The following is a 261,471-nucleotide window of genomic DNA, read 5'->3' on the forward strand; positions in this document are numbered from 1 at the left end:
AATAAGACTGAACTAGATCAGAGGTAATTCAATAATATGTGTTGCTGTGTTGCACCTTTAACCAATAGCCTAACAAATGAACAACTCTTGAACAAAAAAAATACTTTTGCATGTCTTTATTGAGACAACATCTATATCAAATTTCAGCCAGACCGACCAGCCAGCTCGAGCTGCCTGCACACCCGACCCCCACCAGTCTAGTCAATACCTCAACTCTCTCCCAACACAATTTCCTTCCCAGTTTACACCTTAAATGTTTTTAATTCCCAAGGGAAAGGTTTGGAAACAAAAAAATAAACAAAAAACCCATACACCTAAAATATACATTATCACAAAGAAACATCAAATTCTCAATATAATTAATCTCATAATAGTACTGTAGAGCCATTTTTAATTGCACACAATATTGCTGGGTCGCCCCATCCTGTCCCTAGGGGTCCACCACCCTGTAGCACCTCACTCAGATTTAGGATCTTAGTGAAACATTCAATATTGGTTTTGGGTGTGTTAGGCCAAGGCCAGAGCATCAACCCACAGGACAGCAGACCCCCAAGGCCAAGAATGAGCAGCCAAGCCTCTAGGGATTGCCTACATAGGTATCTCCCCCAATGAGGGCATGTTTTCAATACAAGTTTCTTATTCCATATAAGGCAACCAGACCCTATGAAAGTTGCCCGGTATACATTTAATCTTGTAATAAATCAAATCTAGTAATAAATAACTTGACATTGTGGGAGGAAAACCAACCTTACAACTAATGGCAATGCATTTCTTAGCAGCTATAAATAATTGGTTACACAGTTTCTTCAGATAACAGTCTCCACTATCAACATTTCCAAGTAAACTGAAACAGGGAGAAGGGATAATCTATAGACATGCTGAGATTAAAGAACATACTCTTTGCCAGAATTCAGCCAGCCTTCACAAGAACATTAACATATGCAAATATGTCACATTTTGTGTTTTACACCTCCAGCAGAGGAATTACATTTCTGAGTGCATGTAATTCAGTTTCATTGACATATAGTACATTCTATGGATGGCCTTAAACTACAGGGATTTATTTCTGAGATAATATGAACATGACTGGTGTCGTGGCTTGACTTTAAGATTAATTTGAAGACTGTTATTTATCTAATGACCTAACTATGTTTAATTGTTACCCGATTAAATTAATAATGTAACAATTAACTCATTAGGATCTAGGGCACCACGAAAGCGGTTCTAGAGTTACCATCTCCCAAATTAAATCCTGAAAGGTCTTTACCTATCACATTCATAAACAGTCAACTTATTAATCATAACCTGCAAAAACCAAAGCCTTACTTATGATTCAGTACTACACAAATTGGTTTAATGATTTATTTACTAACTAATTAAATGGGAACACAGGATAAAAAAAACACACTTTGCATCGGTTATTGACTAGAGACTTAATACGCTAAAACAGGTCCCTAGCGGAATGACAACAACATGGCTGCTTGTTAAAGAAGAGATGGAGAGGGAGAGAGAGAGGGACAGAGACACTTAACATTGTTACATTCAGAAACTACTCGCACTTACAGTAACCATATACTTTGCACACAAACCGCCGCCCACGTTTTTGAGTAAGAAATTCATGTATTTACGTGAAATGCCTGGGTTAGCCAGGGTTTCTCGGTGAACAGGGCAGCCTTGGAAAGGGAGTTTGACCTTTTTTCGCAGCATGCTTGTAAGGCTCTGATTGTCCGAAATGGTTCAGTCAAGTCTTCTATTGTTGTTCTTCTCTGTAGTTGTCCGTTATTAGGTGACTTGTCGTGTAGTCCTGAACAGAACTACAGAGTTAACTTTCCTTCCATTCGATCTTGAAGATGCTTCTTCGAAGATAGGCTAGCCAGCCGTATAAATGGTTTCCCAGTGGGGTGATGAGAGTAGCGTAATGCGATGGTTTGAGCAGAGTGACAGAATGGTCCAACTTAAATTGACTTTCAAAGTAACTTTACTTAGGACAGCTAATCAGCCGTACCAGTAATTGTCCGGGAGGTGAGTTTATCGTCTCTACCTCGTGTTGAGATTCAAAGTTCAAACCACTTTAAACGTGCAGCTGCTGCTTCACGTCTTTCTGGTCTGGTATGCTAATTTCTTAACCCATCATTTATACAGTTTGAAGGGAAGGGGTGGTTCCGGCAGGATGACATGCTCTCTGACCTGTCAGGGGTGGTGACTACTTACTACTTACTGTGCCCCAAACTCTCTCTTATGGCTTCTCAAATCACATCTGTCACTTAACAAAAACACCTCCATAATTGTTCATATTACATGCACAACGCATTGTATTGAAATTTCATACCTGTAGTGGGTATACTTTCCAAGTTACAGTATTTCCTTTATAACATTTATCATCACAAAATAACAAACATGACATTAGTGTTCTATTGATCGCCAATGACCATTCCCCACATTCTATGTTAGAAATATTGTTCCAGTATTCTCTTTTGAACGTGTTAGAGTTTCAGCGGGAAAAGTCTTATGAAACAAATGACATTCTGTTGGTGAATGTTGGAGAGGGAGACCTGAATCTTCTCTCCTTGATTTACAACAGGGCGTGAGTTGTTAACCCCATAGTCCCCCCCCCCCCCCCCCTCTAGGGTGAGAGGGAGTCTGATTGAAGTTATTCATTGCAAATCTGATCTGACCTATTTGGATTCTCGTGGACAGTCATGACACTGGACATTCAAACATATCAGTGTCCATTGATCATCATTAGCTTCTACTAGGTCTTCCTCACATTTTTGTTTTACATGTTTTGTGTCATCAGGAAAAGCCTTTATCAACCATAGATACAGTTTGGAAATCAGCTTTGGAGGCCTTAAAATAGCATCTGGCTTGTCCAGTGTTTGCTGCAGAGAGAATACAGTGTATTTGCAAAAATTCACCTCACCTTCATCACAGACGGGTCTTCCCTGACTGCCTGACCCTGCTGAGACCCCTGTGATCCTCCTAAAATGAGGCCTTAAAAATAATTAGCAATGGTTCAATAATTGAAATGACCATTATTCCCAGATCCCAGACTGTAGCTTTAAAACTGCTGTACTGTAGCTACTATAGGTATACCCATCAATTCAAGAACTTTGTATCATTCACTGATATTGTTAATATAGGCCTACTGCAAAATTCACATGAGCTCTGTAGACTGGTCTTCCCTGGCTGTCTGATCCTGCTGCGACCCCTGTCACCATCTGACATTACGAGCATAGTATTGTGTACTGACTGCACTAGAGGGCTGCATTTCACATTATTCACACACTCAGAATTTGCTGCTTCAACTTCAGTAGCTTTCTTCTCCTAGTTGAGCGTGAGAGCTCAGGTGTGCCTAGTACAGCATGTGTGGTCTCATTGAAATAGAGTAGGCTGCCTACATGGGTGGAGAATCACGTGGCCGTTAACTTGAATATGAAATTAACTTAAATACCAATAGACTGTTGTTTACTACAGTGTCTTTAAATAAATAATAAAGAAACTCACTAACATGAGTCAAAGTGCAATCAAAAAATGTAATAATTGAAAAGGAAAAGGCACAACGCGCACATAGTTTAGGCCACTGATTCAGAAGGGTTGTGTTAAATTCAGAAGACACATTTCAGTTGAATGCATTCAGTTGTACAACTGACTAGGTATCCCCCTTTCCCTGAGTATGGTGAGGGAGCATAGTGCCTTTTCATTTTCAATAAATATTGATTACCCATTTATTTCTCTGCATGCAAATCACCCCCCTCAAGGGTAGGCTATATCCTATAGGACTATGCAAAATGTAGCAAATATTGCTGTCATCATTCTTGCTGCATCCAGTTCAGTAGCCATACCTGCGAGATTAGGTGCGAATGTGGTCTCAATTAAATAGAGTAGGCTATAGCCTATGCATGGGCGGAGAAGCACGAGGCAGTTCCACGGGAATGTACTTCCTAAATAGGCCTATGATTAGGCTATAGTTCACTACATTGCCCAGAAATAGGCCTAAATATTGATCACCCATATTTCTCTGTCTGAAAATCTTCCCACTGCTAAAAGGTAGGCTATAAAAATAGCTCAAGAGAAAGTGCAAGTCTCTCCAACTCTACTCTCTTCAAACTACATCTAGTATAGTGGCTGATATATTGTATTACTGGGCTATAAGGGCCATGTGAGAATCTCTGGTAATTTAACCTATTTCTTACATTTTTTGCGCATATTGCCTATAGGGTGCAAAATTGCTAGAACCATGGTTGGCAAGTGAGCTGCATCACATTGCAAATAACATTGTGGTACTGCGATTGGGTTTGGGACCAGGGGTGGGAGTCAGACCAAAAGTCAACAGGTGAAGGCGGGAGTTTATTACTGTGTCAGTGTGAAATGTAGGGAATTAGCTATTATTGACAGATCAATAATGTAACATTGCCATACTGACTAACAAAACTCACATTGCACTGAAAAAACGTCAGACTATAAGACTATCAATGGTTTCATCGTTTGATTCAGGTCTAGTGTGATTGGATTGAGGCAAAAAGAATAGCTAACATTAGCCAACTTTTGGCCAGCTCTCTCTCTCTAACGTTACATCAATTCGTGAAAGCTTGCCAAGTTCATTTACTTCTGAAACGGGACAAAACAAAGGCTACAAAACATTTCCATACAAATAACAGCTGTTAGATAGTAATAATAGCCACCTCATATCACTATCTGACAGATAACTACAGGCTAGAGCTGATCTGGCAGTGGTACCTACTAGCTAGCGTAGCTTATTCATTCACCTCAGTTGAGATGGGATGAAACAGTAGAGAGGGGATGAAACATTAGCTAACGTTACATGTCAGTTACAATACTAACTCAGCTCTGTGAATAAATACTAGTTTAGATTTTTTCTGTTAAGTTAAACAGCAGTTACCTTGCCAGCTACATCAGTCAACTAAAGAGTAGCCAGTTTCTGCTCTGCTTGCTTTTACAACTTGGTGAAACAGTGCAACAGATTCACTCTGAACTATGCTCAACTCTCCCGTGCTGGTCAAGCTAGACTTCTAGAAGCTTTGCCTTCACACAGACTGTCATCGCACAGTCCTAAATCCAGCTGAATGAACATGCCAAACAGCCTACCCGACCGCTCGGAGGCTTCCGCATAGGCCTAAATCACACTGATGCCACACGGACAAAAATACAATTTCTGAATGTGTGGGGACATGAAATGGTTTGTTGAGATCGGTGTGGAAGAACTTGACTGGCCTGCACAAAGCCCTGACCGCAACTCCATTAAATACCTTTGGGATGAATTGAAATGCGCCAGGGAAGGGAACCTTCTGCTAATATTGAAGCATTGCATTTTTTATTTATTTATTTATTTCACCTTTATTTAACCAGGTAGGCTAGTTGAGAGCAAGTTCTCATTTGCAACTGTGACCTGGCCAAGATAAAAGATAGCAATTTGACACATACAACAACACAGAGTTACACATGGAATAAACAAAACATAGTCAATAATACAGTAGAACAAAAGAAAACAAAAAGTCTATATACAGTGAGTGCAAATGAGGTAAGATTAGGGAGTTAAGGCAATAAATAGGCCATGGTGGCGAAGTAATTACAATATAGCAATTAAACACTGGAATGGTAGATGTGCAGAAGATGAATGTGCAAGTAGAGATACTGGGGTGCAAAGGAGCAAGATAAATAAATAAATAAATACAGTATGGGAATGAGGTAGGTAAATAGATGGGCTGTTTACAGATGGGCTCTTTACAGGTGCAGTGATCTGTGAGCTGCTCTGACAGCTGGCGCTTAAAGCTAGTGAGGAAGATATGAGTCTCCAGCTCCAGAGATTTTTGCAATTCGCTCCAGTCATTGGCAGCAGAGAACTGGAAGGAGAGGCGGCCTAAGGAAGAATTGGTTTTGGGGGTGACCAGAGAGTTATACCTGCTGGAGTGCGTGCTACAGGTGGGTGCTGCTATGGTGATCAGCGAGCTGAGATAAGGGGGGACTTTACCTAGTAGGGTCTTGTAGATGACCTGGAGCCAGTGGGTTTGGCGACGAGTATGAAGTGAGGGCCAGCCAACAAGAGCGTACAGGTCGCAGTGGTGGGTAGTACATGGGGCTTTGGTGACAAAACGGATGGCACTGTGATACACTGCATCCAATTTATTGAGTAGGATATTGGAGGCTATTTTGAAAATGACATCGCCGAAGTTGAGGATCGGTAGGATGGTCAGTTTTGCAACGGTATGTTTGGCAGCATGAGTGAAGGATGCTTTGTTGCGAAATAGGAAGCCAATTATAGATTTAACTTTGGATTGGAGATGTTTGATGTGGGTCTGGAAGGAGAGTTTACAGTCTAACCAGACACCTAGGTATTTGTAGTTGTCCACATATTCTATGTTAGACCCGTCCAGAGTAAGTGATGCTGGACGGGCGGGCAGGTGCAGGCAGCGAATGGTTGAAGAGCATGCATTTAGTTTTACTTGTATTTAAGAGCAGTTGGAGGCCACGGAAGGAGAGTTGTATGGCATTGAAGCTCGTCTGGAGGGTTGTTAACACAGTGTCCAAAGAAGGGCCAGAAGTATACAGAATGGTGTCGTCTGCGTAGAGGTGGATCAGGAGGCTGAAGAAATTTGGCTTGTTACCAAAAACACTCACACACTTCTACAGATAAACAATCGAGAGCATCCTGTCGGGATGTATCACCGCCTGGTACGGCAACTGCTCCGCCCACAACCGTAAGGCTCTCCAGAGGCTAGTGAGGTCCGCACAACACATCACCGAGGGCAAACTACCTGCCCTCCACCCGATGTCACAGGAAGGCCATAAAGATCATCAAGGACAACGAACACCCAAGCCACTGCCTGTTCACCCCGCTATCATCCAGAAGGCGAGGTCAGTACAAAGCTGGGACCGAGAGACTGAAAAACAGCTTCTATCCCAAGGCCATCAGACTGTTAAACAGCCACCACTAACATTGAGTGGCTGCTGCCAACACACTGACTCAACTCCAGCCACTTTAATAATGGGAATTGATGGAAATTGATGTAAAATATATCACTAGCCACTTTAAACAATGCTACTTAATATAATGTTTACATACCCTACATTATTCATCTCATATATATATTATATTGGGGCGGCAGGGTAGCCTAGTGGTTAGAGCGTTGGACTAGTAACCGGAAGGTTGCGAGTTCAAACCCCCAAGCTGACAAATCTGTCGTTCTGCCCCTGAACAGGCATTGAAAATCATTGAAAATAAGAATTTGTTCTTAACTGACTTGCCTAGTAAAATAAATAAATAAAAATATGTATATGTATAGTGGGGCAAAAAAGTATTTAGTCAGCCACCAATTCTGCAAGTTCTCCACTTAAAAAGATAAGAGAGGCCTGTAATTTTCATCATAGGTACACTTCAACTATGACAGACAAAATGAGAAAAAAATTCCAGAAAATCACATTGTAGGATTTTTAATGAATTTATTTGCAAATTATGGTGGAAAATAAGTATTTGGTCAATAACAAAAGTTTATCTCAATACTTTGTTATATACCCTTTGTTGGCAATGACAGAGGTCAAACATTTTCTGTAAGTCTCCACAAGGTTTTCACACACTGTTGCTGGTATTTTGGCCCATTCCTCCATGCAGATCTCCTTTTCACAGAATCGCCCATGCACCATAACTTACAGCAAACCACATGAACTTTGATTACATTCCACACAGGGAGGGAAAGGTAGTGTTATGCAATAGCTGGATAGTGTTACGTAATAGCTAACAAAGCACTATATTGCGTGCTAGCTAGGAAAGCACTGTTGCGTTCCAGACTTTTCCAGTCATGGTATATTGTTGTGGGAGAAGAGCCAGTGCGAGGAAGTTGCAGACAGATCCATATGAATGTAGAAAGCAAAGAATGGACATACCCTATAAGGCGAGACCCAGATGCAGACACAGGAGGCAGATGGTTTGAGTCTTGATATTTCTTAAACAATCCAAAAGGGGTAGGCAAGAGAATGGTCGTGGACAGGCAAAAGGTCAAAACCAGTTCAGAGTCCAGGAGGTACAGAGTGGCAGGCAGGCTTGAGGTCAGGGCAGGCAGAATGGTCAGACAGGCGGGTACGGAGTCCAGAAAACAGGCAAGAGTCAAACCAGGAGGACTAGCAAAAGAGAATAGAAGCAGGAGTACGGGGAAAACACTGGTTGACTTGAAAAGCATACAAGACAAACTGGCACAGAGAGACAGGAAACATAGAGATATATACACCAGGGATAATGTTTTATTTATTTAACTAGGCAAGTCAGTTAAGAACAAATTCTTATTTTCAATGACGGCCTAGGAACAGTGGGTTAACTGCCTTGTTCGGGGGCAGAACGACAGATTTTTACATTGTCAGCTTGGGGATTTGATCTTGCAACCTTTCGGTCCAACGCTCTAACCACTAGGCTACCTGCCACCCCATAATAAGCAACACCTGGAGGGGGTGGAGACAATCACAAGACAGGTGAAACAGATCAGGGTGTGACAGTACTCCCCCTCTAGGGGCGCCACCATGGCATCCTACCTGGGCGCATACCTGGTTGACCGGGGTGTCGGCGGTGGAAGTCGGCAATGAGGGCTGGAACCAGGATGTCCCTAGCGGGAATCCAGCACCTCTCCTCCGGGCCGTAACCCTCCCAGTCAACCAGGTACTGGAAACCCCTGCCCCGTGTTCGAAAACCCAAGAGATGTTTCCCCGTGTATGCCGGATGGCCATCAATGTCACAGGGAGAAGGTGGGCCTGGGGACAGAAGACTGAGACACGGGCTTAATCCTAAACACATGGAATGTAGGGTGAATACGGAGGGTACGGGGTAACAAGAGATGGACAGCAGTGGAATTAAGGACTCTAGAGTTGGGAAACGGACCAATGAAACAAGGGGACAGTTTGCGGGACTCTAAAGAGGCAGGTCCCGTGTGGACAGCCATACCCTCTGCCCAATGTGGTAGCGGGGAGCTGGAGTCCAGCGGGGAGCTGGAGTCCAGCGGCAGTCCGCTGGAGTTGGTCTTGAGAAGTGCTACCCGAGCTCTTTTCCAGGTACGTCGACAGTGGGGGACGAACATCTGGGCCGAGGGTACATTGACTCCCGGTTCTTGTTCTGGGAAGAGTGGAGGTTGATACCCCGTGGAGCACTCAAAAGGTGAGAGTCCCGTGGCTGAACAGGGAAGGGTGTTCCGGGCATACTCCACCCAGACCAGTTGTCAGCTCCAGGTAGTGGGGTTGGTTGAGACCAGGCATCTTAGAGTGGTCTCCAGGTCCTGGTTAGCTCACTCTGGCTGGACGTTTGACTGGTGATGGAACCCGGAATATAAGCTGGCCGACGCCACAATAAGGATGCAGAACACCTTCCAGAACTGAGACGAGAACTGAGGACCCCAGTCAGAAACCATAGACACCGGGAGTCCATGGATCCTGAAGACGTGCTGCACCATGAGCTGGGCCGTCTCCTTGGCAGAAGGTAGTTTGGGGAGAGGGATGAAAAGAGCGGCCTTTGAGAATCAATCCACCACTGTCAGAATGACGGTTTTGCCATCAGACGGGGGAAGCCCAGTGACAAAATCCAGAGAGATATGAGACCAGGGACAATGAGGGACTGGTAGTGGCTGAAGGCCAGAAGGAGCTTGCCGTGGAGTCTTGTTCTGGACAACGTGCATGCGGAAACAAAGGCAGCGACGTCAGGAACCATTGTGGGCCACCAGAAAAGTTGTCAGAGGAATGCTAGGGTACGGCAGGAACCGGGATGACAGGTCACCCTGGAGGAATGAGCCTATTCCAGAACCGGACTGAGTTAGGGACAAACAGCCAGGTTCTCAATATCCCAACCCACTGAGGCTGCAAGGCATGAGGTAGGGAGAATGGTTTCGGAGACTGAGTGTTTGTCAGAGGAACTGTATACTGTAGGTGGAAGGAGCGTCAGACTTCACATTCTTGGACCCTGGGCGGTAGGAAAGGGTGAAGTTAAATATTGTAAACAGGAGAGGCCACCAGGCCTGCCTGGAGTTAAGGCGCTTTGCTGAACGGAGATATTCCACATTTTTATGGTTGGTCCAGACCAGGAATGGCTGTTCTGCTCCTTCCAGCCAGTGCCTCCACTTTTCCAACGCCATCTTGACCGCCAGGAGTTCTCAGTTGCCTACATCGTAGTTCCTCTCTCCAGGATTGAGACAATGGGACAAGAAGGCAGGGTGCAGTAACCCGAATGAAACGGCGGTAGAAGTTAGCAAAACCCAAGACACGTAGCAACTGCACCCTGGACGTAGGTTGAGGCCAATCCACCACTGCTTTCACCTTCCCATGATCCATCTGGAATTTTCCCTCAGCGATGACATATCCCAGAAAGGAGATTGTAGAGCGGTGGAACTCACACTTCTCAGCTTTCACAAAAATTGGTTCTCCAGGAGGACCGGTCTGACATGAAGAACATGTTATTGGGCAGACCGGGAAAAAAACAGGATGTCGTCAAGGTAGATGAACACAAAATGGTTTAGCATGTCCCGGAGCACATCGTTTACCAGAGCCTGGATGACAGCTGGTGAGTCCAAAAGGCATGACCTGGTACTCAATGTACGCTGGCTGTGTTGAATGCTGTCTTCCACTCATCTCCTTCACGTATCCGAACCACGTAGTCTGCATTTCGAAGGTCCAGCTTGGAAAAAATGGTGGCCCCCTGGAGAGGTTCAAAAGGAGAGGAATGGTAGGGGGTAACGATTCTTAACCGTAATGTCATTTAGACCCCGGTAGTCAATGCAATTCCCCACAAAGAAAAACCCTGCGCCGGCAGGAGATGCAGACAGACGGACAGTCCCAATTGCCAGAGACTCCTCTATGTACTCCTCCATGGCCTTGGTCTCTGGCCCGGATAGAGAATATAGCCTACCACGAGGTGGTGTGGTGCCTAGGAGGAGATCAATGGCACAATCATAAGGACGGTGTGGGGGAAGAGAAGTAGCCCATGCCTTGCTGAAGACCTCCAGGAGGTCTTGGTACTCTGTGGGGACGGCAGGGAAATCAGAGACTTGACTTAAGCCCTGAGGAGGTCGTCTCGGAGAAGGCTGCGCTGCTTTGAGGCAATGGGAATGGCAGAACGGACTCCAACCCAGGCTTGAACTTGTGGTCCAGTCAATAACGGGGTTGTGTTCTTTGAGCCAAGACAATCCCAAAACAGGAACATGGGGAGACTCAATGAGGAGAAACTGTATAGCCTCACTGTGATTTCATGAAACCCCGCAGATTAACAGGAACAGTGCTGTGGGAATGGAGCGGCCGTGCAGTGCTCTAGCGTCCATGGGAACAGATAGGAGTTGAGTGGGGATACCTAATTCAGAAACTAGGGTAGCGTCCATAAAACTCTCATCCGCCCCAAAGTCAATGAGCACCGGAGAGATTTAGACTGGTCTCCCAACAGCAGTATCACAAAAAAAGGAGTGCGATTGATGGGATTTAGATGATTCCCAGTCTGGCTCACCAGAGTATGTGTACCTACTACAGAAATAGGTCTAAACTGGGCAGGTGGCTATATAATGTCCCGCAGCCCCACAGTACAGACAACTGTTGGAACTTAGGCTAAGTTGCATAGGTTCTGGAGTATCTGACTCACCCTTCGCCGATGACTCTCGGACTTCCAGATTCCTTCGAAGGTGAGCCAGCCACTGTGGATGAACGAGTGTAACCTAGGCCAGACCTCTCATTCCTGCGTACCCTTAGACGTCCATCAATTCTAAAGGTGAGGGCGATGAGGGAATCGAGGTCCACCAGTAACTCCAGAACAGTTAGCTCATCTTTTACCACCTCAGATAATCCGTGAAGAAAAGTATCGAAATGTGTAAAAGTCAACAGCGTAGTCTGCCACACTACGGGAGTCTTGACGTAATTCAATACGTTTTCGGGCCGCCTCTCTCCCAGATACCAAAGAACCGAACACCTTTCGGTGTTCACCATTTCACACCATTTCACACCATTTCCCTCATTAAAATGCAAATCAATTTATAACATTTTTGACATGCGTTTTCTGGATTTTTTTGTTGTTATTCTGTCTCTCACTGTTCAAATAAACCTACCATTAAAATTATAGACTGATCATTTCTTTGTCAGTGGGCAAACGTACAAATTCAGCAGGGGATCAAATACTTTCTCCCCTCACTGTGTATTGTTTGTAAACGTTAAACACAGTTTAATAAGTTATTAATTCAATCAAAAACAGTAAAAGGTTAAAACGTTTGATAAAAACAGCTTTTAGAACATTAGAATAATAAGGAATGGATATAAATGTGTTGTACTAACAGGGAGTGTCTGCATTTCCATAGAGAATGTTTTCTTTTGTTATTATGTTACATGGTGCATAGTGGCTGAATAACAGATCCAGCTTGATTATTTCACAGAGGACCAGCTTCACTGCACTGTCACTGGAGAATTCAGAAGAACAATCTCAAGATCTTGGGCTTGAAGACCTGCGTCTTGCTGCCGTCCATGTTCTCGACCAGCCCTCCAGGTCCTCCAGGGCTCTATCCATCTTGTCCTTGGGGACTTCCACACCCATGATCTTTGGTATCAACAGCTGAAACACAAAGACAGCCTTTTGTCATGTACAACCCAAATGTGTTGGATTCAGAAACATGATATTATGCCATGAAAAATGAGAAGGCATGAGATCAGACAACCTCCTCTCCCAAAATTGAACATAACAAGATACTTGGACACTGAGATACAAAACAGCTCTGTATCAAACGCTTATAACATTGCTTGTTGCAATACAGAAGAAGAGTGGGATGTCAATTTCCTAACCTGTGAAAATCGAAGAGCCACATTCAATCACACCTGCTTTGGCAATGTGTACACTGCAGTCTAACCACTGCCTGCGCACATCTAACATCGAAAACATTTATCTGTTTAAAATAATACCATTATAATTTAACTAGGCAAGTCAGTTAAGAACAAATGCTTTTTTTACAATGACCCCAGCCAAATCCGGACGATGCTGGGCCAATTGTGCGCCGCCCTTCGGGACTCCCAATCCCAGCCGGATGTGATGCAGCCTAGATTTGAACTAGGGCCTGCAGTGACACCTCTTGCACTGAGATGCAGTGCCTTAGACCTCTGTGCCACTCGGGAGCTATTACCTGAATCAACTTGGTGCATGACTATTTGACCATAGGGAAAAGGTATGCTTAAGCTACTGAGTCAATATTGCTATCCGGGTTTACTGAATGAAGTCCAAAGTTCTTCAAAGTATAATTTGAAAACAACTCTACATTCGATCTTGTAGTAGCGTCACCTACCCTGAGCCAATACATCTTGGAGCCATGCATACGTATTCCCATGTGCTGCCAGGACAGTTCTTCATTGACACAGGTGAGCTTCTGCAGGTCGGCTGGATTCCCGTGGTCTGCGGTCTTGTGCTTCTATGCCAGGTACTTCATAATGGCAATGCTGCAAAGGTGATTGATCAGTTTGTCACTGAAACTCTTGGCCTGGCCACTGTGTTGCAATTGTTACTAAAAATCAGAATGGGGATTTGTTTAGTTACTCTAGGCATCACAAAGGATTTGTTAAGTAGTCTTATTACATTGCCTCATCAAATAAGTAGAGATGATTGATCTCTCAACTGAACTCAATGTTTTCATTCCCACATTTCAGCCGAACAGAGATGATCTGTCCGAAATCTTCTCCATACTGCTCTCCTGCAATGTAGTGAATCACAATACCAACATTGTCCAGTTTTGCTCCCAATGGTTAGGCCTACATCTCTGAAAACACAACTGGGGTGCAAGTCAAGGGAGTGCCTACTACTGCTCTACAGACTACCTGCATGCAGTGGAGAATAGTAGCCTACCCTACCTGACTTGAACGTCCACCTGAAGTTGTCAGTTGGAAGTTCAAGGAATGACACCTACTTCTGTAAATAACTTTTGTATTCATTAAGCTTTAGATAACCTTTCATTATGTGCACCCATAGGATTAGGCTCACCAGTATGGTAGGCTAAAACAATACTTATAGCATCCAGGCGAATTAGGATGCAGTTTTAATGCATTGTAAGACTTACCCTTTATAATGTCTTTATAATCAATTTTATGCAAAGAACAAAATGTGTCCAGACTCAAAATAAAAAATGTAAAAGTGGAAAGAATTGTGTAGCCTACGCCAAAAGAACAGCCTCTAAAAGAAAGGTTTAGTCTCTCAACGATCGCATTTTTTGTGTGCAAAATCAACAATTCCCAGTGTATTATGCAAGGGCTTGCAAATGTTACCAATCGCACTATTTCTGCATAAAACAGTCAATCCATCAAAATATTATCACATAAAACTGATCTATCACCACAGTACAAAAGAGGACTGTCAATTTCAACCATTCACCTCACATTAAACACATAATATGGTTCAATCAAGCCACACATCAACCAATTTTCTCCATCAACTTTATAAACAATACCTACCTTCCATAAGTGAAACAGTTTTGAAATCAAAAGGAATGTTGTTCTCCTTGAAAAGGTCTAAATACATTTCTAAAGCCATCTTTAATGGTCGCTCTCCCAACTGATTCCTTGAATTTATTGGACTGTTCTACCCCTAAACCACATACCACGCCTGTCCCTGGTGCGTGAGAAGAATTCCCGACCCTTCTCCCAAGAACACTCCCTAGAACTCCCTGAACTCCACTCCCTGCAAACCAATGATTCATATACCAGTCAAAGGTTTGGAGACACCTACTCATTCCCAGGTTTTTCTTTTTTTGTACTATTTTCTACATTGTAGAATAGTAGTGAAGACATCAAAACTATGAAATAACAGATATGGAATAATGTAGTAACCAAAAAAGTGTTAAACAAATCAAAATATATTTGAGATTCTTAAAAGTAGCCACCCTTTTCCTTGATGACAACTTTGTACACTCTTGGCATTCTCTCAACCAGCTTCATAAGGTAGTCACCTGGAATGCATTTCAATTAACAGGTGTGCCTTGTTAAAAGTTAATTTGTGGAATTTCTTTCCTTCTTAATGTGTTTGAGCCAATGTGTGTTGTGTTGTGACAAGGTAGGGGTGGTGTACAGAAAATAGCACTATTTGGTAAAAGACGAAGTCCATATTATGGCAAGAACAGCTTAAGTAAGCAAAGAAAAACGACAGACCATCATTACTTTTAGACATGAAGGTCAGTCAATGCGTAAAATGTAAAAACCATCAAGCGCTATGATGGAACTGGCTCTCATGAGGACTGCCACAGGAAGGTAAGACCCAGCGTTACCTCTGCTGCAGAGGAGAAATTCATTTGAGTTACCAGCCTCAGAAATTGCAGCCCAAATAAATGCTTCACAGAGTTCAAGTAACAGACACATCTCAACATCAACTGTTTAGAGGAGACTGCGTGAATCAGGCCTTCATGGTCAAATTGCTGCAAATGAACCACTACTAAAGGACACCAAAATAAGAAGAGACTTGCTTGGGCCAAGAAACACAAGCAATGCACATTAGACAGGTGGCAATCTGCCCTTTGTTCTGATGAGTTCAAATTTGAGATTTTTGGTTCCCACCACTGTGTCTTTGTGAGACGCAGAGTAGGTGAACGGATGATCTCTGTATGTGTGTTTCCCACCGTGAAGCAAGGAAGAGGAGGTGTGATGGTGTGGAGGTGCTTTGCTGGTGACACTGTCAGTGATTTATTTAGAATTCAAGGCACACTTAACCAGCATGGCTACCACAGCATTCTGCCGCGATATGCCATCCCATCTGGTTTGTGTTTATTGGGACTATAATTTGTTTTTCATGACCCAACACACTTCCAGGAAGTGTAAGCGCTACTTGACCAAGAAGGAGAGTGATGGAGTGCTGCATCAAATGACCTGGCCTCCACAATCAACCGACCTCAACCCAATTGAGCCACTGGTTTGGGATGAGTTGGAGCGCAGAGTGAAGGAAAAGCAGCCAACAAGTGCTCAGCATATGTGGGAACTCCTTCAAGACGGTTGGAAAAGCATTCCAGGTGAATGATGAGTGTGCAAAGCTGTCATCAAGGCTAAGGTTGGCTACTTTGAAAAATGCTAAATCTAAAATATATTTTGATTTGTTTAACACTTTTTTGGTTACTACATGATTCCATGTGTTATATCATAGTTTTGATGTCTTCACTATTATTCTACAATGTAGAAAATAGTAAAAATAAAGAAAAACCTTTGTATGAGTAGGTGTGTCCAAACGTTTTACTTGTACTGTGTATACTAGATAAGTAGTTCTCAAATGGTTTTGCCTCGGGACCCAAATTGAACCAGGTTGTCTCATTTGCGATCCAATATTTGCATCGCGAAAAACAATCGGCAAAATACAATCTTGAAAATAATCTATAATGCTAATTACATGACAAAGGCACAACATTCCCACCTCTTTCATAAGAAGTTTGCAACCACCAAGACTCTTCCTAGAGTTGGCCGCCTGGCCAAGAAGGGCCTTGATTTTGACAGAGTTCCTCTGTGGAGACAGGAAAACCTTCCAGAAGGACAACCATCTCGGTAGCACTCCACCAATCAGGCCTTTATGGTAGAGTGACCAGCCCGCTTGAAGCTTGCCAAAAAGGCACCTAAAGGACTCTGACCATGAGAAACAAGATTCTCTGGTCTGATGAAACCAAGATTATCTGGCCTGAATGCCAAGTGTCATATCTGGAGGAAACCTGGCACCATCCCTACGTTGAAGCATGGTGGTGGTAGCATCATGCTGTGGGGATGTTTTTCAGCCGCAGGGACTGGGAGACTAGTTTTTATCGAGGGAAAGACGAACGGAGCAAAGTCTAGATCCTTGATGAAAACCTGATCCAGAGCGCTCAGGACCTCAGATTGGGGCAAAGGTTCACCTTCCAACAGGACAACGACCCTAAGCACACAGCCAAGAAAGCGCAGGAGTGGCTTCAGGACAAGTTCTGAATGTCCTTGAGTGGCCCAGCTAGAGCCCAGACTTGAAACCAAACAAACATCCCTGGAGAGACCTGAAAATAGCTGTGCAGCGACACTCCCCATCCAACCTGACAGAGCTTGAGAGGATCTGCAGAGAAGAATAGGAGAAACTCCCCAAATACAGGTGTGCCAAGCTTGTTGAGTCATACCCAAGAAGACTCGAGCCTGTAATTGCTGCCAAGAGTTCTTAAACAAAGTACTGAGTAAAGGGTCTGAATACTTATGTAAATGTGATATTTCAGTTTAATTTTTTTTATACATTTGTCAAAAATTCTAAACTTTGTATCTTTTTGTTTTGTCATAATGTGGTAGTGTAGATTTATGAGGGGGAGGACGAATCAATTATAGAACAAGGCTGTAACAACAAAATGTGTAAAAAGTGAAGGGGTCTGAATACTTTCCGAATGCACTGTAGTTACAACAATGGTTAAAATAAATTACAACGATTTAGTTACCCATTTACTTGTGCTTGCCAATGTCATACAGTCTGGCTGCTTGTTGGCTACATCTGCTGGCCAAATAGGGGAGCAACAGCCTAACAGCCCACACACCTGAAGCATATTATCGTCAGGCAAGCTTTATCAAGCTGGATCTGCTACTCTACAGCAAGTGATGTGACGATTGATACTGGAGCTCCGATTCAGATTTCAAAGCGCTATTGATCTAACACAATGTACCGATTTGAAGCTTTGTTTGATCACGTGGTTTTAACCAATCAGCTTCCAGGATTAGACCAACCCATTGTATAAATGGCAATTATAAACTGGGTGGTTCGAGCCCTGAATGCTGATTGGCTGACAGCGGTGGTATATCAGACCGTATACCACGGGTATGACAAATCAAGTATTTTTACTGCTCTAGTTACGTTGGCAACTAGTTTATAATAGCAGTAAGGCACATTGCGTCGTGCTTGAGAACAACCCTTAGCTGTGGTAAATTGGCCATATACCACACCCCCTCAGGCCTTATTGCTAAATATACCAAGGCTAAGGGATGTATCCAGGCACTCCGCATTGTGTCGTGCCTAAGAACAAACCTTAGCTGTGGTATATTGGCCATATACTGTTGTGTATTAATGTGACATACATGACGTCACCACGTCATTAAAGGAATGGAGGGTTTGATACACCGACAGTGATGGAGTAAAGACATCTTGAAGTTTAACTCTGAGTCTGGTTGATTCAATTCAGTATCACATCCAAACTTAGCACAATTCGTAAGTATAGGATTGAACATATACCATGATTCAAATAATCAAAGCTTGATAAGTTGGTTATTTTAATCAGTTGTGTAGGCCTAGGGCAAAAACCAAAATGTGCACCCAGTCTCAGGACTGAGTTTAGGAAACACTGTTCTAGAGTGTGGAGTATTTAAGTGATAATGCCCTCGAAGCCGGTGTTTGGAGGAAATATTGGCACAGGTGTTGTTAGGCCCGAGATGAAGTCGAGGTCAGGCAAACCGTGCCGATATATCCTCCAAACACCGGCTTTGAGGGCATTATCAGTTTTATACAACTGGTTACCAACATATTCAAATAATGATTGACATATTTTAATGAAAAAATATATTTTGATGAATTCATTCATAGTATTTCATCCTTCCACAAGATAAAGTCCCGGCACAAATCTAGGGTTGCTACTCAAACTGGCTGGTCGTTCGTTCTATCGATTCAGTTGCTAGAGACGTGACATACTGGCTGGCAATGTTCATATCCCTTGCTTGCTAGCTAGCCAACTATGGATAATTTACAGTCATGTGAAACAGTGCAGCCAGAATAACAGCAAATTAGCTGCATTTGCATTTGTTTAAGCTGTTTTCTAGTGACATTTATTTTGACACATCCATAACAATGAGCTAATGATGCACGATTTCGCGTGTAGAAAATGTGCTCTCTTGTCAGGACACTGTTGTTCAGAGGAGCTAACCAACAACACAGCTAACACAATGACTTCAAGCTGAAGCTGGAAAGACAGCAAACTAGCTGCACTTTGTTTCTTTGACCTGTTTTCTATTGATAGATCTTTGTATATATCAATTAAAATGATTCTGATTCGACTAGCTGAGAAAAGCTGCCTGCCTGTTTGCTCATCCCGACTACCGACATGTTCATTACTATGGGACAGCTGGAGATTAGATTTGAATATTGAAACAATGTTGCAAAAGTCAGAGAGACAGACAGCAAGGTTTATACAAATCTCTGCTGTTGAAAACATAATGTTAGTCTAAAAGAAATGTGAGATAATGTCTAGATGCTTTTTATCATGGAGATCAAGTTCATGGCTGGCTGGGCTGATGAGACAGTGGATTGCGCAGTCAGATGGAACAGAGTAAATAGGCATTTTAACGTCATAGATTTAGCCAGTGACAACTTGCGGAATAGACACCGGGCGGAATGAATTTTTAACCAATCAGAATTCAAGATTAGACCCACTCGTTGTATAAAACCTGTTAGTTCATATGCCTTGCAACCGTGATACACAGGCCTAAAGGCAGAGACAATAAGAAGAAGGCACAGAATAAATTCAACCACACCTTTGTTTCATCACAAAACCGGAGAGCAACCTCTGCCATAATCTCCACCCGGCACAGCCAGAAGTGGGCTGGCCACCCCTCATAGCCTGGTTCCTCTCTAGGTTTCTTCCTAGGTTTTGGCCTTTCTAGGGAATTTTTCCTAGCCACCGTGCTTCTACACCTGCATTGCTTGCTGTTTGGGGTTTTAGGCTGGGTTTCTGGACAGCACTTTGAGATATTAGCTGATGTAAAAAGGGCTATATAAATCAATTTGATATTGCATGTAACAAAACAGTTACATGACCTACAGCATGGTCAAGCAAGTTAATGTTTCCAACATCTTCGGATGACAAAACAACTATTTAGAACCACAGAGAGTTACCGCAAATCGCAAAGAAAACAGGACCTACCTCCACTATTCCAGTACTACTTCAATTTCAACATCATCAAATCACTTATGCTTAGTCTAATACATTGACAACTAAAAGATACCAAAAACAATTTAGTCCAATCAACATAAGCTAAATATGATGTGGCTGTCCATGGTTCTGATTTCTGTGTGCGTGTCTGTGTGTGCGTTCGCGCAAGTAGAAAAAACATATTGCCATCCTCCTTTCTTTCATGTTGACGAAACGGTCTATCACACAGTCATACAGTACATACTTTTATTTTTTGTTGTCCTCCTAGGCTACCTGGCTAAAATGCTTCCTCGCTAGCCTAACTTCCATAAATGGGCAATGTCAGCTAGTTAACATTAGCTTTCTACATCTAGCTACAGTTGAAGTCGGAAGTACATATACCTTAGCCAAATACATTTAAACTCAGTTTTTCCACAATTCCTGAAATTGAATTTAATTGAAATTCCCTGTTTTAGGTCAGTTAGGATCACCACTTTATTTTAAGTGAAATGTGAAATGTCAGAATAATAGTAGAGAGAATTATTTATTTCAGCTTTTATTTCTTTCATCACATTCCCAGTGGGTCAGAAGTTTACATTGTTAGGTTCTTATTTTTCAGAGGAAATAACCCACAGACACTAGAGAAGCTTTAACCAAGTGTAATCATTCCCAAAGGTTCTGTACAGCTGTAATCAGACAGCAAAACATTTCAGACATCACAGTTATATACATCCTACTTAAGACACTCCCTCTCTCCATCCTTAGTTTATGCCCAAGAGAAAGAAGGTAACCAGATACTAACCCTGATTACTCCCTTAAGGGGAACTGACCTCACCCCTCACCTCCTGACCTCAACCCCTCCTTCACCTAATCCACAGCTCTCCTCTCCTCCATCAAACACATTCCAAAGCCTTCTGGGTTGCTACAGACTCTTTCTATTCAAGGCTTCGTCTCTATCATTTATTTCATATCTCAATGTTCAAAGTTTAGCCGATTCCAACAAGGCCAACAGTCAGTGTCCAGAATTCAGTTGTTTTATAGGCCAGCAGTCAGTGTCCAGATTTCAGTTACTATATAGGCCAGCAGTGTGTCCAGATTTCAGTTACTTTATAGGCCTGCAGTCAGTGTCCAGATTTCAGTTACTTTATAGGCCTGCAGTCAGTTTCCAGATTTCAGTTACTTTATAGGCCTGCAGTCAGTGTCCAGATTTCAGTTACTTTATAGGCCTGCAGTCAGTGTCCAGATTTCAGTTACTTTATAGGCCTGCAGTCAGTTTCCAGATTTCAGTTACTTTATAGGCCTGCAGTCAGTGTCCAGATTTCAGTTACTATATAGGCCTGCAGTCAGTTTCCAGATTTCAGTTACTTTATAGGCCTGCAGTCAGTGTCCAGATTTCAGTTACTATATAGGCCTGCAGTCAGTTTCCAGAATTCAGTTACTTTATAGGCCTGCAGTCAGTTTCCAGATTTCAGTTACTTTATAGGCCTGCAGTCAGTGTCCAGATTTCAGTTACTTTATAGGCCTGCAGTCAGTTTCCAGATTTCAGTTACTTTATAGGCCTGCAGTCAGTGTCCAGATTTCAGTTACTTTATAGGCCTGCAGCCAGTGTCCAGATTTCAGTTACTTTATAGGCCTGCAGTCAGTGTCCAGATTTCAGTTACTTTATAGGCCTGCAGTCAGTGTCCAGAACTGTTACTATTCAATTTAACCCATATTAACTTAAATGAGGACTATTCTGTTTATTCATGGATACAGGGATACTCTTGAATGGGATATCAAAAGTGTATGTACACAGGTTATCCCCAATAAGACCTTAAGTGGGATATGAGCTACTATCCGGAATACTGTGCACGTGTAAACGTGGTCAGTGTGAGTTGCTATGGCTGCGTTTACACAGGCAGCCCAAATCTGATTGAAAAAAATTGGAATTGGGCTGCCCATAGTAATGACCATCAAGAAGAGGTATTTCATTGGTAAAGATATTTTTGTAGCTGTTAAGTTGTACGTTATTTTTGTTCTCCAGGGGAAACTAACTTCTAAGGATGTGTTTAGACAGGCAGCCCAATTCTGATATTGTTTTCATTAATTGTTCTTTTGACCAATCAGATCAGCTCTGAAAAAGATTGATAAAATCATTTCACATCAGGTCAAAAGACCAATTAGTGGGCAAAAATATCAGAATTGGTCTGCCTGTGTAAACGCAGCCTAACATCCCCTCCCACCATGCCAGTGATAAAGCAAAAGGGAAGGGGACTCTTGTGTGGTCTACTAAATAAAAAAACTTGTCAGTTGGGGATATATTTTGTGGTCCTCAAAATAAAAGTTGTGGTCTACTACATATGGAAAAACAAAGCAAATTGTTAAAAACAAAAAGATAAAGGTAATCAACACAAAATACCTTGGGTTTACAATTATCGTAATGTATTTCTTTTTTAATATTTTACATTCTGCTTATTCTCCAATCTTCATGTCATTAATTACAATTGAAATGCTTTATTAGCACCCTTAAGAGTTTGACATTTAAAATGAGATGGTCCCAATACTAAGGCCATGTTGGTTGCTTCAGATAAATACCTTGTTATAAAGGGCCTTGATCTAGCCAATTCTTCAATCATAATCTCAGTACAGTTAACCAGATAATTATGCTACAGTTTGTGTACATCTGTGATGCAACATTTTGTATCAAATGTGAATAAAATCCAGTATTGGAAGAAGGCATGATCAACATGGCGGTAGATGCTAGCCATTATCCTCAATTTGCTCTATCCCCAATTCTAGAGGGAGTCGGACCCTTTAACAGTGGTGAGGCGCAACTTCTACCAAGCCTTGTCCCACACTATGTGCTGAAATCAACTCTTCTATTGTTGTAATGCCACACTTTAATCAGAGATTTGACTTATACCTGAGCAACTAGTCGTGGCTAAATGTTTCGAGTATGACACAAATATTAATTTTCACAATTTGCATAAACTCCAGAATGTTATGAAGAGTAGTGACCAGATGAATTGCAATTAATTGCAAAGTCCCTCTTTGCCATGCAAATGAACTGAATACCCAAAAAACATTTCCACTGGATTTCAGCCCTGCCACAAAAGGACCAGCTGACATGTCAGTGATTCTCTCGTTAACACAGGTGTGAGTGTTGACGAGGACAAGGCTGGAGATCACTCTGTCATACTGATTGAGTTCGAATAACAGACTGGAACCTTCAAAAGGAGGGTGGTGCTTGGAATCATTGTTCTTCCTCTGTCAACCATGGTTACCTGCAAGGAAACACATGCCGTCATCATTGCTTTGCACAAAAAGGGCTTCACAGGCAAGGATATTGCTGCCAGTAAGATTGCACCTAAATCAACCATTTATCGGATCATCAAGAACTTCAAGGAGAGCGGTTCAATTGTTGTGAAGAAGGCTTCAGGGCGCCCAAGAAAGTCCAGCAAGCGACAGGACCGTCTCCTAAAGTTGATTCAGCTGCGGGATCGGGGCACCACCAGTACAGAGATTGCTCAGGAATGGCAGCAGGCAGGTGTGAGTGCATCTGCACGCACAGTGAAGCGAAGACTTTGAGGATGGCCTGGTGTCAAGAAGGCAAGCAATGAAGCCACTTCTCTCCAGGAAAAACATCAGGGACAGACTGATATTCTGCAAAAGGTACAGGGATTGGACTGCTGAGGACTGGGGTAAAGTCATTTTCTCTGATGAATCCCCTTTCCGATTGTTTAGGGCACCCGGAAAAAAGCTTGTCCGGAGAAGACAAGGTGAGCGCTTACCATCAGTCCTGTGTCATGCCAACAGTAAAGCATCCTGAGACCCTTCATGTGTGGGGTTGCTTCTCAGCCAAGGGAGTGGGCTCACTCACAATTTTGCCTAAGAACACAGCCATGAATAAAGAATGGTACCAACACATCCTCCGAGAGCAACTTCTCCCAACCATCCAGGAACAGTTTGGTGACGAACAATGCCTTTTCCAGCATGATGGAGCACCTTGCCATAAGGCAAAAGTGATAACTAAGTGGCTCGGGGAACAAAACAACAATATTTTGGGTCCATGGCCAGGAAACTCCCCAGACCTTAATCCCATTGAGAACTTGTGGTCAATCCTCAAGAGGCAGGTGGACAAACAAAAACCCAAATTCAGACAAACTCCAAGCATTGATTATGCAATGGGCTGCCAATGGGCTGGCCCAGAAGACTGACAGCATGCCAGGGCAGATTGCGGAAGTCTTGAAAAAGAAGGGTCAACACTGCAAATATTGACTCTTTGCATCAACTTCATGTAATTGTCAATAAAAGCCTTTCACACTTATGAAATGCTTGTAACTATACTTCAGTATTCCATAGTAACATCTGACAAAAATATCTAAAGACACTGAAGCAGAAAACTTGTGGAAATTAATATTTGTGTCATTCTCAAAACCTTTGGCCACGACTGTGTGTATAAAATATCTGGCCTATGACACAGCTTGACCAACGAAGTGCCAGGGTAATACAACACCAGCAAATAAAACGAATGAAATTGCAGGTATGCATACGGATAAAATAATTAAACATGCTTAGTGGTCTACTTCGCAGATTCACAAAGAGTGAATAACAGTCTATTACTGCAATACATTAACTGTTAAATAGTCACACACACACACACACACACACACACACATACATACATACATATACATATACATACATATACATATATATATACACACACACACATATATATATACACACACATATATATATACACACACACACACATATATATATACACACACACATATATATACACACACATATATATATATACACACACACATATATATATATATATATATATATATATATATATATATATATATATATACATACACACACACACACACACACACATTTATTTTAATACATACATAAAATGACTATTGAGCTACATTTTCTCTGGGAAACTAAGACTGTATCCATAAAGATATTTGAAAGAGGCTTTGATTGTACAGAGAACATGAAACATGGTAGACTGTCTGTTCATTCACATATAAAACTGTCACCTGTAACATGTTATGAAAGTGTGCTGACTGGTAGAGAACCTTTGCATCCAGATGTTCTATGTGCAGTGGTAGCCTGAATCAGCAACCTAGAACTCAGTTATGCCATGATAGTTCTGCAGTGGTTTTCTACATAGGTTCCGACCACCTTGCTCCTTCACTTGTTTCTCTGTGGCCAGATACCACTTCTTCACCTTGGTGTTTTCCATCACGTCGTAAAAGGCCTCCAGGTCCTCCATGGATCGGAGGACTCCATACACCGCCTTCAGAAAGAAATAGTCATTATTTACACTGCTGATAACCTATCAAATAATTAAGTCAAGAGTTGGGTGTCTTGAAAAACTCTTAAAATAACATGTATTTTTATTACTAAATTGAGGTCCCTTGTCAACAAGTGTATTCAATTTAACATGTCAATGTAAATTGTACCCAACTGAAATGGAATTTCCTTTCAAACTGTCACAACCCAACAAATCTTACCAGATCAGCGAGGTTGGGTTTGTCACCACCCATGAATTTCCTCTTCCTCCCAATAGCGGTTATCCACTCATTCACAGCCATGTACAAATCTTCCCTTACATCGTCCTGTAACTTGTACCTATGTGGGGGCAGGAACAGAGGGGAAGACCAGGCACAAACTCACAAACTCACAAATTGACCAGCATACTGAAGAGAATGAAATTGAAAACATTCCATATAAAATCTAGTAATTTGCAACGATTGACAGCAATCTGAAACTCACCAGATTTTCAGGACCTTGGAGGCCCAGAACATATAGAAGGCCCCTCCATACTTGGCAAAAGGAACAGAACCAAAGTTGCCCTCACGCACTATGTGGTCATAGGTGGCTAAGGCCTCAGCGGGAGTCCTGTACACATTAGGCTTTATCCGGTTCACTAGCCAGTCATCGGCCCACTGACGCCATCGTACCTCCTCCCTGGAAAAAAGAACAGAGATTTGCCCAATCCAAAAACTACCTCTTGCTAGCCCATACCCCCTATGAAGTTATGTAGATCTGAAAGAACTGGAATCAATTTGGAGGGTAGCTCCACCCTGTGAAATGTGAAATTTTTTCAGCTATATTGCTTATACCCATCACTTTACAGATGTACTCTAGCGCATGTAGAAAATATTGAACAAATCACAACAATCAAATTCTTAGATCAATACAACATAGAGCTAACTTACTTTCTGGCATTTTTAGATGTGTACACCTCAGTGATCTTAATCTCATTCAACATCACCCAGTATTTGTTAGTGTACTCCAGAACTTCATTCCCCCAGGCATTGGTAGACGGGAGTCTCGGAAAGTACTTTACAACCTCTGACATCGTTCTTTCTCTGCAAAGTAAAAGAGAACAGAGGTATAGAAATAAGTGATATTGTAGGGTTGAAATGCAATAGGTCATTCTGCTTTTTATTTAATTACATTCTTTACTTACTTGTCAATCATGCACGTCTTCATTGCACTGATAATGACAGATGAGTTGTTCAGTTGCTGTTTGACAAGCAATTAGAGAAAGATGGTTTTATTAAACAAAAAGGTAAACAAATTGAGTACTTGCTTGAAACACTTTTTCTTCAAGTTTGAGATCTACTCTGCTTACCACAATTTCTTTCCCCTCCACCATAAGAATGGGCACCGTTTGGTACTCCGATGACCATTTGATCTCCGTGTGCATGACAGGGTTGACTTCCACAACCTTATATTGAAAACCATAGTAGTCGAGGAATGCCCGCACTTTGCTGCAGTATGGACAGGTCTTGTACTGGTATAAGGTAAACGTTAAGTCGGTGGCAAACGTCAGATCAGAGCCGTGGTTTGTGGGGATGCTATATTGGAGATTGGGGAGCTGTGGGTAAATATACGATTGCATACAGTGTTTATCCCAATATCATTATTTCTGATCCGTTGCAGCAAAACATGAGACATACTTTCAAAAGTACAGTGCAACTACATCAAGTTTTGTGGACATCCATGGAAAAGCTGTAGACCGTTAGAGAGAGCGACAGATACATTGTAATAAAGAATGCATGAGCCACAATGAATGAGGTTAAACAATGAATTACGTGATATTGAAGAGTTAAAAGTACGAAGCATAAATAGTTGAAATCCTTACAATGGGCAATTCATCCTCTGCAAAATGCTGTTGAAATGAGAATTGTATGGTTTGATACAAGCCGACTCCCCCTCCGAACAAAAAAGCGAACCCAAAGACGCGCCTGTTGGTTGCGCGCAGGGGAAGAGTGGAGATGAGTTTGGATCCAAACGTGGCGCGGCCTGTGCTATATGCCCTGGCACTGCACCTCAACGGGAAATTAGATAGTGCAACTGCTAGGCTGATTTTGGCTATCGGAACCCGCAAAACATCCCAGCCAGTCCGCCAAAAACTGTTGTAACTTGAGGCTGACATTTTTGGTTTACACAACCTGCTCCCACAATGCATCTGGTCTGACCAAAAACAGCGAAAACTTCCGTGTTCGTATACACGTGGTTAGGATGTTATATCACCGGCCACGTTCCATACCGCCTGCAATGTAGTCGTGCTGCGCAACTTATTATGTGTTTCCTGCCATGTTAAACTCTACTTGCGTTTGAAGAAATCTGATACACATCTGATTGGTCCCAGACCTCCACAAATGTAGGTCTAGTGTTTGACAGGTACGGCTAAATAAGATGTTACATTCTGTGCAAGGCAACTAGCCTACAATATAGGCAGTTTGGAACGCAACCACAATGATTGCGCTACAAATGTCAGAAGAACATTGTTTCAGATAATGCAACAACTTAAATTTGTCATCTACAAGTAATTAAAATGTTCTGGTCTGGAGTATGACAGCTATTTTTGACATCAGATGAATAACCTTATCAAGAGACATTAGGGCAGCAGGTAGCCTATTGGTTAGAGCGTTGTGCCAGTAACGGAAAGGTTGCGAGATCGAATCCCCGAGCTGACAAGGTACAAATATGTCGTTCTGCCCCTGAACAAGGCAGTTAACCCACTGCTCCTAGGCCGTCACTGTAAATAATATTTTTTTTCTTAACTGACTTGCCTAGTCAAAAACAACATTTAAACAAGGTTAATACATCCACACACAGGGCCAGCACAAAAATGTGCATCAACCAAGGGGTACTTTTATATCATTGACATCTCAAACAGCCTGGTTTTCCTCCTCAATTGAATTGCACCCTATGGCCGGGATTCAATCCGATCAGCAGTAAATCTGCGTTAAAGCACGCTGGTCATGTAAAGGTCATTTCAGATTGAGCCAACATATGCAACGTTTACCTTGAATGCAGTCTCCCTGAATGTGGTAACATTACCTTTAAAAGTTTCATAGCCAACAATGCACAATCTGATTTAATCCAGTCTACTATAGACAAAGACAAAGGAGAAACACAATATAACCACTCCAACTTTATTTTGTATTAATCTGAGATGAAAGGAATAAAATGTAGAACTGATGGTGCTATTGAAAGAAAATCAAACTGTGTGAGCATTATGCACATTTTGACCGTAGGTTTCACTTGACACCTCTGTAATATGATATGTTATGGGCATGATATAACAGATATGAAGTCATAAAATCTGACTGTAGCTTATGAAAAATAAGTTGACAGTCATGATTAGCTGGGAATTGACTACCTTACCTATAGAGGAGTTTGTGTCAGATGACATGACTGTTAATGAGATATTTAGGCCTATATTTTATAGGCCTAATATTAATATCACTATTATTATGAAGAGGCATCTCTCTTCTGGAGACTTAGAACAGAGATGTCAAATATGTGTTACCTACATTTCTTCAGATGCTCTACAATTTACAACTGAATAGTGACATTTTTTAAAAACGTATGCACTATGTTAATTTAGTGCTAAAGAGCTGATGCTGCAGCCTAAAAGACCTACATAAATCAACCTATCCTCCCTTTGGTGCTATGTAACTCTGCCCATTGATTGAATATTAGAGATTCCAACATCAGTATACTTACTACGAAGTGAGGTTTCTAACAGTATAATATATTTTCATTTTCTATAGGCCTTGCCCATTCTGGCCTCCCATTTGAAAATAAGCTCCCACCATCATTGTGAAAGAACAGTATAAATATAGTTGAACCAGGCATACAAATACAGAATCACATGAAAAAGGCTTTTAAGACAATGTACATGAAAAAGTGAATTCATTCATTTGATATCTAATGGTTCAGAAGGAAAAGTCCATGTCTGAACATGTTGGGCCTTCATGTGAAATGTCAAAATTATAATACCGCTAGTCAGGGGCGCAACTTTGGTTTTCAAAGCACCATTTTTTCAAATCAAAAATCAAAAATGTATCCAGTCGGATAAACACTCTAAAAAGCCTACCCGATCGTTTGGAAGCGTCCGCATGGTCTTAAAGCACACAGTTGCCTCTTTTGGTATCACATTCCAATGACAAAACTGGGGGTGTGAAAGTTGCGTCCCTGCCACTAGTGATCAATCAATGAACAGTCAGTCTGGTTTGGAACGTTGTATTTTTTCTAATGACATTTAGATCGACTGACATCAAGTTTTGGACGGGGAAATGAGTGTACAGTTCTGACCAAACCAATGGATATTATCGGTTTTAAGATATATTCAAAAGGGAAGATTGTCAAAGTTGGACGTGTGAGGACAGATACTTGGTGCATGCTGTGTGTTTCCATATCATGGCATTGGTTTCTTGAATGAATGTTGCGTGAACATGCTTGTGTTTGGAGACCAAGTGTACCACTACATCACTTGACTACCTTTGTATCCAAACCATGTGCAAATGTTAGGCCAAATATGTTTTACATGGCAACTAACTCTATTGAAATAAGTAACAGGTTTTCCTAAATGTGTTAAATCAAAATATATGAAATTAGACTTTGTAGTTGAGGACATTGTATCCATATACTCCATACTGTTCAGAAATCAAATTCCAATGCAAATATGACCCATGAGATTAATTACAATTTATACATGACAGACACAAAATCAAATCATGTTTTTTCAAATCCACCTTCAAACGTTCCTTAAAATGTAAGAACATGGGCATATTTTTATAGATTCCAAAAACCCTAACAGTAGTCCTCCCTGGTTTGTTTCTCATTTGGCTTCTTCACAGGTTATATATAGGTAACTGCCAAAATAAAGGAAACACCAACATTTGTCTTAAAGGCCCAGTGGCACTCTAAAACATGACTGACCTGTATTATACACATATTTCCACACTATGAGGTTGGAATAATACTGTGAAATTGTGAAAATAATGCCCATTAAGAGCTGTTTGAAAAGAACGCCAGAAATGTCTGCTTATTTTGGTGGGATGGAGTTTTGGCCTTCCATGGTAATATCACCATGCAGTAAATGAGTTAGAGAAATTAGAAATAGTTCAAGAAATGATTTTATATTGAGATAAAAACAGTTGCATTGGAGAAATCCCAAAATCTGGTGTTTTGTTGATTGTGGTGGAAAACGGCGCCGCTCCAGAATTTCCCATAAGTGTTCAATTGGGTTGAGATCTGGTGACCGAGACAGCTTTGGCATATGGCTTACATTGTTTTCATGCCCATCAAACCATCGTGACCACTCGTGTGTGTGTGTGGCTGGGGGCATTGTCATCCTGGAAGAGTCCACTCCCATCAGGATATAAATTATTCACCATAGGTTGAAGGTAATCCCTCAGAATGGCTGTGTATATATTTTTGCCGTTTACCTTTCCCTCTAAAGGGTTGAGAGGACCTAAGCCATGTCAGGAAAATGCACCCCACACCATAAGAGCCATCAGAACTCTAATTTACTCAAGTTCTTTCTTTATTTTGGCAGTTACCTGTATGTAAAGAATTGGGAACCAAGCCTAGATGTACAGATTAAATCATAGGAGTGTTTATAATCATATAGCATAAAATCAGACAGACCGAAACAAAGATGGGACAGACAACTCCAAATATCTACAACGAAAAACTAAATAAAGTCCTTCACCATGCCACAGGATCTAGGAAGACTTCTGCAGGGGTCATCGTCATGGTTACAGTCCACGGTTACGCTCTCAATCAGTATGGGATGTAGAGGCCTCCACAGACATAGCAACTTCACTGCGCAATAACAACTGTCCACAGATCAGTGCTGCATGGGATAAAACTAACCACCTTCCACATCTCATGGCGTCATCCATTTAGAATTTCTGTGTCAGAAATCGCTGAGAGGACCAAGGAATCTGAGAAGGATCATGATGGGCATAATGGAGCTCTCTGATGACGCTGTGTTGGAAACTCAGCTTATATAATGGAGGGCCTCTCACTAGACCCAATAGAACAGACTAAGGGGAGAGAAAGACAATAATAACCTCTGTTTTGTTTACAAAGAGGCAAACATCTCCCCAGTGTTTTGAACCTTATTATAAACACATGCACGCACATACGTCCTTTCATACACACTCATACACACGCACTCTAGCATGCTCACATTCAGACAAGGACAAGCACGCACACAAAAAAGCAAAACAAACCAATAAGAGAACACAAATCCATTATACAAATGATGCTTATCATGTGCAACACAAATAAAACACACCAACTCCGTGCACCATATCTCAACCTCCTAATAGTGTCGCATAACAAGGTTCTGTCCAGAAAGGCTGGCCGAGAGGCAAAAAACTGTTGCTCTGCTCTACAGTAAATCGATGCACACAACTGACCCTTGTGGTGAGAAGATAGTAAACAATGGTTCCTATGAAGTTGCCTTTTTGTTTGTATAGCGGTGTTGCTCCCCTGACGTCGACCTCTGCTGATCGTTGTCTACCTCGCCGTTTCCATTGGGTCTTCTTTGAAATTCTCACACTGCTCCATCACTTTCCTGAAACAGAGGAAGGGAGGCGTCAGCATTTATTTAATTCACCCGGTTTGGGCTCCTTTCTAATTCAAGTCAATAGATAAATTAAGGGGTGGGGGATTAGGGCAGTCCTCAATTTATTAACTACATTTCAATTCATTGGACTTTGGGACTGAAGAAACTTCTGGTGGCATGTCTTGTGGTGTATCCATGGGTGTCTAAGCTGTGTGCTAGTCGCTTAGACAGCTCAGTGCATTCAACATATCAATACCTCTCACAAATGCAAGTAGTGCTGAAGTCAATCTCGCCTCTACTTTGAGCCAGGAGAGATTAACATGCATATTATTAATGTTTGCTCTCTGTGTACATCCAAGGGCCAGCCGTGCTGCCCTGTTCTGAGCCAATTTTCCTAAGTCCCTCTGTGGCACCTGACCACAAGGCTGAACAGTAGTCCAGGTGCAACAAAACTAGGGCCCGTAGGACCTGCCTTGTTGATAGTTTTGTTAAGAAGGCAGCGCAGCGCTTCATTAGGTTTTTACCATGGCAGTTTACAATCCAAGATTACCCCAAGCAGTTTAGTCACCTCAATTTCCACATTATTTATTGCAAGATTTAGTTGATGTTGACGGTTTAGTAAATTATTTGTCCCAAATACAATGCTTTTAGTTTTTGAAATATTTAGGACTAAATTATTCCTTGCCACGCATACTGAAATGAACTACAGCTCTTTGTTAAGTGTTGCAGTCATTTCAGTTGCTGTAGTAGCTGACGTGTATAGTGCCGAGTCATCCGCACACATAGACGCATGTGGTTAGTAAAGATTGAAAAAAGGGGCCTAGACAGCTGCCCTGGGGAATTCCTGATTCTACCTGGATTATGTTAGAGGCTTCCATTAAAGAACACCCTCTGTGTTCTGTTAGACAAGTAACTCTTTATCCACAATATAGCAGGGAGTGTAAAGTCATAACACATACGTTTTTCCACCAGCAGACTACGATCGATAATGTCAAAAGCTGCACTTAAGTCTAACAAAACAGCCCCCACAATCTTTTTATCATACATTTCTCACAGCCAATCATCAGTCATTTGTGTAAGTGCTGTACTTGTTGAATGTCCTTCCCTATAAGCATGCCAAAAGTCTGTCAATTTGTTTACTGTAAAATAGCATTGTATCTGGTCAAACACAATTTCCCCCAAAACGTTACTAAGGGTTGGTAACAGGCTGATTGGTCATCTATTTGGGCCAATAAAGGGGGCTTTACTATTCTTATGTAGCGGAGTGACTTTTGCTTCCCTCCAGGCCTGATAGCACATACTTTCCAGTAGGCTTAAATTGAAGCCATGGCAAATAGTGGCAATATCATCAGCTATTATCCTCAGAAATGTTCAATCCAAGTTATCAGACAACTTCACCTCTTCCACACTCACTTTATGGAATTTAAAATTACAATTCTTGTCTTTCATAATTTGGTTACATATCCTCGGATGTTTGTTGCTGGCATGTCATGCCTAAATTTGCTAATCTTGCCAATGAAAAAAATCATTAAAGTAGTTGGCAATATCAGTTGGTTTTGTAATGAATGAAGCATCTGAATCAATGAATGACGGAGCTGAGTTTGCCTTTTTTCCCCAAAATTGAATTGAAGGTGCTCCAAAGCTTTATTTACTATCATTCTTTGTCATCTATCTTTGTTTCATAGAGTTGTTTCTTCTTTTTATTCAGTTTAGTGACATGATTTCTCAATTTGCATAACGTTTGTCAATCGGTTGTGCACCCAGACTTCTTTGCCATTCCCTTTGCCTCATCCCTCTCAACCATACATTTAAAAAAAAATCTACACCAATCCAAGGGATTTGAACCGTTTTAACAGTCATATTCTTAAATGGGTGCGTGCTTATTAGTAACTGGGATAAGCAATTTCATAAATGTGTCAAGTGCAACGTCTGTTTGCTCCTCATTAAACACCACAGACCAACAAATATTCTTTCCATCAACAACATAGGAATCACTACAAAAATTATTGTACACTATATTAGGCCCAGCCTTTGGAACTTCCTAGATATGGCCACTATATTGTGATCACTACATCCGATGGATCTGGATACTGCTTTCAAGCACATTTCTGCATCATTAGTAAAGAAGTGATCAATACATGACGATTTCATTCCTATGCTGTTTGTAACTACCCTGGTAGGTTGACTGATAACCTGAACCAGGTTGCAGGCACTGGTTACAGTTTGAAGCTTTTTCTTGAGTGTGCAGCTTGATGAAAGCCAGTCAATGTCTAAATCACATACCGCTCTGTTGACATCACATACATTCTCAAGCATTTCACAAGTTATCCAGATACTGACTGTTAGCACTTGGTGGTCTATAGCAGCTTCCCACAAGAATGGGCTTTAGGTGAGGCAGATTAACCTGTAGCCATATTACTTCAACAGTATTTAACATGAGATCCTCTATAATCTTTACAGAAATGTGGTTCTGAATATAAAACAGCAACACCTCCACCACTGGCATTTCTGTCTTTTCTATAAATGTTATAACCTTGTATTGCTACCACTGTATTAAAGGTATTGTCTAAGTGAGTTTCAGAGATAGTCAGAATATGAATGTCATCTGTTACTAGCAAAGTTATTAATTTCATGAACCTTGTTCCTTAAGCTGCATAAGTTAACGTGGGCTATTTTGAGCACTTTTCTGGGATGATTGCTTATTTTCATTGCTTTACTGATCAGTTCAAAGGTTGGGTGGGTTAATAGGTGAGGTCATACCGCGCCATGTCCTTGGTCTCTTCGTGTGATGTCTGGAGCTCCAGCACCTTCTCCAAGAGAACGATCCCTCCTTCCTTGACCAGCAGAGGGCAGTACTTACTCGCTGAGGGATGAGAGGAAGAAAATAAGTGAGAATAATTTTTTACTAGAAAGCAGAGAGCTTTCCCTGATGAGCGACAAAGTGTGGGTAGTGGGCAGTATTCCCTTGAAAAACGATTACTCCAAAAGTGAATCCACAATTATGCTATAAATAATGCAACAATAAACATAAAATAAGTAACTGACCTCGGAGGTCTCTCAAATTGATACAATGTGGCAAAGACTGATCCCAACGATGACACCAATAAGCGAGTTTACCTGGCAACTTGCTGGTGTCTAAAGCGGGGTTTGTCTTTGTATTGATACTCACGGTAGACTGACACCAGGTTGAAGAGTGCCCACGTGGCCCAATGCTGACTGACTGGGGCGATGCTCTGGGGCAGCAGGCGCAGGATAGGCTCAAAGGATCTGAAAAGAAAAGGGGAGGGAGTGTCAATTCAGAAAATATGAGTTAATTCAAGTGTTCATTCAGAAAACGTATACATGAAAAGTGAAATGCATTTGCATGTCTAAAAGGTTGCTTTACAAGTTCAGCTATAGTTAAATCTTTCCCTGACAATCTACTTAAATCATTTTCTGATGATATATCCAATTGTAGTTGGGATCATTTGTAACTGTCTCCAGAGACTCATCTCCATTGAGTTCTCTGTTTACCTGTAGTTGATATTCCGGCGGGAGGTGACATCCCAGCTCTGGATAGCAGCCATCATCTTGTCCATGACCGTGTCCCTCAGCGGCTCCTCCATTCCCCATGCCTCTGGCCCATCAAACACGATGTGGGACAGCACCCCACACGCGTTATAGGACACCTCGATCCCATCCGCCTTGCTGTCGAGCAGGTCACTGTCACCACAGAACAGTCAGGAAAGCAGAATCCAGCTTAGCCTCAATGAAATAAAATCTATATCGCAAGACAGATCTGGGACCGTATGTATCAAGCATCTCAGAGTAAGAGTGCTGATCTAGGATCAGTTCCCCATGTAATCGTATTCACTGTGATCCAAAAGGCAAAATAGATCCTAAATCAGCACTCCTACTCTGAGACGCTTGATACAAAAGGCCCCTGGGTCCAAGATGGCAGCAGGATCAGTCAATACTGCATTTAACCATTCAATACAGACAATGGACATTCTCTTGCCTGAAGACAGAGATGAACTGTGGGGTGAGGAGTTGTGGCCGCAGAGCCCTCACTTCTGCCACATTACCCAGCAGCCCCAGCATGTTACGGTGGAGCTCCTGCTTGTCTGGAAACTCCTGAGAGGCAGTGGAGGACAAAAAAGTGATACACAAGCAAGGCACTGCATGATGGGAGAAGCAATTGTATTTATTTAATTTCAGATGGAGTACATTGATTGTATGTTTTAACAAATCACTTGGTGGTTATGAAAAGGTGAGATGCCCTAGCTAACCTTCAGGCAGTCCAGGAAGAGGCTCATGCCCCTACAGTTGAGGAACATCTGACAGTTGTCTGGAGTCTCGTCAGTGATGTTCCACAGTGCGCTCCAGGAGAACTCCATTACCTGGTCACACTGTAGAAAGAGAAACAAAATTAAGTTGGCATATGTTTTTATCCAAAGTGATCTCTAGGTAGACTCATCAGTCAGCCAGGCAATGCCATTCCAGACAGTACACTTGAATTGGCTTAACACATGCAATGTTTTCTTAAGGGTTGCATGTCAAAATACTATTAGGTCTGGAATGAGCTAAGAGCTATGACTCATGACAATATGATTGTGATATGGCTCAATCTAGTTTTCAGGTTCTGCGAGGTCATTTCAGACGAGATGTATGAAGGAGTCTGCACTTGTGGAATGGTAGGGGTGTTAAAGAAAGAAACAAAACATGACTCACCATCCTGTCCTGTAGCTTTTTCTGTATTAGATTCAACATTGTCTGAAGAAAAAAAAGAAATAACCCAAGAGATGACTTCACAAAACACATCAATGACCTGTGTGTGTGTGTGTGTGTGTGAATGCGTCAGGGTTTCCGTTAGCCGGTAATAGCCAGCTTTTGGCAGATACATTTCTTTTTTTTAATAAATAAAATTGCCACTGGCCAATTGTCCGGGAGAAGAAAAAATCCCATTGCGAAATGCTGCTTTTTGGCCTCTTCAATGATGGAAATACCAGTCAATGTAGTGGAATTAGATTGCCGTATGTGTGCAGTATACTCATTATGCATCCTATTTATCACACGGATACAGAGCCTTTGAGCAGAAAATCTGTCAGACAGCGCGAGAGCTGCTGCTACAGCATCTCAAACAGCAAACATAGGCAACGGAAAGTAGGCTTCATCTGCGCCTCACACACACCACTTTGCAATGAGCCAAAGGCACAAGCCTAGTCATATTAGCAACCCATGCTAGTGGTTGCATATTAGATCTCTTCTCTTTCTAAATTTCAAACTGACATTTTCATCTTTGTCACATGAACCTGTGTTTCACCGCTAATTGCATCATGGAACAAACATTTGCGCGTAGCCTACGGCCTTATCGCACATTGCTGCGTTTAGAATGTGAAGAATTAATAGTTAATCAACATTTTAAGCTAAACATTCTGATCTGGTGCATCAGACTTTTATGTAGCCTAGGCCTACTGGTTGTATGAATTTGGGCTCTATCTTCCCACAACGGTCCCAGACTTTGTTTGGAATTGGCTTTCTCTTTCTCTGTAAACTAGCCAATAGAATAGGTCAACTTTTCTGCTATAGGGGATAGCAGAATGACATAGGCTATTGATTTTTCTGTTCATTACTCATCTTGTCGGCTGTGGAAAAGTACACGTGGACAGTTAATCTAACATACTCAAAGTGCATATCAGAATTCGGTAAGAAGGACCGCACATCGATGTATCCTCAACTTGCATGTTCCGTAAATATGAATTACCATAATATAAATATGATTTCTGTCATTCTGAGCACTGTGGGTGGCCGACCTAATCAGGTTACACACCCAATGCATATGGGTCCGGTAAATTAAAATGCTGCCGGTCAATGTCCGGCGCCACATTTTCCTTACAGAAACCCTGGAATGTGTGTAAGTGACAAGTGTACCAATTTGTGTATAAGGTCATGGCTATCAATGTGAGTCTTCCCCATCTTGACAAAGCCCATCTTGTGTGCATTGTACGTGTGTGTTCGTTCGATTATTTACATATATCAACCAAAATAGCAGTCTCTCCTACCTTGACGAAGCCCATCTTGCCCACAGCTTCCTTGTGATGGTTGTCCACTTGGCAGACCAGGGCATTGCAGAGGTGCACAGCGATGCGCTGGATGGACTCGTCCTGCCGGGCCGGCTCCAGGATCTTCAGCAGCAGCAGGTTGACCCGGCCGTACTGGAACTCCAGCTCCTCGGGGATGCTGAAGTTACACAGTGTCAGGCAGCAGTTCCTCTGAACCTGGGGGGAGAAAGGGGGAGGTGAGAGACGAGGGGGGAGAGGAAATGTGAGTGAGGAATATGGTTTAAACAAGGGAAGAGGAAAGGGGGAATGTGAGTGAGGAATATGGTTTAAACTAGGGAAGAGGAAAGGGGGAATGTGAGTGAGGAATATGGTTTAAACTAGGGAAGAGGAAAGGGGGAATGTGAGTGAGGAATATGGTTTAAACTAGGGAAGAGGAAAGGGGGAATGTGAGTGAGGAATATGGTTTAAACTAGGGAAGAGGAAAGGGGGAATGTGAGTGAGGAATATGGTTTAAACTAGGGAAGAGGAAAGGGGGAATGTGAGTGAGGAATATGGTTTAAACTAGGGAAGAGGAAAGGGGGAATGTGAGTGAGGAATATGGTTTAAACTAAATCAAATCAAATCAAATCAAATTTTATTTGTCACATACACATGGTTAGCAGATGTTAATGCGAGTGTAGCGAAATGCTTGTGCTTCTAGTTCCGACAATGCAGTAATAACAAGTAATCTAACTAACAATTCCAAACTACTGTCTTGTACACAGTGTAAGGGGATAAAGAATATGTACATAAGGATATATGAATGAGTGATGGTACAGAGCAGCATAGGCAAGATACAGTAGATGGTATCGGGTACAGTATGTACAAATGAGATGAGTATGTAAACAAAGTGGCATAGTATAGTATAAAGTGGCTAGTGATACATGTATTACATAAGGATACCGTCGATGATATAGAGTACAAAGTGGCATAGTATAGTATAAAGTGGCTAGTGATACATGTATTACATAAGGATACCGTCGATGATATAGAGTACAGTATATACGTATGCGTATGAGATGAATAATGTAGGGTAAGTAACATTTATATAAGGTAGCATTGTTTAAAGTGGCTAGTGATATATTTACATCATTTCCCATCAATTCCCATTATTAAAGTGGCTGGAGTTGAGTCAGTGTCAGTGTGTTGGCAGCAGCCACTCAGTGTTAGTGGTGGCTGTTTAACAGTCTGATGGCCTTGAGATAGAAGCTGTTTTTCAGTCTCTCGGTCCCAGCTTTGATGCACCTGTACTGACCTCGCCTTCTGGATGATAGCGGGGTGAACAGGCAGTGGCTCGGGTGGTTGATGTCCTTGATGATCTTTATGGCCTTCCTGTGACATCGGGTGGTGTAGGTGTCCTGGAGGGCAGGTAGTTTGCCCCCGGTGATGCGTTGTGCAGACCTCACTACCCTCTGGAGAGCCTTACGGTTGAGGGCGGTGCAGTTGCCATACCAGGCGGTGATACAGCCCGCCAGGATGCTCTCGATTGTGCATCTGTAGAAGTTTGTGAGTGCTTTTGGTGACAAGCCGAATTTCTTCAGCCTCCTGAGGTTGAAGAGGCGCTGCTGCGCCTTCTTCACGATGCTGTCTGTGTGAGTGGACCAATTCAGTTTGTCTGTGATGTGTATGCCGAGGAACTTAAAACTTGCTACCCTCTCCACTACTGTTCCATCGATGTGGATAGGGGGGTGTTCCCTCTGCTGTTTCCTGAAGTCCACAATCATCTCCTTAGTTTTGTTGACGTTGAGTGTGAGGTTGTTTTCCTGACACCACACTCCGAGGGCCCTCACCTCCTCCCTGTAGGCCGTCTCATCGTTGTTGGTAATCAAGCCTACCACTGTTGTGTCGTCCGCAAACTTGATGATTGAGTTGGAGGCGTGCGTGGCCACGCCGTCGTGGGTGAACAGGGAGTACAGGAGAGGGCTCAGAACGCAACCTTGTGGGGCCCCAGTGTTGAGGATCAGCGGGGAGGAGATGTTGTTGCCTACCCTCACCACCTGGGGGCGGCCCGTCAGGAAGTCCAGTACCCAGTTGCACAGGGCGGGGTCGAGACCCAGGGTCTCGAGCTTGATGACGAGCTTGGAGGGTACTATGGTGTTGAATGCCGAGCTGTAGTCGATGAACAGCATTCTCACATAGGTATTCCTCTTGTCCAGATGGGTTAGGGCAGTGTGCAGTGTGGTTGAGATTGCATCGTCTGTGGACCTATTTGGGCGGTAAGCAAATTGGAGTGGGTCTAGGGTGTCAGGTAGGGTGGAGGTGATATGGTCCTTGACTAGTCTCTCAAAGCACTTCATGATGACGGATGTGAGTGCTACGGGGCGGTAGTCATTTAGCTCAGTTACCTTAGCTTTCTTGGGAACAGGAACAATGGTGGCCCTCTTGAAGCATGTGGGAACAGCAGACTGGTATAGGGATTGATTGAATATGTCCGTAAACACACCGGCCAGCTGGTCTGCGCATGCTCTGAGGGCGCGGCTGGGGATGCCATCTGGGCCTGCAGCCTTGCGAGGGTTAACACGTTTAAATGTCTTACTCACCTCGGCTGCAGTGAAGGAGAGACCGCATGTTTTCGTTGCAGGCCGTGTCAGTGGCACTGTATTGTCCTCAAAGCGGGCAAAAAAGTTATTTAGTCTGCCTGGGAGCAAGACATCCTGGTCCGTGACTGGGCTGGGTTTCTTCCTGTAGTCCGTGATTGACTGTAGACCCTGCCACATGCCTCTTGTGTCTGAGCCGTTGAATTGAGATTCTACTTTGTCTCTGTACTGGCGCTTAGCTTGTTTGATAGCCTTGCGGAGGGAATAGCTGCACTGTTTGTATTCGGTCATGTTACCAGACACCTTGCCCTGATTAAAAGCAGTGGTTCGCGCTTTCAGTTTCACACGAATGCTGCCATCAATCCACGGTTTCTGGTTAGGGAATGTTTTAATCGTTGCTATGGGAACGACATCTTCAACGCACGTTCTAATGAACTCGCACACCGAATCAGCGTATTCGTCAATGTTGTTATCTGACGCAATACGAAACATCTCCCAGTCCACGTGATGGAAGCAGTCTTGGAGTGTGGAGTCAGCTTGGTCGGACCAGCGTTGGACAGACCTCAGCGTGGGAGCCTCTTGTTTTAGTTTCTGTCTGTAGGCAGGGATCAACAAAATGGAGTCGTGGTCAGCTTTTCCGAAAGGGGGGCGGGGCAGGGCCTTATATGCGTCGCGGAAGTTAGAGTAACAATGGTCCAAGGTCTTTCCTCCCCTGGTTGCGCAATCGATATGCTGATAAAATTTGGGGAGTCTTGTTTTCAGATTAGCCTTGTTAAAATCCCCAGCTACAATGAATGCAGCCTCCGGATAAATTGTTTCCAGTTTGCAGAGAGTTAAATAAAGTTCGTTCAGAGCCATCGATGTGTCTGCTTGGGGGGGGATATATACGGCTGTGATTATGATCGAAGAGAATTCTCTTGGTAGATAATGCGGTCTACATTTGATTGTGAGGAATTCTAAATCAGGTGAACAGAAGGATTTGAGTTCCTGTATGTTTCTTTCATCGCACCATGTCACGTTAGTCATAAGGCATACGCCCCCGCCCCTCTTTTTACCAGAAAGATGTTTTTTCCTGTCTGCGCGATGCGTGGAGAAACCTGTTGGCTGCACCGCTTCGGATTGCGTCTCTCCAGTAAGCCACGTTTCCGTGAAGCAAAGAACGTTACAGTCTCTGATGTCCCTCTGGAATGCTACCCTTGCTCGGATTTCATCAACCTTGTTGTCAAGAGACTGGACATTGGCAAGAAGAATGCTAGGGAGTGGTGCGCGCTGTGCCCGTCTCCGGAGTCTGACCAGTAGACCGCCTCGTTTCCCTCTCTTTCGGAGTCGTTTTTTTGGGTCGCTGCATAGGATCCACTCCTTTGTCCTGTTTGTAAGGCAGAACACAGGATCCGCGTCGCGAAAAACATATTCTTGGTCGTACTGATGGTGAGTTGATGCTGATCTTATATTCAGTAGTTCTTCTCGACTGTATGTAATGAAACCTAAGATGACCTGGGGTACTAATGTAAGAAATAACACGTAAAAAAACAAAAAACTGCATAGTTTCCTAGGAACGCGAAGCGAGGCGGCCATCTCTGTCGGCGCCGGAAGTCAAAGTAGGGAAGTAGGGAAACTAGGGAAGATGAAAGGGGGAATGTGAGTGAGGAATATGGTTTAAACTAGGGAAGAGGAAAGGGGGAATGTGAGTGAGGAATATGGTTTAAACTAGGGAAGAGGAAAGGGGGAATGTGAGTGAGGAATATGGTTTAAACTAGGGAAGAGGAAAGGGGGAATGTGAGTGAGGAATATGGTTTAAACTAGGGAAGAGGAAAGGGGGAATGTGAGTGAGGAATATGGTTTAAACTAGGGAAGAGGAAAGGGGGAATGTGAGTGAGGAATATGGTTTAAACTAGGGAAGAGGAAAGGGGGAATGTGAGTGAGGAATATGGTTTAAACTAGGGAAGAGGAAAGGGGGAATGTGAGTGAGGAATATGGTTTAAACTAGGGGTGTGCCGATCTGGCCATAATTGTATTCGAAAATGGACAGTTGATAGATCAGATGATACACTTGATCTGAAAAAAGCTTTTAAAATGCCTAAATAGAGACGAGTAATGTTTAAAATGCCAAAATAGAAGTTACAAATGTAGCTTACAGTCTCCCTTCACTTATATAGATCAAGAAAGCTGCAGATCAGGAGCAGCAGATGTGTGCGTGTGTTCTCAACTTGCAGCGGCGAGACGAGTTCTGTCACCAAGAACGAGCATCATATTTTTTCCCTAAAGTCACTATACTTGTAAGACATTATACACATTGATAGCTTGCTAGCAAAGGTCCTCGCCATTTGATTTAGTAGCAGACTAGCAGCAGGCAATTACTCACCTAAATGTTGCAGATACAATAAAAAAAAATTCTCCCCAATTTTGTGGTATCCAATTGTTAGTTGCAGTCTTGTCCCATTGCTGCAACTACCGTACGGGACTCGGGAGAGGCGAAGGTCAAGAGCCGTACGTCCTCTGAAACACAACCCAGCCAAGTCGCACTGCTTCTTGACACCATGCCCGACACCATAACCCGGAAGCCAGCCACACTAATGTGTCAGCGGAAACACTGTACACCTGGCGATCGTGTCAGTGTGCACTGCGCCCGGCCCGATAGAGATGGCAGCTTGGCCATCCTTAGGAAACTGTGCAGTATTTCATTTTTTTATGTATTATTTATTACATTGTTAGCCCATTGTAAACCTTAAGTGTTATTACATACAGCCGGGAAGAACTATTGGATATCAGAGAGATGTCAACTTACCAGCACAACCAGCACTACGACCAGGAATACGACTTTCCCAAACCGGATCCTTTGTCTGTACCTCCCAGGGCATTTGAACTGATTCCAGAAGCCGACCCAAAACAACGCCGTTGGAGGTCTTCTAGTGAGGCTTCGGATGCAAGCACACCACCCACCGCTTCCGAGTATATTACTCACTAATGCCCAGTCCCTAGTTAACAAAGTTGACGAAATTAGGGCATGAGTTGCTTTCCAAAGAGTAACATACTCAGTTTCACGGAACATGGCTAGCTGGGGACATGCTGTCAGCAAAACAAAATAGATGATCGTGGACTTCAGGAAACAGCAGAGGGAGCACCCCTTTAAACCACTCCACAAATGTCTTGTTAACCAAATGTAGTTTTGGCAAGTCAGGACATCTACTTTGTGCCTGACATCTACTTTGTGCCTGACAAGTCATTTTTCCAAAAATTGTTTACAGACAGATTTTTTTCACTTATAATTCACTAATTCATTGACATCATGGGAAATTCAGAAGAAATCAGCCAAGACCTCATAAAAAAATATTGTAGACCTCCACAAGTCTGGTTCATCCTTGGGAGCAAACAATAGTTTGTAGAGAGTATAAACACCATGGGACCACGCAGCCGTCATACCGCTCAGGAAGGAGACACATTCCGTCTCCTCGAGATGAACGTACTTTGGTGTGAAAAGTGCAAATCAATCCCAGAACAGCAGCAAAGGACCCTGTGAAGATGCTGGAGGAAACAGATACAAAAGTATCTATATCCACAGTAAAACAAGTCCTATATTGAGATAACCTGAAAGGCCGCTCAGCAAGGAAGAAGCCACTGCTCCAAAACCACCATAAACAAACTAGACTACGGGTTGCAAGTGCACATGGGGACAAAGATCATACTTTTTGGAGAAATGTTCTCTGGTCTGATGAAACAAAAATAGAATTGTTTGGCCATAATGACCATCGTTATGTTTGGAGGAAAAAAGGGGGAGGCTTGCAAGCCGAAGAACACCATCCCAACCGTGAAGCACAGAGGTGGCAGTATCATGTTGTGGGGGTGCTTTGCTGCAGGAGGGAACGGTGCACTTCACACAATAGATGGCATCATGAGGTAGGAAAACTATGTGGATATATTGAAGCAACATCTCAAGGCATCAGTCAGGAAATTAAAGCTTGGTCGCAAATGGGTCTTCCAAATGGACAATGACCCCAAGCACACTTCCAAAGTTGTGGCAAAATGGCTTAAGGACAACAAAGTCAAGGTATTGGAGTGACCATCACAAACCCTGACCTCAATCCTATAGAAAAATTGTGGGCAGAACTGAAAAAGCGTGTGCGAGCAAGGAGGCCTACAAACCTGACTCAGTTACACCAGCTCTGTCAGGAGGAATGGGACAAGATTCACCCAACTTATTGTGGGAAGCTTGGGGAAGGCTACCCGAAATGTTGGACCCAAGTTAAACAATTTAAAGGCAATGCAACCAAATACTAATTAAGTGTATGTAAACTTCTGACCCACTGGGAATGCGATGAAAGAAATAAAAGCTGAAATAAATCATTCTCTGCTATTATTCTGACATTTCACATTCTTAAAATAAAGTGGTGATCCTAACTGACCTAAGACAGGGATTTTTTTACTAGGATTAAATGTCAGGAATTGTACAAAACAGTTTAAATGTATTTGGATAAGGTATATGTAAACTTCAGACTTCAACTGTATATTTGTAAATAACAGCTAGTACACGATATCTAAGGAAGTCTCAAGGTTTTGCTCGCCTGAGGTAGAGTATCTCATGATAAGCTGTAGATTACACTATCTACCTAAAGAGTTTATCTGTATTTTTTGTAGCTGTCTACATACCACCACAGACTGATGCTGGCACTAAGACCGCACTCAATGAGCTGTATTCCACCATAAGCAAACAGGAAAACACTCACCCAGAAGCGGCGCTCCTAGTGGCCAGGAACTTTAATGCATGGAAACTTAAATCCGTCTTACCAAATTTCTATCAGCATGTTATATGTGCAACCAGAGGGGGAAAAAAAACTCCTGACCACCTTTAAGCCCCACACAAAGATACATACAAAGCTCTCCATAGCCTTCCATTTGGTAAATCTGACCATAATGCTATCCTCCTGATTCCTGCTTACAAGCTAAAATTAAAGCAGGAAGCATTAGTGACTCGATCAATAAAAAAGTGGTCAGATGAAGCAGATGTAAGCTACAGGACTGTTTTGCTAACACAGACTGGAATATGTTCTGGGATTCCTCAGATGGTATTGAGGAGTACATCACATCAGTCATTGACTTCATCAATAAGTGCATCGATGACGTCGTCCCCACAGTGACCGTACGTACATACCCCAACCAGAAGCCATGGATTACAGGCAACATCTGCACTGAGCTAAAGGCTAGAGCTGCCGCTTTCAATGAGTGGGACTCTAACCCGGAAGCTTATAAGAAGTCCCACTATGCCCTCAGATGAACCATCAACAGGCAAACCGTCAATACAGGACTAAGATTGAATCGTACTACACCGGCTCTGATGCTCGTCGGATGTTGGAGGGCTTGCAAACCATTACCGACTACAAAGAGAAGCACAGCTGTGAGTGACGAGTCCCAGTGACACGAGTCTACCAGAATAGCTAAACTACTTCTATGCTCGCTTCGAGGCAAATAACACTGAAATATGCATGATCACGGTCTCTGCAGCCGATGTGAGTAAGACCTTTAAACAGGTCAACATTCACAAGGCCGCAAGGCCAGACGGATTACCACGACATGTACTGTGAGCATGCGCTGACCAACTGGCAAGTGTCTTCACTGACATTTTCAACCTCTCCCTGTCCGAGTCCATAATACCAACATGTTTAAAGCAGACCACCATAGTGCCTGTGCCCAAGAACACTATGGTAACCTGCCTAAATGACTACTGATCCGTAGCACTCATGTCTGTAGCCATGAAGTGCTTTGAAAGGCTGGTCATGGCTCACATCAACACCATTATCCCAGAAACCCTAGACCCACTCCGATTTGCATACCACTAACAGATCCACAGATGATGCAATCTCTATTGCACTCCACACTGCCCTTTCCCATCTGGACAAAAATTAATATCTATGTGAAAATGCTATTCAATGACTACAGCTCAGCGTTCCAAAACCATAGAGTTCTCAAAGCTCATCAATAAGCTAAGGACCCTAGGACTAAACACATCCCTCTGCAACTGGATCCTGGACCTCCTGACGGGCCACCCACAGGTGGTAAGGGTAGGCAACAACACATCCGCCACGCTGATCCTCAACACGGAGGCCCATCAGGGGTGTGTGCTCAGTCCCCTCCTGTACTTCCTGTTCACTCATGACTGCATGGCCAGGCACAACTCCAACACCATCATTAAGTTTTCCGATGACGCAACAGTGGTAGGCCTGATCACTGAAAACGACGAGACAGCCTATAGGGAGGAGGTCAGAGACCTGGCCAGGTGGTGCCAGAATAACAACCAATCTCTCAAAGTAACCAAGACTAAGGAGATGATTGTGGACTACAGGAAAAAGACAGAGCATGCCCCCATTCTCATCGACGGGGCGGTAGTGGAGCAGGTTGAGAGCTTCAAGTTCCTTGGAATCCACATCACCAACAAACTATCATGGTCCAAGCACACCAAGACAGTCGTTTAGAGGGCACGACAAAACCTATTCCCTCTCAGGAGACTGGAAAGATTTCAGTCCTCAGATCCTCAAAAGGTTCTACAGCTGCACCATCGAGAGCATCCTGGCTGGTTGCATCACTGCCTGCTATGGCAACTGCTCAGCCTCTAACCGCAAGGCAATACAGAGGGTAGTGCGTACGACCAAGTACATCACTGGGGCCAAGCTTCCTGCCATCCAGGACCTCTATACCAGGCGGTGTCAGAGGAAGACTCTAAAAATTGTCAAAGACTCCAGCCACCCTAGTCATAGACTATTCTCTCTGCAACCGCATGGCAAGCGGTACCGAAGCGCCAAGTCTAGGTCCAAGAGGCTTCTAAACAGCTTCTACCCCCAAGTCATAACACTGAACATCAAATCAAATGGCTACCCAGACTATTTGCATTGTCCCCCCCCCCCCCCCCCCTTTTACACCGCTGCTACTCTCTGTTGTTATCATCTATGCATAGTCACTTTAATAACCATACCTACATATTACCTCGACTAACCAGTGCCCCCGCACATCGACTCTGTACCGGTACTGCTGCTCTTTAATTACTTGCTACTTTTATTTATATAAAAAAATATATATATTTAGCTGCATTGTTGGTTAGGGGCTCGTAAGTAAGCATTTCACTGTAAAGGTCTTCCTTCACCTGTTGTATTTGGCGCATGTGACTAATAAAATTTGATTTGGTGGTGCAGTGCCTTAGACCACTGTGCCACCCGGGAGGCGCATGGCAGCTGAAAATAACTTATTTTCCAATCAGATAACAAAAAAATACTCTGATCATAACCGTATCCAGAAAATTCCCCAAATCTTTTTTACAATACTCCTTTTGCCCGAGTACTCTGCACACCCCTATGATTAAACTTCAGACTAATTTAAACCAATCCAGTCCTTTTAAATTTGTGAAGGGAATTAACTTTGCAGTTTCACTCAGGGGAGAGACTTGACTTTACCGTGACCTCCTGGTACTGCTCCATGCCGTTGAGCACCACCTGGATGACCTGCCGGCGTAGCCTCATGCTCTGGTCGCTGCGGTACTCAGTGTTGGTCAGGTAGAAGAGGGCCGCGCTGCCCGTCACCTGGACGCTCTTTTCGTACTTATGACACTTCAGTGCAGCAATCACCAGCTGGGGGGATCACAACAAGACATCCAGGGGATAAACTGATAATGAACCCCTGAGAGGTAACTCGGTCAAATAAATGAAAGTACAGCTAGCTGTTTTTCAAACTTTATTTGTGTCAGAAGTGGGATCATCCTACAGTATTAAAATGAAAGAGACTTAACTAAAGTAACTTTCCACTTTGATGTCAATCACCCTTTCTAAAGCATTCAAGGTTACATTTTCAAACACTTTCATTTAAATCAAAAAGATCCCTAACCTGCAGTGCCCGCAGTAGCTGGCTGCAGTGCTGTATCCTGGCGATGTCAAACAACTGGTTGATTGCACGGTGGGCCAACTCCGGGCGGAACTCTGTGTAGGCCTCGATGGCATTCAGGACCTGGTCTTCATTCTTGGAGCCTGTGACCTAAACAGGGACACAATAGAAGTGAAGCATTAAGCACCACGACAACAACACATACACACAGACACACACACGAGAGACATGAAAGCTACTGGGAGTGCAGGTTTTTGGTCTAACCCTATAATAACACAAGCCCAAGGCCTTAATTAGTTGATTAATTTGATGTTCGTGAAGAGGCTGGGGCAAAAGCCTGCATGGCCAGTAGCTCTCCAGGGCGGGAGTTGGAAACCCCTGGTCTAACTTCACCTTGTACGCAGGGATGTGCGTCACATTACAAAGAGTGGTGTTATAGAGCCCCAGAAACTGCAGAGGTCTCTTCAGCTCCTGGAAAGGGTAGATGCTGCTCTTGCAGGGCTCAATGCTGAAAGAAAGACAGAGAGAGAAAGAGAACACATGAGTCTGTCATATTTACATAACATGGGATACGTACACATATTTTTAGAAAGAGAGATTACATCAACCAATCCTACTATTTACATTGTTTAGCAAGCAAGTCAGAACGTATATCATACACAAAGTCTTCATAAGGACTTCATAGATGTTTTACGAATTATGTCACACAAGTGGCTCACCTTGGACGTCCCATGGCCTCCTCGAGGTGTGGGACTGTGCAGTTGTCCAACATGATGTGGCCTGAGATGTCCAATGACACCAGATTGACCAGGCCCTGCACGATGGCCGTCAGGATCTTACGGGTCATTTTGAACTTGGAGGTGCGCTCTCGGGAGATATCCAGGTGCCTGGGGAACACAAAGAGAGAAGGGTACAGACCATTTTACAAGCCTACTGCACAAAGAGTGATGTTTATTTAATTTAGAGAATTCAAGTTGACAAGTTGAGTTATTAACTGATCAACAGTTCTTGATCAATTATTGCACAAAACGGTACATTTGTAATTATCACCTAGGCATGTGTGTGTAATTGGACTGAATACAATTACACACACAGTATCGGGAAACATATCTTTAACTCTCAAGTTCCTAAATCAAGCAAATTCTGATGGTTATTCCAGAAACAAGGGCCTCGAAAGAGAAACCAGTTTACTTTACCCAGTTACTGTACCAAGACTAAACCCTGCCCCTCACAGCTCACCTGAGGTGTCCCAGCTCCACCACTGTGTTGACCAGCTCTTCTGACAGGTCCACGTTGTAGAGCACCAGCGAGGCCAGCCTCTCCTTCCACTGGGCCAGGAAGGCAGCCCTGGGCAGCTGCACCCCGGACAGGTCCAGAGAGGTGAGGGCTGGCAGGGGCTTGAGCAGGGCCTCGGGGTCCACCTCCTCAGGCAGACCCCCCAGGTTGAGCAGCCGCAGCCGGTTGAAGCCCTGGAAGCTGAAGTCTGTGTCCAGCACCTGTCTGGAGGCAGGCCACTGCTGCTCCTCTTCTTCCTCCTCGCCGTCCTCATTGTACGCCAGCGGGGCGCCACCCTTGCGGTAGAAGATGTGGCTGCAGCCGAACAGGCTGAGGGAGACTAGGGTCTGGCGGAAGCTGGCCAGAGTCTTTAGGCTGCGTGCTGATAGGCTGTTGCAGTAGGTGAGGTGAAGCTCTATCAAGTCCTGGGTGAATTGTCGGTTCAAATCAAACATGTTGAATGTCAGTTTCATTGTTTAGCCTATGTGGTACTGACCTTGTATTTAGCGGATATTCTTGTGCGTTTTTTTTTAATATCTGACCTAGTATTGAGTCTGTGCTCTTAAGTGATGCTATTCTGGACTTTATTTCTTAACCTTTGATACTGAACATCGCTGAGGAAGAGATTGCTAATCAGCATTTCACTGCACTGTTTACACCTGCTGTATGCTGTGCACGTGACAAATAAACTCCCCGAATTGGTCATGCAGAAAGGCAAGTGATCCGTTTGGTAACACTTTACCTAAAGGTATAATACTTTAACATATAATAACAGTATATGCCACTTATTGTAAGCATTTATGTGCCTTTATAATGCCATATAATTCAGCAATAAGGCCCAATGGGGTGTGGTATATGGCCAATATACCACAGCCAAGAGCTGTTCTTACATATGACACCACGAGAAGTGATAGGACACAGGCCTTAGCAATGGTATATTGGCCATATATTACAAACACCGGAGGTGCATTATTGCTATTATAAACTGGTTACCAACGTAATTAGACCAGTAAAAATAAATGTTTTCTAATACAGATGATATATGGTCTGATATACCATGGCTTTCAGCCAATCAGCATTCAGGGCTCGAACCACCCAGTTTATAATAAGGCTTATAATATTATCTATGTAGCAACATTAACTGACTCAAAATGGCTGTTTAGTCAGGATCATTCATATGAGATGATAAGGCAGGTTAATACATGCTCTTGACAAGTCTTATAATACATTATAACTACATCATAATTCATTATACCATTGGACTTGTGTGTATTCAGGAAAATACATTTCTATGGATTGTGCCTTCAATTGTTGACGGCTCCAGTCATTTGACAGAAAAGTGTTCCAGACATTAAAAGGATACAGGCTGGTTTACGGGAGCTGTAGACACAGCCGTAAAATGAAAGCCTGTTTATGGGAGAGTATTAAAGGAGGAATGTAAGAGCCCTCTATCTCCTCCCCCAGGGCCAGTGTGCAGGACTAGATGGAACACATCCACACAGACACACTGAACAGCTTCAATACTGGTGAAGGGCCAATTGACCTTTTATAAGTACCTGTGAGTATGTGTGTGTGCAAGTGAGACACACACACAGCATTTAGCCTAGGCAGTGTGTGTGTGCCTGCCTTCTAAAAATGTTTTAAGTGAATAGCCCATATATGGCTTGAATACATGGCCATAACCCCTACTACTATATCCCCCTCCAAGATCTGAAAGCCTCGGTTTGGTTTCATAATAATAATAATTATTGGCGGAAATACTACTATGTCTATACAGAAGACTGGGGGCAGTTTGAAATACTACTATGTCTATACAGAAGAATGGGGCAGTTTGAAATACTACTATGCCTATACAGAAGAATGGGGGCAGTTTGAAATACTACTATGCCTGTACAGAAGACTGGGGGCAGTTTGAAATACTACTATGTCTATACAGAAGACTGGGGGCAGTTTGAAATACTACTATGCCTATACAGAAGACTGGGGGCAGTTTGAAATACTACTATACCTATACAGAAGACTGGGGGCAGTTTGAAATACTACTATGTCTATACAGAAGACTGGGGGCAGTTTGAAATACTACCATGCCTATACAGAAGACTGGGGGCAGTTTGAAATACTACTATGCCTATACAGAAGACTGGGGGCAGTTTGAAATACTACTATGTCTATACAGAAGACTGGGGGCAGTTTGAAATACTACTATACCTATACAGAAGACTGGGGGCAGTTTGAAATACTACTATGTCTATACAGAAGACTGGGGGCAGTTTGAAATACTACCATGCCTATACAGAAGACTGGGGGCAGTTTGAAATACTACCATGCCTATACAGAAGACTGGGGGCAGTTTGAAATACTACTATGTCTATACAGAAGACTGGGGGCAGTTTGAAATACTACTATGTCTATACAGAAGACTGGGGGCAGTTTGAAATACTACTATGTCTATACAGAAGACTGGGGGCAGTTTGAAATACTACTATGTCTATACAGAAGACTGGGGGCAGTTTGAAATACTACTATGTCTATACAGAAGAATGGGGGCAGTTTGAAATACTACTATGCCTATACAGAAGAATGGGGGCAGTTTGAAAATGTACTAATTTACAGTGCCTTCTGAAAGTATTCAGACCCCTTGACCTTTTCCACAGTTAAGTTACATCCTTTTTCTAAAATGGATGAAATAAATACAAATTCGCTCAGCAACCTACACACAATACCCCATAATGACAAAGCAAAAATAGGTTCAGAAATGTTGCCTAATTTATCAAAATATTATTAAAAACAGAAGTACCTTATTTACATAACTATTCAGACCCCCAGATTCTCTGGTCTGATGAAACCAAGATTGAACTCATTGGACTGAATACCAAGCGTCACGTCTAGAGAAACTTGGCACCATCCCTATGGTGAAGCAGGGCAGCATCATGCTGTGGGGATGTTTTTCAGCAGCAGGGACTGGGAAACTAGTCAGGATTGAGAGAAAGTTGAACAGAGCAAAGTACAGAAAGATCCTTGATGAAAACCTGATCCAGAGCGCTCAGGACTTCAAACTGGGGCAAATGTTCACCTCCAACAGGACAATGACCCTAAGCACACAACCAAGACACTGCAGGAGTGGCTTCGGGACAAGTCTCTAAATGTCCTTGAGTGGCCCAGCCAGAGCCCGGACTTGACCCCGACCAAAAATCTCTGGAGAGACCTGAAAAGAGCTGTGCAGCGACACTCCCCATCCAACCAGACAGAGCTTGAGAGGATCTGCAGAGAAGAATGGGAGAAACTCCCCAAATACAGGTGTGCCAGGCTTGTACCATCATACCCACCTGCCAAAGGTGCTTCAAGTACTGAGTAAAGGGGTCTGAATACTTATGTAAAATTTGATATTTCCATTTTTTATATTTAATGACTTAGCAAAAATGTCAACTGTTTTTGCGTTGTCATTATGGGGTATTGTGTGTAGATTGATGAAGAAAAAACTATTTATTACATTTTAGAATAAGGCTTTAACGTAACAAAATGTGGAAAAAGTCAAGCAGTCTGAATACTTTTCTAAGGCACTGATTGGAGCTAAGTTATGTGATGCATTCCTCTGGTGGGGTATACGAGGCAGACACCTGTGGTATCAATGATGAATTCTGGCCATACAGTAGCATGTGAAGTGACACGAACAAGCATGAGGCGGTTTGTGACCCAAGATCTTTCTCTTGCCCATCCCCTCATAGTTGTGTTACTATCAACTTCTGCAGTGGAAACTCACTAGTCCATTAGTCTATGTTAACACCTATTGCTGAACTACCCAATAAAGGGCAATAAAAGGCCACTCTAAAATGTGCAGTTTTGTCACACAACGGCACAGATGTCTCATGTTGCTGGAGAGTGCAATTCACATGCTGACTGCAGGAATGTCCACCAGAATTTAATGTTCACTTCTCTACCATAAGCTGCCTTCAACGTAGTTGCAAAATGCATCCTACAGGTATGATTTCTGTATTTTGAAAGTTATATACCTTAAACTTAATTTCTGACAAATACAACATTTTGGGACTATGTCAACAATGGACTAATGAAACAAATACTAAAAAATAGTTTTCCTTTATTTATACTTTTTTGTGTCAGTGCATCTGGATGTGGTATTGGTCCTGATTTGAAAGGAGGTATTGTCCTGAATAGAGAGGAGGTATCATCATGGCTTATATCTATAGAGGTTAGCTTGGGCCTAAGGTGCTTGGAGAAACCATTCCAACGCCTTCCATGTTGTTTGTGGGACTTTATGTCCTCCAGAAGAAAAAACTGCCGGCCCACCTATTTCTTGCAGGAAAAACACAAGCAAGAAGGCAGCAGGGGCACTCATGAGACTTCAAGTGATGGTGAAAACATTAATAAATCCCATCAGTGCCCCAGCTGCCTTTTCTGCCTGTGTTTTTGCTGTATGGCATTTTAGGGTACTCAGTCTACCTGTAACTTGGTCTCGGATCTGTTTGTACTGTATAGCCAACTTATATGGTCCATGTGGGCTATACCATAGATATTGTATTAAATTACTAGAGGGGCTATGTCATAAACCCTCAAAGTTCCAGAAGGTTCAAGTCCATTTTAGTATTCTAATTCCTAATTCTATGGGCTATACAGCACAAAGAGATCTGGGATCAGACCATCTCCACTATGTCCCACCTGTTTCCCAATGGCCTCCAGGTCCCTGTCCCACACAAGGTCCTCCCTCAGCTGCACCCTGGTGAGCCTGGTGCTGCGCGGGTCCGAGAACAGCTGGAAGAAGCCGTCCTGCGGCTCAAAGTTACTGTCCGAATGTACGAGCTCCATGTATCTGTGAAGATGGATACATAAAAAAGCGGAGAAATCATTATTTAAGACATAAGATCAAATTGATAATTTGTCAGAACAAACTATGGTTGGTTGGTTTCATTCATTCATGCAAGATCCAAATCCAAGCTCACAGCTAATAAAGTGATTGATCACAAAATCATCCTTCACACCTCATAAAACAATAGCAACATAATGTGAAACATGAGGTAAACCAACAAGAAAACAATTGTGCGAAAAATTGTGTTTAAACTACCCTGCTAACTTATTTACAAGCCACATGCTTAATTGACCATTAGGATTAGGACCTGTCCCAAATCCCAATTATACATACGTGTTGACCAGCTTGTCACAGATCTCGCTGGGCAGGAAGACATCTGAGCGCAGGCAGAGCTTGTTCCCGTCTCCCAGGTAGCACATGGTCCTCCTCAGGTTCCTCAGGCAGAAGGCCGTGGACAGCGCCATGAGGCTGTCGGGGTTGTCCCCTGCTTTGGCCGCCATGTCGGATGCTGCTTCTCCCTTCCCCTCTGTTTGACAACAGGGCAAATCGGGTGGCCTCAGGAAGTGGGTGCTGGGATGCTCTCAAAGGGTAGGCATCGGGATACACGAGGTGGTCGCAGAAGAGGCAGAGTGCTCAAAACCTCCCTAATTTAGGGTTTAGGCATACAAGAAGCTGCTGGAGACAAAGTTATTATCATGAGTCATTAGTCTACTTGACATTGCTTTGATACACATCTACAATTATACTTCATATTTAGGGAAATGGCAATAGTATGTATGTCATAGCCGTTTGTCAGCTACGTGGCCAAACTAACTGTATTTAGGACTATAAATCAAAATGGCAAAACATGTAATGACAGGCTTCACCTCCATGACATGAATTTGATGTCAATCAATTAGCAAAGAATGTTTGCGGAAGCAAGCTTAAATATTTATGTAACTAGTTTAGCGGCTTCTGAAACATTAGTTAGCTATTTTATTTAATTGAATTAGTTAGCTAACTTGCTACTAACGTTAAACACAACGACAAATTGATAAAGTACAAATGATTGTCAACTAGCCGCTAACTAACTGTTGTTTTTGAGATAGCTAATTAGCTAGCCACGTTAGGTAGCTAGCTGAGTTATTACGAATTACAGATGCACTTTTTAGTGGTTAACTAGAGGTAGCTAGATCAAAAGTGTAAAGTAGTAATGTATATTTACAGGGGAACTGTATGTATCATAAATGTTAAGTCTAACCTGCAACCATGACAAATAGTTATTGTGCTAACTAACTACTGTAGCTACATCAAATCCATTGCTAGCTAGCTAAGCTAACGCTAGCACGTAGTTACTGTAGCTAGCCTGCTGGCGAATATATGTTTGGTGATCTAGCTAGCTATATACACGATTTGTCAACACTGCTCATTTGCACGGTTTATCGAACACTATCATACCTTAGCTTTGCACACGGATAGTTCATTGGTTGATTGAATTAATTTATATTTTTTGAATCATTTACGTTCTCTTCTGTTTTTCGTGTTGGCCCGTGTCAACAAAACAACCTCCCTTTCCGGTTCATGTGTTGCAATTAATTGCTTCATGGGAACGGGAAGGTAATGAGAAACACAATTCTCCTTGCATTTTATGAAAGTAGCTAGCTAGCTATATGTTGTTGCATGGTCATTGTTAGTAAAATCCTCTCAACATTTGGGATAGGGAGGGTATCTATCTAACTGGTGAGTTATAATGAACTTGTAACCAGATCTGGCATTGAACACAAAATAAGTGCACGCACTGCACATAGGTAGTGCAAAAAGCAATTCTAATTATTATTTACATAAAATAATGCAAAGTAGTAAAATTACATGAAAATTATTATGCATACATTTGTTGACGGGGCATAACTAAAAAAATATATAGCAGAGATCATCCAACACTGGAACGGTGATATGCTCGTGAAGTTTACAGTGTGAGTACAATCAGAAATAGCATTTCAGTCCAACTATGATAAATGTGACTTCAAGAAAATAAACTTCGAGTATTTTTTTTTACATATGTAATTGGAGCATATGAATAAGCCACATAGTCATTTGAGTAGTTTTTACAAAATGTTGTATGTTTCCCCATCGGACTATTTTTCTTGTGGCACACAGGTCTAGCTTTTGGATTCTTCCAACATGTCGAGCTCGTACCGAAGCAGGTGAGGTGTACATTTGATTTATGAATGGACATTGGGCCATAATAACAAATTCGAGGAAATGTCATGTACGTTTTGTGTTTTTTGGCAATCTCTTGTGATGCGTTCTCTGTAGCTAATTGTTCGTGTATTATGTGGTAGACTCCAAAAGCTATGTAAGCTCACTTTAGCCAACTGGTTAGCTAACGTTAGCTAGCTAGATAGCTAACGTTAGCTCGCTGGGAAGACATCTGGTATCAATATCGATGAAAGTGCTCGCTTCTGTATTGTACTACATTGCAGACAATATTACCCCCCATACCCTGCTTGAATGAAATAATTGTTTCGTATCTAGCTAACTATCTATTGTATGGGGATAATATTTTTTTTTTGCTCAAGCGTAGACACAACTATCATGTTTGTCTATTTCAGTGACTGTAACTATTAATAGTTAGAATTCAATTTAAACTGAAGGAACCCTAAAGGGCCATTTATTTCGAGGTTTTCAATGAACTAGGTAGTGGCTAACGTTAAACTGTTGAGGAAGGGCTGGGCTAAGAGAATGCAGAACTTGTACTACCTAATTCCTCAAATGCAATTATGCAACTTAGGTTACTAACATACCCACATTCTCCACTTATCAAGTTATCACGACATACTGAGACCACTTTAGACTAGAGACAGTCAAACCTGTGTGTTGTATTCAACTTAATGTCAGCTATTGATAATCCACAAGACAAGGATAAATACAGAATAGCCTAATCAAGGTACAATGTTGGTATGTTGCATTACATTTGACCTATACAATGCAAATGCTGACAGGACATCCCTTTCAACCCTTGTAAGACAGGGGCAGTTCAAGCAGGACACACTAATTTACTTGATTTGAATCTATTTAGGGGCCTGCTATTATGTGGCTAAATAAAACTGTTCATATGCCTACTATGGTAACCTATTTTCTGTGATGGCTGAAATGTTGTCAAACTTTGGCTATTAATTATTAAAGCTTCCCTTGTTTTTAGGCTACTATTCACTTTTGCTTTTGGACTTTCTTGTTCCAGGAAAATAATGGATCCAATGTTATGAAGGGTAGCCCACTTTAGGGTTTAATTGTAACAGCAAAGCAATTTTACCTAGTATTGAAGTTAGTGATCTGAGGTCAGGACTGGCGTCTCGTGAGGGCTGTTGCTTGATGATAAACAAATTAACTGTATTTCCCTTTGAATAGCACCCAGCAACTTTGCTGATTGTCTGCAGTTTTGGAGGGAGCCATGACAAACAGGATGTAGCCGTCCAGGAAAAAGATAAATAGCTATTACAGGAGAAAGGCATACTAGATTGATATCATAACTCTTGCTTTGGTTCTCTTCAGTAGGTTAGAAGAAAATCAGAACATCACAGATATAGCTAACTCTCTGATGTTGTATATCCAACCCTGTCAGTTCTGCATGCACCTCTTTCTAAAAGCTAACACTGAGCGTTCAGCTTTAGCCAAAGCTCTGCTGTATAGCCTAAGCACTGCTGTATAGCCTAAGCCTTTAATACTTTTGGGATAAATCACAACAATCAATCAACCCCAATCTATTTTGATTTCCTCTGGGAGAATCAATGCTTATTTTCCTTTTAGTGATAATGTAGCCTAACCACCACACCAATGGGTACTGTGATTTGCTGATCAGCTGATCATGACAGGAGGACAGACAGCCCGCATTGATCATGAGTTCACATAGGTATCACTGTACCCATGCAGTCCAGCTGTCAGGAGGATGTTTGCACGTATAAACTAGTGGCGGTACTGTATATTTAATGAGTAATTAAAGTGTTACAAATCATTAAAGGGGCATTCTGTCAAAGTCCCTCCATTTAATATGCTTTTTTGCACTATAAGAACAGTTGAAGCTGGCTGTGTTGGTAAATCTGCATTTCAAAGACTGTTACCTGAGCAGCTGTCTGAGGTGGAAGTTGGACAAATCAATTATGTTGTACTAGGGGTTTATGGCTATTGGTACCAAGTTAGTGGGGAGGGGCAATTGGTCAGAACCTCGTCCTTTTCTAGCCACGTTAATGGCCACATGAACGACTCCCCAGGGAATGTATAAGGTAAACACATGGAACTGTGCAGCCCTGTGTAGATTGCATCTATCCTTCTTCTCATAGATAAATAATCATGAGTCTACCCACCTACAACACCCTCTCCTGTTTTCGGTCTGCTACATGTGCATAATCTGAATGAGGCATTATGGGACTGTGTCCCTCCTTATTCTTCATGGGAGGCATTAAGCCATGTCTGTATATTTTAAGATTTACATGAATGCAGCACACAATATGCTTCTTACACCACAGCCTATATTGATGTTATTTTTCCCTTTCTTGTACAATTAAAGGATCCAGGAATTCAAGGTGGCCTTGAGTGAAGAGAAGCTAGACTTGAATGCACTCCGGGAACTTTGCTTCAGCGGTGAGAAAAAACTTTGCTTTCATTTCTAGAATGTCATTTTTTCATGTGTTTTTACGTATGTTATTATGTCTCCTTATTTCACTTTCTCTTGTCCTGTATTCATCTTTTTTTGTCATTCCTCCTCCTCTCCTCCACCCTCCTATCTCTCTCTCAGGTATCCCATTTGAAGGAGGCATCCGTGCACTTTGCTGGAAAGTGAGTTGCTCCACCCCTTTTAATAGACATCTACAGTATGTAGTATTAGTTTCAGCCTGTTTTTCTAATCATACAGTGCCTTGAGAAAGTATTCGGCCCCCTTGAACTTTGCGACCTTTTGCCACATTTCAGGCTTCAAACATAAAGATATAAAACTGTATTTTTTTGTGAAGAATCAACAACAAGTAGGACACAATCATGAAGTGGAACGACATTTATTGGATATTTCAAACTTTTTTAACAAATCAAAAACTGAAAAATTGGGCGTGCAAAATTATTCAGCCCCCTTAAGTTAATACTTTGTAGCGCCACCTTTTGCTGCGATTACAGCTGTAAGTCGCTTGGGGTATGTCTCTATCAGTTTTGCACATCAAGAGACTGAATTTTTTTCCCATTCCTCCTTGCACAGCTCGAGCTCAGTGAGGTTGGATGGAGAGCATTTGTGAACAGCAGTTTTCAGTTCTTTCCACAGATTCTCGATTGGATTCAGGTCTGGACTTTGACTTGGCCATTCTAACACCTGGATATGTTTATTTTTGAACCATTCCATTGTAGATTTTGCTTTATGTTTTGGATCATTGTCTTGTTGGAAGACAAATCTCCGTCCCAGTCTCAGGTCTTTTGCAGACTCCATCAGGTTTTCTTCCAGAATGGTCCTGTATTTGGCTCCATCCATCTTCCCATCAATTTGAACCATCTTCCCTGTCCCTGCTGAAGAAAAGCAGGCCCAAACCACGATGCTGCCACCACCATGTTTGACAGTGGGGATGGTGTGTTCAGCTGTGTTGCTTTTACGCTAAACATAACGTTTTGCATTGTTGCCAAAAAGTTCAATTTTGGTTTCATCTGACCAGAGCACCTTCTTCCACATGTTTGGTGTGTCTCCCAGGTGGCTTGTGGCAAACTTTAAACAACACTTTTTATGGATATCTTTAAGAAATGGCTTTCTTCTTGCCACTCTTCCATAAAGGCCAGATTTGTGCAATATACGACTGATTGTTGTCCTATGGACAGAGTCTCCCACCTCAGCTGTAGATCTCTGCAGTTCATCCAGAGTGATCATGGGCCTCTTGGCTGCATCTATGATCAGTCTTCTCCTTGTATGAGCTGAAAGTTTAGAGGGACGGCCAGGTCTTGGTAGATTTGCAGTGGTCTGATACTCCTTCCATTTCAATATTATTGCTTGCACAGTGCTCCTTGGGATGTTTAAAGCTTGGGAAATCTTTTTGTATCCAAATCCGGCGTTAAACTTCTTCACAACAGTATCTCGGACCTGCCTGGTGTGTTCCTTGTTCTTCATGATGCTCTCTGCGCTTTTAACGGACCTCTGAGACTATCACAGTGCAGGTGCATTTATACGGAGACTTGATTACACACAGGTGGATTGTATTTATCATCATTAGTCATTTAGGTCAACATTGGATCATTCAGAGATCCTCACTGAACTTCTGGAGAGAGTTTGCTGCACTGAAAGTAAAGGGGCTGAATAATTTTGCACGGCCAATTTTTCAGTTTTTGATTTGTTAAAAAAGTTTGAAATATCCAATAAATGTCGTTCCACTTCATGATTGTGTCCCACTTGTTGTTGATTCTTCACAAAAAAATACAGTTTTATATCTTTATGTTTGAAGCCTGAAATGTGGCAAAAGGTCGCAAAGTTCAAGGGGGGCGAATACTTTCGCAAGGCACTGTATCTGTGAGTGATTGGGATTCTTATTTCGGGTGACTTGCTTCCATGTTTTCAGGTCCTTCTAAACTACCTGCCTCTGGACCAGACGATGTGGGACTCCTTTCTCAAAAAGCAGAGGTAAATTGTCTCCAGTACTGATGGACATCAATTATTTATCAACAAGAGGAGATGTATTGAAATGGTCAGAATAAGAAATGTGTGCACTTGCAAGACCGGTTTGAAATAGGGCTGTGCGATATGGCCCAAAACTCATATTTCTATTTTTTTCAAACTTATGGAGGATTCACTATATACAGTGTTCAGGCCCCTTCCCTTTTTCCACATTTTGTTACGTTACAGCCTTATTCTTAAATGGATTAAATAAATACAAATCCTCACCAGTCTCACCAGTATATACCCCATAATGACAAAGCGAAAATCCTTTTTTTTTTTTTTATAAAAAATAAATACACTTTTTTGCCAATTTATAAAAAATTGAACAGAAATACCTTATTTACATAAGTGTTCATACTCTTTGCTATGAGACTTGAAATTGAGCTCAGGTGCATCCTGTTTCCATTGATCATCCTTGAGATGTTTTTACAACTTCATTGGAGTCCACCTGTGGTAAATTCAATTGATTGGACATGATTTGGAAAGGCGCACACCTGTCTATATAAGGTCCCACAGTTGACCGTGCGTGTCAGAGCAAAAACCAAGCCATGAGGTCGAAGGAAATGTCCGGAGATCTCTGAGACAGGATTGTCCCGTCGATGTGGATAGGGTGCTGCTCCTCTGCTGTTTCTAGAAGTCCACGATAATTTCTTTAAAAAATTATTTTTTTAATATTTGAATTTTTACCCCTTTTTTCGCCCCAATTTCGTGGTATCCAATTGTTGTAGTAGCTACTATCTTGTCTCATCGCTACAACTCCCGTACGTGCTCGGGAGAGACGAAGGTTGAAAGTCATGCGTCCTCCGATACACAACCCAACCAGCCGCACTGCTTCTTAACACAGCGCGCATCCAACCCGGAAGCCAGCCGCACCAATGTGTCGGAGGCTACACCGTGCACCTGGCAACCTTGGTTAGCCCGCGCCCGGCCCGCCACAGGAGTCGCTGGTGCGCGATGAGACAAGGACATCCCTACCGACCAAGCCCTCCCTTTTAGAAAATTAACAAAGGTCTTATAAACAATCTCACAAGCCCACGTGATAATGAGTAGCCAGCTAATATTTATATTTAAAATTTATTCAACTTGGATCTAGGTATAATTAAACAAGCTCTGAATTCCAGCTAACCAGGCAAAACAGTTGAATAGTTATTAACACAACCTTCTGTCCATCTCAAACTGTTTAAAAGGATGTTAGCCTGTCCACTTTGTTCAGATGTTGAAATCAAGTGGCCTTCCTTAATTCTCAAAATGAGAACAAGTTGCCAATTCCAAATCAAATCAAATTTTATTTGTCACATACACATGGTTAGCAGATGTTAATGCGAGTGTAGCGAAATGCTTGTGCTTCTAGTTCCGACAATGCAGTAATAACAAGTAATCTAACTAACAATTCCAAAACTACTGTCTTGTACACAGTGTAAGGGGATAAAGAATATGTACATAAGGATATATGAATGAGTGATGGTACAGAGCAGCATAGGCAAGATACAGTAGATGGTATCGAGTACAGTATGTACAAATGAGATGAGTATGTAAACAAAGTGGCATAGTTTAAAGTGGCTAGTGATACATGTATTACATAAGGATACAGTCGATGATATAGAGTACAGTATATACGTATGCATATGAGATGAATAATGTAGGGTAAGTAACATTATATAATGTAGCATTGTTTAAAGTGGCTAGTGATATATTTACATAATTTCCCATCAATTCCCATTATTAAAGTGGCTGGAGTTGAGTCAGTGTCAGTGTGTTGGCAGCAGCCACTCAGTGTTAGTGGTGGCTGTTTAAAAGTCTGATGGCCTTGAGATAGAAGCTGTTTTTCAGTCTCTCGGTCCCAGCTTTGATGCACCTGTACTGACCTCGCCTTCTGGATGATAGCGGGGTGAACAGGCAGTGGCTCGGGTGGTTGTTGTCCTTGATGATCTTTATGGCCTTCCTGTGACATTGGGTGGTGTAGGTGTCCTGGAGGGCAGGTAGTTTGCCCCCGGTGATGCGTTGTGCAGACCTCACTACCCTCTGGAGAGCCTTACGGTTGAGGGAGGTGCAGTTGCCATACCAGGCGGTGATACAGCCCGCCAGGATGCTCTCGATTGTGCATCTGTAGAAGTTTGTGAGTGCTTTTGGTGACAAGCCGAATTTCTTCAGCCTCCTGAGGTTGAAGAGGCGCTGCTGCGCCTTCTTCACGATGCTGTCTGTGTGAGTGGACCAATTCAGTTTGTCTGTGATGTGTATGCCGAGGAACTTAAAACTTGCTACCCTCTCCACTACTGTTCCATCGATGTGGATAGGGGGGTGTTCCCTCTGCTGTTTCCTGAAGTCCACAATCATCTCCTTAGTTTTGTTGACGTTGAGTGTGAGGTTATTTTCCTGACACCACACTCCGAGGGCCCTCACCTCCTCCCTGTAGGCCGTCTCGTCGTTGTTGGTAATCAAGCCTACCACTGTTGTGTCGTCCGCAAACTTGATGATTGAGTTGGAGGCGTGCGTGGCCACGCAGTCGTGGGTGAACAGGGAGTACAGGAGAGGGCTCAGAACGCACCCTTGTGGGGCCCCAGTGTTGAGGATCAGCGGGGAGGAGATGTTGTTGCCTACCCTCACCACCTGGGGGCGGCCCGTCAGGAAGTCCAGTACCCAGTTGCACAGGGCGGGGTCGAGACCCAGGGTCTCGAGCTTGATGACGAGCTTGGAGGGTACTATGGTGTTGAATGCCGAGCTGTAGTCGATGAACAGCATTCTCACATAGGTATTCCTCTTGTCCAGATGGGTTAGGGCAGTGTGCAGTGTGGTTGAGATTGCATCGTCTGTGGACCTATTTGGGCGGTAAGCAAATTGGAGTGGGTCTAGGGTGTCAGGTAGGGTGGAGGTGATATGGTCCTTGACTAGTCTCTCAAAGCACTTCATGATGACGGATGTGAGTGCTACGGGGCGGTAGTCGTTTAGCTCAGTTACCTTAGCTTTCTTGGGAACAGGAACAATGGTGGCCCTCTTGAAGCATGTGGGAACAGCAGACTGGTATAGGGATTGATTGAATATGTCTGTAAACACACCGGCCAGCTGGTCTGCTCATGCTCTGAGGGCGCAGCTGTGGATGCCGTCTGGGCCTGCAGCCTTGCGAGGGTTAACACGTTTAAATGTCTTACTCACCTCGGCTGCAGTGAAGGAGAGACCGCATGTTTTCGTTGCAGGCCGTGTCAGTGGCACTGTATTGTCCTCAAAGCGGGCAAAAAAGTGATTTAGTCTGCCTGGGAGCAAGACATCCTGGTCCGTGACTGGGCTGGATTTCTTCCTGTAGTCCGTGATTGACTGTAGACCCTGCCACATACCTCTTGTGTCTGAGCCGTTGAATTGAGATTCTACTTTGTCTCTGTACTGGCGCTTAGCTTGTTTGATAGCCTTGCGGAGGGAATAGCTGCACTGTTTGTATTCGGTCATGTTACCAGACACCTTGCCCTGATTAAAAGCAGTGGTTCGCGCTTTCAGTTTCACACGAATGCTGCCATCAATCCACGGTTTCTGGTTAGGGAATGTTTTAATCGTGGCTATGGGAACGACATCTTCAACGCACGTTCTAATGAACTCGCACACCGAATCAGCATATTCGTCAATGTTGTTATCTGACGCAATACGAAACATCTCCCAGTCCACGTGATGGAAGCAGTCTTGGAGTGTGGAGTCAGCTTGGTCGGACCAGCGTTGAACAGACCTCAGCGTGGGAGCCTCTTGTTTTAGTTTCTGTCTGTAGGCAGGGATCAACAAAATGGAGTCGTGGTCAGCTTTTCCGAAAGGGGGGCGGGGCAGGGCCTTATATGCGTCGCGGAAGTTAGAGTAACAATGATCCAAGGTCTTTCCACCCCTGGTTGCGCAATCGATATGCTGATAAAATTTAGGGAGTCTTGTTTTCAGATTAGCCTTGTTAAAATCCCCAGCTACAATGAATGCAGCCTCCGGATAAATCGTTTCCAGTTTGCAGAGAGTTAAATAAAGTTTGTTCAGAGCCATCGATGTGTCTGCTTGGGGGGGGATATATACGGCTGTGATTATAATCGAAGAGAATTCTCTTGGTAGATAATGCGTTCTACATTTGATTGTGAGGAATTCTAAATCAGGTGAACAGAAGGATTTGAGTTCCTGTATGTTTCTTTCATCACACCATGTCATGTTGGCCATGAGGCATACGCCCCCGCCCCTCTTCTTACCAGAAAGATGTTTGTTTCTGTCAGCGCGATGCGTGGAGAAACCCGTTGGCTGCACCGCTTCGGATAGAGTCTCTCCAGTGAGCCATGTTTCAGTGAAGCAAAGGACGTTACAGTCTCTGATGTCCCTCTGGAATGATACCCTTGCTCGGATTTCATCAACCTTGTTGTCAAGAGACTGGACATTGGCAAGAAGAATGCTAGGGAGTGGTGCACGATGTGCCCGTCTCCGGAGTCTGACCAGAAGACCGCCTCGTTTCCCTTCTTTCGGAGTCGTTTTTTTGGTCGCTGCATAGGATCCACTCCGTTGTCCTGTTTGTAAGGCAGAACACAGGATCCGCGTCGCGAAAAACATATTCTTGGTCGTACTGATGGTGAGTTGACGCTGATCTTATATTCAGTAGTTCTTCTCGACTGTATGTAATGAAACCTAAGATGACCTGGGGTACTAATGTAAGAAATAACACGTAAAAAAACAAAAAACTGCATAGTTTCCTAGGAACGCGAAGCGAGGCGGCCATCTCTGTCGGCGCCGGAAGTCAATACAATTCCTTCTTGTAATTGTCAGTCAAATTGAACTCCTGAAATGAAACAATTAGGATTAGCTGACCTCCGATAGTCCCTGACTCTTGCGTTAATCCACAGGTGTCGAGATACAGTATTTAATTTTGTGCCCACAGGGAGGGTTATTCCCAGTTCCTGAAGGAGATGATTATCCAGCCCGGCATCGCTAAGGCCAACCTGGGCCTCTCCAGAGAGGACGTGACCATGGAGGACCACGTGAGTTCCTCCTCTCCCTCCTTCTTTACCCCCCCCCCCCCCCCCCAAAATACCAAAATAGACCAATTTCCTACTCTGATACACACCGCTGGGTTGTCTCGGCTAATACGCAGGAACTTTCACCGAATTTTCCCATACATTAATTTTAATTCCGTCTTTCTAAATTTCTTGCAATCTCTCAGCCTCTCAACCCCAGCCCAGAGAGCAAGTGGAACAACTACTTCAGAGACAACGAGGTGCTGCTGCAGATTGATAAAGATGTCAGGTAGGTAGCTTGGCAACAAGCTAGGCACTTCTTTAGCTGACTGTGAAGTGAATATCTTCTTGTATTATTAGTAACTCGTCCTCCAGAGCCGGGGCGAGCATTAATGAATAGTCTATTAATGTATTCCAGTAGCCTGTCATGGAATACCATCTCTAAATAGGCAGAAGGTCAGCAGCAGTGGCTTTCTCTCATGGAAGGATGTCTTCTATTCCACAAAGGAACAAAGAGGATTATAACTATTAAGTGCTAACTAACTAATGTATTTCTGTAATGGCAGGCGTCTGTACCCAGACATGGCCTTCTTCCAGTGGCCCACAGACTACCCATGCCAGCTGATCCTGGACCCCCAGAATGACTATGAGACCCTCAGGTGCCGTGTGGAACAGACCACCCTCAAGGCCCAGACCGTGGACCGCAACCGCAGCGGGGTCACCAACGTGAGTCTGACCAACACAGAGAGAGAGTGTGTGTATGTGTCCGTTTCATTTGGCAGGTAGCCTAGCAGTTGAGCGTTGGGCCACTAACCGAAAGGTTACTGGTTCTAATCACCGAGCCGACTAGTTGAAATATCTGTCGACGTGCCCTTGAGCAAGGCACTTTACCCTAATAGCTCTGGTAAGTCGCTCTGGAAAAGAGCGTCAGCTAAATGACTCAAATGCAAAATGTGACGAGGAATACCTGTGTAAGAATGCTGTTCATCGACGACAGCTCAGCCTTCAACACCATTGTGCCCTCTGAGCTCATCACTAAACTCAGGGCCCTGTGTCTGAAACCCGCCCTGTGCAACGGTATCCTAGATTTCCTGACGGGCCGACCCCAGGTGGTGAAGGTAAGCAACAACACCTCTGCTACACTGATCCTCAACACACTGATTCCCTCCTGTACTCCCTTTTCACCCACGACTGCGTGACCACGCACGCCTCCAACTGAATCATCAAGTTTGCTGACGACACAACGGTGTTAGACCTGATTACCAACAACGACGAGACAGCCTACAGGGAAGAGGGGATTGCTCTGGCAGAGTGTTGCCAGGAAAATAACCTCCCTCACAGTCAACAAAACGAAGGAGCTGATCCTGGACTACAAGAGACAACAGAGAGAGCACACCCCCATCCACATCGACACGCCCCCATCCACATCGACACGCCCCCATCCACATCGACGGTGCCCCAGTGGAGAGGGTCAAAAGCTTCAAGTTCCTCGGTGTGCACATCACTGAGGACCTGAAATGGTCAGATCACATCGACAGTGAAGAAATTCGGCTTTGCTCCTAAGACCCTCAGGTATTTCTACAGATGCACAATTGAGAGCATCCTGTCAGGCTGTATCACCACCTGGTAGAGCAATTGCACCGTCCGCAACCGCAGGGCTCTCCAGAGGCTGGTGCAGTCAGCTCAACGTGTAACCTGGTGCACACTGCCTGCCCTCCAGGACATCATCAGCACCTGGTGTCACAGGAAGGCCAAAAAGATCATCTAAGGACCTCAGCCATCCGAGCCACAGCCTACCCTGCATCTTAGGGACTGCTGCCCTATGTACATAGTCACTGAACACTGGTCACTTTAATAATGTTTACATACTATTTATACAGTATATCTACTGCTATTCAAAATATTTGATCATTTAAAAAAATATATTATTGTGCTTGTTTGCATTGATTAATAGGAACTAGGAACATACGCATTACACTGCAACTGACATAACACCTGCTAAACTGTATATGCATCCAAGAATATTTGATTTGTCAATGCTTCCACTCCCATAGGCGGCAGGGTGACCTTGTTTAGGTAACAATAGGGAAAACACTATTCAGTTGGCAGTAGTGCTGACTCTACTACCCTGTGTTATGTTCATTCCCCCACCCTACTCTTCTGCTTTAAGCAATGCGGTCACGATGCACAAGCTGTGGTGAGTATGCAAGGTCTCGGCAAGTTTGGCAAGGGGGATACTACAAAGCAGGATCAATGAGTTGTCCAGCTAACTTGCTGAAATATTCTAACTTAAAAAATAAAAAAAATATTGAAATGGGCATGGTGTAATTAACTCACAAAACAACACAAAACACATCTAAGTTTAGCTTTCTTAATGAATTAGAAACTCAATAGTTATTTCTCGTTGTTTATTGAAGTTGATTCTGCTTTGTAGTATACCCCTCCGATATTGGCTTGATAACCCTATTTGACTTATGGGTGTATTCGGCTTGTGTCCATCTCCATTCTATAACAAATAACTAGAATTTGAATTCCAATCTTTGTGGATTCCCCTCACCAATGCGTTTCTTCCATGGCGAGAGCTGTCATGCTGCTTTGATAACTGTTGCTTGTGGATAAGCAATATGGTAGAAATGTTGTCCATATTGCTCATACCCATCTAATCTGTTCAGATCTACACAAGTGCCTGCCTCAGGGGGTAGTGGTTGTTTTTGGACTGGGCCTAACCCCCCCCCCCCCCCTCTCCTACCCATTCTCCCCTCTCCTCTCTACACACCCTTTCCCCTCTTTACCTCCCCCCTCTTCAGGTGAGCTCCCCGGGCAAGGCCCTCAACCTGTACCCTTCCAACGAGTACGAGGTGCTGCCCAATGGCTGTGAGGCCCACTGGGAGGTGGTGGAGCGCATCCTGTTCATCTACGCTAAGCTCAACCCGGGCATCGCCTACGTGCAGGGCATGAACGAGGTGGTGGGACCCCTCTACTACACCTTCGCTACCGACCCCAACAACAAGTGGAGAGGTGGGTGGAGGTTTCTTGGGAGCAGAGCAGAAGACGCCTCTGTAGTGTAGATGGACTAATAAAGTAGTATTCTGTTGTATTAATGGCAAATATCAGCTCTATTTGCTGCTACTTCTCTCTGATAGTCCCATTGCAAATCAAATCAAATTTATTTATATAGCCCTTCATACATCAGCTGATATCTCAAAGTGCTGTACAGAAACTTTGCTGTCCCCAGTCAAGTGGACTGGGGACAGCAAGGAGTCATCATGTCAGGTAGTCCTGAGGCATGGTCCTAGGGCTCAGGTCCTCCGAGAGAGAGAAAGAGAGAATTAGAGGGAGCATACTTAAATTCACACAGGACACCGGATAGGACAGGAGAAGTACTCCAGATATAACAAACTGACCCTAGCTCCCCAACACATAAACTACTGCAGCATAAATACTGGAGGCTGAGACAGGAGGGGTCAGGAGACACTGTGGCCCCATCCGATGACACCCCCAGACAGGGCCAAACAGGAAGGATATAACCCCACCCACTTTGCCAAAGCACAACCCCCACACCACTAGAGGGATATCTTCAACAACCAACTTACCATCCTGAGACAAGGCCGAGTATAGCCCACAAAGATCTCCGCCACGGCACAACCCAAGGGGGGGCGCCAACCCAGACAGGAAGATCACATCAGTGACTCAACCCACTCAAGTGACGCACCCCTCCTAGGGACGGTATGAAAGAGCCCTAGTAAGCCAGTGACTCAGCCCCTGTAATAGGGTTAGAGGCAGAGAATCCCAGTGGAAAGAGGGGAACCGGCCAGGCAGAGACAGCAAGGGCGGTTCGTTGCTCCAGAGCCTTTCCGTTCACCTTCACACTCCTGGGCCAGACTACACTCAATCATATGACCCACTGAAGAGATGAGTCTTCAGTAAAGACTTAAAGTTTGAGACCGAGTTTGCGTCTCACATGGGTAGGCAGACCATTCCATAAAAATGGAGCTCTATAGGAGAAAGCCCTACCTCCAGCTGTTTGCTTAGAAATTCTAGGGACAATTAGGAGGCCTGCGTCTTGTGACCGTAGCGTACATGTAGGTATGTACGGCAGGACCAAATCAGAGAGATAGGTAGGCGCAAGCCCATGTAATGCTTTGTAGGTTAGCAGTAAAACCTTGACATCAGCCCTTGCCTTGACAGGAAGCCAGTGTAGGGAGGCTAGCACTGGAGTAATATGATCAAATATTTTGGTTCTAGTCAGGATTCTAGCAGCCGTATTTAGCACCAACTGAAGTTTATTTAGTGCTTTGTCCAGGTAGCAGGAAAGTAGAGCATTGCAGTAGTCTAACCTAGAAGTGACAAAAGCATGGATTAATTGTTCTGCATCATTTTTGGACAGAAAGTTTCTTATTTTTGCAATGTTACGTAGATGGAAAAAAGCTGTCCTTGAAACAGTCTTGATATGTTCTTCAAAAGAGAGATCAGGGTCCAGAGTAACGCCGAGGTCCTTCACAGTTTTATTTGAGACGACTGTACAACCATTAAGATTAATTGTCAGATTCAACAGAAGATCTCTTTGTTTCTTGGGACCTAGAACAAGCATCTCTGTTTTGTCCGAGTTTAAAAGTAGAACGTTTGCAGCCATCCACTTCCTTATGTCTGAAACACATGCTTCTAGCAAGGGCAATTTTGGGGCTTCACCATGTTTCATTGAAATGTACAGCTGTGTGTCATCTGCATAGCAGTGAAAGTTAACATTATGTTTTCGAATGACATCCCCAAGAGGTAAAATATATAATGAAAACAATAGTGGTCCTAAAACGGAACCTTGAGGAACACCAAAATTTACAGTTGATTTGTCAGACGACAAACCATTCACAGAGACAAACTGATATATTTCCGACAAATAAGATCTAAACCAGGCCAGAACTTGTCTGTATAGACCAATTTGGGTTTCCAATCTCTCCAAAAGAATGTGCTGATCGATGGTATCAAAAGCAGCACTAAGGTCTTGGAGCACGAGGACAGATGCAGAGCCTCGGTCTGATGCCATTAAAAGGTAATTTAACCCAGGTGGGGGTCTAAAACCAGACTGAAGCATTTCGTATACATTGTTTGTCTTCAGGAAGGCAGTGAGTTACTGCGCAACAGCATTTTCTAAAATCTTTGAGAGGAATGGAAGATTCGATATAGGCTGATAATTTATTATATTTTCTGGGTCAAGGTTTGACTTTTTCAAGAGAGGCTTTATTTCGAGTTTATTTTGAGTGTCTCTCTTGATCCTAGGTCCTGGCAGAGTTGTGCAGACTCAGGACAACTTAGCTTTGAAGAAATACGCAGATTTACAGAGGAGTCCGTAATTTGCTTTCTAATAATCATGATATTTTCCTCAAAGAAGTTCATGAATTTATTACTGCTGAAGTGAAAGCCATCCTCTCTTGGGAATGCTGCTTTTTAGTTAGCTTTGCGACAGTATCAAAAAAGAATTTCGGATTGTTCTTATTTTCCTCAATTAGGTTGGAAAAATAGGATGATCGAGCAGCAGTAAGGGCTCTTCGATACTGCACGGTACTGTCTTTCCAAGCTAGTCGGAAGACTTCCAGTTTGGTGTGGCGCCATTTCCGTTCCAATTTTTTGGAAACTTGCTTCAGAGCTCTGGTATTTTCTGTATATCAGGGAGCTAGTTTCTTATGAGAAATGTTTTTTGGGGTGCAACTGCATCTAGGGTATTGCGCAAGGTTAAATTGAGTTCCTCAGTTAGGTGGTTTACTGATTTTTGTCCTCTGGCATCCTTGGGTAGACAGAGGGAGTCTGGAAGGACATCAAGGAATCTTTGTGTTGTCTGTGAATTTATAGCACGACTTTTGATGTTCTTTGGTTGGGGTCTGAGCAGATTATTTGTTGCATGTGCAAACGTAATAAAATGGTGGTCCGATAGTCCAGGATTATGAGGAAAAACATTAAGATCCACAACATTTATTCCATGGGACAAAACTAGGTCCAGAGTATGACTGTGACAGTGAGTAGGTCCAGAGACATGTTGGACAAAACCCACTGAGTCAATGATGGCTCCGAAAGCCTTTTGGAGTGGGTCTGTGGACTTTTCCATGTGAATATTAAAATCACCAAAGATTAGAATATTATCTGCTATGACTACAAGGTCCGATAGGAATTCAGGGAACTCAATGAGGAACGCTGTATATGGCCCAGGAGGTCTGTAAACAGTAGCTATAAAAAGTGATTGAGTAGGCTGCATAGATTTCATGACTAGAAGCTCAAAAGACGAAAACGTCATTTTTTATTTTGTAAATTGAAATTTGCTATCGTAAATGTTATCAACACCTCCGCCTTTGCGGGATGCATGGGGGATATGGTCACTAGTGTAGCCAGGAGGGGAGGCCTCATTTAACACAGTAAAGTCATCAGGCTTAAGCCATGTTTCAGTCAGGCCAATCACATCAAGATTATGATCAGTGATTAGTTCATTGACTATAATTGCCTTTGGTATCATGATCTCTATCAATAATGACAGGAATGGAGGAGGTCTTTATCCTAGTGAGATTGCTAAGGCAAACACCGCCATGTTTAGTTTTGCCCAACCTAGGTCAAGGCACAGACACGGTCTCAATGGGGATTGCACTAGTCTGCATCAGAGTGCTAATGTTCTGTGAAGGAATGGGTGTTCTGTGAAGGAATGGGTGTTCTGTGAAGGAATGGGTGTTCTGTGACGGAATGGGTGTTTTGTGATGGAATGGATCAAGCTAACTGATTCAGGACTGCCAGCTAGAGGACAAATGAGGGACCCCCCCCTTCTTCCCGATCACTTCTAATTCTCAGATATTTATTGCTTGACCTCCATTTAGAAGTATTTTATCGTCTGTCATATATAGACAGACAGACAGACACAATTGAAACTAGTTAAGGCACGATTGACTGACTGATTGATTGACTGATTTACTAATTGACCGTCCAACCAATCAGAGCACGCTGAGGCGGACACCTTCTTTTGTTTCACCAACCTGATGTCGGAGAACCGGGACATGTTCATCAAGAGTCTGGACGACTCACAGTGCGGCATCACCTACAAGATGGAGAGCGTCTACTCCATGCTCAAGGAGAAGGACATGGAGCTCTACATTAAACTGGTGAGCGACGGACTCCTGGGCCCAGTCCCAAAGCCATCCCTATGCCCTTTTCCTGGGCCCTTGTTGACTCGTCTTCACGGCTCTGAAAGGATACAAGTTCATAGGGGTATAGGGGGGGGGGTTACACATTTGATCTGTTTACCTATTAATTTTCCCCATGCACCTCCTAATCAAAACCAACACTTCATTTGATGAATTCATTTAGTGGGATAATGTAATGATGTTTGTAGTTATTATGGAGGCTAGTTCAATATGTCAACCCCCTAACTCCCTTCTCTTTAACAGCAGGAGCAGAACATCAAGCCTCAGTACTTCACCTTCCGCTGGCTGACCCTGCTGCTGTCTCAGGAGTTCCTCCTGCCCGACGTCATCCGCATCTGGGACACACTCTTTTCCGACCAGGACCGCTTCAACTTCCTCATCCTGGTCTGCTGCGCCATGCTCGTGTGAGTTCCCGTCTGTCCTCCCTAGCCACGAACCACAGCCCTCTGGGCTGGAACACCCCTACCCACAGATTGACCCCAGCCCCAATTCCCCAAGTCTGTTGAATTGAACATGGACAAGAATGCAATGCAATTCTGGTATTCACTTGAATTTGGATGGAATTGGATAGGATTTGGGTGGAATTGGATACTAGTAAGATACGTGTCTGCATCTTACCATATGATATGCATTGTTTGTTATTTCTGTTCTGATTAGCATGTCTGTCCTGTGTGGTTTCAGACTGATTCGAGATCAGTTGCTGGCAGGCGACTTCACGATCAACATGAGACTGCTGCAGGTAAGACCATCTGAAAGGATCTTTTCAAATACAGTGTGGCCAATGTAGGTAATGTTTTAGGCGACTACGGTGGTTTTACTTGACGTTTTGGCTGATTGTCTCTGGTCTTCTTCAGGACTACCCCATCTCAGATGTCCACACCATCCTGGCCAAGGCCAAGCAGCTTCAGGACGGGTCATAGCCACCCCTACCTCCCTTCTCCCTTCCTTGGTTGGGGAGGGGAGGATGCAACATTAAACTGATAACCCTGGGCACAACAAAGGAGGGAGAGGAAGACACCTGGCGCCAGGTTTGGTACAAGGTTGGTCGGAGAAACCAAACTCGGTACTTAGGCTTGTCATCTCACTCTCACGGCCTGACAGTTTTTCCGCTGGGAGGGTGTGTGGCCTCAAGCTATTTATTTTTGCACTGAACACTTGAAAAAAAGTGTACAAATCTGCATATATGAAGCAGAGAAACCACAGTTACGATTACAACAGAAGCATCATTATAAAGTCTGCCAGGGCTAATATCACACTCCCAGGGTTTTTTTAGGGTGTTTCTTTTTAGTGGGTTGGGAATAACTTTCTTTTTTTTACGGTCAAAGTGAAGTTTTTATTTTTTATCATTAAGATGAAATATAACACTACCTTGTAAAGACTAACCACCACAACAGCAAATAAACATGTTGCCACAGGGTTTGCTTTAAAGTATAGATTGTTATGACATTGGGCCTCAACGCAAGCATCCTCTCTCTCTGTTTTCATGACCGTGCTCAGATATTTACTCTACGCACATGAGCTACACGTCTGGACAGTTTATAGCTGGTTGTAACCTGATTCCGTGTCGATGGAGTCGCCAATATTAATGTATGTTTGCTGTCAAACCAATGGGATGTGAAACTTGTTTTATATTTTTTTTGGTGTGTCATGTAGCAGAAGCTCTTATCCAGAGCGACTTACAGGTGCAATTAGGGTTAAGTGCCTTGCTCAAGGGCACATCGGCAGATTGATCACCTAGTCGGCTTCTGAATTCAAACCAGCGATCTTTCGGTTACTGTCCTAAAGCTCTTAACCACTAGGCTACTTACTGTCCGACCCACTAACCTAACTGAAATTGATACATTGATGACGATGATATGGTTGCTTTTGATGTGAGGGCATTACTAAGCAAACAAATCAATCCAATTTAAATTGGGCATTCATTTTTTTAATAATATATTTTGACCTATCTCTGGTCGCATTGAGTGTCCAGAATAAACCAGAATACATTAAACATGAATGCCGTCTTGTAAATGAAGCATAACACATTTTGCTCTGCATACTGTAAGATTATTACAGAGAACAAATGATTGATAATAGTAGCTGAATATTTATCATGGATAAATGACTGACATTGAAAGGCTACGATGATAACATTTATGTATTCACATAATGGAGTTGACAGATAAGAGTTGAAAAATTACGGAGTTGATTACTTAAAATCACTATGATTGAATGTTATAGATTATTTTTTTATTTTTTTGTAAACGCTAACACTTACCACAAAGCTAAGACACCCTTGAAATGTATTTACCTTTTCAAACAGTAGGACCTTCATAATAATGTGATACTTTAAAGTACACAGATAATGACTTGCTTTGTTTTCAGCAATATTGTGAGAATGATACAACAGTTACCTTGTTACTGTTTGCATTTCAGTTTTATTACCATTCCCTAGAAATTCCAAGTATCACCATCCCTTTCAGTGGCAAGATGGTATCAGTCTATATTCTTTTCTTTTTACATCTTTTTCTCCCCAATTTCGTTGTCTCTAATTGTCTCATAGCTGCAACTCCCAACTAACTGCTTCTTGACACAATGCCCACTTAACCCAGAAGCCGTCCACACCAATGTGTCGGAGGAAACACTGTACACCTGGCGACCGTGCACTGCGCCCGGACCGCCAAAGGAGGCGCTAGTGCGCGATGGGACAAGGACATCCCTGGCGGCCAAACCTTCCCCTAACCCGGACGACGCTGGGCCAATTGTGCGCCACCCCATGGGTCTCCCAGGCCGCGGCCGGCTGCGACAGAGCCTGGACTCAAACCCAGAATCTCTAGTGGCACAGCTACTGTTGCACTGCGATGCAGTGTCTTAGACCACTACGCCACTCAGGAGGCTTCAGTCTACATTCTAACTCTATTTCAGTAACAAGATGGTATTAGTCTAAATTCTAACACTATTTCAGTAACAAGATGGTATTAGTCTACAGTCTAACACTATTTCAGTAGCAAGATGGTATTAGTCTACATTCTAACACAATATCAGTAGCAAGATGGTATGTTCCTACTGAAAAATTGCCTAGACAGGAATTGGTACAAATTGACAGTCTGTGACTAGCGATGGTTCAATGTGGCTTTATTGTACTAAAGTGAGGTAGTAAGAGATACTGTGCTGAGTATTTTGACACTGAATGAAATGGGAACACTCCTAGTTCAAACAGCTTGGCTTGGTCGATCAGTGTGTCTATAATCATGTCTTGATCTTAAAGGCCCAGTGCAGTCAAAAACTTGATTTCCCTGTGTTTTACATATTTCCACACCGAGGTTGGATTCATACTGAAATTGTGAAAATTATGATAATGCCCTTTTAGTGTAAGAGCTGTTTGAAAATACTTCCTGAAATTTCAGCCTGTTTTGGTGGGAGGGAGTTTTGGCCTTCCATGGTGACATCACCATGTGTTGAATTGGTTAATAAAGATTTCCAAACCTCTCTGCCAATAACAGCTAGTTTTCAGTTCCCCCTCCCTACTCCCCTAGTCCCTAGCCTCCCTGACAGTCTTAGCCAAGATCTTGCTTGAGAAATTGCTCTTTGCTAAGAAGCTATTTTTTTTATTTTGACCATTTTAATTTCAAACAATCACAGTAAGGTACTTAATTGTTACCTAGAAATAATTTGATACTTGTGTGGGGGAAAAAAAACAAGCTGCATTGAACCTTTTAATGAATGTATATAAACAGTGACAAATCCTCCCCTTGAAGATTCAGTAATGACAAAAAGGAAAGTCTTGTCTTCCTGTGATTCACAAACGTTTGTTGTCAATGATGAATGGTTTATGGTTCTCTAACATTTTCTCGTTCTTGTTTTGCTCTATCACAATTTTTTTCCTTTCCTTTTTTCCATTTTTCCATGGCTCTTGCCTTTCTCCCACCTCTTCCTCCCCTCCTTGCCCTGTGATTTTTGAGGGCTTGTCCAGGATAGGGCTAGCAGCAAGACAGTAGGCCCCGTGCCACAGTCCGCCTGCCAACCGTCATGCACTGCCATTCTCCCTCTTATCATATCGCTCTGTTTCTCATCCAGCAGACATTCAATTTGTGGACCACAAACTATCTGTTTAACAGCTATATTGAGACTGTTTTAGAAAGCAGCTCACTGCCTCTGGTCTCATCTCTGCCAACCGTTTGACGGTAGACAGCAAATCCTATGTGGCAAAAAGCTACTATAATTGTGGACTTGAGAATAACAGGGCTAGATAGGGAGAATGCATACTCATCATTAAATATAAGAATATATTTTGTAATCCTGCATGTCGATGGCTTTTTCTGTAACATTTATCCTCCGTTGAATTTAACATGGCTGAACAGTCTTTTGTCGTTGTCTGTTTGTTATTCGCACCGCACCACATTGTCCTTGGTGTCAGATTAATGTTTGTCATGCCACTGCTACACAGGGCAACAATGTAAATTGTCCAGCGTGTTGTGCTCTGATTTGACATATCCTCCATTGTCTTAAAAATCCTTAACGTCTTTGACTATGTGGAAGGACAACATTGCATTGTTGCCAGTGGCGATTATATAAATCTGTATAGTGATTACATCAGGAATTAGACAATGCTATGTGTAGCCATATTCTTCTCTAAGGGTTCTTCTTTGTGTATTTTCAGGCCCTTTTATAATAAATGCCAAGTGTGCAACAAGTACAGTTTTTACTTTACACCCTTTCCCTGTGGTTGCTTTCCCTCATTTCTCCCATTCTTCTCCCTCCCTCTTTATGTCCATCTCTCTCCCTTCCTCCCTTCTGTCCATCTCTCTCCCTTCCTCCCTTCTGTCCAACTCTCTCCATTCCTCCCTTCTGTCCATCTCTCTCCCTTCCTCCCTTCTGTCCATCTCTCTCCCTTCCTCCCTTCTGTCCATCTCTCTCTTTTCACTCTCATATTCTCCAGCCCCTCAGTGCTGTGGTTTAATGGAGACCACAGAGCCCCAGCATTGTGGGGTTATTAGTAACACATGGGGGTGTTTCCTCCATCTATATTGGTTTTGTAAGGTGAGGTCACCAATGGCTCTGCATCTGAAAAGGGAGCGGAGCACGCTGGCAGAAGAAACATGTGGGGGCGTGAAGCAGTGTAAGAGGGGAGAGAATGGGACACAGGCTCTTCGCTGCAGAACTCTGAAGTCTGTAGACTAGGCCAGGAAGAAAAACAATATTTTGAAAAGTATTCAAATATTTATGAGGTTTATATTGGCTACACCCACCACAAAGATGGTGTCGTTGTTTAGCAGACAAGTGGGTTAAGTAAAGCAGAACAATAGTAGTCCCACCATTTTCAAAGTTGATTTTGATTTGCTTTCGCAAAATAAAATAAAGGCGTGAACTTGGTCCATCTGGTTCTTGGTAATGGGCATCATAGTGAATTTGTAGACGACTGACAGGTCAGAGAAAGTTCAGCTTCTCTCTAAACGGTTTCCGGTGGATAACTGTAGAAACAGTATTTTTGTTTACAGTCATGATGATTCTGATTGCTTGACTGACTGGGGACAATATGGTTGCTCCTCATCCAACAACCATATTTATCAGAGTGCATTGTGGGTAGCTGGTGACCGTGGTGAGTACAGCATGGGGTTGTAGCATGTGTCCACTTGCATGGCACAGCAATGTTTCTGATACAGACTGCTTCCTCTCGCCCCTTCTGTTTGATAGCTTGTGAAATAGGAGGGAAAAGAGAGGTGTCATGTTTAGGTCAAGTTTAGATCGATTGTCTGTGCTTTAAGAGCTCTTAACCAAGGGAGACTTAATCCCAACTGCATCTTCCCTGGTGAACTTGAGTGATTGGCTGAGTTCCAAAGCTTCTAAATCACTTCCTGTCAATGTAATGTATCCTCCCTCTCCTTAAAGGAAAATGCCACCCCAAAACTATCTTTTGGTATTTGTTTCATTAGTCCATTTTTGAGAAAGTTCCAAAAATGTTTTGCATGTCAGCAATCAAGTTTTCAAGATCTATAACTTTCAATATACAGAAAAACAGCTGGTATGATAAAAAAAATGCATCACACCGGCTGTATTTTAAAAGTTATATATTTTGAAAACTTGATTGCTGACATGCAAAACGTGTTAGCGCCTTGCCCTAGCTCCGACCTCGTGTTCACAGAGCTGAAAGGACTAAACCATGAATTCCAATTTAATTCACTAAATTCAGGTCATAAATTGACCTCAAAACCCTAGTAGGGAGTGCTCTACAAATCTGTAAAGGCGTAGCAGTACTTTTTGTTGTTGCTTTTTTTTCACTCATCTCATGTGCCTGAACAACAAATGCAAGAAAGAATGATTTGTCTTTTTTGTTTACGTTGTGGTGTATTTTTGGGGGGGAAGGTTTGTAGGGTTTTTTTGGATCCCCATTCACTTTTGAAGAGGCAGCAGCTATTCATCCTGGGTCCACAAACAAACATGACAAGTAACAAAACACTGATAGACAAGGACAGTCACACAAGGGTGGGATGGTGAGAAAGCGGGTCAGAATGAATGTCTAGCAGATAAATAACTTTTCTCCTAATTTATATATTTGTGTGGCGGAAAACACCAGTCTGGTTATTAACATCAATCTTTACTCTCTCTTTCTAATGGTTATCTTATTGCTACTATGTAACATTTGTATTGCTACCATGTTAAAAAATATTAACCATGGGCAGCATTGGTCTAAGGGATGTTGTAAACTGAAGTAGCTTTTTCGAGCTGGGATATGAAGCGTCCACATCTGATAAGTTATTTTTCATGTGTACTCATTTTCATGTATTTTCATCCTTAAACAGTTGAACTCTTTATGAACCGTGTGTGTTTGTTCGTATGCATAAGTGTATGCTGCGTGTGTATGCGTGTCTGTCTGTATGACACTCTTCTCTTGTTTTTTTGCATGACTACATTTTTGTATGGGTATATACAGTATCTTAGTATTGGAGTTCTATACTGGTGTTTACAGTGTTTGCAACTGAACAATAAATATTTCAACGATGGTTTCAATTAAATAATTGTGAGATTCTGTCAATTGTATCGGACATTTTCACTATTGATGTTCTGCTTTTGACCTGTCTTGAAAAAGTATTACTTTAATTGAATTCAATCACGTCTACATTTGTAATGATGATTCAAATACTTAGGCTATTTTGTATAAATATCTGAACCTTGATGAAGGGACTATGGTTGAATGATTGGTAAAAATATACAATGACTTCCAGAATTTAGAAATCCTGCCACATAGTGGTACAGCATCACTGGTTATTAAACTTGGTTTGGTACTGAGCTTTCAGCAGCTTGTTTCCATGGAAACCCCTCCCTTACTTGCACCATAGACCACTTGGTGCCCATGATTATTTTTCCTCTGTAAGCGATGATAGGTTGTTGTCAACGTTTTATACTAGGCCCATGTTGAATTTGTCAATCTTACAAAATATCAGTCTTATGTTTGACTTGGGAAAGCCGAAATCGTAGCGGGTTACGAGGAGTCTTGTCGCATCTGCCAGACCAGGCATCACGGGAATATTCTGTATATTCTACCTGTCTCTCACACGAGCTAAACACTAAGGGCTTTAAAGAGAGGAATATAACTATTTATAATTTCCGTAAAATAAATGTTAGTTATTTGACAATCGTAGGGTCAGTGTGTGGCTCAGTATTGTATTTGACTAAATAGCCTACATTTAATCTACGATGCATTTGCACACCAGTCTAGCCTATCATATGATGTCACGAAGGCCCCATACTAGGCTATGTGATCACATTTGTTTTTAATGCCGGCTTTGAGCTTTTGGTGACAGCTACACTAGACTACAGCAGGCACCCAATATAGATTATATTCATGTCTGTAATGTAGCTATTTCAGATTGAGGTCAAATCTGCCCTGGCTGGCTGCGCACGCAGAATTCAGCGCGAGTGGGTCGTGAGGTTTGTCCGTATTCCCTCTGTTCTTCATCTCATCGACAACCGGCTGGCGGGGAGAGCGACTGATTATTCTGCCCGACCGGGACTACACCAAGGAACAACACTGGGACAATTTTGAGAATTAATGATTTTATGCTTGCTTCGGGGCTCAGAAATGACAATCCGCTCCGGCGCAGGGTATGCTGCGAAATTGAGGTAAAGCCCAAGACACAGGCATCCCAGCCTCGTCAATAACAGCTCGTGGGTACCGAAGCATTCCAATTTCATTTGCTAACATCGTGCGTTGTGGATGCCAGTGATTTTTCGTTTACTTGTACATGTCGTTTATTTGTACATGTCCACCTTTCTCGTTCTGTATTTAAATGCGTCTGCTTGGCTAAGACAGAACTCGCTTCTCACCATGCTATTTATGGGGTTAGTATTTTTTTCTCAACGGAACAGCCAACACCTCAGAGGCATATGAAGGAGGGATATGACAACGATTCCACACATCCCGAAGGAGTCTGCTCAGAGAAGAATATGAAAAAGCAAGACATTGGAGAGACCATCCATTTTGTGTCAGGAGAATATTTTGATGAAGGAGACACTGGGATAATTATAGAAACGGGAGCCTCTGGATATACATATATCGACATGGGGAGCACCCAACTCTGAAAATACACGTTGGGCTTATTAATTGTATGAATATAATGACTATAGGCTAATGGTTGGATCATATAGAAAACAAAATCATAAAATGTGATGGCATCTTGTCGGGAAAAATGCAATAGGAAAAGATGACCCAGAAATCGGAATCGCCCTGTCATCCATCTGTGCCTTCAGCATCATGTTATGAGGTGGAGTGGCTGCGTGAGAATATCAATTGAATTGTACATGGATATCGCTGATTTATAGCCCTATGCCGTTTTTTAAATTCATATTTCATAATGTAACTGAGTTACAAATTTCTTTCAAGGCCAACATTGAATTATTGTGTCTATTGGCATCGTATCCATTCCACTTGGTCTCCAAGTGTCAAATTAAATTAATATAATTGAGAATTTAAAGGGCGCAACCTCGATATAATCAATAGTTATTTTTCGAACCAAGCAAACATCCCGTTTCACACAGATAGGGGGGCAGGTACCAGTAACAGAAAAGTCGCTGGTCCGAATCCCCGAGGCGACTAGGTGAAACATCTGTCGATGTGCCCTTGAGCAAGGCACGTAACCTTAATTGGTCCTGTAAGTGGCTCTAAATAATAGCGTCAGATACATTACTAAAATGTAAATATAGATACAGCATATAACTGTCATATGAATATATGGCCTATCCATGCATGAAGTGAAGGCCGTTTTGTTTTTTATTCTAATATTGTCCCACTGTGATCTATTTTTCTATTTTTCTCAATGTTATTTGTCCAAGCTCCGCCACAAATTTCTGGATAAAAAATCGGACTGCGGGTTTATCACCCTGAATAGAAACCATATGTGGCCCACTTGATTTGAAACAAGTGTCTTTTCCATTACTGAGGATATTTTTCTTACTCGGCCATTAGTCTAACTTTCAAGTGCGATAAGCTTTTTTAATGCTTACAGAGGTGGAATTGATGACACATCTGTACACCGCTGTTGTATTCCGAGGATATTGCACTGTACAAGCCACGAGCACTAGGCTACTACAGTCACGGGGGATTCGACACGTTTCAAGTGCGCTGTCCGTGGGTTTTTGGCTGTTTCGCTCGAAATGTGGAGAGTTTTATTGTAGGAGTGCCTCACGACGCGTCGAGATTTGCCAGGAAAAAGAAAAGGAAGGGGATATGAATCCAAGAAGAAGATGATGATGATGATGCTGGATACACAGGTAACAAAATACTTATAGTTTGCTTTAAGTTATTTTTGGCAAAGGTGAAGTAATTCGTTTTTTTTCATCTGTTGCTCTAGTTGAAGTTCTAGGCTACCCGGACAGACATTTAAAGAGACCAAGCCTGATCGCTATATATAAGCCCTATTTATTTACTTTCTCACGGTAAATGCAAAAACAGCATTCAGAATAAAAACTAAGATAAACAACCTGCTAGGACGCAGTTGCTAGAATGGTTTGGAATGAATTACCATAATAATGCACTATTCAAATAACTTCCCCAGGCAGGGGATCATCATTGTATGGTCTTTACAAAAGAGATTAGGGCCTGGCACAAGGCCATGTCTTTTGTACATCTGTCATGGCATGCAGAACGAGGGCAGTGCGGGGGACATGGGATGGTGTAGTGCACAGCACTGCCCACCCTCCTTCCTCAACATGATGGGTCAGAAAAGCTTGTTATAAAATAGCCTAGAGTACTGTGTATGTGTGTGAGAGAGAATGTGTGTTCCCCATACTGAATCCTGAAAAACATTTCATCCTGAGATGCTCTAAAATGTTGATGTGGCGTTTTTCTGTGCTTTAGCAGAAATCATCCTGTAAATGGCAGTCACAGCATGTTAACAAAGCCAATGAGGGAGGTTATGAGGGTATTAAGGAAGTGATCCTCCACCACATTTCCTCTACACTAAAAAATACAAATAAAATAAAATGTTTTGTCACATACACCGGATATATGCAGTTTTACAGCCATAGTAGTATGGCGCCCCTGGATTAGGGTTAAGTGCCTTTCTCAAGATCACATCGACATACTTTTCACCTTGTATTTGAACAAGCAACCTTTCGGTTACTGGCCCAATGCTCTAACCGCTAGGCTACCTGCCACCAAAGAGTCACTAGAAAGGACCATCAAGCCAAGACCCTCAGCTATTGAAATGACTCCCTGGTATTTAAACTTCATTTAACTTGGCAAGTCAGTTAAGAACAAATTCTTATTTACAAACCCGGACAATACTGGGCCAATTGTGTCCCGCCCTATGGGACTCCAAATCACATCCGGTTGTGATACAGCCTGGAATCGAACCAGGGTCTGTAGTGACACCTCTAGCACTGAGATGCAGTGCCTTAGACCGGTGTACCACTTGGGAGCCCGTGATATGATGGAATGTCACAAAACATTTACAAGAAGGAATCAATCCAAAGGCAACACGTGTAGGAGACGAGGAGAGGAAGTCACGTAAGCGCATTAGACCCAACCTCATCATCCTCTCACACTCCATCCATGTCATATGACCTGTTGGCCACAGAGTAATACTGTTCCATTTCACCTCCTAAGGCATTAAAAATCCATTGAGATTCCGGCCCTGGAGGCTCCATTTGTTGCACGTGTTTTGGGAAGGTCCGAAGGGGTGAGCACTGGGGGGCCGTGGGGGGCCATCGTTGGTTTGTTTGTTGGTCCGACTCTGGGGGTCGCAGAAGGAGTAGGTGGTTGTGCTGTTCCCTTGGGCCTTGCCTCTACTGCAGAGTTCTCCAACTCCAGGCCTGGAGCGGCACTACCACACCAGTTCTACGAGTTTGGTGATATGAAACTATTTACTTATACTTATATTATACTTATTTATTAATCTTAATGCATTATACATTGGTCCGATTACCTTGGAGCTCCTCAAATGCATTTTACCCAGATCTTCCTTTCACTATTACCTGGAGGACTTGTATTTAATGGCCACAAGACATTAGCGGGTGCAGCACTGCAACATTGGATAACCAGCCTGGTCTCATAGACTAGATGTAAATGTAAATCCTGTATGTTACGTTTGGTATGGTTACTAAGACAGATGGTTAATTAAGTAGGGTGGTTGGATGGGTGGGCGTATAACGTAAACTTCTAGCGATCATAATGTTGCAAGTTTGAATGTTATCACGGCCAACTTTAGCATTTTAGAAACTTTTCAACTACTTAGTGCTTTTTAGCTACTTTGAAACTACTTAACAAGTTAGCTAACCCTTCCCCTAACCCTTTAATCTAACTCCTAAACTTAACACTAAGCTTAACCCTGACCCCTGACCCCTAACCCTTAGCCTAGCTAACGTTAGAATTCATACCATATCATACATTTTGCATCAGAATAATACGTAATGCTCTGAGACCAGGCTGGATATTCCCACATCTTGAGGCCTCAGTATGGTAAAGTATGGTACACCTTTAACTTGTGGTGCTAATGTTAGGCTAACTCAGTGTGGGAACTGGGAAGCAGTTTCAGTTTAGGTCTCATTCTCTGGCAGTCTGAATGGGAACGAATGGGCTGGAGGCAGTTGTAGGTGTGAGATTGTGAAGTCTCGCTGGGCTTGAGCTAGAGCCAGGTCAATAAATAACAGATAAGAGGGTAGAGTGACAGATGCTGCGTTGGAATGTATCTGGGAGCGATCGATAGATAGACACTTTGTACATTTTCAGAAACTTCATGTCCTCGATTAGCTACACTTCCAATCTCTGTTTCTCTCTGTTCCTTTAGTCTTTAAAGCTACACTCTGCAAGCCTCCTATGACAACAAAAACATGAATGCAGTAGTAGGTCTTCATTTTTAAGCATGACTCAATAAGACAGCTGTACTAATCTGATTATGAAGCTATTTTGAAGTCATATTTTTCCAAATCAAGGGGTGTAGGCTATTTCATTAGTTAAAATTAGTAGAAATCTTACAGACTGTGGCTCTTTCTGCTTTCCTTCTCTTTCATACGATTTGTCTGATTGGAGATCAGTCTCATTGTGCGGCCAAGCACACCCATTCACCCCAGCCAGATCAGTCTCATTGTGTGGCCAAGCACACCCATTCACCCCAGCCAGATCAGTCTCATTGTGTGGCCAAGCACACCCATTCACCCCAGCCAGATCAGTCTCATTGTGCGGCCAAGCACACCCATTCACCCCAGCCAGATCAGTCTCATTGTGTGGCCAAGCACACCCATTCACCCCAGCCAGATCAGTCTTATTGTGCGGCCAAGCACACCCATTCACCCCAGCCAGATCAGTCTCATTGTGTGGCCAAGCACACGCATTCACCCCAGCCAGATCAGTCTTATTGTGCAGCCAAGCACACCCATTCACCCCAGCCAGATCAGTCTCATTGTGTGGCCAAGCACACCCATTCACCCCAGCCAGATCAGTCTTATTGTGCGGCCAAGCACACCCATTCACCCCAGCCAGATCAGTCTCATTGTGTGGCCAAGCACACCCATTCACCCCAGCCAGATCAGTCTTATTGTGCGGCCAAGCACACCCATTCACCCCAGCCAGATCAGTCTCATTGTGCGGCCATACACACCCATTCACCCCAGCCAGATCAGTCTTATTTTGCGGCCAAGCACACCCATTCACCCCAGCCAGATCAGTCTCATTGTGCGGCCAAGCACACCCATTCACCCCAGCCAGATCAGTCTCATTGTGCGGCCAAGCACACCCATTCACCCCAGCCAGATCAGTCTCATTGTGCGGCCAAGCACACCCATTCACCCCAGCCAGATCAGTCTCATTGTGTGGCCAAGCACACCCATTCACCCCAGCCAGATCAGTTTCATTGTGCGGCCAAGCACACCCATTCACCCCAGCAGATCAGTCTCATTGTGCGGCCAAGCACACCCATTCACCCCAGCCAGATCAGTCTCATTGTGCGGCCAAGCACACCCATTCACCCCAGCCAGATCAGTCTCATTGTGCGGCCAAGCACACCCATTCACCCCAGCAGATCAGTCTCATTGTGCGGCCAAGCACACCCATTCACCCCAGCCAGATCAGTCTCATTGTGCGGCCAAGCACACCCATTCACCCCAGCCAGATCAGTCTCATTGTGCGGCCAAGCACACCCATTCACCCCAGCCAGATCAGTCTCAGTGTGCGGCCAAGCACACCCATTCACCCCAGCCAGATCAGTCTCTCTCTGTGCAACCAAAGTATTGCTGTGTGTGTGCGTGCGTGCATGCGTGGATGCATGCTTGTGTGTGCACGCGTGCGTCTGTGTTACAGGAAGCACTGTAGGACCCCCCCACTTATAATGTGTTTGTAATTTGACACAGGAACCGGAGATTGACACTGCTGTCTGTGACCCTTAGTAAACTTTTGGTTATGAGAATCAGTGTTCTCGAAAACAGATATATGTGTTTGTATTTGTGAGTGTGTGTGTGTGCACGCATGTTGCCTAGTACTAGTACGTCTGACTTCAGAAATGGCAGCCTATGTACAGTATAGTGTGAACATAAACTTTAGAGTAGCCCCTATAAAACAGATCACACACTCTGTGTCCTCTGCTGCCCCCTTTGCAAGAGCGTTGCTATGCTAACAGGTTAGACAGCCAAGCCTGTGGACCTAAGCCCCCGTTGGCAGACAGCCCAGCTCGGACCACTGGGGGAAAATGGGGAGTCCTCCAATTCACTTAGCCAGAACTGTACTCACTGCCGTTGCACTGCCTTCAAAAATGAGTGCATTGTAGGAGACGACTTGAAAAGGATGGCTGTAAGAAATTATTATGCATTCGTGGGGTTTCACAAATATAGTTTTTAGTTTGTAGGCTATGTGACCATCACAACTTAAATAGCTCCTAAGTATAATTTACACAAGTTAACTATCTACATATCTTCTATTGCTTGGGTTAACATGAGGAAGTAGGTGCTTCAGGTTTTGGTGTGAGTTGGACGATACATTGGAACCAACTGAGATAGAGTTGTGTGACCTGGTATGTCCAGTAGGTGTCTCTGTCACTCCGGTGAATTGTTGCCCGACCCAACTGTTTACAGCTGTGGTTCTCAAACCTCTCCTCTGTGACCCCCAGACGTTTCATATCTTTGCTGTAGCCTTGAACTAGCTCACCCGATTCACATTCAGGGTTGATGATTAGTTGGTAAGTTGACTCAGGTGTGCTAACTCTGGAATAGATGAAATACATGGAACGACTGGGGGTCCCTGAGGAGAGGTTTGAGAACCACTGGTTTACAGTGTGAGCTGGTCTTTTCCAGATGTTTCTGCTTGCTGTGCTGGTACTTGTATGCAGGGACTTATTTTGAAAGCTCAGGAGAAGAATGTTATAATAAGGCTGAAAAAAGTTGCACGTGTTCACAGGACATGAAACCTGCTTTGTGAAATGAAAGCAGAGGTACATGAGCAATGGGAAAATAATCATCATGAATACGGTTAATGAACTTTACAGCTTTTCACAGTATCATGCTGATTTGGTGAACGTGATATTACGAATTGTCAGTGAGTTCATTCTATTTGTACATTGTGTACATTTATGCATTCCTTGCAATGGCCACAGAGAACACATATCCAAACAAATTTCCGAATAAGGATGGGATAACTATCAATTAACCAAACAGTCCAAATAGTACACCCAACATGGCCACCAAACCACACATCACAGAACATGGATTTGAATTGTAATGTATTTTATACCCATTGTAATTCTATGGTGTCAGCTCCTCTAGGAATAGGGCCTGACAGTCATCCGTGCTTTATGGGAAGTCACATGACACACTGCCCTCATCAATCATCATCAACAACTCCCCCAACCAACCACTACAGGGGATGATGTCACAAAGGGCCAGCCAGCCACCTTCCCATAATCCCAATCCCCTCTCTCTCATTATAATGAACTCAAGGTCAACGATATGAATATGATCTAATTACCAGCAGTGTAGCTGATGAGCAACCACGAACCATGAGCGACACTTGCGGTTCATTGGCCAATGGTCGCACAAAAATGTTCTGTCCGTTACAATCAACCGTTAACATGGTTTCTCGTAGCTGCGCGTGGTCTACTTGTCGAGACCTTTGTTCATGTTTTAGTTTTTTTGCCTCCATTACGCTCATAGGCAGACAAAGGGGTGCAATCATGAAGAACGTGAGGGCGGGTAAACGCCACTTCCTTTGGCAAGGAGACAATACGAGGAGTTGAATGGAGTCTGACCTCTGGTCACCAGCCTAAGGTCACGCTGTCACAATGTGAGGGGACACTAGTTGTTGTTTCTGCCTGGGTGTTAGTGTGTATGACCGCGAGGGGCCGAAGGTGTTGTGCCATCCTCATGTAGGCTAGTAGTGAGAGCTGCTTGAAGCTTAAATGTGTTGTCGTTTTGTAGCCGTCCGTGGAGTTATCGTAGAGAAGCCTGAAACTGCGGAAAGGAAATAATGATAAAAGTCTAGTTTTAGCCTAGTCAATGTGTTTGTTTGGTTTGGTGTGTTTTGATTGGGTGCGTTTGATTGGTTTGGTTTGGCTTGAATGTGTTATACAGAGTAGTTATGTCACTGGTGACATCTATACACTCACAAATACATATTATTATGCACACACCCCTCACTCTCACTGATTAACCTTCAATATCAATCACAGAACAAGCAAACATACACACTCTCTCTCTCTCTGTTTCTCTGTTTCTCTGTCTCTCTATTTCATATTTTTTCTCTCTATTTCTTTCTCTCTCTCTCACTTGCTTTCTCTCACTCACTGACGAATAGCCCAGAGACACCGGAAGGATTGTAAAACATTTGCCTGCAGACAGTACTTAGTATAATCTCTTTTGTGTTCACACAGCAAATAACTTGAAGTCGTCAGCCACTCAGCCTTGTTAAAATACTCCAGACCAGAAGGTGGCAGTAGCGTTGTTTGGCAATGCATGTCCTTCTGTGTTGCTTAGTTAATGGTCTAGAACCCAATGTTAGCTTGCTAGCTGCTCTAATGTTGCTATTTTGTGGAAAGCCCTTGTTGATACTAGCCAGATGGCCACAGCTAACTACCTAGCAAGACGACGAAGAAACAATTTAATTCACTCTCCATAATCCCATACTGCCAGTGCAAGTCCATAGCCAAATGTTTAGCTAGCTGTTCCCATAGGAGAACACTTTTGGGTTCCAGGTAGAGCCCTTTTGGGTTCTATGTAGAACCTTCTGTAGAAATGGTTCTACATGGAACCCAAAAGGGTTCTACTTTGAACTAAAAGGGTTCTACCTGCAACCAAAAATGTTTTTTCTCTAGCTAGAACAAAAATGGTGCCCGCTGCGTGCCGACCCGCTAGCGACGAACCTGGCATTTGCAATTGTAGAATCGCAATGCTCGTCAGTGGCCAATAACTTGACTTTGAGCCAATCAGAGAGCAGAAACTCCCACGTGGGGAGGCCAACAGGAGTGACAACAAAAATAAATGGGGCATTTTCTTTGTAAATACATTATTAAATGTCATGAGCCAGTCATATTTCAAATGAAATGTAGGCTATGGGATTGTAGCTAGCTAAGTGCACAGACACAATGCACACAACACTAAATACTACCTCCAAGCTAGCTAACCACTGTAGCTAGTATTGACATTATAATTCAATCACAATGAATTAGTTTGCTGTGCAAGCTAGTGAATATGCTAAAGTTAGCTAGCCGAAGAACCCTGTGTGGTAGTCAGTTCTTCATTTGTTGTGACTATACCTGCAGTGCTCGATCCCACTGCTGACACCAACTGTTGTGTTGTTAGCTGTATGGATGAGGCAAAGAGATGTGAGTTAAGATAACATGTTTACTGACAAGATAATGTAGCAACTACTATTTGCATTACTATCCAGGATAGTCTATTTTTTAGTATTGGGATGCATCTCTCTGCACCTCATTCCATTTTCTCACTTTGTTCCTTCCTTCTGAAAAGGCCTTATGTAGTGCTGGGTGAGGCTTCTCCCCCAGCGTTTTGAGCTCATTTGTGCCTCTGTCCCTTGGTTGCTAATTGAATGATAGGCTGCACCTGGTTTACACCCCCCTCACAGACGGTAGGCAATGCCCAACAGAACACAGGTCATTTGCCACTAACAATAGTGTCACGACCGAGGCGCTGTTTGTGTGCCTGTCTGCAGTGCTGTCGCCTTGATTGGCTGTGCATGGTGTTCCCGGACGCCCCAGATGTACAGTGGGACAAAAAAGTATTTAGTCAGCCACCAATTGTGCAAGTTATCCCACTTAAAAAAGATGAGAGAGGCCTGTAATTTTCATCATAGGTACACTTCAACTATGACAGACAAAATGAGAACAAAAATCCAGAAAATCACATTGTAGGATTTTTTATGAATTTATTTGCAAATTATGGTGGAAAATAAGTATTTGGTCAATAACAAAAGTTTATCTCAATACTTTGTTATATACCCTTTGTTGGCAATGACAGAGGTCAAATGTTTTCTGTAAGTCTTCACAAGGTTTTCACACACTGTTGCTGGTATTTTGGCCCATTCCTCCATGCAGATCTCCTCTAGAGCAGTGATGTTTTGGGGCTGTTGCTGGGCAACACGGACTTTCAACTCCCTCCAAAGATTTTCTATGGGGTTGAGATCTGGAGACTGGCTAGGCCACTCCAGAACCTTGAAATGCTTCTTACGAAGCCACTCCTTCGTTGCCCGGGCGGTGTGTTTGGGATCATTGTCATGCTGAAAGACCCAGCCACATTTCATCTTCAATGCCCTTGCTGATGGAAGGAGGTTTTCACTCACGATACACGATACATGGCCCCATTCATTCTTTCCTTTACACGGATCAGTCGTCCTGGTCCCTTTGCAGAAAAACAGCCCCAAAGCATGATGTTTCCACCCCCATGCTTCACAGTAGGTATGGTGTTCTTTGGATGCAACTCAGCATTCTTTGTCCTCCAAACACGACGAGTTGAGTTTTTACCAAAAAGTTATATTTTGGTTTCATCTGACCATATGACATTCTCCCAATCTTCTTCTGGATCATCCAAATGCTCTCTAGCAAACTTCAGATGAGCCTGGACATGTACTGGCTTAAGCAGGGGGACATAGTGTGTGTTACTGATGGTAGGCTTTGTTACTTTGGTCCCAGCTCTCTGCAGGTCATTCACTAGGTCCCCCCGTGTGGTTCTAGGATTTTTGCTCACCGTTCTTGTGATCATTTTGACCCCACAGGGTGAGATCTTGCGTGGAGCCCCAGATCGAGGGAGATTATCAGTGGTCTTGTATGTCTTCCATTTCCTAATAATTGCTCCCACAGTTGATTTATTCAAACCAAGCTGCTTACCTATTGCAGATTCAGTCTTCCCAGCCTGGTGCAGGTCTACAATTTTGTTTCTGGTGTCCTTTGACAGCTCTTTGGTCTTGGCCATAGTGGAGTTTGGAGTGTAACTGTTTGAGGTTGTGGACAGGTGTCTTTTATACTGATAGCAAGTTCAAACAGGTGCCATTAATACAGGTAACTAGTGGAGGACATAGGAGCCTATTAAATAAGAATTTACAGGTCTGTGAGAGCCATAAATCTTGCTTGTTTGTAGGTGACCATATACTTATTTTCCACCATAATTTGCAAATAAATTCATTAAAAATCCTACAATGTGTTTTCTGGATTTTCTTTTCTAATTTTGTCTGTCATAGTTGAAGTGTACCTATGATGAAAATTACAGGCCTCTCTCATCTTTTTAAGTGGGAGAACTTGCACAATTGGTGGCTGACTAAATACTTTTTTTGCCCAACTGTACCTTGTCTTTATTAGAAAAAAACACATTTAATTATCTGCTACATCAACAGCATCAGCTGCTGATGCTTTATTCTGGTCTGGTAGAAAGCAGATACTATTAATGCCTTGGAGTATTTATATCTGTGCCTTTCTTCAGTAACTTATAGCGGTGACATCATTTATTTTTCCCTCGTTGCTATAGAAGCGGTGGGCATGTTTTGCTTCAGTGTGATAATGGTGGTAGATCAGACTCTAGGCCCCTCTGGTCATGGGGTTGATTGGTTATGCCTGGCTGCACCAATCAAACTGTACAATGCTATAATTGTATATAAAGTTTGTGTGTGTTTTTGTGTGTTTTCGACATTGATACATATTTTATGTGCAAATTATAGCATTGTACATATGCTTGGATTTAAGGTTGGAGTAGTGAGTGAGTGTAACTGGACAAATAAAGACGGATGGAAAGTTTACATGCATTGTTCCCCTCAATTATATCTGGCAGGGTAAACACTGGTTTATAACTTACTCCTGTTTTCTGTGCTAACCCCATAAATGACATGAATCACTATCGCCATGTTTCCCCTCTACCATGCTTCCCTTGCTGAGGGCTCAAGGAAGCACATCCTTTATGACTGTGTACAGCATGGACAGTGTGTGCTGTACAGTACAGGGATAGGGTGTGGAAGCATCCGTCCTGAATTAAGGGTGATGAGAGCCAAATGGAGGAACATTCATGGAGGGGTTGACCAGGTGGGATGACTTGCAGACTATGAAAGGCCAAGGGAGGATGATCATGATATCATACGTCATAAAGGACATAAAGCACCAACCTCCAACCTCCCACTCAATCTTTTTTCAGAGCTAACATTTCAGCTTCTGGCGCCAGACCCTGTGACTTCTCCTCAATGCGCTTGTAATGAAACCCGACAATGGATCTGTCAGCGGTTAGCTGAGAAAAGGTAAACAGATAGGAGTAAAGGTTGGTGGAACAGGGAGGATATATGCTGTTGATGTCCAAAGCCCACCCTGTTTCACTGTGGTACACGAAGTCTCAGAGACAAAGAGCATGTACATTGAGTTATGACACAATAATAGCCACAATTCATCAAAACACGTGTCGCTATAAAGAGAGAGATTGGTCCTGATAGATGTATCATCTTGCACTGCAAATCAGTGAGACTGTGCCAGACCTGTCCAGAAGTCACTTAGGGCAAGTTCGAGTCAAGTCTTTGAGCACAAACCAGAGTCACGAACCATAGTCAACCAGAGTTGAACCGAGTGGCACAGTCGTCTAAGGCACTGCATCTCAGTGGTAGAGGCATCACAACAGACCCTGGTTTGATTCCAGGCTGTATTACAACCGGCCGTGATTGGGCGTCCCATAGGGCGGCATCACAATTGGCCCAGCTTCCTCCGGGTTAGTGTTTGGCTGGGGTAGGCCGTCATTGTAAATAAGAATTTGTTCTTAACTGACTTGCCTAGTTAAATAAAGGTTAAATAAATAAAGTCTCAAGTCTTTGAGCATGATTCAGAGTAAAGTCTCAAGCATTTGAGGATGAGTCAGACTCAAGTCTCTCAAGGCATCCTATGTCTCTCAAGTCATTGACCATGACTCTGGGACAAGTCTCAAGTCATTGAGCACGACTCTGAGTTGAGTCTCAAGTCATTGAGCCAGAAGTCAAGTCTCAAGTCTTTGAATAAGTCAGTCAAGTCTTGAATCTTAAAGGACGATCATAGTCTCATAATCTGTTGTTGCTGCAAGACACGTCTGTGGGTTGTTGCAGTTTTATGTGTGTCTGTTCTGCCTCTATAACGACCCCTGACCTGACTCCTGACCTTTGGCCTCCCCTGTGCTGGGGTGGCTTGTTAGACTGTTCTGGAGACATTGGGGATCAGGACATCAGATGGCTGAGAAGCTTCTTGGCTGTGAGCCCATCTCCATCTCTCTGACAGACAGTTGTTTTCCACTCTGCCAGTCAGACGCGCCGCTCGTTAATTGTTGAAAGCCTCTCAACGGGGATAAGCTTTTGTGATTCGGCGGCTGGGAGGACCCCCGAGGGGTCTTCCCTGAGACAAAACGCATGAATGCGTCTCATATATGCCTCGTCAGACGTGGTAGTATTTATTACATGATGAAGAGTTGACATGAGACATGAAAATGCCTGTAGCTAGAAAGTCAACGTCCCCTTTCTAACAAAACAACTATGTGAATAGCAAAGCTGTAATTACGGGGGCTGCCAATGAGGCCTCAATAAATATCTCTCTGCCTATTGTGTCTTAAGGAGGGGGGGCAGGGAATGGTCACTTTGTTGCCATGGCAGCTGGCCAGTCACTGCACCTGGCCAGTCAGGGACAGTATGTGAACAAAGGAGGTGGTGTGTGTAGCCTAGCGCTTGTTTTGCCACATCGTCGAATCCCGGTTTAGCTGCTCTTTGACACAGCAACCATTTTCTCCTTCCAGTTGAGTAGACGCAGGTCAAACACACACACCTCTCTGTCTCCTGTCGTCTGTCAGAGAGAGGAAGGAGGCTGCTCCATCCCTACACCTGGGCTTCCCTGGAGGAAGCTGCTATCTCACTGTGATGATGTACTTTTGGATTAAGTTGTGAAGCATATAGCATGCACTTAAATGTGATCCTCTGTGGAGTGTTGACATGATACATGTCTGTATGGATGGGGGAAGATGTGGCCAGCACACTCAGGAAGTGAAATGCAGATAGAAACATATGATGATGGAGATGTGCCTGACCACCATCATCACACCTCGGTAGGTGTAGGTGGAGCTATGTTCTTATTTTCTACCGAAGGGGTATCAGGCAAAGAGCTGGAGATAAATATGGGACCGAGCATATGACCCACAGGAAGTGGAGTTGACTTATCATCCAGTGAACAGACCCCAGATCCTTCACACTTCCTGTCACATGACATGGAATCCCAAACACGTTGGTCTTCCTAGCCCTTGGTACTTATTTTTACTGTAGATTTATGTAATATGCCAGAATCTTACTTGGGCTTTAGGTTATAGAGGTTTAAAGAACATTCCCTAAACATTTGTTCCGGGTTCTCCTTGATGCTCCGGGAACATTTGCTTTTTGTCCAGTGAGCACTCCCTCCTTGTCAGGCTAAACATGTTCAAGACATGAGAGGTGCCTGAAAGGTTTTGGAGAATTACCAACATTTTGTAAAGCAGGATGAGACATTTACCATTTTGGACGTGTCCATCTTGGAGGAGTGCCTTGGTGTCTTGGCCGGCAGTCAAAACTCACACGGGCAGGGCTGGTAGTGCGCATGAGTGCTCGGCCGTCTCCATAACGACGGAAGCTCCGCGGCGTCGGCTGAGTTTGGCTTCTGCATCTTAATATGGGTTCTGCTGCTGCTTCCTAACATACCTGGTGCACAGAGTCTTACCCCCAAGCTCTTGGTTTGTAATTAGTTTGTCTGCGTTCTCATCCATCCTTTGTTTGAGTCACTTTATTTACTGTCAGTTTATGCATTTCCCCTCCATCTTCTCTCTTTAATCCACCCATTACTGTTTCTGTCCATAAACTCTCTATATATCCAATTAATTATTTGACCTTTTCACCTCAGCTATCCGTTTAGTTTGCCCTCATCATCATAATTGCTATCTATCCCTTGATCCCCATGCTCCTTGGCACTGACTCTCTGAAGTCAAGCCTTGTTTGCCTTCATACTGCCACCTCACGCTCTGATGAAAGGTGAGATAACACAATCCTGACAACCGGCTTTGCGTCAGACTTGATAGCTATCATCCAGCGAGGGAATTTGACATTTGTTATGTGATAAGAAAGCGCGTCTGGTCTCTGTGTGATACCGCATTCATCTTAATGTCCACATTTCCCCCGAGGCGGGATTATACACTGATAATCATTAGAAGTGTCTGGCAGAGGCACATTTTCAAAAGAGCAAAGCATTTAGATGGAGTAAGCCTCCTTTATTACAGTCCTGTATCACATTCCGGTCTGTGGTAAATCTGAGTCATAACTGGAATAGCACTGTGGAGCTAGTTCCCATCCCGTACATATTCCACTCTGGACGTCCTGGATGCACATCCCAGATCAACCCCCATATCATGATCCCCCCATATTTTGTTCTACCACGGATGATCCCCCCATATTTCGTTCTACCCCGGATGATCCCCCCATATTTCGTTCTACCCCGGATGATCCCCCCATATTTCGTTCTACCCGGAAGATCCCCCCATATTTCGTTCTACCCCGGATGATCCCTCCCATATTTCATTCTACCCCGGTCTGTTGTTGTGTCCCAGTTATGCTTTTGTGTAGAATTAACATTCATCACAAATTTACAGAACATTTTTAAGAGCAGGTGAAGTGTACTTAGTGGTGAATTTGCGAGGCACCTTGTCCTGTGTAATTATACTTTAACAGTGACTTCCGAATTCGGTGGCTGATGTGGTGTTTTATGGTTCAGGCATGCCATCAGGTAACCTTACACATGAGAGAGACGCATAGAACAGGAAAAACAGCCGTGTTAGAGTGCTCTTTTTGTGCTATGTGCAGTGGAAAGAGACTGCTGACTGTATATTCCATGCTCATGCATACATTTCCCAATGCAGTGCTCTTAAACTGGTCAGCCATGGCCCTCAGCACTGTAGGCACACACACACACCAACACACATACATGATTTGTCTGTTGTGTCGTAGATGTTTATGTTAGATGATCACACACACACAAAGCATCACCACTGACCTTGGCAACAGAGGTCCCTTGGAAAAGAAAGCATGTAGAAGCCTGTTTTCTTCCCTCTCTGGTACTCAATCATTAATAGTCCTCTCTCTCTCTAGCCCCTGGCTCATACAAACACCACACACACACACACACACACACACACTCTCCAGTAACACTCCATAGCCTTCTATCAGCAGCTGTTCAGAGAGGAGAGCGAGGGAGTGGTGAGTACCTGCTCGCTGATTCGCCTCCTACACCCCAGCACTCCTTTAAGGTTTACAATGTGTGAGTGTCTCAAAGTAGTGGACAGGCGTGCTCTAACGTGTAGCAAGCAGCATGTCATAAGGATCTTACAGCGACTTTAAGACCAAGGAAAAGACAAGGAGAGAGACTGGCGGAGGAGGAGACAAGGAGAGAGAGACGGAGAAGGAGACCAGGAGAGAGGGAGACGGGAAAGAGAAAGAGACAAGGAGAGAGAGAGACAGAGGAGACAAGGAGAGAGAGACGGAGAAGGAGAGAGAGTGGCGGAGGAGGAGACAAGGAGTGAGAGTGGCGGAGGAGGAGACAAGGAGAGAGAGACGTAGAAGGAGACCAGGAGAGAGGGAGACGGGAAAGAGAAAGAGACAAGGAGAGAGAGAGACGGGAAAGAGAAAGAGACAAGGAGAGAGCGAGACAGAGGAGACAAGGAGAGAGAGAGACGGGAAGGAGAAAGAGACAAGGAGAGAGACGAAGAACGAGAAAAAGACAAGAAGAGAGAGAAAGACGGAGAAGGAGACAAGGAGAGAGAGAAGGGAAGGAGAAAGAAACAAGGAGAGAGAGAGAAGGGAAGGAGAAAGAGACAAGGAGAGAGAGACAGGAAAGAAAAAGTCTGAGTAGAAAGAAGAGGCGTCTACTTGGTCTACTTTTGACATTTTTCCCCTTCGTTCATTTTGGAAAACAACAAGTGAGAAAAATAGATAAAGGAAAGTGCAGCAGAAGACTCATAAGGAGAGATCTCTTTGGTTCAGCTTCGCTCTGAGAACTAGAGGACCACAGCCCCAGCCAGGGGCGCCCTACCACCCAAGCCCAAGCCAAGACTCTGTCCCTGGGGCCGCATGGGGTCCAAGTCCCCCTTCAGCCTCCACCGAGCCCTGGTCCAGCCCATGATGATGTGCATGCTGGATGTTCCTCTCATACTGGACCACCTGGTAGGTGTCTGGTGTGGAGACTGAGAGGGGATCACTGACTGTGGGTGTCTGGTGTGGAGACTGATAGGGGATCACTGACTGTAGATGTCTGATGTGGAGACTGAGAGGGGATCACTGACTGTGGGTGTCTGGTGTGGAGACTGATAGGGGATCACTGACTGTAGGTGTCTGGTGTGGAGACTGAGAGGGGATCACTGACTGTGGGTGTCTGGTGTGGAGACTGAGAGGGGATCACTGACTGCAGGTGTCTGGTGTGGAGACTGAGAGGGGATCACTGACTGTGGGTGTCTGGTGTGGAGACTGAGAGGGGATCACTGACTGCAGATGTCTGATGTGGAGACTGAGAGGGGATCACTGACTGTAGGTGTCTGGTGTGGAGACTGAGAGGGGATCACTGACTGTGGGTGTCTGGTGTGGAGACTGATAGGGGATCACTGACTGTAGGTGTCTGGTGTGGAGACTGAGAGGGGATCACTGACTGTGGGTGTCTGGTGTGGAGACTGATAGGGGATCACTGACTGTAGGTGTCTGGTGTGGAGACTGAGAGGGGATCACTGACTGTGGGTGTCTGGTGTGGAGACTGAGAGGGGATCACTGACTGCAGATGTCTGATGTGGAGACTGAGAGGGGATCACTGACTGTAGGTGTCTGGTGTGGAGACTGAGAGGGGATCACTGACTGCAGATGTCTGGTGTGGAGACCGAGAGGGGATCACTGACTGTGGGTGTCTGGTGTGGAGACTGAGAGGGGATCACTGACTGTAGGTGTTTGGTGTGGAGACTGAGAGGGGATCACTGACTGCAGATGTCTGGTGTGGAGACTGAGAGCTAGGACAGTGGTAGTGTGGGAATCTGTTGTGACTGCTTACAATATGCTTGTGTAATATGCTACAGTTCACCTTTGAATTGAACGCATATGCAAACTGATATGCACTCTATAGTGTGCACGTTATCTGGACAGTGGCGTGAGGATTTTTTACTTCTGTACTATTTCTCTGATCCTAGGTCAGTTTACTGTTATGTGGTAGAATCTGTAAGTTAACACCGGTTGGTGGGTAGGAGGTGGGGAGGAGACAGCCTATCAGGTCAGGTCGCTCTTTTAGGCTTTGGTCAGCATGGTTTCGCCATGGGAACAGGTCAGGGTGCCCACTCAGGCAGGTCCTAAGTGAAGTACTTTATTCTTATTGGCCAGGAGAAAGAATGTAGCTGTACAGTTGAAGTCGGAAGTTTACATACACTTAGGTTGGAGTCATTAAAACAATTTTTTCAACCACTCCACACATTTCTTGTTAACAAACTATAGTTTTGGAAAGTCGGTTAGGACATCTACTTTAAGTAATTGTTCCAACAGTTGTTTACAGACAGATTATTTCACTTATAATTCACGGTATCACAATTCCAGTGGGTCAGAAGTTTACATACACTAACTTGACTGTGCCTTTAAACAGCTTGGAAAATTCCAGAAAATGATGTAATGGCTTTAGAAGCTTCTGATAGGCTAATTGACATCATTTGAGTCAATTGGAGGTGTACCTGTGGATGTATTTCAAGGCCTACCTTCAAACTCAGTGCCTCTTTGCTTGACATCATGGGAAAATCAAAAGAAATCAGCCAAGACCTCAGAAGAAAAATTGTATACCTCCACAAGTCTGGTTCATCCTTGGGAGCAATTTCCAAGCGCCTGAAGGTACCACGTTTATCTGCACAAACAATAGTAGGCAAGTATATACACCATGGGACCACACAGCCGTCATACCGCTCAGGAAGGAGACGCGTTCCGTCACCTAGAGATGAACGTACTTTGGTGCGAAAAGTGCAAATCAATCCCAGAACAACAGCAAAGGACCTTGTGAAGATGCTGGAGGAAACAGGTACAAAAGTATCTATATCCATAATAAAACGAGTCCTATATCGACATAACCTGAAGGCCGCTCAGCAAGGAAGAAGCCACTGCTCCAAAACCGCCCAAAAAAGCCAGACTATGGTTTGCAAACTGCACAGGGAGACAAAGATCGTACTTTTTAGAGAAATGTCCTCTGGTCTGATGAAACAAAAATAGACCTGTTTGGCCATAATGAACATCGTTATGTTTGGAGGAAAAAGGGGGTGGCTTGCAAGCCGAAGAACACCATCCAAACTGTGAAGTACAGGGGTGCAGCATCATGTTGTGGGGGTGCTTTGCTCCAGGAGGGACTGGTGCACTTCACAAAATAGATTACATCATGAGGAGGGAAAATGATGTGGATATATTGAAAGAACATATCAAGACATCAGTGAGGAAGTTAAAGCTTGGTCGCAAATGGGTCTTCCAAATGGATAATGACCCCATGCATACTTCCAAGTTGTGGCAAAATGGCTTAAGGACAACAAAGTCAAGGTACAAAGCCCTGACCTCAACCCATAGAAAATGTGTGGGCAGAACTGATAAAGCTTGTGTGAGCAAGGAGGCCTACAAACCTGACTCAGTTACACCAGCTCTGTCAGGAGGAATGGGCCACAATTCACCCAACTTATTGTGGGAAGCTTGTGGAAGGCTACCCGAAACGTTTGACCCAGGTCAAACAATTTAAAGGCAATGCTACCAAATACTAATTGAGTGTATGTAAACTTCTGACCCACTGGGAATGTGATGAAATAAATAAAAGCTGTAAATCATTCTCTCTACTATTATTCTGACATTTCACATTCTTAAAATAAAGTGGTGATCATAACTGACCTAAGACAGGGAATTTTTACTAGGATAAAATGTCAGGAATTGTGAAATACTGAGTTTAATTGTATTTTGCTAAAGTGTATGTAAACTTCCGACTTCAACTGTATTTATGTGTGCACTGACGCTATTATTAACATGGCACAGGGCAACAGCCTTTCATGGATGCTCATTGAATCAGGATTGAGTAGCATTGTAGCAAGCAAGCAACACAATACAAAACATGATCTAGTGTCACTTTGATATAATGATCTACAACCGAAAGTGGCCATTTTACTGTGTAAAATGTGTCACAATGACAAGTTATTGTCGGAACGTTTGAAGTAGGTTCAGAGGTATCTGCCGTGCGTGTGAATCCTTTGCGGTCAACTTCAGACATGTTCTGTGTGTGCTGGTTTGTGTGATGTGTGTTTGTTTTTATAGGTCAGGTCATGTATGATTGATGTAAGGTAGTTCTAGAAAGAGAAGGCACTATTAGTGAGTGACAAAACTAAGTAGCAAAATTAGGATAATTTCCCATCTTTCCACAGACACCAGCCAACCAGCTTTGACTGAATTAGTTTCTCCTTGCCCTGTAAGTGGACCCATCACATTAGAAGTCTATGGATCGTTCCATGTCATGACATGCTTGGACCACCTATTGAGATGTGCCTTTTGTTAAGTATATCAGTTGTTAAATAAGGTGAAAAGGAGACTGGAGTGCCACTTTAATGGTTTCATGCCATTGTTATATCTGTATTTTGAAAGTTGCATATCCTGAAAACTTGAGCGCTGTCAAAGTAATCATTTTGGGACTGGTATTTCTATTTTGACACAAGTTTGGAAAGTCACTAGATCATTTCCCATCTTACTTGGCTAATTTTCCAGTGGATACTTTTATTTCCTCAGACAACCAGGCTTTTGCCAAAACTCCTCTGCATTTCCCAATTCACAAGCCCACCCGGCCCGGCTATAGTACCAGCCAGACTCTGTTCCTGGATGTGGTGTCCCAGAGATAAGAGGTGGAAATTGGGAGTCTGTATTGTTGTCAGCCCCCTTGGAGTTCTTATCAGTTCCAGTGTCATTACTCTGTAGTCTCTGTAATTTCCAGTATCTTCTCTGCTCCACCTTTCTAATTACAATTTATATACACTTCTCAACCAGGAGGGGGAGAAGGAGAGGGGGAGAGGGGGAGAAGGAGAGGGGGAGAGGGAGAGAAGGAGAAGGGAGGGGGAGAAGGAGAGGGGGAGAGGGGGAGGAGGAGAGGGGGAGAAGGAGAAGGGGAGAGGAGGAGATTTGCATGACATAAGTATTTGCATGACATAAGTATTTATTGTCATGCAATAAAATGCAAATTAATTACTTAAAAATCATACAATGTGATTTTCTGGATTTTTGTTTTAGATTCCGTCTCTCACAGTTGAAGTGTACCTATGATAAAAAAGTACAGACCTCTACATGCTTTGTAAGTAGGAAAACCTGCAAAATGGGCAGTGTATCAAATACATTTGTCATTTAGCAGACGCTCTTATCCTGAGTGACTTACAGTCGTGAGTGCATACATGTTTTGTATGGGCACCTGTGGGAATTGAACCCACAACCTTAGCATTGCAAGCGCCATGCTCTACCAACTAAACCACATGGGACGTCTTCACTGGGCAGCTCGCGGGTGGGTTTCCCTTTGTAATCTGTGATAGTTTGCAAGCATTTCCACATCCGACAAGCGTCAGAGTCGGCATGCTAGGATTCGATCTTAGTCCTTTATTGACACGTTAGCTGTTTGATGGCTCGTCAGAGGTCGTAGCGGGATTTATTTGAGTCCTGCTACTTGAAAGCGGCAGCTCTAGCCTTTAGCTCGGATGTTGCCAGTAATCCATGGCTTCTGGTTGGGATATGTACGTATGGTCACGGTGGGGACAACGTCGATGCACTTATTAATGAAGCCAGTGACTGATGTGGTAAACACCTCAATGCCATTGGATGAATCCTGGAACATATTCCAGTCTGTGCTAGCAAAACAGTCCTGTAGCTTAGCATCCTCTTCATCAGACCACTTCCATATTGGGCACGTTACCGGTACTTCCTGTTTGAGTTTTTGCTTGTAAGCAGGAATCAGGAGGATATGGTTTTAAATACATTTTGATATGGTCAGATTTGCAAAATGGAGGGCGATGGTTTGTATGCATTTGTAACAAAGACGCTGAGAGTCGAGAAGCAGGTGGTACGTTTAATAAACCAACGAACATGGAACGAGACAACATCGTAGTGGCGTCTTAACATAGATACAGAAACAATACTGACTTGGGAAAAAAAACCTAAGGGAGTGCCAGATATAGGGTAATGGAGTCTAGGTGTGCCTCATCAAGTGCATGATGGATGCCAGGACCGGTGGTTAGTATACCGGTGACGTTGAACGCCGGAGGGGAGGAGCGGGAGTAGATGTGACAGTACCACCCCCGACGCGCGGCTCTAGCCACAGCGGCAAAAGTGAAAATCAAGGATGATGTTGGGATCCAGATTGTCCTCCACAACCCCCACAACGTTGGCAGTCCAGTAGGGATCTGACGGCATAGGCTGGACCCCCCTTGATGTCCAGGGGGGGGGTGGAGGGGTGTCGTGGGGGACAGCATCAGCTAGGGGACCAGGAACCACTGGCCTGAGAAGGGAGACATGAAAAGAAGGTGAGATACGGTAGTCACTTCCATATTGGGAACTTCACCGGTACTTCCTGTTTGAGTGTTTGCAAGCATGAATCAGGAGGATAGAGTTATGGTCAGATTTGCAAAATAGAGGGCAATGGAAAGCTTTGTATGCATTTGTAACGAAGACGCTGAGAGTCGAGAAGCAGGTGGTACGTTTAATAAACCAACAAACATGGAATGAGACAACATCGTAGTGACGTCTTAACATAGACACAGAAGCAATGTTGTCTGGGACAAGAACCTAAGGGAGTGCCAGTGACCGGTGGCGGTCTGCCTGCTCCTTCTGACGGTGGACGGCACACTGGAGTCTCACGTGAGCGTCGCTCCACACTTCTGAGCGCCTGAACCACTCATCAACCACAGGAGCTTCGGTCTGGTCCGGGGTCCACGAAGCCAGGGCCGGCTGAAAACCCAGAACACACTGGAAGGGGTCAGCCCAGTGGAGGAGTGACGTAGCGAATTATGGGCGTACTCCGCCCATGGAAGGAATCGGGCCCACTCTCCCTGCCGGTCCTGACAGTGACTCCTCAGGAACCTCCCCAGCCTCTGGTTCATCCTCTCCACCTGCCCGGAAGTGAGGCTGACCGTGACCTAGAGTTTCTCCATAAAGGTTCTCCGTACCCGTGATGTGAATTGGGGGCCACGGTCGGAGACGATGTCCTCCGGAAGGCCATAATGCCGGGAGACCTGCTGGAGTTGTACCGCAGTGACCTGGAGAGCAGTAGGGAGACCAGAGAGATGGATAAAATGACAGGATTTGGAAAATCGATCCACAACCACCAAAATGGCAGTGAAACCGACAGAGGGGAGCTCAGTAAGAGCGTACGAAGTGCTGGCTCATTCCATCTGCTGGATGCTGCTACTGTCCGGAAGGTGAGTGCGTACTCGGCAGCCTTCAGGTCCCGCTGCCCTCCGATTGCTGATCGAAGATACATTTGAACAGAGCCATGAACCCCTCATATGAATATAGGTCCTCCTCTCCTCTCTCCAAGACAACAGTGGCACATTCCAATACCCGCCCCGTCAGCAGAGAAATAACCGTGGCAACCTTGGACCTCTCGGTGGTGGGGGCTCCCATCTGGTGCGCAAAGTAGAGGGAGCACTGAAGTAGGAAGCCACGGCATTTAGATGGGGTGCCTTCATATTTATCCAGGAGGATAAACAGGCATCACTGACCTGAGCTTGTTGCTGAATGGGCTGTTGTGCTGGGTCGACTGGTTGTAGAGTATCCTCTGCTAGTTTACTGAAACACCTCCCGGGTATGCTCAAGATGTTGCACACTGCGAAGAACCTCTTCCATAGCTGTCTCCAGTTGTGCCAGCTGGTCGTGGTGTTGACGAAGAAGGTATCCCTGCTCGTCGACTGTCTGGGAGATATTCTGTTTTCCTGCTGCTTCCATTGTTTGAGTCAGTATTCTGTAACAAAGATGCTGAGAGTTGAGAAGCAGGTGATATGTTTAATAAACCAACAAACATGAAACGAGACACCATCATAGTGGTGTCTTAACACAGAAACAATACTGACTGGGTAAAGAACCTAAGGGAGTGCCACATATAGGGTAATAAGTGAGGTAATGGAGTCCAGGTGTGCCTCATGATGAAGTGCAGGTGCACGTAATGATTGGTGCCAGGTGTGCGTATTGAAGGATGCCAGGAACAGTGGTTAGTATACTGGCGACGTCGGAGGGGAGGAGCGGGAGTAGACGTCACAGCATTTCTGTGTGTGTAAGTGATCTAGAGTTTTTTGCCTCTAGTTGCACAGGTGACATGCTTAAACGGATTTAAGTTTCCCTGCATAACAAAATCACTGGCAACTATGTGTGAGCATCTTCTTGTTTGAGTATGGCACTATACAGCTCGTTGAGGTCAGTCTTAGTGCCAGCATCGGTTTTATGGGGATAAATAGACAACTATGAAAAATATAGATGAAAACTCTCTTGGTAAATAATATGGTCTACAGCTTATTCTAACTCAGGGAAGCACAACCTCGAGACTTCCTTAATATTAGAGGTCACGGACCAGCTATTGTTAACAAAGCTTACCTGAAGTTGTCATTCTGTCCTGCCGATGTTTAGGAAAACCAGAGATGTACATTATATTGTCCTTGTTCAACCACAACTCAGAGGAACAGTTTTTTTTCAACCAGCTGTTTGAGGAACTGGCTCTCACTACGCAACAGGTGATACCCGGTTCCTGGGGAGCTACCCTTTTGAATGTTTTCACTTCAACCTCAGATGTTACTAACCTGATTCAGTTTATCAAGAAGCTAATTATTAGCCTCACATCAAATATGCGTCTCCGATAGCTGCTGTTGTGTTTGGCTTTGAGTTTGAAATAAGATCCACGGAGACCATGAATGTTTAAATGTATTTTTGCAAATCGGGTCTGGGTGGGAAATCCCCGGGTCCATTTCGGAACAGGACCTCTAACTTCCATCATCAATAATTTATTATCATCGTTCAGATTATTCCAATTTAATCATAAAGTGTTTGATTTTAAATCAATTTGATTGAATGATTGATTGAGTACTAGCCCATTTGTGACTTGAGGGCTGTTAGGTGTTAATAGCCAAACTTGCTATCAGCGCCATTCATTTACAGAGCGTAGTTTTGTAGTGGTTACCGTGACTCAACAGTCACGTGGAATTTGACCCATGACCGCTGGTGCGGCGTTAATAGGGTTACCATTACATCCCTACACACACGCGGGCACTCACACACACTCACACACACTCACACGCTCAAACACAAAATAAATACATACTATATCATGTTTTATTACAATAACACATTCACATTTCTGCAAAGATACACTTACATTTATATTTGAGTCATTTTAGTTATCCAGTCAGCTTAAGATAGCTAGGTGAAGCAACCACATCTCACTTAAATATTATACTCACTTCGAAACCCACTAATGACCTTAGTTTTTCACTGAAAACAGCAGCACCCCAACATTGTCCCTAGTCAGCCCCAACCCCTAAACCCCCACCCCTCTCTGCTCTCCATTCTCCCTCTTCACATTCCTCAGCCTCCCTGACTTTGTTTTCAGCCTGCGTTTACTGGCAGTGACTCGGGCGGCTCAGCCCACACATAACGCAAAACAGATGTAGAAAGTGGAGCAACCAAAAGGTTGCTGAGGATATGTGTGGGGGCAGCTCAGACTGCCCTGTTCTATACTCAACAAAACAAATGAGTTTGTTTCTGTCTCCTTCAAGTATTTCACATTCACAGCTTAATCTTTAAACTGTGAAAGACATATGTTTTTTCAAACATTGCCTTTAATAATAATAACAATAACTTTATTTGAATAGCGTTTTCCAATACAGGTAACAAAGTGCTTATCATCGTAAAATAATCAAATACAAGTACTAACAAAGACTGGAGGAAGGAGAATGAAAAAATATGAAATATGCATCAATGCTTTAATGTAATATAATACATACATACAGGATAGCTATAGCTAGGCCTATAGCTAGGCCTATAGCTAGGCCTATATTAAAATTGAGAAAAGCCTAATATTGCTCTCATGGTATGGATACAGATCATATAAATACTTTGGACTCCCAAGTGGTGCAGCGGTCTAAGGTACTGCATTGCAGTGCTAGAGGCTTCACTACAGACCCTGGTTCGTTCCCAGGCTGTGTCACAACCGGCCGTGATCGGGAGTCCCATAGGGTGGTGCACAATTGTCCCAGTGTCGTCCGGGTTAAATAAAAATACAAAAAAAGCAAGTGCTATTTGCGAGTTAAAATTTAATGAGACATTTTTCACCGTTTACATTTCTGTTGGTGGCCCTCTCAAACGTATCTTTTTGAAGTGCAAGAATACAGCATAGGATGGATAACATAAGGGTGTGAATCGTTTTAAGAGCTGTACAGTTTACGACCTATGTCCTACAGAACGACTTTCTGCCCACATCACGTTGCTGCGAAAATGACATCACCTTCCCACGAGGGGGCAGGCGTTCCTGCGTCGGGGGAGGAGCTATGGACCCGGCTGAATGGGCCAGTTCGTTTTGCATGGCCCGGTGACCCGGTTAACGGAGTTTTTAAAATGTTTAGATCATTCCATTGGTCCTTAAGTTAAATCGCCACGAACCCCGGGAACCGGGCCATGCAAAACGAGCTGGCCCATTCTTTCCAAGCCAACCTCTGTCCCCGCTTCCCGGAGCAGAGCAGACATAAAAACAACAAACACAGAGAGCAGTCAGTAGTAGCCTACATACTCCTGGGTGTTCAGTTTGTCAAGGGCTTTTGTGAGAGAAAAAACAGGACGCCGTTTTACCCGCAAGACATGGGGGAAGACTACCACGGTGTAGGCTTCATATGACATTGTTGCTGTTGTAGCGATACCGACGGACGACACCAATGGTTTATCTAACGGGAGCTCAGTGCGAGGGACGCAGTATCAAGCTGAGTTCCCCTGATGTGATGTTCGATGCCAGCACCTGGAGGATACGCAACATCTGGGACGGGGTGAAACTAGAGGTTGCCGGGGATGCGAGCCCTGTTGTCTTGCATAGCTTCACCCAACTGGACCCTGACCTTCCGCAGTTGGAGGTAACGAAATAACTTATTTACTGCGCACTGTGTGCGGTTTTCAATGCGTTTGTTAACTGGTCTGTTATCCAAGCTACCACAGGTGATTGATGAAGGTTTATAGCCTAGGGGTTTGAGAGGATACGATATGTGTTCTGTTGTGTTTTGTTGTTTACTTCTGCCTTAGTGTCAATGACACAGTTATTGAAGTCCAATACGTTTAAGTGCGCATCAACATTAGTAGGCTATAGTTGTAATCCTTTTGAAATGCATCAACATAGTTTGAGTAGCCGTTTCTTTCCAGAAAAGTTCAACACACGTTGTGAAATCGATATGTTTTATTGATGAAGAACAAACATGTAACTGTTTATTATTTCTTAATATAGCCTGTTTTTATTTTATTTTGTATGTATCCTTTATTTGTACAGGGATCGAACATTGAGACACATGTCTGTTTAGCAAGTGAGCCCTTCAAACAACATAAGTACCCTGATTTGAGTTTTTAGTACAACTAATTAGTTAACAATATATTGGTCCACAATGCATAGACACTGAACAAGAAAATCGTTTTAGTCACTGTTATAATTTTACAAAATAAATTGCTCAACAAGTCTATGCTGCTTATTAAATTAAATGAATACCAGTCATAAATAATCATCCATGAAACCCCTTTAGAGGACAAGGTTATATGAGTTGGAGCCATCATCAATTTGATTTTAATGTTTTAAAAACACTATTATTGTATGGAACAGACACAACACCCGTCACTAGTTGTTTTCCCCCCAAATGGTACAAGACAGCTTTTAAAACGAAGCCAGTGAACCAGCCACAATAATCGTTTCAATTGGATTTCAATATGTCACAGTGTTGACTATTGACCAAGCAGTATGTTTTCTACTTTCCAAATAACACACTGCCTCGCTGGTGATGTCAGTAATAGACTATGTCCCTCACACTCAACTCTGGACTTCGAAGCCAGTTCCACTGCATTTCTTCATTTTCCCCCTTGAATCAGGGACTGATTTTAGATGTGGGACACAACCTGTCTGGCAAGGTCGTGATTCGGAGGACGTATGGCCCTCGACCTTCGCCACTCCTGTGTCCATACGGGAGTTTCAGCGATGGGACAAGACTACCAATGGGACAAGACTACCAAAGGGACAAGACTACCAAAGGGACAAGACTACCAAAGGGACAAGACTACCAATGGGACAAGACTACCAATGGGACAAGACTACCAATGGGACAAGACTACCAATGGGACAAGACTACCAATGGGATATCACGAAATTGGGGAGAAAAAGTAAAAATTGGGGTAAAAGTAAAAAAATATATATTTATATTATATTTACAGTACCAGTCCAAAGTTTGGACACACTTACTCAATACAGGGTTTTTCTTTCTGTTTACTATTTTTTTGCATTGTAGACAGTGAAGACATCAAAACTATGAAATAAACACATATGGAATCATGTAGTAACCAGAAAAGTGTTAAACAAATAAAAAATATATGTTTTATATTTGAGATTCTTCCAGGTAGCCACCCTTTGCCTTGATGACATTTTTTGCACACCTTGGACCTCAACAAGCTTCATGAGGTAGTCTTGTTAGAAGGTCATTTGTGGAGTTTCTTTCCTTCTTAGCATTTGAGCCAATCAGTTGTGTTGTCACAAGGTAGGGGGGTATTCAGAATATAGCCCTATTTGGTAAAATACCAAGTCCATATGTAACAATATAACTTTAGACAGTCTCCTCGCCCATACCCGGGCGCGAACCAGGGACCCTCTGCACACATCAACAACAGTCACCCACAAAGCATCGTTACACAAAAGCCACGGCCCTTGCAGAGCAAGGGGAACTACTACTTCAAGGTCTCAGAGCAAATGACGTCATCGATTGAAATGCTATTTATCGTGCACCACCGCTAACTAGCTAGCCGTTTCACATCCGTTACACATATTATGGCAAGAACAGCTCAAATAAGTAAAGAGTAACGACATTCCATCATTACTTTAATTTATGAAGGTCAGTCAATCCGGATAATTTCAAGAACTTTGAACGTTTCTTCAAGTGCAGTCGCAAAAACCATCAAGCTCTATGATGAAATTGGCTCTCATGAGGACCACCACAGGAAAGGTAGACCCAGAGTTCCCTCTGCGGTAGAGGATAAATTCATTCGAGTTACCAGACTCAGAAATAAATAAAAACCCAAATGATGTCAAGTAACAGACATCTCAACATCAACCGTTCAGAGGAGACTGTGTGAATCAGGCCTTCATGGTCAAATTGCTGCAAAGAAACCACTACTAAAGGACACCAATAATAATAAGAGACTTGCTTGGGCCAAGAAACACGAGCAATGAACATTAGACCGGTGGAAATCTGTCCTTTGGTCTGATGAGTCCAAATTTGAGATTTTTGGTTCCAACCGCTGTGTCTTTGTGAGACGCAGAGTTGGTGAACAGATGATATGCGCATGTGTAGTTCCCATCGTGAAGCATGGAGGAGGAGGTGTGATGGTGTGGGGGTGTTTTGCTGGTGAGACTGTCTGTGATTTATTTAGAAGTCTAGGCACACTTAACCAGCATGGCAACCACAGCATTCTGCAGCGTTTCGCCATCCCATCTGGTTTGCGCTGTTTTTCAACAGGGCAATGACCCAACACACCTCCAGGCTGTGTATGGGCTATTTGACCAAGAAGGAGAGTGACAGAGTGCTGCATCAGATGACCTGGCCTCCACAATCACCTGACCGCAACCCAACTGAGATGGTTTGGGATGAGTTGGACCGCAGAGTGATGGAAAAGCAGCCAACATGTACTCAGCATATTTAGGAAATCCTTCAAGACTGTTGTAATAGCCTTCCAGAGTGTGCAAAGCTGTCATCAAGGCAAACGGTAGCTACTTTGAAGAATCTTGAATATAAAATATATTTTGATTTATTTAACATCATTCCATATGTTTTATTTCATAGTTTTGATGTCTTCACTATTATTTTACAATGTAAAAATAAAGAACCCTTGAATGAGGGTGTGTGGGCAGGGGATGTGGCTGTGTGTGCACTCTGTCGACAGCTGTGTGTGTGAGTCACTACAGCTTTCTAATTCTCTCTCCTGGCTCCAAGGCGGCAATAAGATCAGGGGTTTTCTAAAGCTCAGACAGGTCAGACTGCCTCCAACCCACAGCCTCTCTGGTGTCCAATCTCCGTGTACGGGGTTGAAATCCTTCAACTCCACACTCTTCCCCTATTATAACCAATTAACTAAAATAACCAGAGAAAAAAACTGGATGGGTTTGGGAGAAGCAACATGTATTGAAGTAGTCTCATACTGAAATATATTTTATGTCTGTGGGGGAAATAATGCCTCTTAAATGACTGAAACGTTCCTGTTTAGTAATGACCTTTTGTGAGTAGTGTGTGACTGTGAAGCGTGTCGTCCATCCATGGATCTTCGAAATCTTTGTTAGAATAATTTTCTTTGTTCAAGTCTTCTCCATCGTGTAGTTCTGGAGGGGGGTCGGGGAGAGTTGGCTAGCTGAATAACTCCACTGCTGCTTGTCCTTTGGGAAAATAATGGCCTCAGCTGAATTTTACATCTGCTGTTTCATTGAGCAACAACTATACTTCCTCCACCCATACTGTACTGTACAAAATCAGAGGACGCTTGAGCGAGAGCAACTGGTAAATTTCGTGCCAGGCTCTTAGTTATAGTGTGCTGGCAGAAGGAAACAGGTGTATCGTGTTCAATGACACACTCTGTAGCCATATCTTATGGCCCTAAATCACCAGCAAAACTTGGTCAAAGAGGAGAATAGAAAGTGACCACACTGATTACTCTCTGCTTGAAGTAGTCTGTGCATTAGGAATGGAGGTGTAGTAGTTTGGACTGAATATTACCTGAACGATAGGGAATTCAATTAAACCTTGAATACAGTATTTAGCCAGTAGTAGAGATGTAGGATCTTACCTGGACCTGTATTGGTGCAGCAAAATAATTCTGCAGCGTTAGGATTTGAACGTTTTGTCTATAATGTTGCGTGATCGGTGGTTAGGCTATTAGTGATGGCTGTTTAACAGTCTGATAGCCTTGAGACTGAAATACGGCTTCTGTCTCAGTCCCAGCTTTGATGCACCTGTACTGATCTCGCCTTCTGGATGATAGCGGGGTAGACTCGGGTGGTTGTTGCCCTGGTTGTTGTCCTTGTCCTGGAGGGCAGGTAGTTTGCCCCCGGTGATGTGTTGTGCAGACTGCACCACCCTCTGGAGAGCCTTGTGGTTGTGGGCGGTGCAGTTGCTGTACCAGGCGGTGATACAGCCCAACAAGGTGCTATCAATTGTGCATCTGAAAAAGGTTTGGGAGAGTTTTGGGTGACAAGCTCAATTTCTTCAGCCTCCTGAGGTTGAAGAGGCACTGTTGCTGTTGCTCCTTCTTCACCACACTGTCTGTGTGGGTGGACCATTTCAGTTTGTCCTTGATGTGTATGCCGAGGAACATAGTTGTTTTCCAATAAACTAACAGAATGGTTTTGAGTAGGCTACTCTAGATTCCATATGGACTCCGCTCGCACGCATTTCAGAACTGTTCAAGAATAAGACAGGTGTGTGTGTGCCCTGCGGGTAGTCAAGAATAAGACAGGTGTGTGTGCCCTGCGGGTAGTCAAGAATAAGACAGGTGTGTGTGCCCTGCGAGTAGTCAAGAATAAGACAGGTGTGTGTGCCCTGCGGGTAGTCAAGAATAAGACAGGTGTGTGTGCCCTGCGGGTAGTCAAGAATAAGACAGGTGTGTGTGCCCTGCGAGTAGTCAAGAATAAGACAGGTGTGTGTGCCCTGCGGGTAGTCAAGAATAAGACAGGTGTGTGTGCCCTGCGGGTAGTCAAGAATAAGACAGGTGTGTGTGCCCTGCGGGTAGCTGTAAACAAAGATACTGAATACACATTGCTTAAACAGATTAGATTTGATTGTAGTTTCCATTATACTATAATGATAATATTACAGACCATAGAGATCTTCACGGTAAAAACATTTTGTTCATCCAGCATGTAGACACAGTGGGACGTAGGTCTCGGCTGACACATTCTTTCCACGGCCAACTTTCCCTCCAATAAACACAAATAGACCAAATCGAGAAGGAAAAAGAAGTGACCAGCCAGTCACTCTATTTGAGCAATTTACGTGTTCAACCTACTTTTCAGTACTTCTCAGTCTGCAAGAGATATAGTCCTAGACCATAGTGTGTTGAAATGGTTTGCCTTGGCCTGTCATGTACATTTTAGTAGTTCATGGAAAGGGAAATATTAACACACATACAACAACATCCATGTCTCTCAGGTGCTTACTGTATACCATTATTTCGTAAACAGAAAAAAACACTAAACTGTGTCACACATAGCAGAGGTCTGTTAAGACGTCTGCATGCTTCCTATCCGGAACAGTTAATGCATATATTATGACGACATTTTGTGATGTTTTGGTTTTTGGCAATGGTTTTTTCGACTGTACGTGCACACACAAACATTTCTCGAGGCAAGCCCAAGTTCGGAGCCGAAGTCTACGCCCCTACGTCGGTCATTGGTCAACAGTAGGGATTCTTCAGTGAAGTGTTTGTTTTTTATTCAGCGATAGACAACTCATTTTCATTCACACTTTTTCACTTGAGAAATACTGCACCAAACATCTTAGTTAGATGTAAAATTACGCAACTAAGATCTCCTCTGCAAAAAATATATAATTATTGACAGATTTCTTGAGTTATCTTAGATTCCTTCTGACTATTTTGAAGAAGTGTATACTGGCTACGGCGTCTCAAGATGGACAAACAGCACTTTTGCCGCTTTTTCATATTTTTCAGGCGAAGGTCTTTTAAGGGAGTATGCGAGTACACTGAAGCCCCCTGTCTCGATAACCATCCGTAGTCAATAGGTCTACATTATGTTTTGAAGAAACAAAATTATTTTAGCCTTGGCTGAGTCCCTGTTTCTGAAATCCCAAACTGACAATATATAAATCTATTCTATATCTTCCTCTAAATGCAGAGGATGACACGAGGCTATCGAACAAGCATGGTGTTTGTCTCATGATTCCTGTTGATCAAGGTGGGGATCAATCCCCGAGCTGACAAGGTAAAAATCTGTCGTTCTGCCCCTGAACAAGGCAGTTAACCCACTGTTCCTAGGTCGTCATTGTAAATAAGAATTTGTTCTTAACTGACTTGCCTAGTTAAACAAAGGTAAAATATATATTTTTTTAAAGGCACGGAGTGGCACATTTTCAGCTTGGCATTTTGGGAATCTGCATGCGTGTATCACCAATGCTGGTCACGTGCCTGGAGAGTGGCGGTACTGTGCCTTCATCTAATCCATCCAACTCTTAATCCTGTTAGTTGATTAAGGCTAATCAGTCTTCTCACTCCAGGGCACTCGCCGCATACACACACCACTGCAAACCAAACACACAAGCTCCTCTTTGGCCTTCAAGAACCATCGAGAGAGCCAGCTTCTGCTGGGTGGCTTTTTCATGTTAGTATTATATTTTGTTTTCGTCTGCAAATTGACTGTGAGTTTGAGGCAAGAATTTCAGGCCGTTTATCTCATTTCTGTAAAATAGAACAGACATTTTCAAAGAATGGTTTGTTTGACGCATGCCTGTTTTATGTTTTCTTTGGTCCTCTAGAAAGCGGAGAATGTTACATTATGGCATTTCTGTCAAATTGAATGTCTCCCAACACTCACTTTATAGACCCTATTCGGCCTTTTCACTAGACATATAAATCCTCTCTGTGACCCTCAGTGAAAGTGAAGGCCCTCCCTTCCTACCACAGTCCTAATACCCTCATTGTGATTAGCTAACTTCTATGTCAGGTCCCCTCTTCGATTTTAAAAGACAGGCCTCTCATACCCAATTCGTCTTACACCACTTTCTCATTGGGTTTAGCTCAAGACATTCTGAAGATACATTTTATCAGATGCTCTTAACTGCTCCCGTGCTCCCGATTTTTCACCTAGTTGGCTTGAGGATTTGAACCAACAACCTTTTGGTTACTGGCCCATTGCTCTTAACCACTAAGCTACCTGCACACTCACTCTCCACGCCTGTCTTGAGGCCATAAAAGCAGATGGTGTTCAACTTCAGGCCCAGTTGTAGCTTTGATACCTCTGGAGATGTATTGATCCTTGACTGTCTGTATTCAGTGTTTTCCTGGAAACCCAATACCTGCCTTCTCCCATCTGATAGTGTGTGAGTGGTTGTGTAATCGTAGGATATTGAGCCAGTCTGGGTTTGAGAGAGGCTTCCCCAGAATCCTGTAAACACTCTGTCTCCACGTGTCTGTTTCCTTCTACCTACATTCTCCAACAGTCCCTCTCTTAATCTCTCCTCCCTCTCTTTTCATCCATTTTCCTCCCTCATTCTCCATGTCCCTCCCTCTTTCTGCCCTTCCTTTTAACCTTCCACTAGGAAATTCAATTAAGATGCTCCCAGCGAAGGCTATCAGATCGATTCCACTCATCTACAGTTGATGATGTCATGCATCCAGCACTACTACTTAATTCCTTGTTATCCTTAAACATAAACATAACATTAAACATAGCCATAAACAATAACATGATGTTCTTCTAGGTCACAGCACTAAAGCGAAACGTATTTACGTGATTAGACGCCAAAGAGTCCGGGTCGTTAAAATGGCTCAGGGAATGCAGGGCGAGCCGAACTTCACTGTTCAAAACACTGGATGAGATTACTCTGCTGTTGGGTTAGAACGGTTGAAAAAGGTTTTGAATACCTCAAAAGTAATTCAGGATAAGGCTTTAGTTTCAGAAAGATTCAAAGCGTTATTGAATGTCTTTTAAGGTTCTGCTTTTATTATAAATGCTACGTCATTCTTCTTATGGTCAGGTCAGCTTTTTGTCATTTCTGTATTGCTTTGATATTTTCAGTTTGAAACTCCTGTGTTAGCTCTTGCAGATGAGAAAAATAACACTGTTGTTAAGCCTGTTCTAGTATGTTCTATAGGTCATGCCTATAGATAAGGACCCAAACAGCTGAATGTAGTTGTTACCTTATCCTTAGGTCATAGGATCAGGGAGTTAATGGATTGCATATCACAACACATTGACAGCATTACATCTTTTTCTAGGTCATATAAAGAAAAGGGAACATCTCTATGTTTTGGCTGGTAGTTTTGGTTTTGTGCTGTGGTGGAAAAAGTACCCAATTGTCATACTTGAGTAAAAGTATAGATACCTTTTTAATAGAAAGCTCCTCAAGTAAATGTGAAAGTCAACTGGTAAAATACTACTTCAGTAAAAGTCTAAAAGTATTTGGTTTTAAATATACTTTAGTATCAAAAGTAAATGTAATTGCTAAAGTATACCTAAATATCAGAAGTAAATGTATAAATCATTTAAAATTCCTTATATTAAGCAAAGCACAGTACTTTACACCACTGGTTTTGTGTGTATTCATTGTCGAGTTCTCTCCGATCAGAGGCCTATAGTTCAGACATGACAAACCAAAGCAGAGTCTGCCCGGCACGGAGTCTGATAGACACAGAGCTCCTTGTGTTGTCGTCACGGCATTGTTGTATTATCGATTGAGAGAACACTGAACAGCATTGAATGACAAAAAGGGCTGGACAATAGAAGGGACAGTGATTTAGAGTTGAGAGAGAGAGGGGGGATTGATTTAGGGCAGTGAAAAGGAGTGAACGGGAGTGCTGCTATAGAGGAAAGGAGATGTGAGAGCAGGGTTTGAAGAGGGCAGAATTGCAGAGGGATGTGAATGGAGGCCATATTGTGGTGACAGGGCTCTCTAAAGGGAGACTGAGGCTCAAGCAGTACAGTACTACAGCTGCACATCTGGACCCCATCAGGCCTAGTTCTTTATCTCCCTGTTGCCCCTTTAAACGTCCACCCCCGCAGAGCTCTGGCAGCCAGAGCTAGGTGTTGATTTACGGCCATTGAGAGAACATAATCATTTCAAAAACAAGTTTACGTTACGCTCAATCTGATTATCAGCCGGAAAAGATGACTCTTAAGTCTGGGGGAATTTACGGAACAGGACAAAATATTTGCTAGCAATATGAAAATGTAAAATAAAGATTGGTCAACCCTGTGGTACCCCTTTCCCCCTTAGTTACTTCCAGTCCTCATTCCTCTCCTCCATATTGTCATAGTAAAGTGCGACAGTGTTATTCTTACAGATTCCTGCACAGAGGAATGTGTGTGTCTGACCCAAAACAGAAGACGCAGGCTAGCAGCACACAGTGTTGTCTCCAATATTATCCTATTATCTTACACCTTCCCAGTCATAGCCACAGCAATGAAAGAACTTGACCTTCTTCACCGACACCAAACAAAGGAGGGTGAAACACAAAGACCCAACCTTGGGCTTGCTCCGGTTAGATATCCAATGGCCAGTCTGTGCTGTTTTAAAGGGAGTTCACTTCTGGTGATAGCATTACTCCTCCATGCTAACACTGGTCTAATAAATTGTTTTTGCGTGGGTGTCTTTGCAGACAGACTCGCTCCTTTGGTCAGCTACAGATTGACAGTATCAATCCTTTCAAACCTAACTCCCACTGCTAAGAAGACTGATGGTGCCTTTTGGGTGAAATAAATACAGAGAGGATTTTCAGAGAGCCCAACTTTTCAGGTCTCTGTAAGCAAACGGGCACTAACACCCTCTTTTATTTATTCTACATTGCTGAAGTATTGATTTGGAATATTGCGTGCCAAATCATTTTAACTAGCCCAAAATACATAAATGAGGACAAAACAAGAGTTGTCATAACAGACTGAGATGAGCCTAGGGTCCTCACAGGACTTTAGAGATGTCACAGCAGACGCCACCGGCATTAGCCACCAGCATTAGCCACCAGCATTAGCCCTTTGCCAAATAACTTCCCCTCTCTATTGCTCTCCTTACTCTCTCTCTGGCCTTCTCCTCCACATATCTTCTGTAGCATTCTAAAACCAAGAATTGATTCCATTAATGATACTTTGCCCACCCATACTGTACATTCTACACGTACCTGGATGGATAGTAGAAGGAGTGTCCTTATTATAACCACATTAATGCTGATTGGCTGACAGCCGTGGTATATCAGACCGTATACCATGGGTATGACAAACATGTATTTTTACTGCTCTAATTATGTTGGTAACCAGTTTTTAATAGCAATAAGGTGTTTGTGTTATATTGCCAATATACCACAGCCTAGGGGCGTTGCGACGTACCTAAGAATAGCCCTTAGCCGTGGTATATTGGACATATACCACACCCCCTTGGACCTTAGCTTAATTATAGCAACCATAAAGTAATCCTGAGAGACTTGGCTGAATGAGAAAAGGAGAGAGGAGGGATTGAATGTGGCAGCCGTGGAGGGACTGAAGGCAAGATATAAACAATCGCCCGGGCCGATCAGAGATCTAAGTGGCACATGATATCATCGCTTCACTTCAAGGGCCATCAGGGTTCGCGAGAAGGGGGGTAGAGAGTGACTGTTGGCCACTGAGACATCAGTCTCTGGCAGGGAGGGCTGTTCTGTCCCCGACACACACCCCCTTGTTTGGTTTTTGGTTCAGTCCATTCGTAGGTTGGGTGTAAGTGTAGTAATGTTAGGGTGATGTTGGCAAGAGGCATTCCAAAAATGTGTCCCAAAATGCAATCCCTAACCTTAAGTTAGGATGAAGTTAGCCAGCTAACTTAGATAAATGTTCAGATATAGCTCTTGATAGTTTTCTGGTTCATTAATAAAAGCACAACTTTCATATTGTTTTTTGTTGGGAGTGTTGAGTCAGTTATAGCATCCCAAAATATGAAGTTATTTCACAATAGGAAAGTTAGGGCCAATGAATTGATTCTGTGTTGTGACATACCCCAAAGGACAAAGTATGTGGCTCTAAAATAAATACATACAGTGCCTTCGGAAAGTATTCAGACCTCTTGACTTTTTCCACATTTTGTTAGGTTAGGTCAGAGCAAAAACCAAGTCATGAGTGAGAAGGAATTGTCTGTAGAGCTCAGAGACAGGATTGTGTCGAGGCACAGATCTGGGTAAGGCTACCAAAATATTTCTGGGGCATTTGAAGGTCCCCAAGAGCACAGTGACCTCCATCATTCTTAAATGGTAGAAGTTTGGAACCGCCAAGACTCTTCCTAGAGCTGGCCGCCTGGCCAAACTGAGCATTTGGGGGAGAAGGGCCTTGGTCAGGGAGGTGACCAAGAACCCATTGGTCACTCTGACAGAGCTCAAGAGTTCCTCTGTGGAGATGGGAGAACCTTTCAGAAGGACAACCATCTCTGCAGCACTCCACAAATCAGGCCTTTATGGTAGAGTGGCCAGATGGATGCCACTCCTCAGTAAAAGGCACATGACAGCCTGGAGTTTGCCAAAAGGCACCTATAGACTCTCAGACCATGAGAAACAAGATTCTCTGATGAAACCAAGATTGAATACTTTGACCTGAATGCCAAGCATCACTACTGGAGGAAACCTTAAAATCCAATAACATTTTATTGGTCACATACACATGGTTAGCAGATGTTATTGCGAGTGTAGTGAAATACTTGTAGACCTGGCACCATCCCTACGGTGAAGCATGGTGGTGGCAGCATCATGCTGTGGGGATGTTTTTCTGCGGCCAGGACTGGGAGACTAGCCAGGATCAAGGCAAAGATGAACAGAGCAATGTACTCGATTAAAAACCTGCTCCAGAGCGCTCAGGACCTCAGACTGAGGCAAAGGTTCACCTTCCAACAGGACAATGACCCTAAGCACACAGCCAAGACAACGCAAGAGTGGCTTCGGGACAAGTCTCTGAATGTCCTTGAGTGGCACAGCCCGGACTTGAACCAGATCGAACATCTCTGTAGAGACCTGAAAATAGCCGTGCAGCGACACTCCCCATCCAATCTGACAGAGCTTGAGAGGATCTGCAGAGAAGAATGGGAGAAACTCCCCAAATACAGGTATGCCAAGCTTGTAGCATCATACCCAAGAAGACTCTATGCTGTAATCGCTGAGTAAAGGGTCTGAATCCTTATATAAATGTGATATTTTAGTTTTTTATAATTTTGCAATAATTTCTTCATGTGTTTTTGCTTCATCGTTATGGGTTATTGTGTGTAGATTGATGAGGGAAAAAAAACGTTTTAGAATAAGGCTGTAACGTAACAAAATAGGGAAAAAGTCAAGGGGTCTGAATACTTTCTGAAGGCTCCATATATAAACAAAATGTTTCTCAAAAAACTAACTATTTTGACAATGTTATGATAACATGGTCTTTTCCACCACCAGTGCAGTCACATTTGTTGCAAGCTGTTTTCTGTATAGTTTGGGCAGGTTTTTGTCCTGTTTTCTTTCCAGTGCTATTTGGTCTGCAAGTGCAGGGATTTGTGTGCCTGTGTGTAGGAAACTGGGTACTTGAGCTGATGAACACTCTTAAGAAACACACAAACATTTGCACACACACACACACAAACAATTTTAGACTAATGGGGATTACACTCAGTGTGTGTGTGCATACTTGTGTGTTCTATGAGTGTTCGTGTTACGTGCACGAGCCCCATTGTGGTTATGCTTCCAGATTACATTGAGGGAAAGGAACCAGGTGAAGCTTGGAGTGAATAGAAACTTTAGAAGGAAGAGAAAGAAAGAAAGATGTGGACAGTGTCTTACAGAGGGAAGAGAAAGAAAGCGATGTGGACAGAGAAGAGAGACTATTTCCAGATGTGTCTTACAGAGGGAGAGAGGAGATAATTAGGGAGGGGAAGAGAAGGAGAGGAGAAAAGAAGGAGGGAGAGGGGGAGTGAGTGGTCAAAACACAGCTGTCTGGCTTTCTAGACTTACAGGAACATTGCAACAACAAGGGAAATCCGTATAGTGTCCTTATCGAAACACTTCCTTACAGGAAGTTAATACTCTAACAGCATTTTGTTATTTACATTTGGTGGATTGCATCATGGGCTAAAACTCAACAAAACATACACTAGTGGTTTGAATTGGCACCTAAACAAAGTTTGCTCAGTGTCAACATGGATCCTTTCATGTGTCCATTACACCACCCTGTTGCATGTTGCTACCCATCCATTCACCATCCATCTGTCCCTTCGTGTGTTTCCCTTTAAGTCCAGAGGAAGGATGTCATCCCTCTCTCTTGCCCTAGTACAGGACACACACACACCACTTGTCAGTGCTGATGAAGTAGACAAATGCAGACAGGCATAAGAGATTCTCATTACTAGAGCCATGAGTGTGTGTGCAGTGTGTGTCTGTGAGGTCCCGTCTTCCCATCTCACCCCCCTCTTTTAAGTCCCCGCAGAGCAGAGAGAAGTGCCTAAACTTCAAGCCTCCACTTGTAACCCCCCTGGGAAGTCTGTGTGTGTGAGAGAGAAAGAGAAACCTTCCTGGAATAGGCCACAATAACCCCCAGAATGGTCTCACATCAGCACAACTTTGTCTTAGTACCACACACACACACACACACTGATTATACAGTACACATGCACAAAGGTCCTTATTCCCTTTAGTTAACATCCTGTTCCCCTTACTCCCTTTGTCTGCCCTCTTTCCTTTTCATCCTCTGTCTATTCCCCCCCCCCTACCATCTCTCTCCCTCTCTCGATGGCAGCAGGCTGAGACGACAGGCTGAGACGGCCTGTGGAGCGCCAGTGGAATGTCTGTCTGTAAATAATAATAATGAGAGGAATCACACAAAAGAGACGGAGAGATTGAGAGATGGAGAGATAATGTCCAAGTAATCCAAACGCTTTCAGGGTTGTCAGTTTGTTGTAGTTACTAAGGAAAGTCAGTTGGTCATTGTGAATAATGTTCTGTGTGTTTCTGTGGTGCTGTGTGTGAGTAAGCCAATTCCAAGCTAACTGTGGGGTCCTAGCGATCTGGTGTCTCACCCACTGGAGCCTGTTGATTGACAACCGTTTCTTCATGTGCCTTTTCTTTGCCTGCAGTGGGTGTGTTTGTTTGTATGCAGGATCTCCCTTATGTTGTCATAGTGACGTCCTAAACAGACCATACATGTATGTGTAGGTAAGTGTAACCAGCTGTGGGTGTATCCTCACTGCATACATCCTATTCTGAAAGCAGTTGAAGCTCTTGACATACTCTCATATCCGGTACTCACGCACAGTCAGGGGAAGATCTGACTGACTGTAGGCACGTAAGGTACTACACACACACACACACACACAGACAGACACACAGACCCCTGTCTCCTGAACTAGGAAAGTCCCCTGACGGTTACTGCTATGTGTGTGTTAGACAGGAGGTTGGGGTTGAGGGGATAACAATACCATCCAATACGGAGCACTGGGCAATAACTTCTAACAGCTAACCGACATGGTTATGGAGACGAGGGGTGTTTTATGACCCTACTGTCACCCCAAGGGTAGACACACTGACATTTGGAACTTAGGAACCGCCTTTAAACATGCCAAAATGGAACGATCCATCTACTGTGGAGTGTGGACAGCCAGCAACATATTAGAGGAAATAAATGTAATAACAGGCAGATAGCTGCTTTTCAGAACAACGTTCTCTCAGACACACACACGCATTTTGTTCTTCTGTCCTCGTGGGGACCTAAATTCCATTCAAAATCCTATTTTCCCTAACATTAACCATAACCCTAAATCTAACCCTAAACCCAACCCCAATTCCTAAGCTTAAAATAGCCCTTGTCCTCATGGGGACATGGGGAAATGTACCCACGAGGGGGAATTTTCCTTGTTTTACTATCCTTGTGGGGACTTTGGGGGATTTTAGGTCACCACAGGGCTAGATGAACAAGACCACACACACACACACACACACACTGGAGTTGACAACTCTAACTCTCTGTGGAGTCAAAGTTATCTGGTGTGTGTTAGGTGACATGCCAGAACAGCCAGACAGGCCGGGGCCGGGACCAGACTACAGGGCAGACAGCCAGACAGCGTCTTCACTCTCTCTCTCCCTCTAGCTGACAGCGTCTTCACTCTCTCTCTCCCTCTAGCTGACGGCGTCTTCACTCTCTCTCCCTCTAGCTGACGGCGTCTTCACTCATTCTCTCCCTCTAGCTGACAGCGTCTTCACTCATTCTCTCCCTCTAGCAGACAGCGTCTTCACTCTCTCTCTCCCTCTAGCTGACAGCATCTTCACTCATTCTCTCCCTCTAGCTGACAGCGTCTTCACTCTCTCTCTCCCTCTAGCTGACGGCGTCTTCATTCTCTCTCTCCCTCTAGCTGACGGCGTCTTCACTCTCTCTCTCCCTCTAGCTGACGGTGTCTTCACTCTCTCTCTCCCTCTAGCTGACGGCGTCTTCACTCTCTCTCCCTCTAGCTGACGGCGTCTTCACTCTCTCTACCTCTAGCTGACGGCGTCTTCACTCTCTCTCTCCCTCTAGCTGACGGCGTCTTCACTCTCTCTCTCCCTCTAGCTGACGGCGTCTTCACTCTCTCTCTCCCTCTAGCTGACAGCGTCTTCACTTCACTTTACCCACAACAACATTATTGTTCGCAAGGTAATGGTGAGCTTACAGAAAATAACATTACTGCCACAGTGTGACCAAATAAAAGTAGGTCATTCTATCAGAGAATTTTAGAACTCCTGCATCATCTTGTCACAGGAGGATTTGGTCTGGTTGCTGTGGCAGTCCAGTAACCGCAACAACAGACGTTGCGACAGTCTCATAGACTTTTTTCACGTCTGTGCATCAAGAAAACTGACAGTCGCAGCAACTTTCTACAGACATTCCACCGGAGTATAAATGAAATGTCGTTGTCACATTCTCATTGTCTACAGACATGTCTTTAGACCAAGTATAAACTGGCCTTAACATATCAAATTCTCCCAATCAAAATCTTGAATAAAGACTATGGTTAGTTTATTAGTAAAATTGTTACTGCTTGGCTAGAATAAAAGGATAAGATTGACCATCTTCGCTTTAGCATGTGAGATAAGTTCTGACCCATATAATAGCTCAAGGAGCGTATCAGTCATGAGACTGACTGTTTATATAGTCATAGACACCACAGCAGGATAACATCTGTTCTAAGATCAGCCCCTTGGCTGACACTGATACTGCATGTGCAACACAGCACAAGCTCACGTTTGGGTAAATATTTATACTACATGTTTTATGATATCTAATATTTTCCAGACGAGTTTCAGTCCGGCTCAAAACTTCCTCAACACGACCCAGAAAGGGAACGCAGGCTGTCTGCCTTCAACTTCAGACTGTTGACCCATCCGATTGCGTGGGTGTCCCCTATCCGTGGTTTAATGAAATTGCATAGTTGAATGAGTGTCTTGGCAGTGGCTTTTGACATTGTGATCAAAACTTTCCATTGTGAAAAGGGACACCGGCACAGTCAATCAGTGCAACCTCAGATAAATGCAATCATCAATTTATTTAAACCATTTTTAAGTGCTGTGAAACAAGTGCTGTGCTGGAAAGCCTAAAGCACTAGCAGCTACTTTAACAACTGGACTATTTTTAAAATATCACCCAGTGTGTCAGCAGGCAGTCATAATGTCCATCCTCTACAGCACAGCTGTTCGGTTCTCACTCTGTTTACGTCTGTCCGCTTCTGCTATCAGGCCTTATCCACATCCTGTATGCCATCCGATAAGAAGGCCGTGCTCTGTGCTCTGCCCTGTGTTGTGTTGTGCTGGTGAGGCGAGCAGCTGGCCGAGGAACCAAAAACTACTGGGAACATGTCGTGGCATAACGTTGCGTGCCAGAATTGTTTTTGGCCTGAGACTAAGGGGCTAGTTCAATTTTGAGTGTTCTTGCGTTGGACTAAAAATAACCCATATTGAACAAGTGGGTCACAGGATGATGGAGTGAGTATTGTTTGGCCAGACTGGTATGGGTGCAACAAATCAACAGAAGGAGAGGGACCAAAGGCGTTGTGATGGTCTGTCACTGGGAAATGGAGTTGTTATGGCCTAGACCAGAGGCAAATAAAATCAATTCCTTCTAAAACTGTCTCGCAATAATACCAATAACATGTGGCGGGGAATACTCCAATACTGTATTACACAGCAATAGTCTAATCAATGGTTATGTACTGTATTACACAGCAATAGTCTAATCAATGGTTATGTACTGTATTACACAGCAATAGTCTAATCAATGGTTATGTACTGTATTACACAGCAATAGTCTATTAATCAACGGTTATGTACTGTATTACACAGCAATAGTCTATTAATCAACGGTTATGTACTGTATTACACAGCAATAGTCTAATCAACGGTTATGTACTGTATTACACAGCAATAGTCTAATCAACGGTTATGTACTGTATTACACAGCAATAGTCTATTAATCAATGGTTATGTACTGTATTACACAGCAATAGTCTATTAATCAATGGTTATATGTACTGTATTACACAGCAATAGTCTATTGATCAATGGTTCTATGTACTGTATTACACAGCAATAGTCTATTAATCAGTGGTTCTATGTACTGTATTACACAGCAATAGTCTATTAATCAATGGTTCTATGTACTGTATTACACAGCAATAGTCTATTAATCAATGGTTCTATGTATTGCATCGTTCAATGTGTAACTAAAGTAAAAGCCAGCTCCAATCTTTTAGAGAAAAAGCTAAATTAGTATGGACCAGGCTTCATTTGGTTTTCACGTGTGTCATAGCCCCTGGAAGTAAAAAAGATTGAGTATCTAACCCTCTCTCTCTCTCTCTCTCGTGCCCTCTGTCTTCCAGAATACGACCCAGGAGATCGGTGAGGAGGTGGAGGACGGGGCGGTGTACACCATCACCCTGCGGAAGGTTCAGATGCTCCACCACCACCACCATCCTGGCCATCATAGTGGCGGCAGCGGGGCTAGTAAGGGCCAGCGCTGGCTGGGTGTAGAGACGGATGCGGCCCTCAGCCTGTATGAGACGTGCAAGGTGCGCACCATCAAGGCAGGCACGCTGGAGAAGCTGGTGGAGTACATGGTCCGGGGCAACGATTCCACCTACGTCACCATCTTCCTCTGCACCTACCGCTCCTTCACCTCCACCAAGCAGGTCCTGGACCTACTGCTCAACAGGTGAGTAGAGGGAGGGCGGAGAGACAGAGGGCGGGATAGATGGATGAATTGACAGATGGATGGATAGATCCATCGGTTGATTGGTGGAAGAATTATAGATGGATGGAAAAGCTGGGTGGATGGAGATACACATAAATGAGAGGATGGATGGGTCATTGAGTGGGTGAGTGGAAGGATGGGTGGGTGGGTGGGTGGAGGAGAAGATGGTTGGATGGTGGGTGGAGGAGAGGATGGGTGGATGAGAGGATGAGTGGATGGATGGATGAGAGGATGGATGGATGGATGGTGGGTGGAGGAGAGGATGGGTGGATGAGAGGATGGATGGATAGATAGATGGGTGGATGAGATGATGAGTGGATGGATGGATGAGAGGATGGGTGGGTGGATGAGAGGATGGATGGATGGGTGGGTGGATGGAGGAGAGGATGGGTGGGTGAAGGAGAGGATGGATGGATGGATGGATGGGTGGATGAGAGGATGGTGCGATGGATGGGTGGATGAGAGGATGGATGGGTGGGTGGAGGAGAGGATGGATGGGTGGGTGGATGAGAGGATGGATGAGTGGATGGATGGATGAGGGGATGGGTGGGTGGGTGGAGGAGAGGATGGATGGATGGGTGGAGGATAGGATGGATGGTGGGTGGAGGAGAGGATGGATGGATGGGTGGATGAGAGGATGGATGAGTGGATGGATGGATGAGGGGATGGGTGGGTGGGTGGGTGGAGGAGAGGATGGATGGTGGGTGGAGGAGAGGATGGATGGATGGATGGGTGATTGGATGGATGGATGAGAGTGGGTTAATGGATGGGTGGGTGGATGAGAGGATGGATGGATGGGTGGATGAGATGATGGGTGGGTGGATGAGAGGATGGATGGATGGTGGGTGGAGGAGAGGATGGATGGATGGGTGGATGAGAGGATGGATGGATAGGTGGGTGGGTGGGTGGGTGGAGGAGAGGATGGATGGATGGGTGGGTGGATGGAGGAGAGGATGGGTGGGTGAAGGAGAGGCTGGATGGATGGATGGATGGGTGGATGAGAGGATGGTGCGATGGATGGGTGGATGAGAGGATGGATGGGTGGGTGGAGGAGAGGATGGATGGGTGGGTGGAGGAGAAGATGGATGGGTGGGTGGATGAGGGGATGGGTGGGTGGGTGGAGGAGAGGATGGATGGATGGGTGGATGAGAGGATGGATGAGTGGATGGATGGATGAGGGGATGGGTGGGTGGGTGGGTGGAGGAGAGGATGGATGGTGGGTGGAGGAGAGGATGGATGGATGGATGGGTGATTGGATGGATGGATGAGAGTGGGTTAATGGATGGGTGGGTGGATGAGAGGATGGATGGATGGGTGGATGAGATGATGGGTGGGTGGATGAGAGGATGGATGGATGGTGGGTGGAGGAGAGGATGGATGGATGGGTGGATGAGAGGATGGATGGATAGGTGGGTGGGTGGGTGGGTGGAGGAGAGGATGGATGGATGGGTGGGTGGATGGAGGAGAGGATGGGTGGGTGAAGGAGAGGCTGGATGGATGGATGGATGGGTGGATGAGAGGATGGTGCGATGGATGGGTGGATGAGAGGATGGATGGGTGGGTGGAGGAGAGGATGGATGGGTGGGTGGAGGAGAAGATGGATGGGTGGGTGGATGAGGGGATGGGTGGGTGGGTGGAGGAGAGGATGGATGGATGGGTGGAGGATAGGATGGATGGTGGGTGGAGGAGAGGATGGATGGATGGGTGGATGAGAGGATGGATGAGTGGATGGATGGATGAGGGGATGGGTGGGTGGGTGGGTGGAGGAGAGGATGGATGGTGGGTGGAGGAGAGGATGGATGGATGGGTGATTGGAGGAGAGGATGGATGGATGAGAGTGGGTGAATGGATGGGTGGGTGGAGGAGAGGATGGATGGGTGGGTGGAGGAGAGGATGGATGGGTGGGTGGGGGAGAGGATGGATGGATGGGTGGGTGGATGAGAGGATGGATGGGTGGGTGGGGGAGAGGATGGATGGATGGGTGGGTGGATGAGAGGATGGGTGGATGAGAGGATGTATGGATGAGAGGATGGATGGATGGGTGGAGGAGAGAATGGATGGGTGGGTGGAGGAGAGGATGGATGGATGGGTGGGTGGATGAGATGATGGATGGATGGGTGGGTGGATGAGATGATGGATGGATGGGTGGGTGGATGAGAGGATAGGTGGGTGGATGAGAAGATGTATGGATGAGAGGGTGGAGGAGAGAATGGATGGGTTGGTGCGTGGATGGGTGGAGGAGAGAATGGATTGATAGATGGGAGGGTGGATGAGATGATGGATGGATGGGTGGGTGGATGAGAGGATAGGTGGGTGGATGAGAGGATGTATGGATGAGAGGATGGATGGATGGGTGGAGGAGAGAATGGATGGGTGGGTAGAGGAGAGAATGGATGGGTGGGTGGGTGGATGAGAGGATGGATGGGAGGGTGGATGAGAGGATGAGTGGGTGCGGGGTTGGGTGGGTGGAGGAGGGGATGGATGGATGGATGGGTGGAGGAGAGGATGGATGGATGGGTGGGTGGAGGAGAGGATGGATGGATGGGTGGATGAGAGGATGGATGGATGGATGGGTGGGTGGAGGAGAGGATGGGTGGATGAGAGGATGGATGGATGGGTGGGTGGATGAGAGGATAGGTGGGTGGATGAGAGGATGTATGGATGAGAGGATGGATGGATGGATGGATGGGTGGGTGGAGGAGAGAATAGATGGGTGGGTAGAGGAGAGAATGGATGGGTGGGTGGAGGAGAGGATGGATGGATGGGTGGGTGGATGAGAGGATGGATGGGAGGGTGGATGAGAGGATGAGTGGGTGCGGGTTTGGGTGGGTGGAGGAGAGGATGGATTGATGGATGGGTGGGTGGGTGGAGGAGAGGATGGATAGATGGGTGGGTGGAGGAGAGGATGGATGGATGGGTGGGTGGAGGAGAGGATGGATGGATGGATGGGTGGATGAGAGGATGGATGGATGGATGGGTGGGTGGAGGAGAGGATGGGTGGATGAGAGGATGGATGGGTGGGTGGAGGAGAGGATGGGTGGATGAGAGGATGGATGGATGAGAGGGTGGAGGAGAGAATGGATGGGTTGGTGCGTGGATGGGTGGAGGAGAGAATGGATTGATAGATGGGAGGGTGGATGAGATGATGGATGGATGGGTGGGTGGATGAGATGAGAGGATGTATGGATGGATGGATGGGTGGAGGAGAGAATGGATGGGTGGGTAGAGGAGAGCATGGATGGGTGGGTGGAGGAGAGGATGGATGGATGGGTGGGTGGAGGAGAGGATGGATGGATGGGTGGGTGGATGAGAGGATGGATGGGAGGGTGGATGGGTGGAGGAGAGAATGGATGGATGGGAGGGTGGATGGATGAGAGGATGGGTGGGTAGGTGGATGGAGGAGAGAATGGGTGGATGAGAGGATGGATGGATGGATTGGTGGTTGGAGGAGATACACATAAATGACTGGATGGGTGGTTGGAGGAGAGGATGGGTGGGTGGATGAGAGGATTGGTGGGTGGATGGCTGGAGGAGAGAATGAGTGGATGAGAGGATGGATGGGTGGATGGATAAATGGGTGGATGGGTGGGTGTGTGTATGGGTGGATGAGAGTATGGAAAATATGGATGGATGGAGATACACATAAACGACTCGATGAATCGATGGGTGGATGATTGGATGGGTGGGTGGATGGGTGGGTGGATGAGAGGATGGATGGATGGATGGGAGGATGGAGGACAGGATGGATGGGTGGGTGGAGGAGAGAATGGATGGGTGGGTAGAGGAGAGCATGGATGGGTGGGTGGAGGAGAGGATGGATGGATGGGTGGGTGGGTGGAGAGGATGGATGGATGGGTGGATGGATGGGAGGGTGGATGGGTGGAGGAGAGAATGGATGGATGGGAGGGTGGATGGATGAGAGGATGGGTGGGTGTGTGGATGGGTGGGTAGGTGGATGGAGGAGAGAATGGGTGGATGAGAGGATGGATGGATGGATTGGTGGTTGGAGGAGATACACATAAATGACTGGATGGGTGGTTGGAGGAGAGGATGGGTGGGTGGATGAGAGGATTGGTGGGTGGATGGCTGGAGGAGAGAATGAGTGGATGAGAGGATGGATGGGTGGATGGATAAATGGGTGGATGGGTGGGTGTGTGTATGGGTGGATGGGTGGATGAGAGTATGGAAAATATGGATGGATGGAGATACACATAAACGACTCGATGAATCGATGGGTGGATGATTGGATGGGTGGGTGGATGGGTGGGTGGATGAGAGGATGGATGGATGGATGGATGGGAGGATGGAGGACAGGATGGATGGGTGGGTGGAGGAGAGAATGGATGGGTGGGTGGGTGGATGAGAGGATGGGTGGGTGGGTGCGTGGATGGATGGATGGGAGGGTGGATGAATGGATGGGTGGATGAGAGGATGTATGGGTGGGTGGGTGGATGGATGGATGGGTGGGGGCATGGATGGGTGGAGGAGAGAATGGATGGATGGGAGGGTGGATGAATGGATGGGTGGATGAGAGGATGAGAGAATGGGTGGGTGGGTGGAGGAGAGGATGGGTGGGGACATGGATGGGTGGAGGAGAGAATGGATGGATGGAAGGGTGGATGAATGGATGGGTGGATGAGAGGATGAGAGAATGGGTGGGTGGGTGGAGGAGAGGATGGGTGGGTGGATGGATGGATGGGTGGGGACATGGATGGGTGGAGGAGAGAATGGATGGATGGGAGGGTGGATGAATGGATGGGTGGATGAGAGGATGGGTGGGTGTGTGGATGGATAGATGGGTGGATGGATAGATAGATGGATGAGAGGATGGAAATCTGGGTGGATGGAGATACACATAAATGACTGGATGGGTGGATGAGAGGATGGGTGGTTGGAGGAGAGGATTAATGGGTGGGTGGAGGAGAGGATGGATGGGTGGGTGGAGGAGAGAATGGGTGGATGAGAGGATGGATGGGTGGATGGATGGATAGATTGGTGGGTGGGTGGGTGGGTGAGAGGATGAAAAATATGGGTGTATGGAGATACACATAAATGACTCGATGAGAGGATGGATGGATGGGTGGGTGGAGGAGAGGATGGATGGGTGGGTGGGTGGAGGAGAGGATGGATGGGTGGGTGGAGGAGAGGATGGGTGGATGAGTGGGTGGATGAGAGGATGAATGGGTGGATGAGAGGATGGATGAGAGGGTGGATGGAAGGATGACTAACAAACTGATTACTGTGTTCAGGTATGCCAAACTCCAGCTTGGATCAGAGGGCCACAGACTGACTCACGACGATCGTACAGAACTGAGGAAGTAAGTTTATCTGACTCTGACACATTGTGGACAATACATCTTACCCAAATAGCCTATTTTAAACACATGCTGTACAGTAACAGAAGACCTTGTTAGACTGTTTGCTTAATTTTCACATTTTGTTGCCTGGAATTTGTATTGCTTGCCTTATACCTATGACATTATTCTGAGACAGGAGGAGACTTCACAAGTCGTGACATCCACCCTACAAACGTGTACCTCTTTATCTCTCCATACCACCAGTACTATCCTGCTGGCATAAGCAGTTCTGCCATTGGGAACATTGGATATGTTTCTATTGTGTTCATATGGGTGTTGTATCGCGTTACAAAGTTCGTCATTGTCCTATATTTTGTGACCCATATCCTCAGGGAAAACATTTTTTATGTATCTCTTTCCTATCCTTCTCCGGTTTCATGGTAGCTAGTCCCTTTATCTACTGTATCTTTCCTACCTCTCCACTCTCTTTTTTTCTCATTTCCACCCTCTTTTTTAACATTATAAAAGGTAATATCTCTCTTTCACTCTCCTTTTTTGTCTCTCTCTCTTCCTCAGCACAATATCCTCCATCTTGGGGGCGTGGCTGGACCAGTATTCTGAGGACTTCTGGAAGCCTCCGGAGTACAGCTGCCTGCGACGACTAATCTCCTACCTGCACCTCAACTTCCCAGGATCGGACCTGGAACGCCGCGCCTGCAACCTCCTGACACACTTCCACCGCCGACAGCTCCAGGAGCCCGAGCACGAGTGTAAGATGACCGGCCGACTCCCAGCTGAACTTTTGACCCTGACCCTCAACATGAGCAAAGTATTAGTGGAAGGCCACAGATGTTTCCGGTGGTACTCCAAATCAGATAACACTGTTGTTAGTCAATCCCTTAGGGAAAGTGTTACAGACAACCAAGAGCTTGTGTGTGTGTGTGTTTTTATTATTTGACCTTTATTTAACTAGGCAAGTCAGTTAAGAACAAATTCTTATTTTCAATGACAGCCTAGGAACAGTGGGTTCTGTCGTTCTGCCTGTTCAGGGGCAGAACGACAGATTTGTTGTCAGCTCGGGGGTTTGAACTTGCAACCTTCCGGATACTAGTCCAACATTCTTACCACTAGGCTACCCTGTCACCCCAGTGTGTGTGTGTGTGTGAGAGAGAGAGATGTGGTCGTGGGTGTCAGGAAGCAAAGTCGAACCAACACAGTCAGATGCTCTAGTTTAGTCCAACCTGTATTGTCTTACAATACTTTGATCCACATCTTCCACGAAAGGTATATCTGAGTCTGTGGGCCCTCACGTCCCTGCATTAAGTAGTTTACTAAACCCAGCTGTGTGTTTCATGTTCTTTTGCTAATGAGTGGTGATGTTATCCCTCAGTGCTGGACCATGGTGGCTATCCGTTCACCCTACTGGAAGAGAATGGCTACGAGGATGAGCAGCTGGACTTCTTGAACTTTGACCCGGCGGTGGTGGCCGAGCAGTTCACCCTCATGGACGCGGTAGGATATAACATATAACAACATATCCTAAATAATAATTAACTCTGTCTTTGTTTGAGTTTTCTATGAAATTGTTGTCTATTATTTTCCATCATTTTCCATAGTGGTACTTCATAGTTTGAGTTGCTCTCTCATTGTTTTCACAAAGTTCATGTGTATTTTTCCATGCCAGCAAGTCTCCTTGGATTTGATCGAAAATGAAAAATGAAACACTGTAACTGTGTCCTGTTGGAGCCAAGGGGCTTCCTTGACCGGTCTTCAGGGGCTGTTAGATAAGACAGGAAGTGAGGACAGAAGACAGAGGGCTTTAGGCCCACACTGCTGTTGAGTTTCCGCTCATAAACAAATGTTACTCCAAAAGCTTCCTTACCAGCATTTATTAGGAGACTTGTGTACAACAGGCAATTTTATCAATTGTCCTCAAAGCCTTCTGAAGAAGTATCTGCCTGTTTCTGATTTCTCGCTCGCTTCTGCATAGGAGTGAAAACATGTTAATCTCATCCAAAATACATCTCTGGTTGCAGCAAACCAAGCCTCCATTTTGTTTGTCTTCCTCCAAACCCCCTCTTCTTTACTCCCCTTTTTCCTCATAGGAGCTCTTTAAGAAGGTGGTTCCCTACCACTGTCTGGGGAGTATTTGGTCGCAGCGGGACAAGAAGGGCAAGGAACACCTGGCCCCCACCATCCGTGCCACCGTCACCCAGTTCAACTGCGTCACCAACTGTGTCATCGCTACATGTCTGAGCGAGCGCTCGCTCAAACCCACGCAGCGCGCCAAGCTGGTGGAGCGCTGGATCGAAGTGGCCAGGGTGAGACACTGTTGTTAGCAGGAGTTGGTGTGGGATTACTTTTGAATTAATAGTCATTTAGCAGACACTCTTAGCCAGAGCAATTTAGTAGTGAACTTCTTTTTCATAATGATCCCCCATGGGAATCAAACCCACAACCCTGGCGTTGCAAGTGCCATGCTTTACCAACTGAGTCACACGGGTAGAGCATGGTGTCCTTCCCCTTCAGTCCTGCAGAGGTGCAGTTTGTGCTGTGTAGCATGATGATTACAGTACCCATAATGCTCTGTTCCAAAGACTTGGTCTTATTTGAGTAAAACAATTCTGAAGCTTATCTAGTGGTGTTCTGTCTCCTTACCAATACATTGGATTGATTTGCCCTGGTGCTGAAATGAATCCATTGATATTCATCTGAATATTTACTGTCTTTTTTTCTCTTCAGGAGTGTCGAATCCTGAAGAACTTTTCTTCACTGCGGGCTATCCTCTCTGCTCTGCAGTGCAACCCGGTCCACCGGCTGAAGAGGACATGGGACGAGGTGTCCAGGGAGAACTTCCGCATCTTCCATGAGTTGTCAGAAATCTTCTCTGACGAGAATAATCATTCGCTCAGCAGAGAGCTGCTCATTAAGGTAGGTTAATGAGCAGGTGTGTGTGTGTGTGTGTGTGTGTGTGTGTGTGTGTGTGTGTGTGTGTGTGTGTGTGTGTGTGTGTGTGTGTGTGTGTGTGTGTGTGTGTGTGTGTGTGTGTGTGTGTGTGTGTGTGTGTGTGTGTGTGTGTGTGTGTGTGTGTGTGTTAGTGAAGGAGTACTCCTAGAGGGAACCTATATCACAACTAGGACTACTGTAGTCAGAGCAGTGTGTGTGTGTATATATTTTGTTTGATAATGCTTTATTGATTCTGCGCCCCAAACACAAATGCGCTCTCACACACACACTCTGATTATAGTAGTGCTCTGATTTCAGGCAGTTAGAGTGATGGGATTTCCCCTGTGTGAGGTCACACAACTCTAGTGGTACTCCTGCTCTCACACAGACGGTGTCATCACCCAAGATGAGATGACAGTGTTACACTGCAGTAGATTCATGGTGTAACAGGGTGTGGTCACACACTACCCTGCAGTAGCATCATGGGGTGACGGGGCATGTGCATGCGAGAGTGACGCACTTGGAGACGGAATAAAAGGACATCCTGAAAGTAATTTCCAGCACATAAAAACACAAAGTGAAAAACAAAATATGGGATTTTGTCATCTGGAGTTTCCTATCTTAGTTGAATATCTTGGTGAGATATTTGGTCATCCTCCCAATGAGAAGAGTTCTTAGCTAACAATGTATTGCACTTTGGACACTTGGCAACATGATTCATATAGCCAATTCATTATCAACTGTTATGGAACAGCATAGAACACTACAGAACAGTATAGAACAGAACAGTATAGCAGTATAGAACAGAACAGTATAGCAGTATAGAACAGAACAGTATAGCAGTATAGAACAGTATAGCAATATAGAACAGAATAGTATAGCAGTATAGAACATAATAGTATAGCAGTATAGAACAAAACAGTATAGCAGTATAGAACAGAACAGTATATCGGTATAGAACATAATAGTATAGCAGTATAGAACAAAACAGTATAGCAGTATAGAACAGAACAGTATAGCAGTATAGAACAGAATAGTATAGCAGTATAGAACAAAATAGTTTAGCAGTATAGAACAGAATAGTATAGAACATAACAGTATAGCAGTATAGAACAGAAGGGTATAGCAGTATAGAATAGAATAGTATAGCAGTGTAGAACAGTATAGCGGTATAGAACAGAGCAGTATAGAACAGTATAGCAGTATAGAACACTACAGAACAGTATAGAACATAATAGTATAGCAGTATAGAACAGAATAGTATAGCAGTATAGAATAGAATAGTATAACAGTACAGAACAGTATAGCAGTATAGAACAGAGCAGTATAGAACAGTATAGCAGTATAGAACAGAACAGTATAGCAGTATAGAAACAGAATAGTATAGCAGTATAGAACAGAATAGTATAGAACAGTACAGAACAGTATAGCAGTATAGAACATAACAGTATAGCAGTATAGAACATAACAGTATAGCAGTATAGAACAGAACAGTATAGCAGTATAGAACAGAACAGTATAGCAGTATAGAACAGAACAGTATAGCAGTATAGAACATAACAGTATAGCAGTATAGAACAGAATAGTATAGCAGTATAGAACAGAATAGTATAGCAGTATAGAACAGAACAGTATAGCAGTATAGAACAGTGTAGCAGTATAGAACAGAACAGTATAGCAGTATAGAACAGAACAGTATAGCAGTATAGAACAGTGTAGCAGTATAGAACAGAACAGTATAGCAGTATAGAACAGAACAGTATAGCAGTATAGAACAGAACAGTATAGCAGTATAGAACAAAACAGAACAGTATAGCAGTATAGAACAGAACAGTATAGCAGTATAGAACAGAACAGAACAGTATAGCAGTATAGAACAGAACAGAACCGTATAGAACAGTACAGAACAGTATAACAGTATAGAACAGAACAGTATAGCAGTATAGAACAGAACAGAACAGTATAGCAGTATAGAACAGAACAGTATGGCAGTACAGAACAGTATAGCAGTATAGAACAGTATAGCAGTATAGAACAGTATAGCAGTATAGAACAGTGTAGCAGAACAGAACAGTATAGCAGTATAGAACAGAACAGTATAGCAGTATAGAACAAAACAGAACAGTATAGCAGTATAGAACAGAACAGTATAGCAGTATAGAACAGAACAGAACAGTATAGCAGTATAGAACAGAACAGAACCGTATAGAACAGTACAGAACAGTATAACAGTATAGAACAGAACAGTATAGCAGTATAGAACAGAACCGAACAGTATAGCAGTATAGAACAGAACAGTATGGCAGTACAGAACAGTATAGCAGTATAGAACAGCATAGCAGTATAGAACAGTATAGCAGTATAGAACAGTGTAGCAGTATAGAACAGAACAGTATAGCAGTATAGAACAGAACAGTATAGCAGTATAGAACAGAATAGCATAGCAGTATAGAACAGTACAGAACAGTATAGCAGTATAGAACAGCACAGAACAGTATAGCAGTATAGAACAGTATAGCAGTATAGAACAGTACAGAACAGTATAGAACAGTATAGCAGTATAGAACAGTGCAGTATAGAACAGAACAGTATAGCAGTATAGAACAGAACAGTATAGCAGTATAGAACAGAACAGTATAGCAGTATAGAACAGAACATTATAGCAGTATAGAACAGTACAGAGCAGTATAGCAGAACAGAACAGTATAGCAGTATAGAACAGAACAGTGTAGCAGTATAGTACAGAACAGTACAGCAGTATAGAACAGTATAGAACAGAACAGTACAGCAGTATAGAACAAAACAGTATAGAACAGAACAGAACAGTATAGCAGTATAGAACAGTACAGAGCAGTATAGAACAGAACATAACCGTACAGAACAGTAGAACAGTATAGAACAGTACAGAACAGTAGAACAGTATAGAACAGTACAGAACAGTATAGCAGTATAGAACAGTACAGAACAGTAGAACAGTATAGAACAGTATAGAACAGTACAGAACAGTACAGAACAGTACAGAACAGTATAGAACAGAACAGTATAGAACAGAACAGAACAGAACAGTATAGCAGTATAGAACAGAACAGTATAGCAGTATAGAACAGAACAGAGCAGTATAGCAGTATAGAACAGAACAGAACCGTATAGAACAGTACAGAACAGTATAGAACAGAACAGTATAGCAGTATAGAACAGAACAGTATAGCAGTATAGAACAGTACAGAACAGTATAGAACAGTATAGCAGTATAGAACAGTACAGAACAGTACAGAACAGTATAGCAGTATAGAACAGTACAGAACAGTACAGCAGTATAGAACAGTACAGAACAGTATAGCAGTATAGAACAGTACAGAACAGTATAGAACAGTACAGAACAGTATAGCAGTATAGAACAGTACAGAACAGTATAGCAGTATAGAACAGTGCAGTATAGAACAGAACAGTATAGGAGTATAGAACAGTACAGAACAGTATAGCTGTATAGAACAGCACATAACAGTATAGCAGTATAGAACAGTACAGAACAGTATAGCAGTATAGAACAGTGCAGTATAGAATAGAACAGTATAGGAGTATAGAACAGTACAGAACAGTATAGCAGTATAGAACAGTACAGAACAGTATAGCAGTATAGAACAGAACAGTATAGCAGTATAGAACAGTACAGAACAGTATAGCAGTATAGAACAGAACAGTATAGCAGTACAGAACAGAACAGTATAGCAGTATAGAACAGTACAGAACAGCATAGCAGTATAGAACAGAACAGTATAGCAGTATAGCAGTATAGACCAGTACAGAAGAGTATAGCAGTATAGAACAGAACAGTATAGCAGTATAGAACAGTACAGAACAGCATAGCAGTATAGAACAGAACAGAACAGTATAGCAGTATAGAACAGTACAGAACAGCATAGCAGCATAGAACAGTACAGAACAGTATAGCAGTATAGAACAGTACAGAACAGTATAGCAGTATAGAACAGTGCAGTATAGAACAGAACAGTATAGGAGTATAGAACAGTACAGAACAGTATAGCAGTATAGAACAGTACAGAACAGTATAGCAGTATAGAACAGAACAGTATAGCAGTATAGAACAGAACACTATAGCAGTATAGAACAGTACAGAACAGTATAGCAGTATAGAACAGAACAGTATAGCAGTATAGAACAGTACAGAACAGCATAGCAGTATAGAACAGAACAGTATAGCAGTATAGAACAGAAGAGTATAGCAGTATAGAACAGTACAGCACAGTATAGCAGTATAGAACAGGACAGAACAGTATAGCAGTATAGAACAATACAGAACAGTATAGCAGTATAGAACAGTACAGAACAGTATAGAACAGTACAGAACAGTATAGCAGTATAGAACAGTACAGAACAGTATAGCAGTATAGAACAGAACAGTATAGCAGTATAGAACAGAACAGTGTAGCAGTATAGAACAGTATAGCAGTATAGAACATAACAGAACAGTATAGCAGTATAGAACAGTACAGTATAGCAGTATAGAACAGTATAGCAGTATAGAACAGAACAGTATAGCAGTATAGAACAGTATAGCAGTATAGAACAGAACAGTACAGCAGTATAGTACAGAACAGTACAGAACAGTATAGCAGTATAGAACAGTACAGAACAGTGCAGCAGTATAGAACAGTACAGAACAGTATAGCAGTATAGAACAGTACAGTATAGCAGTATAGAACAGTATAGCAGTATAGTACAGAACAGTACAGAACAGTATAGCAGTATGGAACAGTACAGAACAGTATAGCAGTATAGAACAGTACAGAACAGTACAGCAGTATAGAACAGTACAGAACAGTACAGCAGTATAGAACAGTACAGAATAGTACAGAACAGTACAGAACAGTATAGCAGTATAGAACAGAACAGTATAGCAGTGTAGAACAGAACAGAACAGTATAGCAGTATAGAACAGTGCAGAACAGTATAGCAGTATAGAACAGTACAGAACAGTATAGCAGTATAGAACAGTACAGAATAGTACAGAACAGTACCGAACAGTATAGCAGTTTAGAACAGTATAGCAGTATAGAACAGAACAGAACAGTGTAGCAGTATAGAACAGTATAGCAGTATAGAACATAACAGAACAGTATAGCAGTATAGAACAGTACAGTATAGCAGTATAGAACAGTATAGCAGTATAGAACAGAACAGTATAGCAGTATAGAACAGTATAGCAGTATAGAACAGAACAGTACAGCAGTATAGTACAGAACAGTACAGAACAGTATAGCAGTATAGAACAGTACAGAACAGTGCAGCAGTATAGAACAGTACAGAACAGTATAGCAGTATAGAACAGTACAGTATAGCAGTATAGAACAGTATAGCAGTATAGTACAGAACAGTACAGAACAGTATAGCAGTATGGAACAGTACAGAACAGTATAGCAGTATAGAACAGTACAGAACAGTACAGCAGTATAGAACAGTACAGAACAGTACAGCAGTATAGAACAGTACAGAATAGTACAGAACAGTACAGAACAGTATAGCAGTATAGAACAGAACAGTATAGCAGTGTAGAACAGAACAGTATAGCAGTATAGAACAGTGCAGAACAGTATAGCAGTATAGAACAGTACAGAACAGTATAGCAGTATAGAACAGTACAGAATAGTACAGAACAGTACCGAACAGTATAGCAGTTTAGAACAGTATAGCAGTATAGAACAGAACAGAACAGTATAGCAGTATAGAACAGAACAGTATAGAACAGTACAGAACAGTACAGAACAGTACAGAACAGTATAGCAGTATAGAACAGAACAGAACAGTATAGAACAGTACAGAACAGTACAGAACAGTATAGCAGTTTAGAACAGAACAAAACAGTATAGCAGTATAGAACAGAACAGAACAGTATAGAACAGTATAGAACAGTACAGAACAGTACAGAACAGTATAGCAGTATAGAACAGTACAGAATAGTACAGCAGTGTAGAACAGTACAGAATAGTACAGCAGTATAGAACAGTACAGAACAGTATAGCAGTATAGAACAGGACAGAACAGTACAGAACAGTATAGCAGTATAGAACAGTACAGAACAGTACAGCAGTATAGAACAGTACAGAACAGTATAGCAGTATAGAACAGTACAGAACAGTATAGCAGTATAGAACAGAACAGTATAGCAGTATATAACAGTACAGAACAGTATAGCAGTATAGAACAGAACAGTATAGCAGTATAGTACAGCACAGTATAGCAGTATGGTACAGAACAGTATAGCAGTATAGTACAGAACAGTACAGCAGTATAGAACAGTATAGAACAGAACTGTACAGCAGTATAGAACAAAACAGTATAGAACAGAACAGAACAGTATAGCAGTATAGAACAGTACAGAGCAGTATAGAACAGAACAGAACCGTACAGAACAGTAGAACAGTATAGAACAGTACAGAACAGTATAGCAGTATAGAACAGTACAGAACAGTAGAACAGTATAGAACAGTATAGAACAGTATAGAACAGAACAGAACAGAACAGTATAGAACAGAACAGAACAGTATAGCAGTATAGAACAGAGCAGTATAGAACAGAACAGAACAGTATAGCAGTATAGAACAGAACAGAACCGTACAGAACAGTAGAACAGTATAGAACAGTACAGAACAGTATAGCAGTATAGAACAATACAGAACAGTAGAACAGTATAGAACAGTATAGAACAGTACAGAACAGTATAGAACAGAACAGTATAGAACAGAACAGAACAGTATAGCAGTATAGAACAGAACAGTATAGCAGTATAGAACAGAACAGAACAGTATAGCAGTATAGAACAGAACAGAACCGTATAGAACAGTACAGAACAGTAGAACAGTATAGAACAGAACAGTATAGCAGTATAGAACAGAACAGTATAGCAGTATAGAACAGTACAGAACAGTACAGCAGTATAGAACAGTACAGAACAGTACAGCAGTATAGAACAGTACAGAACAGTATAGCAGAACAGAACAGTATAGAACAGTACAGAACAGTATAGCAGTATAGAACAGTACAGAACAGTATAGTAGAACAGAACATTATAGCAGTATAGAACAGTACAGAACAGTATAGCAGCATATAACAGTACAGAACAGTATAGCAGTATAGAACAGTACAGAACAGTATAGCAGTATAGAACAGTACAGAACAGTATAGCAGTATAGAACAGTGCAGTATAGAACAGAACAGTATAGAACAGTACAGAACAGTATAGCAGTATAGAACAGTACAGAACAGTATAGCTGTATAGAACAGCACATAACAGTATAGCAGTATAGAACAGTACAGAACAGTATAGCAGTATAGAACAGTGCAGTATAGAACAGAACAATATAGGAGTATAGAACAGTACAGAACAGTATAGCAGTATAGAACAGTACAGAACAGTATAGCAGTATAGAACAGAACAGTATAGCAGTATAGAACAGTACAGAACAGTATAGCAGTATAGAACAGAACAGTATAGCAGTATAGAACAGAACAGTATAGCAGTATAGAACAGTACAGAACAGCATAGCAGTATAGAACAGAACAGTATAGCAGTATAGAACAGAACAGTATAGCAGTATAGAACAGTACAGAACAGTATAGCAGTATAGAACAGGACAGAACAGTATAGCAGTATAGAACAGTATTGAACAGTATAGCAGTATAGAACAGTACAGAACAGTATAGTAGAACAGAACATTATAGCAGTATAGAGCAGTACAGAACAGCATAGCAGCATAGAACAGTACAGAACAGTATAGCAGTATAGAACAGGACAGAACAGTATAGCAGTATAGAACAGTGCAGTATAGAACAGAACAGTATAGGAGTATAGAACAGTACAGAACAGTATAGCAGTATAGAACAGTACAGAACAGTATAGCAGTATAGAACAGAACAGTATAGCAGTATAGAACAGAACACTATAGCAGTATAGAACAGTACAGAACAGTATAGCAGTATAGAACAGAACAGTATAGCAGTATAGAACAGTACAGAACAGCATAGCAGTATAGAACAGAACAGTATAGCAGTATAGAACAGAAGAGTATAGCAGTATAGAACAGTACAGAACAGTATAGCAGTATAGAACAGGACAGAACAGTATAGCAGTATAGAACAATACAGAACAGTATAGCAGTATAGAACAGTACAGAACAGTATAGAACAGTACAGAACAGTATAGCAGTATAGAACAGTACAGAACAGTATAGCAGTATAGAACAGAACAGTATGGCAGTATAGAACAGAACAGTGTAGCAGTATAGAACAGTATAGCAGTATAGAACAGAACAGAACAGTATAGCAGTATAGAACAGTACAGTATAGCAGTATAGAACAGTATAGCAGTATAGAACAGAACAGTATAGCAGTATAGAACAGTATAGCAGTATAGAACAGAACAGTACAGCAGTATAGTACAGAACAGTACAGAACAGTATAGCAGTATAGAACAGTACAGAACAGTGTAGCAGTATAGAACAGTACAGAACAGTATAGCAGTATAGAACAGTACAGTATAGAACAGTATAGCAGTATAGAACAGAACAGTATAGCAGTATAGAACAGTATAGCAGTATAGAACAGAACAGTATAGCATTATAGTACAGAACAGTACAGAACAGTATAGCAGTATGGAACAGTACAGAACAGTATAGCAGTATAGAACAGTACAGAACAGTACAGCAGTATAGAACAGTACAGAACAGTACAGCAGTATAGAACAGTACAGAATAGTACAGAACAGTACAGAACAGTATAGCAGTATAGAACAGAACAGTATAGCAGTATAGAACAGAACAGAACAGTATAGCAGTATAGAACAGTACAGAACAGTATAGCAGTATAGAACAGTACAGAACAGTATAGCAGTATAGAACAGTACAGAATAGTACAGAACAGTACCGAACAGTATAGCAGTTTAGAACAGTATAGCAGTATAGAACAGAACAGAACAGTATAGCAGTATAGAACAGAACAGTATAGAACAGTACAGAACAGTATAGAACAGAACAGTACAGAACAGTATAGCAGTATAGAACAGAACAGAACAGTATAGAACAGTACAGAACAGTACAGAACAGTATAGCAGTTTAGAACAGAACAGAACAGTATAGCAGTATAGAACAGAACAGAACAGTATAGAACAGTATAGAACAGTACAGAACAGTATAGCAGTATAGAACAGTACAGAATAGTACAGCAGTGTAGAACAGTACAGAATAGTACAGCAGTATAGAACAGTACAGAACAGTATAGCAGTATAGAACAGGACAGAACAGTACAGAACAGTATAGCAGTATAGAACAGTACAGAACAGTACAGCAGTATAGAACAGTACAGAACAGTATAGCAGTATAGAACAGTACAGAACAGTATAGCAGTATAGAACAGAACAGTATAGCAGTATATAACAGTACAGAACAGTATAGCAGTATAGAACAGAACAGTATAGCAGTATAGTACAGCACAGTATAGCAGTATGGTACAGAACAGTATAGCAGTATAGTACAGAACAGTACAGCAGTATAGAACAGTATAGAACAGAACTGTACAGCAGTATAGAACAAAACAGTATAGAACAGAACAGAACAGTATAGCAGTATAGAACAGTACAGAGCAGTATAGAACAGAACAGAACAGTAGAACAGTATAGAACAGTACAGAACAGTATAGCAGTATAGAACAATACAGAACAGTAGAACAGTATAGAACAGTATAGAACAGTACAGAACAGTATAGAACAGTACAGAACAGTATAGAACAGAACAGTATAGAACAGAACAGAACAGTATAGCAGTATAGAACAGAACAGTATAGCAGTATAGAACAGAACAGAACAGTATAGCAGTATAGAACAGAACAGAACCGTATAGAACAGTACAGAACAGTAGAACAGTATAGAACAGAACAGTATAGCAGTATAGAACAGAACAGTATAGCAGTATAGAACAGTACAGAACAGTACAGCAGTATAGAACAGTACAGAACAGTACAGCAGTATAGAACAGTACAGAACAGTATAGCAGAACAGAACAGTATAGAACAGTACAGAACAGTATAGCAGTATAGAACAGTACAGAACAGTATAGTAGAACAGAACATTATAGCAGTATAGAACAGTACAGAACAGTATAGCAGCATAGAACAGTACAGAACAGTATAGCAGTATAGAACAGTACAGAACAGTATAGCAGTATAGAACAGTGCAGTATAGAACAGAACAGTATAGGAGTATAGAACAGTACAGAACAGTATGGCAGTATAGAACAGTACAGAACAGTATAGCAGTATAGAACAGAACAGTATAGCAGTATAGAACAGAACACTATAGCAGTATAGAACAGTACAGAACAGTATAGCAGTATAGAACAGAACAGTATAGCAGTATAGAACAGTACAGAACAGCATAGCAGTATAGAACAGAACAGTATAGCAGTATAGAACAGAAGAGTATAGCAGTATAGAACAGTACAGAACAGTATAGCAGTATAGAACAGGACAGAACAGTATAGCAGTATAGAACAATACAGAACAGTATAGCAGTATAGAACAGTACAGAACAGTATAGAACAGTACAGAACAGTATAGCAGTATAGAACAGTACAGAACAGTATAGCAGTATAGAACAGAACAGTATAGCAGTATAGAACAGAACAGTGTAGCAGTATAGAACAGTATAGCAGTATAGAACAGAACAGAACAGTATAGCAGTATAGAACAGTACAGTATAGCAGTATAGAACAGTATAGCAGTATAGAACAGAACAGTATAGCAGTATAGAACAGTATAGCAGTATAGAACAGAACAGTACAGCAGTATAGTACAGAACAGTACAGAACAGTATAGCAGTATAGAACAGTACAGAACAGTGTAGCAGTATAGAACAGTACAGAACAGTATAGCAGTATAGAACAGTACAGTATAGAACAGTATAGCAGTATAGAACAGAACAGTATAGCAGTATAGAACAGTATAGCAGTATAGAACAGAACAGTATAGCATTATAGTACAGAACAGTACAGAACAGTATAGCAGTATGGAACAGTACAGAACAGTATAGCAGTATAGAACAGTACAGAACAGTACAGCAGTATAGAACAGTACAGAACAGTACAGCAGTATAGAACAGTACAGAATAGTACAGAACAGTACAGAACAGTATAGCAGTATAGAACAGAACAGTATAGCAGTATAGAACAGAACAGAACAGTATAGCAGTATAGAACAGTACAGAACAGTATAGCAGTATAGAACAGTACAGAACAGTATAGCAGTATAGAACAGTACAGAATAGTACAGAACAGTACCGAACAGTATAGCAGTTTAGAACAGTATAGCAGTATAGAACAGAACAGAACAGAACAGTATAGCAGTATAGAACAGAACAGTATAGAACAGTACAGAACAGTATAGAACAGAACAGTACAGAACAGTATAGCAGTATAGAACAGAACAGAACAGTATAGAACAGTATAGAACAGTACAGAACAGTACAGAACAGTACAGAACAGTATAGCAGTTTAGAACAGAACAGAACAGTATAGCAGTATAGAACAGAACAGAACAGTATAGAACAGTATAGAACAGTACAGAACAGTATAGCAGTATAGAACAGTACAGAATAGTACAGCAGTGTAGAACAGTACAGAATAGTACAGCAGTATAGAACAGTACAGAACAGTATAGCAGTATAGAACAGGACAGAACAGTACAGAACAGTATAGCAGTATAGAACAGTACAGAACAGTACAGCAGTATAGAACAGTACAGAACAGTATAGCAGTATAGAACAGTACAGAACAGTATAGCAGTATAGAACAGAACAGTATAGCAGTATATAACAGTACAGAACAGTATAGCAGTATAGAACAGAACAGTATAGCAGTATAGTACAGAACAGTACAGCAGTATAGAACAGTATAGAACAGAACTGTACAGCAGTATAGAACAAAACAGTATAGAACAGAACAGAACAGTATAGCAGTATAGAACAGTACAGAGCAGTATAGAACAGAACAGAACCGTACAGAACAGTAGAACAGTATAGAACAGTACAGAACAGTATAGCAGTATAGAACAATACAGAACAGTAGAACAGTATAGAACAGTATAGAACAGTACAGAACAGTATAGAACAGAACAGTATAGAACAGAACAGAACAGTATAGCAGTATAGAACAGAACAGTATAGCAGTATAGAACAGAACAGAACAGTATAGCAGTATAGAACAGAACAGAACCGTATAGAACAGTACAGAACAGTAGAGCAGTATAGAACAGAACAGTATAGCAGTATAGAACAGAACAGTATAGCAGTATAGAACAGTACAGAACAGTACAGCAGTATAGAACAGTACAGAACAGTACAGCAGTATAGAACAGTACAGAACAGTATAGCAGAACAGAACAGTATAGAACAGTACAGAACAGTATAGCAGTATAGAACAGTACAGAACAGTATAGTAGAACAGAACATTATAGCAGTATAGAACAGTACAGAACAGTATAGCAGCATATAACAGTACAGAACAGTATAGCAGTATAGAACAGTACAGAACAGTATAGCAGTATAGAACAGTACAGAACAGTATAGCAGTATAGAACAGAACAGTATAGCAGTATATAACAGTACAGAACAGTATAGCAGTATAGAACAGAACAGTATAGCAGTATAGTACAGCACAGTATAGCAGTATGGTACAGAACAGTATAGCAGTATAGTACAGAACAGTACAGCAGTATAGAACAGTATAGAACAGAACTGTACAGCAGTATAGAACAAAACAGTATAGAACAGAACAGAACAGTATAGCAGTATAGAACAGTACAGAGCAGTATAGAACAGAACAGAACCGTACAGAACAGTAGAACAGTATAGAACAGTACAGAACAGTATAGCAGTATAGAACAATACAGAACAGTAGAACAGTATAGAACAGTATAGAACAGTACAGAACAGTATAGAACAGAACAGTATAGAACAGAACAGAACAGTATAGCAGTATAGAACAGAACAGTATAGCAGTATAGAACAGAACAGAACAGTATAGCAGTATAGAACAGAACAGAACCGTATAGAACAGTACAGAACAGTAGAACAGTATAGAACAGAACAGTATAGCAGTATAGAACAGTACAGAACAGTACAGCAGTATAGAACAGTACAGAACAGTACAGCAGTATAGAACAGTACAGAACAGTATAGCAGAACAGAACAGTATAGAACAGTACAGAACAGTATAGCAGTATAGAACAGTACAGAACAGTATAGTAGAACAGAACATTATAGCAGTATAGAACAGTACAGAACAGTATAGCAGCATATAACAGTACAGAACAGTATAGCAGTATAGAACAGTACAGAACAGTATAGCAGTATAGAACAGTACAGAACAGTATAGCAGTATAGAACAGTGCAGTATAGAACAGAACAGTATAGAACAGTACAGAACAGTATAGCAGTATAGAACAGTACAGAACAGTATAGCTGTATAGAACAGCACATAACAGTATAGTAGTATAGAACAGTACAGAACAGTATAGCAGTATAGAACAGTGCAGTATAGAACAGAACAATATAGGAGTATAGAACAGTACAGAACAGTATAGCAGTATAGAACAGTACAGAACAGTATAGCAGTATAGAACAGAACAATATAGCAGTATAGAACAGTACAGAACAGTATAGCAGTATAGAACAGAACAGTATAGCAGTATAGAACAGAACAGTATAGCAGTATAGAACAGTACAGAACAGCATAGCAGTATAGAACAGAACAGTATAGCAGTATAGAACAGAACAGTATAGCAGTATAGAACAGTACAGAACAGTATAGCAGTATAGAACAGGACAGAACAGTATAGCAGTATAGAACAGTATTGAACAGTATAGCAGTATAGAACAGTACAGAACAGTATAGTAGAACAGAACATTATAGCAGTATAGAGCAGTACAGAACAGCATAGCAGCATAGAACAGTACAGAACAGTATAGCAGTATAGAACAGGACAGAACAGTATAGCAGTATAGAACAGTGCAGTATAGAACAGAACAGTATAGGAGTATAGAACAGTACAGAACAGTATAGCAGTATAGAACAGTACAGAACAGTATAGCAGTATAGAACAGAACAGTATAGCAGTATAGAACAGAACACTATAGCAGTATAGAACAGTACAGAACAGTATAGCAGTATAGAACAGAACAGTATAGCAGTATAGAACAGTACAGAACAGCATAGCAGTATAGAACAGAACAGTATAGCAGTATAGAACAGAAGAGTATAGCAGTATAGAACAGTACAGAACAGTATAGCAGTATAGAACAGGACAGAACAGTATAGCAGTATAGAACAATACAGAACAGTATAGCAGTATAGAACAGTACAGAACAGTATAGAACAGTACAGAACAGTATAGCAGTATAGAACAGTACAGAACAGTATAGCAGTATAGAACAGAACAGTATGGCAGTATAGAACAGAACAGTGTAGCAGTATAGAACAGTATAGCAGTATAGAACAGAACAGAACAGTATAGCAGTATAGAACAGTACAGTATAGCAGTATAGAACAGTATAGCAGTATAGAACAGAACAGTATAGCAGTATAGAACAGTATAGCAGTATAGAACAGAACAGTACAGCAGTATAGTACAGAACAGTACAGAACAGTATAGCAGTATAGAACAGTACAGAACAGTGTAGCAGTATAGAACAGTACAGAACAGTATAGCAGTATAGAACAGTACAGTATAGAACAGTATAGCAGTATAGAACAGAACAGTATAGCAGTATAGAACAGTATAGCAGTATAGAACAGAACAGTATAGCATTATAGTACAGAACAGTACAGAACAGTATAGCAGTATGGAACAGTACAGAACAGTATAGCAGTATAGAACAGTACAGAACAGTACAGCAGTATAGAACAGTACAGAACAGTACAGCAGTATAGAACAGTACAGAATAGTACAGAACAGTACAGAACAGTATAGCAGTATAGAACAGAACAGTATAGCAGTATAGAACAGAACAGAACAGTATAGCAGTATAGAACAGTACAGAACAGTATAGCAGTATAGAACAGTACAGAACAGTATAGCAGTATAGAACAGTACAGAATAGTACAGAACAGTACCGAACAGTATAGCAGTTTAGAACAGTATAGCAGTATAGAACAGAACAGAACAGTATAGCAGTATAGAACAGAACAGTATAGAACAGTACAGAACAGTATAGAACAGAACAGTACAGAACAGTATAGCAGTATAGAACAGAACAGAACAGTATAGAACAGTACAGAACAGTACAGAACAGTATAGCAGTTTAGAACAGAAGAGAACAGTATAGCAGTATAGAACAGAACAGAACAGTATAGAACAGTATAGAACAGTACAGAACAGTATAGCAGTATAGAACAGTACAGAATAGTACAGCAGTGTAGAACAGTACAGAATAGTACAGCAGTATAGAACAGTACAGAACAGTATAGCAGTATAGAACAGGACAGAACAGTACAGAACAGTATAGCAGTATAGAACAGTACAGAACAGTACAGCAGTATAGAACAGTACAGAACAGTATAGCAGTATAGAACAATACAGAACAGTATAGCAGTATAGAACAGTACAGAACAGTATAGAACAGTACAGAACAGTATAGCAGTATAGAACAGTACAGAACAGTATAGCAGTATAGAACAGAACAGTATGGCAGTATAGAACAGAACAGTGTAGCAGTATAGAACAGTATAGCAGTATAGAACAGAACAGAACAGTATAGCAGTATAGAACAGTACAGTATAGCAGTATAGAACAGTATAGCAGTATAGAACAGAACAGTATAGCAGTATAGAACAGTATAGCAGTATAGAACAGAACAGTACAGCAGTATAGTACAGAACAGTACAGAACAGTATAGCAGTATAGAACAGTACAGAACAGTGTAGCAGTATAGAACAGTACAGAACAGTATAGCAGTATAGAACAGTACAGTATAGAACAGTATAGCAGTATAGAACAGAACAGTATAGCAGTATAGAACAGTATAGCAGTATAGAACAGAACAGTATAGCATTATAGTACAGAACAGTACAGAACAGTATAGCAGTATGGAACAGTACAGAACAGTATAGCAGTATAGAACAGTACAGAACAGTACAGCAGTATAGAACAGTACAGAACAGTACAGCAGTATAGAACAGTACAGAATAGTACAGAACAGTACAGAACAGTATAGCAGTATAGAACAGAACAGTATAGCAGTATAGAACAGAACAGAACAGTATAGCAGTATAGAACAGTACAGAACAGTATAGCAGTATAGAACAGTACAGAACAGTATAGCAGTATAGAACAGTACAGAATAGTACAGAACAGTACCGAACAGTATAGCAGTTTAGAACAGTATAGCAGTATAGAACAGAACAGAACAGTATAGCAGTATAGAACAGAACAGTATAGAACAGTACAGAACAGTATAGAACAGAACAGTACAGAACAGTATAGCAGTATAGAACAGAACAGAACAGTATAGAACAGTACAGAACAGTACAGAACAGTATAGCAGTTTAGAACAGAAGAGAACAGTATAGCAGTATAGAACAGAACAGAACAGTATAGAACAGTATAGAACAGTACAGAACAGTATAGCAGTATAGAACAGTACAGAATAGTACAGCAGTGTAGAACAGTACAGAATAGTACAGCAGTATAGAACAGTACAGAACAGTATAGCAGTATAGAACAGGACAGAACAGTACAGAACAGTATAGCAGTATAGAACAGTACAGAACAGTACAGCAGTATAGAACAGTACAGAACAGTATAGCAGTATAGAACAGTACAGAACAGTATAGCAGTATAGAACAGAACAGTATAGCAGTATATAACAGTACAGAACAGTATAGCAGTATAGAACAGAACAGTATAGCAGTATAGTACAGCACAGTATAGCAGTATGGTACAGAACAGTATAGCAGTATAGTACAGAACAGTACAGCAGTATAGAACAGTATAGAACAGAACTGTACAGCAGTATAGAACAAAACAGTATAGAACAGAACAGAACAGTATAGCAGTATAGAACAGTACAGAGCAGTATAGAACAGAACAGAACCGTACAGAACAGTAGAACAGTATAGAACAGTACAGAACAGTATAGCAGTATAGAACAATACAGAACAGTAGAACAGTATAGAACAGTATAGAACAGTACAGAACAGTATAGAACAGTACAGAACAGTATAGAACAGAACAGTATAGAACAGAACAGAACAGTATAGCAGTATAGAACAGAACAGTATAGCAGTATAGAACAGAACAGAACAGTATAGCAGTATAGAACAGAACAGAACCGTATAGAACAGTACAGAACAGTAGAACAGTATAGAACAGAACAGTATAGCAGTATAGAACAGAACAGTATAGCAGTATAGAACAGTACAGAACAGTACAGCAGTATAGAACAGTACAGAACAGTACAGCAGTATAGAACAGTACAGAACAGTATAGCAGAACAGAACAGTATAGAACAGTACAGAACAGTATAGCAGTATAGAACAGTACAGAACAGTATAGTAGAACAGAACATTATAGCAGTATAGAACAGTACAGAACAGTATAGCAGCATAGAACAGTACAGAACAGTATAGCAGTATAGAACAGTACAGAACAGTATAGCAGTATAGAACAGTGCAGTATAGAACAGAACAGTATAGGAGTATAGAACAGTACAGAACAGTATAGCAGTATAGAACAGTACAGAACAGTATAGCAGTATAGAACAGAACAGTATAGCAGTATAGAACAGAACACTATAGCAGTATAGAACAGTACAGAACAGTATAGCAGTATAGAACAGAACAGTATAGCAGTATAGAACAGTACAGAACAGCATAGCAGTATAGAACAGAACAGTATAGCAGTATAGAACAGAAGAGTATAGCAGTATAGAACAGTATAGCAGTATAGAACAGGACAGAACAGTATAGCAGTATAGAACAATACAGAACAGTATAGCAGTATAGAACAGTACAGAACAGTATAGAACAGTACAGAACAGTATAGCAGTATAGAACAGTACAGAACAGTATAGCAGTATAGAACAGAACAGTATAGCAGTATAGAACAGAACAGTGTAGCAGTATAGAACAGTATAGCAGTATAGAACAGAACAGAACAGTATAGCAGTATAGAACAGTACAGTATAGCAGTATAGAACAGTATAGCAGTATAGAACAGAACAGTATAGCAGTATAGAACAGTATAGCAGTATAGAACAGAACAGTACAGCAGTATAGTACAGAACAGTACAGAACAGTATAGCAGTATAGAACAGTACAGAACAGTGTAGCAGTATAGAACAGTACAGAACAGTATAGCAGTATAGAACAGTACAGTATAGAACAGTATAGCAGTATAGAACAGTATAGCAGTATAGAACAGAACAGTATAGCATTATAGTACAGAACAGTACAGAACAGTATAGCAGTATGGAACAGTACAGAACAGTATAGCAGTATAGAACAGTACAGAACAGTACAGCAGTATAGAACAGTACAGAACAGTACAGCAGTATAGAACAGTACAGAATAGTACAGAACAGTACAGAACAGTATAGCAGTATAGAACAGAACAGTATAGCAGTATAGAACAGAACAGAACAGTATAGCAGTATAGAACAGTACAGAACAGTATAGCAGTATAGAACAGTACAGAACAGTATAGCAGTATAGAACAGTACAGAATAGTACAGAACAGTACCGAACAGTATAGCAGTTTAGAACAGTATAGCAGTATAGAACAGAACAGAACAGTATAGCAGTATAGAACAGAACAGTATAGAACAGTACAGAACAGTATAGAACAGAACAGTACAGAACAGTATAGCAGTATAGAACAGAACAGAACAGTATAGAACAGTATAGAACAGTACAGAACAGTACAGAACAGTATAGCAGTTTAGAACAGAACAGAACAGTATAGCAGTATAGAACAGAACAGAACAGTATAGAACAGTATAGAACAGTACAGAACAGTATAGCAGTATAGAACAGTACAGAATAGTACAGCAGTGTAGAACAGTACAGAATAGTACAGCAGTATAGAACAGTACAGAACAGTATAGCAGTATAGAACAGGACAGAACAGTACAGAACAGTATAGCAGTATAGAACAGTACAGAACAGTACAGCAGTATAGAACAGTACAGAACAGTATAGCAGTATAGAACAGTACAGAACAGTATAGCAGTATAGAACAGAACAGTATAGCAGTATATAACAGTACAGAACAGTATAGCAGTATAGAACAGAACAGTATAGCAGTATAGTACAGCACAGTATAGCAGTATGGTACAGAACAGTATAGCAGTATAGTACAGAACAGTACAGCAGTATAGAACAGTATAGAACAGAACTGTACAGCAGTATAGAACAAAACAGTATAGAACAGAACAGAACAGTATAGCAGTATAGAACAGTACAGAGCAGTATAGAACAGAACAGAACCGTACAGAACAGTAGAACAGTATAGAACAGTACAGAACAGTATAGCAGTATAGAACAATACAGAACAGTAGAACAGTATAGAACAGTATAGAACAGTACAGAACAGTATAGAACAGAACAGTATAGAACAGAACAGAACAGTATAGCAGTATAGAACAGAACAGTATAGCAGTATAGAACAGAACAGAACAGTATAGCAGTATAGAACAGAACAGAACCGTATAGAACAGTACAGAACAGTAGAACAGTATAGAACAGAACAGTATAGCAGTATAGAACAGAACAGTATAGCAGTATAGAACAGTACAGAACAGTACAGCAGTATAGAACAGTACAGAACAGTACAGCAGTATAGAACAGTACAGAACAGTATAGCAGAACAGAACAGTATAGAACAGTACAGAACAGTATAGCAGTATAGAACAGTGCAGTATAGAACAGAACAGTATAGGAGTATAGAACAGTACAGAACAGTATAGCAGTATAGAACAGTACAGAACAGTATAGCAGTATAGAACAGTACAGAACAGTATAGCAGTATAGAACAGAACAGTATAGCAGTATATAACAGTACAGAACAGTATAGCAGTATAGAACAGAACAGTATAGCAGTATAGTACAGCACAGTATAGCAGTATGGTACAGAACAGTATAGCAGTATAGTACAGAACAGTACAGCAGTATAGAACAGTATAGAACAGAACTGTACAGCAGTATAGAACAAAACAGTATAGAACAGAACAGAACAGTATAGCAGTATAGAACAGTACAAAGCAGTATAGAACAGAACCGTACAGAACAGTAGAACAGTACAGAACAGTATAGCAGTATAGTACAGAACAGTAGAACAGTATAGAACAGTATAGAACAGTACAGAACAGTATAGAACAGAACAGTATAGAACAGAACAGAACAGTATAGCAGTATAGAACAGAACAGAACAGTATAGCAGAATAGAACAGAACAGTATAGCAGTATAGAACAGTACAGAACAGCATAGCAGTATAGAACAGAACAGTATAGCAGTATAGAACAGAACAGTATAGCAGTATAGAACAGTACAGAACAGTATAGCAGTATAGAACAGGACAGAACAGTATAGCAGTATAGAACAGTATTGAACAGTATAGCAGTATAGAACAGTACAGAACAGTATAGTAGAACAGAACATTATAGCAGTATAGAGCAGTACAGAACAGCATAGCAACATAGAACAGTACAGAACAGTATAGCAGTATAGAACAGTACAGAACAGTATAGCAGTATAGAACAGTACAGAACAGTATAGCAGTATAGAACAGAACAGTATAGCAGTATAGAACAGAACACTATAGCAGTATAGAACAGTACAGAACAGTATAGCAGTATAGAACAGAACAGTATAGCAGTATAGAACAGTACAGAACAGCATAGCAGTATAGAACAGAACAGTATAGCAGTATAGAACAGAAGAGTATAGCAGTATAGAACAGTACAGAACAGTATAGCAGTATAGAACAGGACAGAACAGTATAGCAGTATAGAACAATACAGAACAGTATAGCAGTATAGAACAGTACAGAACAGTATAGAACAGTACAGAACAGTATAGCAGTATAGAACAGTACAGAACAGTATAGCAGTATAGAACAGAACAGTATAGCAGTATAGAACAGAACAGTGTAGCAGTATAGAACAGTATAGCAGTATAGAACAGAACAGAACAGTATAGCAGTATAGAACAGTACAGTATAGCAGTATAGAACAGTATAGCAGTATAGAACAGAACAGTATAGCAGTATAGAACAGTATAGCAGTATAGAACAGAACAGTACAGCAGTATAGTACAGAACAGTACAGAACAGTATAGCAGTATAGAACAGTACAGAACAGTGTAGCAGTATAGAACAGTATAGAACAGTATAGCAGTATAGAACAGTACAGTATAGAACAGTATAGCAGTATAGAACAGAACAGTATAGCAGTATAGAACAGTATAGCAGTATAGAACAGAACAGTATAGCATTATAGTACAGAACAGTACAGAACAGTATAGCAGTATGGAACAGTACAGAACAGTATAGCAGTATAGAACAGAACAGTATAGCAGTATAGAACAGAACAGAACAGTATAGCAGTATAGAACAGTACAGAACAGTATAGCAGTATAGAACAGTACAGAACAGTATAGCAGTATAGAACAGTACAGAATAGTACAGAACAGTACCGAACAGTATAGCAGTTTAGAACAGTATAGCAGTATAGAACAGAACAGAACAGTATAGCAGTATAGAACAGAACAGTATAGAACAGTACAGAACAGTATAGAACAGAACAGTACAGAACAGTATAGCAGTATAGAACAGAACAGAACAGTATAGAACAGTACAGAACAGTACAGAACAGTATAGCAGTTTAGAACAGAAGAGAACAGTATAGCAGTATAGAACAGAACAGAACAGTATAGAACAGTATAGAACAGTACAGAACAGTATAGCAGTATAGAACAGTACAGAATAGTACAGCAGTGTAGAACAGTACAGAATAGTACAGCAGTATAGAACAGTACAGAACAGTATAGCAGTATAGAACAGGACAGAACAGTACAGAACAGTATAGCAGTATAGAACAGTACAGAACAGTACAGCAGTATAGAACAGTACAGAACAGTATAGCAGTATAGAACAGTACAGAACAGTATAGCAGTATAGAACAGAACAGTATAGCAGTATATAACAGTACAGAACAGTATAGCAGTATAGAACAGAACAGTATAGCAGTATAGTACAGCACAGTATAGCAGTATGGTACAGAACAGTATAGCAGTATAGTACAGAACAGTACAGCAGTATAGAACAGTATAGAACAGAACTGTACAGCAGTATAGAACAAAACAGTATAGAACAGAACAGAACAGTATAGCAGTATAGAACAGTACAGAGCAGTATAGAACAGAACAGAACCGTACAGAACAGTAGAACAGTATAGAACAGTACAGAACAGTATAGCAGTATAGAACAATACAGAACAGTAGAACAGTATAGAACAGTATAGAACAGTACAGAACAGTATAGAACAGTACAGAACAGTATAGAACAGAACAGTATAGAACAGAACAGAACAGTATAGCAGTATAGAACAGAACAGTATAGCAGTATAGAACAGAACAGAACAGTATAGCAGTATAGAACAGAACAGAACCGTATAGAACAGTACAGAACAGTAGAACAGTATAGAACAGAACAGTATAGCAGTATAGAACAGAACAGTATAGCAGTATAGAACAGTACAGAACAGTACAGCAGTATAGAACAGTACAGAACAGTACAGCAGTATAGAACAGTACAGAACAGTATAGCAGAACAGAACAGTATAGAACAGTACAGAACAGTATAGCAGTATAGAACAGTACAGAACAGTATAGTAGAACAGAACATTATAGCAGTATAGAACAGTACAGAACAGTATAGCAGCATAGAACAGTACAGAACAGTATAGCAGTATAGAACAGTACAGAACAGTATAGCAGTATAGAACAGTGCAGTATAGAACAGAACAGTATAGGAGTATAGAACAGTACAGAACAGTATAGCAGTATAGAACAGTACAGAACAGTATAGCAGTATAGAACAGAACAGTATAGCAGTATAGAACAGAACACTATAGCAGTATAGAACAGTACAGAACAGTATAGCAGTATAGAACAGAACAGTATAGCAGTATAGAACAGTACAGAACAGCATAGCAGTATAGAACAGAACAGTATAGCAGTATAGAACAGAAGAGTATAGCAGTATAGAACAGTATAGCAGTATAGAACAGGACAGAACAGTATAGCAGTATAGAACAATACAGAACAGTATAGCAGTATAGAACAGTACAGAACAGTATAGAACAGTACAGAACAGTATAGCAGTATAGAACAGTACAGAACAGTATAGCAGTATAGAACAGAACAGTATAGCAGTATAGAACAGAACAGTGTAGCAGTATAGAACAGTATAGCAGTATAGAACAGAACAGAACAGTATAGCAGTATAGAACAGTACAGTATAGCAGTATAGAACAGTATAGCAGTATAGAACAGAACAGTATAGCAGTATAGAACAGTATAGCAGTATAGAACAGAACAGTACAGCAGTATAGTACAGAACAGTACAGAACAGTATAGCAGTATAGAACAGTACAGAACAGTGTAGCAGTATAGAACAGTACAGAACAGTATAGCAGTATAGAACAGTACAGTATAGAACAGTATAGCAGTATAGAACAGAACAGTATAGCAGTATAGAACAGTATAGCAGTATAGAACAGAACAGTATAGCATTATAGTACAGAACAGTACAGAACAGTATAGCAGTATGGAACAGTACAGAACAGTATAGCAGTATAGAACAGTACAGAACAGTACAGCAGTATAGAACAGTACAGAACAGTACAGCAGTATAGAACAGTACAGAATAGTACAGAACAGTACAGAACAGTATAGCAGTATAGAACAGAACAGTATAGCAGTATAGAACAGAACAGAACAGTATAGCAGTATAGAACAGTACAGAACAGTATAGCAGTATAGAACAGTACAGAACAGTATAGCAGTATAGAACAGTACAGAATAGTACAGAACAGTACCGAACAGTATAGCAGTTTAGAACAGTATAGCAGTATAGAACAGAACAGAACAGTATAGCAGTATAGAACAGAACAGTATAGAACAGTACAGAACAGTATAGAACAGAACAGTACAGAACAGTATAGCAGTATAGAACAGAACAGAACAGTATAGAACAGTATAGAACAGTACAGAACAGTACAGAACAGTATAGCAGTTTAGAACAGAACAGAACAGTATAGCAGTATAGAACAGAACAGAACAGTATAGAACAGTATAGAACAGTACAGAACAGTATAGCAGTATAGAACAGTACAGAATAGTACAGCAGTGTAGAACAGTACAGAATAGTACAGCAGTATAGAACAGTACAGAACAGTATAGCAGTATAGAACAGGACAGAACAGTACAGAACAGTATAGCAGTATAGAACAGTACAGAACAGTACAGCAGTATAGAACAGTACAGAACAGTATAGCAGTATAGAACAGTACAGAACAGTATAGCAGTATAGAACAGAACAGTATAGCAGTATATAACAGTACAGAACAGTATAGCAGTATAGAACAGAACAGTATAGCAGTATAGTACAGCACAGTATAGCAGTATGGTACAGAACAGTATAGCAGTATAGTACAGAACAGTACAGCAGTATAGAACAGTATAGAACAGAACTGTACAGCAGTATAGAACAAAACAGTATAGAACAGAACAGAACAGTATAGCAGTATAGAACAGTACAGAGCAGTATAGAACAGAACAGAACCGTACAGAACAGTAGAACAGTATAGAACAGTACAGAACAGTATAGCAGTATAGAACAATACAGAACAGTAGAACAGTATAGAACAGTACAGAACAGTATAGAACAGAACAGTATAGAACAGAACAGAACAGTATAGCAGTATAGAACAGAACAGTATAGCAGTATAGAACAGAACAGAACAGTATAGCAGTATAGAACAGAACAGAACCGTATAGAACAGTACAGAACAGTAGAACAGTATAGAACAGAACAGTATAGCAGTATAGAACAGAACAGTATAGCAGTATAGAACAGTACAGAACAGTACAGCAGTATAGAACAGTACAGAACAGTACAGCAGTATAGAACAGTACAGAACAGTATAGCAGAACAGAACAGTATAGAACAGTACAGAACAGTATAGCAGTATAGAACAGTGCAGTATAGAACAGAACAGTATAGGAGTATAGAACAGTACAGAACAGTATAGCAGTATAGAACAGTACAGAACAGTATAGCAGTATAGAACAGTACAGAACAGTATAGCAGTATAGAACAGAACAGTATAGCAGTATATAACAGTACAGAACAGTATAGCAGTATAGAACAGAACAGTATAGCAGTATAGTACAGCACAGTATAGCAGTATGGTACAGAACAGTATAGCAGTATAGTACAGAACAGTACAGCAGTATAGAACAGTATAGAACAGAACTGTACAGCAGTATAGAACAAAACAGTATAGAACAGAACAGAACAGTATAGCAGTATAGAACAGTACAAAGCAGTATAGAACAGAACCGTACAGAACAGTAGAACAGTACAGAACAGTATAGCAGTATAGTACAGAACAGTAGAACAGTATAGAACAGTATAGAACAGTACAGAACAGTATAGAACAGAACAGTATAGAACAGAACAGAACAGTATAGCAGTATAGAACAGAACAGAACAGTATAGCAGAATAGAACAGAACAGTATAGCAGTATAGAACAGTACAGAACAGCATAGCAGTATAGAACAGAACAGTATAGCAGTATAGAACAGAACAGTATAGCAGTATAGAACAGTACAGAACAGTATAGCAGTATAGAACAGGACAGAACAGTATAGCAGTATAGAACAGTATTGAACAGTATAGCAGTATAGAACAGTACAGAACAGTATAGTAGAACAGAACATTATAGCAGTATAGAGCAGTACAGAACAGCATAGCAACATAGAACAGTACAGAACAGTATAGCAGTATAGAACAGTACAGAACAGTATAGCAGTATAGAACAGTACAGAACAGTATAGCAGTATAGAACAGAACAGTATAGCAGTATAGAACAGAACACTATAGCAGTATAGAACAGTACAGAACAGTATAGCAGTATAGAACAGAACAGTATAGCAGTATAGAACAGTACAGAACAGCATAGCAGTATAGAACAGAACAGTATAGCAGTATAGAACAGAAGAGTATAGCAGTATAGAACAGTACAGAACAGTATAGCAGTATAGAACAGGACAGAACAGTATAGCAGTATAGAACAATACAGAACAGTATAGCAGTATAGAACAGTACAGAACAGTATAGAACAGTACAGAACAGTATAGCAGTATAGAACAGTACAGAACAGTATAGCAGTATAGAACAGAACAGTATAGCAGTATAGAACAGAACAGTGTAGCAGTATAGAACAGTATAGCAGTATAGAACAGAACAGAACAGTATAGCAGTATAGAACAGTACAGTATAGCAGTATAGAACAGTATAGCAGTATAGAACAGAACAGTATAGCAGTATAGAACAGTATAGCAGTATAGAACAGAACAGTACAGCAGTATAGTACAGAACAGTACAGAACAGTATAGCAGTATAGAACAGTACAGAACAGTGTAGCAGTATAGAACAGTATAGAACAGTATAGCAGTATAGAACAGTACAGTATAGAACAGTATAGCAGTATAGAACAGAACAGTATAGCAGTATAGAACAGTATAGCAGTATAGAACAGAACAGTATAGCATTATAGTACAGAACAGTACAGAACAGTATAGCAGTATGGAACAGTACAGAACAGTATAGCAGTATAGAACAGTACACAACAGTACAGCAGTATAGAACAGTACAGAACAGTACAGCAGTATAGAACAGTACAGAATAGTACAGAACAGTACAGAACAGTATAGCAGTATAGAACAGAACAGTATAGCAGTATAGAACAGAACAGAACAGTATAGCAGTATAGAACAGTACAGAACAGTATAGCAGTATAGAACAGTACAGAACAGTATAGCAGTATAGAACAGTACAGAATAGTACAGAACAGTACCGAACAGTATAGCAGTTTAGAACAGTATAGCAGTATAGAACAGAACAGAACAGTATAGCAGTATAGAACAGAACAGTATAGAACAGAACAGTACAGAACAGTATAGCAGTATAGAACAGAACAGAACAGTATAGAACAGTACAGAACAGTACAGAACAGTATAGCAGTTTAGAACAGAACAGAACAGTATAGCAGTATAGAACAGAACAGAACAGTATAGAACAGTATAGAACAGTACAGAACAGTACAGAACAGTATAGCAGTATAGAACAGTACAGAATAGTACAGCAGTGTAGAACAGTACAGAATAGTACAGCAGTATAGAACAGTACAGAACAGTATAGCAGTATAGAACAGGACAGAACAGTACAGAACAGTATAGCAGTATAGAACAGTACAGAACAGTACAGCAGTATAGAACAGTACAGAACAGTATAGCAGTATAGAACAGTACAGAACAGTATATCAGTATAGAACAGAACAGTATAGCAGTATATAACAGTACAGAACAGTATAGCAGTATAGAACAGAACAGTATAGCAGTATAGTACAGCACAGTATAGCAGTATGGTACAGAACAGTATAGCAGTATAGTACAGAACAGTACAGCAGTATAGAACAGTATAGAACAGAACTGTACAGCAGTATAGAACAAAACAGTATAGAACAGAACAGAACAGTATAGCAGTATAGAACAGTACAGAGCAGTATAGAACAGAACAGAACCGTACAGAACAGTAGAACAGTATAGAACAGTACAGAACAGTATAGCAGTATAGAACAGTACAGACAGTAGAACAGTATAGAACAGTATAGAACAGTACAGAACAGTATAGAACAGTACAGAACAGTATAGAACAGAACAGTATAGAACAGAACAGAACAGTATAGCAGTATAGAACAGAACAGTATAGCAGTATAGAACAGAACAGAACAGTATAGCAGTATAGAACAGAACAGAACCGTATAGAACAGTACAGAACAGTAGAACAGTATAGAACAGAACAGTATAGCAGTATAGAACAGAACAGTATAGCAGTATAGAACAGTACAGAACAGTACAGCAGTATAGAACAGTACAGAACAGTACAGCAGTATAGAACAGTACAGAACAGTATAGCAGAACAGAACAGTATAGAACAGTACAGAACAGTATAGTAGAACAGAACATTATAGCAGTATAGAACAGTACAGAACAGTATAGCAGCATAGAACAGTACAGAACAGTATAGCAGTATAGAACAGTACAGAACAGTATAGCAGTATAGAACAGTGCAGTATAGAACAGAACAGTATAGGAGTATAGAACAGTACAGAACAGTATAGCAGTATAGAACAGTACAGAACAGTATAGCTGTATAGAACAGCACATAACAGTATAGCAGTATAGAACAGTACAGAACAGTATAGCAGTATAGAACAGTGCAGTATAGAACAGAACAATATAGGAGTATAGAACAGTACAGAACAGTATAGCAGTATAGAACAGTACAGAACAGTATAGCAGTATAGAACAGAACAGTATAGCAGTATAGAACAGTACAGAACAGTATAGCAGTATAGAACAGAACAGTATAGCAGTATAGAACAGAACATTATAGCAGTATAGAACAGTACAGAACAGCATAGCAGTATAGAACAGAACAGTATAGCAGTATAGAACAGAACAGTATAGCAGTATAGAACAGTACAGAACAGTATAGCAGTATAGAACAGGACAGAACAGTATAGCAGTATAGAACAGTATAGAACAGTATAGCAGTATAGAACAGTACAGAACAGTATAGTAGAACTGAACATTATAGCAGTATAGAGCAGTACAGAACAGCATAGCAGCATAGAACAGTACAGAACAGTATAGCAGTATAGAACAGTACAGAACAGTATAGCAGTATAGAACAGTACAGAACAGTATAGCAGTATAGAACAGTACAGAACAGTATAGCAGTATAGAACAGTACAGAACAGTATAGCAGTATAGAACAGTGTAGTATAGAACAGAACAGTATAGGAGTATAGAACAGTACAGAACAGTATAGCAGTATAGAACAGTACAGAACAGTATAGCAGTATAGAACAGAACAGTATAGCAGTATATAACAGTACAGAACAGTATAGCAGTATAGAACAGAACAGTATAGCAGTATAGTACAGCACAGTATAGCAGTATGGTACAGAACAGTATAGCAGTATAGTACAGAACAGTACAGCAGTATAGAACAGTATAGAACAGAACTGTACAGCAGTATAGAACAAAACAGTATAGAACAGAACAGAACAGTATAGCAGTATAGAACAGTACAGAGCAGTATAGAACAGAACCGTACAGAACAGTAGAACAGTACAGAACAGTATAGCAGTATAGTACAGAACAGTAGAACAGTATAGAACAGTATAGAACAGTACAGAACAGTATAGAACAGTACAGAACAGAACAGTATAGAACAGAACAGAACAGTATAGCAGTATAGAACAGAACAGTATAGCAGTATAGAACAGAACAGAACAGTATAGCAGTATAGAACAGAACAGAACCGTATAGAACAGTACAGAACAGTAGAACAGTATAGAACAGAACAGTATAGCAGTATAGAACAGAACAGTAAGCAGTATAGAACAGTACAGAACAGTACAGCAGTATAGAACAGTACAGAACAGTATAGCAGAACAGAACAGTATAGAACAGTACAGAACAGTATAGCAGTATAGAACAGTACAGAACAGTATAGTAGAACAGAACATTATAGCAGTATAGAACAGTACAGAACAGTATAGCAGCATAGAACAGTACCGAACAGTATAGCAGTATAGAACAGTACAGAACAGTATAGCAGTATAGAACAGTACAGAACAGTATAGCAGTATAGAACTGTGCAGTATAGAACAGAACAGTATAGGAGTATAGAACAGTACAGAACACTATAGCAGTATAGAACAGTACAGAACAGTATAGCAGTATAGAACAGAACACTATAGCAGTATAGAACAGTACAGAACAGTATAGCAGTATAGAACAGAAAAGTTTAGCAGTATAGAACAGTACAGAACAGCATAACAGTATAGAACAGAACAGTATAGCAGTATAGAACAGAACAGTATAGCAGTATAGAACAGTACAGAACAGTATAGCAGTATAGAACAGGACAGAACAGTATAGCAGTATAGAACAATACAGAACAGTATAGCAGTATAGAACAGTACATAACAGTATAGAACAGTACAGAACAGTATAGCAGTATAGAACAGTACAGAACAGTATAGCAGTATAGAACAGAACAGTATAGCAGTATAGAACAGAACAGTGTAGCATTATAGAACAGTAAAGCAGTATAGAACAGAACAGAACAGTATAGCAGTATAGAACAGTACAGTATAGCAGTATAGAACAGTATAGCAGTATAGAGCAGAACAGTATAGCAGTATAGAACAGTATAGCAGTATAGAACAGAACAGTATAGCAGTATAGTACAGAACAGTACAGAACAGTATAGCAGTATAGAACAGTACAGAACAGTATAGCAGTATAGAACAGTACAGAACAGTATAGCAGTATAGAACAGTACAGTATAGCAGTATAGAACAGTATAGCAGTATAGAACAGAACAGTATAGCAGTATAGAACAGTATAGCAGTATAGAACAGAACAGTATAGCAGTATAGTACAGAACAGTACAGAACAGTATAGCAGTATAGAACAGTACAGAACAGTATAGCAGTATAGAACAGTACAGAACAGTACAGAACAGTACAGCAGTATAGAACAGTACAGAACAGTACAGCAGTATAGAACAGTACAGAATAGTACAGAACAGTACAGAACAGTATAGCAGTATAGAACAGAACAGTATAGCAGTATAGAACAGAACAGAACAGTATAGCAGTATAGAACAGTACAGAACAGTATAGCAGTATATAACAGTACAGAACAGTATAGCAGTATAGAACAGTACAGAATAGTACAGAACAGTACAGAACAGTATAGCAGTATAGAACAGAACAGTATAGCAGTATAGAACAGAACAGAACAGTATAGCAGTATAGAACAGAACAGAACAGTATAGAACAGTACAGAACAGTATAGAACAGTACAGAACAGTATAGAACAGTACAGAACAGTACAGAACAGTATAGCAGTATAGAACAGAACAGAACAGTATAGAACAGTACAGAACAGTATAGCAGTATAGAACAGAACAGAACAGTATAGCAGTATAGAACAGAACAGTATAGAACAGTACAGAACAGTACAGAACAGTATAGCAGTATAGAACAGTACAGAATAGTACAGCAGTATAGAACAGTACAGAATAGTACAGAACAGTATAGAACAGAACCGTATAAAGGTGGTTGTTCTGGTGGGTGGTCTTGACTTGGGCTTGGGGGTGTGAGACTGTGCAGGTGTTATGTAGGGGAGATAGCAACTAAGCCCACTTACACACACATAGACATCAAACCCTGACATTCCCCAAATTCCAGAACAAACACACACATACATACAGGGTATCAGGGTATCTAGATGTTGGCCACTATGTGTGTTTGGGGGGGTGCAACTTGGGAATATATCTCCCCTGCCTGATACTCTGCGGTAGAATGGGGGAGAGTGTATGTTCACCATTTGATAGCTTGATAAATGATAAGCTCGGTGCGCATTCCAGGTAAAAGTGGGTATTCTTTCATTTAATTGAACAGAAACTAGTGTTATCTGATTGCTGAAATAGGGGCTTAGGCTTTAGATCTCACTGTGAATGTTGTCCGTTATTTTTTCTGTTTAGGAAGGCACGTCCAAATTCGCCACCCTGGAAATAAACCCCAAACGAGCCCAGAAGAGACAGCAGCAACCCCGAGACCTGGTAAGGACATTAAGAGAGAGGCAATGTAAAAAAGGAGGGAGGGAGGGTAAGATGGAGTGGACTTAGAGAGAGACAAAATACTAGAAAGATTGAAGAGGAAGAAAAAAGTGGCTTTTACAAAAATGGAGGATGGCATGAAAAGCAGAGAGAGATGACATGGAGGATGGCATGAAAAGCAGAGAGATGACATGAAAAGCAGAGAGATGACATGAAAAGCAGAGAGAGATGACATGAAAAGCAGAGAGAGATGACATGGAGGATGGCATGAAAAGCAGAGAGAGATGTCATGGAGGATGGCATGAAAAGCAGAGAGAGATTACATGAAAAGCAGAGAGAGATGACATGGAGGATGGCATGAAAAGCAGAGAGAGATGACATGAAAAGCAGAGAGAGATGACATGGAGGATGGCATGAAAAGCAGAGAGGGATGACATGGAGGATGGCATGAAAAGCAGAGAGAGAGATTACATGAAAAGCAGAGAGAAAGCAGAGAGAGAGATGACGTGAAAAGCAGGGAGAAAGCAGAGATGGATGACATGAAAAGCAGGGAGAAAGCAGAGAGAGATGACATGAAAAGCAGAGAGAAAGCAGAGAGAGATGACATGAAAAGCAGGGAGAAAGCAGAGACAGATGACATGAAAAGGAGGGAGAAAGCAGAGAGAGATGACATGAAAAGCAGAGAGAGGTGACATGAAAATCAGGGAGAAAGCAGAGAGAGAGATGACATGAAAATCAGGGAGAAAGCAGAGAGAGATGACATGAAAAGAAGGGAGAAAGCAGAGAGAGATGACATGAAAAGCAGGGAGAAAGCAGAGATAGATGACATGAAAAGCAGAGATAGATGACATGAAAAGCAGAGAGAGATGACATGAAAAGCAGAGAGAGATGACATGAAAAGCAGAGAGAGATGACATGAAAAGCAGAGAGAGATGACATGAAAAGCAAAGAGAGAGATTACATGAAAAGCAGAGAGAGATTACATGAAAATCAGAGAGAAAGCAGAGAGAGATGACATGAAAATCAGAGAGAGAGATTACATGAAAAGCAGAGAGAGATTACATGAAAATCAGAGAGAAAGCAGAGAGAAAGATGACATGAAAAGCAGAGAGAGATGACATGAAAATCAGAGAGAAAGCAGAGAGAGATGACATGAAAAGCAGAGAGAGATGACATGAAAATCAGAGAGAAAGCAGAGAGAGATGACATGAAAAGCAGAGAGAGATGACATGAAAAGCAGAGAGAAAGCAGAGAGAAAGATGACATGAAAAGCAGAGAGAGATGACATGAAAATCAGAGAGAAAGCAGAGAGATGACATGGAGGATGGCATGAAAAGCAGAGAGATAGATGACATGAACAGCAGGGAGAAAGCAGAGAGATAGATGCCATGAAAAGCAGGGAGAAAGCAGAGAGATAGATGACATGAAAAGCAGGGAGAAAGCAGAGAGAGATGACATGAAAAGCAGAGAGATAGATGACATGAAAAGCAGGGAGAAAGCAGAGAGAGCGATGACATGAAAAGCAGAGAGAAAGCAGAGAGATATATGACATGAAAAGCAGGAAGATAGATGACATGAAAAGCAGGGAGAAAGCAGAGAGAGATGACATGAAAAGCAGGGAGAAAGCAGAAAGAGAGATGAAATGTTCTGACAGACAGAGGATGAGAGTATAGGGGAGGTCAAAAAATGAAGACCGAGTGAGAGCCAGAGCGCCTTACAAGAGCGAGAGATGACAGTGCATTCATCTTAAGATAGTTAGTTTGGTGAGGGATAGCTAGAGGGACAGAAAGAGGGACAGAGAGACAAAGAGGGAAAGATATAAATGAAAGAGAGAGAGAGAGGTGACAGATGTAGTCCAAGCACCCCCATCTTGGCCCTGTAGATTAGACAGGCTGGAGTCATTGTTTTTTTTAAGCCGTGTCAGGAAGTGTTCCAGCGGGCAAGACGCCATAGAATAGAAAACAAGCGGTCCCTCTGTCCTCACTGAACTCTGCTGACACGCTCACTCAAACACATACAGTCACACATGCTCCTATTGCCATGTTTTCTGGTTCGAATCCCTGAGCCGACTAGGCAAAGAATCTGTCTGTGCCCTTCAAGCAAGGCTCTTAACCCAAATTGCTCCTGTAAGTCTCTCTGTATAAGAGCGTCTGCTAAATGACTCAAATGTAAATTTTATGGATCAATGCTCTCTCACCCTTTCACTCTCACTCATCTGCTCCACTTTAAAATCACTCCCTTTGAAATTGACCCACTTTGTAGTAAATGGCTGTCATGGATGCCTCTAATGAAAATAGCTTAGAGGTGCAGTATTTTGCTGTTCACAATAAGGGGATTCATGTCATTGTTCTCTCTGTGGTGTATAGAATTAGAATGAATAAGAAGGGACACACCGCCCTCTAGTGGTTGTTTGGGGAATCAATCTGACTCGCAAAATGCTCACAGCTCACTCTAGAGGTGATATGCAAATTTACAGCTTAATTTGACTGTAATTACAATGTAATCATATGACAATTGTGCATTTATTAAACTGGGAACAGCAGCCATCTGTAGATAGCTCATTTATATAAGCAGTGTCCACAGAGGGAGATGCAGATATTCAATTATTGATTTCCATATACTTTTTTCCCCCTGATGAAAAATGTATGTTACTCCTTATTTAATCACTAGCAAAGTCATGCATGCACACGTACACACACACACACACACACACACATAACATCGACAAGCTAACCACCTCCGTCATCGGCTTAATTAGAAAATGCATCAGTGACTTTGTACCCACGGTGAGGGTTTGCTGCTTCCCCAACCAAAAGTCCTGGATTAACACCAAGGTTGGCACTAAACTAAAGGACAAGGCTACCGCACACAGAGCTATCGTAGACAACCCTGAGGCTATGGCCGAGGACAGGAATAAGTACAAGAAGTACCGCTATGACCTCCACAGAGTCCTCAAACGAGAAAAAAGACAATATAGGAATAAGGTGGATTCATACTACACAGGCTCCGACGCCAACCGCATGTGTCAGGGGCTACAGTCCATTACGGATTACAAAGGAAGACCCAACCGTGATCTGCCCAATGATGTCTCTCTACCAGACCAACTCCATGCATTTTATGTACGCTTTGACATCGATCCGGGTGCGAGTGCTGTCACCGACCCGGGTGCGAGTGCTGTCACCGACCCGGGTGCGAGTGCTGTTACCGACCCGGGTGCGAGTGCTGTCACCGACCCGGGTGCGAGTGCTGTCACCGACCCAGAGGACTAATCTCGCTCTCCAAGGCCGACGTGAGAAGGGTCTTTAATCAGGTCAACAGCTGCAAGGCCGCGGGCCCCGTTGGTATTCCAGGGCACGTTCTCTGCATGTGCAGAACAGCTGGCAGGCATTTTCACGGTCATTTTCAACCTCTCCTTGTCCCAGTATGTAATCCCCATGTTTTAACATGGCCTACTGAGATCTCTTAAGGATTCATGCCACAATGATTACCGCCCTGTTGCACTCACTTCTGTGAAGTGCTAATGAAGTGCTTTGAGAGGCTGGTTATGGCACACATTAACTCCACCATTCCAGCTACCCTAGACCCACTCCATTTTGCATACTGCCCCAACAGACCCTTAGACCCAATCTCAATTGCTCCCCACACTGCCCTCACCCACCTAGATAAGAGGAATAACTACAGTGCATTCGGAAAGTATTCAGACCCTTGATTTTTTTCCACGTGTCATCCTTATTCTAAAATTGATTTAAATCGTTTTTCCCACTCATCAATCTACACACAATACCACATAATGACAAAGCAAAAAAATGTTTTAGAAATCTTTGCAAATTTATTACAAACAAAAAACGGAAATATCACATTTCCATAAGTATTCAAACCCCTTTACTCAGTACTTTGTTGAAGCACCTTTGGCAGCGATTACAGCCTCAAGTCTTCTTGGGTATATAACTACAAGCTTGGCACACCTGTATTTGGGAAGTTTCTCATATTCTTCTCTGCAGATCCTCTCAAGCTCTGTCAAGTTGGATGGGGAGCATTGCTTCACAGCTATTTTCCAGTCTCTCCAGAGATGTTCGGTTAGGTTCAAGTCCAGGCTCTGGCTGGGCCACTCAAGGATGTTCAGAGACTTGTCCCGAAGCCACACCTGCGTTGTCTTGGCTGTGTGCTTAGGGTCGTTGTCCTGTTGGAAAGTGAACCTTCGCCCCAGTCTGAGGTCCTGATCGCTCTGGAGCAGGTTTTCATCAAGCATCTCTCTGTACTTTTGCTCCATTCATCTTTCCCTCGATTCTGACTAGTCTCCCAGTCCCTGCTGCTGAAAAATATCCCCACAGCATGATGCTGCCACCACCATGATTTACCTGGCGGCCAGCTCTAGGAAGAGTCTTAGTGGTTCCAAACTTTTTCCATTTAAGAATGTTCTTGGGGACCTTCAATGCTGCAGACATTTTTTGGTACCCTTCCCCAGATCTGTGCCTCAACACAATCCTGTCTCGGAGATCTACAGACAATTCCCTCAACATCATGGCTTGGTTTTTGCTCTGACATGCACTGCCAACTGTGGACCTTATATAGATGCGTGTGTGCCTTTTCCAAATCATGTCCAGTAGATTGTATTTACTACAGGTGGACTCCAATCTAGTTGTAGAAACATCTAAAGGTTGATCAATGGAAACAGGATGCACCTTAGCTCAATTTCGAGTCTCATAGCAAAGGGTCTGAATACTTATGTAAATAAGGTATTTCTAAAAACCTTTGTCATTATGGGGTATTGTGTGTAGATTGATGAGGGGGTAAAATTATTTAATCAATTTCAGAATAAAGCTGTAACGTAACAAAATGTGGAAAAAGTCAAGGTGTCTGAATACTTTCCGAATACACTGTATGTGAGAATGTTGTTCATTGACTACAGCTCAGCGTTTAACACCATTATCCCCTCCAAGCTCGTCACCAAGCTTAGGACTCTGGGTCTGAACACATACCTCTGCAACTGGATCCTGGACTTGGCGTGCCGACTCCAGGTGGTAAGGGTAGGCAACATCACCTCCACCACACTGACCCTTAACACAGGAGCCCCACAGGGGTGTGTGCTTAGTCCCCTCCTGTACTCCCTGTTCACCTACGACTGTGTACGACTTCAACGGATGACTTCAACGCCATCATCAAGTTCACTGATGACATGATGGTGGTAGGCCTGAGCACCGGCGACAATGATTCAGCCTACAGGGAGGAGGTCAGTGTGGTGCCAGAGCAACAACCTCTCCCTCAACGTCAGCAAGACCAAGGAGCTGATTGTGGACTATAGGAAATGGGGGGGTGAGCACACCCCAATCCACATCGACGGGGCGGCAGTGGAGCAGGTCAACAGCTTCAAGTTCCTCGGTGTCCAAATCACTAAAGACTTAAAATGTCCAAACACACACGTACAGTCATGAAGAAGGAGCTACTGCGCCTCTTCCACTCGGGAGGATGAAAAGGTTTGGCACGGACCCTCAAATCCTGAAAAGTTCTACAGTTGTACCATTGAGAGCATATTGACCGACTGCATCACTGCTTGGTATGGCAATAGCACCGCCCTCGATCACATGGCGCTACGTACATCACTGAGAACGAGCTTCCTGCCATTCAGGACTTCTATATCAGGCGGTGTGAAAAGAAGGCCCGGAAAATCGCCAAAGACCCCAACCACCCAGGCCGTAGACTATTTTCTCTGCTGCCTCACGGCAAGAGGTGTGGCAGGTCTGACCCCAACAGGCTCTTGAACAGCTTCTATCCCCAAGCAATACAACTGATAAATAACAAACAAAATAACTACACAGACCGAGTTTACCTCGTATCTTTATTGACCTTTTTATTTCAGTCTCTCTGGACACACACAGGGCCCTACACACACACACACACACACACAGACACACTTTTCACTCCAACACATAAACACTCACTCCATCATCTGCTCTCACACATAATATGCACATACATTTATACTGACTCTACACACCCACTCACCTGCAAGCTGCTGCTACTCTGTTTATCTTCTATTCAGTTGCCTAGTCACCCCTGTACATATCTACCTCCATCACCCCAGTATCCCTGTCCCCTTACCCCTGTACATATCTACCTCCATCACCCCAGTATCCCTGTCCCCTTACCCCTATACATATCTACCTCCATCACCCCAGTATCCCTGTCCCCTTACCCCTATACATATCTACCTCCATCACCCCAGTATCCCTGTCCCCTTACCCCTGTACATATCTACCTCCATCACCCCAGTATCCCTGTCCCCTTACCCCTGTACATATCTACCTCCATCACCCCAGTATCCCTGTCCCCTTACCCCAATACATATCTACCTCCATCACCCCAGTATCCCTGTCCCCTTACCCCTATATATATCTACCTCCATCACCCCAGTATCCCTGTCCCCTTACCCCTATACATATCTACCTCCATCACCCCAGTATCCCTGTCCCCTTACCCCTATACATATCTACCTCCATCACCCCAGTATCCCTGTCCCCTTACCCCTATACATATCTACCTCCATCACCCCAGGATCCCTGCACATGGAAATATGGTATTGGAACTGACTTTTTAAAATATTTCCGGTATATAGTATGTTTACTTACTTACCGGTACTTTATTGTGTATTTCAAATGTCTTATTCTTATTTCTCGTGTGATTTTTTTTTTCCTAGTAATATATTGTTCTTGATTATTGCATTGTTGGGTTTTGATTTCACAGTACTTGTGCATGTGACATTAAAACTTGAAACACACGCTAACACCAGTCTCTGCCTGCCTGTTTGTTTATTTCAGAGTGTGATGCAGGGGACCATTCCCTACCTGGGCACTTTCCTTACAGACCTAGTCATGATGGACACAGCCATGAAGGACTACCTGGACGTGAGTGGCACACACACACACACTCACACAAACACACACTCACACATCCCCTCTTTCCTCAAAATTACACACAACCCAATTTCTATTCTGAATAACATATTTTCTTGTTTACAGGGAGGGCTGATCAATTTTGAGAAGAGGAGGAAGGTGAGAAATGCAATATGAATTTAAAGTGTGATGATGATTATGGTGATTACAATGATGATGAAGATGTGAGTGCATATTTATCATTTTCTTTCCTCTGGCTGTATAGGAGTTTGAGGTGATTGCCCAGATCAAGCTTCTGCAGCTGGCCTGCAACAACTATAACTTCACCCGAAACAAGCGTTTCCGAGAGTGGTTCTCCGGTGTGGACAAACTCACAGAGGCTGAGAGGTAAGAGAGAGAACAGATAGTATTCTGTTACAAATACATGAGAGTATTTTCACACTGCACCAGAAATAGATTGTTGTGGGTGTGAGGAACAGTAGGGGGGGAAGAGAGGGAGACTTTGAAAAAAAGGAGGAGTAATGAAAGACCGGAACACACAAACACGTGCTCTTCTTTGTGTGTTTTTTCCCACAGCTACAGCCAATCATGTGAGATTGAGCCATTGTCAGAGTCAGCCTCCAACACTCTCAAGAAGAAGAACACAGGAATCATCAAACGCTGGAGCGAGTAAGTCAATAAATATTATTGCAGGAAGTTATTTCTGTTCAATTGGTGCTATATATGATTTACAGTCTATTTGTGTCAATGTGTTTTAACTCATTATTCACCTTCTTCTTTTCTCCCACTCTTGCTCTCAACCTGCATTTTCTCTTCCATCTCTCCCCTCTCTCTGTCTCTCTCCGTCCCTCTCTCCCTCCCATTTCTTCACTCCCTCTCTCAGTCGCCAGCCTGCCAGCTCGGAGCCAGGCTGCAGCAGTGCGGGCAGCTCCCACTCCAAGTCCTTTGACCAGCTGCGTTACGCCCCCTGCCTGGGGGGCTCGGGTGGAGGTGGAGGGGGTGATGGAGCGGACTCCCTGAGCGTCACCTCCGCTGGCTCCAGCAGCTCCGATGTGGAGGAGATCAATATCAGCTTCATCTCCGACTCACCCGATGTCCACGAGCGAAAGGTGTGAGAGACAGGAGATCTTCTATATATCTATTTATTTCATTTATACAGGAAAGTCGATTAAGAATATATTCTTATTTACAATGATGACCTGTCAGTGGACAGGGATGTATTACTACGAGTGTGTGTTGACATCTGTAAGCTGGAAGTTGCCCCACCATGTGTGATGGGGATGTCATATCTCTGAGTCTTGCTTTAAAGACCATGATACCTGTATGATCACTATAGCCATACTACTGTCTTAGCATAGTATAACTCTTCCATCCCACAAGAAAGAGCTCATGTGAGGCCCACTGGTGACTGTAGCTCTTCATTCCTTTTCTGTAGACCTCCACGCCTTCCGTAAAACATTCCAATTCCACGTTAGGGAAGTGCGGCCCCTTGCCTGACCTGGCACCCACGGTACTATTTAATACTTCCTGTACCATTTCTCTGTTTCCCCTGTGCTAGCTTGTGGTGCAGCCATTTCACACTGCCATCAGAGGAGTGTGCTGCTTGCACTGTCTATCTGAGTGACGTCACCATCACATCACCCCTGTAGCCATTTTGTGAATGGGCGAGAACGGCGTGTGTGTGTGTGTGTGTGTGTTGAGTAGTTTCCGAATGTGTGCAGGTGTTGATTTATTCATGTGTCTGCTCCCTTTGATCACCGCTGCACCTTGACCTTTTTTGTTTTGACTGGTTTTATTTGTTGTGTCTTTGGTGAAGAGTTTATCTTGTATCCATACTACTCAGTAGAAGTAACCGTTCACCTTGTATCCATACTACTCAGTAGAAGTAACAGTTCACCTTGTATCCATACTACTCAGTAGAAGTAACCGTTCACCTTGTATCCATACTACTCAGTAGAAGTAACCGTTCACCTTGTATCCATACTACTCAGTAGAAGTAACAGTTCACCTTGTATCCATACTACTCAGTAGAAGTAACAGTTCACCTTCTATCCATACTACTCAGTAGAAGTAACAGTTCACCTTCTATCCATAGTAACAGTTCACCTTGTATCCATAGTAACCGTTCACCTTGTATCCATACTACTCAGTAGAAGTAACAGTTCACCTTGTATCCATACTACTCAGTAGAAGTAACAGTTCACCTTGTATCCATACTACTCAGTAGAAGTAACAGTTCACCTTGTATCCATACTACTCAGTAGAAGTAACAGTTCACCTTGTATCCATAGTAACAGATCACCTTGCATCCATAGTAACAGTTCACCTTGTATCCATACTACTCAGTAGAAGTAACAGTTCACCTTGTATCCATAGTAACCGTTCACCTTGTATCCATAGTAACAGTTCACCTTGTATCCATAGTAACAGTTCACCTTGTATCCATACTACTCAGTAGAAGTAACAGTTCACCTTGTATCCATACTACTCAGTAGAAGTAACAGTTCACCTTGTATCCATAGTAACCGTTCACCTTCTATCCATAGTAACAGTTCACCTTGTATCCATAGTAACAGTTCACCTTGTATCCATACTACTCAGTAGAAGTAACAGTTCACCTTGTATCCATACTACTCAGTAGAAGTAACAGTTCACCTTGTATCCATACTACTCAGTAGAAGTAACAGTTCACCTTGTATCCATACTACTCAGTAGAAGTAACAGTTCACCTTGTATCCATACTACTCAGTAGAAGTAACAGTTCACCTTCTATCCATAGTAACAGTTCACCTTGTATCCATAGTAACAGTTCACCTTGTATCCATAGTAACAGTTCACCTTGTATCCATACTACTCAGTAGAAGTAACAGTTCACCTTCTATCCATAGTAACAGTTCACCTTGTATCCATAGTAACAGTTCACCTTCTATCCATACTACTCAGTAGAAGTAACAGTTCACCTTGTATCCATACTACTCAGTAGAAGTAACAGTTCACCTTGTATCCATACTACTCAGTAGAAGTAACCGTTCACCGTGTATCCATACTACTCAGTAGAAGTAACAGTTCACCTTCTATCCATAGTAACAGTTCACCTTGTATCCATAGTAACAGTTCACCTTGTATCCATACTACTCAGTAGAAGTAACAGTTCACCTTCTATCCATAGTAACAGTTCACCTTGTATCCATAGTAACAGTTCACCTTGTATCCATACTACTCAGTAGAAGTAACAGTTCACCTTGTATCCATACTACTCAGTAGAAGTAACAGTTCACCTTCTATCCATAGTAACAGATCACCTGGTTGCACATTCTTCTGTCCACATATTTCATTGTGTTTTCTACATTTTATGTGCATGTCATGTTAGTTGCAGGCACTCTTGGGGATCCCATTAGAGAAAAAAACACCAGCCTCAATTTCAGTGTTCCCAAGTATTTGTCTTAATTCACTGGAATTCATTCAATAGATCCCAGTCATGTTAAATGATCATGTTTAATATGCATTGCTTAACTTGATTGCATCTCAATATTCTTAAGTGGCACTGTAATCTAACCTGTGCCTACCCCCCTTCTCTCTCTGTCTCTCTCCAGTTCTGGGAGTCTACCTCTCTGTCCTCCTTGGATGCCTCTGGTCTGGGCTCTGGCTCGGGCTCCAGTAGCGCCTCCTCCTCCTCCATGTCCTCCACGCCTGTGGCGGGTGCGGGCTCCCGCTCACACAAGCGCTCCGTGTCGGGCGTGTCCAGCTACTCGTCGCTGTCACTGCCCCTCTACAACCAGCAGGTGGATGACTGCTGCATCATCCGGGTCAGCCTGGACGTAGACAACGGCAACATGTACAAGAGCATCCTGGTGAGCTGCTGCGTTCATTTTGAATATGTTCGATTAGAAAAGAGAATTTCCCTGCCAATGTGTTTAGTGGTTGTGAGGTCTGGTTGAGTCAAATTTCTTGTGGTCATCACATGATCTCCAGGTGACCAGTCAGGACAAGACGCCGGCGGTGGTCAGAAAGGCCATGGTGAAACACAACCTGGACCGGGAGAGAGCGGAGGATTACGAACTGCTGCAGAAGATCTCTGAGGAGAAAGGTCAGTCAGCTGTTTGTCACGTTCACTCAGGACTTACAGTAGAACCTGAAAGATACAAACCTCAACGTTCATGCATTTTGAACTACATTTCACACTTACAAACATTTCAGTTTTCCCCACACCCTCCATTCTGGACCTGTTCGTATCTCTGGTCACTGTCATTTTTAGAAATACCTGCACACGCCTTGTCTAACAATCTCTCCTTCCATTTTCACTAACAGATTTTGACATTCTCTCTTGCCTGTTGTTTCAATGTGCCTTTTAACCATGCCAATGTTTCTGTTGCACCCCCCCCCCCCCCCCCCCCCCCTCCACAGAGCTGAAGATTCCAGACAATGCCAACGTTTTCTATGCCATGAACTCTTCGGCCAACTACGACTTTGTCCTGAAGAAACGCGGCTTCCCCAAGGTGGGCCGGACCAAGCACGTGGCCAGCTCCACCCTGCCGCGAATGAAGCAGAAAGGCCTGAAAATCGCAAAGGGCATCTTCTGAGGGGCAATGCCATGTCACCAGAAACCCTCACCCACCTCCCTGCTTCCTGCTGGGCTTTCTGGGTGCCATCTTTGAGTGCCACCCCTGCTGTGCCATGGTAGAGGGGCCTGTTGCCAGCTTGGCCGTGTTCAGCATCTGAGCGTGAATGCCTCAGAGGACTAATAAAGCTGAATGGAATGGAAATCCCTATTGGCCAATGAACTTGCACTCAACTCCATTTTGCGAGGCAGGTGACTGTCCTTGTGGAAGTAGTGACTCTGTGTGGATGCTGTGTATGCTTACCCACATCTGACCCCTCTCCCAGGTGTTTCCTAACCAGGCTACAACCCATGTCCAGGTCACTTCCTGTGAGTCCACATCACTTCCTGTTAGCTTCACAGCTCTCTGTGGATGCCCTAATCGAGAGGGGAAAACCTGAGTAAAAATATAACTATGTCATCTAGGTGCGTAGGAAAATGAATTCCTCCCCTCTAAAGGAGTTACACTCCCTCTAGTTTCTACAGACCTCTCCCTCAGCAAAGGTTCAGGTACTATTTTTTTACACTCCTTTCTAGACTACCATCAACTGCATCTGTTTCTTCGATGTTCCGCGACACGCGGACTGAGACAGATGGACAGATGCTCAGTACTGCCAGCTAGCGGAGGGAAACGCGTTCCAACGAACCACTAAAAGGATTTTGGGAGAGAAAGGCCCCTACTGGATAGATACATTGGGTTGTTAACCAATCATCAGAAACTTTACTCCTTTTAACTCCTCACTGCTAATGGGAACATGTCCAGTTTGTTAAACTAACACTATTCACACAAATAGGGCATTATTATTACTACAAACATTCAATAATAGCTCATTTTGTCACTGCTTTGATGCGGCGGCACTCTGCATTTGTGCATTGCGTCTTATTTCTCCAAGTGGTGCTAACAGACAATGAAATGCTACAGCCAGCCCGCTCCCTCCCTCCCTCCCCTTTTATTTCATGCCTGATGTTGTTCAGTTTCACACTAGAGTTTGAGAGAGAGGCTCTCTCCTGACATGAAGGAGTAGGCAGCCATGAGGGCTCAATGATGATGGTTCATGGAAATAGTGCAACTGAGGCATCCAGCATCCATTTTGGTTCAGTATTTGTTTTAATGGGTGCATTTCTGGGAAGCCAAAAAAAGCGATGTGGCCAGTTAGAGTACATTATGGTGACCTGAAATGCACAATGTCGGGCGGCCATTGCGGCTCAAACACGATGGCACTAAATGGCTTCTCCTCGATTGGCAATGCCTTAGAGAGTAGAACTGCCTACATGTGAGCCGAATGGCACAAAATGGCTGTTGTTGGCATGGTGACCACTCCCTCAGATCATCAAGAAAGTTAGCTCCGAGCCATTTGATGGACCCCAATGTGTGTTAGACCCTCTTGTCAATGACTTGCAGGAGGAGAGAAATGTATTTAAAAGGACACTGTGCTCCCTTTTAACTAGAAGAGCGTGTGTGGAAAGTACTATAGCACTCGGAGAGAGAGATGTATGTTGTATTGTGAAATGAAGCGTGGTTTTTAAATGTCCAGTCTTTTTGTTCCCTATAGTGTAAAGAAGAAGAAACAAGAACGAAAGGACTGTCCCTTTTGTTTGCTCCCTTCCTTTCATCACAAGGCCTTTCATCCTTGTGTACCAGGGTTGGAGGTCAACTTCAGTTCAATTCAGTTAATTCAGCAGATAAATGAAAAAGAGGAAGAGAAAGTACAACTCAACTAAAACATTGTCAACTCCACGTGTGCCAAAGACCGGTGGACTATGATGAAGTATGAGGTGGTTTCGGGAGCATTGAGATTTGAAGTGGAGAGAGTGAGTTTGCCTGCTGTTGAGAGGCTCAGAAGTTGTGTGATTCTTTGTGTATGAGATGAGTCCTTGGTTTGTAGTACCCCATGTCTATCCATTTCCTACAGTATTGCAGCACTTTGGATCAAACCTAATATCCCTATTTAACAGCAGCCATGACAGTAGTGTTGTGGATTACAGTGTTAAAACTCAAGCCTTTGCTCAAAGAGTTTTCTGCAACTAGTGACTTTTTGACTGTGACCGTGTCACACTGAGTACGGTTACATGCACACAATAATACAATTATTGTGAATAGTCAAATTAATATAATAGTTTGATTAAAACGTTTACATGCTTTGCAAGAATAAATGATTTCCCTCATAATTGTGTTTACATGGAGCCATCTGAAATCAGACAACCTGGTGGGACTTTGATAAATGCAGAATATCAGCAATCAAAATAAACGTTCTACCACAGCGACCATGTTATCTTTGTAAAGCATAGTTGATTCTGAGTTCGGACATACAACGTTTATGTGAAAACGACTTCTAAGATGTGTACTTTAAGTTTTTCCTAACTCACTTCACTCGTGCAAAAGAAGGAAGCTCGCCCTGCTTGCGGTAACACACACACACACACACACACACACACACACACACAGAACAAACACATCGCTAAAACTGATTAAAGCATTTACATGTCCTAAAATTTTTAAAGATGGCTCAGAAAATCAGGTGCTTTAATTGGCGTATGCTTACTTTGAATATGACCGTATGCCGATTAAGATAAGCAGAGTAAGGTGTTTACATGACTAATGCCATACTCAGCCTTCTGCCATAATCAGTTTAACATCAAATTATTAATGTGCATGTAACCGTACTCAATGTGTCATGTGCAAGACAGTAAATGTTCTAATAGGGACATGGGATTGCATCTCTATCAGAGGGCACATCTAAACGGGCTATACTTCAATTTTATAGCCTTTTTACACTATTGTGCTAACCTGAACCGTAGTGTGCTGGCTCGATCTGATATTTTCTTTTGACATGGTACGTAACCAGGCCAACGCAGTACAGCTTGGCTCAGCTCAGTACAGTAAAAAGGGTATGTCAAATGCCACATAAATCCTATAACACGCCACAGCAGTCGTCAGACTACATTTCACAACAAACGCTTGATGTGCCTAACAGTAAAGCCATGGAAATGGTTTCATGTGCTATGATGATCGTGTTTCACATGTCAGTTATCAGAAACATGGGTGGTCATATTTATCGCATGTTAGTACTGCATTATGAATGCATTACGGCAGTATAATATAAGTGATTTTCATGCTTTCAAGTGTGCTGGTTGGTGGTGGTGTTGAAAAGGACGCTGTATGTTTGTGGATGTTGGGGTCCGGTAGTCTACTGTGATTACATGTGATTTGCTGAACTTCATATTAGTGGTGTTGATGGAAGTTGCCCCTAAGCCCTGATTCAAGGTCAGCGTCTATTTCTACATCCTATTATCAAGATTAGGATTTGTGTTGGGAAAGCTGAACCTGGATCTGCAGTTAAATACTTTTTTGTGGTTGATCAATGAGTGAGAGATGGATTCTTTAACTGGAGATCCTTAAACTTTAGTGAAAAATCATACATTTGTGTCAATGGGAGATTTACACTTAAGTTTCCAGTTAATGTCAGTAAGCGTTTATCCCGGAATGTGTGCTTATCTTTATTTTTTGCTAATGTCTTTGTGCCCTCCCCAGCTACCCAGCCTATCTACACTGAGTGTACACAACAGTAGGAACACTTTCCTAATACCGAGTTGCACCCCCCCCCCCTTTTCCCTCAGAACAGCCTCAATTCGTTGGGGCATGGACTCTACAAGGTGTTGAAAGCGTTCCACAGGGATGCTGGCCCATGTTAACTACAATGTTTGTCACAGTTTCAAGTTGGCTGGATGTCCTTTTGGTGGTGGACCATTCTTTATACACACAGGAGACTGTTGAGCTTGAAAAACCCAACAGCGTTGCAGTTTTTTGACACACTCAAACCGATGCACCTGGCACATACTACCATACCCTGTTCAAAGGCACTTAAATATTTTGTCTTGCCCATTCACCCTCTGACTGGCACACATAAACAATAAATGTCTCAATTGTGTCAATGCTTAAAAATGCTTCTTTAACCTGTCTCCTCCCCTTCATCTACACTGATTTGAAGTGGAGCTTTCAACTGGATTCACAAGGTCAGTCTGTCATGGAAAGAGCAGGTGTTCTTAATATTTTGTACACTCAGTGTATATATCAGAGGTTGGAGAGGGGGATCTGACAAAAAGATGTCAGCATTTCAGGTTTCACAAATGCTAGTCTGTGTGTGTAAGTGACACACACACACACACACTCTTCTGTGTCTATTGTAAATGAAGGGCCAAAGACTGCACCTCTCCCTCTAAGTTAGTCCCTCTCAGAAACCCAGACTGATCAGGAATATGTCACCTTGCCTCTCACAATGATCATCCTTAAAACCTTTGTGCCATCGCTCTCCGTCACTGTCAAAGGCTCTGAACTTTCTAACGATTACCTGTTCAATGTTTTTTCTATGTTCTTTTTGTATTTTTTGTATATTAAAAGACTCAATGTCCTTTGTACTTTAGATTATTTTCTTCATTTTCCTGCTTTGTGTTTGCTGGCTTTATTTATTAACTTGTAAATACTTTTTTGTAGCATTGTACATTGTTTCTTTTCCCATGCAATTACAAATTAATATATATGTAAATATAAATATATATGCGAAGTTTATACCACAGTATTTGTGGATCAACTTGTCTCCATATCCCGTTGACTTTGGTTGCTTTACGTCAATCCTCTGTCGTTTTTGTATAATGGTCAGTTTTGATATTGCTTTCCCCCTTATTGTGTTTAATGTTGGAGAAAAACCACCTAATAAAAACTTACTGTGTGTCAAAACATTTGCATATGTCTTCGCTGGAGTAGAGGACCTTGTGCATTTCGGGGTAAAATATCAACTCAATGTTTATATCCCAGGACAAATTAGCTAGCAACTCCAGTACAGCTCGCATTCCTCCAGTACAGTGCCAGACACTTGTAGAATCTATGCAAAAGCACATTGAAGCTGTTCTGGCGGCTCTTGGTGGCCCAACGCCCTATTAAGACACTATGTTGGTGTTTCCTTTATTTTGACAGTTACCTGTATCAATACAATACATATCAAAACAATACATTTGACAACAAATCAAAAGCAAGCTCTGTGTACAGATACAAGACATCAGTACAAATGTCCTGTGTGTCTAGTACAGCTAATGAGCAGTGACTCCTGATGCCAGAAACCCAGTAACTCTTCTCTGTTAGACATGTGGGCTTCTTGCTAGTTCAAAGACTAATTCAGTCAAATCATATTCAACCAAGAGCAGTGTACTGAGGGGTATCTCCTCTCAAAAGTTGTTGTTACTCTGTCTTCTGTCTGATGCCCATTAGCCACACAAGTCATTGACACTAAAGGCCGGGGTTCAATCCGATCACGCATTTGGAAAATGCCTTTAAATTATGCATTGCTGACACAAAATGTGATATAAACATTGAGTTGATATTTTACCCGAAATGCACAAGGTCCTCTACTCTGCCAATTAATCCACACACAAAACGGTCAACCGAATCGTTTGTAGTCATCTCTCCTCCTTCCAGGCTTTTTATTCTCTTGACTTTATATTGCGATTGGCAACTTTCATAAATGTCTATAACCAATGAGGAGATGGTACCTGCTTCTATAAACCAATGAGGAGATGGGAGAGGCAGGACTTGCAGCGCGATCAGCGTCAGAAATAGAACCGACTTCTATTTTAGCCCTTGGCAACGCAGACGCTCGCTGGCGTGGGCGAGCACGTGAGCACGAGCAGTGTGGGTGCAATAATTGAATAACATGTACGTCTACATTTATTTTGCAACGCTCACAGTGTAGTCAGCCTGTTAGGCTATTCCCCCTGATTTGCTCCTTATAAATATAGTAGCACCTGTCGACAATTGTGTCTCTATCTTTGCTATTCCTTGTTTCATAGGATGACTTTGGTTACGTGGTTGTATGTTCTAAATTACAGTGTCTACACAATGTTACAATGTAATGAGTGCTTGAGTAGTTCTTTGACCAAATACTATTTTACACTCAAGTAGTTTTTAGAAAGGCTACTTTTACTTCTTCTTGGGTGACGGTGCCTTTGTAAGGACTCCTTCGTATTCGAGCATTTGCCCCAACCATGGCACCTATAGAAATGTTCACTCGGTTTTCAGTGTGACTTTTTTTTGTGTACCTAATGCACTTGATGAAATATAGCATTTTCTACATACAGGGAACACATAGGATTTATCCCCTGTGTGAGTCCTCATGTGAACTGTCAGAGAAGCACGAGCTGCGAAATTTATTTCACAAAAACTGCAATTAAGAGGTTTCTCCCCTGTGTGCCTCCTCATGTGCACTTTCATATCTGAACCATGGCGGAAACATTTACCACAAACACTTCAACTACGTGGTTTCTCACGTTTGCTTTCTGAATGAATCCTTTGCCACAGAAGCAACAGGGATAAGATTTCCATTCCTTCTCACAGTGTTGCTGCTCATGGGGAACCTCCTCTTCAGAGACAGGGAGCTGCTGGATGTCTGGAGAAGGAAATCAAAACGCTGACATGAGACAACTTGCTCCTGGTCACCAAACTGCTATTATAAAGCCTTCGTGTTCCTGTCTGTTCTATTATAAAGCCTCTGTGTTACCGTCTGTTCTATTATAAAGCCTTCGTGTTCCTGTCTGTTCTATTATAAAGCCTTCGTGTTCCTGTCTGTTCTATTATAAAGCCTTCGTGTTCCCGTCTGTTCTATTATAAAGCCTTCGTGTTCCCGTCTGTTCTATTATAAAGCCTTCGTGTTCCCGTCTGTTCTATTATAAAGCCTTCGTGTTCCCGTCTGTTCTATTATAAAGCCTTCGTGTTCCCGTCTGTTCTATTATAAAGCCTTCGTGTTCCCGTCTGTTCTATTATAAAGCCTTCGTGTTCCCGTCTGTTCTATTATAAAGCCTTCGTGTTCCCGTCTGTTCTATTATAAAGCCTTCGTGTTCCCGTCTGTTCTATTATAAAGCCTTCGTGTTCCCGTCTGTTCTATTATAAAGCCTTCGTGTTCCCGTCTGTCCTATTATAAAGCCTGTGTTCCTGTCTGTTCTATTATAAAGCCTGTGTTCCCGTCTGTTCTATTATAAAGCCTGTGTTCCCGTCTGTTCTATTATAAAGCCTTCGTGTTCCTGTCTGTTCTATTATAAAGCCTTCGTGTTCCCGTCTGTTCTATTATAAAGCCTTCGTGTTCCCGTCTGTTCTATTATAAAGTCTTCGTGTTCCCGTCTGTTCTATTATAAAGCCTTCGTGTTCCTGTCTGTTCTATTATAAAGCCTGTGTGTTCCCGTCTGTCCTATTATAAAGCCTGTGTGTTCCCGTCTGTCCTATTATAAAGCCTGTGTGTTCCCGTCTGTTCTATTATAAAGCCTTCGTGTTCCTGTCTGTTCTATTATAAAGCCTTCGTGTTCCCGTCTGTTCTATTATAAAGCCTTCGTGTTCCCGTCTGTTCTATTATAAAGCCTTTGTGTTCCCGTCTGTTCTATTATAAAGCCTTCGTGTTCCTGTCTGTTCTATTATAAAGCCTTCGTGTTCCCGTCTGTTTTATTATAAAGCCTGTGTTCCCGTCTGTTCTATTATAAAGCCTTCGTGTTCCCGTCTGTTCTATTATAAAGCCTGTGTTCCCGTCTGTTCTATTATAAAGCCTTCGTGTTCCTGTCTGTTCTATTATAAAGCCTGTGTTCCCGTCTGTTCTATTATAAAGCCTGTGTTCCCGTCTGTTATATTATAAAGCCTCTGTGTTCCCGTCTGTTCTATTATAAAGCCTTCGTGTTCCCGTCTGTTCTATTATAAAGCCTTCGTGTTCCCGTCTGTCCTATTATAAAGCCTTCGTGTTCCCGTCTGTCCTATTATAAAGCCTGTGTGTTCCCGTCTGTTCTATTATAAAGCCTGTGTGTTCCCGTCTGTTCTATTATAAAGCCTTCGTGTTCCCGTCTGTTCTATTATAAAGCGTGTGTTCCCGTCTGTTCTATTATAAAGCCTGTGTTCCCGTCTGTTCTATTATAAAGCCTGTGTGTTCCCGTCTGTTCTATTATAAAGCCTTCGTGTTCCCGTCTGTTCTATTATAAAGCGTGTGTTCCCGTCTGTTCTATTATAAAGCGTGTGTTCCCGTCTGTTCTATTATAAAGCCTTCGTGTTCCTGTCTGTTCTATTATAAAGCCTTCGTGTTCCCGTCTGTCCTATTATAAAGCCTTTGTGTTCCTGTCTGTTCTATTATAAAGCCTTCGTGTTCCCGTCTGTTCTATTATAAAGCCTTCGTGTTCCCGTCTGTTCTATTATAAAGCCTTCGTGTTCCTGTCTGTTCTATTATAAAGCCTTCGTGTTCCCGTCTGTTCTATTATAAAGCCTTCGTGTTCCCATCTGTTCTATTATAAAGCCTTCGTGTTCCTGTCTGATCTATTATAAAGCCTTCGTGTTCCTGTCTGTTCTATTATAAAGCCTTCGTGTTCCCGTCTGTTTTATTATAAAGCCTGTGTTCCCGTCTGTTCTATTATAAAGCCTTCGTGTTCCCGTCTGTTCTATTATAAAGCCTGTGTTCCCGTCTGTTCTATTATAAAGCCTTCGTGTTCCTGTCTGTTCTATTATAAAGCCTGTGTTCCCGTCTGTTCTATTATAAAGCCTGTGTTCCCGTCTGTTATATTATAAAGCCTCTGTGTTCCCGTCTGTTCTATTATAAAGCCTTCGTGTTCCCGTCTGTTCTATTATAAAGCCTTCGTGTTCCCGTCTGTTCTATTATAAAGCCTTCGTGTTCCCGTCTGTTCTATTATAAAGCCTTCGTGTTCCCGTCTGTTCTATTATAAAGCCTTCGTGTTCCCGTCTGTCCTATTATAAAGCCTGTGTTCCTGTCTGTTCTATTATAAAGCCTGTGTTCCCGTCTGTTCTATTATAAAGCCTGTGTTCCCGTCTGTTCTATTATAAAGCCTTCGTGTTCCTGTCTGTTCTATTATAAAGCCTTCGTGTTCCCGTCTGTTCTATTATAAAGCCTTCGTGTTCCCGTCTGTTCTATTATAAAGCCTTCGTGTTCCCGTCTGTTCTATTATAAAGCCTTCGTGTTCCTGTCTGTTCTATTATAAAGCCTGTGTGTTCCCGTCTGTCCTATTATAAAGCCTGTGTGTTCCCGTCTGTCCTATTATAAAGCCTGTGTGTTCCCGTCTGTTCTATTATAAAGCCTTCGTGTTCCTGTCTGTTCTATTATAAAGCCTTCGTGTTCCCGTCTGTTCTATTATAAAGCCTTCGTGTTCCTGTCTGTTCTATTATAAAGCCTTCGTGTTCCCGTCTGTTTTATTATAAAGCCTGTGTTCCCGTCTGTTCTATTATAAAGCCTTCGTGTTCCTGTCTGTTCTATTATAAAGCCTGTGTTCCCGTCTGTTCTATTATAAAGCCTGTGTTCCCGTCTGTTCTATTATAAAGCCTGTGTGTTCCCGTCTGTTCTATTATAAAGCCTTCGTGTTCCCGTCTGTTCTATTATAAAGCCTGTGTTCCCGTCTGTTCTATTATAAAGCCTGTGTTCCCGTCTGTTCTATTATAAAGCCTTCGTGTTCCTGTCTGTTCTATTATAAAGCCTTCGTGTTCCCGTCTGTTCTATTATAAAGCCTTCGTGTTCCTGTCTGTTCTATTACAAAGCCTTCGTGTTCCCGTCTGTCCTATTATAAAGCCTTCGTGTTCCCGTCTGTTCTATTATAAAGCCTTCGTGTTCCCGTCTGTTCTATTATAAAGCCTTCGTGTTCCCGTCTGTTCTATTATAAAGCCTTCGTGTTCCTGTCTGTTCTATTATAAAGCCTTCGTGTTCCCGTCTGTTCTATTATAAAGCCTTCGTGTTCCCGTCTGTTCTATTATAAAGCCTTCGTGTTCCTGTCTGTTCTATTATAAAGCCTTCGTGTTCCCGTCTGTTCTATTATAAAGCCTTCGTGTTCCCGTCTGTTTTATTATAAAGCCTGTGTTCCCGTCTGTTCTATTATAAAGCCTTCGTGTTCCCGTCTGTTCTATTATAAAGCCTGTGTTCCCGTCTGTTCTATTATAAAGCCTGTGTTCCCGTCTGTTATATTATAAAGCCTCTGTGTTCCCGTCTGTTCTATTATAAAGCCTTCGTGTTCCCGTCTGTTCTATTATAAAGCCTTCGTGTTCCCGTCTGTCCTATTATAAAGCCTTCGTGTTCCCGTCTGTCCTATTATAAAGCCTGTGTGTTCCCGTCTGTTCTATTATAAAGCCTGTGTTCCCGTCTGTTCTATTATAAAGCCTGTGTGTTCCCGTCTGTTCTATTATAAAGCCTTCGTGTTCCCGTCTGTTCTATTATAAAGCCTGTGTTCCCGTCTGTTCTATTATAAAGCCTGTGTTCCCGTCTGTTCTATTATAAAGCCTTCGTGTTCCTGTCTGTTCTATTATAAAGCCTTCGTGTTCCCGTCTGTTCTATTATAAAGCCTGTGTTCCCGTCTGTTCTATTATAAAGCCTTCGTGTTCCTGTCTGTTCTATTATAAAGCCTTCGTGTTCCCGTCTGTCCTATTATAAAGCCTTCGTGTTCCTGTCTGTTCTATTATAAAGCCTTCGTGTTCCCGTCTGTTCTATTATAAAGCCTTCGTGTTCCCGTCTGTTCTATTATAAAGCCTTCGTGTTCCTGTCTGTTCTATTATAAAGCCTTCGTGTTCCCGTCTGTTCTATTATAAAGCCTTCGTGTTCCCGTCTGTTCTATTATAAAGCCTTCGTGTTCCTGTCTGTTCTATTATAAAGCCTTCGTGTTCCTGTCTGTTCTATTATAAAGCCTTCGTGTTCCCGTCTGTCCTATTATAAAGCCTCTGTGTTCCCGTCTGTTCTATTATAAAGCCTGTGTGTTCCTGTCTGTTCTATTATAAAGCCTCTGTGTTCCCGTCTGTTCTATTATAAAGCCTTCGTGTTCCCGTCTGTTCTATTATAAAGCCTTCGTGTTCCCGTCTGTTCTATTATAAAGCCTTCGTGTTCCTGTCTGTTCTATTATAAAGCCTTCGTGTTCCTGTCTGTTCTATTATAAAGCCTTTGTGTTCCCGTCTGTCCTATTATAAAGCCTTCGTGTTCCTGTCTGTTCTATTATAAAGCCTTCGTGTTCCTGTCTGTTCTATTATAAAGCCTTCGTGTTCCCGTCTGTCCTATTATAAAGCCTTCGTGTTCCTGTCTGTTCTATTATAAAGCCTGTGTGTTCCCGTCTGTCCTATTATAAAGCCTTCGTGTTCCTGTCTGTTCTATTATAAAGCCTGTGTTCCCGTCTGTTCTATTATAAAGCCTTCGTGTTCCCGTCTGTTCTATTATAAAGCCTGTGTGTTCCTGTCTGTTCTATTATAAAGCCTGTGTTCCCGTCTGACCTATTATGAGCGCCGCGGTCGGCCAATGTGTCAGACTCAGAGCTCTCTGTGTTCATAATCCTTGCTGGTGAGACTGTGTTGGAAACATTTGAAACCTTAACCTTCATATTATCGAGAAATAATTTTACAAATACAAAAGATAAGAGTTTTTAACACCGAGTCCCAAGACACTTTTTGAGCTACGACACTTTTTGAACTAATAGAAGCTGGGAAGGGAAAAAAACTATCTTGGATCAAACCTGGGTTACACAAAATACCACATTGGGAATCTGTGTTAAAACAGTTTACAAGTGTACCTTTTGTAGGCTATTTGTACAATTCTTTCTTGATATTAAAATAGTTACAAAAGGTGTCTAAAACTGTATTCACAAACAAGGATTATTAATGTCTTCAGACAGAGTTTTGGGTCTGTTTACATATTGGCCGGCCCAGGCACACATAATTCTACCAACGGGAACCCAAACGCTGTGGGTCGTTATCGGCTGCACGACCTGTTCAGGACACCTTTTCTCATGCACTAATGCTGCATTCATGACATGTCGGAAACTCTGAACCTCCTAGTTAAAATGAAGGTCAATTATTTGTGTACAACTTCCTACTGATACATTCCAAGTGGGAAACTTGAGAATCATCTTTCTACAATGAGTCATGTATAGCCATAACAGATTTTCATGACCTTTTGTGTCTGCTTTTGAGACACAGTTCGAATCCCACCCTAGGACAATAGATGTTGAGTAATTACAATCACAATACAGTAACTATTGGTCACTTTATTATGTATTCATTATATAATTCTGTCAGTTATTAATGATACACCTATAGCTTTTTTAACTGCACTGTAGAGAGTTGCACTGGAGAAAGTTGCACTGTAGAGAGTTGCACTGTAGAGAGTTGCACTGGAACTCTGCACCAATACCACAAGTATTTAACTTATTAACACAAACCAAAGACGGTCATTTAATATGAATGCACTTTTATTGCAACACTGAGGAAAACATTTTTTTTTTTTAACTCGGACAAAACCACACAGAATTTTCCCAAGAACTGTACACATTAACAAGCAATACTGTATTACAATATTATCAATCACATTTTGATTTGATAGATATTGAGTCATTATTTAGATATGTATAATGGATATGTAGGCCCAGATATCACCAATCTTCAAATAAAATGGAGCATACATAAAATAAACAAGGTATTACAATTTATATACATTGGGGTGAGAGAGAGAGAGAGAGAGAGAGAGAGAGAGAGAGAGAGAGAGAGAGAGAGAGAGAGAGAGAGAGAGAGAGAGAGAGAGAGAGAGAGAGAGAGAGAGAGAGAGAGAGAGAGAGAGAGAGAGAGAGAATGTTGTGTTTTATTTTTTCTTGTTAGCTACCCATCTCTGCTTTTCTGCTTCATAAAAAGCTGAGGCCAGGAACTTCCTCCAGGTCATATTTCTTTCCATTCCTTGGCTTTGGTACATCAAAAATACTTTTGCAGGACAATAAACATATTTGCCTGTCACTCCTGGGAACGCTGTGTGTATGTGAGGGCTGTTGGGTAAATTAAATACCACAGAGGACTGCTGTGACTGCAGCTGAACTGCTGGGGGTGGCAGATTTAAAAGAGAGATGCACAAAGTGACAATAAATATACAGCTCAACAACGTGTTTGTGAGTGAGTGAGTGCACTTACAGTTGACCAGGGAAACTCTAGCAGGGCACAAATTTTACGAACTGACTTGTTGGAAAGGTCGCATATTATGACGGTGTAACGCTGAAAGGCACTGAGCTCTGAGCTCATTCTGCTGCCAATGTTTTCCTATGGAGATTGCATGACTGTGTGCTCAATTGTATACACCTGTCAGCAACATGTGTGGCTGAAATAGCCAAATCCACTCATTTCAAGTGGCGTCTACATACTGCTGTAGTGTAGTTCCAAAGGTGTTCAAAAACGTATTCGCAAGAGAGGATTATTAAGTATTTATGCTGCAGTAGTTTATGTGTCGGGGGGCTAGGGTCAGTTTGTTATATCTGGAGTACTTCTCCTGTCCTATCCGGTGTCCTGTGTTAATTTAAGTATGCTCTCTCTAATTCTCTCTTTCTCTCTTTCTTTCTCTCTCTCAGAGGACCTGAGCCCTAGGACCATGCCTCAGGACTACCTGACATGATGACTCCTTGCTGTCCCCAGTCCACCTGGCCGTGCTACTGCTCCAGTTTAAACTGTTCTGCCTGGGATTATTATTATTTGTCCATGCTGGTCATTTATGAACATTTGAACATCTTGGCCATGTTCTGTTATAATCTCCACCCGGCACAGCCAGAAGAGGACTGGCCACCCCACATAGCCTGGTTCCTCTCTAGGTTTCTTCCTAGGTTTTGGCCTTTCTAGGGAGTTTTTCCTAGTCACCGTGCTTCTACACCTGCATTGCTTGCTGTTTGGGGTTTTAGGCCGGGTTTCTGTACAGCACTTTGAGATATCAGCTGATGTACGAAGGGCTATATAAATACATTTGATTTGATTTGATTTAACGTTTTTAGACAGCGTGTTGGGTCTGTTTACATATCAAATCAAACTTTATTTGTCACATTCACAGAATACATGTGTAGACTTTACAATGAAATGCTTACTTACAAGCCCTTAACCAACAGTGCAGTTCAAGAAGAAAGTATTTACCAAGTAGGCTAAAATAAAAAGTAATAATAAAAAGTAACACAATAAGAATAACGAGGCTATATACAGGGGGCACCGGTACCGAGTCAGTGTGCAGGGGTACAGGCTAGTTGAGATAATCAGTAAATGTAGGTGGGGGCGAAGTGACTAAGCATAGATAACAAACAAACAGCGAGTAGCAGCAGTGTACAAAAGGAAGGGGGTCAATGTAAATTGTCCGGTGGCAATTTTATGAATTGTCTAATGGCTTGGGGGTAGAAGCTGTTGAAGAGCCTTTTGGTCCTAGACATGGCACTCCGGTACTGCTTGCCGTGCTGTAGCAGAAAAAACAGTCTATAACTTGGGTGACTGGAGTCAATTTTATTGGCCGGCTGCGGCATGCATAATTGTACTGATGGGAACTCAAAGGACGTGGGCCGTTATAGGATACAACTCAAGGTGTCATAAAAAAAATGCGCCCCCCCTCCCCAATGTTACAAATATTTTCAAATTACCCTCTCCTTGTACTGTAACAAAACAATGTGAACACCTTCCCCACTCAAATAACTAACTAATAATAACTGTAGGGACCCTGTGTTTAGAACCGTGGATATCAACTTTACCACTTCAGCATGCTTTTGTGTCACAGCTGATGCCATGTAGGGCTACAGGCCTAAAGGTTGAGGTTTCCCTGACCACCACGCACAAGCTCACTCTCCCTGACAGTTTCATTTACACTGTAATCAGAGCAGGCTACAGACAATGATTAGCTAGGGGAAAATCAGATTTTCAACATTTTGATGCCATATTTATAATTATATAAAATATACGCAACAAATTTCCCACCATCAGGTTCTGTACCAACACACCACACAACCAATAAACAAAGCATACCAACTTCGGGCCCTTCAATATAATGGTTTGAGTTTTCAACACCACAATAAATAGACTCGACAAACAGAAAATACATCCCTCCCTACCTTGTAGGCCTACCCAGTATCTAAGGCTTGACTATCTCAGAATGTCATTCAACTTTGTTGCTCTGTAACAGATGTCTCTTTCCATTCATCAAATGGCCGCTGCACAGTTTGGAAGGACATACAACTACACTACCATTCAAAAGTTCTGTGTCACTTAGAAATCTCCTTGTTTTTGAAAGAAAAGCTAATTTCTTGTCCATTAAAATAACATCAAATTGATCAGAAATACAGCATAGACATTGTTAATGTTGTAAATGACTTTTGTAGCTCGAAATGGCTGATTTTTTATGGAATATCTATATAGGCGTACAGAGGCCCATTACCAGCAACCATCACTCCTGTGTTCCAATGCCACGTTGTGTTAGCTAATCCAAGTTGATCATTTTAAAAGGCTGATTGATCATTAGAAAATCCTTTTGCAATTATGTTAGCACAGCTGAAAAGTGTTGTGCTCATTAAAGAAGCAATAAAACAGGTCTTCTTTAGAAAAGTTGAGTATCTGGAGCATCAGCATTTGTGGGTTCGATTACAGGCTCAAAATGGCCAGAAACAAAGAACTTTCTTCTGAAACTCGTCAATCTATTCTTGTTCTGAGAAATGAAGGCTATTCCATGCAAGAAATTGCCAAGAAACTGAAGATCTGGCACAACGCTGTGTACTACTCCCTTCACAGAACAGCGCAAACTGGCTCTAACCAGAATAGAAAGAGGAGTGGGAGGCCCAGGTGCACAACTGAGCAAGAGGACAAGTACACAAGTGTGTCTAGTTTGAGAAACAGACGCCTCACAAGTCCTCAATTGGCAGCTTCATTAAATAGTACCGATGAAACACCAGTCTCAACGTCAACAGTGAAGAGCCGACTCCGGGATGCTGGCCTTCTAGGCAGAGTTCCTCTGTCCAGTGACTGTGTTCTTTAGCCCATCTTAATCTTTTTATTGGCCAATATGAGATATGGCTTTTTCTTTGCAACTCTGCCTAGAACGTCGAGACTGGTGTTTTGCGGGTACTATTTAATGAAGCTGCCAGTTGAGGACTTGTGAGGCGTCTGTTTGGATCGGAAAACCAGTCTGTATCTGTTGTGATCACCATTTGCATCATGCAGTGACATCTCCTTTGCATAGAGTTGATCAGGCTGTTGATTGTGGCCTGTGGAATGTTGTCCCACGGTATCTCTGTGCACTCAAATTCCTTATGCCTGCCTATATCATAACCCCATCGCCACCATGGGGCACACTGTTCACAACATTGACATCATCAAACCACTCGCCCACAAGACCCCATAAACGCTGTCTGCCATCTTCCCGATCCAGGTGAAACCAGGAGTCATCTGTGAAGAGCACACTTCTCCAGCGTGCCAGTGGCCATCAAAGGTGAGCATTTTCCCACTGGGGTCAGTTACGATGCCGAACTGCAATTAGGTCCTTGTGGAGGACAACCTTGGGGAGGACAACGAGCACGCAGATGAGCTTCCCTGAGACGGTTTCCTGTGCAAACCCAGTTTCATCAGCTGTACGGGTGGCTGGTCTCAGAAATACCGCTGATAAAAATCTGGATGTGGAAGTCCTGGGCTGGCGTGGTTACACATGGTCTGCGGTTGTAAGGCCAGTTGGACGTACTTCTAAATTCTCTAAAACGATGTTGGATGCAGCTTATGGTAAAGAAATTAACATTAAATTCTCTGGCAACAGCTCTGGTGGACATTCCTGCATGCCAATTACACGCTCCCTCGAAACTTGAGACATCTGTGGCATTGTGTGACAGAACTGCACATTTTAGAGTGGCCTTTTATTTACCCCAACACAAGGTGCACCTGTGTACTGATCATGCTGTTTAATCAGCTTCTTGACATGCCACATCTGTCAGGTGGTTGCATTATCTTGGCAAAGTAGAAATGCTCACTAAGAGGGATGTAAACGAATGTGCACAAAATGAGAAAAATAACCTGTATGGAACATTTCTGGGATCTTTTATTTCAGCTCATGAAATATGGGACAAACACTTTACATGTTGCGTTCACATTTTTGTTCAGTGGAGATACAGACACATTACAGAAAAGAATCGGACCCTTTTTTCTAATTTTCGCCTAAAATGACATACTGTACCCAAATCTAACTGCCTGTAGCTCAGGACCTGAAGCAAGGATAGGCACATTTTTGATACAATTTGAAAGGAAACACTTTGAAGTTTGTGGAAATTTGAAATTAATGTAGGAGCATAACACATTAGATCTGGTAAAAGATAATACCAATAAAAAAACGTGCGTTTTTAATTTATTTTTCTTTCTCATCATCTTTGAAATGCAAGGGAAAGGCCAAACATTGATAGGATCCTAGGAGTAATTTAGATTTTGTCCACAAGATGGCAGCAGTGTGTGTGCAACATTTCAGACTGATCCAGTGAAGAATTACCTCACTACAAAATATTTTGTAAGGCACTGCATCTCAGAGGTGTCACTACAGTCCCTGGTTCGAATCCAGGCTGTATCACATCCGGCCGTGATTGGGAGTCCCATAGGGAGGCTCACAACTGGCCCAGCATCGTCCGGGCCGTCATTGTAAATAAGAATTTGTTCTTAACTGACTTACCTAGTTAAATAAAGGTTACACACACACACCAAAAAGTTATTTTGTTGGCATTTACGTACAGTGGGGCAAAAAAGTATTTAGTCAGCCACCAATTGTGCAAGTTCTCCCACTTAAAAATATGAGAGAGGCCTGTAATTTTCATCATAGGTACACTTCAACTATGACAGACAAAATGAGAAAAAAAATCCAGAAAATCACATTGTAGGATTTTTAATTTATTTATTTGCAAATTATGATGGAAACGATGCAGAACTGCAGTCAAGTCAAGACCCTGGTGAGGATCACCAGCATGCAGATGAGCTTCCCTGAGACGGTTTCTGACAGTTTGTGCAGAACCTTTACAGGAAGCCAGTATAGAGGCCAGCACTGGAGTAATATGATCACATTTTTTGGTTCTAGTCAAGATTCTAGCAGCCGTATTTAGCACTAACTGAAGTTTATTTAGTGCTTTATCCGGGTCCCCAGAAAGTAGAGCATTGCAGTAGTCTAATCTATAAGTGACAAAAGCATGGATGAACTTTTCTGCATCATTTTTGGACAAAAAAAGTTAGATTTTTGCAATGTTACAAAGATGGAAAAAATGCTGTCTTTGAAATAGTCTTGATATGTTCGTCAAAAGAGAGATCAGGGTCCAGAGTAACGTCGAGATCCTTCACAGTTTTATTTGAGACGACTGTACAACCATCAAGATTAATTGTCAGATCCAACAGAAGATCTCTTTGTTTCTTGGGACATAGAACTGGCATTGTCCTTGTACTTTTGTAAAAGTAAAACATTTGCCGCCATCCACTTATGTGTGAAACACAGGCTTCCAGGGAGGGCAATTTTGAGGCTTCACCATGTTTCATTGAAATGTACAGCTGTGTATCGTCTGAATAGCAGTGTACCCTAGAGTAAGGTGTGTTAGCTGAGGCTGGGGCAAAAGTATGTCAGCAATCAGGCCGCCGAGGACTGGAGTTTCCCATCCGTGAACCAGTGCATGGTGCTGTGGTTCTCAAACCTTTCATCTGTGACCTCCAGATATTTCCCAACTTTGTTGTAGCCCTGAACTAGCTCACCTTATTCACCTCATGCTTGATGATTATGCTGCGTTCATAACCAAGTGTGAATTTACCACACAACTGGGAAAAATCCAACTTGTAATTACTAGAAGGAAACTCATCTATCGTCCTGAGCTCACACTTCTCCCACATCTAACGTCACCTACTAACGAAATGACATCGACAACAGCATATTCAGCAGTTAAATGTAACAAAACATTGTTTTTAGAAATAATCTATTAATTTATTGTTTGAACACTATAATTTGTTAACAAGCATGTTCGCTGTACTTTTAGTTTATGGTTTATACTGCTTGTTGGCCATTTAGCCAATCTGCATTTCTCAACGAGGTCAAAGCACGTGAATGCATCAACTGGTATTTACGACTTTGCAACTGGTAAATTCCCACCTCCCACTTGGTTACGAACGCAGCATTAGTTGACAAGTTGAATCAGGTGTGCTAACTCAAATACATGGATCGCCTGGGGGAGGTTTGAGAACCGCTGGATAAAGGATGATCTTTATCAAGTTGTCATAGCCCCCCATCAGTCTGCAAACTCAGTCAAGTGCCTATTTCCAAATTGATCTCCCTTTTCACTTGTGGATAATAACCAAGATAGTAAATACCCAGTCCACCTTTCCCATGCTGGCTTCTTGGAATTGTAGGTATTTTGCTCTTCAGTGCAGGGGTCTAATTTAGACGGGCAAAAGTCTCTTCATGAACCATTACAATATGTTAGATATGGGCCTCCCGAGTGGCGCAGCAGTTTCAGGCATTGCATCGCAGAGCTAGAGGCATTACTACAAACATTCTACAAACATTCTACAAACAAACTACAACGTTCATTCCCGGGCTGTGCCACAACCGGCCGTGGCCGGGAGTCCCATAGGACGGCACACAATTGGTCCAGCATCGTCCGGGTTAGGGGAGGGTTTGGCCGGTGGGGCTTTACTTGGCTCATTGTGCCATAGCGACTCATTGTGGCGGGCCAGGTGCCTGCCGGCTGACCTCCGTCGCCAGTTGAACGGTGTTTCCTCCGACACATTGGTGTGGGTGGCTTCCGGGTTAAGCTGGCGGGTCATGTTTCGGAGGACGTCGTTCAACTGACGACCAGGGTCAGCAATGAGTTGCAGCGATGAGACAAGATTGAAATTGGGAGGGATAATAAAAATGTTAGACTTTTCCCACATTTTGTTATGTTACAGCCTTAATCAGTTAGCAATCTACACACAATAGCCCATTATGGCAAAGCGAAAACAGGTTCAGACATTTTTGCTAATGTATTAAAAATAAATAACAGAACCTTATTTACATAAGTATTCAGACCCTTTGCTATGAGACTGAATTGAGCTCAGGTGCATCCTGTTTCCATTGATCATCCGTGAGATGTTTCTACAACTTGATTGTAGTCCACCCGTTGGAAAAACAATATATTGGACATGATTTGGAAAGGCACACAACTGTCTATAAGGTCCCACAGTTGACAGTGCATGTCAGAGCAAACACCAAACCATGAGGTCAATGGAATTGTCCATAGAGCTCTGAGACAGGATTGTGTCGAGGCACAGCTCTGGGGAAGGGTACCAAAAACTGTCTGCAGCATTGAAGGTCCCCAAGAACACTGTGGCCTCCATCATTCTTAAATGGAAGAAGTTTGAAACCACCAAGACTCTTCCTAGAGTTGGCTGCCTGGCCAAACTGATCTATCAGGGGAGAAGGGTCTTGGTCAGGGAGGTGACCAAGAACTTGATGGTCACTCTGACAGAGCTCTAGAGTTCCTTTGTGGAGATGGGAGAACCTTCCAGAAGGACAACAATCTCTGCAGAACTCCACCAATCAGGCTTTTATGGTAGAGTGACCAGACAGAAGCCCGTCAGTAAAAGGCACCTAGACTCTTAGACCATGAGAAACAAGTTTCTCCGGTCTGATGAAACCAAGATTGAACTCGTTGGCCTGAATGCCAAGTGTCTGGCTGAAACCTGGCACCATCCCTACAGTGAAGCATGGTGGTGGCAGCATCATGCTGTGGGGATGTTCTTCAGAGGCAGAGACTGAGAGACTAGTCAGGATCGAGGCAAAGATGAACGGAGCAAAGTACAGAGAGATCCTTGATGAAAACCTGCTCCAGAGCACCTTCCAAAAGGACAATGACACAGCCAAGACATTTCAGGAGTGGCTTCGGGACAAGTCTCTGAATGTCCTTGAGTGGTCCAGCCAGAGCCCAGACTTGAACCCGATCGATCGAGCATCTCTGGAGAGACCTGAAAATAGCTATGCAGCAACGCTCCCCATCCAACCTGACAGAGCTTGAGAGGATCTGCAGAGAAGAATGGGAGAAACTACCCAAATACAGGTGTGCCAAGCTTGTCACCTCATACCCAAGAAGACTCGAGGCTGTAATCGCTGCCAAAGGTGCGTCAACAAAGTGCTGAGTAAAGGTTCTGAATATTTATGTAAATGTGACATTTCAAATTTGTTATAATTAAATTAGCAAACATTTCTAAAAACCTGTTTTGCTTTGTCATTATGGGGTATAGTGTAGATTGAGGGAATAAAACAATTTCATCAATTTTACAATAAGGCTGTAACCTAACAAAATGTGGAAAAGGTCAAGAGGTCTCAATTCTTTCCGAAGGCACTGTAGATAACTTATGCCAAGAGCAGCATACCACCCTACATACCACTGCTGGCTTGCTTCTGAAGCTAAGCAGGGTTGGTCCTGGTCTGTTCCTGGATGGGAGACTAGATGCTGCTGGAAGTGGTGTTGGAGGGCCAGTAGGAGGCACTCTTTCCTCTGGTCTAAAAAAAATGTCCAAATGGTAGTGATTGGGGACACTGCCCTGTGTAGGGTGCCGTCTTTCGGATTGGACGTTAAACGGGTGTCCTGACTCTCTGAGGTCATTAAAGATCCCATGGCACTTATCGTAAGAGTAGGGGTGCTAACCCCGGGGTCCTGGCTAAATCTGGCTCTCAAACCATCACGGTCACCTAATAATCCCCAGTTTACAATTGGCTCATTCATCCTCCTCCTCTCCCCTGTAACTATTCCCCAGGTTGTTGCTGAAAATGAGAATGTGTTCTCAGTCAACTTACCTGGTAAAATAACAGATAAATTAAATGAAGTGTGCATGAAACATTACAAATATGACTGTTTGTTTTCATTGAGTCAGATTATAGTTGAGTTGTGCAAGTTATCATTCACAGCATAGATAAAATGGTATGATCATGAAACACATGCTCATGATAGACCAGGTAGAAACTCTTCTGAATGTAAACAAGACATTTATTCTGTGATACCTTCTGGACAATTACAACCTCTAGGTGCCAAGTACAAAAATGTATAACATACAGTACATTTTTAGACCACAAGAACAATACGCGTAGAACTGTACATGAAAAAGTAATGTGCAGATTTCAACACCAACACACAGCACCCAGAATCAGATGGGTCTATGCACGTAGGATTTGTTCTGGGCTTTCAGATTATGCTTAATGATGGGTACTGGGCAGTGACTCCTGTTGCTCAGAAATCCACTAACTGATCTCTGTTTGACATGTGGGCTTCTTACGATGTTCCGCTAGTTAAAAAACGAATTCAGTCTCATCTTATTCAACCAAGAGCAGTATACTGAGGCATATCTCCTCTCACAGATTATAGCTACAATGTCTCTCTCAGTCCTCAATGATGCTGTTTTCCCCCACAAAGAATTGTAATGTATTCCCACTGATGCCTTCATTAGGACTCCTTTGTAGTGAAGCATTTGCCACAACCATAACACCTACACAGTTTTTACTTTTAGTATGGCGCTTTTTGTGGGCCTTTAAATTATTTGCTGATGTAAAGCCTTTTTTGCATAAAGGACATATGTAAGGTTTCTCCCCTGTGAGTCCTTGTGTGAACTGTCAGACCAGAATGACTGCTAAAACATTTATCACAAAGACTGCAACTATATGGTTTTTCACCTGTATGGGTCCTCATGTGCACTTTAAGATGAGGGCCATTGCTAAAAGACCTGCCACATACACTACAGCTTTGTGGTTTCTACCCTGTGTGAATCCTCATATGCATACCCATATGGGCACTCTGAGTTGAGTTTGAGTTTGAGTTTATTTTTTATTTTTACAGGGACAGTGCACATTAATCAACGTTTCAGTAAAAGTGCCGGTTTTAGCCAGCCGGCTAATTTTCAACCGCAGTCCCTGGGCAGGTTATTAAAAACAATTACAATATAGACAATAGCAACATAGAACAAGCAAGACATAGCAACATAGGACAAGCAAGACATAGCATACAGACAGAGCAACATAGGACAAGCAAGACGTAGCATACAGACAGAGCAACATAAAACAAAAAGCAGCAAGACAAAATTCATAAAAGTAACAAAGTGTTTCCACACTTCACAAGCTACAGACAACAGACAACATGGAAAGCGGCAACACACAGCTAGGGACCATGTTCACAAATCTGATTGACCTTTAGCCATGTCTTCAAGCATTTTGTGAAAGTGTGATATGTGGTGCAGTTATGTGTGTCTGATGGCAGTGTATTCCAGACATGGGAAGCTCTCACAGAGAATGCAGATTTAATAAAGGTGCTTTTCCTTAGGGGAACTATACAGTCACCTCTCATGGCAGACCTTGTGGATCTGCTGCCATATGTCTGGGTTTTCTGTTTAACAAAAATATTGAGTGGAGGGGGAGCCAGGCCATTAAGGATCTTGAATACAAGACATGCGTCGGTGTATTGCACAAGATTTTCCCAACTCAAGAGCTCATGCTTTCTAAGGATGTGACAATGATGATGGCTATTGGGCTTCCTATCAAGCACTTTGAGAGCCTGTTTGTAGACAGACTGAATAGGTTTTAATGTTGTACAGCAAGCTTGGGCCCAACTAGTCAAGCAGTATGTTAAGTGGGGGAGTATCATAGATTTGAAGTACAGTTTTGCTACCTCTGTAGTCAAACAATTTCGTATAAATCGGAAATTAGCTAAGTTGAATTTGGTTATTTGAATTACCTTTTTCACATGCTTTTTAAAAGAGAGGTTGGAATCAAGTATGATGCCAAGGTACTTAAAATCGGATACCACCTGGAGCTTCTCCCCTGACACATAGACATCTGGCTCAGTAGCATCTGTTGCCCTCTTTGTGAAGAACATGCAAACAGTTTTTTTTCACATTGAGATGCAAACACGAGTCACTGAGCCACTTTGTAACCTGGACCATTACAGTAGTGAGTTCTTGTGCAGCTTGTTGTTTGCTCTTTGCATGTACATATATCACTGTATCATCTGCATACATTTGAACTTCAGACCCAGTACAGACAAAAGGCAGATCATTAATGTACAGGCTGAACAGGAGGGGCCCCAGTATTGACCCTTGGGGCACGCCCACATCATAGCTACGAGTGGGCGACAGCTCATTGCTCACTCTGACACACGGAGTTCTGCCTTCAAGGTATGATTTCATCCATCTCAAGGCATCAGGGGAAAAGTTGAACTTGGACAATTTTGTGATGAGAATCTCATGGTTAACAGTATCAAAAGCCTTCCTTAGGTCCAGAAACACAGCCCCAACAGCACCCCCTTTGTCCATCTTGGACTTCACATTATCAAGAAAAAAGCAGTTGGCCGTTTCTGTGGAGTGTTTCGCTCTGAAGCCAAACTGCATGGAGTGTAATGTGAAGGGGCTGTTGTTGAGGTGGGCAATCAGTTGTTCTGCTACACACTTTTCAACAACCTTTGACACAGTCGGGACAGTGATACGGTTTCTCCCCGTGTGACATCTGATGTGTTTTTTCAGATTAGATTTAAAGCTGAAACATTTCTCACAATCACAGCACTGATAAGGTTTCTCACCTGTGTGGGTCCTGATGTGTACTTTCAGATTAGCTGCACTGTTGGTATATTTACCACAAAAAGGGCATGGAAGTAGATTCCGCCTGTGGCACCTCGTATGCATTTTCAGTTTATTACTCATAGTAAAACATTTACTACAAACATCACAAGAAAACCTAGTGTCAATATGAGTTTGGAGGTGATCTTGCATACTCTCTGTGGAATCAACGTTTTTTTCACACACACCACTATCGTCTGCGTCCTTCGCATGCATTTTCATATGACAAACTAGAGAACCCATGGAGTTAGCTACAGAACAGTCTAGATTAACTGCAGCGAGGGTCTGGGAGTCACTGGTTGGTTCAAATAATCTGTAGTCCTCTCCATCAGATTCTGTGTTGATCTTGTTCATTTGAGGTGCTGGGAAAATGTGAGGTCCAACTTGAAACCTGATCATAGTGACTTTTCACAAAGGCAGGAGAAAATATGAACTCTTCCTCCAGCCCTTGAAGCTGCTTTTCCACTTGACTGGTCCGGAGTTCTTCCTGTTCCTCTTTTACCTCCTGCCCCAGATTGGGGCTCCATTCCTTCTCACAGTGTTGCTGCTCAGGGGGAACCGCTTCCTTAGAGACAATGAGCTGCTGGAGGTCTGGAGAGAAAAAAAAAAAAAAGAGGATGAAACCACAAACTCTGGATTTAGGCCTAGGCCTGTACTAGCCCAATAATGGACTACCCTACCCTTACTCCTTATAGTCTTATAATTATTTGGATCCCCATTAGCTTTTGCAGAAACATCATCTTCCTGGGGTCTTCCTCGTCTTCCTGGGGTCCACAAAACATCCCTTCATATTACATCAAAATCAATTTTACAAGACCTCCTGAGTGGTGCAGGGGTCTAAGTCATTGCATCGCAGTGCTAGAGGCACCACTACAGATCTGGGTTCGATCCCGGGCTGTGTTGCAGCCGGCCGCGACCGTGAGACAATTGGCCCAGCGGTGTCCGGGTTAGAAGAGGGTTTGGCCGGCTGAGATGTCCTTGTCTCATCTTGCTCTAGCGACTCCGTGTGGCGGCCGGGCGCATGCACACTGACTGGTCGACACATTTGTGCTGTTGGATTCCGGGTTAAGCGGGCAGTGTGTCAAGAAGCAGTGCGGCTTGGCGGGGTTGTGTTTGGGAGGCTCTTGACCTTCGCTTCTCCCGAGTCCGTACGGGAGTTGTACCGATGGGACAAGACTGTAACTACCGATTGGATATCACGAAAAAGATAACATTACAAAAAAAACAAAAAAAATGCACTTACTGTACACTGTTCAACAACATTTGTGGCATCCTTCTTCCGTTTACACACAGATGATCAGACACAGATAATAACAGATAATTAGCTTTCCCTAAACAAGCATTGTCACATGGGAATATTTGGGAATCATTTAACCGTTTAAAAAATATATATATATATTCAAGCTGATATGAAATATACCTTAGGTTTTCAAAACTGTACCGCAAGCAATGTGTGTTAATGTTTAGAGCAAGTGTCGAGGCTCTTAAATCTCCCCCGGCCATAAGAAACTATCACAGAGTTTCTAAACATACAGTGGTGCTTAAAGGATGTCACGCTGCTTGCTTAGCGGGTATCAATTTGCCTACAAACTGGTGTAATTCCTGTCTAGAGGAAATTTCGAGTGACGCGTTCGGGAAAACAGGATTATTTACAGAAAATTACAGTTAAAGCGACAAACCTGCTCGGCGTACCTTAATTTCAGGTTTAATAACGATATCCAGCAGTTTCTGTAGACGGTCGTTCTCCTTCTTTGTACGGACAAATTCTCCCTGGTACTCTGCTATCGTTTGTTCAACTACCTCGAATATCTCCTCAGCAGCCGCTTTTAAGAAACACTCTGGTTAAGAAACACTCTGAACAACAGTATTTTAGACATGTTCAGGGAATGGAAGTTTAGTTTGCTAGTTACCTGAATTACGAGCTTGCTAGCACTGCGCTATATATGAACTGACCCTGGTTGCTAGCGCTGGAACAAAAAAAACAGCGTCTCGTTAGCAACACTAAAAAGGCGAATTGCAACCAATTGACAGGTACACCACCGCCAACTGAAATGTGAGGCCGGCCACGACATACATTCTCTTAACTAACCTTAATCCCGACAAACCTCACTACTCCCGTCACCCCCATGTAAAATACCGCCCACTCCCCATGCACTTCCGTGTCACGGAATTTAAGGCATTTTCTGAGTAGAGCGTTGTGGGAATTGTGTTGTGAATGCATAGTTTATGCACTACTCAAGATACACAAGTATAGTTTTGTAGTGTTCACTAGGAAAACAGTAGTATTTACAGTAGTAATCAGGTAAGTACAGTATTTTTACTACTTGATGTTGGTAGTAAATAAGTAGTCAAAACACTACAGCTTTACTACACAAGCTTATCAGCAGTAATCAGGTAGTTTTTACTACTTGTTTGCAGTGGTGTAAAGAACTTAAGTAAAAATACTTTCAAGTACTACTTAGGTCGTTTTTTGGGGGTAACTGTACTTTACTATTTATATTTATGACAACTTGTACTTTTACTTCACTACATTACTAAAGAAAATAATGTACTTTTTACTCTATACATTTTCAAATCACATTTTATTTGTCACATACACATGGTTAGAACCCTTTTCCCTGACACCCAAAAGTACTCATTAAATGGACACTTTATTGTTGACACTGAGCCCCGCCAATCTATCACGACTGGTCTGCCGACGCAATCGCCCGATGTGGTCTCAACAGGCTATTCCGTTACAATGTCACCGAAGAACCATCTGCTAGCCCCGGCCCTCTAGCTTTCTGAATGCCGTGTCCGCCTAGCGTATTAGTGACTACCGAACGGCCCCTGATTCACCTATGTTTACATACCCTACATCATCTCATATGTATATGTATATACTGTACTCTATATCATCTACTGCATCTTTATGTAATACATGTATCACTAGCCACTTTAACTATGCCACTTTGTTTACATACTCATCTCATATGTATATACTGCACTCAATACCATCTACTGTATCTTGCCTATGCCGCTCTGTACCATCACTCATTCATATATCTTTATGTACATATTCTTTATCCCCTTACACTTGTGTCTATAAGGTAGTAGTTTTGGAATTGTTAGCTAGATTACTTGTTGGTTATTACTGCATTGTTGGAACTAGAAGCACAAGCATTTCGCTACACTCGCATTAACATCTGCTAACCATGTGTATGTGACAAATAAAATTTGATTTGATTTGATTTGCTGTTCACTGGGCCCTTTGATCCCTCGGCTACTCAGCTGATGCCCCCTGGACTGTTTCAATAACACAGTACCTCATTTTGTTTATCTGTCGGCCCCAGCCTTGAACTCAGGGCCTGTATGTACCTAACTGACCCGCTCTGCCAATTCATCGCCATTTACCCGTTGTTGTCTTAGCTCTCCCAATCAACACCTGTGATTGCTTTATGCCTCTCTAATGTCAATATGCCTTGTCTACTGCTGCCGTGGCTAGTTTTTATTGTTTTATTTCACTGTAGAGCCCTCAGTCCCGCTCAACATGCCTTAGATAGCTCTTTTATCCCACCCCACACACATGCAGAGACCTCACCTGGCTTAACTGGTGCCTCCAGAGACGAAACTTCTCTCATCGTCACGCAACGCCTAGGTTTACCTCCACTGTATTCATCCTACCATACCCTTGTCTGTACATTATGCCCTGAATCTATTCTACCACGCCCAGAAATCTGCTCCTTTTATTCTCTGTTCCCAACGCACTAGATGACCAGTTCTTATAGCCTTTAGCCGTACCCTTATCCTACTCCTTCTCTGTTCCTCTGGTGATGTAAAGGTTAACCCAGGCGCTGTAGCTCCCAGTTCCACTCCTATTCCCCAGGCGCTATCATTTGTTGACTTATGTAGCCGTAAAAGCCTTGGTTTCATGCACGTTAACATCAGAAGCCTCCTCCCTAAGTTTGTTTTATTCACTGCTTTAGCACACACCACCAACCCTGATGTCCTAACCGTGTATGAATCCTGGCTTAGGAAGGCCAACAAAAACTCTGAAATTTCCATCCCCAACAACAACATTTTCCGCCAAGATCGAAATGCCAAAGGGGGCAGAGTTGCAATCTACTGCAGAGATAGTCTGCAGAGTTCTGCCATGCTATCCAGGTCTGTGCCCAAACAGTTCAAGCTTCTACTTTTAAAAATCCACCTTCCAGAAATAAGTCTCTCACTGTTGCCACCTGTTATAGACCCCTCTCAGCCCCCAGTTGTTCCCTGGACACCATATGTGAATTGATTGCCCCCCATTTATCTTCAGAGTTCGTACTGTTAGGTGACCTAAACTGGGATATGCTTAACACCCTGGCCGTCCTACAATCTAAGATAGATGCCCTCAATCTCACACAAATGATCAAGGAACCTACCAGGTACAATCCTAAATCCGTAAACACGGGCACCCTCACAGATATCATCCTGACCAACCTGCCCTCTAAATACACATCTGCTGTCTTCAACCAGGATCTCAGCGATCACTGCCTCATTGCCTGCGTCCGTAATTGGTCCGCTGTCAAAAAATGTTAGCCCTTGGTTCACTCCAGACTTGACTGCCCTTGACCAGCACAAAAACATCCTGTGGTGTACTGCATTAGCATCGAATAGCCCCCGCGATATGCAACTTTTCAGGGAAGTTAGGAACCAATATACACAGTCAGTTAGGAAAGCAAAGGCTAGCTTTTTCAAACAGAAATTTGCATCCTGTAGCACAAACTCCAAAATGTTCTGGGACACTGTAAAGTCCATGGAGAATAAGAGCACCTCCTCCTAGCTGCCCACTGCACTGAGGCTAGGAAACACCGTCACCACAGATAAATCTATGATAATCGAGAATTTCAATAAGCATTTTTCTACGGCTGGCCATGATTTCCACCTGGCTACCCCTATCCCGGCCAACAGCTATGCACCCCCTAAAGCAACTTGCCCAAGCCTGCCCGCTTCTCCTTCACCCAAATCCAGATCCAAACCCAAATCCAGTATCGTCTGAGATCCCTAAAGATTGGAAAGCTGCCGCGGTCATCCCCCTCTTCAAAGGGGGAGACACTCTAGAACCAAACTGTTACAGACCTAAATCTATCCTGCCCTGCCTTTCTAAAGTCTTCAAAAGCCAAGCTAACAAACAGATCACCGACCATTTCGAACCCCGCCATGCGTGGACAACTACAAATACCTAGGTGTCTGGTTAGACTAAACTCTCCTTCCAGACTCACATTAAGCATCTCCAATCCAAAATTAAATCTAGAATCGGCATCCTAAGCCTCCTTCACTTATGCTACTAAACATACCCTCGCAAAACTGACTATCCTACCGATCCTTGACTTCGGTGGTCATTTACAAAATAGCCTCCAACATTCTACTCAGCAAATTGGATGTAGTCTATCACAGTGCCATCCGTTTCATCACCAAAGCCCCATACACTACCCACCACTGCGACCTGTATGCTCTCGTTGGCTGGCCCTTGTTTCATATTCGTCGCCAAACCAGGTCGTCTATAAGTCTTTGCTAGGTAAAGCCTCACCTTATCTCAGCTCACTGGTCAGCATAGCAACACCCACCCGTAGCACACAATCCAGCAGGTATATTTCACTGGTCATCCCCAAAGCAAACTCCTCTTTTGGCTGCCTTTCCTTCCAGTTCTCTGCTGTCAATGACTGGAACGAATTGCAAAAATCACTGAAGCTGGAGACGTATATATATCTCCCTCACTAACTTTAAGCATCAGCTGTCAGAGCAGCTTACCGATCATTGCACCTGTACACAGCCCATCTGTAAATAGCCCACCCAACTACTTCATCCCCATATTGTTATTTCTCTTTTGCACCCAAGTATCTCTACTTGCACATCATCAGCTGCACAGCTATCACTCCAGTGTTAATGCTAAATTTCATAAAAGCTTTATTTCATAATGTATTTAATATTTAAAAGAACACATTAATTACATTTGAACATAGAAAAATGCATTATGTTAATTGTCTTTCATCTATACACCCACAAGGATACCATCACCTACTGTACCTCCCCAGTGTCCTCATCTGAAGCACTTAATTCCCAGGGTCATTTTAAGAGATGGATAACCACGGTATCTGACCATCCTTACTTTAAGTAAGTGAAAGACTAAACAGGCCTCCAGCAGAAAGTAAACCAGCAGCTCTTTATTTCACAATATCATATACATTACCAAAATAATCAAACAGCACACATTTCCTTACATGTCAACAAACATAATTTCTTTCTTGTAATAGTGGAGAGTTAGTTGAATAGAGTTTATTTCATGACCGAGTGGCTCATCTGTCTACAGTAGGTATTTATCCAAACATAGTGTCTTGTTTTGACTCACAACATCCTTGCTCAAACCAGTGATGTCACACCTGAAGGAAAAACAACAAAAGACAAGGTCAATTCATTTGTAAAATAACAATCTGCAAATCAATCATATTCCAAAACAGTTAGGGCTCAGAAAAGGATAAATACTAAGTTGACTTAAAAATGAAATAAAACAAGCACATGCAAGACACTGAACAAAGCAAGCACATCCATGTCTTGTGTTGAAATACGCAAATACAAGTCTTAACTTCTGATCTTCTAGATCTGACAAATACTGTATCTTATGGTTATACCACAGAATTATAGATCACTCCTTTGAGCAGAAATTGAGTAGACTTGCATGTTCTATTTATTCATTTATTTATTCATTTCATTCATTATTTAAGTCATTGGTTTAACCAAGTGTCCTGTGATACAATTGGGTGTTCATAATTCCTAGCTAACAATCATTAAGGAGAGCCTTACCGTGTGAGCCCTTGCACTGTTTGAGGGCCTCGTTGAAGCCCTCACACAAGCTGAGGTCAGCCTGAGTGGTGGCGCAGTCCAGGAACTGTCGCACCTCAAACATGCATGGGCCCGGCTGGGATGAGGCAGGTCGAGGGGCCTCCTGTAATGGCACAGACACACACACTTAATAAGTCACCTGTCAAAGGTACCGGTCAAAAGTACTGTATACATCTGCATTACCATTAACAAGCACTGATTTGACTACAGTGTGACAGACATTATCTAAATCTCCATGCCATCTCAGGTACATTACGCAAGATTTCCACCTGCCCTTTATATCTATGATACAGTAGTGATGAAGTGCAATTGTTTGATCGAATAATTAAAATATTAAACACTGTTGAAGCTATAAAAGTGCTTGTTTACTGAAGAGTGACTGGTTCCAAGCTATATTCTTTCATGTAAAATAATTTCTGCATAGTTTCACCTTTAAACTGATTCTGCATAGATTTCATAGGACAGTATTGACAATCTTAAAAATGTTGCTTGTGTATCTAGAGCCTTCCTATGGCTAGTCCTACATGATAGTCAGCATCCAAAACCGCAAGGGCAGGTTGACATGATTTAATACTTAACGCAGTCAAATCCATAAACTATAACATAGAATCAATACAACAACCACTTTTTGGAGTCATGCCACTTTTCAAGACATCCCATGCTTCCTTTAAACAATAGATCCTTCATTGTTTGCAACTATTAGGTATAGGTATTGTAACACTGTCAGCGCCAGATGACACTCTGTATTCGTCTAGACTCAACGTCTGACATCAAGGAGTCTAATGTGACTATTCTTGGGTGGCAGGCAGCCTGGAAGCTAAGAGCGTTAGGCCAGTAACTGAAAGGGTGCTGCTTCGAATCCTTGAACCGAATAGGTGAATCTGTCTGTGCCCTTGAGCAAGGCACTTAACCCCAATTGCTCCTGTAAGTCAGTCTGGATAAGAGCGTCTGCTAAATTACTGAAATGTAAATGTAGCTAGCATGAGCTCACTTAGCTCAAACTCATTTCTTCAGCTTTCTAGGACAGGTCTAGTTCTATTTTCAGATATGCTATCAAGAAATCAAACTGCAACATATCAAACTGCGACGTCACATTTTTAAATACCCAAGACCCCCCCTGTCCAACGGCCACACCAAATTTAGTACTGTCAGAACAGACAGAAACAGTACATCTTATTTTGGGCTGTTGTTCTTTCCAGACAACATACCTACATTCAATTTGTTTGACAAAAATGTAGGAATTTGGGAAGACCTCACCAGTACAATGTCCCAACCTGAATAGACCAAAACTTCTTTCTAGTCCATTGCTTTGGTGAAAGCAATAGCCTACGGTAAAAAATAATCTAGTTCTATCCCCGTCAATGTTTCTGAAGAATAGAAAGCCATTTAGGAGTATTGTAATACTGCCTATTTCCATTCACAGTTTCTCAACAGCCCCCTGACCTGCTCACCTGGTATGTGCTGGCGGTGGGTCTGGCTGTCTCAGGGCTGCCACCACTGAAGGCGCCGGTGAGGGCACTGCCCATGACATGGCCCATGGCAGAGCCCACTGCCACCCCTGCCGCGGTGGTGGCCATCTGGGCCATTAGGCCGGGTCCTTGGGGTGCGGCAGGAACAGCCAGGGCTGATGGGGCTGGAGCGACTGGGGCCGGGGAATTTTGGGAAGGGGGATGATAGGTCGGAGCTGAGCTGAAAATAAATTTAAAAAACACAATAAAGCCAACATAGCCTCTAAAACGGAACAGCTACATAACTATAGGTGGGGGGGGTCAGACTGATGCAACAAAATAACAATTGTAATTTGTGCAAGTGATGTCAGAGCGATGATGTGCAGGGATGCCTGATGCAACATCACCTGATACATTAGTAAGCAGCTGAGTTCTAATCATATAAACCCAAATAGATTACCATAATCTAGGATGAATACAGGCCAAACATCTTCTGAATGACAATAAGAAACATTTATTGAAGTTTAATGGCATAACTTGGTATTTGGCTTGTGCAAACTTCACTAGGAAATGTTGACCTACCCAGTGCCCTTGGGTTCAAGAACTGAAAAATGACAGGACCTCTGCTATTAGGAGAAGTGTAAAAGTGATTTGGCAGTAGTTTTAGGCTGTATTTCTAAAACAGTTGTGTGTCATCCAATTACAATAGGTATATACTACGATAACCAGTCAAATGCTACGCAAACAAGGATATAACTTTGTAATTAAACCGTCATCTGAATCGGTTGCATAATCGTTGAAAACATATTACCTGGCTGGTGCCGAAGAATGACTAGCACTGCGACTTCCTCTTGCCATTTTTGATGCAAATGTTCTTTACCACTTCAAGCTGTTTCTGCCAGGGTAAACTTGTCGTCGTTTATATAAAGAGTCGTCTTCCAAAGGCTGTTGTAACGTGATTGTGTCTTGATGACAGCATGCACACGTGCCAGTGACCTTGTGTGGATTGTCTGGAGCGCATGCGCATTTATACGAGTAGGTAAAAGTAAAAATAACTTTAAAATGTGATTACCGATTTCCTGGAGTTCAGTACCACGATGCATTTTTTTTTACAATCACGTTACAAACAAAATAGTTACTTTGTTAATTCTTAATTCTAAAACTCTGACAACAGTTATAGAGAACAGGTAAACAGATTATGAAAACTTTCTAGACGTTTCTCTGACTGAATGCATAATAAGATTAGGCAAGCATGAGAAGCTTTCAGTGACGTTCCAGTGTCCCCAAATCTCTGTTGAAGAAGCCAATCCCTTACAAAAAATGCCGTTTTGAAACTGCCGTAAAAGTGCAGTAACTGCAGTCGACTGTAGTATTTTGTACACAGTAACTGCTGAATAACTGCAGTTGAACTGCATTCTAATTGCAGTACACTGCAAAATTACTGCAGTAACAAAAACGGTGTTCTTTTGGACACAGTATATTGCAGTTATACTGCACTCTGACTGGTCAACAAAGTATCTAGCTACACATACATTTTCATCAGAACCACATGCACACTAATAATTTGATATTAAATTGATTATGGCAGTAGGCAGATTATACAATAGTCATGAAACCAATTTGCTCTGCTCATTTTAATCGGTGTACAAGCAACATCAAAGTAAGCATACACCGATTAAACACATGGTTTTCTGAGCAATCTTTCGAATTATTAGGACATATAAACACCTTAATTGGCGTTCCAGCAGTGTATTTGTTCTGCGCATGTGCTAGCACCAGCTGAGCGAGCCTCCCTCTTTAACAGGATCAGTGGGTCCCCCGCGGTACAGTTGAGCTAACATAGGCTAATCGCATTAGCCTAAGGTTGTAAGTAACAAGAAGATTTCCTAGGACATAGACATATCTGATATTGGCAGAAAGCTTAAATTATTTTAAATCTAACTGCACTGTCCAATTTGCAGTAGCTATTACAGTGAAATAATACCATGCTATTGTTTGAGGAGAGTGCACAGTTATGAATTTAAAAAGTTATTCATAAACCAATTAGGCGCATTTGGGCAGTCTTGATACAAAAATTATAACAGAAATACAATGCAATGGTTCATTGGATCAGTCTAAAACGTTGCACAGACACTGCTGCCATCTAGTGGCTAGAATCTAAATTGCGCCTGGGCTGGAATAATACATTATGGCCTTTCTGGTACAAAAACACGTGTGCTTTTTTCTTTGTAATATCTTTTACCAGATCTAATGTGTTATATTCTCCTACATTCATGTCACATTTCCACAAACTTCTAAATGTTTCCTTTCAAATGGTATCAAGAATATGCATCTCCTTGCTTCGGGTCCTGAGCTACAGGCAGTTAAAATGTGGGTATGCCATTTTAGGCGAAATTGAAAAAGGGGGCGGATCCTTATTAACGCGAGTTCGGAACATTTGAGCTATAATAAGCTTCCTAACAAGTGGTTGTATGCGTTTTAGAAGTAGTTTTCACATATAAACTTTGTATGTCCGAAATCAGAATAAAATATGCTTCACAAAAATAACATGGTCGCTGTGGTAGAACGTCTATTTTGATTGGCGATTTTCTGCACTTATCAGCGTGGCATCAGGTTGCCTGATTTCAGATGTGTCCATGTAAACATGATTATTAGGGAAATCGTTATTCTTGCAAAGCATGTACACGTTTTAATCGAGCTATTATATTAATCTGACTATCCACAGTAATCGCATTATTTTGTGCGCATGTAACCGTACTCACTTTGCTGTAGTCAAATAGGAAAATCTTCAATCAGTCATTCGCTGATGTATTTATTGCCTTTGATGGCCACTTGATGACGCTGAAAGTCTAGCGGAAAATAAGTCAACCCTCAGCAATTTATCAAACTGTGATTAAACGAAAGAATATGCCATTTCAAGGTTCTGTAATATAATAACAACTCCCAAGTTGTTAATTATCACTTATTTGTAATATGTGTGTTCTGTAAAACCCTTATTGAAGCATATCAAATTGTATTTGTCACATGATTCGTAAACAACAAGTGTAGACCAATGAAACGCTTACTTACGGCCCTTCCAAACAATGCAGAGAGAAAAAAATAGAAAAATAATAACACGAGGAATAAATAGACAAAGAGTAACGATACATTCGCTATGTAGACAGGGTACCAGTACCGATTAGATGTGCAAGGGTAAGAGGTAATTGAGGTAGATATGTGCATATAGGTAGGTAGGGGTTAAGTGACTAGGCAGCAGGATATACTGTATAATACACAGTAGCATCAGCATATGTGATGAGTCAAAAGAGTTTAATCCATCTCAATTAAGCACTTGTTTTGTTTATAGAAACCTATAATGAATGTGATGTTTATAGTGTGCTGTACTGCAATCTTGGCCAGACAGAAAAATAACTACAGTAAGCACATATTGTATTTGGAGGAGGTAGAAAGTATGGTTCAGTATAAACACAAAGAGTGATGAAAACAAAGCGTTCCATTAAGGCTTAATCTTAAGCATGGATAGCTTGTAAATATTTTTCCATACATTCTTGCAATTTAAGCCTCTGAGGTGGTGGTGAATGCCTGGAGAGAGTCGTCGCCATAGGAGACACATTAATTAAACATCAGTCGGGTATCGTAAGCAAATTGAACCTGTGGGCTGCAGGAAAAACGCACAAGCATTGTTTGATGTGTTTTTGGTACAGAGCAAACCAGCTTGTTTGCCTCTCATCTATAATGACGGTGGGTAATTGGTGTCTCTGTGTATGTGTCTCTGTTTATTTTCTTTGCGCTGTGGTTATGTATTTACAGGGGCCCAATTCCATTGGGATTGCACTTGTCTGTAACCTTTGACCTCTTTATCCCTTTGCCCTATTAATTTGCCACTTGTGTCCTGTTTGTGATTTTGATGAGGAGCACAACTACAGTTACACAATACCCCCAAGGCTCTTAGAGATGTAATATTGATACTGATAGTAAGCCAGGCACTTTTCTTAAATTCCAAGTCAATACACAGCACAAGGACTGTGAAAACAAGGGCTGAAGACATGGCCTGTCTATTTATGCATTAATTTAGAACTAGCAGCACAGATATATCCGTGCAGCATTTAATGTAAGCTCACGGGATCAGTCGGCTTTGCAAGGCTAATGGGATTGGTGATTCAGGGAATTTATTTGAGGCTGTTACATCTCTTATCAGGTAGACGTGCTTACTCATCTCAATGACTTGCAGCTGGGCTACAGCATTAAAGCTACAGTCTGTGATTCGAAAAACAACAAAATGGGGTCCCCACCATGCACTTGTTTTGGTACGCATCCTAAATCCCAGACTGTACAGATATAGGATCTTCATTTGTGCCAGTTTGCTACAGCAAGAAAATAATGCATCAGGATCAGAACATTTGAATTATTATGTGGATTATAATGCATGGACATATTTGTAGGGGTTAATACCTTTTGTCGTAAGGGAAAATCTAGTCTGAAATTTCAAAGTAGAAATTAGAAACTTCAGAGGCCTTTTTAAACCTCAAATATACCAGACATTCTACATTTCCTGCATTACAAGAATGTTCTCCTGCAATAGGGTGATCAAATTAAGATCCTACATCTGTACACAGCACAAGGTCTTTATTTAGAATGAGTGTCCAAAGTTACTCTGTGGTTATGTAGCCTATAACTGGACTAGTTCATTTCTTCTCAGTGTGTGGCATTGCTTGGGGTGTTTAATCGAGGAGGAAATTAGTATGATTCACCCACTTTTAGTTTTATGAGGTTTGGGATGGGATTGGTGATCCAGAGCATTTATGTGAGACTGTTACATCTCTTATCAGGTAGACATGCTTACTCATCTCAATGACTTGCAGCTGGGCTACAGCATTAAAGCTACAGTCTGCGATTAGAAAAACAACAAACTGGAGGTCCCACATCACACTTGTTTTGGTACGCATCTCAAATCCCAGACTGTAGCTTTAACCAAACGCCAAGATCACAAGTGTGTTGAACCAAGACCCAGTGGTGCTATATGGAGTGTGACCAAAAACATCCCCTTGTGTGCGATATCAAATGCTGATGTTGATAAGTTTGCTTAAACCAGCAACTATATCACAGGTGCTGAGTTTCACAAGTGATATGTTATCATTAGAGAATAATCCCATTCCCTTCACATGACCACAGTGCCTCCCCACAGAGAATGACTCACAAAGGCTTACAGGCTAATAAAATAGTCAAAAGGCCCATAAGCCATCTCTTTCAGTTAGACCAGCCAGTGGTGACCAACTCCTGGCCATGAGACCACCTGGTACAAGAGAGAGAGAGCAATTCTGGTAATAAATAACTGAGGGACTTTTGATGTGTTGACTCTCCATATGAGTAAACCTCAAAGATTCCCCCATGAAGGGCAAATGGGGAAATACCAAAACATTGAGAGATGAAGACAACAGTTAGCCTACTGCAGCACGTGATTGATGAGCTTCAGTGGACCATAAAAGACTTCACTAAGCATATTGTATTCCTCACTCCCTCCTTGGTGGACAGGAACGGCATTGTATTCACTAAAGCACTAAACAACAGAAGGTGCTTAAGGCCATACTGTGACATCACTCCTGGAAAAGTATGTGTACTGTACTATATGTGCCACTGGGGCTGCTTGCCTGGGTAACATATTTTCATGATCACAGTGTAATAAAATAGTCATGCCAAATTCACAATCCTATTTTTTGCCATGGACCACTACCTCTCCAGCTGAGCGAGCCAGCTGCACCCCTGCAATCTGTACCCAGGCCCCACATCCCCTCCCCTCGTCTCAGCCCCCAGGTCCTTTCTTGTGGTCAGCGGCACACAGGCTGACTGGGGAAGGGGAGTGGGGCCAGGGGGGTGATTAGATCCTCAGGGGTGAACTTTCATGTTGGAGCCCATTCCCTGTTTTACTGAGCCTCCGGGGGCTGGTTGGAGCGGCGTCTGTGGCGGGACCACTCTCTTATGGTCTGGCTTGAATTTGAGAGAGCATGGAGACCCCATGTCATTAAAAAGGGCTGACATTGACACAAAGAAAAAAGACACTGGCTCTGTGCAAGGCAGCGAGAACCAACTCACTCTCAAAGCAACACCTCAATGAAAGTTGTCCTGATTTGGCTTAATGGTAGTGGAAAACCTCTCCCTACTCATCTCAAAGCGACAGTGGAGGCTGCTGAGGGGAGGATGGCTCATAATAATATCTGGAACGGAGTAAATTAAAACCATGTGTTTTTTTAATGTATTTGATACCATTACACTGATTCCGCTCCAGCCATTACCATGAGCCCATCCTCCCCAATTAAGGTGCCACCAACCTCCTGTGCAAAGTACAACACTTATGGGTGGATACCTGGTGGACACACACACTTACTGCAAAACAGAAATACCAACAAAATAATGGGAAGAATGCATGGGTCCTTTGTTGACGTTTTATAAGCAGCATCACATTAACACAATAACCTAGAGGTTCTTGCTCCCGGTTGGATGTGGAAGTTACAGCCTTGTTATTTCGTCACAGGCTCCTGATGGATTAAAAAGCTTTATGTGAAATGACAGCTTCCGGTAGCTGTTTTGGTAGCATTTTGCCCAATGTCCTCCAGCACAGTTTACATTGTAAAACTCCACCTTTTCTCTTGACCTGTTTACCTCCATTTATAATGACTTCAGAACAGGAACAATTTATAGGTCTGAAGTTATTTCTTTGCAAAGTCTTATGTTTGTGTTTTCTGCTCATTTCTTTGGCAGACAGTTACAGGCTCAATCTTCAGATAAAATAATAGAATTCCACCAACCTAGGCTAATCCCCATGTCAAGCAACAGGCTCCGAGGCTCGTATGACCCACCAAACCCCTTCAGATAAACAGTCTCTTCTGTAACTGAATCCCGTATTGCTGCACCAAAGTTGATATGACACATAGGCTTCCCTTGGATAAAGGTTGAATCAAGGTTGATAAATAGTTTAAAGGTGCTACTCTGAATTAAGACAGTATAAGGGAAAAGGACCAGAGGGCGTTGAATAAGGGAAATTCATGTCTTTGAAGACTGTCTGAAACATAATTAATTTATCATACCCTTGCCTCCATTATCTCAGCTTTTTATGACTTAATTTGAGAATATTGATCCCAATGAAATACATAAACCGTCAAATGAATCAAATGCAGATGGCAAGCTGTGGCATTAGACCCAAGACCCGTTCCTATTACAAACAGAGATTTGCAGGTTAGTTGTAAAGTGTCTGAAATACCATATTTGACTCATAGCCACTAAAGTCAGTTCATGAAAGGTCTCATTTGATGACAGTTAACACTGAATAGATAAACTTGAGGGTAACGTCTAAGATCACAGGTGCAATTTACAAGTGTACCACATGAATCCATAGTAATCAATAGGTCTCTTGAAAAATGTATTTTATTCCAGAGACTAATAAATGTTGAATAAACAGTGCAACATAATAACAAATATAGAACAAAGTTGTTTCTAAGATAGGGTATGGGAATTATACCACACTTGTCTCACTTCAACTGTGTAAAACAAAATGGATTCCACAGCGCCATGGGACCGATTTATAAGCTTTTATGTGTCTGTAGGATATGACATCTCCTCCTCGGACGAGGAGGTGTAGCAAGGATCGGACCAAAACACAGCGTGGTAATTTTCATACATGTTTAATGAAGACGAAACGAACAATACAAAAACAAGAACCGTGAAAACCTATACAGCCTATCTGGTGACAACAAACACAGAGACAGGAACAATCACCCACGAAACACTCAAAGAATATGGCTGACTAAATATGGCTCCCAATCAGAGACAACGATAATCACCTGCCTCTGATTGAGAACCAATTCAGACAGCCATAGACTTTGCTAGAGAACCCCACTAAACCACAAACCCAATACCTAACAAAACCCCAGGACAAAACACACCACATACAAAAACCCATGCCACACCCTGGCCTGACCAAATAAATGAAGATAAACACAAAATACCTCGACCAGGGCGTGACAATTTGTGAATCACTTGAACTGCTATTACATGTATTGGCACTTTTTCTGAACATTTCCTCTGGGATAGCCCAATAGAAATATGTCCAAAAGAGACCGGATGGAAAAGACTCTCAAATCCTCAGCTTGGGTATCAGATCAATCATTTTAAAAGCAAAAGCCTCATGCTTTATTGGATTTGGTGCAATTGGTCCCACTATTGTTCTAACAGTTGTTTCCCCTCCTCTCTTCCTTTCTCTGTCTCTCTGTAATTGTGTAGGTAGAATTACAACTATGTTTACCTGCACAAAGGGAATTCACACAGGTGTCCTGTGTGAATTTAAGTATGCTCCCTCTAATTCTTTCTCTCTCCCTCAGGACTATCTGGCATAATGACTCCTGGCTATCCCCAGTCCACCTGGTCGTGTTGCTGCTCTAGGGAACCCTGACCTGTTAGCCGGACGTGCTACCTTGTCCCGGGCCTGCTGTTTTCTACCTTCTCCTCCTCTCTACCGCAACTGCTGTCTTGACCTCTGAATGCTCGGCTATGAAAAGCCAACTGACATTTACTCCTGAGGTACTGACCTGTTGCACCCCCTACAACCACTCTGTGATTATTATTTGACCCTGCTGGTGATCTATGAACGTTTGAACATCTTGACTAACAATCTGGCCTTAAATGGCCATGTACTCTTATAATCTCCACCCAGCACAGCCAGAAGAGGACTGGCCACCCCTCAAAGCCTGGTTCCTCTCTAGGTTTCTTCCTACGTTCCTGCCTTTCTAGGGAGTTTTTCCTAGCCCCTGTGCTTCTACATCTGCATTGCTTGCTGTTTGGGTTTTAGGCTGGGTTTCTGTATAGCATTTTGTGGCATCTGCTGATGTAAAAAGGGCTTCATAAATACATTTGATTGATTGATTTTATTACTTGCATGATCTGAATGAAAATAACTCTCAGATAACTGAAAACTGAAATGTCGGTTGGTTTGTATTTCAGAAAACCACTCATCAAGTATACTCTCATCCAAAGCATTATTACTGTAATAATAACCACATATTTAAATTATAACAATATGTGCTCTGTTTGAAACCATTTTTCAACCAACACCATCACCCGGATTCATGAAGCTGGGCTGAAGAAACCCTTCAGAAGGCAACCTTTGGTTTTATGACCTTGTAACTTAACCCAGGCATTAGGAAACGTCATCCACAGCCTGGTCTGTGGGGGACCATTATCTCAGTAAACTGTGCCTTTGGAACTGGATGGCAGCTATTAATAGTTTTTCACTGTTTGTCACTATTGAGACGTTCAGGGGAAACCCGTCCCTACAGGCTCTTTACCTACCTACCTATGTGATCTGGTGTGTGTGTGTGTGTGTGTGTGTGTGTGTGTGTGGTGCAACAAGATAGCTACAGCAGGAGGAAGACAATAGGAACATCTGTATCAGCGATAATACAGGTCTATTTTGCAATATCACGCCAAATGAGATTCAACGATATGATATGACATGGCATGAATAGGAAACCTTTACATCTTTTGGGAACCTTTTGGTGCTGTCTTTGTTTTGCCAATCCTCTTTGGGAAACACAAACACAGTTAATTGGCAGTAAAATGACATCCAGGTGTGAAAGTGGATGTCCAATCCACTGTTGATGATCAATGAACACTGAAGTGGACATAGGGCTGGCTTGGAGAGGTGTGATTAACATGTGGTCAGCTTTAAGATCCTCTGATGAACAACATCTAGCCCGCTGGAGGAAGTTTATGGATGTCTGACGACTATAGAAAGGCCATTGAGGTCGGTCCACTAGCCACCTTGACCTGGTTGCCCCCCCATTCTAACTCGTTAGCCTGTTCTTCACTGTTGAACTATCTCTGGACGAGGCATTGCTTTGTGAGGTCTTGATTGGGCTTAATCGGTGCTTGAACATTGCACTAATGACCGGCTGGCTATTATTTGAGTCAAGTGCAGCCAAAGCCAGGTGCGGGTGAATCACACAATTTATTTAAAAATGAGTAGATGGCAGTTGAGCAGCATGATGGAGCACAGAATCTAATGTATATAACAATATGATTCTGTATCATGGTGATTTTTGATGGAACTACAATGACCTCACTATTTATCTATGGCTTTGCTTGAACTTTGCGACTGAATCAGTCAAAGGAGGATGGATTTCCTACTCTGTTCTCCTTAAGGCTTCTTTTAAGAGGATGAACTGAGCCTTTTCGTAGTTAAAGTTTCTATGGGACAAAACAAAACAAACTCCCAACTAAAGGTTGTATGGTGGATTGATGGCTTTTACACAGTTCTGACAGAGGAAGAGGAACCTTGAACCAAACTTACCACAAACTACTGTGAGGTTACCTATCCAAACATCCAAAGAGTTTGCGGGTCTGGTATTTACCAACCCCCTCCACCCCTGCTGGACACGCACCTGGTTCCCCAAGAAAATATAAAACACTTTTGTTTTTTCTCCTTTTAAACTGGTTATCGAGTCAACCGGTAATTTGAGATGACTCAACTTTAGTGTTGTTCTCTGAAAAAAAAAAGGATGTATGTCTTTTTAGGAAAATCTGCCAGCGATTAAGCCGGACAGCATGCCTCTTTACTCTACCATCCATTTGGGCCCATAATTGACCATAAGTGGGTCCTTATGGGTGAGGGGTGTTGCGGGGCAGCTTGCCTGTCCGTCTGGCTTTGTTGTGGCTAGCAGCCCCAATACATTCCCAGGTCCAGCAGCCCGATCCAGGGGATTGGGGTCAGGGGAGAGAGTTGTGTGTGTGTGGGGGGGGGGGGGGGTAAAGAATGACAAACTGGCTTGGCTGATTAACCCAAATCTGCACCTGACAATAAAGGGCAAGAAAACCATTCATTAACCACAGGCCAGGGTGACTCAGGGGTGCGATTTCAACTGGGTCTCAGTTACTAGGGCATCCATTTCCAGAGGGGTGAGGGGGAATTTAAGAGGACAGACTCGTCTGAGTTGCCACTGGACCATCAGTTGCATTTACTCTGCAACCAAGAGGTGGTGCTGGCTTGTAATGATAACAAATCAGTAGTGAGGTGATGGTGGAAGGAAAAGGCTTCTGGGGAGACACAGACAAGGAGGAGCACAATAACCTATTCTTCTGAACAAGGTTCACTATACCGCCCTTCTAGCCTTTAGCCCCCTTGTTGCCACACCACTCTAAAGTGTGGATCCACTTCAAGGTTTTAACAAATCAAATCATAGTTTATTGGTCGAGTACACAGATGTTATCGCAGGTGCAGCGAAATGCTTTGTTTGTAGCTCCAACAGTGCAGCAACTAATACCTAGCAATCAAAATAAATACAAATAAAAACACAATACACACATAATAAATTTAAAAAAGAAAGAAAGAAAGAAAGAAAGAAAGAAAGAAAGAAAGAGAGAGAGAGAGCAATGTCAGAGTCCGGTATATGATGGTGTGTATAGACATTATGGACAGTATCATATATATAAAAGGTGTGTACAGCAGTGTTCCTACAACAGTATGGTTAAAGTGACCAGTGTTCAATGACTATGTACATAGGGCAGCAGTTTCTAAAGTGCAGGGTAGAGTACCGGGTGGTAGCCGGGTAGTAACAGTGACTAATGTTCAGGGCAGGGTACTGGAGGCCGGATAGTGGTGACTGTTTAAAAAAAAAGTTGAGTGATGCACCGGTGTGTCAATCTAAAAAACATAATAAACAAATCCCTATCAATATCCATCAGTTTAAGCTAGAGATATCTGAGATATCGTCTCAATCCACCACATCAGCCTATGTCGCACTTCCTCATCTGTGGTGAAAGGTGGCAGAGCTATAGCCGTGTTAGTCAGACCATGAGACATCCTGAAAATTGGTCTGTAGTGTCCGAACAAACTAATATGACCCCATTGTAGAAAGGGGAGATTCTCACGAACACAATGGTGTTCTCCGTTTTGATCTACGACCCCCACAAGTGTCCCACCCCCCAGCTTTGATGCACCTGTACTGTCTCCACCTTCTAGATGGCAGCGGGGTGAACGGGCTGTGGCTCGGGTGGCTGAGGTCCTTGATGATCTTCTTGGCCTTCCTGTGACACCGGGTGCTGTAGATTCCTGTGGGCTCCTGAGTGGCGCAGCCTGTCTAAGGCACTACATCTCAGTGCAAGAGGCGTCACTACAGTACCTGGTTTGAATCCAGGCTGCATCACATTCGGCTGTGACTGGGAGTACTATAGGGTGGCGCGCAATTGGCCCAGTGTCGTCTGGGTTTGGCTTGGGTAGGCCGTCATTGTAAATAAGAGTTTATTCTTAACTGACTTGCCTAGTTAAATAAAGGTTAAATAAATAAAATGCATTTAAAAAATCCTGGAGGGCAGGAACTGTGCTGGGCTGACCAAGCCACCCTCTGGAGAGCTGTGCGCACGGTGCAATTGCCGTACCAGGCGGTGATACAGCCCGACAGGATGCTCTCAATGGTGCATCTAAAGATGTTTGTGAGCCTCTCAGAGGCCAAGCCAAATTTCTTCAGCCTCCTTAGGGACATGACGGATTGCAGCTAATAACCGAACCGGCCTCGAACCATAAAGACCAGGTAATAAACTCTTAACCCAGTGGCCTGTTTGTTAGAGAAGAAAAGAGTTGCCTTCTCCATTAGCGGACATCTCAAGTTCATACAATCACAGGGGGAGATTGATTGATGAGCTCGACGGGGAGGCCCATGTCTGGTTTGTGGTGTGACTGGTCTGTGGTCAGGGTTCACCAGCCAGACAGAGAGGGAGGTGGGGGGGTTAGGGTTAATCACTAAAGACCCTTGGCAAGCCGGAGTCCATACAAGACCAAGAGAAGAAGAGGACACAGCTGGCCTAGTCTTGACATGAGCAGAAGAACATTGTAAACAATGTGTAGTCTTTTTGTAGTCTTATTGTTCCCCAGGGGTTTTGCTTGCTAGCTCACCTCCATTGGACAGGGCTTGGGCCCCTGGAGGACTGTATTTAGCCTCTTTCTTACAGCACAGAGGGAATGTGGCAGTTACAATACAGTTCAGTTTCAATTAGCCTTTGTTTCCAGTAAAGATATCCTCTCAGCACAAGGATTCTATTGGATATTGAACATTGTCTTGAACAGTTTAGTGATACCCACTGCCAAGAGCAATATGAGATCAATTAGAAGTTTGTATCTTGGCTTGCCGCGAGTTGTAAATTTGGTCCCCCTCACCCCCTCCACTTTAAGTCTGCATCCAGACGCATGCTGCATAATTACACAAGATCCTTTGTTAAAATGATATACAAAGAAACAGCGTTTGATTAGTGATTTGGCTGGGGTTCTGAAGAGGGAAATTGATATAATTTGATTTATAGGGGGTTAATACCAAATTCTCGATTGTAACGCTAAACCTCATAGTATAATGGGGCAGATTGGATTGACATAAGTCTGACTGTCACTGAAAAACTTGATGCTGGTACCTTTAAAAATGTTACAGAAACGTTTCATGATACTGTAGTGATCCTCAGCGGGTAGGGTGTGCAAGCTGGCAGCATCAGCCATGAAAATTGTTTATGGGGTTGTCATGGTAATAGAAGAGTGCGTGTGTGTGTGTGTGTGTGGGAGGGGGGTTCAAAATAGGTTTCTGGGGATATAACTATCTCTCTCTTGTGATTATCTCTCTGGGGAGATACCTCCCGCTGTACTGTGATTTATGGCTAGCTAGTTCAGGCTGGGTTTGTTGCTTTGTGCACCTCCCCTTTACAGTGTAACATTAAAACACCTGTTGGCATTAACTGTATTTCTCTCTCTGTCCGTTTGTTATTTGAGCTAGTAAAGGTCTACCTCAGATCGGGAAACCCATAAATGCCACAATACCTTGGTGGAAATCTTGGTGGATGGTTCAGTGGAATGCTATTTGTTGTTTTTGGGGGGTACATTTTGTTCAAGGGCAGATCTGACCTCTGGGCAGATTTGTGGATAACCCTTATTGAACCATTCACTAATGTTTCCAGTCCCACTAAAGTTTCCTGAAAAGTGTCAATACCTGCACCCATGGTTGGGCAAAGATAGTCTGCATCAACATGAATCTTGTTACAAAATACTTCATAGGCTACTGTAACAGATGTGAAACGGCTAGCTTAGTTAGCAGTGCGGGTATGGGCGAGGGGACGGTCTAAAGTTATACTGTTACACAACCACAAAAACAGAAAAAGTCACTTTGCATGTAACCATCTTGAGTTATTAAAATAAATCTCAATCAAAGTTGCCTATAAATGAAGATTAATAAACATGTTATGAATTACATATGTGACCAACCTATCAACCCCTAATGATTTACTCTGCGCCTAAAGACCACATTAGCCGAGTTTATGCCTATACCCCTAGTTTATGCCTATACCCCTAACACTAGGATCTGTCAGGTCAGAGTTCTGAAAGGGATTTACAAGGCAAGGCTTCTTGCACATGGGCATTGATGCAGCGGGAAACGGGTTAAATCACGTGAGCGCCTGTGTACTTGGCTTGCCACTGAGGCCCATAAAAAAGTGTAATTTGAAGAAAGAGAACAAAGAAATAAGCGAGTATAAAATCCCCCTATGAGACACATCTCCGTCATTCACTGACTCCACTTCATCCCGCTCACATCCTCCGCCCTCTCTATACCCAAGGTGTGCTCAAGCGCGGTCAAACTGCGAGTCCGCTCCGAATCAAAAGATGATGCCGTCTCTTTGGTTTTTCTGTAGCATCTTTGCGTTGCACCTCTTGCTCTGCATTCATTCTCTGCCAGTACCGGAGTGGAGAGCCAGCAACAGGTACAAAGCCGCGGCGGTGAGTGACGATATAAATGTAGATGATGTGGAATTATTTGACATTTTACAGAGCAAGAGCGTTTTATGAGTCGAAGTTATGGAGTATGTGGGTCCAGACTCACTGTGTGTGTGTGTGCGTGTGTTATCCTTTTGAGAGAGAAAGCGAGAGAGAGAGATCAGAAGAAAGAGAGTAGCCTACCCACTGGGGGAAAAAATGGTTGAATCAACGTTGTTTCCATGTAATTTCAACAACAAAAATGCTATGTGATGACGTTGATGTGGAAAACTTATTTGGATTTGCAAAAGGTCATTTTTTGACCAAACTTTTAACTTCATAATGTAAATCAAAACTAGACGTTGAAATTATGTATATGCACACAATGAGCGCCGTTTACTTGTGGAAGAGTGTTTGTTCTAAATCAGTAACTTTGTTCCGCAACAATTTACAGGTAGAGTGCCAGCAGAAAGTATTCATACCCCTTGACTTGTTCCACATTTTGGAGTGTTACAGCCTGAGTTCGAAATGAAAAAGTGAAAACATGTTTTTAGAAATGTTTGCACATTTATTGAGAATTAAATACAGAAATATCTAATTGACACAAGTATTCACACCCCTGAGTCAATACTTTGTAGAAGCACCTTTGGCAGCGATTACAGCTGTGAGTTTTTACGTTTCTAAGAGCTTTCCACATCTGGATTGTGCAATATTTGTGCATTATTCTTTTCAAAATTATTTAAACTCTGTTAAATTGGTTGTTGATCATTGCTAGGCAACCATTTACAGGTCTTGCCATCAGTGGAGATTTTAGCGTGTAAATTGTCGTGGGGAAAACCAAAACATTTGGGATGGATGCCAGCAAAGCCATAACACAACACTAAACAATAACACCAGTTGCACTATAACGGTGACAAACGGTGCCCACAAACTGTTAGGGCCTACATAAAGCTGTCCCAACAGCAGTCCCAACACCTTACCACTGCTACAGTTCATTCAGCCTCATTTACTGCCTTTAAAAAAACATAGCTGATATGGCTGACTTGCTTAATGTGGTTTCTAATGACAATTGAGATGTACAAGCTATGGTATAAGGGGACGACAAGCGGATAAGAGGCAATCCGTAATTTCGATTATGACATTAATGAGCGAGACGACGGACGCAACAGTTAGTCAATATATTTGTTCAGCACTTTTTAAACGTACAGCGACATAATTCAGAACATGGGTCGTTCTTACACATAAACAGACAATACAATCTCTTAGAATATTCGATTATTACATTTATCTAAAACAATTTATAGGCAAACAAGCATACACCGGTCACGAACGATGTGTTTACAATACCGCGTTGGTGAAAATAGACCAAATTATTAGGGTGAGGCACATGGGCTATTAACAGTTTACTACACAACATACACTTATATGTGTATACTGTAGTTAAGAAAGTAATACTATCTGGCATCCTACATAATTTATGAAGCAGCATATCCATTTTTGGACTCACGTTGTTGTGATGTGCTTGAACAGGAAAGTTGCGAGGCGGGAAAATGGGAAAATGTTGTAATCAAAGAGAAAGATGCCGGATTTACAATTGAGTGACCCGTTGAGTGACTTTTCCCAGTCTTAGCTCGTTTTCCCGAGTTCCCAGTTGTCGTGAACTCACAGTTAGCCACTGATTCCTTCCCAAACCACTCATTGTTGGATTTGCGATTTCCAACCAATGTTTATGTCCAATGGCCGATTAGCACCAATACGTTTTATCTCTAATTTCTCTTCATATGAAAAATATTTGATTGTCGACTTGATTCATGGTGAGGACTGCTAGCTTGCTAGCTAAGATGTTGAAAGTATGATATTGACATGATCAGTCCAATCAAAGCTACTGTACATATAACGTGATTTGATGTCATTCTGTGGCCAATGACCTTGAGCCTTCTTGGATGGGCACTTCTAATATAACTATGGCAGAACCCAAGGGGCAACATTTTTCGAGCTCTAACCTTAGAATTGGGAATGAGTACTGTTCTATGAGTGACAGAAAACTGAGCCAATCATAACAGAAAACTGAGCCAAACAGGGGCAACACTCTGTATTGTCTGCTGGCTAGCCCCACCACCACAGAAATCACTGAGCTAGAGTGAGCTAAATCACTGAGCTAGCTGCCTTACTCAAGAAAGCAAACAAGAGACCATGTTTGTATGCGGCTTTATCAATTCAATAACGTTTTTTATTTTATTTTTTACATTGTTTGCAAACTGATATGTGACACATATTAATGCTAAAATAACAAGCAAAACAGGGAAGCCCCCACCCCCCATTTTTGATTTTGCATTAAAAAAAATTAACTAAAGGTGTGGAGCTCAAATGACGGGTCGCCACTGCTTGCCATAAGTTTTGAAGTAGATTTAAGTCAAACTGTAACTTGGCCAATCAGGAACATTCACTGTCTTGGCCTTGTGTTTTAGGTTATTGTCCTGCTGAAAGTTGATTTCATCTTCCAGTGTCTGGTGGAAAGCAGACTAAACTAGCTTTTCCTCTAGGATTTTGCCTGTGCTTAGCTGCATTCTGTAAAAAAAAATGTATCCTGAAAAACTCCCAGTCCTGAACGATAACAAGCATACCCATAACATGATGCAGCCACCACTATGCTTGAAAATATGGAGAGTGGTACTCAGTAATGTGTTGTAATGGATTTACCCCAAACATAACACTTTGTATTCAGGACAAAAAGGGAATTGCTTTGCCACATTTTTTTCCAGTATTACTTTAATGCCTTGCTGCAAACAGGATGCATGTTTTGGAATATTTTTATTCTATACAGGCTTCCTTCTTTTCACTTTGTCAATTAGGTTAGTATTGTTGAGTAACTACCATGTTGTTGATCCATCCTCAGTTTTCTCCTATCACAGCCATTAAACTATGTAACTGTTTTAAAGTGTCACGTGTGCTCCCTCTCCGGCCTCTAGGTCACCAGGCTGCTCGTTATGGCGCACACCTGTCACCATCGTTACGTGAATCAGCACATTATGACACCCACCTGGACTCCATCACCGCCTTGATTACCTGCCCTATATGTCACTCCCTTTGGTTCCTTGCCCAGGCGTCATTGTTATGTCTGTGCGTTCTTTGTGTTTTCTTGTTCTGTATTATGTTACGTTTATTTATTAAAACACTCACTCCCTGAACTTGCTTCCCGACTCCCAGCGCACACGTTACATAAAGTCACCATTGGTGAAATCCCGAGCGGTTTCCTTCCTCTCCGGCAACAGAGTTAGGAAAGACACCTTTATACACCATCCAAAGTGTAATTAATAACTTCACCATGCTCAAAGTGATATTCAATGTCTGTTTTTTTTTTTCATTTTTTACCCATCTACCAATACGTGTCCTTCTTTGCGAGGCATTGGAATACCTCCCTGGTCTTTGTAATTGAATCTTTGTTGGAAATTCACTGCTCAACTGAGGGACCTTACAGATAATTGTATGTATGGGCTACATAGATGAGGCAGTCATTCAAAAATCATGTTAAACACTATTATTGCACACAGAGTCCATGTAACTTATTATGTGACTTGTGAACTTATTTTGGCTTGCCATAACAAAGGGGTGGAATACTAATTCTTATTTACAATGACGGCCAAACCTTAACGACGCTGGGCCAATTGTGCGCTGCCCTATGGAAGTCCCAATCACGTCTGGTTGTGATACAGCACAGGATTGAACTAGGGTCTGTAATGACACCTCTAGCACTGAGATGCAGTGCCTTAGACATCTGCACCACTCGTGCCCTGGCTCAAGACATTTCGGCTTTTCATTTTTAATTAATTTTTCCAATGTTTGAAAAACATCATTCAACTTTTACATTATGGGATATTGTGTGTAGGCCAGTGACAAAAAACATCTACATTTAATACATTTTAAATGTAGGCTTAACACAACAAAATGTGTAAAAAGTCAAGGGGTGTGAATACTTTCTGAAGGCACTGTATGCATGATCAGTGGTTTTTACTATTTTTTATTATTGGCTGCATGTCAATCAACTGGTGTTGAAATAGCCTAATATGTTAAGCCCATGCTCTCTTGAAACATGGGTTTCAACTTAGGTTTCATTTACATTTCAGTTATTTAGCATATGCTTTTATCCAGAGCAATTTACAGGAGCAATTAGGATCAGATTAAGTGCCTTGCTCAAGGGCACATAGATTGTTCACCTTGTCGGTTCAGGGATTCAAACCAGTGACTTTTTAATTACTGGCCAACGCTCTTAACTGTTAGCCTAATTGCCACCCCATTACCGCTAGATTTAGATATTCAGGAGAACGTGTAGTTTCTCTAAAAGGTGTGTGTGCCTATGTCTGTGGGGGAGGCTGAAGGTGACCAGAGTGAAATGTTGACAGAGCTTGTATGCCATTGTTGTAACGAGTGCACTGAGAGTCGGGACGCAAGTTCAGGGAGTGAGTGTTGTAAGAAATAAAAGAAACAATGAACACGAAACACAACCAACGCCCCGACATGAAAACAGAGTTAATAACACCTGAGGAAAGAACCAAGGGGAGTGACAGATATAGGGAAGATAATCAAGGAGGTGATGGAGTCCAGGTGAGTGTCATGAGACGCAGGTGCGTGGGATAATCAGCAGCTTGATTACCTAGAGGCCTGAGAGGGAGTATACGTGACAATTGTATGAATACTTAGGATGCAACCTACATTCTCTATGATTTGTAAGACATTGACAGCCCTCAATCTTTCCAATTGGTGGACAGACATGACAAAGGAGAAACCCTACACACAACGCTTGCCTCTTGGATACACATTTCAGATTGGCGCTGGGCTCTGCACAGTTGGCGACAGCATCAAGTTGCTCTTTGCTGAGAGAGAGCTAACATAAGAACTTGGATTTGTTTATATTGAAAGGGTGTGGGAGTGGTTTGGAATGCTTCAGACCATTCAGGTGAAAAATACTTATGTACTAGGGTCCGAACTGAAGTAAAAGTATCCATACACCGGATAGGTGCCGTGAAATGTGTTGTTTTACAGGATCAGCCATAGTAGTACGGTGCCACTGGAGAAAATTAGGTTTAAGTGACTTGCTCAAGGACACATCAGCAAATTCTTCACATTGACAGCTCAGGTATTCAAACGAGTGACCTTTTGGTTACTTGCCTAATGCTCTAACCACTAGGCTACCTGCCGCCCTAGATAGTGTGTGTCAGTGGTGCATGCAGTCAATTTGTTCCCTGCTGTTGACAAAGCACGAGAGAGGGAGATTATGCAGGCTGAGGCAAGTCATCTGGCATCTGGTGCAGGATAACAAACCCCTATGTCTGCTGACACAGGGAAAAGGGAAAGAACAAGATAGCTGCTGCGCTGAGAGAGCCGGTTCACCTCCGTCGGGTCTTCCATTGTGCGTTCTTCTCTATCACAACTTCCCTTTGTGCTGCCAGAAAAGGCACCCCCAAAAGCATCTGAGAGTGCAGTTGGTTGGAATCAAAGTGACTGTCAATAGTATAGTCGGTAGGGATACAGTTAAGTTGTTTTTATGCAAATATGACCACCAAATATAAAGCGACATTTGCGTTCAAGTTTTCCTTGCATACCATGCACATACACTATAAATACAAAAGTATGTGGACAGCCCTAGTGGATTTGGCTATGTAAGCCACACCAGTTGCTGACAGGTGTATAAAATCAAGCACACAGCCATGCAATCTCCATAGAAAAAACACTACTAAATGACACCAATAAGAAGAAGAAACTTGCTTGGGCCAAGAAACATGAGCAATGGACATTAGATCGGTGGAAATCTGTCCTTTGGTCTGATGAGTCCAAATTTGGAATTTTTGGTTCCAACCCCGCCGTGTCTTTGAGATGTAGACTAGGTGAACGGATAATCTCTGCATGTGTGGTTCCCACCGTGAAGCAGGGAGGAGGAGGTGTGATGGTGTGGGGTTGCTTTGCTGGTGACACTGTCAGTGATTTATTTAGAACTCAAGACACACTTAACCAGCATGGCTACTACAGCATTCCGCAGCGATACGCCATCCCATCTGGTTTTAGCTTAGTGGGACTATCATTTGTTTTTCAACAGGACAATGACCCAACACAGGCTGTGTAAGGGCCATTTGATCAAGAAGGAGAGTGATGGAGTGCTGCATCAGATGACCTGGCCTCTACAATCACCCGACCTCAACCAAATTGAGATGTTTTGGGAATAGTTGGACCACAGAGTGAAGGAAAAGCAGCCAACAAGTGCTCAGCGTATGTGGGAACTCCTTCAAGACTGTTGTAAAACTATTCCAGGTGAAGCTAGTTGAGAGAATGCCAAGAGTGGGCAAAGCTGTCATCAAGGCAAAGGGTGGCTACTTTGAAGTATCTAAAATATAAATATATTTTGATTTGTTTAACTATTTTTTGGTTACTACATGATTCCATATGTGTTATTTCATAGTTTTGATGTCTTCACTATTATTCTACAATGTAGAAAATGGTGAAGATAAAGAAAAAACATTGAATGAGTAGGTGTCTGAACTTTTGATTGGAACTGAGTATATTTTAATATTTTACTCCCTTTTTGATCTTGTCTTATTGCTGCAACTCCCCAATGGGCTCAGGAGAGGTGAAGGTTGAGCCACGCGTCCTCCAAAACGTGACCCGGTTCTTTATGCCCACCCACACCAATGTGCTGGAGGAAACACTGTTCAACTGATGACCAAAGTCAACCTGCAGGCACCTGTCCCGCCAGAGTGCGATGAGCCAAGTAAAGGCCCCCCCCCCCACCAACTCCCGGTCACAGCTGGTTGTGATACAGCCTGGGATCAAACCCAGGTCGGTAGTGAAACCTCAAGCACTGTGATGCAATGCCTTAGAACACTGTGCCACTCGGGAGGCCCTAGAACCAGAATTGTTTGTTGGGAGCTTCATGAAATGTGTTTCCATGGCCGAGCAGCCTCACACAAGCCTAAGATCACCATGCGCATTGCCAAGAGTCGGCTGGAGTGGTGTAAAGCTCGCCACCCTTGGACTCTGGAGCAGTGGAAACGGGTTCTCTGGAGTGATGAATTGCTTCACCATCTGGCAGTCCGACGGACAAATCTGGGTTTGGCGGATGCAAGGAGAACGCTACCCGCTCGAATGCATAGTGCCAACTGTAAAGTTTGGTGGAGGAGGAATAATGGTCTGGGGCTGTTTTTCATGGTTGGGCTAGGCCTCTTCGTCCAGTGAAGGTAAATCTTAACACTACAGCATACAATGACATTCTAGACGATTCTGTGCTTCCAACTTTGTGGCAACAGTTTGGGAAAGGCCCTATCCTGTTTCAGCATACAGAAATGGTTTGTTGAGATCAGTGTAAAAGAACATGACTGGCCTGTACAGAGCCCTGACCTCAACCCCATTGAACACCTTTGAGATGAATTGGAAAGCCGACTGCGAGCCAGTCCTAATCGCGCAACATCAGGGGCCCGACCTCACTAATGCTCTTGTGGCTGAATGGAAGCTCGTTCACTCAGCAATGTTCCAACATCTTGTGGAAGCCTTCCCAGAAGAGTGGAAGCTGTTATAGCAGCAAAGGGGGGACCAACACCATATTAATGCCCATGATTTTGGAATGAAATGTTCGACAAACAGGTGTCCACAAACTTTTGGTCATGTAGTGTATGTTATAGTCTACAAACAGAGTGGGTACTTTCTTTTCAAATAACTTTGCTGATTTCGACTGAATGATAAACAGACAAAGGTTACCATGGCAAAGCATAGATTAATGGTCAGAGGGCAGTCACAGACATATGACTAAAGGGGAGCATGCCGACGCTCCTTAAAAACCTGTCAATTGAGAAAGAAGTATGGTTGAAAGCAACGCTGGCAGCTCCGCTTTGAAAGAAATGCTTCTGAGAATTATCTAGTGGTATCTGAACATGTAGATGCTTGTGTAGATACTGTAATTTAAGCTCAAGAGGTGCTATACTGGAACTTAGCAAGTCTACATTCGTATCCCATAATTTTTCAGAGACTGAACCGTAAAGCTTGAGAGACTTCGTGAGATACTTACATGTAGTTTACAATTCAAGCCATTGAAAGCAGGATAAGTACTTAAGTCAAGGTTCCAAAATGGGTCTGTTGGAGTAGTCTGACGTAGTGTGGCAACATAGACAGAACTGTGAGTTCACCAGAGAGCTCTTAAAATATTCCCTGAAGTTGTTGGAACGTTCACTCATGAGATGAATCTACACTACAGAATTAGTTTTCAAACCTTTTTGTATTGAATTCTTTCATTGTTTCCTTTGAGACACACAGACTAGTGAGCCAGAACCCAATGTCTAACATTGATTTGACGATTTGAGGAATCTCTTCACCCCAAGCGAGACCTGCCATCAAAATAATTCTCCTAAGCAGTGGTCTTTGGTGTTGCAACCAATTCATTCTTCTCTAACAAAGCAACTTAGATACACCACTGTCAATGCCTCTTTCTTTCTCTCATTTCCCATCATATTACATCCTCATCCTCTTCCTGCTAAACCATTTCTTCACTCAGTGTAATCACTTAGTTTGTGTGTACAACCTCTCAAGGCGTGCAGAATGCAGGTCTCTGGGGCTCGTTGTGTATAAATATTTATCCTCGATGGATTTCCTCCAGCGTGCACATTCTTTATCTTTATGGCCTACTTGTTATCTACCAAAGGGTGTCTGAGTTAGTGGGGATAGTGCTCATACAGTGCATTCGGAAAAGTATTCAGACTCCTTGACTTTTTCCACATTTTGTTACGTTACAGCCTTAATCTAAAATTTATAAAAATTTTCCCTCATCAATCTACTACACACAATTATACATAATGACAAAGCAAAAACTGTTTTTTAGAAATGTAGCAAATTTATTTAAAAACTGAAATATTACATTTACATAAGTATTCAGACCATTTACTCAGTACTTTGTTGAAGCATCTTTGGCAGCGATTACAGTCTCGAGTCTTCTTGGGTATGACGCTATAAGCTTGTCACACTGGTATTTGGAGAGTTTCTCCCATTCTTCTTTGCAGATCCTCTCAAGCTCTGTCAGGTTGGATGGGGAGCGTTGCTGCACAGCTATTTTTATGTCTCTCCAGAGATATTTGATCGGGGTCAAGTCCGGGCTCTGGCTGGGCCACTCAAGGACATTCAGAGACTTGTCCCGAAGCCATTCCTGAAATGTCTTGGTTGTGTGATTAGGGTCATTGTCCTGTTGGAAGGTGAACCTACGCCCAAGTCTGAGGTCCTAAGTGCTCTGGAGACAGGTATTCATCAAGGAACTCTCTTTGCTCCGTTCATCTTTCCCTCGATCCTGACTTGTCTCCCAGTCCATGGTGCTGAAAAACACTCCCACAGCATGATGCCACCACCATGCCTCACCGTGGGAATGGTGCCAGGTTTCCTCGAAACATGCCGCTTAGCATTCAGGCCACAGAGATCAATATTGGTTTCATCAGACCAGAGGATCTTGTTTCTCGTGGTTTGAGAGTATTTAGGTGCCTTTTGGCAAACTCAAATCGGGCTGTCATGTGCCTTTTATTGAGGAGTGGCTTCCTTCTGGCCACTCTACCATAAAGACCTGATTGGTGGAGTGCTGCAGAGATGGTTGTCCTTCTGAAAGGTTCTCCCATCTCCACAGAGGAACTCTAGAGCTCTGTCAGAGTGACCTTCGGGTTCTTGGTCACCTCCCTAACAAAGACCCTTCTCCCCTGATTGCTCAGTTTGGCTGGGCGGCCAGCTCTGGGAAGAGTCTTGGTGGTTCCAAACTTATTTCATTTAAGAATGATGGAGGCCACGGTGTTCTTGGGGACCTTCAATGCTGCAGAATTTTTTTTGTTACCCTTCCCCATATCTGTGCCTCGCCACGATCCTGTCTCGGAGCTCTACAGACAATTCCTTTGACCATGTGGGTTGTTTTTTTCTCTGACATGCACTGTCAACTGTGGGACCTTATATAGACAAGTGTGTGCCTTTACAAATCATGTCCAATCAATTGAATTTACCACAGGTGGACTCCAATCAAGTTGTAGAAACATCTCAAGTATGATCAATGGAAACAGGATGCACCTGAGCTCAATTTCAAGTCACATAGCAAAGGGTCTGAGTTCTTATGTAAATAAGGTATCTATGTGTTTTTTTAATTTAATAAATTAGCACAATTTTCTAAAAACCTGTTTCCATGTTGTCATTATGGGGTATTTTGTGTAGATTGCTGAGGATTTATTTTTATTTTTAATCCATTTTAGAATAAGGCTGTAATGTAACAAAATGTGGAAAAAGTCAAGGGGTCTGAATACTTTCCGAAGGCACTGTATATATATACTGTGTGCAGTATGTGCTCAGTGTCGGCCACTCATCGCTGCCTTGGAAAATGTCTGTTTTTCTCGAAACCACGTTGCATTTTGGATCGTAGGCTATACCACCCGTTTTCATGTCCATTTGCACATTTTTCATGCCTCTGACTGGTACTGCGTACCACCATGATTTATTTTGCCGGGACGCCGTACCAGACTGTACCGCCTTACTTTCACGCCTTGGTTCTAATCTACAGTAAAGCAATCTTTACATTTCAATGGGAGCCCGACCGATATATCATCCGATAATTCCAGCGATAGCCGATATTCAATAAATGGGATGAAAAAAGTTAATCTCATGCTGATCTGAACACTTGCAACCATTCTCATGATATGTCATTATTGTCTCAATGTAAGAAATCAACATAACGTTTTTTAGTTTTTTTGTTGTATATCGGCAGATATATCGGTATCGGTAAAGTTTGTCCCCCATAAAATCATAATATGTATCGGACCCCAAAAAACTATCGGTCGGGCTCTAGTTTCAGTTGAAGACCAACTGTTTTCAGATTGGTATGGTAACAGCATCATAAGTCACATTCATGACAAACTCCTTTGTTGTACACCAGACAGACATCCAGATGTTGTCTATGATCAGGGTGAGAGGGAATTTTCTAACACCTGTTCCCCTCACTACAGCTGTGTGTTCAGGGTATGAGGGAGGCATTGGGGCTGGGTAAGGTTTTTAGTGAATGAATGACATAGACAAAAGCCCCTTTTATAGCAACAGACGCCACCAGGGAGATTACCCCCCAGAGCCATGGTCTGTAGGCGGGCACATTTTGTTGTCATGTTTCACCGTTAGCTGGGGTTTGCCACGGTGAGCAAGACACAGCTATCCAGAACTGTCATGTAGGGACATGTCAGCTCTCTTTTACTGGGTTTTCCCCCAGTTTCCATCTGACAGACTGCGGTTCTGTGTTGTTCGACCTCACTGGATCTTTAAGCCCGTTGTTGAAATGCAAACCAACATCCACCGCCACATGCTTGACTAAAACCAGTCACTTAGTCAGTTCTATTGGACTACTGTTGATGCCAGTTCAGCTGATTTCATCAACCAATCTGTGTGCAGTATGATGTGGTGTCCCTGAATCTCCCTGAATATGTGAAATATTTTTCATTAGAGGTTCAGAATAAACTAAGGCAGTGTTTTCCAAATGGAGGGTTGGGACCTATTGGTTGGTCACAGTAAAAGCCTTCTCGGCTGTGGTTCAAAGTTGGGACTTGGCTACAAATGTGGTATTCTTAATGTTAAGTGAAGGAAAGTAAAGTAAGGATAGAAGTCAATAGGCTATAGTTGGGTGATGTCTCCAAAAAGTTATCATATCTCAGGCTATCACATCTCAGGCTATCACAGACCAAAACATTGCTATCAGGTGATAAATACATCTGGTGTAAATCTGCCAGCGGTCTCAGCGGCATACCATGCTTCACACAGAATGGGGCAGTCATCAGTTTTATGGGGCAGACCTGGAGTTTGGCTTTCTCTCTTGCACAAGTACTATGTTCTCTATTGTCTTAGTCAGTTGAGGCCTGTAAATGTAGCCTATTGTCTGCAAATCTGAACAATGATATATTGGGCCTTTCTTTGAAACTCACACCCAACTAGGAAAATCAAACCCATGCATCCCTCACATAAGGATGACATCTGGTCCAATGTCACCTGTTTCTAATAAGCATGGAACTTGTAACTCCCATTGGACCAAAAATATTTCAAAGCTCTTGATGGTCCTGAGTTATGAGTAATTAATTCATCTGCGTGTGGTTGTTATGAGCACACTGAATAGCTGACAACATGCTGGAGGGTTGTTTTCTTCTTATTAGATTTGTCCAAGTCTCACAAAGATGCTATTTTGGCTCTGCTGGTGAGTGGTTGTTCTCACCGTAGTTAGCATTTTTTTTATCATGAATCTTGTTCTGGAGGCAGCTCTGCAGAGTGGTCACTAGCTGGCACAGCCACAATATCATAAAATATGATTTTAAACCTAACCTTAACCACACTGCTAACCCTAATTCCTAACCCAAACCTCAAATTAAGACCAAAAAGCAAATTTTTGTTTTCATACATTTTTACAATATAGTCAATTTTGACTTTACACCTGGCCTATCGAAGGGGAAATCACTCAGTTCTGCCACCAGGACAAGACTCGTGACATTAAACGTCAACCTGCGTTCTGCATAGAGACTTTTTTGGCTACGGTTCATTGCATCAGCTGAACCCCAAAAGATCTGAACTAACTGTCTTGTCACGTTGAGTGTCAAAGCAAAAGATATATAGGCGGTCTATTAAATAGGTATTATGTTGTTTATTTTTAAAATATTGGATGAAAAGTGAACACCTGCCCTTGAATATTTTTGATGCTGCTTTCTCTTGCAGCATTCTTCAACACAGTATCTGCACTTTGATATTAGAGTAGGAGTCAGATGTTCAGGCTGCTGCACTGATACTATGGAGGCTCTAGTCTACAGCGCCTGGTTAAATTGTGTTTGAGAGCTTATTTTTACTCTCTAAATGGTTAAATGAGTGAGAAATATATGTCATTGCAATAGTATATGTTGCCCACTCACAAACTATTATCTCAAATGAACATGTTGAATTATTTAGCCATATTGTGACGCACTCAGGCGTAGTGGGAGCGGAGTCAGGTGCAGGAGGCAGAAGGTACGGAATAGTGCTTTTATTTCAGCACAGGGAAAATCGTACACTCCAAATACCAGGCGCACTTCCACGATTGGCCCAAAAACAGTACCTAACTAGTCTGGAGAAAAACCCAAAACGAAACACACTGCCACACATAAACACAGTGGAAAAATAAGCCCGCACAAAGAGCAGGCGGGCCTTACCGGCTTAAATAGCCCAACTAAAAACCTAAACAAGAAACAGGTGAAACCAATAAGACAAAACCAACAGAAAAGGGAAAAGGGATCAGTGGCAGCTAGTAGACTGGTGACGATGACCGCCGAGCGCCGCACGAACAGGAAGAGGAGCCACCTTCGGTAGGAGTCGTGACACATATTCAATTATTTTATATTGAGCAAATTTCCTTAATGTAGACCGTTTGTGTTACTACCTTACACAAGTTAGCATTTTCACCCCATAAATGACACATCCTTTTTACCTCCGATTGGGAATGTTAGTATAAATGTTTATAGTCATCACGATGACATAAGATCAATTGCTTAAATCCCTTGGCTGAATACAGTGTGCAACATCCTAAGTGGTGGAAAACTGTATTTTATTTCCTAATTTTTCCCCCCCAACTGCACACCATTAAGGGAGGGAAATGATGCCTTTGCAGCCTGAACGGTGGGTGCGTTATGTACGAACCAGCCTACTCTACGAGTGTATTACCAGTTGGGCACATAAATCCTAGACGATAGCGTAAATTTAGCGCCCACTATCGGCTGCCTAAGCTACTTACTAACCAAATTGGGGTTTTATCCATACATCAAGGTCAGTGCCACTGTGATCAATTTTTTTTTTAAAGATAGACATGACATAAAATTGAATGGTTACAGAATTTACAGAATAACTTGAAGAGAGATAGGAGGGAAGGCTTCCTCATTCAAAGGCTGAAAAACAGAAGTGTACCTGGTTACTTATTATGTTAGATCGTACAACTGATAGACATAAATGGGATTCCTCTCTTAATGTCCATCTGCAAGGTTTGGAAATATGAGTTTTAGCAAGGAAGGTAGTGTGTACTAGTCCCTGATCACAACATCCAAGTCTTTCAAGCCTTTGTGAAAATGCACCACTGCATCAAAGCCTCTCATGTTAGACTTTTAATGGCCATTTAAAAATAGCTTGTTCACAAATTACAGCTTTTAAAGGGTACCCTTGGGCTGTCGGACGCGGAAGCATTTTTAAGACCGTTAAAACAAGAAAGAAACTACAATTCACCCTATTTCACCTCTACAACTGTCATCCCCTCCCCCATAGAAAAAAGCCAGAGAAGGAAAAGTTTCCAAGCCTTCACAGCTGCTTTTTAGGAAACCAGTAAACTGTAATAAAGCGAAGCCAAAGATAGAGCAAGGATAAAGTGGTGAGAGGGTTCAGCCGTCCCCCTTCCTCCGACCCCTCCCTGTCCTCCACCCAATCATCTCTCCACCCATTCAATTGACAGACCAATTCCCTCTAAATTCTCTGGAGGAAATTGACTAATAATGCCTTGGAGATTTATCTGGGTCCCGGAAGCCCAGCTCCTCCTGAGGTTCTCTATTAGAACGTTACAGTAATGTGCCATGCTGCAATTTACTCTGATGACCATGTCTTGCCATGCAGCTATCTAAAAACATTCATTACATTTTCCATTTGATTTAGTTTGTCATTTTCTTTGTAGCCTAGATGTATGTGATTTTGTCAAAACAATAGCTTAATTTACATTCTTTGATTGGTACTTAGTTGCACATACCTCTTTTCACAGGGATGGCCTCAGAAGACTCACCCATATGGCCTGAAGAAGACGACAAGATTCGATCATACTCAGGACACTCTGAAGGAACAATTGCACCTGTCGGGAGGTGTCAATCCAGAGACTGTGTTGTCATGGAATGGCACAGAGTCAATCTGGAATCGGCCTCGCTGTGGTGTTCCAGACTATCCTACTCAGAAGCAAAGTGGCATCTCGGACTACCACATGCAGAAGGGGGGCACCTTTGGAGGAAAGCAGCGGCGGAAGCGCTTCGTTGTCTTTGGGGGGCGCTGGGACAAGACTGACCTCACCTACAAGTAAGGTTATTCTTCTTTGGTTGATCTAGACCAGGTATTCCCAAACTGGGGTACGCCAAATAAAAATGTGATTCACATAAAAAATTAATAATAATAATAATAGTATTTTAGAAGAAAAAAAATACAAAAAATATCTTCAAATTTTCAAACAGTACATTAATATTTTCCAACGGGGCTATACATTTGGGTGAGGTTTTTTTCTCGCCTGAGTAGCCTCGTTTCACTGCCAAAAATGTAATTAAACCATCTAGTGTTCAGCGAAATAACAACACAATGTCAAATACAGGTAGCCTAGTCAAATAATTAACATCCAATCACATTAACTGTTACTCTCTCGCGGGAAACTTTCACTCTTGCGCAGACATTTAGAAGCGAAACATGACAATTTGAAAAATAAAGACGTCTTTTGAGTGGTAAGACATGTACAAAAGCAACAGATACCATTCATAAGAAGGGCCTAGAAGTGTCTTATATGGTGAGCTACTGAGTGGCTAGGACATTCAAGCCCCATACTATTGTGGAGGACTTAATTCTTCCTGCTGCCACGGATATGTCTGGGACAATGTTTGGGGAAAAGGCCCAAAAAACTATACAGACAATGACTTCATCAACAACACTGTTTCACGGCGCATCAGTGACATGGCAGGAGATGTTTTGAAACAATTACTGCTTCGCATACAAGCCAGTGAGTTATATGCATTACAACTGGATGAGTCAACTGATGTGGCGGGCCTGACACAGATCCTGGTATATGTCTGTTACGTTTATTGGGGGTCAATTAAGGAAGACATCCTCTTCTGCAAACTACTGGAAACCAGGGCAACATGAGAGGATATTTTTAAAGTACTGGACAGCTTTGTGACATCAAATGGACTTTGGTGGTCAAGATGGCGTAAAAGTCATGACATGGAGACTTAGTGGAGTGGGAACGCAGTTTCTCCCGACTCCACTTGGGTACACTGCAGCATCCACCGAGAGGCTCTTGCTGCCAAGGGAATGCCTGACAGCTTGAAAGACGTTTTGGACACTACAGTGAAAATGGTTAACTTTGTTAACTTAAAGCAAGGCCCCTGAACTCTCGTGTATTTTCTGCATTATACAATGATATGGGCAGCGACCATGTAATGCTTTTATAACACTGGTTATAAAGGGGCAAAGTATTGATATGATATTTTAAATTGAGAGACAAGCTTGAAGTTTTGTTTACTGACCATCATTTGCACTTGTCTGACCGCTTGCATAATGACGGGTTTCTCACACGACTGGCCTATCTGGGAGATGTTTTTTCTCTCCTGAATGATCTAAATCTAGGATTTCAGGGACTCTCTGCAACTATATTCAATGTGCGGGACAAAATTGAGGCTATGATTAAGAAGTTGGAGCTCTTTTCTGTCTGCATTAACAAGGACAACACAGGTCTTTCCATCATTGTATGATTGTTTGTGTGCAAATGAAATCAAGCTTACGGACAATGTATCACATAGTGTGTGTGGCAGGCTTACAATGATGGAAAAAACAACATTTGAGAGTACGCTGACCCTGGTTGAAGGTTGAATGTTTGAAGGGGTGCAGGACCATACATTTTTATTTGGCGTACCCCAGTTTGGGAACCACTGCTCTAGACATATCCATGCATTTCGCCTTTTCACTGGGATCTGCTTTTCCTGAGTTTGCTCTGGAATTTTTATACATGGCGTACAAATTCAAGAGGTTATCACTGATATCTGTAGTTTAGCCAGCAAGGACAGAGACACAAATGCAACCCCTGTCACGGTAGACTGGTTAATTTCTACAGTACACTGGCAGGCAAAGGCCACCACCGGCCTGCAAAGGTCGCTACTGGCTGGCAAAAGCCACTACATTGTTCTGAATGAAAGGCGGGTAATGTGTACATCATATGTATCACTCTGGTCCCCAACCCAGCACCTCAGCTTATTTTATATGCTCAAAATCAAGAATCATTTGGGTTCAGCCACCCAGGTTACAGCTACTGAGAGGAGAGAGGAGCCTTTACACTGAAGCCAAAACTTCTAAAGAGACACATTTCAGTGAAGGATCATTTACTTTGTTGTAAAGGATAGGCTGCCCAGCCTATGTAGAGATGTGTATTCAGTGTTTGGCTGAGTTCATGTTTTTGATAGAATTTCAAACCAGACATGGCAGAAAACTAGGAGGCACTACTTCAATTTACTTTGGGATTTCTTTGCCTTTGAAGCACCTTTTGAGTGACACGGTGACCTCGTGCCCTCGGGGTCATCTGCACTCCTCCCTGTTTTTGGACTGCCTTGCCTCTTCCATTAAAGTCAAAAGATGGGCCACACCGGACATTTGCCACCCACCCCCTCTGTCATTTGGAGTCAGGGGGGGTCGCGACCTGAAAAAACATAGCCATTTACAAGACAGTGTCAGAGCACTCAAGCATGTTACAGCAGAGCAGACCGCATGCTTCCTGATGTCTCCACATACAGCTCAGCAGGAAGGGGGCTGGAGAGGGGAAAGGTCAAGTTAATAGTTACTTCCAGAGGAGTGTTATCAGAAGAGCAACACTGAGTCTTTGTTACAGAAAGCAATTTTTTTTCAGCACAACAGTAAGTGTCACTCATATTTTTTTCATTAGTCCACTGTTAATACAGTCCCAAAACATTTCAAGATATAGGATTTTCAAGAAGCAAAGTGTCACTTGCCACATCATGATGATGCCTGTGGGAAGTGACACTTTGCTTCTTGAAAGTCCAATATCTTGAAAACTTGTCTGCTGACATGCTAAACATTTTGGGACTGTATTAAAGAGATACTCTGGAACTTTTGGATAATTTTTAGCCAGCAGTTCTGAAAGTAGCACTCATGAGCCAAAAAATAGCCTAAGTCACATATGTGCTCCATGTCATCTCTCTCTCTCTCTCTCTCTCTCTCTCTCTCTCTCTCTCTCTCTCTCTCTCTCTCTCTCTCTCTCTCTCTCTCTCTCTCTCTCTCTCTCTCTCTCTCTCTCTCTCTCTCTCTCTCTCTCTCTCTCTCTCTCTCTCTCTCTCTCTCTCTCTCTCTCTCTCTCTCTCCTGTGTCCACTGTGCCGTTGGGCCCGCCCTGCAACTTCATTGGATAACTTTGGGCAGGCCTTTTGCTAGCTGTCCCTCAAATGTGAGGGGCTGAAGCTCATTGGCTAAAACTCAAATTGCTAGGGTGCTGACCCATGTGGAGGTAAAAATGTAGGAAACATCTTCAAGAAAACAGTTGCTTTCAAACTAGGGATTTTGTGGCTAATTGAGGTAAAGCAGTAATTCTGCTCATAGATTATTTATGTATGAACTACACATTGACACATCCATCCCAAAGCAGGATGTTTAAAAAATATATTTTTTTTAGTCGCCAAAGCATGTCTTTAATAACAGTGGATTAATGAAAAAATACAGAAATATAGTTTTTGAGTGGATTTTTCCTTTAATGGCGTAGAATTGTTATATTGTATGAATAGTGAGCTTATGTTTTCATGTGAAAAATGCCATATGTATTGATCAAGCGTAAAAATACTGTGTATGATTAACCACCCTTCCCCAAACAAACAACAATATATTGCATCATAAGTCATCATTACTCATGATCCCTTTGAGGTAGCCACTTACTCAGTGTCCCTAAGTATAGCTTCATTGTCATTTTGCTGATTGTCAACAGGCACTGAACCTCCCGTGCCCTGCACTCCCTCTCACAGAAAATAATTTCTGCACACACAGCTTTTCAAGAAAGGAACAAATAATTGTACGATTGTACAGTACTGTAGGGGTGTGTACTGTACTCTGCTGGCTCATCACATTTTTACCTCAGGAGACACACAACAGCACAGAGCTGGACCTGCCTCTTTTGGCCCGCGAGCCAGCAATCAGCACTGTTGTCCCCGCTCTGGTTCCACTGCTCTTTTCCCAGAGTGGCTATGGTGAGGGGGGTCATTACCAGGCCAGCGTTTTGCTGTCTCCTCTGTGATGACTAATAATAACGGGCCGTAGCATTAGCAACATAGTGACTGTTCCACATTCTGGAACTGAACTCCCAGGGCACAGGTTTAATGGGTGTCTGCTGCAGGCGTCGGGGGCTGTGGTTAGAACCGGGCCCCGGCATGCATCACCGTGGCAGGGTTAGGGAGGTTGTTGAAGTAGAGTAGGGTAATACAGCAACAGCACAAGGCTGGCCTCTCCTGTCTGGGCATGTATGTAGGGCCTCCACACAATGAGGCGCAATCCATTTTTGCAACCCCCGCCCATTCATTATGAAATCTAAAATGAAGAATAAAAGTGATAGCCGCCATGGCTGGTATCCAGGGAGGCACCAGGGGAAACGTCTGCAGGGCAGGGGGGTAATGGATTGCAACAGAAAGCAGAGGGGGGGTGGGGATTTTACTGGCGCCCACTGAGAAACCCATAATATGAAACATGAGACGGACATTGAGACTGAACATGTCACGGTTGTTTAAATGTCCTCCATGGGGTGTCGCCTGGTAATAACAAGCGCTGCCCTTCCTGTCTGTCAACGCCTGTCATAATAATGCAGGTCCTGGTTGGACGGACGCACACACAACCTCTGTCAACTCAGCATTCAGCCTTGCTGCATGGTAATCCACAACAACTGTGAACAAGAGGAAGTTATGTTTCTATGTACTGCACATTACCTGTGCCTTGAATAACTGAAGTATGAATCCAAATACAACAGGTGTAGCCTTTACCGTGAAATGCTTACTTTACAAGCCCTTTCCCAACAATGCAGAGTTAAAAAGTATGAAAATGTGCAAATAAAAATAGAAAATAGGAACACAATAGATAACAATAACGAGGCAATGTACAAGGAGTACCGAGTCAATGTGCAGGGGTACGAGATAGTTGAGCTAATATGTATATGTAGGTAGGAGTAAAAGTGACAAGGCAGTCAGGATAGATAATTAACAAAGTAGCATCATTGTACGTATGTGAAGAGTGTAAAAATGTGTGTGTGGCGTAAATATGCATGTGTGTGTGAGCATGTGTGTTTGTGTTGGAGTCTTAATAAAAAATAATAATAAAAAAAAAAAAAACTTTTATTTAACTAGGCAAGTCAGTTAAGAACAAATTCTTAAGTATGCGTGAGTGTGTGGGTAGAGTCCAGTGAGTGTGTGGGTAGAGTCCAGTGAGTGTGTGGGTAGAGTCCAGTGAGTGTGTGGGTAGAGTCCAGTGAGTGTGTGCGTAGAGTCAGTGAGTGTGTGGGTAGAGTCCAGTGAGTGTGTGCGTAGAGTCCAGTGAGTGTGTGGGTAGAGTCCAGTGAGTGTGTGGGTAGAGTCCAGTGAGTGTGTGGGTAGAGTCCAGTGAGTGTGTGCGTAGAGTCCAGTGAGTGTGTGGGTAGAGTCCAGTGAGTGTGTGCGTAGAGTCAGTGCAAGACTAGGTCAATGCAAATAGTCCTGTTCACAACTGTTCAGCTGTCTTATGGCTTGGGGATAGAAGCTGTTCAGGAGCCTTTTGGTCTCAGACTTGGTACTACGGTACCGCTTAGCAGAATGAACAGGTCTATGGCTTGGGTGGCTGGGGTATAGAGGTTCTGGATGGCATGGAGCTCGGCCCCAGGGATGTACTGGGCTGTCCGCACCACCCTTTGCATCCGCCTTGCGGTCGGATGTCAAGCAGTTGCCATAACAGACGGTGATGCAGCAAGTCAAGATGGCAGCTGTCAGACTTTTTGAGGATAGGTATAATTTTTTTAAATTATTCTGCATAAAGAGTGTTGGTTGGTTAGTTGGGTCAGTATGCAAGCAAGCACCTATCATAGTCTTTGTTCATGTTGCTGTATACTTAAGTTGATCACTCTTTTGTCGCTGAGAAAGTTCCTGCACTGCAGAAAATGTACCTTGTAGTGTATTTGACTTGTGGTTTCCACTTGATAATTTCAGACTTGATTTGCCCTAACAAAAAATGTGTCAACCCCTACATAAATGTTCATAATTTAGAATTCACATAATAACTCACATTTCCTGTTGCTGTAGGATTATTTACCTTCTGTAGCAAACTGGTTCAAATTAAATCTGTATGATTGAACCATGCTATCATGGTGATCTGGCATTGTGCAGAAAGTTAATCCATACAACCCATTCAGCAACATATTATATCCTTTTGTTGATGTGGGACGTTTGACAGCTCCAACCCACCAGTCAAGCTGGGTGGCATCAGACTGGGCCTTGCACCCACTTTAGAGAGGCTTCTTTCTCACAACAACCAGATTATCCTAGACCAAGGTCACCCCGTGGCCCATGAAGCAACTAGAGAAGGGTGGCACTCACTCTGCCCCCCGCAAAAGAGGATTATGGGTAGAACACAGATGGCGATCATGCTGGTGGTTTCTGACGTGTGTGTGTGTGTGTGTGTGTGTTTGTGTCTCACAGGATCATGCGCTTCCCCTGGCAGTTGAGTAATGAGAAAGTCCGTCACATCTTGCAGGAGGCTCTGCGTGTGTGGAGTGAAGTCACACCCTTGAAGTTCACTGAGGTCAGCAGTGGGAGAGCTGACATCATCATCGACTTTACCAGGTAATCATCATTCTAGAGGTGTAGGATCTTAATTTGATCAGTATTGTCGTAACAAAATAGATCAACGATGGTAGACGAGAAGCAGGTACAGGAAGTGAACATTTAATTAACAATGGACATGAAACAAGGCATGACAGCGTCTGGACATGAACACATAACGACATTAATGCAGGCACAGGGAACAAATGAGGGAGCAGACAGTTATACACAGGGCAATCAACAAAGGGAAGGAGTCCAGGTGAGTTCAATGAGCGCTGCTGCACGTAATGATGGTGACATGTGTGCGTAATGAAGGGCAGCCTGGCGCCCTCGAGCGCCAGAGAGGGAGAGCGGGAGCAGGCGTGACAATTTTAATGTTTAGTTTAGTCCATAATGGGGCTTGGTCGATGGTTAGACTATTAGCTGGGCAAAATTAGGCTACATGAAAAGTACAATACTGTAAATATAACTGTGTGTTAGTGTGGGTTTTCAGTGAATTTATGTAAATCACAAAGCTCATCTGCATTTCCTGTGGCGCAGAACACTGAGAACCTGAGGCAAGCTTGGGATGAACTCTATTTCAGCTCACGTATTTCAGAAAATCTATTGAAATTCCAGTCATGCACTGGAAAATGTGTTATTGATTTATATGACAGTTTTTAAATGTACTTTCAGTATAACAGCATTACTGGTCATATGACTCAGTGTGCTGGTGCACATCATCAAAACTATTGGTATGTCTTGTGTCACTTTCCTGACTCACTCAATGTCTGTGTTTATCTGTGAAGCACTCAACCTTTACTATAAATATTACTAATGCTAACACCCAGGACAACCTATTTCATCTGTCTTGTGCTTCTTATCAGGTTCATCTTGTTGACTTAGAGAAGTGAAGTTCTCATCTTATCAGACAAAAACACAAGGACCTTTTCAAAAGAGAAGTTGAGGGATTAGCGTTGATGGTTGTACAGATAATCAGTTTTGCTGTTGGACATTCACACAGCTATGTTCATGACTTGTTATCTGTTAGGGAAAGAGGTGGGATATAAGGGAGTGGTGTTACAGCTAGTACAGGTGTAGCATTTTTCACAGGCCAACACTAGTGTTCAGTTATCTCGGTACAATCACCAAACTTGAGGGCAAGTTTCATTTACTCAATCAAATCTAAAAATGTGCATGAATTTGTGAATGTCCGTTTATCTTCAAAGAAATGTAATTCCTGAATTACATTTTCTAAATAGGAACCTGAACTCACCAACTCAGTTAAACTGAGTTGGATTGACCCCAACCCTGCCCATCTCTCACCCATGTCTATAATAGGCCGTGCTCATGGGCGAATCGTCCCCCCCCTCCCCCTCTCCATCCTGAATGCACTTGAATGTTACAAAGCAGGACTTGTTTGCTACGGTTTATTTGAATGAAAAGCCTCAGGGCACATTTCTTCGGCTCTCAATGGATTTGTTGCGTTGGCACGAGCACAACAGCATTACATTCCCTTGTTGTAAATTACTGCAGCTTTAGAGCATCCACCTACACACCAGACCTATATACATGTTTCTTCTCTCAGACGATACTGTATCCGCCCTCGAGACCTTTGCCTTTGTAAGTAGAGATTAACACTGACGTTCTGTCTCGTCCCGCTGCGGAGTTCATTTTTCCAAGGTAATGTACAGAACAGAGGCGTTTATCCTGCTTATACCACAGTTGTAAAATAAAAAAATACTAAAGCACATATTTACCGGAAGAAATAACATGTGAATTCATACTTTCTCATCATTTGACCCAGTCGTTAGTTCCATCACTATGCAGGCTGGCAACATAAATTGGATTTAATCGCTGTGGTATGAGCCGTAACTCAATGCCCCCACAGTGTGATGGGTCTGAGCAATGGCATAGTTTAGGACCTTGTACCTTACATCAAAAAGATGCCTCAGTAATGACATGATGTTCAGTTACTGTACTAGGTTGGATCTTGACATCGAGAGGGTTATGGAGCCCCAAGATTTGTTCTAGACCCAGATTTTTTACTGTCTGCAATGACAGCATTACTTTGATTATTTACTATACAGAAGGCCCATGGAGCTTACTTGAATATCTGAGCAGAAAGGAAAGGATCAAATGTCAATTTCCCCTTTGAATGTGTCCTCATTAAATGTTGAAATGGATACATGGATACATCCCTTGTATATAAGCAACAATACAAACATAATAACAAACATATGGGAATCAGATTTGTAAGGAGCCCATAAAGCAGGGTTCCCAAACTGGCGGCCCGCGGTTGGTTTTACTTGGGCCCCCAAGTTTTCTGAGCAAAGAAAATGTATATATATATTTTTTTATACTGAACAAAAATAGAAACGCAACATGCAACAATTTCAACAATTTTACTGACTTACATTTCAAATAAGGAAATCAGTCAATTGAAATAAATTCATTAGGCATGAATCTATACATTTCATATGACTGGGCAGGAAGCCCAAACAGTTGGGAGCCAGGCCCACCCATTGGGGAGCTAGGTCCAGCCAATCAGACTGAGGTTTTCCCGATAAAAGGGCTTTATTACAGACAGAAATACTCCTCAGTTTCATCAGCTGTCCGGGAGGCTGGTCTCAGATGATCCCGCAGGTGAAGAAGCTGGATGTGGAGGTCCTGGGCTGGTGTGGTTACACGTGGTCCGTGGTTGTGAGACCAGTTGGACGTACTGCCAAATTCTCTAAAACGACGTTGGAGGCGGCTTATGGTAGAGAAATTAACATTGAATTATCTGGCAACAACTCTGGTGGACATTCCTGCAGTCAGCATGCCAATTGCACACTCCCTCAACACTTGAGACATCTGTGTGACAAAACTGCACATGTTGTGTAACAAAACTGAACATTTTAGTGTGGCCTTTTATTGTCCCTAGCACAAGGTGTACCTGTGTAATGATCATGCTGTTTAATCAGCTTCTTGATATGCCACACCTTTCAGGTGGATGGGTTATCTTGGCAAAGGAGAAATGCTCACTAGCACAACATTTGAGAGAAATAAGATTTTTGTACATATGGAACATTTCTGGGATCTTTTATTTTAGCTCATGAAACACCAACATGTTGCGTTTATATTTTTGTTCAGTATAGAATTTTCATAGTTAGACATAAAAGACACCAGGAAATCAGCTCCAAGTTTTCTATTTCCAAGTATTCCCACGCATAATAGAGAGACGTGATCGTATACAAATCTAAGCAAGGTTTGAAATGATCTGTTTGGGATTCTTGCAATCAAATTGCAGTCTACTATTTGTAATTAAGTTCCGGGCCCTCCGACCATCCGCTTAAGAAGAAAATTTGCCCGCAGCTGAATCTAATGCCCTAAAGTGACTAATGAAGTGGTGAACTTTGTCTAAAATAAAATGCCTGACCACCCTGCCTTGTGCCTCTGTGTTTGTTGTGTAGGTACTGGCATGGTGATAACCTGCCTTTCGATGGTCCTGGAGGCATTCTGGCCCATGCCTTTTTCCCCAGAACTCACAGGGCAGGCGACATCCACTTTGACTATGATGAGAGTTGGACAGTGGGAAACAGCATGGGTGAGTGAATAGCAGAAATAACCTATTTAATTTACCGGTCTAAAGTAGGAGGCTCCTCGCAGGAGGAAGGGGAGGACCGTCCTCCAGAGTGAATTTCATAAAAATAAAAATAGTGAAACATTAAAAAAGATAAAACTATCCTAAATATGTTCACGTCACCAAATAATTGATTCAAACGCACTGCAATAAAGGTGTACAGTAGCCTCAGCAGCAGTCTGTAGGGTATCACTATGGTGTACTCTAGGTACATCGATTTCAATACAAAACCTAGGAGGCTCATGGTTCTCACCCCATTCCATAGACTTACACAGTAATTATAAAAACTTCCAGAGGACGTCCTCCAAACTATTAGAGCTCTTGCAGCATGAACTGACATGTTGTCCACCCAATCAAAATATAAGAGAATAAATCTAGTACTGAAAGCATAAGCTACTGCTAGCTAGCCCTGCAGTGAATAAAATGTGGTGAATAGTTGACTCAGAGAGCGAGAAAGACAATAGTTCAACAGTTTTTAACAAATTTCTTCAAAAATTTAGAGAAGCAAGAGAGCGAGAGAGAGCTAGATATATTTGGTTGTATTTAAAAAAAAAAACTTTAACTTAGCTAGCAAATGCAGCTAGCTAGTTTAGGATATGCAAACACCCGGCTCAAACAGAGAGGGATGCTATGTTTGCTAGCTGGCTATGGCTATCCAACACGGGAACTCTTCCAAGTCAAGGTAAGCTTTTGGTTTTATTCATTTATGATTGTAGCGGCTTTGTTAATGCATTAGTTCTAGTAGCTATGTTGACTATGACGTTTAGCGGTCATGATATGAAGGTTTAGCTTGGAAAGGTTTTTCGCCTGGTTTGAAGTCTACAAGGTTTCGCCTGCATTGAAGTCTACAAGGGAAGGGAAAAGGTGAGAGGATGAGAACACGTAGATAGTAAAGAGAAATAATTATATATACAACGAGCAAAGAGATCATGTTGTTTTTATGTGGCTGCTATGAACGTGAATGTGTTTGTGTGCGATCAGGGGTGTATTATAGATATCGATTCTATCGAGGAAAAAAAAATCTTAAAACAGAAGCAAACGGAACAAAGCGGGGATAAACGTACCTGAATTTGTCCAATAGAAACTCACATTTGCAACTGTTGGACAAATGATTACACCCTAAATCAGCTAAATGCAGGCAAGAGTGTGCAAGGCGATTTTGAATGTGTCAATGTCTGTCACCTTGATTACTCAAAATTCTCTCAACCTGTGCACCTACGCTGTAAACTTCCATTCATAGGCTTGGTTGTACCAACCTCATGATGGGTACAGGGGAAATGTGAGTATCATGTAGTAGCCTAAACCTATCGATGTTACATTGAGCTGGGTGAATGGAATAAGAATGAGAGTCATCCAATATTCTGTAATAGGCCATCTCATTAAAAAAATGATCGTCCTCTCTCATCTTAAACGGCACTGTTCTCTAGGTAGTAGTTTATATGTGAAGATACTGAACAAACATTGCTAAAGATACTGCCTAAATCTTGCTCAGGCAAGTATGGTTGATCCCCTCTGTCTCAATGTCACTGACCATTGTCCCATGATGGTCCTGCAGGCACGGATCTCCTGCAGGTGGCGGCCCATGAGTTTGGCCACGTCCTCGGCCTCCAGCATTCCCTGGTCGAAGGAGCCGTCATGTCCCCCTTCTACAGCTTCTCCTATCCCATGGAGCTGAGCGACGATGACAAGCAGGGCATCCAATACCTGTATGGACCGCTGCGAAAAGCCCCGCCCGTCATCACAGAGACCAATGAGATCGAAACAACTGTGGTGAGGACTGAATATGACAAGAAATGAATAGAAGTCCAACTTATCAGTGAACACATCCATTGTTGGGAGCAAATAGCTAACAACTGGAATATTAGTAGATTAATACGCAATGCTCGTTTCAGTGACTCAATTTGTTGAGATTGATGAAAGTTTCCAGGCTGAGTTGAGCTTCTGCAATTTTGATTTTGCGTGACATAACCTGTGCTCACTCTGTCTCTTTCTTCATGACTTGGCCACAGCCAGATCCCTGCAGGACTAACTTTGATGCCGTGTCAATGATCAGAGGGGAAATGTTCTTCTTCAAGTCCCGCTACGTGTGGCGTATCCGTGATGGCCAACTGCAGGCGGGGTACCCGGCGCTAGCAACACGCCACTGGAGGGGGATCCCCGACAACATCGATGCGGCCTACGAAGACAAGACGGGAAACAGCTGGTTCTTCCAAGGTGGGTTAAACCATAGAAATAGAATACCTGCCTGTCTAGGGTTTTACCCATTCTAATGTGTATTTCTATGGGCGCCACTGCTCTGCTGGTAGCAGTTGATTTTGAGCTCTGATATTTGGCAGGCATGGTAAGGAGTACAGAAGTAGCTCATCGTAGGGCAATGTGTCTAATTGTTTTTAAATTAGCTATTTTTATGACAGGACAGTTCAAAACAGACAGGAGAGGCCCAAGGTGAGAGTCAAACCCCTATCGCCAGAGCATATGTGTGGTCCAGAGTCGGGACCTTAGAGCGCAGTACCAGACTCTGGCATGTTGGTAGCAGTTCCCGAGTGGGACCATAAGTGTTTCGTTTTGAGACAGACATTTTTCTGAAAGTCAGACACAGTAGGCTTCTGAGGGGAAGACAGCTCATAATAATGGTCAGAACAGAGCAAATGGAATGGCATCATACACCTGGAAACCATGTGTTTGATATATTTGATACCATTCCACTGATTCCGCTCCAGTCATTACCACGAGCCCGTTCTCCCCAATTAAGGTGCCACCAACCTCCTGTGAAGTCAGGTTTGGTCAAACTTCTAAAAAGAAAACATTTGACAGCAGATCACCAGAGGGGTAAATGTACAGTGATATTAGTTCCTTCACACAAACAATCCACGGCTTAACGACTCTGCTCTGGTTTTGTTTATTTAAACAGCGTTGATCATAGTGATGACAGATGGCAGAAACATGGTCTAGTCTTGCAAGGGTGTGTGTGTGTGTGTGTGTGTGTGTGTGTGTGTGTGTGTTTAGATATACGATTGTCTGTGTGTGCCTGTGTGCAAAGGCGTGTGTCTGTGGATGTGTGTTGTTTTATTGGCGTCTAAACTCTCCACCTCCCACCAGGTCTCAGCCAGTGTTTGGGTGGGCCAATTAGGCCCAGCAGTTTGCAGAAGCTCCTATAAGCGCAGCAGCAGCAGTAGTAGTAGGGAGAAAAAACAGCAGTAGTAGGGAGAGGAAACAGCAGCAGTAGGGAGAGAGGAAACAGCTGCAGTAGGGAGAGAGAGTAAACAGCTGCAGTAGGGAGAGAGAGGAAACAGCAGCAGTAGGGAGAGAGAGGAAACAGCAGCAGTAGGGAGAGAGAGGAAACAGCAGCAGTAGGGAGAGGAAACAGCAGCAGTAGGGAGAGAGAGGAAACAGCAGCAGTAGGGAGAGAGAGGAAACAGCAGCAGTAGGGAGAGAGAGGAAACATCAGCAGTAGGGAGAGAGAGGAAACAGCTGTAGTAGGGAGAGGAAACAGCAGCAGTAGGGAGAGAGAGGGAACAGCAGCAGTAGGGAGAGAGAGGGAACAGCAGCAGTAGGGAGAGAGAGGGAACAGCAGCAGTAGGGAGAGAGAGGGAACAGCAGCAGTAGGGAGAGGGAACAGCAGCAGTAGGGAGAGAGAGGGAACAGCAGCAGTAGGGAGAGAGAGGGAACAGCAGCAGTAGGGAGAGAGAGGAAACAGCAGCAGTAGGGAGAGAGGAAACAGCAGCAGTAGGGAGAGAGAGGAAACCGCTGTAGTAGGGAGAGGAAACAGCTGTAGTAGGGAGAGAGAGGGAACAGCAGTAGTAGGGAGAGGGAACAGCAGCAGTAGGGAGAGAGAGGGAACAGCAGCAGTAGGGAGAGGAAACAGCTGTAGTAGGGAGAGAGGAAACAGCAGAAAGTAGGGAGAGAGAGGAAACAGCAGCAGTAGGGAGAGAGAGGAAACAGCAGCAGTAGGGAGAGGAAACAGCAGCAGTAGGGAGAGGAAACAGCAGCAGTAGGGGGAGAGGAAACAGCAGCAGTAGGGAGAGAGGAAACAGCAGCAGTAGGGAGAGGAAACAGCAGCAGTAGGAAGAGAGGAAACAGCAGCAGTAGGGAGAGGAAACAGCAGCAGTAGGGAGAGGAAACAGCAGCAGTAGGGAGAGGAAACAGCAGCAGTAGGGGGAAAGAGGAAACAGCAGCAGTAGGGGGAGAGGGAACAGCAGCAGTAGGGAGAGAGGGAACAGCAGCAGTAGGGAGAGAGGGAACAGCAGCAGTAGGGAGAGAGGGAACAGCAGCAGTAGGGAGAGAGGGAACAGCAGCAGTAGGGAGAGAGGAAACAGCAGCAGTAGGGAGAGAGAGGAAACAGCAGCAGTAGGGAGAGAGAGGAAACAGCAGCAGTAGGGAGAGAGGAAACAGCAGCAGTAGGGAGAGAGGAAACAGCAGCAGTAGGGAGAGGGAACAGCAGCAGTAGGGAGAGAGGAAACAGCAGCAGTAGAGAGAGGGAACAGCAGCAGTAGGGAGAGAGGATACATCAGCAGTAGGGAGAGAGGATACATCGGCAATAGGGAGAGAGGAAACAGCAGCCGTAGGGAGAGGGAACAGCAGCAGTAGGGGGAGAGGGAACAGCAGCAGTAGGGAGAGAGAGGAAACAGCAGCAGTAGGGAGAGAGAGGAAACAGCAGCAGTAGGGAGAGAGGAAACAGCAGCAGTAGGGAGAGGGAACAGCAGCAGTAGGGAGAGAGGAAACAGCAGCAGTAGAGAGAGGGAACAGCAGCAGTAGGGAGAGAGGATACATCAGCAGTAGGGAGAGAGGATACATCGGCAATAGGGAGAGAGGAAACAGCAGCAGTAGGGGGAGAGGGAACAGCAGCAGTAGGGGGAGAGGGAACAGCAGCAGTAGGGAGAGAGGGAACAGCAGCAGTAGGGAGAGAGGAAACAGCAGCAGTAGTAGGGAGAGGAAACAGCAGCAGTAGTAGGGAGAGGAAACAGCAGCAGTAGGGAGAGGAAACAGCAGCAGTAGGGAGAGAGAGGAAACAGCAGCAGTAGTAGGGAGAGGAAACAGCAGCAGTAGGGAGAGAGGAAAAAGTAGTAGTAGGGAGAGGAAACAGCAGCAGTAGGGAGAGAGAGGAAACAGCAGTAGTAGGGAGAGGCAATTCTAGTAGTAGAGAGAGAGGAAACAGCAGTACTTGGTCCATTAATGTTTCAGCCTGAGCATCTAGTTTGTGTGACCCACTGTCTACCTAGCACAGATGTCATCCCTGACAGCTGATACAGGCTCTGATTCAGAGGGGTTGGGTTAAATGCGGAAGCCACATTTCAGTTGAAGGCATTCAATTATACAACTGACTAGGTATCCTCCTTTCCCTTTCTTATATTATTTCATCCCCCTAATAGTTAACATTAGGACTGACTAGGCTAATCCCAGAGCTGTGTCTAAAAAGAAGTGTGACATCATCAACAGGTGACAGTTACTGGGTGTTTGACGCGGAGAGGAGGATCACGGGGCCGGACTCAGTGCATCGGCTGGGCCTTCAAGTGTCGGACATCCAAGCAGCCCTCATGTGGGGCGAGGACAAGGCCCAGAAGACCTACCTCTTCAAGTCGGGCACCTACTGGCGCTTCAGCCCCCTGGAGAACCGGGTGGACACAGCACACCCTCGTAGCATGCAGGACTGGAGGGGCATCCCCAAGGACATTGACGCAGCCTTCCAGGACCGATATGGTGAGAGTCATAGATATACAAAAAGAGTCAAAGGCAAAATGTATTTGGACAGGATCCATTATGTCGTGTTGTGTTCCCAGTTTTATTGATAGCAAGCATGTGGATATCTCTGAGTATTGTGTGTTTCTGACAGTTTGTGTGTGTGCATGCATGTAACCACATGGTAAACCCATTTAATTGCGTTGAGCTAATTATTGACCTCCTAACTTCCTAATAGGCTTTGCTCATTTCCTGAGTGGGAGACAGTATTGGAAGTTTGACCCCGTGGAGGTGAAGGTTCTGGAAGGATACCCCCGCTATATCGGCATGGACTTCTTTGGCTGCCCTGCTTCCTTTTATCGATAAAGCCAGGAAGAGTCCATATCGCCCCAAGAGGTGAATGGAATATCAGGGCCATCTTTATTTTTTTGCTCTTAAGACTAATGTTGTTCCACTGGGACTTTAGACTGATACAATTACATCATTGTGTAACATAAACAGGATGACTGTTGATTTTGGTCTAATGGAGGTCAGGACTTGATGCTATTGGTTGAAACCTTCATTATGACCCCAGTCTGAGGTCTGGGGCAGTCTGAAGACCAATAGAAATTGAGGTCATAATTCAAAGGGTGAATTGAGGACATTTAGTTTCATCATCATCCACAATATGATAATAGCTGGTTTGAAATCGATGCACACTGTTTGAGAGATACGTTAAAGAGCGAACGGCCAGCTAACAGAAAAACAATTTACCCAACTGGTATTTGTAAATGGACATTTTCGTTCAAGATAAGTAACTTCAATACTCAAAAACAATTTACCCAACTGGTATTTGTAAATGGACATTTTCGTTCAAGATAAGTAACTTCAATACTTTTGTTCACGATAATCATAACCCAATTTTAATCAATAGGCAGCTTTTTCTCAAGACGAATGCTTACCTCTGCATCAAATAATACGTTTTGGTATGCTATATGTTTTTATTTTTTCAGAACAAAACCTTTTGTAGCCTCTGGTACATACTATTTAACATGGCATTTAAAAGTAACATTTTACATAGGCTCATCTTTTCAAATCCGTAGGAACAGTGTAGTTACAGTATTATTTCAATACTCTATGAGTACTTTTCTCTATGAAGGGAAATGTAAAAAAAAATTCTACCTCATATTCACCAGCACCAACCCCAACATCAACATATGTGAAAATGGCACGTTTCTATGTTTTTTATAAAAAAATATAGAGGAAGCTTAAGTGTGTCACATGACATCATCGGTGTGCATCATGTGATTTTTAACCAATTATGAGTAGGCATTGCCTACTAATTGTCTACTAATTGGTTGATGATGTCATTGGAAACACTTATTTTCCTCTATCTTTTTTAATACAAAACATAGAAAACCACCATTTTCACATACAGTATGTTGATGTTAGGATGGTGCTGGAGATGATGAATATGAAGTTGAACATTTTAGATATGTCCCTTTTAAAAACTACAACCGGTGCACTAGAAAAGTGAGGTGATAGTTCCATGTTTCTTATTGGTGCTCATCGCCCTTTCCATCGACAGCCAATGATACTCTTCTCAGGAAAAAGTACATTTAACAAACTATACCCTCTGAATTGTTTTTTTTTTGCTTAATGTTTAGCCTTGATTCTTATTTATTGCTGTTTATGTGTTGTCAAAAATATTTTACCCACAGATGAGTCTCAAGTATTTATCTGTGCAGTCCTGCTTTCTTTTCTGCCATTGTTTAGACAAAACCCATCAGGTAGCAGTGTAAACCTATTTGAGAGGGACACACATTTTCTCTCCGGCCTCACTGAGCTCTCTATTTCACACACAGCTGCTAAAACTGACTCACCAATGAAGGTAAAGATGTACCTCAAATAGAGGGCTTTATCTTTAACAGTTAAAGGGATATTTCACTCCAAAATCAATGTTTGATAGACTTTTTTATACCTCAAAAGTAGGCCATCTGTTTTGTAGATCCAGCCATATGCCACTATCCAAAATGAAAGGTGTTAATGCATATAACTGGAGGAGTGTAGATTCATCTTGACATTTCTTTGGTCTGAAAAGATCTGACAAAATTTGATTTGGGAGTATAACGTCCCTTTATTGATGTGATGATTTTACAGTGGTGAAAGCCAAGCATTGCATATCCAAAGTTGTCACGGTGATACCTCATCACGTAAAACGTCCTTCAGTTCTTTTACAAACTGCTCCTTCCAAGATGATGCTGTAAACCTTTTTCATGTTGTAGTGTGGAACCATTTGTCATGCAGCTAGCCTCAATTGCTAGTCATTGATGCTTCAATGTATCAGTGCAGGCCACTGATACCATTTCCTCACTCTTTTTGATATATTGTGATGTCATTGACTGCAAGATAACTATTTCATAAAGCTTGCACTGGTAGTTTTGGTGTCAGAGCATTGTCTGTAGAATTATGTCTCGCGAACACTGTTTTTTTTTACCATGTATCCAGCATAACAACCTGACCATTTATCTTTCCTAGAATAGTTTTTTTAACCAAAATATATATTTACTATGTAAATCATTTAGTATAAATTCTTTGGTACCAATAAAAAGCCTCTTGGTTTAAATGAAATGAAATGTTTTTTGAATGAAATGTTTCACTTGCATACAGTAACATTCTGTGTTTTGTGAAAAACATAAATTCCGTGCCACAAAATGCTAACATTTCAGTCTCGTATAGTGCTGGATCAGTATCAGTAATGTTATTAATCATTGCAACATAATACATGTGGATTGCATCAGCTGCATGATATTGAAGTACAGACAATGTAAGGATTGTTCTGGACTAATGCGGACTGCGCTCATGTTTTTGTTTATGAGCTGGGGGCCCAAAGGCTTCATCCTCTAAGTGCCAAAGCAGGTCTGGTACCAATCTATCCTCCACAGTGTTGAAATGGAGCCCGAGTTCAACTGTGTTGGAAATGGAATCCGGCTGTTCCGTGCTCCTCCCCTGCGGACCACATTCCACAACCATGTCATCTCTGGCCCCCAACGCCACCAATTTGTTAGGTGTCAACAGCTCTGTTTTGATTGGATAGTTCTGCTAATAATCATCTTTGAGAGATACAATTATCTTTATTTCCCAAACACAACTCAACACAATTGTTTTTTTTGTCTTTTAACAATTTAAACAGGCCATGTTGTTACCTCATATCCCAGTAATAATGCCTTGCTTTAGTACTGGGAAGAAAACACTTCAATTGGCTTAACCATTGGCTCAATTTACCCCAAGGCAAACATTTTGACTATATTAGCCCACAGCTACAAGGAGGCATTTTCATACTAGGTTTAGGACCCCAACTGATGTATAAAACACTCTTAAAATGATCTACTTTGGTTTAGATACATGCATCATGAAACCTCTAAAACACTCATTTGACTTTTTTTTGTTTTTACCTAACTTGCTTACCACTTTTTCCATGTTTTTCCTTCACAGACTTGAAATGATGACGTCTTCCTAAATATTTGATCAAATGGTTTTCCAAAAACAAGGGTGACTCAACTTAACCTTTTGGCTGAATTTACCCCACTCTCCCCTAAATCCCTATCATCTCTGTGTGGGATGATGTCACTTGGCATAGTGAAAGCTGCAGGAAGTCCAAAAAAAGAGACTATTACTTCAACTTTGCAGGCCATTGCAGAGCGAGGTTGAGTTGAATAACTGTAAACCTGTATTCTGACAGTATTCTTCCCTGTTAACTAAAACCTTCTGCCATAAACAAAACAGAGTGGGGGTTGAAAAGATGATACACGGTAGTTGAAAGGATTAGCCTAACTCACACTCACACACTATGGAAAAGTGGTGGACAGAACCTGACAGACACCAGAAATGAATTGAAGCGTCCTTTCTTTTATTATCCATATGTGCCGTACAGTAAATATCCCTCCTCCTTTGATGTGGGCAGCAGGAGAACAAGCAGATGCTCTCAATACAAGCCATTCCTTCACTCTTTTCACTTTCCTTAAACAATGTCTTTTCCTCAATACGTTTATAGTGGCTGAGCTCTCTCATTAGGCGGTGACTGCAAGGGCTTACAAGGATTGCCAAAGGCCCCTTGTAAGATTTGGATATGAATACAACAATCGACTGAGGTGGATAACTGATGGGTCAGATGGGGAGGGAACGGGAGGAGGTTTGGTGCCTTGCGAGATAGTGTTGGTTTTGGACAGTTCAAAAAAATCATTTGAGTCCACTCTGTACAGTATATTGCATCACATTCTAAGGCAAAAAATTATAAAGCACAAAACTAGGTTTCTACAGATTTCTGATATACACTGTGTACAAAACATTAGGAGCACTTTCCTAATATTCAGTTGCACCCCCCCCCCCCCCCCCTCCTTTGGTCCAAACATACCAAGGCAGTAATGAAGAGGGCACGACAAAACCTTTTACCCCTCAGGAGACAAAGGATTTGGCACGGGTCCCCAGATCCTCAAAAGGTTCTACAGCTGCACCATCAAGAGCATTCTGACCGGTTGCATCACCGCCTGGTATGGTCGGCATCTGACTGTAAGGCATTACAGAGGGTAATGCGTATGGCCCAGTACATCACTGGGGCCAAGCTTCCTGACATCCAGGACCTCTATACTAGGCGGTGTCAGAGGAAGGCCCATAAAATTGTCAAAGACTCCAGTCACCAAAGTTGTAGTCTGTTTTCTCTGCTACAGCACGGCAAGCTTCTACCCCCAAGCCATAAGACTGCTAAAGAATTAATAAAATCTCCACCCGACAATTTACATTGACACCCCCTCCCTTTTGTACACTGCTGGTACTCACTGTTAATTATCTATGCATAGTCACTTCACCCCCACCTACATGTACAAATTACCTCAACTAACCTGTACCCCCGCACACTGACTCGGCACCAGTGCCCCCTGTATATAGCCTCGTTATTGTTATTCTTTTTATTTTAGTCTACTTGGTAAATATGTTCTTAACTCTTCTTGAACTGCACTGTTGGGTTAAGGTCTTGTAAGTAAGCATTTCACAGTAAAGTCTACACGTTGTATTCAGCGCATGTG

At 42.6% G+C, this 261,471-nt stretch overlaps 6 protein-coding genes, 1 long non-coding RNA gene and 1 pseudogene across 16 annotated transcripts; 3 read left to right on the forward strand and 5 right to left on the reverse strand.

Moving 5' to 3' along the window:
* Nucleotides 1–7,441: 7,441 nt before the first annotated feature.
* LOC139408387 (uncharacterized) lies at nt 7,442–14,621 on the reverse strand. Of its 2 annotated transcripts, none has more exons than XR_011634283.1 (3): nt 14,446–14,621; nt 13,290–13,440; nt 7,442–12,568 (listed from the first exon to the last, which is right to left on the reverse strand). It is a non-coding gene; the product is annotated as an uncharacterized lncRNA (long non-coding RNA). The 2 variants fall into 2 exon arrangements; XR_011634284.1 differs by having other exon boundaries at nt 7,634–12,568; nt 13,290–13,505; nt 14,446–14,591.
* Nucleotides 14,622–24,732: 10,111 nt separating this feature from the next.
* Nucleotides 24,733–27,352, reverse strand: LOC139409855 (prostaglandin E synthase 2-like). 3 transcript variants are annotated; one of them, XM_071155245.1, is made up of 7 exons: nt 27,019–27,352; nt 26,506–26,885; nt 26,341–26,396; nt 26,087–26,239; nt 25,641–25,835; nt 25,379–25,496; nt 24,733–25,161 (listed from the first exon to the last, which is right to left on the reverse strand). In XM_071155245.1, exons 2-7 carry the CDS (start codon nt 26,773–26,775, stop codon nt 24,988–24,990), a joined length of 966 nt encoding a protein of 321 aa, XP_071011346.1. In that variant the 5' UTR covers nt 26,776–26,885; nt 27,019–27,352; the 3' UTR covers nt 24,733–24,987. The 3 variants fall into 3 exon arrangements, with proteins under 3 accessions (XP_071011346.1, XP_071011343.1, XP_071011344.1); XM_071155242.1 differs by having other exon boundaries at nt 24,735–25,161; nt 26,506–26,751; nt 27,019–27,345; XM_071155243.1 differs by having other exon boundaries at nt 24,779–25,161; nt 26,506–26,667; nt 27,019–27,327.
* A 2,083-nt stretch (nt 27,353–29,435) lies between these two features.
* On the reverse strand, nt 29,436–55,884 carry LOC139408386 (protein zer-1 homolog). Of its 4 annotated transcripts, none has more exons than XR_011634281.1 (17): nt 55,761–55,884; nt 54,657–54,995; nt 54,176–54,326; nt 49,466–49,926; nt 48,946–49,113; nt 48,620–48,734; nt 48,230–48,376; nt 47,803–47,976; nt 37,791–38,006; nt 36,460–36,501; nt 36,018–36,137; nt 35,747–35,862; nt 35,263–35,451; nt 34,919–35,016; nt 34,510–34,612; nt 30,734–31,758; nt 29,436–30,043 (listed from the first exon to the last, which is right to left on the reverse strand). XR_011634281.1 is itself a non-coding variant. In XM_071152189.1 (16 exons), the coding sequence occupies exons 2-16, from the start codon at nt 54,821–54,823 to the stop codon at nt 31,701–31,703; spliced, it is 2,325 nt and encodes a 774-aa protein (XP_071008290.1). In that variant the 5' UTR covers nt 54,824–54,995; nt 55,761–55,884; the 3' UTR covers nt 29,436–31,700. The 4 variants fall into 4 exon arrangements, 2 of the variants coding, with proteins under 2 accessions (XP_071008290.1, XP_071008291.1); XR_011634282.1 differs by having other exon boundaries at nt 54,657–54,998; nt 55,761–55,879; XM_071152189.1 differs by having other exon boundaries at nt 29,436–31,758.
* A 12-nt stretch (nt 55,885–55,896) lies between these two features.
* On the forward strand, nt 55,897–77,783 carry LOC139408388 (TBC1 domain family member 13-like). Its single transcript, XM_071152192.1, has 13 exons — nt 55,897–55,919; nt 56,460–56,506; nt 58,867–58,940; nt 59,095–59,135; nt 60,881–60,942; nt 65,858–65,957; nt 66,140–66,222; nt 66,500–66,659; nt 68,741–68,951; nt 72,903–73,066; nt 73,352–73,512; nt 73,790–73,847; nt 73,963–77,783. The coding sequence occupies exons 2-13, from the start codon at nt 56,484–56,486 to the stop codon at nt 74,026–74,028; spliced, it is 1,203 nt and encodes a 400-aa protein (XP_071008293.1). The 5' UTR covers nt 55,897–55,919; nt 56,460–56,483; the 3' UTR covers nt 74,029–77,783.
* Nucleotides 77,784–82,737: 4,954 nt separating this feature from the next.
* Nucleotides 82,738–182,786, forward strand: LOC139408389 (ral guanine nucleotide dissociation stimulator-like). 4 transcript variants are annotated; one of them, XM_071152196.1, is made up of 17 exons: nt 82,738–82,858; nt 125,900–126,231; nt 131,520–131,588; nt 132,144–132,337; nt 132,958–133,079; nt 133,673–133,888; nt 134,310–134,498; nt 166,490–166,567; nt 173,380–173,466; nt 173,581–173,613; nt 173,720–173,841; nt 174,031–174,123; nt 174,338–174,563; nt 174,890–174,964; nt 177,048–177,305; nt 177,427–177,541; nt 177,859–182,786. In XM_071152196.1, the coding sequence occupies exons 1-17, from the start codon at nt 82,832–82,834 to the stop codon at nt 178,032–178,034; spliced, it is 2,412 nt and encodes an 803-aa protein (XP_071008297.1). In that variant the 5' UTR covers nt 82,738–82,831; the 3' UTR covers nt 178,035–182,786. The 4 variants fall into 4 exon arrangements, with proteins under 4 accessions (XP_071008297.1, XP_071008296.1, XP_071008295.1 ...); XM_071152195.1 differs by lacking the exon at nt 82,738–82,858 and adding an exon at nt 98,053–98,237; XM_071152193.1 differs by lacking the exon at nt 82,738–82,858 and adding an exon at nt 107,801–108,187.
* Nucleotides 182,787–184,106: 1,320 nt separating this feature from the next.
* Nucleotides 184,107–204,331, reverse strand: LOC139409638 (zinc finger protein 664-like; annotated as a pseudogene).
* Nucleotides 204,332–208,616: 4,285 nt separating this feature from the next.
* LOC139409856 (coiled-coil-helix-coiled-coil-helix domain containing 10) lies at nt 208,617–211,785 on the reverse strand. Its single transcript, XM_071155246.1, has 4 exons — nt 211,572–211,785; nt 210,764–211,001; nt 209,274–209,415; nt 208,617–208,852 (listed from the first exon to the last, which is right to left on the reverse strand). Exons 1-4 carry the CDS (start codon nt 211,616–211,618, stop codon nt 208,833–208,835), a joined length of 447 nt encoding a protein of 148 aa, XP_071011347.1. The 5' UTR covers nt 211,619–211,785; the 3' UTR covers nt 208,617–208,832.
* A 13,593-nt stretch (nt 211,786–225,378) lies between these two features.
* On the forward strand, nt 225,379–258,924 carry LOC139409857 (matrix metallopeptidase 11b). The gene is made up of 8 exons (XM_071155247.1): nt 225,379–225,554; nt 240,316–240,620; nt 247,009–247,152; nt 250,566–250,699; nt 252,291–252,505; nt 252,745–252,949; nt 256,172–256,432; nt 256,650–258,924. The coding sequence occupies exons 1-8, from the start codon at nt 225,441–225,443 to the stop codon at nt 256,775–256,777; spliced, it is 1,506 nt and encodes a 501-aa protein (XP_071011348.1). The 5' UTR covers nt 225,379–225,440; the 3' UTR covers nt 256,778–258,924.
* The last annotated feature ends 2,547 nt before the right edge of the window (nt 258,925–261,471 follow it).

The sequence above is a fragment of the Oncorhynchus clarkii genome, chromosome 5 (genome assembly GCF_045791955.1).
Source record: "Oncorhynchus clarkii lewisi isolate Uvic-CL-2024 chromosome 5, UVic_Ocla_1.0, whole genome shotgun sequence".
Classification (NCBI taxonomy): domain Eukaryota; kingdom Metazoa; phylum Chordata; class Actinopteri; order Salmoniformes; family Salmonidae; genus Oncorhynchus; species Oncorhynchus clarkii.

Coding starts and splice junctions, on each gene's coding strand:
- LOC139409855 (XM_071155242.1), bottom strand. CDS start 27,345: ATGCATTGTGGGAGCAGGTTGTGTAAACCAAAAATGTCAGCCTCAAGT. Junction 26,397..26,505: donor TGGAGGGGAAAGAAATTGTG/GTAAGCAGAGTA, acceptor CTTGTCAAACAG/CAACTGAACAACTCATCTGT. Junction 25,497..25,640: donor TCCAAGGTCCTGAAAATCTG/GTGAGTTTCAGA, acceptor GCCCCCACATAG/GTACAAGTTACAGGACGATG.
- LOC139408386 (XM_071152189.1), bottom strand. CDS start 54,823: ATGGCGGCCAAAGCAGGGGACAACCCCGACAGCCTCATGGCGCTGTCC. Junction 48,735..48,945: donor GAGGCCATGGGACGTCCAAG/GTGAGCCACTTG, acceptor TCTTTCTTTCAG/CATTGAGCCCTGCAAGAGCA. Junction 36,138..36,459: donor AAAAGCTACAGGACAGGATG/GTGAGTCATGTT, acceptor CTCTTTCTACAG/TGTGACCAGGTAATGGAGTT.
- LOC139408388 (XM_071152192.1), top strand. CDS start 56,484: ATGTCGAGCTCGTACCGAAGCAG. Junction 73,067..73,351: donor TGGAGCTCTACATTAAACTG/GTGAGCGACGGA, acceptor TCTCTTTAACAG/CAGGAGCAGAACATCAAGCC. Junction 73,513..73,789: donor GTCTGCTGCGCCATGCTCGT/GTGAGTTCCCGT, acceptor GTGTGGTTTCAG/ACTGATTCGAGATCAGTTGC.
- LOC139408389 (XM_071152193.1), top strand. CDS start 107,996: ATGGTTTATCTAACGGGAGCTCAGTGCGAGGGACGCAGTATCAAGCTG. Junction 173,842..174,030: donor AAACTCACAGAGGCTGAGAG/GTAAGAGAGAGA, acceptor TTTTTCCCACAG/CTACAGCCAATCATGTGAGA. Junction 177,306..177,426: donor ACATGTACAAGAGCATCCTG/GTGAGCTGCTGC, acceptor CATGATCTCCAG/GTGACCAGTCAGGACAAGAC.
- LOC139409856 (XM_071155246.1), bottom strand. CDS start 211,618: ATGGCAAGAGGAAGTCGCAGTGCTAGTCATTCTTCGGCACCAGCCAG. Junction 209,416..210,763: donor CCACCGCCAGCACATACCAG/GTGAGCAGGTCA, acceptor GTGCCATTACAG/GAGGCCCCTCGACCTGCCTC. Junction 208,853..209,273: donor ACAGTGCAAGGGCTCACACG/GTAAGGCTCTCC, acceptor TTTTTCCTTCAG/GTGTGACATCACTGGTTTGA.
- LOC139409857 (XM_071155247.1), top strand. CDS start 225,441: ATGATGCCGTCTCTTTGGTTTTTCTGTAGCATCTTTGCGTTGCACCTC. Junction 250,700..252,290: donor GACAGTGGGAAACAGCATGG/GTGAGTGAATAG, acceptor ATGGTCCTGCAG/GCACGGATCTCCTGCAGGTG. Junction 256,433..256,649: donor AGCCTTCCAGGACCGATATG/GTGAGAGTCATA, acceptor ACTTCCTAATAG/GCTTTGCTCATTTCCTGAGT.